Genomic DNA, 288,358 nt, shown 5'->3' with positions numbered 1-288,358 from the left:
AAACACATTAACTCGGCATGTAAAGTACTCTAGATGTGCCCTTCAAAATTATGTCACCCATTCTGTCAAAAAACTATTTATGAACTTTATTTTACAGAACAAATCGAGCTTTTTTATGCAGGGAGGATCACATTTACATAATTATTTATTTAACGGTAGGAAGAGCATACTCGCAGTATGGAATGAAATGTGAACTACGGATACAGGGGGTAGAGGGAAAACAGCGAGAGGTTTTACTTTCCTTCATACAACCTGTCCAGCAGGAAAAATTCAATAAGCCAGATGAATAATTGAACACGTCCCGTCAAACGCTGTGTACGAATCTGTCAATTTTACATTTAGTCAATAGGCTGAGTGGTTGCGGTGTCAACTGTATTTAAACTCTGTGGAAACAAAGTGTTCGCCGGACCTAAATGTCTGTAAGTATGGCCTGAGGCTGTGTTTATAGAGCAGGGGTTCTCTACTGATGACAGAATGAGGTCACGGTCATAATTCAGCACGTAATGACAAAGCAGGCGCTTATATTGCCACCTGAAGTCTTTCTCGTACCGACATCAGCCAACAATGGCCGCAGTTTAGTAAGTGTAGGACGAAAAGCTGAGAAATGGATGCGATGCCAGACAGCAGAGAGGAAAACAAGCATGAAACAGGACAGAGAATACAACATTGTAAAGCTTTTCGTGATGTTCGACATTAGGGTTCTTTTTGTTACATTCTAAGCTGACGACAAATTATTTTGGGGTTCAAGTGTCCTGGTGTATGGTTTATGACTGGTATGGGTACATTTGGGCGTTGAATTTAATAGTATGATGCATTTTGCCTTTTTGCATGACTTTACGGAAATAGCCATTGGTGAGCAGCTGGTGTGCCTTGCATCTCTTGCGATACAAAAGTAAGTGCGATCTGTGACTGTTACGGTTTGCTAGTAAACCAAAGGGACATAATACAAGTAAAACAGCTGGCGCCGCCCCCTCCTGAGTGGTTACCTAGCTACAGCCATAAACAGCTGTCTCTATACTTACGTGCATCAATGACAGAAATGTACTGTGGATGGGAACCAAATGAAAAATGTGAAAAGAAACCTGCAGGGAAAGAAAGGTGAACTCGAACTTAGTTTTGAAGCAAACCATTAATTGGATGATACTCATCTTAGCCGGCGGCAGATGTCTTAGAACAAAAGGCAAATGTCTGATCAGAGTTTGTCCCGTAGACCTGCACCGTTCCCTCAACAGCCAGAGAGGCAGAAGACATGAGAGGAAACACTATTAAATGAGAAATCATGGTGATAAATCTCCATGCATCTTACAATAATAAGCAAACGTTACATTTGCGCTTTTAGACAGGCGGTGAAAAAAAACTGTTTATCTACGCTCTACTTGGATGTATTTCATATAATAGGTCGAATTTTATAGTTTTATTTAATGAACACTCCATATGGGAATTTATATTCTGTCTGATATTTTACTTGCATAACCTTATATGTTTTGCTTATAGGCAATTTTTTTCTTGTACATCTGCTTTGTAACAATGAAAATTGTAAAAGCGCTATATAAATAAAGCTGACTTGACTTGACTTAAAACTAAACTAATTGTAGGAATGATATTAGTTCAAATCCAATTTGTTATTACATTTTTTGAGATATTCTCTCCATACAGATTCTCTATACAGAATTATTTATTGGTTAATATTAAAAGTTAATGAAAAACATCTGCACACACGTAAAACTCACTTGGTATAAAACAGCAAACATACATGGCCATAATTGAGGTACTGTTCGTCTGCACAAGACTTTCATTTGTAAATAGCACCAGGGTGAAAGTTTGGCTCATGAATACTAAATCTCGCAAGATTAGTCTAACAAATTCAACATGAGCTAATTCATATTTATAAGCTTAGTATTAACATATAGTGGCCTGACCATCTTAACTTTTTGACTCGTTCAGGTACCACTCGAGGAATCAGCGTTGTCATGTTTCTTTTATTTTCTCTCATTTTCCTGATCCAGGAACAGATGCTAATATGATAATTTATGTGCCAGTACACACATTACACAGCAAGGCCTCAACAAACAAAAGATGGATAATTCACGTGCAATTTCTTCCATAGCTTTTATGCGTACCAACAATTATGTTCATTCTGGAGTGCTGCAGGGTGGATTCAGTGCCTATGTTGTGAAGCACTTGGTCTAAAATTATACAATTAAGTTGGCAGGCTGATGTACCGGTTGTATTGCATGCTGTTCTTGTGGTCGTCAGACAACCTTGTGCTGTCATGTATATAGAGATATAGGGGCTCATTTACACACCTTAGAAGCACCTACTGTTAAGGGCTATGATAAGCAACGTGTGACAAACTCCCCAATAGGATTTTTTAGTGCATTTATTCGTGGTGGTCTGTCATGGTTGTGTCAGCACTGGCAGCTGCAGCTCACAGGTCAAGAGATTCTCATCCAGAGCATCGAGTCACCTGTCACCTGCCGCCCTAACAAAGTCCATTGACATGCCATAACGCTGAAGTCCAAACCCTGTAGTACTCATTTCTGTCTCCATGCCGTGGTGTCCCCAAGGTGCGTCTTGTTAGCCCTCTTCAGTTTGTGTATGTATACCCCGGTGTTTCCATTGTCTAGTGTTGATTGTTGTTAATGTTATGTTGGTCTATTGCTTGGTTATTTTTGGATGTTTTGTGGTTTCCCTATGGATTATATTAAAAACCAAAACTGCATTTGGATCCGCTCTCCGTTTTCCCTTGCTGCACTGTAACTGTGAGGTCTAATACGACCAACAGTAGGGACGTTAAGCAACAGCTGCGGATGTAACGGCTACGAAGACGCAAATAAAATAGAATGTCTAGGTCAGCTCTCCTGAAGTGTTGCTTCCAACAGAAGACACAACAAACGGAAAATCACTCATTAGCTTGCATTAACAAATCAACACAGATTACATTAAAAGACTAATGATATACTGTTAAAAATACAGCGTCACATGCCATTAAACACAACCTAGTAGCCACTACAGCAAACCGTGTATTCTCCTATTGTAGACAGTTACAGTACAACGCCACAGAGTAGCGCTGTCATGCATGTGCAATCCAAAGTTATTGAATTGCTGTTCTATAATTGCATTTACATTTATGCATTGACAGATACTTTAACAACAAAGCGACTTACATTGCATTGTACTATATATTTGTTTCTGACTATGAGCAATCCCTTGGGATTGAACCTGTGACCTTGGCGTTGCGCTCGCGCCATGCTCTAACCACTGAGCCACAGAAAAGCTTATTGTCCAAGCGATTGCCTAAAATTGACATTGGGACCATCAGATATACTTAAAGTGACCTACTAACACAGTCTACAATATCAGATTGTATGAGAGTATGAATCTTATTTGTGAGGTATTTCCTGCCTAAGGGAGCTTTTAGAAACCTGCTGTAATTGACTGCCGGAGCCAGAAGTTAATTTATTACAGAGCGTTCCTCAAATTTAAATATGATCATCATTCATGCGCTTTTTAGGCCCTCTTAGGATTCCATCTGAAGCCGGACAAATAAACCCTGCGTCTGGACCATCAGCCTCCGTTCCCTGTGTCAGCAGATCACAAGGGCAGATAGGAGCTAGGACAAATGAGTTAGTAGTCTTTGACACAGGACACATTTTAGTTTTTATGAATTGTTGATGTACACACACACACACACACACACACACATCGGTCAGATGGCACCTTGCACTTCATGTGTCAAGTTAAATTCGTAGATGTGTTTCGAGCTGTTCTGTCTGTGCAGTTTTGCTCCATCAGTCCTATATTATTGGCTTCTTGTGGTATAGATGTCTTTGTTAAACACATTAGAAACTTTAGAAGCGTAATATTGAGAAAAATACCATCGAACCACACATATAAACCTGAGTTATAGCTCTACCGAGCACAAAATGAAATGCCATCATAAACTTAATACCTGCAAGTCTTTTATGTTTCTGCCTTTTTTTGCTGTCTCTTTTTTCCTCCTCTTTTTTATCATGCAGAAAAGCCTATATTCTGGAAAAGTGCCACTTAATACCAGAGTGCTTATGTAAAACAGCAATAGCAGAGTGATTCCAGCCCACGGGTCTAGCATCGCATCCAGTCGCAGAAATCAAAACAGCCGAGTCCCATAGCTCTCTCAACAGGACTGATTATTGCCACAGGTCAGCGTAACCCAACCTCGTTTTGCAGCGCTGAATATTGAGTCGAGATATGGAACGACTGAGTTTTGAAAAGTCTATATTTTTTAGGGGACCTCATTATCAGAATTTAGATCATTATTCTAAACTCCCAGCATGCTCAGCTGTGGGTTTGCATTAAAGAGATATCCATTGTGCCCGTCTGCGTGTGTCTTGTGGGCACTTTATGATTTAACCGTGTTACATCTCTCGGTCCGCGTTACCCGCTGACTATAATGAGGCTTCTGTACTGCATTCATAATGCGCACTGAGCCGGAGAAAAGACACGCCGTAAAGTCCAGCTGATGTAGGCTAAAAACATCTCATAGCTGGTATATGAATGGCACTTTATTTTAATAGTGATTTAGCAACCGCAAAATGATACATTTGTTTATTAAGCGTTTAATAGTGTTAAGAGAGTTCAGCGTTCCTAATTTCGCCCGCTAACAGAAGAACACACAGTATATTTCTCTCTCAAGCGCACACTCATTTATCACCCGTGTTGTTGACAGCAATAGAGCCACTGCGTGAAGGATGTTTGGCTGCGGTTGTGCCGTTTCGTGTACGAAAAAATATGCATTCACAATGAATATTTAAACAACATAAATCAATCTCTTTTGCTGTTTGTCTGAAGAGCTTTAATCAAGGTATTAAATGTCATTGTGTTTCGTGTAAGCCGTAGTTGCTTTAATGCAGCCAAAACTGACACAAAACGGTATGTGTGACAACGTAAAATAATAAATCTGTGCGCGTAAACATGTTGTTGCGATCTTGCAATGTTTTTTTGTCTCATCTATTTTCTGTTACTAGTTCTTGTTTAATGTTGAGTTCAGGGCATGTTTGAGCAGGTGACAGATGGTGATCTAAGACTGGTGCTTTCTATAAAATCAGTTTTATTAGCCTACACTGCTAATTTTCTGGAGCCCAGAGAATGCAAATGAGAAGGTGCAGATGTTTACAGAAAACCTGCCTGGACCGTATGGAGCATCTCTTGCTCTGCCAGAAGTCCCTCTGTGGCTCTTTCACAACATTCAGCAGAAATGGCCAACGGACACAAACCAACAAATCGCGAGGCACAGACGATTACTTTTTCTCCCACTGTGTGCGTGTTTCATTTATAAGGTCAGTAAATGTTCCTCTCTTTCTTCACGTCGTCAGAGTTCCAGAGCAAACATGATTCAGAGCAGGCTTTGGGGCCGAATCCTCTCTTTCCTTGTCTGAAACCGTGCATGTCACTGTTTGTCATCCATTTATGAAAAAGTGCTTCTCTAGTTTCCATGCAAGGAAACCGTTGCGTGTATTTGCGGAAATTCGCAGACTCGTGGGCCGATGAAAGCCGCCTTTTCTGCTCGCGCGTCCCCCTCCCCCTAATTTCCTCCAACTCCACACACAGGGCTGTGAATAGGCCTTTATCTCCCCATTCGCCGAGCTCTTATCAGCAGAAACGAGGAAATCATGATTCCCCAGTTCCATTCTCACCTCTTTTTTTAATCTATCTGTCTTTATAGCATTCTTGTAATATACCCTCATCTCATACTTCATGACTTTATTCTATTGGTGCTGCCTGAGGGATCTGTTTTGATGTTAATGCTTTCATCAGAGGGATTTTTTGTTCCAAGCACCCATGTATATCTCGCAATATTAGTGCTGGGGGGGGGGGGCGGGGGGTATTTCGATCTAACAAAAGGAACGAGAAAGCAAAAAGACACTTGCATTGTCTCAGCGCCATCCTCTCTCTCTCTCTCTCTCTCTCTCTCTCTCTCTCTCTCTCCTTCTTGCTCGCCTGCAATTCTCTCTCACATCAAAGGTGAGAATTGTAATGTCTGTCTTTTTAACCTCGGGGAGGAAATGGCCAGCCTTCCTCCTCAGTGACTGTGAAGACATTATCTTCTTTTGAAAGCAAAGGTCAAGTGCTAATTTCTGTGCTAAAGCACTTAATGTTTTCTGGCATCCATTATTAACAGGCTCAGAGACAGAAAGAGAAAGAGACAACCTGGTCACAATTAAAGCAAATTTAAACAGCACAAGATAATGACTAAAGAAATACAGAGAGAGAGAGAGAGAGAGAGAGAGAGAGCTATTTAATGAATATATATTATAGTAATGAGAAATCTTTAATGTTTGTGAATGAAAGCTATTTTTTCATTCGTGTTTGCTATGACTTTCAGAAAAGCAAATGAAGTAATTTGGTCCACAGAAGAGAGAATAAATTATGGCAGCATTTGGCATTTTTTTGGTAGACAAAATCGTAACTCGCATACAATCACATAACTGCAGATATCCAAACCTCTGCAAACAAATGGAGGTAATGAAATATAACTACTTCAGTTAAAAATGAATTAAATGAGGTCTGTTTCAATCTTCTCACTGCAAGGTCTGATGCTTTATCCTTTTGTTCCAAGCCAAAAGAAAAATCTAAACAGAAAGAGAGTTCTGAGGAAAAAAGAGTTTGGGTGTTTAACCAAATATTAAAGAATGGGAGTGGGAGATGAAATGTCTGCACTGTACAGAAAGCTTGTGTGTGCCTGAGGTTTGGTGGCTATAACACACTGTGCCTGTTTTCTGGATCTGAAAGGAAGCAGCTTTTGTCGTCTTGTTCCTGATGCGAGCTGGGTACGAGTAATTTGATTTAGCTATGCTTGGGTATTCATCATCGATCTGAAAGACCGGGTGAATCGGACTGGTCAAGCGTGCGAAGAAAGAGGAAGTTCTGATGAGCAGAAAGACTCATCTATGCTGTAGCTCCACTGCGCATTCTCCCAGCAGACAATCTATAAAGACAGAAAGCCTGTCTTTGATCACTGAATTAGCACTATTTTAGCACTTTTCAATCCCTATGGTGGGTCGATCTATTGGAAAAAATGGCGGATTGAATATATGTACAAAAGGGACAAACCCAACAGCCAGGTCAAGTGAACCCAGAAAATGGTTTTGACCCAACATTAGCTTAAATGACCCACCATTTTGGATCAAAAGAACCCAGCACGAGTTCATTTATACCCATTGGTTATAGTAACCCAGCATTTTGTGGTGTTCCGGTCCATCCCTCCATCCACATGATTTGAATTAGACAGATGAAAGTAAGTGAAAATATAGAGGTGAATATAAAGAGGTCACGGTCAGTGTGTTTGAGATCGTCCACACTCACTCATCAGATAATAAAAGACTGACAGTGAGTCTTTCTCGCTCCATCTCTGTGGCCATCTGTGAGTACCGCTGAGACTCTGTGTGCTCCAAAGTATCACTGCTACATGCTTTCTTACTAAGCTTGTTCATTTGTCACATACACTGTCTCAAATCGCTATAAGCCTTTAATGCAACATCGGTTTTATGAAGCAATTCAGCAATTTCTGTGGATTATTAGTCTGAATTTTAATTTCAGAAGAAACCTTGACAATGAGAGCTTGGATTGTTAGCACGATTTATTTTATTACCTTTGACTAACTGCACTAGAAAAAAGTACATTTTATATATAAAATATTGTTTACGCAAAATTTAAATATGAGGGCAATGTTTGTGATTGTACAGTATTCATAATGTCATTTAAAAAAAAAATATATATATATAGCGCATATATTTTTTATGTTTGTAATATTCTTATTATAGCACTGAAGATTCTTTCACTGAGCTTGGCAAAGTTGTGTAGCTGACATCATCATGCATGTAATAATGAGCTGCGAAAGATCCTGAGAGCTGTGACCTGTGTGTAATGTCATGTCACACTCATTTACCAACAGAAAGAGTTCAGAGATCACCCGGCGAGAGGGGAGAATTCACGGCACCAGCATGTCTTTCCATACAAATGAATGAATTACAATTAGGTTTAGCACAGAACATCTGTAATGGGGCAACCGATGGTCCCGTCAAATCACACATCACATCACAGACATCTGAAAACTCAGAATGGACAGGAATTATATTGACTGTACATCATGGCGTTCACTTTGAAATGGATGCTTTGATTTGATTTATATTTATTTTGGAATGTTTCACAGGAAGTGATCTCTTTAAGCCACAGAGAAGCTCTAGGTAAGCTTTGTAATATTCATTCGACTTGACTGTACACTGCACTGAACATAAAAAAAATGCAGCGACTGTATTGAGCCTTGCATTAAAGACAATCTGAATGAAGTGATATCACAGCGAGAATGAATTGTTACATTTGCATCCGCAGTAAATCTCACTCAGTATCCTCTTAGAGATCTGTAGAGATTTTCAAACATCCACTCAGCTCTATTCCCTGAAGTGTGCAGCACTTATTTACATTCCCCAACACTTTTCAACCGCGTGCACGATCTGAGACACTCAAGACGCTCTCCTAAACAGCACGCTCTCTAGTTGAGAAAGTACTGAGCGAGCGATGTCCCCAAAGTCTCGCTGAGCGTTTTAGAATTATGTTTAATTTAAGGGGAAACATCCTTTATTTATTTCTCTCTCTCTCTCTCTCTCTCAAGTCTCACTCTTCTCTCAAGTCTTCTCTTCCAAAGGACCGACGAAGCCTGACTGTGACATCTGGGGAAATCAAAGCTCTGCTCCCATCCTACGGTAGAGGAACACACTCTCACGCACGCACGCACACGCACACACACACACGCACACACACACACACACACACACACACAAACACACACATGACAGCACACTGCTTTCAGTACGTGATTCCTCTCAACCCAGCCTGAACGCTGAATGAGGAGTCATATTGAGTTGTGCTGCTCCCAGGGTGATAGCATTCTCTGCGGGGATCCAGAGAAACTAGATTACACCATTAACCATGAAACAGGGAAATAGCGTTAACATGAATCTGGTGGAGAAATACAAACGCAAACATGCAGGCTTATTAACATATGAATACACATACATCACCCCAGGAATTTATAGATAAGAGGGATTTTATACTAAAATAGAAATCTTCGTCATGAAATTCAGAGCCTATTTAAACACAGAGAGCAACCGGTGTTTCCTAGTACTGTTTTCCTTATGTGCCAAATATTGAGATGAGCTTAATCTTTGGGTTGAAGTGCTTGAGATCCAAAATGACATTAAAAGCTTTGACCTGGTGAATATATTTATTTGCCGTCTTTTGAACTTCACACCATATGGAATAGAGCACGTTGTCATTTTCTCGTGCTTGTTGGGGGATTTTGGTAGGACTTCATGATCAGCACTACTTTTTATTTCAGTGAATTCCCAGCAGCATTGTCACCACGTAGGAAACCTTTTAACCACGTTGTTACTATGTGATCGAAAGGTTGATGCTTCTATGTTGTGTGGTAAAGGTTGTCACAATGTTGTCTTTTAATTCGTCTTTGGAGCCATTGCTTTAATTATTTTAATTATAATAACTGTTAAGGAGTTGCATCATTTTCTATATTTATGTTGTGGCTACAAACAAATTGAATAGCAGAAATTGGTCATTCACAGAAATGATTTGCTGTGAAAGGATTGATGAAAGAAATCTGAACATTGTCTCACAGTTGCTATGGCCTTCTAGCATCACAATTTTGCCAGCATGTAGGGCAATGTTGCCAAAATGGAACGTGGCATCAACGTTGCCACAACTTGAATGTGTTTGCTTGGTCCTTTTTTAAATGCAAACTGTGATCCCTCAAACTAAATAGACTAAACTAAAGAGTTATTTTATACTTGAGGAAAGCCTAATGGTAGTTGCTTAACTTGTGCGTGCAGCCCAGAAATACCCATGAGCTGTAATGTTTATGAGAACAATTATTTTGAATCCGCAAGAACATCGATGTCCGTATAATGCTGATGGGTAAAGGCAACATAAGCGCACACAGTTTAAATCCAACACAACTACATGACAAAAAAATATATTATGTTTCTGAGTATGTGCAATCCCTGAGATCAAACCCATGACCTTGGCATTGCTTTCAGCATTGGGCTATACAGGAAATTGTATTTGACCAAAAACTGTATGTTTCCACATCGTGCACATTCATACAAAACTGACACCTCATGAAATGACGCTATAAAGGTTGTTTCAATCCCTTTGCTATGTAATAATTTGACAAACCTCTCGGTTGGCCCTATAGGATTAAGGTGTAAAGATGACTTGAGGTGTCAGACCGGCCACAATTAGATTTTAGAGTGAAATTGTTTAAATATTGGTCTGTTTTTCCTTCAGAGTGGAACACAGTACTTGGAAAATGCCACAAGTTCATGAAAGAGTCGGTGCAATTTACTTCTTCACTGAAAATCAAGTAATCATGAGAAATGTTATCAATAACACAGCAAGAACAAACACACTTTGATATAAGCAGAGCGACACTTTGGAGAAAGTAGCAACATTATAAATCAAGTTACTTTTACGACATTCATAAGACTTTAACATACTTTGTGTTCATATGATAATTATAGCAGATGAGTGACATCAAAGAATGGTCTCCCAAGGTCAGTGAAAGAGGACATTATAAAATGTTTGAAAATGTTCAAGACAAAATAAGCATCTCTCTAAGCACCTCCATCCATTCATCTTGCCCTTCCTGTTTAGTCTAAATCTTAGTTGAAAATGTCAGGAGGGTGGAGGTGTCTTGGCCAGAAAAGCTGGCATTTAATAAGCCCCCTGATTTACTCCCATCTGCTTGCAAATATGATTTTGTTTGGGCTGTGAGGTACTGGGCGGGCTATTGATTCAGCAACTGATAACTGGAAGGGAAGAACGAGGAGAGAAGGATAAAAGAAAGAAAGGATTAAAGATTTTCTCTCACTGACGTCCTACAAGACGAGGTTAAACTGGTGCTGATACACACACTTTCATAGATCTATTCAAACTATGTCAACCGCGGCTTAAAGACTTTTTGTTTCTCATTATTCATTCGAACTTCTTGATCGTTCTTCAAGGAGTGGACTACAGCCTGCTTTAAAGAATGACAGCCCTGAACCCCACGCCTCCAGAGAACTGCTAACATTCTCAATGCCGGGCCAACATTTAATATGACATTTCAGACCCGATTCATAGCATATCAGAAGAAATTCCCTAGACTGGCTAGCCACAGTGAAAGAACTTTCCGATATCTAGGCCTTTGACTTTGCATTCATATTGATCTCTGGCAGCAGATCTTAACCATGTTCCTGGAGAGAACATAGACCTGTGTGGATGTACCCTACAGCCAGATGATCCCAATGTACCAAGCTGAGTGATGGAAAATGAGTGCTCGGTCAACAACAAGACATACTTCGTTCCATTTAAGCTATGACTTATTGATAAGATTGCCAAAAAAGATTGGCCAGCATTACTGTTGACATAAGGCAGGTCCATGAACAGTATTTATGCTGTTGGTGCCTGATTCTATCTGTGCTTCAGCAGGCTACATTTTCCTTCTTCAACAATCAAGTTGGTGTACCGTTGCCCTCTGCAGCCTGAGCTTTCTGTCCTTTGGCTGACAAAATGGTACCCAGTGCGGTCTTATATTGTAGCCCATTTGCCTTAATGTGCCGTACTGAGCTTTGTCTATTACCATAGGCTTTCTGTCAGACGTTTTCCCTTGCCTAGGCTCATCCAGACAGCAATTCCGTAGCAGAACTTCTCAGCAGATTCTTATATAGGCTATCGTGCATGAAAATAACAGATCGGACAGTTACATAAATACTCAAACAAACCTGTTTGACAGTCAAAATCACTTTTCCCATTTGTGATGTTGTTTTAAACATTATCTGAAGCTCCTGACTCATGAAGTTATGTCAGGGTTCTTCAAATCTTGCCCTTGAGGTCCAACTCGGATCAAACACACCGGAGAAAGCTATTCAAGGTCTTCAGGATCACTGGGAAATCACAGGTAGGTGAATGAGCTGTGAATGAACAGTGACCCTCTAGGACTGGATTTGAGGAACCTTGTTCAATACAATACATACAGTTGACTGATTAGATCATTTTTTATATATATTATTAATGATAATAATATAACAATATTAGAAATATAGCTGCAAGCAGCCATGAAAGGGTCAAGCCCAACAAAGGCACAAAGGGAAATACATGTGGTCATGTCTGATCATGAGTTTTTGAAAATCAGACTTAAAAAAATAGATTAAAGAACACAAATTGCTTATAACTTTTCATTAAAGTAATGTAAGGTGAACAAGATCGAATGTGTATGCATAACTCTTATATATACAGTACATGTAAACATTTGAATACAACTGTATTTCAGAATAAGATACTTAGCGTGGTTTTCAGAGGCAGGGTCACAAATATACTTTTACTAAAATTTAACACACTAAATTGATTCTGAAAAGATTAAAATAAAACAACGAAACAGATTTTTATGTACAACTATAGATTAAAAAAAGCGTGAGAAGGGCACTACTGTTGCTAATTTTGTGTACACAAAATGTATTGTTTGACTTATTTTATTCTTCTTATTACAAAAATGCAGTATGACCTCTAGGTAGAGGCAATCTTCTGAGCATACATTTGTATGATAAGCCAAACCTCTTCATAACGTAGGAACAGAACATCTTTACCCAGTGATAGAGATCTTCAACTCAGCCAAGCTGAGAATGAAATCTTCTGACTGAAATGGAATTACCATTTGCTTCATCGCCTGCAACTCTGCCTCTAAAAGCATTTCAATGCAACTCCTGCTGGGGAGCCAGCCGGTCTACAACTTGCTGTATTCACTGGCAGGAGTTTGCTGTTGCTTCTGTCTTAACTAATTCTCTTTCTTTCTCACCCATTTGCTGTCTGCTGGGGTAACACCATGGGAATAAATCACTGCTCTTGGTTCAGTTAAAGAGGCCGTGCCATTCTGCCAATGCTCAAAACTTTAAACTGGAGATTTATACTTTGAAATATCAAGAGCATAAAACTAATTCTGCATAAAACTAATCTCTCATTTGATTATTGTATGTGTATTTAATGGTACCTTAGCTTCTGTTTATAAATACACCCAGCTTCTGGCTTTATTTTCTTCACATTTACCTCTCTTTAAATGTATGTAAAGCTGTGAATGTATGTAAAGCGCTATATAAATACAAATATAACTGACAGTTATTAGCCGACCCCAACAGCTTCAGCAACTCTCTACCAAGAGACTTCTGCTGCAAATGGCAACTGCTCCAGGTCTATATCCCGGTGGCACACTTCAATCCTCACATCCATGTACTGTATACACTTATATAACATCTACTTTTTACTGTTTTACGAAGCAGAGACAGGAATACCCAAGCTATGAATGCCTATTGTCAGTAACACTCCTTATATAAGGTATTCAATCATTACCCACAAATATAAACCGTTACTGGACAGCAAGCGACTGCATTGTTCTTTTCTGACTTCAAATCAATACTGCGACCACGGAATATTGACTACACTCATTTGAACATACATTTCAAGATATCACGTACCCATGTAGTCTGCATGAAGGATGTGGAAAGAGGAAGATATAATAGACACCCTATCTATGTAGGGCGTGTGATAGAGGAGGAATTTAGAGGGCTTTAGGATCCAACTAAATCTCATGAAAATGTTATGGGAAGGATTGTAGTACTAATACTTTGATTTGGGGGTTCCTATAAACCATCCAATTCTCAAATGTACATTCATAGAATCAATAAAAAGCGTGTAATAACACGTCAACAAGCTGAGTCGGCTTTCAATAAAGTTTCCCAAACAGATTGTGGTTAAATCAAGGTCTTTTTTTCAGGGTGCAGACTGAATGGCTGTTGCCTTTATTCTTCGATATGCGAAAACTGACTGACAGGCAAGAAGTGAATTAGTGTTCAAGCTTGTTAGTTGTTTAGTGACGTTGTAACCATGGAAAAGCATTTTGATCGTGATTTTTCCTAATTCTTTTTAAAAAAAACAAAAAAAAATAAACACTTACTAACCTCACTATTCTTAGTATACTTCTTATTATTTGTATACTGTACTAGGCTTTAATGGACTAGTTTTGATGCACTTATGTGTTTTGTTGCCTATGTTGTTATAATTGCTTCCAATGTTTCCTCATCTGTAAGTCGCTTTGGATAAAAGCGTCTGCTAAATGACTAAATGTAAAAATGTAAATCTAAATCTAAATGTAATTGTATGGTAATGTATTGTATGTTTCAGTTCAATAAAGGTCCAGTGAGGAGTAAAATGATTTGATACAAGTCGTTGCTGTAAAATCGGGCAGCAAAGTTCTATGTAAAGGTAAATACAAAACTATTTACAGGTCATTTTCAAGTATGAACAGGAGAAGCTCAAAATGCTTACTTAGGTAGATTAGAGCAACATATGATTAAAGATCACAAGCTTTTTGGATCCCAGTGGACAAAAACTAGAACTTTAAACTCACTACTGAATCTCTCTGCCTTCATGCAGGAATTTGCAAAGGGTAGCAAGAATTACATTTCTGTACTAAAGAATCTTTGTCACCAGATTATCATCACATTGGTTGACAAATATATACCACTTTCAAAGTCAACTCAAGAGAGTACCTGCTGCTTCAGAAAGTCAAAGATGTCCTTGTTGTTTGTTTATATAATGCAAACAATCAGAAAATTGAAGAGACATTGACTGACTTTGTAACATTGTGTTTATGAACTATTCTCAATAAACTACATCGTAAACCCCATCTAGGACTTCAAACAGTTGGCGATATTACAACTGTCTTAGATGTAGGAAGACCTTGAAACATGAGATACTGTATGAACTTTCAGCTCTGTGCTCAGCATATTAACAACTATAGATAGCTGTGATGGACTCTTTTGTCTCTCAAGGACACATACTGGACGTCCTTGATGAAGCAGGCCTGCATCGTGAGGTCATGGTGAGAACGAACAGTCAGCACTGCTGCAGAATGACAGCCACACTGAGGGAAACATCTACCACCTTTAGCGTCTTAAGGCCTTGTCCACACAAATACGTTTTCAGTAAAACATTCATCTTTTTCTCTCTGCTTTGGCCTTCTGTGCACACTGAGAGAGTGTTTGTGTAAACAAAAATGGGAAAACGATCTCCAAAGTGGATAAATGTTGTGTTGACTGTGGAAACGAAGGCTTTCGAAAGCAGACATGTAAGCCATTCAGGGTGAAGCAAGATGGACGATGCTGTACTGGAGTTGTTTTCATGCGCTTTTACAACTTTTGTCTGACGGAGACTTCTGTACACATATTGAAACGTCTTACGTTTTACTCATGCACTGTAAAGGGATGTAAGCATTTCCAGAGATTTCAGTTTGAAAAAGCAGCTTTTGAAAAACGCTTCAAAAATCTAGTGTGGATGAAGTGGGTTTTTTAGATGAAAACAATTTTGCAAGACTAATGCTGCGTTCCAGACAACTTTTGCAGAGTTCCAATTTCAAACATGGGATTTAATGTCTGGAACGGCACTCAAAGTCAGACTTCTGACAAGGCAGATCGATCAAATCTGACCTCAGGGAGCTGAAACCTTTCAAAATACTACTGTATACTAAACTAGTATAAGCACTTATTCAAATAATAAATGCTATTTCGCCACTCTAAATGTGCCATGAAACGTGAACGAGGCATTGACATCAGAGAAAAGATGTAACATTTAAACTGGGAAAATGGGATGTTCCCACCTCCGGCTTTGTCTTGAACTGGGTCAGAAGAACTTCCTGTTTCAGTTTCTCACCACTGCAAAAACGAGACAACAAAATTCCACCAACAGAACATTTAGTACAAAAAAATTAGAAAAGTAAAAAACAGTGTTGTTTTGGACCAGTGTTGTTTACATGTTAATGGTGATGATATTAATTGGAATGCATAATATTTTTTTTTTAAAGGAGTTATTATTTTAATTTGGTTTATTTTGTTTTGATGGCCAGGCTTCCTTCGGGGAGTTTTTCCTGTCCTATTGGATCAATGGTATTTTTTGAGCAGGCAGCTACGCATTTTGTTTTGTGTTGGGATCCAATCAGCTCTGGTTGTTATTATCCCCGTCTTTCTTTCACACAACAGTGTGTTTATGTGTTAAATGTGAGTTAAATGTCAAACACAGCCATGCTCTCTGTGACGCCTGTGCTTGCACATCTTTGCTTACTTCATTTTCTTTATCTCTCTTTAAAGCTATTTAATCTTACACACGAAAATAAAATGTAGAAAAAAGTCCAAAACTACATAGAACATACTAGAACTTGCCAATCCATAGGAGCAGTAGACATGTAACGGTTAATTGAAACGTAATCAAAACTGTATGTTTAACTAAAGTGAAAATCTAGGAACATGTTAGTGTAATGTAATGTATTTCTGATGAAACCTGAAGATTAGCTCAAATGTCTAACATCACCTTTAGTGGCACCAAACTAATTTTCAAACAAAATATGACTTACTTTTAAACTGATTTTAAGAACCCCTTCCCCATCTACCACTGTCCAGATAGTCCCAGACTCCCCTTGTAGATGATTCTGTGTTTTAATAGCGTTTGATAGACACTGTCACGGTGCTATTCAGGAAATTTGCAGATGACGTATTAATAGTTTATTTCACCATTTTCATAAGTAAGCTTTAATCATTTAAATAAAATGAATAGATCCATAAAAAAAAAATTTCTCAAAACAATTTGATTGAAATTAATACCATATAAAAATTGACCCTATTTAGATGAAAATGAATAAATATGAAGCTACCTCAATAGACCTTTTTCTTGATTCTCAGATTGACACTTTTAAGATTGGTCATCTTTTACAATGCTATATTTTTCTAGTCATTAATAAACAAACTATTTTATCAACTGAAATACATGTAAACATTTCATGTGATGAATATGAAAATGTGTTTTTCAGAAAGAAGTGATGTGAATTATCGTTCCAAGTGTAAAGTCACAGAGGACAGTGTGCCAGTGGCTGAGAGCCAGATGTTGTCACATACCAATGCTTCTCAGAATCTGATGACACATGCAAAATATAGTTACATTTGTTCATTTTTTCTATCTCTCCATCTCCAACATTATGCATCTCTGCACAAAATAAGCTGCGTTTTCAGGACCTAACTTGCCTGCATGGTCTAATATTACACAAGTCAAAACTCACAAGCATAGATGTGACACTAAGAATACTACAATCTGCTTCACTATTTCTCTTACGCATGCGCTGAAAACAGCCAACATTCAGAATCTCAGCTGTATCCATGCCGAATAGAATTACCGTTAGTATACATTTTGTCATACAATGACAATTACATGTCTCATTTATGAAAAAGTACTGTATATACTGTATGATATTGTACATTCATAAGGAATTTTTTACTTTTTATAATATTTTTATGCAGTCATAAGCCATTTCAATTTGTAGTTGTGACTATACAGAATGCAGATATAAGCAGATTTCTAAAAACATTGCAATGTGTGGGGAGAAAATGCCAAAAGATACAGGCGACATTTTTAAAGAGCAAAATAGAAAGGCAAAAAAATACCACAATCCAACAATTAAAGTGCAAAAGCAGTAAATGTTTGTTTGCAGGCTTCAAACATTCCCTTATGCTGTAAAGCATGCTTACCCATTCCTCTAATTGCAATCCGTGCAAAGCAATGATAAACTAAATTCAGAAAATCTCTCCACGGATATTATGTTACATTAGTTCCACAGTTTAAGGCAACATCTTAGGACTTGAAGGCAAAAATACTGCTGGTCTATGATTACGTGCTGCTTTCAGTGTGTTCGTCGTGGTGAAGTGAGGAAAAGCGGCTTATTAAATCACATAATTAAAGGAAGCCCTGGGCTACGCTGTGGAAATCCCTGGGGTGTATTTGACATTATTTGATTCTATTGATTGAGACTGGAATAGGAGAACATTAGACAGCTCTTACCCCAGATACAACACCCTCTGATATGAGTCTACAGATGCTTTTGGACATTTCTTCTTTAGGAAAATTGTATCTCTTGGCGTTAATGATAATAATTCTCAAGAACGTTGGTTGCTCCCAATAAGACTACAACCACGGATCTTGTGTTTCCATTCTGAGAAGTGATGCTAAGCTTGGATGGCCTTGCTCAAAGCATTCATTAAATGGTTGCTAATAGCAACATGCAGAAGAACATCTATGCAGTAAAAGCTCATGCTAAATAATTTTACATTTCAAACTATAATTATAGTAAGTAAAACATTTTATTTCTAAAGGCTGTACCAAACCAAAACTAAAATACACGAAATCTCATCCCTTCCTTAATACACACTCTGCCTTATTTTATGTGTAACCCACTCAGTGTGACGTTAAGAGTTTTATTCTACCCTGTAGAATAGAATAGAATAGAATAGAATAGAATAGAATAGAATAGAATAGAATAGAATAGAATAGAATAGAATAGAATAGAATAGAATATTGCTTACAGCTCTAGGAGAGAACAGAAATTATGTCTCGGTCCACAAGCTTACAGGCAGGATTTTCTAATAAAACATTAACAAACAATATTGAACATGAGATTGGAATCATGTCTATAAAGGATACAATCCTATATGCACCATCAAAGCTTGTTTAGGCTTCTTTACTTTGAGAAGTTTTACATCTGACACAACCTGTATGCAACTTCTGCATGTGTGATGGGGGCACAAAAATTAAGTTTGGAAAAGTAGCTTTCTCTACACAATTTCATTCAAACTACATGTATGCGTGCATTTCAACTCTTCTTAATGAAGCACATTTAAATATAGCATCTTGCATTCAATATCCAAGTTTCAGATGTTATATTAACACAACGGCAACGCTGCCGAAAGATCCACGAATTCAGACGTTAGGCGACAAACAGCATGCACAACAACTCCAAAAGTGTTTTTGTAAAAAAAAATCTCTTACCAAATCGTAAAACATTTGGCATCCCGTGAGAATATCCCACACACAGTAAAAGCAGAACAAGCCTGATTTTCTCACGAGTTCTCAGAGGAAAGGAAATCTTCATGTTGCCTGTGATGCGCTGCATGTCATTCCAATAAGATTCCCACTAATTTCTGCTGTCGAGGTGTTTTTGTTCAGTGGCGTTATCACGGCATGGTCACGGAGAGAGGAGAGGACACTCCATCAGCGATGCTCTGCGTGTCCGAATCACTGCGCAAAGAAGCAACCTTCCGCTCGGACGTCCATGTTACAGACGGCAAATCCTGGAGAAATCCATGTCTGAAAGAGTGGAGCAATAGAGGAATGAGTGATCTGACGCGGTATCGTGGATCGGGAGGCAGGCGCTGTGGAAATGCGAGCAGGCTGCTCGTGCAATGCTCTCTACTGCACTGCTGCACTGAAACTGACGTCGAGCCGAGCGCAGCTGAGCCGCTGTCCACTCACATCTCTATCGTACACTCAATCCTTAAAAACCCTTTGATGTGCCTTTTCCTTGAAATCTCTTCAACGATATCATGTTCAGATACTTCCCTTTAAAAACCATAGTTAACTGTGGACAAGTTTTCTGCTATGCTCAAACTATAGGCTACTTCGCATTGATATGTTAGGCTATATTTTCAGAGGAATTGTAGCTACAGTTGCACAAACACACAAGCCAGCGCCCCCCGCAAAACTTGTTTTACTTATTTTTTTTTGAAGTGTGACATTTCTCCTGCATTTTATTCACGCTTTCATTTTTTCCCTAATTGTTATACTTACATAGTTTTTGTTTGCGTAAAAGCATTATTGCCAACACACTTTAACTGTGATAACGTCTCGTCCCTTTTTCAATGAAATGCCATAAAACATTACAGAAATGACCGGAAATGCAGAAGAGGCCATGAAAATGTATTGTGATTTTAGAGGATTAACACCAGCTGCAGTCTTTACACCGTCAGTACAGTGCAGTGTGTGTTTGGTGCTCGCCCGTGTGCATCTGACAGAAGGTATTGTGAACAAGCTATCATTTGTATCAGCAGAAAATATGATATAGCTTTTCGAATGCAGCCGTCAGTAGTTTGAAATAAAGGCCTTTCAAGCGAATGACCTAAAGAGTATGCGCGTGCACACCTTGAATAAAAGCGCATTGTTCGAGTCCAGCAGATGACTTCAGCACCATGGAGAGCGCTCGCGCTATTAAAGCGCACAGGCTGTCACCTCTCAGCTGAATGAACAGAATTGATGCTCTTTTATATTTTCACACTCATTAAAATATTTTCCCTCAAAGAAACACCCGTACACAGGGTCAAGTAGCTTCACTAATATAATACAAGCCATCAGCCATCGTGTTGTGTGACATTGATTTTTTTTGTTTCAAAGAGAATAATGATTTTCTTAAAAAATGCGCATGATTTATACGAAGAACGTGTGGCATTTTAGCCCAGCGGCTGGTGATTTGCAAAGTATTCGCTTTGACCACCCACACGAAACATTCATTGGGTTGTAGTTTGTATTGTGTTTTAGTTTTACATTGGATTTCTTGCACCTGTGCAGTATGAGTACTCCTCAAAGATCGAAAGAAACGTCTTTCAAAAAGTGTTGGTCCAAAAGAAGTTTCGGAAATGCTGAAAGTCTCAACCACAAGACTGACACACAGTGCTTCCACGCAAGGTCATCTTTCATCACTTTCAATTGGCGCGCGTGTGTGGGGGTGGCAGACATACTCGAGGTCACATCCTTAGATTTTTATTAACTTCATCACAACCAGTCTTTGACTATCAACGTGGAAACACAACCAGCGTAACCTGAGAATTTTCTTCGACGCAAATGAATGCTTACATTAACCGTCAAAGTCGGAGTTTCATTTAAAGACAGAACGCGAGAGGTAGCCTACATGCAGCTTTCAGTCATTCCGTTCTGCCTGTAAAATGTCAGTTATCGAAATGTCCTGGCTTTAGGAAAAGAGCAGATGAAAGTGTGGTGAAGATGAATGTCCTTACCTCGGCTGATGGAGGCAGCACAGGCTGATAGAGTGCGTGAGTACAGTGGGATGAATGCAGGAGGAGAGTCGGGCTCCGTGGAGGAGACACGCCTCCTGTCGGACTCGCCGCTTAAAGACACACACAGACGTCAATTAAAGAACAAACTCTTAATGTACTTAATATTTATCGGTTGTAAAATCTACAATACATCATTTAAAGGGTTGATCAAATTTGAGGATTAAAAACATGGCAACAATTTATAAACACATCTCAAGTTACAATTTAAATTCATGTTTACCCAACAGCTTTCACAAAATTGTTGAAAACAAACACACAGTTATGTAAGCAATAATACACAAGAAATTCTGTTATTCATGTCAGCAAAAAGGTCTAAACACCAGAACAGTTTTGATTACCTGCAGTCTTGTGCCTACAACCAAATCATCAGAGGTATGCTAATGTTAGGTGCTCTTGAACAAATGAACAGTACTTGTGCTCTGGGGATATTTTGGTTCTACTGAATGACTTTAAAAATGATATATATTAAAAACTATAATCTAAGCAAACACTTTTCACAGCACACATAGTCTGGTCTGGAACTCAGTTTGTAATCCTGAAAAAATAAATACATAAGAATGGGATATGCTACTTTCTAAGATAAGTGTGCTAATACAAAACTTTATTTAAAAAAAGCCCAAATGTGAGCAAGTGAGGTCACAATGATACAAAATATATTCGTGAGGAATGTGTTACTATCCCATACTAATCCAATCCAGGGAGGGAGGAAAGAAAGAATTAAAGAAAGAAAAAAAGAAAGAAAGAAAGAAAGAAAGAAAAAAGAGGGAGGAAGGAAGGAATGAATGACAGAAGGAAGGAAAGAAGGAAAGAAAGAAACAAAGAAAGAGGGAGGGGAAGGAGGGGGCTGGGAAGGAAAGAAAGAAAGAAGGAGGCTGGGGAAGAAAGAAAGAAAGAAAGAAAGAAAGAAAGAGAGGAGGGAGGGAAGGAAAGAAAGAAAGGAAAAAAAGAAAAAAGAAAGAGAGAGGGAGGGAGGGAGGGAGGGAGGGAGGGAGGGAGGGAGGGAGGGAGGAAAGAAAGAGAGATAGAAAGAAAGAAAGAAAGAAAGAAAGAAAGAAAGAAAGAAAGAAAGAAAGAAAGAAAGAAAGAAAGAAAGAAAGAAAGAAAGAAAGAAAGAAAGAAAGAAAGAAAGAAAGAAAGAGAGGAGGTGATAAGAGCAGGGCGTCTCATTGGTTTCCCGCTCTCTTTAATTACAACCAGTCTACCATATCGAAAAGGAAATTAATTATTCACCTAATCTGCCACAGGAAGCAATACACGTTTAATGAAACACACTGCCAGTGCAACAAACAACAAGAAGCACAAAGTCATAAACAACCAAGCGAATGATTTTAATAAATGAACACATACATAAATAGAAGGTATTACTTCACTGCTTTACATAAAGAAGATCTGCATGCAGCAATGTCTACCATTGTTTACATTTCGATGATATACTTCCCATGCTGGTAAACCTGTCCACAATACCCTGAGGTAACACTTACTGGTTGTAACAATGGGACTCCTGGCGCATAGAGAGGTGTGTGTGCGTGACAGATATTTACTAGCGTACGTGAATGATGCCTCTTCTCTGTGATTGGCATAGTGTGATATAAATCCAAACCAAGAATATTTGACACATCTGTACCAATAAAGCTTTTGGGTAAACAGGGAAAATATCAACACAGGGTTTATCTCTGATCATGTGTGGTGCAAGACTAATTTTTACTTTTGAACGGCTTGGGTTCGCACCAATTATTTATGGTGACATCCCTATTAAGATCCCTCAGCTGCTTTTTGAATTAGAGAAGCGCTAATAAGGTCTTTCAGCAGTTTATCCACTGCAGTCTGTAGACTTTAATGAGCCCCCGGTCGCCCCCATTATCCCAAGCAAAGATGGAGGTGGATTACCGCAAAGGCTGGATCAGCCCATACTCTCAGACCTCCTGTCATTCTCGCTGGAATCTGTCGACCTAATATTACTGGGAAAACACTGTGTGAGGCAAACAGGCAAAATGGCTGATCATCCAGGGCGATATGTGCGATTTTGTGGCATTCCCTCAAGATTATAAATGTGCTGTGTCTACTTTAATGGAGCAGGGGCTTGCGGGTTTTAGCAGAGGGGAAAATTGTGTGGGTTCAGTCTTTTGTAACCTTTTCTTTATTTGTGTCCGCATGTTTTCTTTCCTTTTTCTTTCTCTGCTCTCATTGTGTAATTGTTGTCATGGTACTGTTTTACACAAATTAATCTTTTACACAGGTGAATAGGTTCAGGACACAACACATGCACTTTAACAGGAAGGAAAAGGTGTTCCATATGAACACTTTTGAGACTGTAAAATTCTGTTATAATAAAAGATTTTACACTTTTGAGTGGAACTGAAGGTTATGCATTAGTTGTACTGAGACAGCTCGTATACAGTAATTGAGCAATATCATTTAGTCATTCAATGCCATTCACTTATAATGCAGCTTCCATGTTAAAAATCCTCTAATAATCTCTCATAAAACATCATATTTATATGCTTATTTTGCAGCCCTGTTGTGTTAGATGCCAAGACAATGTAACCATTGGAGAAACCATTTGCTTTAGATTTGGATATTGTTTTATGTTGTCGCATTAACCCTGATCTTCCTGCTTCTACAGATAACATTTCCAACAGTATTTATTTTCAAACCCTTTTTCCTCTGGAATGCTGAAAAATACAACATTGAACAATATTCCACATTTCCAGAGAAACCGACAGGGTTAGTATTCCTTATGTGTTTTGTTTATGTAATGAATAAATCTAATTTTCTCAAATTTGCGTTTTTATCAGGCTCCTCTGTTTAGGTTCAGTGAGTTCATGGCAGTGAATACATCCTCTATGCCATTAAAGTGAAATACCTTTTAATACAAACATGGGAGCCTGATAAAAATAACACAGTGTAACAAATTGTTGATTCGCTCAACTTTTTTTATAGTTCTTGTACAATTCTGTGGTAATATTATTATATTCACTTTCAGTAAATTCACAACTATGAAGGTGTTCCAGGTCTGCTCACCCTATTACAGTTCCATATCACTTTGCCAAGTTTAAACAACAGAAAGGTTATAATGGAGCCTACAGGCCATCATCACACACAGCACCCTGGTCTTGATCTGACGTTTATAATCTCAAACTTTACTGTTAATGGAAGCGTTGAGTTTCATTTCAATAAACCAAGCATTTCAAAAACAATATAGAAATGCATATACTGAAATAGAATAAATCGAACAACTAAATAGAAAAACAAAATGCATTAATAAACCCTGCTTACAAATAATAACAAATATAATTTGATAAACCTACTCTTTCAACCGTTTGCATGATTTATTTTACTGCTGATGATAGAAACAATATGAGGAATAAATCATTTATAATCACTAGCTTTTCTGTCACATTACTGACAACATGCAGCAGGTGTGCGCACAGTCTCTAGCTCGCTCGCTTTCTCACTAACACACCCACCGTAGCAGTGGCTCAAGCTTCCGAGTCCGTTTTCTCTAACAGAACCTTGAAATGAGATCTGCAAGAAAGTAGTTCTACCATCAAGAGCATTTAAACCATTACCACCTCGAGGAACGGCCCGTCGTCAATTATTCCTAACATATTGGTACATCGCAAATAAACAGTAACTGTTTATTTAAACTGTAAAATTATTTTCAAATTGTGACTGTTACAAAATTCTAGAAATGTATATAGCACATAGGGAAGGTGGGATGAAGCGATGATGGGTGACTACGCCTGGAACTTAAATTTTTTGTGAGTACCGTGGAAGTTTAAAATAATAACTAGATTTTGATATTCAGCATGTTACATAAACTTCATAAAGAAATTGTAAAAAAATGCAGAGAAACACAACTTACATTTTTTTATTAATTTTTTTATTTTTTCAGAGGCTTTTGTCAAGTTGCCAGTTTGATAAGTTCAGTTGTATGTGTTTTTGTTAGATATCTGCCTAGTTGTAAATTGTTGCCTCACCCACCTTGTTGGCTTGTTTGATGATCAGTGCTTGGCACTGTGATTTCCTGTCACTTCAGTGCCTGTTTTATCTGTTCCAAATCCTAATATGCAGTTAAACATGAAGATGGATTCTACAGGGTGGGGGCTCTCTCAGCGGTCCCTATTGGGAATATGTACCCATGTGCTGCCTTCTCTGACTGCTTGATCCCGCTGAACAAAACTATAATGTTTGTAAATAAGAAGTGCTCAAGGTAATGGCCCTAGAAGAGTGTTGCCATTGGATCGGAGGCTTCTAGGAGACTGCTCTTGTTGTGGTTGACCAAGTCTTCAGGATTCATGACTGTAACAAAGATCCATAAAAGAAAGGAGGCGGGAACCGGCAAGCTCCCTCACGGTCGACTGCTGGCCACACAAACATAATAAAACTGTTGTGGCTTCTGTCTTTTCTGGTAGCTGTCTGGCACGGGAGCGGTGTTTTGTTGAGCACGTGCTTGCTGTTGTGTGACGGCAGGTCACGTGCTCAGTGTCTATGTAACTCGCCCCTCCCTTGTGTTTCCCTGTTAGGGTTTCCCTCTCACTGGTAATTCACTTAGTTGTCACTTGCGCACCTGCCGGCTATTTGCCCCTTGGCTTAATTTTCCCCTAGATTGTTTCACACCGGCTCGCCATTAATACTCAGTCGTTTTTTCCCTTTATTACCCTCCTGTGTCTCTTGTCCTTTGTCTGACCGTTGCATGTTATTTGCCAGCTCAGACTGCCATAGGTCTAGCGCGACTAGCCTATCTAATCGCTGTAATAGATTCTTATAGAGCCTTAGTCTTGTCATAGCCAAGTCTTGTCACAGTTTTTCCTCCTGCATTTCCTCGCTGTGTTACTCACCTGTAGTCTCTGCTGCCCTGCCAATCTCTCCCTTAGTTCTCTGCTGGCGCCCAGGACCGCTCTCGCTACTCCACTCTGACCACCAAACCACAGATCCGAAGCGACACCGCCCACTCGCTGTATCGTCCGCCTCGGAGGCTGCGGATCTATTTATTGTTTATTTCCTCCCGCCGAGGAACGGCCTGTGGTTGATTTTCTGGAAATAAACCATTGTGATTTACCCCGCATTTGAGTCTGTCCTTGTCTGCCATGACAAAAACGCAACATAAACTTCAGGTCTGACGCTCGTTATCACTCACATGCCCGGCCTCGCGCCTTTCCCTCACCACTCTCGCCCCGCCCCGCTCGCCACATACCCCCACTGCAGCACCTGGGGGTAGGGACAGCCAAGACAAGAGAAAAGGAGCCAGAAGCACAAGGAGCGACAGAGGTGAGAGAGGGTAAGGGCGGAAAAAGAAAAAGAAAATCCTAGTCCGGTTCCCCGACACACTGTCGCTCGATCCAGCCGAGAAGTTCTTCCTCGCGGTGCCATGCAATGGTACTGGACGGATGGTTCCTCCAGTTGAAAGCAGCGAGTTTCCCCTGTTCCCTGCTCCTCCCCTTCATGGCGGATATTAGCAGGATCCGGCCCATGGCGAACAGCAGCAACTCCTCCGCTCCCTCTCGGACTAAGCCACCCCCCCTCATCACAGGAGCACTGGGCTTGCTCTGGGCAGATAGACGTGCCTAGGTTGCAGCAGAGTGTCGCCAGGCTCCGGCACCTAAGTATGTTTGTGGAAGGGTATGTCTTTCCACAAAAGATCTACCCTTTGAAGGTACCTGCCCGCAAGCTAGAACCCAGGTTCATTGGACCATTTGGGATCTCTAAGGTCTTGAGTCCATTGGTGGTGCATCTCAGGTTTCTCCTGCTCTTGTGGATCCTATGTTCCTCATGTTTAGCCTGCAATTTATTTCCCTCTGAACCCATCTGTGTCCATTCCTTATTCCCCACCCCTGTCTGTTTGTTGGATCCCATGTGTTCTTTCTACAAAGGTTGCTGGATGTCAGGAGACGAAGACGGGGCTAAGGGTTGGTGATCTGGGGGGGGGGGGTTGGATGACAGCTGAGGACATCCTGAACCACTCACTGTTTTATGGACTTCCATTGTTGGCAGGGCTCCTCTGTTCAGGGAGGGGGGTACTGTGAGTCTGATTACCTCAGTTATGTGTGTTTTTGTTAGCCATGTGCTTGCTCAGTTGTTGCCCTGCCCACCTTGTTGCCTTGTTTTATGATCATAGCTATCTGAAGCTGGATTTAAAATATGGCACCAGTGTTGGCATGCTATCGCTCCGTGTTTAGGATGCTTGCTCTATGTTTGTCCGTTTTAATAATATGCTCACTACTGGTCTACGGTCGCCTTATACTGCTGAAATTGAAATCGATGATACTTGACACGTGTAATTGTGATCTGAACTTGAAGCTGTTTGCCACATACTGCAGGCGCTGTTTAAAGTTTGCCGTGTATCGGACTGTATGTGCTGGGAAACAATACGTCGAAAAAAGAAATCAGCGCTCTTTAAAGCGGGTTGCATCTTCTTAGGTAAGTGCTCTTTTCATGAACTGGTGTGCTGTAGCAACCTTTGTTAATATGGGCTTGATAAATGCTCGTTCGGTTGTAAACAAGACTTTTAATTTGAACGATTTCCCATGGCTTGGACTTTCATTTTATTGCTGAAACTTGAACATTGCTGAACATTGTGGATTTGAGCCCTATTGTTGAACTTTTACCACCGGGCTGCAATTTCTTAAGTATCCAGAGAAACACTCGCTGTGGTGGAGGCCTAGGTGTTATTTTTAATAACACGACAAAGTGTAAGCTGCTTCCTGTCGGAAATTTCAAGTCCTTTGAAGTACAAACTATGAAGTTAGACTTCACTATGCCAGTGTTTTGTGCCTTAATATACAGGCCTCCTGGTAATAGTAAGGAGTTCAATTCAATTTTATTTATATAGCGCTTTTCACAATTTGCATTGTTCCAAAGCAGCTTTACAGGGGAAAAAATAAAAATACACAAAAAAAAGGTAAAACACAGAACATGAATAGTTGAACTTGTTATAAAAAGCCCTAGTAAATAATATCTAATGTCAGCAGTCTCCAGGTGGTTTATTTTGCATATTTTGCATTAAGTGAATGCTTGGCTGAAAAGATGCGTCTTTAATCTTGATTTAAATTGGGCGAGTGTGTCTGATCCTCGAATAATATCAATAAGGCTATTCCAGAGTTAAGGTGCTACGTATGAGAAAGCTCGACCCCCTTTGGTGGATTTAGTTATTCTAGGTATTATCAAAAGTCCTGAGTTTTGAGATCTTAAAGAGCGTGATGGGTTGTAGTGTGATAGAAGCTCTGTTAGGTAGGTAGGGGCTAAACCCTTTAAGGCTTTATTAGTGATTAAAAGAACTTTAAAGTCAATAAGATACTTAATGGGTAGCCAGTGAAGGGTTGATAAAATTGGAGTTATGTGATGGTATTTTCTGGACCTGGTTAGAACTCTGGCAGCTGCGATCTGAACTAACTGTAGATTGTTTATTGATGATGCGGGACAACCACTAAGTAGTGCATTACAGTAGTCAAGTCTTGAAGTCATAAATGCATGAATAATCTTCTCCGCGTCAGCAACACATAGAATATTTCGTAACTTGGCAGTTTATTGATGAATTTTATCTGATGAAGTTTTTATCTGTGTTTGTAACATCTGTGGATAGGATTTTGATAGTGAGGGATTTTAACATCCACGTTTGCTGTTTGGATAAACCTATGACTAAGGATTTCCTAAATTTGGTTGACTCTTTGTCATGATTCTGCCGCATCATGTCATGTTTCTCTTGGTTTAGTGGCAGGATCATGACAGAACCTCACGTTAAATGTGGAGAGAGACAATTATTGTTCTTATGGCCTTCCATACTCTCTCTCCAGTCTCGTCTCTGTTCCCATCCTGTCGTATCCTCGTTATTGATTCATGCCCTACACCTGTTCCCCTCTTGATTTGGTCCCTTATTTAATGCCCTTGTGTCTTCTGTCTTGTGCTGGTTCATTGTGATTTGGTTGGTGAGTTCATGTCTTGTCAGTTTAGTTATTTGTAGTTAATGTCAAGAGTTTATTTAAGTGTAGTTAGTTTTAGTCCTGTCTTGTCATGTTATTATATTGTTTCGTTATGTTACCCCCACGTGGGTCTTTGTTTTATTATTTATTAGATTATCTGTTAACCCCTTACCCGCTGTCTGCACCTGGGTCCTCTGTCCTTGTCTCACCACACGAGAATCATGACACTCTTAATCTTAAACAGTGTGTATTCGGGTCTACGCATGTACATGGACATGCACTGGATCTGGTGTTTTCCCTGGGGATTAATATTGAAAATAGCTGTGTTCATGAAATACCTATTCATGTTTAACCTGACTACTACACAACCTGCACATGGTGGTCATCATTGCAGGGGATTTTAACCATGCAAACTTAAAGGCAGTGCTCCCTAGTTTTTACCAGCACGTTAAATGTCCAACCAGGGGAGCAAATACACTGGACAAGGTCTTTTCTAACATTAGGTTGGGCTTTAGGGCCAAACCACTATAACATTTGGGCCTGTCAGACCATATGTCCGTGTACTTAATTCCAGCATATACCCCCCTCGGGAAAAGGGCTTCTACCATAACCAAAATGTAAAAAATCTGGACTGAAGGTGCTTCCCAACAGCTGCAGGACTGCTTTGAGTCAACAGACTGGGAGGTTTTTTATATTTCGTAACTTTGCAGTTTATTGATTAATTTTATCTGCCTAAAGACCTCTACAATCATCCCAATCCCGAAGAAGAACACCATCAGCTGTCTGAATGACTACCGTCCAGTTGCACTCTCACCTATCATAATGAAGTGTTTTGAGAAGCTGGTTCGGACCTATATAGTTTCAACCCTTCCACCCACTTTTGATCCTCACCAGTTTGCCTACAGAGCCAATAGGTCCACAGAGGATGCCATCGCCACAGCTCTCCACTCGGCTCTATGCCACCTAGAGCAGCGGGGGAGTTATGCGTGCCTGCTCTTTGTGGACTTTAGCTCTGCATTTAACACCATCCTCCCTGACAGACTGGTGACCAAACTGTTAGATCTGGGAATACCTCACACTATCTGCCTGTGGATTAAGGACTTTCTGTCCCATCGCCCGCAGACGGTGAAGGTAGGCCGCTACTACTCCTCATGCCTTAGTACCAGCTCTCCCCAGGGCTGTGTGTTGAGTCCACTTCTTTACACCCATGACTGCACCCCCTTCCACTCCAGCAACACCATCATCAAGTTTGCTGATTATACCACCGTGGTTCGCCGAGACGAGTCTGCATACCGAGAAGAGGTGGAGCAGTTCTCAGTGTGGTGTGTATAGATAACAACCTGGCTCTAAACATTACCAAGACCAAGGAACTGATTATTGACTGCAGGAGAAAGAAAACTGATATTCAGATCCCCATCAATGGGGATCGTGTGGAGAGGAACACTCACTTCTGATTCCTGGCCGTTCACCTCAATGATGACCATACCTGGAGCACCAACACCAATGCCACCATCAAGAAGGCACATCATAGACTGTACTTTCTGAGAATTCTGGGGAACAACCAACAACAGACGTTATATACTAATGAAAACTCGGCCAAATAGACAAAAAAAATAGTTTCTACCCCAGAGCCATAACTGCACTGAACACAATACAGATCTAAATATTAAGTAATTTTCTACATTACACTTATTGTGCAATAAGAGGAGAACTTGTAGAAATGTGAATGTAGTTATTACTATTATTATTAATATTTTTTCCACCTTAAGGGTTTGCTTCTTTTCAATTTTGTTGTGCTTGTACAATGACAATAAAAATATTCTCAGAGAGTTCTTCAAAAATGATCAAAATGCAGTAAAATCTGCAAGATCTTCTTATTTTTCACAAATTTTATCACAAAATGTAAATAACCCAAAAGTATTGTTTACAACTAATGACAAAGTATTGATCTGCTTGCTACTCCATCAATTGACCTATTAAGTTTTTTACAGTTTTTATTGATAAAGTGGATCAGATCAGATCGAGTATTCCGCAAGCAGAGGTTGGTGCAGTTAATGTAGTGAGGCCTTCTCACTGTTTGAGTAAGTTTGATCCGTTGTCGTTAGGACAGCTAAAGGAGATTATACTGCGTTTAAGGCCTACTATATCGCTAAATTATGTTCTTCCTACGAGATTGTTAAAAGAAAGTTGTGGATACCATTGGCACAATTGTTTTATTGATTATTAATAGTAGTTTATATTTGGTACTATCCCATCAGAATTTAAACATGCTATGATTGAACCAGTTTTAAAGAAAACAAGTCTGTATCCACCTGGTGTCATGATTCTGCTGCATCATGTCATGTTTATCTTAGTATAGTGGCAGGATCATGACAGAACCTCATGTTAAATGTGGAGAGAGGCAATTATTGTTATGGCCTTCCATACTCTCTCTGGTCTCGTCTCTTTTCCCATCCTCTCGTTACCTCGTTATTGATTAATGCCCTTCACCTGTTCCCCTCTTGATTTGGTCCCTTATTTGATGCCCTTGTGTCTTCTGTCTTGTGCTGGTTCATTGTGGATTGTGTGGTGAGTTCATGTGTCGTGTCGTGTCGTGTGTAGTTTATGTCAAAGAGTTAATTTAAGTTTTGTTTCAGTGTAGTTAGTCCTAGTCCTGTCATGTTATTGTATCCATGTTTTGTTATGTTACCCCCTCGTGGGTGTTTGTTTTATTATTTATTAAATATGTTAACCCCTTGTTACCCGCTGTCTGCTACTGGGTCCTCTCTCTGTGTCTCACCACTCGAGAACCATGACACCTGGATCCTAGATCCAGGATTTTAGAAAGTTAAGGCTCATCTCAAAACTCTCTTTTATGAATAAGATTTTAGCTTTTTTAGCTGTTTCTCACATACAGGACAGGACATTGCGTTTCGGAAACTAAAACTCACTTGTGGGGGGTCGCTCAGGGATCAATCCTTGGTCCAACTTTGTTTTGCCTATACATGCTACCTTTAGGGTCAATCTTTAGACGGTACAATATTAGTTATCATCTGTATGCAGATGATCTGATTTTCCTTTGATGACAGATTAATGTGTACCTTTCGATAGTTTCACAAATGTTTAATTGAAGTTAAAGGATGGCTTGCAAGGAACTTTCTGCAACTAAGTGAGGACAAATCGGAATTTATAATCTTTGGAAATAAAGAGTTTGAGAGAGGCCAAACTGGAAACGTGGGACTACTATCCTTTAATATAAACAACCATATTAAGTCTTTAGGAGTCTTCTTGGACTTGGAACTCTGATTGGATCGTCAAGTAAATAGTGTTGTGAAAGCATCCTTTTTTCAGTTGAGATAACTGTCTAAGCTGAAATCTATACCAGTGGTGGTCGGGGAACGACCGGACGCCCTTCCTCGCTTGGACTATAGTAACGTTAGGAGTTTGGTCGGGCATGGGTAAGGGTGTCACAGGTGCAACTCAGATGCAGGTGATAAAGGTAACTAAGGGTTTATTCAATAAACTGGTAAATAACGCAACGCAGCGCAGGACTCTCTCGAGGTCTTGGTTAGCTCTCTTGGACTGCCCGTTAATTTGAGGGTGGTAGCCGGACAACAGAACTCAGCCCAAAATTTGGAGGCCCCAGTCCAAAACCACGTCTGTGGAAAGACCACGGACACAGAAAACATTTTCGAAGACGACCGCTGCTTTGCAGATGGGAGTTTTGGAAGGGGAATGAAATGGACTACCTCGAGAACCCACCCACCACCGTTAGGACCACAGAATTGCCTAAGGACGGAGGAAGACCTGTGACAAAATCCATGGCAATGTGTGGTGGGCAGCGGTCGTCTTGTTAGTGGCACAAACTGGGCAGGCCGAAACAAAATTGTGAGAGTCCTGTGCTACTGACGGCCACAAAAAAACGTTGCTTAACCAGCACAAGGGTACGAGCAGCTCCCGGGTGACAAGCCAGAATGGAGGAATGACCCCCACCGGAGAACCCCGGTTCGGATCGACTGGGCAACAGACCACATGCCCTCTGGGCACCCGGTAGGGGAAGTGATCTCCTTAACTGCCTCAAGAATTTAGACTCCACCCCTAATGTGGCCGCCACAACCACTCGGCCGGGAGAAATGATGGGCACTGGGTTGGTGAAAGACTTTTGGGTCTCGAATTCTCGTGAAGGCGCGTCAGGCTTCCCATTCTTACTGCCGGGATTGCAAAGTCAAAACAGCCAAAGAAAGGAGCCCAATGTGCCTGTCGAGAATTCAGCCGCTTAACTGAGCGTATGTATTCTTAACTTTTATGGTCGGTCCAAACCAAGAATTGAACTTTGGGGCCCTCCAACCAGTGGCCGTGCATGAAACTCGCACTTCTCAACCTTGGCGAACAGGCGGATCTCGAGTAACGGGCATAAGACTCGTCAGATGTGCTGGACATGGTCTTGTTCATTCTGAGAAAAGACAAGAATGTCTTCAAGATAAACAAAGATGAATCGGTCAACTATGTCTCTAAGCACGTCGTTGACAAGTTTTTGAAACCGCTCTCAGATCGTGATAAGCCGGCCCCAGTGAGCACAACCAGTTCATCCTGATATTAAAGAACAGAAATGAAAGGAGACAAGCAGATAAGCAGCAGATAAACAGTTTGAGGCACAAAATTCAAGCTGCAAACGTGCATTTTGCAAGCATGATTTTGGTGTAGTTAATTAGGGATGAAGCTAAATTATGTGGGAAGACAACTTTCAGGAAGAGGGTTCTGCTAGAAAGAAAGTATTTAGGCCAAGTGAAACTACTAATGTCCTTTGTGACTTGTTTTTGTAGATTTCATCTTGAGGAACCTGCAGGCACAAGGATGAATGATTAAAATACTGCTGGAGCCATACAGTAACTGTGCATGCCTGAAGGACAGCCACTGACTTCTGGCCAGCATCTCCTTCATTAGTTTCCAATTAAAAATAGTGGTAAAGTTAAACGTGACTTGGACCTCACGGTCCTCTAAAATTATTTTAACCTTCCTATTCCTAATTTCCTAACCTTTTCATTTCTCATTTAGTGGTCACACTCATACTCCTCAAAAGTGAGGAAATACTTTTTTAAAAATCAATGTAATATACTGTATAGTTTATAATATTATAAATAACATTTTATAAATCATAATATTTTCAATTTAATTTTATCATATTATTTTTTTAATTAATGTATTTCAGTAGGTCAAGTTTAGAGAAGGCCTTTAAAATCCAGCTTAACAGATTTCATTTAGATATTTACTTTTTTGTCAAACTTTTGTTTGTTCAATTAAAGAGTATATAACTAGGGATTTATAAGGTCCTACTTTGGTTTGTGGAGCCTCCAATAACAAGTTTATGTACATAGAAGGTGTAAAAACACGATTATTTCGTTATAATAGGCAGTTATTCTTACCTTATTTCTTGACTGACTCTCAAATGATTCGTTCTGCGATTCATCTGTCTAATCTCCTCCTTTCCGCTAGCCTAGTCTGCTGTGATTGGTCAGATGGTCTAGTCTGCTGTGATTGGTGTACCATGAATGAGGCTCACGAGCTACAGCGTTTAAAAGTGGTCAGAAATGTATATTAGGTATGTCAAATATATGTTATACATAAATATGAAACGACATTAATATATTAACTATATGAATATAAACTATACTGTCAGAAATAGAGATACAGACCACTTACATTCACACACGGCAACACTACACACTGCATGAAATGTCATTTTCATGATTCACATGAAGTGAATGCTTCCTCAAAAGAGCAGAATCTTACATTCTGCTGATTCATTAAGAATGAATTACAGGCTTCACTGTCTCAGAAACAGAGAAAAGCATGTGGTCACGTTTTGAGCTATTGGTTCGTCCCCATTTAAGTGAGCAGTTCTTGGTCAGAACAAACTGCAAAGTGGATCAGAATTCATGCCATGAGCGAAATCTTGCTTTGCAATATGTAACAGATAAAATATCAAAATGATTATTGTATTGAAGATTATTGAAGATTGGATTAATGGTAATTGCTACGTGATACAATATTGCAGACGTGAGTGCATTCGCTAACCAGTACAAAAGTAATTAATGTAGGCTAAGCCCAGACAAAATGGCCAGACTGTGGTCGTAGGTTTCTAAGACAATATTCACAGTCTACCTTTAACTCTCCACTGTAGTGTGTCCTAATAAGGGCTGGTTAGATGCTGCCTGTCAGAGGGGAACAGGATTACAAAGAGCCAAAAGAGAGAGAAGATTGCCTGGGAGAAGAAGATTGCAGCACTCTCATCATTCCCAGCACCAAATAATTGTATGAAATCGCCAGCTGGGGAAAATAATATGTTAACCATTGTTTGCTGATGTGAAGCGACTGCCTCCAGGGGTTTGTTTTATGTAATTTGACTTCTACAGCACCCTCTAATTCAGATTTAATCACAAGAGTAGAAACTGAAGTCCAGGTGATTGTACACTTAAAGTCAGTGCCTTCGGTGAAACTACCTCTGCAAAGACAAAATAAAGCACCCACACACACTGATCACAAATGCTATGGGTAGACAAAAAGAAATTGAAATGGGAAAAGTAATTACACTCTTTTTTTGTGCAGGGGTTGTGATCACCTCAATTTTATCTAAATGAATTATTATTTCTGAACCAAATTGTAAATTGTATTTTGCTACGGACCTTGCCATTAGGACATTTTCTGGCCGTATAAGATCTTTTAGCAAAAACTGGTTTAGTTATTGTGGTTTATGAGTACACTTTGTGCTGCCACAAGAGACAGTCTGCAAAATCTATCCATTCTCCAAAGCCGCTCTTCCTCTGTAGGATCGCATGAGGGCTGGAGTGTTTCCCAGTATTTTGGACCACTTGCAGGGTACACCCTGGATAGATGCCCAGTCCATCGCAGCAGTCTGTCACAGTGACAGGCTAACAGGCAAAAACTTACTTTTATCATTTATATTTCATCTAGAAAAGTGTTTTCTTTCAATAGTGTTTTCTTCAGTCAAGGTAGTCTAAAATACGAGGGATAATACAGTATTGTTAAATAACTCCTGATGCGGTCTTCAGCACCTGAAAGGTTTATCTCGCCATAGTGATGAGCTACATGGCTACTCACCCAGTTTATGAGTGTTTGCGCAACCTGTGCATGCAGAAAGTAGTTCTGTTAGCATACCGCTGGCTGACAGTACAGTAAATCAATGGGGAGATTAATTTGACAGTACAACTGACCAATCATATCATCTTTCCGCCATCTGGGGGGATGCTCACCAGCAATGTCGTAAAGCGGAAGAAGCAAACAACAGAGTCTGTTGCTTTTGACAATGGTAAATATTAGGAAATATACAACTGTTAAATCCATTGCGATAGCTAAGGAGAGTTATTCATTACCATTCCTGCTCATCTTCTTGAAAATTGTTGGAATGTGACCTGTGACCTTGCATACTACATCCATCCTCCCTCCCATCCTCTTTGCTTGTGAATGCAATTATAAATGTCAAATGACTTTTCACTCTTTTGACCACCTGTGTAGTACATAAAAGGTCTCAAAGGATCTGGATCCTAAACAAATGATGACAATAAAAGTTTTAAAGGACTGACATAAAATGTTGACATAAAAATGTTTAATGCATGCGTTAGAAAAATATATTTAAATGAATGTTACTAATAAACTATTACTGCATAGCGGGAAACATCTGTTCCCCAAATGTTTCATAGCAGACCTTAAAATAAATTGTGCACCCCCTGCAGTTGTGTCTGTCAATGTCATTTCATCCCTATCTGGAAATGCTTTCTATGAGAGGAACTAGCACTAAGGATTCATCAGACATAAATGATTCGTTGCGGAGGTCTACCGGAATGTTGGGACAAATAACGTTGATGGGTGACTAGGTCTGGAACTTCTGGTTCGGGAGGACAATCTTAGTAACAAAAGACAAAAACGGTGAAATGTAAACTTCTGTAGTTTTGGACGACTCATTTTCAGTAACTGTTATGTTAAACTGTTCTTTTGAGTTCACTGGTATTCTACAGTGCGTACGACTAATAATACTGAACTGTATAAATATTAAAGTGAAACAGATTTTTTAAAAATGTGTTACATTGTGTAATCTGGCGCTGGTTGATTCTTATGAAAGCGTTAGCATAATTTATGTGCAGATGTCACTTAGTTATTTTTTTTGTGTGGCTCTATCACAAAACTAACACTATCACAAAATAACTAGTTGGATATTATTGCAACAATTGTTTCCTTAAACCCAACTCCCATGCATTATTAAAAACACAATTTTAAGACATCATCTTTGTTTGATGTAGCATATTGAAAGTGAAACCATCACAGAGCACTTTTACTTTGTGAGCTTGGCTCAAATGCAAGTACGAGCCGCTGTCTGACCAAACAGAATGAAAGCACGAGAGCTGAAGCTCTCCTGTTTGTGTGCCGTCCTCCTCCTCAACCTAATGTGAAATTAAAGGCTTCTTCACAGTGTATAATTACTAGAGCCTGACACTAATTAGAAATGCTCTGTACGCTGCCACTTCATATTAAACTGAATGGGATATTCTCTTTCATTTTCTGCTTCTGAACCATATCGTAGGCCGAGCGGTACAGGCTGAAGATACACGCAGCACAGCACGCACACGAAAAACTGAGCATTTAGACACCAGACCAAACAGCCTACGCGTCCAATATACTGAGATACCAGCAGCGTGATCATGAACTTAATAACATCTTGTTTTGAATGTACACAGATGTTGCATAGGCCTACTGCCTAGATGTTATGGTCATTGAAAGGAGAGATAATGTATTAGTCTCTCTGTCAACGCAGTTGCTCTGCGATTGCTGTCTCACACCGTGGGTGCTTCTCAATTCTTATTTGTGCATCCTCGCTTCCTTTCCTCACATATTATCTCCACCCCTTCAGGACGCGAGGGAATGAAGCAAGAAAAAGACGCGAGAATGGAGGATATAAAACAAGTGAAATGGAATGTCCTCGCTCTCTTGAACTACATACTTTTGGCAGATTATATTGAATCCCCACTACATTGAAAAAAAGATGAAAACATGCTTAAAGTGGTCAGAAAGTATGAAAATATATGTTATATATGAATATTAACTATATGAGTATTAACTATACTGTGTACATTAACAATTATAAAAGCGTATTTTCTAAAGATGTGACGATGTGCAGGGGCATCAGGTTTAGTCGATCAAACACTTCCGCGAAGGAAACATCTTTGGACATCACAGTGGGGTAATTCAGTATGGTTTTCTCCTGGGTCTGAACACTCAGCTGGAGTGATGACTTTAGAGAATAGATTGAACAGAGATTTTTTACATACAGAATTCAATTCGATTTTATTTATATAGCGCTTTTCACAATGTGCATGGTTCCAACGCAGCTTTACAGGGGGAAATAAGAAAAAACGAAAACACAAAAAAGGTAAAGCACAACACACAACATGGTGTTTATATGACAAGTTAAAATTTTCTAGTAAATAATATCTAATGTCAGCAGTCTCCAGGTGGTTTATTTTGCATATTTTGCATTAGGTGAATGCTTGGCTGAAAATATGCGTCTTTAATCTTGATTTAAATTGGGCGAGTGTGTCTGATCCTCTAATAATATCAGGAAGGCTATTCCAGAGTTTAGGTGCTATGTATGTGAAAGCTCGACCCCCTTTGGTGGAATCTATTCTAGGTGTTATCAAAAGTCCTGAGTTTTGAGATCTTAGAGAGCGTAATGGGTTGTAGTGTGATAGAAGCTCTGTTAGGTAGGTAGGGGCTAAACCCTTTAAGGCTTTATAAGTGATTCAAATAACTTTAAAGTCAATACAATACTTAATGGGTAGCCAGTGAAGAGTTGATAACATTGGGGTTATGTGATCATATTTTTTGGACCTGGTCAGAACTCTGGGAGCTGCATTCTTATGGATGATGCAGGACAACCACTAAGTAGCGCATTACACTAGTCAAATCTTGAGGTCACAAATGCATGAATAAGCTTCTCCGCGTCAGCAACACATAGAATATTTTGTAATTTGGCAACATTACTAAGGTGGAAAAAGGTTGTTTTTGTGACATTTGAGATGTGATTTCGAAATGACAAGATGCTGTCTAATCTTTTACTGTATTTGTTGGAGTAACAGTACATCCTTCAACTTGCAGAGTATCATCTGCAGAGCAGTAGAAGCTAATTCCATGTTGTTTAATAATGTTTCCAATTGGCAGCATGTACTGTATATGGAGAATAGCAAGGGCCCTAAAACCGATCCCTGGGGTAATCCATAATTTAATTGCGTTAGATTTGATGATCCATTTAAATGGACTGTCTGATAAGTAAGATCTGAACCATTGTAGTGCCTGTCCCTAAATAACGGTATAGTTGTGCAAGCGATCTAGAAGTATGCTATGGTCTTCAGTATCAAACGCAGCAATAAGGTCAGGAGGGAGATGTTACCTTTATCTGATGCTATAAGAAGGTTGTTTGTAATTTAAATGAGTGTAATTTCAGTACTATGATTCAGTACTATGAAGCCTGACTGAAATTTTTCGTGTATGTCATTATTTTGTAAGTAAGAGCACAACTGAGTTGACACTACTTTTATTATAATATTTTTTACAGGTTAGGGAGATTTGAAATCGGTCTATAGTTTCCTAAGCAAATTGTAGGTTTAGATGTTGCAATAAGTTTAATTAAAACTTCCTGGAAGACATTTTATTTGCAAAGTAATTAAACATTTTGATAACATATTAATATTGGGCAATTTATATGGGGATAATAACAGTTGGTGTTACGACAGAGAGACACGGAGAACAGAAGTCTGTAACACAAGAAGGTTTATTAATAAATAAACTTAAGACTAGAGCCTTGGAATCAGGTTTGTTGTTTGTAGGAGTCTTTGACATTATGTATAACGTTAACGAGACCGGACAGTGAGTGAGGGAATCTGTGGTGCTTAAGTGCAGGCAGTGATGAGGTGCTGATGAGTTGCAGGTGAGCGTGATCAGTATTCGGAAGAGGTTGCTCGTGATGCTTGGGTGGAGCCTGGCGTGTTCGTAACATTAGCCCCCCTCCACGGCCCGCACCCGAGGGCCGAGGACCCCGACGACGTGGTGGTCGGCCTCTGCTTCGAGGTGCTGGTCGGTCCGGGTGGGATGCATGGAATTCTTCGAACAGATTGGGGTCAAGGATGTCATTTCTGGGTACCCAAGATCGTTCTTCGGGACCGTACCCCTCCCAATCCACCAGGTACTCGAGAAGATCACCATGCCGCCGGGAGTCCAAGATTTCCTGGACCAGATATGCTGCGCCGTCCTCCATGATGAGTGGAAGGGGGGGCACCAGACTCTGGGGAAACAAAGGGATGGTGAGGTTTGAGAAGGAATGTGGGGTGAATCCGATAGTGAGGTGGTAGATGGAGTTTGTAAGTGACCGGGTTGATCTGCTGGATTTTTGGAAACGGGCCAATGAACCTGGGACTCAGCTTTTTACAAGGTTGACGGAGACGGATGTCCCTGGTGGACAACCAGACCTTATGTCCTATTTGAAAGGGTGGAGTGTCCGAGCGGCGAAGGTCGGCTGTCATCCTCCGTCGTCGGAGGGCACGTTGCAGTTGTTGGTGAGCTGAGTCCCAGACCCTCTCACTCTACCGGAACCAGTAACCCACAGATGGAACATCCGATGTCTCCCCATACCAAGGGAACAGCGGGGGCTGGTAGCCGAGTACGCACTGGAATGGAGTGAGACCTGTAGAAGGTTGACGAAGGGAATTTTGTGCGTACTCGGCCCAACCGAGGAACTGGCTCCAGGAGTTCTGGTGGCCGTGGCAGAAGGTACGAAGGAAGCGGCCGATTTCCTGGATTTTCCTCTCTGTCTGCCTGTTCGACTGTGGATGGTATCCCGACGTGAGGCTGACGGTCACACCTAGGAGTTGAAGAAACACCTTCCAGACTTTAGAGATAAACTGGGGGCCTCGGTCTGAGACAATATCTTCAGGAATGCCAAAATACCGGAATATGGGGTTAAACAGGAGTTCTTCTGTTTCCATGGCGGTGGGTAACCCCTTCAATGGAATCAGGCGGCAGGACTTGGAGAACCGATCCACCACTACCAGGATGCAGGTATGTTTCTCAGAGGCAGGGAGGTTAGTTAAGAAATCTACTCCTAGGTGTGACCAGGGTCGATTAGGCACAGGCAGAGGATGGATGGTTTGCCGGAAGGAAGGTGCCGGGGACTCTTGGACATGGCACACTACTGACATCCTTTCACGTACCTTCCGACGTCGGATGCCATACGTGGCCACCAGAAGCTCTCTTTTAGCAGCGAGAGGGTCTCATTGACCCCCGGGTGGCCAGTGCCCAGAGAGGAGTGAGCAGAATGAATGAGGGGGTTGCGACGAGTTCGGGTGACATACTGGAGATCTGGAGGACAGCCCGGCGGGGCATTTGTGGAGGTATTGGAGGCGGGTAAGGTTTCTTTGGACCAGATAATGGGGCTGACAAAGATTTGTTCTGGGGGAATGGGTTCGGATTCTTCCTTCCGCTCTTCTGGGCTGAAAATACGGGACAGGGCATCTGCTTTTACGTTCTTGGATCCCGGTCGATAGGAAATGTTAAAATTAAATCTGGTGAAGAATAGCGCCCATCTTGCCTGGCGAGGGTTCAGACACTTTGCCTCTCGGAGATATCCCAGATTCTTGTGGTCTGTAATTACTAGGAAGGGATGTTTTGCACCCTCCAGCCAATGTCTCCATTCTTCCAAGGCCAGCTTGATGGCTAGTAATTCCCTGTTTCCAATGTCATAGTTTACCTCCACCGGGCTGAGCTTGCGGGAGAAGAAGGCACATGGGTGGAGTTTACTAGGATTCCCCTGCTGCTGGGATAGGACCGCTCCCACTCAGGTGGTAGACGCATCCACTTCTATGACGAACGGGATCTCGGGATTGGGGTGGACGAGGAGGGGAGCAGTAGTGAAGACTGTCTTCAAGAATTCGAAAGCCTTCGTGGCTGTCGGGGACCAGGACAGGGACTTGGGTTGGTTGCGGAGAAGATGAGTGAGCGGACTGGCGATGGAGCTGTAATTCTTTATGAACCGTCTAAAGAAATTGGCGAACCCCAAGAAACGTTGTAACTGTTTGATGTTGATGGGGGTTGGCCAGGACCGGATGGCTTCTACCTTCCTCTCGTCCATCCGAGTGCCACTGTGATCAATGAAGTATCCTAGAAACTGCACTGAGGATTGGTGGAACGAGCATTTCTCGGCTTTCAAGAAGAGATGGAAGCTTCTCAGGCATTGGAGGACCTCCGCAACGTGACGGCGATGGTCCGCCATGTTCTGGGAGTAAATCAGAATGTCATCAATGTAGACGAGTACAGACTTGTGGAGAAACTCCCGAAGCACTTCATGTATGAAATCCTGGAATACGGAAGGAGCGTTGGCTAGTCCATATGGCATGACGAGATACTCATAATGGCCCGTGGGTGTAACAAATGCGGTCTTCCATTCGTCCCCTTCACATATCCGGATGAGATTGTACGCGCTGCGGAGGTCCAATTTCGTGAACACATTGGCACCACGGAGATGTTCCAGCACAGCAGGGACGAGAGGAAGTGGATAACGGAACTTTACTGTGATCTTGTTGAGAGCTCGATAGTCGATACAGGGTCGTAAGCCTCCATCTTTCTTTGCCACAAAGAAGCTGGATGCAGCAGGGGAAGTAGATGGACGGATATAACCTTGTTCCAGTGCCTCCTTTTTGTACTCTTCCATGGCCTTCTCCTCCGGTCGTGATAATGGATACATCCTTCCACGGGGGCACTGGCTCACCTGGCAGCAGATCAATGGCACAGTCCCATGGCCGGTGTGGAGGAAGCTTGGAGGCACGTGTGGGGCAGAAGACGTCCTTAAAGGGGTTATAACAGGCTGGGATATCTATGGACCGTCTCTCAACAGGACTTTCAATTGACGTGGAACAGAGGGACAATTTCGTGGGTACAGGAAGCGTCTTGAAACAGTCCGGAAAACAGCCGTCACCCCACTTTAAGATTTCCCCGGTCCTCCAAGAAATCACCGGATTGTGCTGTTCCAACCACGGGCGCCCTAGAATGATGTCAGCGGTGGATTCCTCCAGAACCAGTAAGTATTGTTGTTCTTCATGTAGAAGTCCCACTGTAAGTTGTAACGGACCCACGGAGGAATGCACTTGTCTGCGGCTGAGAGGTCTTCCGGTTATCGTGTGTACTTGATAGACGGAAGGGGTGGCTTTCGTCTTGAGTTTAAGCTGGCGGTAGAGGGGTCCCGAGATGAAGTTCCCGGCTGACCCAGAGTCGAGGAGGGCGACAACTGTAAGAGACAAATCAGCAGCAGTAACAATACAGTGGTAGTGAGGGGTTTCATCTGACGAAGAAAAGGGATGACGGCACTCACCACTGGTCGCGAAGGACGGATGGGACATTCAGTGATGAAATGCCCCGATGCTCCACAGTACAGACACAGATTCTGGGTCAGCCGTCGTAGCCTCTCTGCCATAGATAACCGGAAGGAGTCTATCTGCATGGGTTCGTGGACTGGTTCTGGAGGGCTGACAGGATCTGGTCGGCGGAGGAATGGCATGCTGAATTGCTGGCCCTGTTGCTCTTCCACACACGACTGCATACGAGTGACGAATCGTATAGATAGCTGAATGAAACGCTCTAGCCCGATGGTGTCCTCGTATGCAGCGAGATGCAATCGTACGATATGACGTCAACAGGGCTTGTTCGTTCCACCCATTTGTGGCGGCTAGAGTACGGAACTTTATGTTTCAATTGATAAAGTTGTTCACCCACTGCTGAATCCCACGAGGGTTTACCAAACACCTCTTTGAAGTGATCGATGAATCCAGAGAGAGAGTGTGTGACAGGATGATTTTGAGACCACAGTGGTTCTGCCCACCGGAGGGCTTTGTCGGACAACTGGGAAATGATGAATGCCACTTTGGATCTCTCGGTGGGATACAGGTGCGATTGCATCTCCAGAACCAGCGAGCATTGGAATAAAAATCCATTGCAATCCTCCGCCGAGCCAGAGAAGGGTGCCGGTTTGGCCATGGGACTGGCGTTCACCGTTGGCGAAGGAGGCGTGATGGTCGTGCTTGTGGTGCTCGTCGGTGCTGAGACGGGTGGAGTGGTGGTGAGTGTTCGCCGGAGGACGTTCACCAATTCTTGAAATGGATCCGTGGCACTCATGTCGACACTCTGTTTTTCGGTCCGGTCTTCTGTTACGACAGAGAGACACGGAGAACAGAAGTCTGTAACACAAGAAGGTTTATTAATAAATAAACTTAAGACCTCGCGGAGGAGGATTAGGGATGTGCAAAACAGGAACCAGGGAGGACACCGGAGACAGGATATGAGGAGGATGACGACGAGGAAGACGACGAGGAAGACTAGAGCCTTGGAATCAGGTTTGTCGTTTGTAAGAGTACTTGACATTACGTATAACGTTAACGAGACCGGACAGTGAGTGAGGGAATCTGTGGTGCTAAAGTGCAGGCAGTGATGAGGTGCTGATGAGTTGCAGGTGAGCGTGATCAGTATTCGGGAGAGGTTGCTCGTGATGCTTGGGTGGAGCCTGGCGTGTTCGTAGCATTTGGAAAATAATGTTTTTTTTTTAATCTGTAGAAAATATATTTATTGGTTGTTTAAATAAATATCCAAATGCTATTCTACTAGTTGGAAGGTTATTATTGAAATAACAAGATAATAAAATAAAAGTCCAGAGTTAATTGGATGATGAAAAACTATTATTGTCAGATATGCAAATCAACTTTATATAGCAAAAAACAGAAGGTGCTTTTGTCCGATCAAGAGGCGTTGGCTTTAAAAGGGTGAACAAAAGTCCTAATATATTTTTAATTTAGAGAGACACCATCTTAAAAATTATATTGAAAAACCTAATGTGAACGGGGTTGTAACCAATCCCCATAAATTGATTTTCAATTACTAGAGTGAATTGTCTAAGAAAATATATAAATCTTATTATTCACTAAATGTTTCTGATGCTTTTTCTAAATCTATAAGCGTGAAAGGTATTGAGGATAATTAGTCTGAGTTTTGTGATATACCCATTTCTGCTGAGGAAGTGTTGAATGCAATCAATTTAAAAAACTATAAATCGGCAGGTTCAAACGGTTTAACTGCTGATTATAAAGATAAATTAACCCCCTTTTCTTCTCAAGATGTTTATTGAAAGTATGATAAATCAGTATCTCCCACCCACTTAACTCAAGGGTTAATCAAATGAATTCCTTAACCAAATTAAGATTTACTTGTTCTTGATAATTGGTGACCAATACGTTTATTAAACAATGATTATAAGGTGTTTGCCCTGATATTTCCTAAGAGACTGAAATCTGTATTTCTGTCTGGGTTCCTGAAGAATAGGCATATTACAAATAATATTAGTTTTAGATATATTTGATTTCCTGAATTTAGTATAAATGTTGGCTTTATTTTATTTCAATAGCGCAATTAAAACTCTTTACAGTAAAAGTAACAGTTCAATTAAATTGTTAAGTGGCATTTTTTGTCTAGAGGGATTAGGCAGGGTTGCGTCAAATTCTTGCAAATTGCAAAAAATATTAAAGATATTAATTAGTTAAATATTTAGGAATTACAATGAATAAAAATCAACAGAATGGAAATTCAAAAAAATTTTAACTCGGGTGGCCTTTTGTTAACCTATTTTGGTGTAATGTACTTCATTTTATTGTTGAAAAATATTTTTTTACAGTGGAAAGATGTCCTCTTAGGTACTAGTGTGACTTAAAGATAAACAAACACACATTTACTTTATTAATTGTATTATTCTAATGGCCAAATTTCACATTCATAAATGTAAATATTTAGGAAAGAAACCACCCTGGGACATACTAACAGTAAACGGAAGCTGCCGTTGTTGCGGAGACAACATTGTGGCTATTGACACACACCAAATACAGTTCTTCTTTCAGTTTAAGTATTTATTGATTAATTGTTTCATATGTAATGTTAACTCTTTAGTTATATTTATTAATTTAGTGACACATCAGATGTTTCATTTTATTAATGCAGTGGAGCATCACTAAACTCCGCCTACTCGCGGTGAGTTGTGGGTAATATCAGCCGTTAGAGTGTGCATCGTCCTGCGCTTCAAATTTCTACCGGAAGTAGACCATCCGGGAATCTTTGGAATACTCATTCCAACATATTATGATTTGGGACATACTGATTCTATTTTTTAATACTATTTAGGACGAATAGTATGCGAATTGGGTCGCAGCATGTGTCGACACCAGAAGCAGCACGGCTCGATGCAAAGTTACAAAAGACAATAGACGCACAAGATCCCGCTTTATAATTGGATGCGGCGTGACGAGACAATTCCATTTGTCAGCTGTGGCCTAATGGTTAGAGCGTTGGGCTTGTGATCAGAAGGTTGCCGGTTCTAATCTCAGTGCCAGCAGGTCATGACTGAAGGGCCCTTGAGCAAGGCACCTTACCCCTGATTGCTCTGCAGTAATGTGCCACTGTATAAAAACTACTTGTAAGTCGCTTTGGATAAAAGCGTCTGCCAAATGAATAAATGTAAATGTAAATGTAAATTTGTACGTGACTATCAGGAAACGCATACTTGGCAACACAGTGCAGAGGGATGTTATATTGAGCAGTGAAGTAGCTTATTCAAAGATGTATCAAAACTGCCCTCAAGTGAGTAGGCACACACAAAATACAGTCACTGTGTTTGGGATAAACACTTAACAGTCTTTTCAGACTACAGTTAAAAGATATTAAAAGATCTGAAGACGTGGAAACGGAGGACCAGCGAGACCAATGAAGAAGACATCAGCTGAGAATCTGGAATAGCGAGTACTCTTTTAAAAAATCCATAAAAAATGTAAATATACAGTAAAATTATATTTTAAAATGACAGGATATAAGGATATATTCTTAAATCTGTTAATAAACTGTAATTTTCTGCCAGCTGGGTGCAGCTGGGGTGCCAGAAATAAACTGTAAAATTAAGTTTTTCCCCCTTACATGTTTTTCCAGTTTTTCTAACTTTATGTGGGAATCTGTATAAAATTACAGGAAAATTCAGTAATATTACAGGCATGTATGTAACTTGCTATGGTAAGTAACTGTAAACGAAACCAGACAGTGTGTATGACTCGCCTATGTGCGAGTCCTTATATACAGCACTGTGTAATGAGGTGATAGTTGAGAACTAGCAGTGATTTGAATTTCGCAGATTCTGGGCGATTCCGTGGTCAATTGGTTCTTAAAATAATTATAGCCACAAACGTCTTATGACTAATTTAAATGTCTTTAAATACACTGTTGTATTGGGATGTTTCCTTCTAATATTTATGTAACACGCAGTGATACCAACCAAACAATTATTAATGCTCTACTATACAATGCATATTAAAGAACATTGTTTCCATCTTTGTTGCAACAGTTTTGCTATGGCCTTATTCTGCTCTGAAATGAACGCCCATTGATGAGTTTGGGTGATGAGTGTTTGGCTCCTTGGAAGAAGTTATTTTAGGTGTAGATGGTGTCAAGGTTATACTAGCAGGCATACGATTAAAAGGTTTTGCATATGCTACTTGCCACATATAAATGTCAAAAATAATATGTAAAATATAATCATATTGATGTTCAGAGGTAATAGAGATACAGATATTTATCCTGTTGATGTGCTGCGATAATGTAATTTGATTGAATCAGACACTGATTGGCTTTTTAAAACGTATGTTATTATTTCATAGATTTCTTTCTGATTTGGAATACTGTCTTCAAATGTGCTTCATAAAGCTGCTTTAACGCAAAACGTAAAGAAAAATACTGAGAGCTATAGAAATATGATTAAAATTGAAGAAATAGTGCACAAATCCAACAAATAAAGTTATTAGTAATACATGTTCATGTAAGTAGGCCTATTTTTGTTCAACTTTTCCCAATACAAAAACCCATTACACTTAAGCATTTAAATGATTTGAGCAAATATACACTTCAGAGTGTGTCAGCCACTCAGCGCAGCACCATGCAATAAAGTGCTATATATAACCAAACAGAGACATGCTGTCAATAAGCACAGAATGTACAGTCAGTGACGGAAGACGTAACCATCCAATATATTCACAGATGGCTCTTCAATTAAACAGTCTTCCTTTTAACAGCTGGGACATCAGCAGATGTTATGTATGCGCAGCATATAGGCTGCCGATGAACACCAAAAGAATCTCAAAGTGCTTCTTGAAAAGTTTACATAAAGCAAATTAGAAAGGAAGATTTGAGAAAAAGAGAATTTGTCATCAAAATAAGAGCCACTATAGGTATTTAGCCAGAAGATAAAAGAGGCTGAATGGTGAGGACGGCAGCAGAAATGCCATTAATACTCTATTGATCCGCTTGTGCGATTGCTTTCTCCCACATCATCTGAAGCCATGTTTGATTCGCCTCTATGCTGTGAAGCCCAGCAATGAGATGAGCTCAGAGACTACGTCTGCTCCTTTCTGAGAGCACCCTTTCTGTTTCTTTAATCTGGTGTTATCGTGACAACACGTTACAAGAAGTGTTATACCCCGTAACAACTATTTTAAAGACTTATGGAAACAATGTGCTTCATTGAGGTCATGTGTTTGTTAGCCGATGTCTAGCAGATATACACCATTAAAATTCACAGTGTTTCGCTTCCAGAAATACAGACCAAACGATGATCCTTTTTTTTGCTGGAGCGTTTCCAGATACAACTTTGTACTCCTGTCCTGTCCAGATATGTGGCAAAGTAGGACATCTACAACATTAAGTATACATCCAGGAAATCATTCATTACCAATTGTTTATGTGTTGTGTTGTGTTGTTCATTTCCATTTTCAATCTATGCAGACCAAACACCAATTTACAACAACAATGTTAAGAGAAAAGCTGGCAAATACTGTAATTGGTGGAATCATAGCTCTTATAAGAAATCCTGTTATTATAAACCTGTTAAAGTTTGCCTTATAGACTCTTTAGGATTGAGTCAACCCTAGAAGTGAAATCTGACAACCAAAGTAAAGCCGTCTCCGCCCGAACATTACAGGAGTTCAGACTGACCCTGAAACAGACCGATGCGGGAGATATCTGGATTGAAATTCACTTCACATCTGCCTCTCGTTTCTCTTTCAGACAGATATTGTACAGCCAGGGTGAGCGCAAATTGCTTCACTTTGCTCCCCCTAAAACATTTATGACAGTGGAATCAGTCATTTAGAGCCCCAAATTGTTTTGAACTGATTTGTATTTTCAGCGACACAATGAATAGAGGAGTTGGAGGGAAGGCGGTCTGCATCATAACACGCGAGCAGTCAGACCCAAAGAGAAAAGACAACTCAGATTAACAGCTATGGATTTCATTTCAATATGGTTCCCTTTCATCTTTGTCTCATCTGTGGGTATGATCTAAAATACTGAATATGGTTTATAAATAGATTTCTCCTCAAATGTCTCCTAAACATAAGACTGCCTTTCAGGGGATTCCGTATTGATTTCAAATTCATTCACTTCTCCGCTCAGTGCTTCTGGCAATGCTAAAATGCCTTTGTTTTGGGTTGTGACAATAAATTTACTATAAAGCACGGCGCCGTAACAATGTTTTTACCTTCTTAATACATACAATGGCAGTTTCATACCATTTTCCCATCCAAAGCATGGAATGAAAGCAAGCATGCATGCAAGTGTATTTACATTGACTTTTTTAAGGAGACTCAATTTCAGCTCACTAATTCTATTCACCAATTACTTTTTTAAGTAAGAAGGGGCATTTTCCTATGGAAGTTGAGCTTCACGGTAGAGTGGTGCATTGTGGGACTGAAGGCAGAGCGGAGGATGCAATGATATAGGCCAAGAATGTTAAAAATGTGGGGCGACAGACAATCGCTGTGAAAAGTAGGCAAGCCAAGATTCTGATCTATATTCCGACTGTTGCAGTACTGGTGGATTTGTGAGTTAAAATCTCGTTTATACTATTCATTTAGAAGAGGAAATGCAAACAAGGTGGAATGATTACTTTTGTAAATTTACTGACATTCCCCACAACAGCATTGTTAAATACAGTTTGTGTCATGATTCTGCCTCTCTGGGTCATGTTTTTCTAGTCTTGTGGCAGGATCATGACAGACCCATGTGTTTAGTGTGAGAGAGACATGGTGTGGTTTGTTTTGGCATGTCATGCGCTCTCTCCTGTCTTGTCTTTGTCCCCGCCTTCTCATTTCCTCATTATTGATGGTTAATGATTTCATGCCCCGTACCTGCTCCCCTCTTGATTTGATCCCTTATTTAATGCCCTGGGGTTTTCTGTCTTGCGGGTTTGTTTTTGCCAAATACCTCTGATAAAGGCTATGTGATTTTTGTCTTGATATCTTGTTACTGTCGAGTTTAGTCTAGTCATCTCGTCTTGTATTTGTAATTAGTCTAGTCAGTGTTTTGTTCTCAGTCAAGTTTAGTTTTATTGTTCTGTGTTTTTCTTTAAGTCTTTCGTTAACCATTTCACTGTCTGCGCTTGGGCTCTTTCAACATATCCTGACAGTTTGAGTTTAATACTACAAAGTTAATTTGAATTGTACGAACATTGTTTTTTAAAGTCAAATGCTGAATTTAAGAAGCAATGAAATTTGAAGTTACTGACATGCCAATATATTATAATTACTTTAATGAGAGATAGTTTATGTGCTTTGAGATTTGCCATTTCAAGTACCATATCAGAACATAATTATTATTTTTGTTGAACCTTTTTTGTTTTTGGTTCCTTCATTAAAACGGCGATGTTAAGCATTGCATTCCCTCCTCATTCGTAGTAATGGCACATCACGTTAATATATTTATCAATGATCACAGCATGCTTGCTATAACTTGCTGAGACCCCACACAGACCTGCTGCATGCACAGGAGGAAACTGGGATTCATGGCATAATACGCATTTCAACAGGACATCCGTTATGGCCCACAAGCTCCTGTTATGGACATTTCTAGACTGTCATCAGCATTGGAGCACAGGCACACAACAAGTAAAGGCGACATTTTGTCTTATTTTCTATGTGCATTGAGTGGGGGGGATGGAGGCACACTACACAAAAGAGATTTTAAAATAGGTGAGCAGCATTTTGACTTATTGTGTTTACTTTTGAAACTATAGGCTACAAGTTTTCATTTCAAAAACATTTCAAACAATTTTGCAATAAGCTTATTAACATCAGCATTTCATGAACTAGCAATGAGAAATATAATTCTTCACTTGATAATTCATGTCAATACAAAGTTACAACATTTGATTCCCTGTTTTGGTAGTTGCTGAAAACAAGATGTATCAATGCTGTAAAAGTATTGATTTTTGTTTGTTTACGATACAGCGAATGCATTTATTAATGTTAACAAATACAACTGTTGTAGTGTTACCAAAAATCGAACTGGATATCACTTGCTCTGGTCCTAATCCACAAACACACTTTTCATGTTTGCAAAAATGTTGTCAAGGAATATATTTCTATTAGTAAACTGTTCTTGGCGTTGGGAGTGTCTGGCAACAAACATGTATGTTAAACCCACAAAAACTAAATTCCTGTCAACATTTCCTTCACCCTAATATCTTCTCAAATCCACATGACTTTCTTCTTCGGAGGACACAAGGCGATAATTGAATGAATATCCGGTTGGGTGGATCGGCAGTAAATTATGACCCACTTTAACGCTTAATAAATTACCCAAGAGTGTCAGCAATAAATTATGTGTGGTCTCACAGTCGTTTTAGTGAAAAACAAACAGATATTTAAGCAAACCAAGCTTATGCAATAGTAAAGACAAACACTTGACAGCCTGACAGACCCTGTAAATAAATCAAATCAAAGATATTTAGGATCAGTAGCAAAGGACAAATGTTAAAGACAACTCTTTATATAGTTGATCTGTTTTTCTGAAAGCCAGGTTTAAGATTGGTGACAACTACAGGTGAAAAGATGAAAACGGGGGATTTCCATTGTGCTTGGAAATTCCTTTAGCATGTCTTCATAGGAAAAGTCCTTGTGTCATCATGTACCCAACACATCCTGATACTGGCAGTCTTTCTATAGAGATGTTTTGTACGGCTTTGATCTAGAGTGTCTACCTGACTCATTGAGGTTTAGCTAAAGGATTTCAAAACTCCGTCCAGCTATATACCACTTCGGCTGTTTTTATAAATTATAGCTTTTTATAACAGTTCATAAAATATATTGTATTAAGGTTTCTCATTTCTCAACGACAAATGCTTATGATAAATGATCAATAATTCATTCTAATATTTGATTAAGATGAAGATATTTTCTTGTGTTCTATATATACATTATATAATGTCCCTGCCTTTTTCATTAGAAGTAGGACCCTTGCAGAAAGTGCACGTAAGAGTCTTTGAGAGAATGCAAAGAGAAGTATTTTTTATAAATGGACAACTGACATTCCGATTACAACAATGGTACCTACGGAAAAGCAGCATTCAGTATCGACCGCCTACAGCCAATGGACGCTGCGGTCAAAGATGATATTTCTGAGAGCACCACAGGTGAGCGCTGGTTTCCATGAGAACGAATCTGTGATTCCAGACAGGCACCAGCAGTACGTCGGCTTCCTTCTTTCTTTGTTTCTCCTTTCAGTAGCTTTTACCCCTCGCGCTCCAACGACCTTCTTAGTTTGAGATGGAGAGAAAGCCCAGTCTCATTTGTAGTTAGTCTCGGCATCCTGTCTCACAGCCCAGAGCTGATGGAGTGATTCTTACCTGCGATGCGCTTGAGAAAGCTATTGTGCGCTGTTGATGGATGGAGTTGCAGGTGCAGTGGGGTCTGGCCACTTGGAGAGCTTAAATCAATCTGTTCATTTGCGTCTCTGTTGGGCTTATCATTGGCAAGTGCAAACAGTTGAAAGGCAGCAGTATGAAGTGCCCTCATGCTGAACACTACATTTTCATTAGCGCACAGTGAATGTGAATCTGAATGCCGCCTCTTTCTCTGCATTAACTCGGCCAAAGTACTGCTGAGTGTCTGAGGCAGTACGTGCTATAAAAGTGAAGCCTGATTCTTTGCTTTAAAGGCTATTTATCTACAATGACCTACGATAATGCACTGCTTTTAAAAAGCATTTGAACAACCCCTTATCCTCCCGAGGAATCAACTTCTGTGCTTAACTAATTCCACAGCATTTGCATTAGACGTCAATTGTTCTTCAAATCATGTGACTAATCGTAGAAGAGACCTTCTACTTGTTGTTTATGATAAAACATAAAAAACAGCAATTCATGTCAGAAGGAGAGACCTCAGTTATAGGTAGAGAGCAGATTATAGACCACTTCGGAAAACTTAAACAATGTTGGTCCAACACTGGGTCAAGAAGAACTTCCTGTTTTATTTTTTTAACACTGCACAAACGTTTGAACCCAACAGCCAACAGAACATTTATGACCAAATCAAAATGTTACATGAATACAGTATCTTTAAGATTTAACTTCAATATTTGACTGTCAATATATTTAGATCACAATAAATAAATCGTAAAAATGCATTCTTTTTTCTGAACCGCAAGGCAGGTTTATTTATATAGCACATTTCATACTCAATGGTAATTCAAAGTGCTTTACATAGAAGAAATTAAAAATATCCATTTGATAGAACAGTGAAGAAATAAGAAAAATAAAAATTAACCAGTTGAGAATAAAAAATAAAATAAATACAGTTTAGAATAGAAAATAAATAAAAGAAAGTACAGCACAAACAGTCGGACGGTCAGAGGCACACTGCACATTCAATAAATGCAAAGTTAAACAGATGTGTTTTGAGTCTGGATTTGAATGTGACTACTGTGGGAGCACATCTGATCTCTTCTGGAAGCTGGTTCCAGCTGCGGCTCGCATAATAGCTAAATGCAGACTCTCCTTGCTTAGAGAGAACCCTTGTTATTTCTAGCTGATGCGATCCTAATGGCCTGAGTGTTCTTTTGGGTCTATATTCAATGAGCATATCTGCAATGTATTGAGGTCCTAGGCCATTGAACGATTTATATACCAGTAATAAAACTTTAAAATCTATCCTATATGTAACCGGTAGCCAGTGTAAAGACCTGAGGATTGGCGTGTTCATATTTTCTGGTTCTGCTCAGAATCCTTGCCACAGCGTTCTGTATGAGCTGCATCTGTCTGATGGTCTTTTTGGGGAGGCCAGTTAGGAGTCTATTACAATAATAATAAGTCTTGACTGGAAACAAAGCATCTAATTCTTGCAATATTTTTCAGATGATAGTATGCTGATTTAGTTATTGCTTTGACATGAAGCTAAGGTCTGACTCTAGAGACACACCGAGATTCCTGACTTGATTTTTTGTTGTTTGACCTTAAGAGTGAAGGCACGCGTTCACCTTGAGAACTTCATCTTTATTTCCAAACGTAATGACTTCAGTTTTGTCTTTGTTTAACCGAAGAAAGTGTTTGGCACATCCAACTATTTATTTCATCAATGCATTTGAGCAGGGAGTCAAGGGGGCTGTAATCATTAGGCGATAGGGCTAAGTATATCTGTGTGTCGTCTGCATAGCTGTGGTAAGCAATTTGGTTATTTCTTATTATTTGGCTCATTGGGAGCATGTACAGGTTGAATAGGAGAGGCGCAAGAATTGAGCCTTGAGGGACTCCGCATGTCATGGATGTCCACTCAGACTTATGGTTACCTATACTCACATAATAACCTCTCCCTTCTAGGTATGACCTGAACCATTTTAGGACTATCCCAGAAAGCCCCACCCAGTTTTCCAGACTGTCTATAAGTATGTTGTGATCGACCGTGTCAAATGCAGCACTGAGGTCAAGTAGGACCAGCACGGATAATTTGCCTGAATCAGTACTTAAGCGAATATCGTTTATTATCTTAATGAGCGCTGTCTCTGTGCTGTGATGCGGGCGGAACCCAGATTGAAAATTGTCAAAGTATCCGTTTGAGCTTAAGAATTTGATCCGCATTCTTATTGGGTTTCAATGTCAGCGGTCAAGATAATTTGGTGATTTTACCAAATTGTATATATTCTGTGTCCAGTAAGATATATTCCATTATTGGATTTGTACAGGTAAATAGTTTTTCTTTCTTTCTGAAAATGTGATATTTTACATTTAGCAGATGCTTTTATCCAAAGTGACTTAGAAATGGTCTTGTGACTGTACAGTGTATGTCCTTCATATTCTTTTGTTTTTACTGGTACATTTGAAATGATCTACAACAAATGAGTTTTGTAGGAGTACAAATGTTTTATGTATACAAGTATATAAATAATGCACAATAACCAGCAAAATAATGTCCCTATAGTTCAGATGGGGGATCATTGCAAAAAGTGATTAAATGTGTTAAAGCCATGTGTTCAAATTCCATAGAACAAAACAAACAGGAAGTAGCATTAAATGCATCACATAATTGCTCATCGTGTAAAAATGTAAAACATTTGAAAAAAGTCATTTCATTTGCAATTTCATACTTATTATTTATCATTCGGAGAACATGTGAGTTTTCACTTGACATAAAATCACTTTTCTTGCAGACCAGCTAGGCGCTAAGAATACATCTATAGGCTCCGGCAGTAAAACACACACAGAGTTTCTGTGGGATGCCTGGACAGATTGAAGTCTGGATTTGGTGGGGTGAGTTATTAAGATGTATCCTGTGGAAGCTGCTCGGCAGGATAAGAACTTCACTGCCGTGTGATATTCACTCACTGAATAATTAGGATGGCTCCACATTTCTGATCGTGAAGCATTCTTGAAGTGCATTAGAGCACCATTCGGACATAACAAATAAATCCATTAACTGCAGCAGATATAGGCCTCCTATATTATTAATATTACAATTATTGGAGCTGGAGTAAAGAGTGGTTTTACTGTCAGGCTGCATTTGCCAGAAGACGAATACAGTGTGTGAACTACATGAGTATGTACAGATATTTGTTATGGATGGTGCAAATCATGTCCATGGCTTTTTGTGGATTCAAGATGTAACAAATTAGGTTTATAAGAGCACAAATGTTTTATGTAGTCTCTCACTTAATATAAGGATATAAATAATGCACAATTAAGAGCAAAATAGTTCCTATAGTTCAGTCATGAAACTGTCACGACCACAAAAAACAAGATCTAGGGACATGATACCAATCAAAGTACTGGGAACTAAACACATTTCATAAGAATTTAAACTACACCGCACACCTAAACATACTATACACTAGATTATATTAACACAGAGAGTTTCAAGACAACACACAACGACATGAGGGCATTAAATAGGGAAACTAACAAAGGAGATAACAATGGGCAGGTGTGGGTGATGAGACACAGGCGGAACGCAATACTAGAAACGAGACTGGAGAGAAGGCATATCATGTCCTGATTGACAATAATACGTCTCTCTCCACACAAAACAAGGAATCCTGCCTGATTCGGCCCCAAGATCAAGAAATACCGGACATGAACAGAAACATGTCAAGTTCAGATGCGGGATCATTGCAAAAAGTGATTAAACATCTCCAAGCCATGTGTTCAAATTCCATAGAACAAAACAAACAGGAAGTAGCTTTAAATGCATCACATAATTGCTCATTGTGTAAAAATGCTACACTTTTGAAAAAAGTCATTTCATTTGCAATTTCATACTTATTATTTATCATTGTGTACATTTCATACTGTACCTGCAGCATTCAATACTAAAGCAGGTGGCTTTTAATGGACAAATGAACAATGCTCATCTCCATCAGGCTGATGGGGCAATTGTTAAAGATATTGATCAGGGTGCAGCATTTAAATGAATAGCAAGAGGAGGAGGAGACAGTAATTTAGAGCTGAAATGATGGAAACAAAGTCAGCAGGTCTCTGTAGGCTGGACAGACTCACATTCATTGTCTGCTGAGCTGTTGTAATGTCCGAACAATGCTACTGGAACATTGCAGTTGCCATAACAGAGCAGTAGAACAGGGGCCATCTTTAACTTGTTTATATTTAGACAGTCTATGCTTATGTATGCACAAGATCAATGCGCCACAGAACTTTGTAACAAGTGCAGTCTTTATGTCGTAAACGTGTTTTTAATTGATAATTTTTACAATTATACACTTCAAGGTCATATTGCATTTGAAGTCATGTCAAGCGATTCATTGTTTTTTTAAATGCTGTGGTTGTCCAAAAACTTTTGTAAAAAATACAATAACATTAAGCCTTGAATTATTTTGCCAACCCTGCTAACAAAGACAATAATATTATATGACAGATGCATAAATATGTAACACTGTAAAACTAGAAAGATTTACCGATTTTCTTACCTAAAAACACTGTTGTTATTCAACAAAAACACAAATAATTAAGTTAATCCGAGTTGTTTTTAACAGTTAACATACATACATATATACATTAATTGATACATTTATATCTTATGTTATTTATGTGTTATTCAAATTAGTGACTGTATTACTATATTTCAAGATTCATCCCAAATTAGAATGAGGTTGCAGGTGCAAAATTTACATGATATACAACTATAAAATATTTGATTTCAGAGGTAGACAATGAGTATTTTTTATTAATAGAACTTTATTATTAAAAAAACATTATTTAAACTTTTATAGGGCTATGCGTAGCCATCATTACCCTGAAAATGTGAACAATGAAAATGACAATTTACTTCCCATTATGTGTACAATACTACGGTTCTGAATTACTCCACAGCATGAATGTAATGGATTCAAAGGGATTACACTGTGTGACATATATGCAAATGCTGAAGTTTTTTAAAATGCATACTGTCCAATAACACTAACGTTTATTTAATCCATTTGTGACAACACAAATTATTTTCAATGACTACATAAAAATGTGGAGGACTGAGTTGCCCCCCTTTGCCCTCATGACTGGATGAGGACATTTAATGTTAAAATGAAGTGATGTTTTCTGTTTTAACTTTTGGGGTGAAGTTTTTATGTGGTTAGTTGACACATAAATGTATACATGTATCCTATGCTGTAACAGCTAAAATATTGAGAGAGGTATAAGAGAGATGTATCTTCATTGTTCTTTTATATTATAAATAGAAACAGTAATAATAAAAAGGAACATATTATTATCCGTTCGTTATATATATATATATATATATATATATATATTCATTGCTGTGTTGAGTCCTATGGTGTGTCCTGCTGTGACATAAGGACACACCATAGGACTCAACACAGCAATGAATGTAGCTCGTCTATACCTAGAGTACTTTTATGGATGACCTTTGACTCTGCCTTTTCTTTTCACTCTTCTAAATAACTGCTGGGCTGTATTACTACAGGTCTGAATGGGGATTTAAATGACTTTGCCCATGGTGCAGCTCTCTGCTGTTTAAATCAGGTTAGTGTTACACACTGCTATATCCACAATGACACTATTTAGAGGGGCTCTTCTGAGATATGAACCTCTTTGAACAGCTTTGCCTTGGGCATTGGTGGATTCATGGAGAAGGTGAGTCCTCTTTTGTGAAAATATGACTGAATTTGTATTAGTCAGCTACTTTGGATGTTATCAGGATGCATGCGGTTAACACTGTTGAATTAATCTTTGGCAATTAATATAACTAGATTTCTTTCAGTTAGATCTCACAATAATGCCAAATGTTTCTCCAATTGGCAAAGATAAAACCACAGTTATCCTACACATTTACATAATCATGTGTGCAAATATGATAATAAAAAGAAAACAAGAAATATACCAGAAGTAGGGATAAAACAACACTTTACAACCAAAAATGCTATGGCATTTTAACCATTGTTTTCTGACAATGATAATCTTTATTATATTATTTGAATAACTCTGGATGAAAATCTATATAGCTTTGCATTATGTATAACTATAGCATGTATACTTAATTAAAGTATGTACATTACAGTAAAGATGTTATTTTATTGAATCTGAATTTTTTGAAAAAGAAAGAGCAATATGACCTCATGGTTCACAATAGGCTACTTCTACTGCATTTAAAAATATATGATGAATATATGAAATTTTTACATTTGCTAATACATGTTCAATCCTAAACGTTGTATCTGCAAACATTAGTAAATGCACGTACCACATTTGGTTTTATCTTCTAAATTTTAAATTATTTTTGGTTAAATATTCTGAAGGCTTACATATTTATAAAAGGAAAAAAAAATGTTTTTTATTTTAAATCAAATCCTTACACAAACCAGTTAACATCATTTGATTATTTATTTACGTTTATATATTATACTATTGTTGACATATACATTATATATATATATATATATGCACAGTACATATGTATATTAATGTACTGTATATATATTGGTTCCAAAATGAGATTCGAATTGTTAAGAAATCATGTTTTGTATTATGTTATCGTGTTTTGATAGTGTTTTATTGTGTTAGTTAGCTGTATTTTTTAGTTATTATGGCTCAAATAAAAAAGTGCAGTTTGATTAATATTAATTGGACTGCACAAAACAAAACTGAATGTATATGTTAAATGTATATTATATTCCTAATATAACCACCGGCTTTTAAATTAATTAACCTTTTGATATGAATAGCATTTATTAACCATGCCTTAAACGAATCGCTCTCATCAGTTTATTTGGGATTGATTTATGTTGTCTATTTCCGCGTTTGTCTTATGTTGGATATTGTAGTCCAGAGTGTGTCCATCAACCGTTGGCAGAAGCGCGTAGCAACATTATAAAACTACTTTACCCACAACGCACTGCGCGCTGAACTCTAGCGTGTGTTCATACTCGGTTGTGACGGGACTGAAAGTGAGAGGGAGTCCAGTCCAGTTTCTCTCAGTCTGTTCATCTCTACACCTTTTCTCTGTCAGTGGTCAGTCGTTATTTATATTTATCGACATTAACATTGATTTTTGTGGGCATTTTAATTACACGGATATTAGTTTTATTAGCTGTGTTACGAGCCATTAGATGAATTAAGTGTTTTTAACAGCAACTCATATTTAACGTTAACTTACACGCATATAACATACAACCTGTGGTGTTATTATAATGGTGTTATGTTTACAGAACACAGAACCACGTCTAACGTGTCACGTCAATTTAGTTAACTTTGTATCGCCATCCTTATTCACAAAGAATTTACACTTTATAATTGCACATTTAAGTTAGATGTATGAAGTGCATTTGATAGCAACGTTAACAAATGATTGTTATTGAAAGATGCCAACACAAACGCATTAGTTAAACCATCTTCTCCTCATCTGTGTTTGAGTAGTTGACAAATATCACGTACAGTAGCCTACATGTGTCCGCTGTGATAGCAAAACAACTGTAAATATATTATTTTATATTAATGATGTACTAGTAATATTCAAGTTTAAATCCAACACACACAAGGTTAATTGTATCATTAAAGCCCATTTGATTTAGTCTTTCATTTTATTTGACTTGCACTGTAGAAGCTCAATTTTAACTCTCTTGTTTGTGTGTCACAGGTTTTAATAAGGATGGATGGATGTATATGATATGTACCACATAACATTTGCCAAACGTTGCTACTTCACACAAGCAACTTTGAATATTTACGTGTTTCATCTTTTCTGCATGAACAGATCTTGTCCTCAGGCAACCATAAGAGTGGCCGGTCATGTCTCCTCCTCGTCTAACAGGAGCCCTGCGCTCGTTCTCTACCGTCAGCAAACAGGATGATTTTGCACAAGATGTCTATGATTTAAAGGTAAGACTTAAAGACTTTTTAACGTGTTGTTTCAAACCACAAATACACAATGAGTTATCAGAGTACTTTAATGACTTTAATGATGCATGTACAGTGAGGGAAAGAGCAGAGATTTTGTAAGTTGGCCTGCTTACAAAGAAATTAAGGTCTATAATTTTTATGGCAGGTTTATTTTAACTGATAGAGTCAGAAATAAACTGAAAATCTGAGGAAAACATGTTGTATAAGGTTATAAATTGATTTGCATATCAGTCAGTGAAATAAGTATTTGATCCCCAAGCAAAACATAACTTTGTAATTCGTGGAGAAACCCTTTTTGGCGAGCACAGAGGTCAGACATTTCTGATAGTTGGTCAGCAGGTTTGCACATGTGTCAGGATACATTTGATTCCACTCATCTGTGAATCTTTAAGGTTTCTTAGCTGTTGCTCTGCAGATTGGAGTTTTAGCCTCCTTCACACTTTCCTATAGGACTGGGGTCTAGAGACTGGCTAGGACATTTAATGTGCTTCTGCTCAAGCCACTCTTTGTTTGTCTTGGCAATTTTGGGGCTTTGTCATGTTAAAGGGACCTCCACGACCCATCTTCAGTGATCTAGTTAAGGGGAGGAGGTACATGGGCCCGTCCCTCGGCCCCTCAATGAGGTGAAGTCATCCTGTACCCGAGCAGAGAAAAAGCCCTAAAGCATAATGTTTCCAACACTGAGCTTCTCTGTAGGGATGCTGTTCTTGGGGTCAAAGTCAGCATTGCTCTCCCTCCAAAAACAGGAGTCAATTTTGATCTCACAGCACTTTCTCCAGAGCCTTCTCTGAATCCTGTGATGTTCATTGTCAAACTTCAGACGAGCCAGACCGGCCTTCTTGAGGAGGAGGACCTTGCGGGTGCTTCAAGATTTTAATCTATTGTGTATAGCGTGTTACCAATGGTTTGATTGCTAACTGTGGTCCCAACTGTCTTGAAATCATTAACCAGCTTCTTCCCTGTAGTTCTGGGATGATCTTTAACATTTCTCATGATCGTCTTTACCTAATTGGGGAAATGCACCAACGGTTGTCTACTTCTGACCAAGCTTCTGTGTGTATCCTAGTCAAGGTTTGTGCAGGTCTACAATCTTGTCCCTGACATCCTTTGAAACCTAATCGGTCTTGACCATGGTGGTGGAGAGGTTGAAATGGAAGATACAGATTCTGTTGGCAGGCATCTTCTATATACATTTCTCAATCCTACTTTGACTAAAGCCTAGTTCTGGTTTAAAATAATCCCTGTCTAGGATACCGCTCCCAAAAAGTGGTGGCAAATTGAGGATATGTGTGCTGTTACTTTTCTTACACGTATTAACAACAATCAGTATGTAGGCGATGATAAAAACATAATTAAGTAACGAGAAGTTTATTTATTGGCACTTAGTTAAAAAACAGATATCCGCCTTAAAGTTTTCCTCAATTTTCTTTAAATTTACTTTAGAAACTTGACCGTTGCTCAGCTCCCGTGGCATCATGTGATATAGAAGTGTCCATCTGATCCACACTCACGAATCTTGGTTTAAACAGTAGACCATCCGGGTATTTCTTCTGCTTTGTGCATACTGAAGTTTCGGACATACTATTCGTGACTCATATTTATTTTCACCTAATATATAGTAGGTAAATGTGATTTTGGTAGCAGGGAATGTCACTTCAGTTTTTAACAATCACCAAAAGTATAGTCATGTTATAGAGCTTAGCACTTTATCATTAAACGTCATGGGATGGTTTAGCTGTGTTTTCTCTCCAGTCTTTGAAAATGTTGTGATATATGTGTAAAGAAGGACCCGGGTCATTAAGGACTCAGTGCTGTGTGTGATAATATCAGCCAAGAGATATATATCGCTCTAATTAATAGCCAATACAGCATTTGTCTTTCTGTAATCTGATGTCCTTTCCTCTGTACTTCATTTAATCCCGTTCATCCGACCTTGAGAATCATAATGTATTATATGAGCTGTCTTGGATTCTGATGAAGCAGGTCACACCTCTCGGCTCAGTGGGAATCTTTTCCTTGCATCTAAACTTAAATATCTTTACTGGCACAGCTGTTCAGCTTTATCTGAGTTCGTACTTCATAATGCTGTGTTGTAGAGGGCACTGAAGTGCTGATACTATGACATGGTGTTAATTTACTTACTGTCCATGTGACATGACCTATTAAGCACAAACTGAGGAGCTCATTTATATAACGCTCATTCAACTTCTTCCTTGTTTGCAGTTAAACGTAGATTAATAATATAATTTCAGATTGTCTTACATAGGGCTGGCTGGCCTCGCACCTTTCCCTCACGGCTCGCGTCCTGCCCTGTTCACCACAATGATATTTAGTATTTATTCACTAGTATTTAGTATTTATTTCCAGCTAGCGAAACAATTGTCTAACTCATAGCCATTGTTGTTGAGTATTGATTTAAAAAGAAAAAGGAAGATGTTAAATGCATTTAAACACTAGTTACATAATGCATGTTTTAGCTGGGTTCCAAGGTTATGGTTTACTTAATAAATATAGAGAAAAAAGATTTTACTTAGAACATAGCAATAATCTATTATTACATATTTTTCTACAAAAAACAATGCTTGACATTTTCAAGCAGATAATTCATAATGAATATGTAGATTTTAGTTTTGAATCGATTATTTGAAAAGGACAGTTTGAACCAATTGGTGGAAATAAATGACAACTTGCCAACTCGATGTAAACCGATCAGCTCCGTGTAAATCAGCCCACCAGTAATTATACTGTACTCGCAAACGTCTGAAAGGTCTTTAGTCCAGCACCTGGATTCATTTGGCCAACCAGAATCAAGATAACAGCTAACAGGGTTTTCTTTTTCGGTCCTTGGGCCAACCTGAATCAAGATAACAGCACTGTCTTCTTTTGGTCCTTGGGACAACCAGAATCACGCATTCTTGACATCACGAAAGAGATGAACTCAAATGTCTATATTTATTATTCAGTCCATCCATGTGATCGAAACAGCTATGTTATGAGAGATGGTTGCCAGTCTCCCTTTCGAATTTCCACTTCTAGAGCTCTGCCCTTCTAAGTGAGTAAGGCACTTGGGTGCAATTGACATTCATCCAAGATTTCAATTACAGAAGCTGTAGTTTACAGATGATATTTAAGAATGAATTTAGAAACCAAATCAACTCGCTTCATAATACATTCATATGTCGCCAGGAGCCGAGCAGATTACTGTTGTATTGCTTGTATCTTCTTTTTTACCTTTATTTTTTATGAAAGCTCTTAGTAATTCTTTTTTTTTGAGCTCTTATCAATCAGGTCCTGCACTTTATTTCTCTTAATGACTCTCTTAACATCAGTTCCGTACTTTATTTTCTCAGTCCTGCATGTTTTAAAACCAAAACCTCAGACGCTTCAAGCGCTTTGCTTCCGTTGGACAGGCATGCAGTTTGTATTAGGAAAGACACCTCTAAAAAATATTTTCTTTGACCAAAATCTAATCTAAGTTTCCCGTAGCTCAAAATTATTTACATGTGATTAGCTGCGTATCATGTGGTGCACTTAATAAACGCGAGGACTCTTCTTTCTCTCGACTTTCGGCACCACTTTAACAAGATCCATAAAAGGGAAGGAAGGAGACGGGAACCGGCGAACATAAAATAACTTTTAATTAATAAAATCAAATGTAAATAAACACCTCGAATCCGGGCTCTCGTTCCGCCTACCTCACTACATACCCCCATCGCCCCTCACAAGCCGGGGTACCCCAAGACTGTGCTTGCTCCCCCCCTTCCTATCCTCTAGGGGGTATGCACCGACGAGACGAGATAACGGAGACGGGAGCACTCGGAGCGCTCAGTCCTCAGCCCAGCCGAGAGGCTCTTCCTCGTGGTGCAATGCATGGTGCTGGATGTCGGGGGGACGGCCCGATCCTCCTCTGCCTCCTGGCGGTAGGCGATGGCCCTCGGCCAGCCAGCAGCCGGTCCCCCGTTTCCTGTTCCTCACCCTCGTGGTTGTTGGACACAGGATTCTGGCCAACCGAACTCCTCGGCACCCCGATGCCCCTCGGCAGCGAGGGCTCTTTGACAGCATGCCCCTCCTTCCTCCCGGGTTTCGGCACCAGTGTAATGAGATCCATAAAAGGGAAGGAAGGAGACGGGAACCAGCGAACATAAAATAACTTTTAATTAATAAAATCGAATGTAAATAAACACCCACAAACCACAACATAAAATCCAGGCCCGGTCCTGTGACGGTCCGGTCGCTTGTCCTCTTATGCTCCCAATCTCCTCCATGATAAGACTGGTGCACGTACATCTGATGCTCGTAATCACTCACGCACCGGCCTCGAATCCCGGCTCTCATCCTGCCTACCTCACGACAAAAGACAACTTCAAATAAAACTTACCAAAATAATTCCACCTGTCGTTCATTCTTGTTGTGAAGGGATTTGAAATTATTCAGCGGTGTACTAGGGGACCTTGAATCGGGCATCGATCCGGCATGAGACTGGGAGTCGGTCGTGTTTTTGACGCTAGAGCACCTCTTGAGGTCGGGAAGTGCACATTCCCTGAGACCTGCACAGCTCTCTCTCTCTGGCATTCTTTAAAAAGTGGGGGGTTTCCGTTGGAAAAAAACGGATATTTGCAAAGAGTCACCAGTGGCGACCTCCGCAATAATGTCACTCGCAAATGAATATTTTTGGTCTCAAATGTGACCGTTTTAGGCTCAATCTGGAGCCCTGCTATCGTTATGTATTATCCATATCGATGTATTATTTCACCCCTAATGTTAAGCATGAGAAGCCAGCATGTTTAACATAGTGAAGAAGTCAGCGTGCACTGTTGCAACATCCCTTTAAATACGCTCTTCATCCACACTAGCCAACAGCTGCTCTTCCCAACTAAAACTTCTGAAACTGCTCACATTTGTGTACTACTCGTGAGTAAAGCTTCAACATGCATGATTTCTGTCAGGCGTTAATTTACTTAACGCATCATTAAAATGTCGTGGCAATTCAGAGGAAAGGCTGTTTTTTTAATGGACAGATGGTGAGTTGTTGCTGCGGCTAAAACTCGACCATAAAGTTGCAGGTGCGAGGGAAAATATCCTTGTGTGTCATTGCAGAACAACAACTGTGAGTAAACATTCCGTCGTCTTTGAAGAAATTAAGTATGTGAAGCGGTTCTCTGACGCAGCACACGGCTGGCTAACAAACTACTGTATAGGATATTAACTGACAAAGTATGTTCGTGTTCATATTTCCAAACAGTACATTTTATTGTTTACATTCTAAAACAATACACAATATATAGATATATTTTCCTTCGAAAAATATATTTGGAAGATGAGGAAATCATTTTATTTAAATGTTATATGTATATTATTATTTTTGTAAATTAATTGTTATTATTTTTGATTATTTTTTGTAGAGAAAGCGACAAAAACGGCAGGAAATATTTTCCCGAGAAGGTCTGACATGGCAGAAGATCGTTCATTTCTTAACCCAGCACCTGGAGAAGAGAGATCAGCCAATGGTCACTCAGGAACTGAAGAATATCCTTCAAGCTGCCAAACAGATTGGTAATATATATATATATATACTTTCTTAGTGTGCAGTTTAAATTATGCTGTGGTATATAACTTTATTTTAATATTATCTTTGAGTCTCTGCTGAGTCTTTGCAGACAAATACTTCCAGTGTAGACAGCTTTACTTGTGGACAGTTTTGTTTTGATGACCTGTGCTTCTACAGTGTTGGTTGTTTATGATGAGCATTGAAATAAAATAAATATTTTGCCCTGAAAACAACACTTTATTTTGTGTTGCTTGTCCTTTTAAACATTAATGTACAGTAAATATCTAACTGGCCATAATCTTGGGTAGAATTTTGAGAACTATGTACAGTGACATTATTTTGAATAGATAAACTTTTGGTGGCCCTCCTTCAACCTTAATTGATCTGAAGGTATTTTCAATACTTTGTAAATAATGTTTTCTAATTGTGTTTTATCTTTTTTTGATGCTTTTGACAAAAATGTTTAAGACTGTTTGTGTGTCTCTCTCTCTCTCTCTCTCTCTCTCTCTCTTAAGGTGAGTGTGTGTATGCACATTTTTATATTTGAATTTGGACCACTGTTTAAAGATGTTTTAGATATAAAGCGCTTGATCGACATGCAAGACGCCGTTTTAATCTCTAGCCGTCTTCTTGTGTTATCAAGGAACTGTGTGCCTCTGGAGCATAGTTTTAAAGGAAAAGTTCATCTCAAAATCAAAATTGTGTCATTTTTTTACTCACCCACATGATGTTCAACATGTTTTAAAGAGTACGTAACATTGGATTTATAAGGTCCTACGTTGGTTTATGGAGAGTCCAACAACAAGTTTATGTACTTAAAACAATATTATGTTGTAATAATAGGCAGTTATTCTTACCTTCCTTCTCGATTTACTCTAAAATGATTCGTTCTGCGATTCATCCGTCTAATCCCCTCCCCTCTAATCCCTGGCTCAGTGGTTAGAGCATGGCACTAGCAACACTAAGGTCATGGGTTCAGTCCCAGAGGATTGCACATAGTCAGAAACAAATGTATAATGCAATGCAATGTAAGTCACTTTGGATAAAAGCGTCTGCCAAATGCATAAATGTAAAACTATGTTGGTGAGTAAAAAGTAACACAATTTAGATTTCTGGATGAACTTTTCCTTTAATTTGGGGCTATGACAGGAAAGGCGCTCTATCTATACATCACATGACAAAAGACCATAGAAACCATTAGGAACAAGGTGTTTATCATGCCGCATCCCAACTGGTTGGGCAGATATATAATCATAGTTCACTGAATGCATCATTTTTTAATTTTTCTGTGATTAAATTGACAAATTATTATTTAAGAGATAATATACAAATAAGAAGTACTTAATTTTTAAATTGTCAGCTGCAAATTTTTGGAGAGGCCCAAGAAAAGTCTGAGGGGAAATGTGCTCAATGTGAGCACATGAATCTCTGGATGCTCTTCTCTAGGAGGATGCTCAATTCTGCCTTCCTATTGCCTCTCACTTTACCCTTCAGCCAGGTTTAATTGCCATAACACCGACCATAAATGCTAGAAACCTTGATGAATACTGAATAACTTCTTGTCCAGGCCTACTCCAGTACTCTTCTAGGTGTGATACATAGGTGTACCTTTTTTTGGGTGAGTCACTTTGGCTAAGAGGGTCTGCTAATATAAATGCAATACTGTTTAAAACGCATTTATAGTTGATACAATTTGGTCATTTAGGCAAAGGATAAATACTTTGAATATGCTAAACTGTATCTCAGCTTTGATTTATTTGGGATTTCTCTGATTACAAAGTCTTACAGTTCCATATTTGTTCTTTTATACTGAGTTACTGTTATTCTGAATAACAAAATAATAATGATAAATAAGTAAGTGACCCTACACCTTTGTTTGTTTGAGTGCAATATATCAAATAGTTAGCTGTCCACATAAAGCACTGTTCACAAACTAGCCACTGCAAATCAATATGGAATTTTGCAGTATCGTGCCATATGTCTGCAGTTTAACCTTCATACCCGCCTGTCAAAATATATATCTTTTTTCAGCAACTTTGCTGTGGTTCATTTTCCGCCTAACACCATGAAGAACTAATGAAATTATTCAGCACTGGTAGTAGAGTGACTCAACCACCATTGGGTCAGGGTCATTTTCCACATGTCATCAATTCATTTAGCATCTAATGATTCATGAGGATATAGGCACACTTCACCTCAATGGAATTCAGCTATCCTGATGCATCTGATTCAATTTGATGCAAATCTTTCAGAGCTCCGCTGTGCTTAAATAGCCATGAATAGGGTTCTCTCAGCTATTATCTTAATGATATTGTTTAGAGAGACAGGGATAAGATGTAATATGGGAGTCCTGGGGCCTCATACTGTAAATGCACTAAGCAATATGGCTATAGAAATGTGTCATACACAATGCACTATACATAGGCATTAAAGGGAAAGATATTAACTTAATTAAAAAAATAGAAAAGAGAAAAGAAAAAAATACATAAAGAAGTGAGTGAGGTAAAATAATGTAGGGTAATCGCTTAAGTGCAGTACAAAGCTGTTATTGAATTTGGCAACGGATGGCACACACCGACTTCTTTTCATTCCAGCCTCGGTGGCATAATGTACAATTAGATTTAGGTAAAAAAAAGAATATATTGTTAATTTGATGTATTTGTAAATACATGAACAAGGCAAAATCTGATGTGACAGGGATATTGTTGTGAAATATAAGGATACAGTATAAGAATTATTTGATACGTGTCATCTGAAACATGCAAATATATTTATGTCTGTTTATCTATTTCTATTTTTGATGTCATGCATATGTTTTTGGGGTGTAAAGAGAAACGGTTTACGACCCTTAAATGAAATGATCATGAATCGATATAAACAAGCAAAGCGCAGTGAGTAGATGGCCTAGAGTTTCCTACAGATGACTCAAATACAGGACTGACTGTATAGAACTATGTCTGGTGTTGGGTGAATGTGACCTTAGATGCATACTTTTTCAATTGAAAGGTATCGCCACTCCTTCAAATCAAGTCTGTATTTAGTACAGTGTCATTTTATATGTGAACTCAAATATGTTTTTTTGTTTGTTTTTGCAGTTGGTTCAGACTTTGGACAGGACACCATTGAAAGTGCTGGAGTCTTCTTGTTTAAAACATTCCACAACAAGGAGCAGATTGGCCATGAGGAGACCAGGGCCATAAAACAGATGTTTGGACCTTTTCCAGCCTCGGCTGCTGAGTTGGCTTGTGCTGCTGTTGGCCGTTTAGTTGCCCAGACTGGAGAATGTCATGTGGAGGCTTTCATCCAAACACATAGTTCCCTCAAGAGTGTCGACCATAGTGCTGTTTTTGGGCGGAACATCGTTTTCTCATTTGACACATATGTGCTGGATGCTCAGGACACTGTTCCATGGACAGAGGAATCAGATATGGATTTAGGCATAAACTTCCACAACTTTGTAAATAATCATGTGGGTGAGCGGAGGGCTGGGTCTGAGCGAGACGATGCTCACTCAGTGGGAGAACTGGTGCAGAGAGAAACAGGCAGCTCCATTCTGAGACAGGAGGTGGAAAAATACCTGAATGAGGGTAACATGGTGTCATCCAGTGTCGAAGAGCTTTCCACGTCTCTCTTTGAGATGCTGGCCTCCACCAAGAGTGATGACGAACTACAGAATGAGGTGATCCATGTTTTATCTCCTGAAATTTGATCTAATGTTCTTGTAAATTGGTCATTTAAAGGAGGGGTAGACGACACCTGAGAGGCTAACAGTATAGCAAGCTATCATACAATCCCACATTCCTATCATGTGGAACATCCCATTTCGTTGTTTCTGAAAATGATCTCCTTTGCTTGGCTACTTAAGTAATAACACCTGTGAGTGGAATGGCAAAGTTGCACTTAATGCTACTGAGTAGTTATGTAATCAAGAAGTGGTGTTCATGTGATCCAACAGGATTAAAGAGGATCTAGTGTTGTAACGATACCACATTTTTGACTTCTAACAGTACCTAAGAAAAGTATTTCAATATCAATACTGAATCGAAACCATGCAAAACCAACAAACAGGAAATAATAGATGATGAAACATATATAACTTACAATGATTTTATTTATTTTTTAGTTTTATAAACTCTGATATCTCTTGTTCCTGCCTTGCTTTATTTGCATGTCCTGCTTATTTAAAAATAACATGCCGCCACATAGACCTACATATGAGTGTCAGGTATCAATCTATGACACAGTCCTACAGGTGTACCGTACCTGCCTCAGTGTTTGCTGTCTGCATGGGTGAAACAGCAAGTAAACTGTTAAAACTCACAATAATCTACATAAATACTTGTTTAAAGTAATTCATTTCAATACATTACAATTCTTTAAAATCGTTACTATCGTTAATGCGTTCTGACATGAACAAACAATCAATCTCTTTTCATAGCATTTGTTAATATTTGTTAATGTTACTTAATACAAATCCAGTTGTTTGTTCATATAAGTTCATTAGGAAATGTTAACAAACATAACTGTTAATATTTTAAATTGATTAAAATATTAAATAAATAGCCTGTTGAAATGAACCATTAGGATGAATAGATGCTGTAGAAGTATTTCCCATTATTAGTTCTAGGGCTGGACGATATGGCCAAAATTTATATTAAAATATATTTCTTAATTTCGGTCGATACGATATAATGCTGATAACGATATGAACAATATTTCAAAAAGCAAAATGTAAGATAGAAGTTGAGAGAGCCCTCTGATATGACAATAACATGCAGATCAAAATCCTTCTAGAAACCAGCAGTGTGCAAAGCTATATAATATAATACGAATCAAATATTTTTGTATAGGACTGTGCTCTTACCAATAAAAGAGAGAATCACTTCTCTAAATGTGCTTCAAAGCATAATTCCATGACTTCAAAATGTGCTTTAAAGCATCTTCAAAGCTCTACAGGGGCACAGGCCTCCCATTACTTGACACTTTTTTTCTTGAAAGCCTGCATTTGACATATTGATCTAAATGAATAATCTTATTATAATTAATTAGAATTAATACGATTTGCCGTGCTCTCCTGCAAGTTGACATTAAGAACCATTTCAATTAGTTTCAGTGTCTTTCATAGGCCCTACAGTATTCTTCAATTTCTTAGCTATAAGAAACGACTCAATTTGCTATTCTGTCCTCAAAATTGACATATAAAGCGTGTTTTTAAGACGAAATGAGATGAACTGTTATAACATGTGCATCATGGCTGTCGCACACACCATAAACACAACGGGTTAAGGTATTTGTTGGCTTACTTCAGACTACACTCCAAGCACTATACAACATGCACACACAATTTGTAATACGTATTAAATAGTGTACTTAAATAAAGAGTAAAGGCATCAGTTTTTAAAGAGATCACCTTTGGCCACTACGGTACATTGATTTTTGAGTTAAGTCTGGTTTTACTGAAGCCCAGTGATACGTTTTTTTAAAGTGTTTAATTTGACCATTTGTTGCTTCAATTCTATAATTTTATATGGCACAAATTCCAAAAATATAAATTTACATAATTTAATGGTTTGGGGAATTCTCTTACCCTCCCAGATATACAGTATATGTCATTGTTTCTGCTGCTGAATACAAACATTTTTAGAACTCAATTCATACAGTGGCATACAGTATTTCCTGGTTCAAAATTGGTGTTCGGTGGAGGCTGACGTACATAGTCATCAACACAGTCAAATGTACCCTACTCTTGAACTGGACTCCAATACTGATTCAAAATTTATAAAGCACAGAAACATTTGACCTGTCATTTTATTCCATTTAGTTTTGCAACCTTTTCCAAGTTATATAATGAAATCATGTAAATACATTATAGTCTTCACTGTATTAAATATAATATTGATTTACTAAAGTTTTAATTTAATCAGTGAAGAGCAGTGATTGTTTTTTGTCTTTGTTATTTGATAAGCAAAATTGAGATGTTTATTATGCTGCTGCCTCTTTAAGATATGCACAGATCATATAAAATGTTTCCACATGGGTTTTGTTCCCGTAAGACATAATTGTAGGGCTGTACGATTTGGCCTTAAATCTAATTCTCGATTAATTGAACATTCTCTCGATTACGATTATTAAACGATTATTTAGTTTGTGTCTATATATAAATTTTTCTTAGTTTTTTTGTACTGTAATTCACTGAGGTAGACTCCTTTGAAGTGAGGTAGTGGTACCGTTGACATGGATGTTAAAGGGAAAGCAATCGAAAGAACCGACATGGAAAAATTACATCAGTTAGAGGTCCTGAATGTCCGTTTCGGTAACTTTTAGATTAATCGCCCAGCCCTACATAATTGATTACTTTTTACAAGGATACTTGGTCATATTGGCGTTTTAGCATAATTTTGTGTCAATATGTCTGATGAAGAGTATGAAGACGTGAAAAAGAACTCAGTATTTTGCGCATTGTCTGATTTGCGCAATGCCAGTCCTTTTTTATCTTAAAAACTTGCAAATTATAATTTTCCATTACGATACAGCACTGGCCCGATCGAGCAAGTGACAGTTCTCTCAACTACCCGAGGATCTCCAATGCTGACCCCGGGCCATCGGGCAGTCCTTTATGTCGAGCCCTGATCAGTATCATCGGGCATTAAAAAGAAGTGTGTGTCGAGACGAGATGAGATTTTTACTTGAGAACCTATCATCTCTGAGTTGAACTTAAAAAGGCCAATGAACTTGGCGAATGGTATCAGCATGCCAGTCTCCGCTCCGTACATATGGGTATAAAAGGAAGATGGTGTGCTTCATTCATTCAGCTTTTGTGCTGAGGAACCTGGGATGTGTCTCCCATTCACTACAGCGGACGGCAAAGTGTTATGGCATGAGGGACCTTTCTGACAGTCTCTCGACGTTTTGTCGAGACAGAATGGGATACTGCATCATCTTGCACTTAAATACAGTTAAAGATAGTTGAGAATCTGTACGCCCTTCTCCCTGAGCGAGATTGGCACATCGAGCGGACCAGCGGTGTCACTCCTGGACCACTAAGGTGGACATTGTGAGTTCCTGCATAAGGGCTGCAGGATAGCCATGGCGTGCAAAGCGGAAGGAGCCTGAGCCTCGGTGGTGTTAGCCTTGGAGGGGAGTCTTGGTGGACCTCTCCAGGTGGCGGAAGTCTGCGATAGAGCGTGACATGGGAGTGGATTTTTAAACTCCCACAAAAAAATCCAGTCCCATCCCAATCCCACGAAAAAAAACGGGACGAAATCCCCTCCCGATCCCCGAAGAATGACTACAATTCCCTTCCACTCCTGTGTTGTGTTTATTTAATGTTATTTACCTGCTCTTGGTGTCAGCGGGTCTTTATACAACACGACTTTGGTGGGAGAAGCAGCGCTCGCTGAGCGGAAAGGGTTCAAATAAAGCGCGTTTGATGCCAAATAAAGATATTGGTAGCAAGATCATCAACATAAAGTCTCTTGAGTGCATGTGATGTGTAAAGCTCTGCTATGTAGATGTGCTGCTCAATTTAAACAATATGAAATGGCTCTCTGTCCAGAAAGGACGAAGCAGAGGTCCAGATCCGGACTTGCTGTATTACTGCCACCAACTGTTATGGGTATGAAGCGCGTCATTCCCTTACCCAGCCACACCAAAGCAAATAGGAGAGCATATAGAGATAGAACCGAGTTAATCAAAATGAAAACATCTAGTTTATGTTCGCTCCCACCCACTCCCGCTGACATTTTTTCTTGTCCCGTCCCAGTCACGTGACTAAAAGTTATTTTGTTTTTCGTCTGGGTCCAATGCCACTAAATCGCCCTCCGAGGCTGCAACTGACAGCGTATCTTCATCGCGCAGCTTATCCTCAGAGCTCAGCCTCTTGAGGAAGGGTTAGGCAAGAATCAACACCCATTCTACTGCTTGGAATTAAAATGATACGTGGTATCATAACTCTGACTGCACTATTCTTCAAGAAGAAAACCATATTCAGATGGGATGCCTTGAGGATGAGGACATTTGTATTTGATATGAAAGTATCCCTTTAAAGAGCCTCGTAGGTTCCGAAGATAAAAGATGAATGAATGGAGCAGGCCATTGACCTTTTTTACCCGTATGTACGGGGCCATTCGCCAAGTTCATTGGCCTTTTCAAGTTCAATCCAGAGATGATAGGTTCTCAAGTACAACATTTCTTGACATTTTAGTTTTAAGATGTCTACCATTTGCCTTGATATTTAGATATCTAATGAAATGATACTATGGGATTTTAAGTGTGGCTTAGTAGGCAAAGAACTTGCTTGTTGCTCAGCCGCATAAAACCAGCCAGAAACGATTTGCCTAAGGAAGGTAGATCAAAGATATGTGTTGTAGCCTTGTGGCTCAACTTTAAAGTTCACATTTGCAAGTCTGCCTACACATTTATTACTGAGATCAGGCATAGCTGCTCATTTGTGACCCCAGAGTGCAGTCAACTGTGAATATAGCCCACTGTTTGGCTAACAAAAGATCAGCTGGACTGAATCCATTGTGTGCTTCATGAATCTGAAGGTGTTTCTTGGTAAAAACAGTGTGCTGTTATCATATGCAGATACCCTGAACATATATTGAAGTAGTTAATCATGAATTATCTCAATAATTAGTCTAATGATGATTGTTTCATGGTTATTTGGCATTCTTCTGAATTTGAATGTTCAACAGGGCATGGGCATCAGTGATCACTGGTGTACAAACCTAACCCACTTTTGTAGTGAACGAAAAATGTAGAGATAAAACATAGTGCTTCCGAAATCCTTACTGTGCAAGTATTTAGTGCGTTCAATGAAGTCCTTTTCAACCATTAATATTGGAAAATTATTAACTTGGGTCTTAATAGCATACAACAAAAACAAAATACAATTACTTGTTACCTATTTCCCTTTTCCTTAAACAGTGCTGCTCGGCTCACAGTTGTGCAGTATTTTTTTCTGAAACTGGAAGCTTCTTACTGTAGGTCCACTCGATGATGACTTATCTTGGCGGAAGCTGTTTCATTAATACTGCACATTCGGACACATTGCTCATTGCGTAATAATTTAGCAATGTGAATTCTTGATATGAACACGTGATATGAGTCCCAACACTGAGCACATCTGAACTACAGTGCCTGATCTACATCCCGTTCAGATGTTCCTCACGTAGTTGACATTTGGACACTGATATGGGATGGCCTTTGTGTTTGACTCTCCACTGTTCTCTGCATGTGTCACTCTTAAAGTCAACAGCAGCAAAGTTAAAAGGCTTTCCATTCACTACCATTAAACCTAAAGAGCCAGCAAAGAACATTTGTTCTTTGGAAACGGTGACATTTCCTGCAAAAGCAAATAGATTTAGAGCAATGAAAAGCATGGTAGTTGGAGTTGCGACGATAAAGCTCATTTTAAAGCTAATTAGGATTCACCTTTTCTTTTGAGAAAATTGCACACTGATGGATCGCTTAAGAAACATAACAGCTGGAAATTGATGTGGCATGCCTCCTTGTTTAAGGGTGTCAAAGAAAAGCGAAAGTGTGCTTTGTGATGTTAACTTTCACTTTTTAAGTCTAGTTGCTTACATTTGTATGATGGTAATTGCCTAATGAGCAAAAGGCATAGATTGTCACATAAATAAAAATGCCACATAAATAAATGGGTTTTAAGGTGGCACAAAGTCCACGCATTTTTCTGGCATTCCATTTATAGTGCCTTTGACACTTTTGATTGACTTTTTACAAATGTCAGGAAAGTTTGGTCTTTAGAAACTGTGCACATATCACACCTCAGACATACTGCAGACGATTATTATGTCAATGATTCAATTCAATTTTCCGATGCATCACGATGCCTTGCATCATCTATTTTAAATATCACTGCACAAGTAAGTCTGTCTTCCTCGCACTTTGACTCCCAAGGTTTACGATTTCATTTGTCACAGATACTTTGTTAACATGCAGTGAAATGTGCATCTGGTACACTTATAAAACTGCAACTTTTGCATTGCCTGTTGTAGATGTCGTGCAGAGAGGGTAGAGCAGACCCTGAGATGCACACTGCTAAGTGCACCACTCCGTCTGCATCGCATCTGAGCGGCACGACAAAAGGCAACAGAGAGCCTTAAGAACAAGGCCTTATTTAGCCCCGCATCCAGTGGGGACGGAATTTCTGTACAGGTTTTATAGTATTTCGTCACGTCACATTGCTCACTTGTAAACAACTGTAGCTTTTGTGGCTCTTTCTTGTCAAAGCCCCGAATATACTCTTAGTTGTAGTAGTAGTAGTACTAGTAGTAGTAGCAGTAGATGCAGTGTGGTGTCTTTAACATGCCGATCGAGAGCTTATTAACTTCTTAAACAACTTTAAATAGCTTAAAAAGTTCAAAATGGAAATGCGAAAATGCGCTTTATTTACAGTACACACACTCATCTGAATTGGCCAGAAAGAAGAGAGAGTGAGAGAGACGCACAATTGCTGGTCGTGCTGAAAATACAGTCTGAAAGATGATTCTTCTAAAGCAACGTTTTCATATAAGAACACTTTCTATTTTCAATAGAACAGTAACAATAGGCACATTTGATGTTTTATTAATCGAGTATATGTTTGTATGCATCGATGCAGTAATGGTCCAAATCTGCATCATGAAATCTATTATTTTTGAAAGCCTTAATATTGAAATATCTGTTTATACTTTGCTAAACCTGCTAAAAGACTAGACCTCAGAAACGTATCAGTCTATGCACCAGTCTTCTAGTTTGAAGAAGGATAATAAACATGTTATGGATGTGACAAGGGGACACAGTTTAGCATACTTTGCAGGAATTCTGTTTATTGAACTACAAATTGTAATTTTCATATGCTCATTTATGTGGAAAATGGGCCATTATGTTATGGTCACCTTACTTTGTCTTGCTTTGTTTTTGATCTTTTCTTGCTTCTCTCTTTCACCATCAGATGTTTGAGTTTCTTGGTCTTGAAGGCTTTGAGATGATCTCTGTGCTCCTCCAGAGAAGGTCAGAAATTGTGGACGCTCTGGTGTCTGCGCCATCAGACAGCAGAGGTCAATACACATCAGGTGAGCCAAAACTCCTCAGGCTTCCACAGGCAGAACCTATCAAAGATCTCTGCCGGTGTTTGTAGTACTTCATACCTCTGCTGGTGTTAACAGCTTGGTGCATCTCAAAAGCTGCAGTTTATCCCTCCCTGTAACCCTTGTGATTTGACACAAACATTACATCATGTCTTCACCACCCCATGCATCTTTTAACAGTTTCCTTAAATTGAATAAATTGTCTAAGAATAAAATAGAAATCATGGTGTTGGGATTATTAAATAGCAAAAGACTTCAAATGAATTAAATTAAGTAAATAAATAGTCTGCCTGCGCTGCATTAATGTAACTGTACATACAGATCTTACAAGCACACGTGGCTCTCTCATTCATTCCGTTCTCTTTAATGACATCTTCCTGACTAGGCGGGCCAAGTTTCTGATCACCCAATTGGTATCATTGATGTGAAACTTACACGTCTATGCGTTGATGCATTTATCTGTGTGATATCACATGGTTGCATGGGTTTAGAAAGGGTTATGGACATAGCTTAGTTTCAGTAAAAGCTCTTAAAAATGAGGGCCAAATTTTGTAAAAACTGTATGTTTTCAGAGTACGTCAATCTCCTTTTTGTCAAAAGATCAAGGTTGAAATTACCCTTTAAAATGAATACAGCGATTTTTGTTGAGTAGCTGCAAAATAATTTGCTACTGAAGATATTACAATGCCGCTTTGTGAATACTTCACCTGCTCCTGAAGCTTTTTACGTGGACTAGTGGAGGTGACCTCTGGTAATTGTACTAATTTTGTGAACACTTACTGAACGGGACCATTTCATAAAAAAGTAGAAGTTTAATGGATGGAGTCTTTCAAGAGCTCATTAATGGCTGAGTGCTCACCGAGGAGAGTGCTAACTGAGATTTGACATATAGCGGAAAAAATTACAGTCCAGCCGAAGAACTGTGCATGTCTCTTTCTCGCTGTAAACAAAGTCTCTCCACATTGAGCATGCTTACATTTCTCACTTTAGTGCTGCACATGTTATTGTCTGTGGGCTTGTCACAATTCACTGCATTTATGAAAATGATGGCATTATTATAGCTGATCTTTCATGTTGGAAGTAGGCGCATTTATGTGTTATTTGTGGAGAAAGACCTCATGCTGTCTTTCAGAGCTTTTAGCATAAAGCTCCCACGGTTGTTCTTTCCATTTCAGATGTGTGAAAGCATCTATAAGAGTCAATGTTGGCTAGCACTTTGTTTACTTTCTTTACGTTTAGAGTTTTCTTTTCAGTATGTCTCGATAAATTGGCATTTATTTGGTAAAGATTGTTTAACGTGCAGGGAGTAATGGAAATAGTCTGACTCTAACAGTATTTGAACTAATAATAAATAGGACACACATTATTTTGTGAATTATATTAAATGATTATATTTCTTAGTAGTTTGAAAGTTTGGCTTTGCTGATTACATCATTCACTGGGTTTGAGGGAAGTGTCCTCTAGCTGGCGTGATCTTTTATCACAGTTTCCGCTTCCATGGCAAGAGCGACTTCTCGGATTGGTGGATTGCATTCTTAGATGTAGGAATTAGTTATAATAAAGAACAAGATGCCTTAAATCTTAACTGGCTGTATAAGAAACTAAAATACTTAAGATAAATCGTCTGAACTACAAAATAGTTTCATAAGATCATTATTTGTTCACAGGCAGATGTGTTCCTGTAACAGCAGCCCATTACTTGAATGCGACAGCAAAAGAGGGGAGGGTATATTCAACAGTGTCTGTAAGGGCTCGCGGGTGCCCATGCGACCATATCCCAAACACAGCTCAGAAGAAAGACCCAGAGCCGCCTTTGAGATGGAAATGTTAAGGAGGTAGCGAAGATGCCCAAGACACTATGAATAATTCAGAAGAACCTTTGGAGTCTTGACAGTCAATATCTGTGACAGAAAGGAGAGACAAGACCAGGACTGAGCCTTTCAGAATAGTGTTCTCAGATCTAAAAGTATGAGCTGATTTTCTGTAATAGGCATTTCTGTCAGAGCCTTCAGATGTGTATGTGGTTACAACCAGTTTGGCATAAGAAAGCACGGCAGTAGCAGGCATTGTGGAACTTTGATAGCACAACCAAGTTCAGAGACAGTGCCATGAATGTGTATATTCTACTGTAGGATCTTTTATGCATGTGTGAAGACATGAGTGGCCTGCTCTTGTTTCAACCTGTGTGAATTCCTTCTTTGAAAAACAAAAGGTATACATTTGAATGATTGAACTTGGTTCATTTTCAATGCAGTAACATACACTGGACCTCTTTTATGATATCTGTATGAAATTTAGCGGCATCTAGGGGAGAGGAGTTGTGAATCACAACCAATGGCTCACTCTAGCCCTCACTTTTGAAGCAAACGGAGGCCGAGAGAGGACTAAGATGTCAGCACGTTTTTGCTTCTATGCCGAAGGAGATAATGTATTTAAGAAACTCTTTCTGTAGAGCAGTTTGTCCATCTATTGTAGATACAACATTGTGAATTCCAAGAGAGGGGACCCGCGTTGTATGTAGATAGATCTAGCTCATTCTAAGGTAATAAAATCATACCGCTTCGTTATGTAAGGTCTTTATACTCTGAAGTCTGAAGACATAGTTATGTATTTTATATTGTATTTTGGTTAAAGATGCCTTTATTTGATATGGGTTTGGATTAACGTAGGGGAGTATATCATTTCAGTAGAGGCTTTCTGTTGTTGCATTGGTGACATGTAAAGCTTGGCTTCTTTTAAAACTCTTTCCAATCTCAAGATAACAGGCTGCTTTTCTCAAAGTTAAGCAATATGAATGACTTGTTAACTGTAATATTACACTCATAATTGTGATGTCATCGCTAAATCGCAGCCATGCCGATATTCAGCACAACACCACTCTTGCTTGTGTGATTTCGCCTTACTTGCTTAAATTATTTTATTCATAAGATCAAGCACAGTTGTGTTTTTCATGACCAATTTATAGTTGAGGAATTTTACTTGGAAAGCACAGCCAATATTGATTAAACAAGAAATATTCTGCTCATATAGTCAGAGATAATTATGGATTTTCTAGGAAGCCATGAAGACCTTTTTGTTTTTTGAGCTGGTTTAAAGGTTAGTTCTGGTCTGGATGTTTGTGTTTGTTTGAGCAGCCAAAGGCAAAGAAGTGAAACCTGTTGGCGTGAAAGCAGTTCAGCTCACCACACCAGCGGCAGCCGCACATTAATATGATGAAAGCAGAAGGCCGTAGTCTAATGCTATTATTGATGTGAATAAGAGAAGATCACAGCTAAGATGACTTGCCTCCTGGTTATCATTTCAGTTTTTATTTTCTTGGACCAAATACAGAATACAGTGTCTTTTTTGTGATATTCATCTGATACCATTTAAAGACCAAAAGGAATATGTTATATATTTTTTTGTCTTAGAGCTAGTTTACTAACATACAAGCAGGAACGGATTATGACTTTGATGTGCCCAAGGCCCCGTGGCATCACATATTTTACGAGAACAGTGTTGCACCTATGCCACAGGACTTATGAGTGGTTGGTACATGACGCACCTTTGAGTCTAAAAATGCATGACACAGCGCTCAGGAATGGTTTGAAAAATCACAGGGCAAACCGTGACCCCGCGTCCCGTAAATGTGTGAGTCCATAGACATTCATACGCGGTCATTCATACCGGCATACGAGGTCATGAAAAGTTTGTTCTCTGTTGTTATGTTGTCTATTATTATTTTGAGAATTGATTAAATACATTACACATTTTCAAGCTTTTTGTTTAAAAGCCAGTGCTCAAGAGATATAATACAGTATGTGTTAGATGCTACAGAAAATGCTTTGATGTTTTACTTTGTGATCAGCATTTGTTTTCTATTTAAAAAAATAAGCGTTTACACACATCTGCGTGACCTTTGCCATTTGCAAAAGTGTGCATGTTTGAGCGATGATACACTGTAAAATGTATTTTGCAAAAGCTTTTGTTATATCAGTTGCATTGGATTATTATGCTATAATAAATCAGCCCATGCAAATGAATTGATTCTGTTAAAAATGAATCTAATTGGTCACTGTTAGTAAACTGAATGACGTGCAGCTTTGACACTTTCAGAATAGAAAATCTCAAGGCATTGTGGTGGTACGGCACTAGCATCCGGTCGGTGTAAACATGCTGCAAGAAACACTGTTTTACCTAAAGCTCAGTGAAATGAGAGGAGTAATAAATCACTCTGCTCTTTACCTCTTGAGTACAATTAAGAAAATTGTCTGAAAATTGTTGTGCATTGTGTTGTTTGGGCATACAGTAGGTGCTCGTATGAAATTCTCTATTGAATTGCTGAATGCCATCCACTCGGGTAAACTTTTCGATTGATTTAGTCACATGTCCAATGTCTTTGCATGATGATACAGGTCATTGGGATGACCATAAGAATATGCAGCATTCAATTTTAGATTCAAACGGGCATGTTGTATTATTTCATTTTGTCATTTAGCAGGCGCTTTTATCCAAAGCGATACAGATAAGGAAACATTGGAATAAGGAAACAGATGAGGAAACATTGGAAGTGATTATAAACACATAAGTGCATCAAACTAGTCCATTAAAGCCTAGCACAGTATACAAAGCGAAGAATAGTGAGGTTAATGGTTTTTTTTGGAATAAGAAAAAAGAAAGGAAAAAGAATTAGGTTAAAATCAATCAGAGACATGTTGACGGAAGAGATGCGTTTTTGCAACCGAGACTGCTGATCTTGTAGCAGCAGGTAGATCATTCCACCAATGTGGAACAGATCCAGAGAAGGTACGGGAGAGTGACTTTTTTCCTTTTTGGGATGGTACCACTAGTCGTTGTTCCTTTGCAGACTGCAGGGATCTAGCAGGAACATAGATCTGCATTAGCGAGTGGAGATACAATGGTGCAGATCCGGTGTTGGTCTTGTAGGCCAGGAGCATAGCTTTGAACTTTATGCGGGCAGCAACAGGGAGCCAGTGTAACCTGATGAAGAGCGGAGTTACATGCGCTCTCTTCGGTTCATTGAAGACAACTATTGCCGCCGCATTCTGGATCATCTGGAGAGGTTTGATTGTGCAAGCAGGAAGTCCAGCCAAAAGTGCATTGCAATAATCCAGTTTGGACAAGACAAGAGCCTGGACTAGAACTTGCGTAGAGTGCTTTGATAGGAAAGGTCTAATTTTCCTAATGTTGTACAGGACCGGGTGGTGCTGACAACATGACTTGTGAGGTTAAGCCGATCATCGATTACCACCCCCAGGTTTCTGGCTGTGCTGGACGGTGTAATAGTTGATGAGCCTAGTTGAATGGCAAGGTTGTGGTAAATCTTTGGGTTGGCTGGGATCACAAGCAGTTCCGTTTTTGCAAAGTTCAGCTGCACGTGATGATCCTTCATCCAAAGCAAGATCTCATTCAGGTATGCCGCGATGCGAGCAGAGACCGTTGGATCGTCCCGTTGAAATGACAAGTAGAGTTGTGTGTCATCCGCATAGCAGTTATAGGAGAAGCCATGCTTCTGAATGACCGAGCCGAGGGATGTCATGTAAATGGAAAAGAGTAGCGGTCCAAGCACTGAGCCCTGTGGCACCCCCGTGTTGAGCTATTGGGACGTGGAGACCTCATCACTCCAGGATACTCTGAATGACCTACCCGCGAGGTAGGACTCGAACCATTACAACGCCATTCCAGAGACACCCATAGCACTGAGAGAAGCCAGGAGGATGTGATGATTCACAGTGTCAAAAGCAGCAGACAGATCCAGTCGGATGAGCACAGATGACATGGATGTCCCATTGGGAAAGTAGAAGGGGCAGTTGATTAAGTTATTAAGATTAAAGAGGAGACGTGTCTGGTTAAATGCGTTTGTTTTGTAATGACTTGTGTGGAAACTGAGTCGTCTCACTCTGAGGAACCTGAACCTCAGGTTCTGTCTCGAGGTGTCGTGTCACAGCAGTGGGTTTCACCTTTCACTCATCGTCTATCATGAATAATCGCTGTGACTTTATTTCATGCATGAATCTGAAGTTGAAACAAGCTTTTATATACTAAGGCTTATTCAGAAGTTCAAACATGCATACTAAACACACTGCAGCATTTGCTCTCCAAACCTAAAGAGAGTGTTCATCATTCTGAGCTCATTCAAACTTAACAACCTAACCTGTCCACATGAATTACATCTAGTGGTTAGATCAGAAACTTGAAGTGAGTTGTAACGTAAAAGTTTGTGTGGCACTCTTTAGTGGAGACTGATGATTTAGGAATCGGTCACATTGACTACGTTTACATACAGTACACCATCATAATGCGAGTATAATATGAATATAATTTTTGCCAATATTGCGACTACACTTTACCTCATGTAAACGCAATAATTCGATTTAAATAATAAGATTAAGCTCCTAATCGCAGTAAGCGTAATCAAAGTAACATATGTGGCGTACGCTGCTTTTAATCGCATAAGAAGGCATGTAAACGCCTTAAGTCTGAAATACACTACCTGACTTTCATGCAGATCTTTGTCCCGATTTCCAGTCGGGACTAGTCGAAAGTTGTTGCAGAATGTCTGTCGATTTTGGGCAAATGGTGCAGACTACTTTCCTTTCTCAGAAAGTCGCGTAGTTGATGATGGGTATAGACTCGACTTTTTATCTGCAGACTCCATTCGGAGGATATCAAAGCATGTTTGATATTTTGAGCCGATTTTACAACACATACCGCGTGTATCCACACAGTACTACAGTTAAACGTGCATCAGAGACGTAACTCTGTATGTGTGGTGTGAGAAACCACAGAATGTCAGCAGTTACCTGGCTTGTTGCCAGATTTGACCAAAAAAGCAATGCAAAAAAAAACCTTGTATTAGAAGAACACATTGAAATGCTTTTTTTGACAAAAGGTTTTCAAATGTATATTCCTGCAATTGCCCGCTTTTATATCTATATAAACCTAATCGCTTTTTAACAAACAAACCTAAATTAAGCCTCCCAAAAAATATGGAAACACCTAAAGAAATCGCTCTGCAAACATATAAACAAACAATGCTTTTGCAGGTATAGATTGGTTAAAATTGCAGAACATAACAAGTCTTGTGTTGCCGTAATACTACTCTTATGTACTGGAATGTGGGTGTTAAATACGCGAAACATATGCAAATGTTTGTTGCGTTCCGAAACTCTGCTAGTATATGATACCAGTCGTGTAGTGTATTTTAGCCTTAACCGTTTATAAAGTCGGCAAGTGTATGAGGCCTAGTTTTGAAAAATCTGTTCAGATATTAAAAGTGTTGTAGTGCATTCCAGCCATTAATCGCTTGAGCTGTTACTTATAATGGCAGAAACAACTTGATGATTTATGGTCAAACAGATATGACTGAGTACGTCATTAGATCTTCAAAAGTAAGCTACTTTTAGACGTGTTCACACTTGCACTAAGCAGTATAAAATGCTTTTGCAAAATAAAGAAAATTTATAGGATGGTTAAATGCTTAAACACGGCAGACTCCATCTGCACCCGCAGGTGTCATTTAAATTTAACGTTAAACTTCTGAATTCTACACAAATGTCGCGGTCTGTGTTTACATTTTTTACATGCACAAATATTCACAACATTATTATGATAATAAACTGTTTCCATCACCTTAACGTGCATTTGAACAAATATAAACTCAAGTTAAAATCCAGTTGAATTTCTTTGATAATTCTGAGATTATCTTTGCATGTCTGTTTCCATTTAGGCTTTTTAATGCGCATTTTCAATACATCTAAATAGTTAGATAGAAAACCCCTCAGAGAATGCGAAATCCGTTACTTCTCCCCACCCCACTAACTTGCTGGATCTGCCACGCCCCCTTATTCCGGCACCTTGGAATAAAACTGCATGTAAACAGGAGTGAAGAGTCATGTAAACATATTACTGCGATTAAGTTCTTACTCTTGATTATTGGAAATAGTCACATTATTGGTACAAATGTAAACGTAGTCATCGTAAGACCTTGTAAGACCTGACATTTAAGTCGGCATAAAGCGGAAGTAGCATTTGTGTTTTTTTCCGTATTGTGACGCATAGCTATGTGAAACTACCAACTGCAAACGGTTTCAAACAAATAATGATATGCACAGGTAAATCCATCCATCCATCCACCACCCCGGTCTGCCATCCCAAAGGCACTGTCCCCGACCGCCACGCGATGCTGCAGAGGCGTGTCAGCCAAGACAGCCCCACAACATCCAGAGACTTGAGGTACTCAGGGCGAATCTCATCCACCCCGGTTAGCCTTGCCACTGAGGAGTTTCTTGACTACCTCAGTGACTTCGGCTTGGGTGATGGACGAGTCCACCTCTGAGCCCTCAACCTCTGCTTCCTCAATGGAGGACGTGACGGTGGGATTGAGGAGATCCTCGAAGTACTCCTTCCACCGTCATCCCCAGTTGAGGTCAACAGCCTCCCACCTCCACTGTAAACAGCGTTGGTAGGGCACTGTTTCCCTCTCCTGAGGCGCCGGACGGTTTGCCAGAATCTCTTCGAGGCCAGTCGATAGTCTTTCTCCATGGCCTCACCAAACTCCTCCCAGGCCCAAGTTTTTGCCTCCACAACCACCCGGGCAGCAGTCCGCTTGGCCTGCCGGTACCTGTCAGCTGCCTCAGGAGTCCCACAAGCCAACCAGGCCCGATAAGACTCCTTTTTCAGCTTGACGGTCTCCCTTACTTCCGGTGTCCACCACCGGGTTCGGGGATTCCCGCCTCGACAGGCACCGGAAACCTTACGGCCACAGCTCCGAGTGGCCGCTTCGACATTGGAGGCGGAGAACATGGTCCACTCGGACTCAATGTCTCCAGCCTCCCTCGGGATCTGGTTGAAGCTCTGTCGGAGGTGGGAGTTAAAGATCTCTCTGACAGGAGACTCGGCCAGGCGTTCCCAGCAGACCCTTACAGTATGTTTGGGTCTGCCGAGTCTGTCCAGCTTCCTCTCCTGCCATCGGCTCCAACTCACCACCAGGTGGTGATCAGTTGACAGCTCCGCCCCTCTCTTAACCCGAGTGTCCAAAACATATGGTCGCAGGTCAGATGAAACGACCACAAAGTCGATCATCGACCTGCGGCCTAGGGTGTCCTGGTGCCACGTGCACTGATGGACACCCTTATGCTTGAACATGGTGTTCGTTATAGACAAACTGTGGCTAGCACAGAAGTCCAATAACTGAACACCGCTCGGGTTCAGATCAGGGGGGCCGTTCCTCCCAATCACGCCCCTCCAGGTGTCACTGTTGTTGCCGACATGGGCGTTGAAGTCCCCCAGTAGGACGGCGGAGTCCCCAGTCGGAGTACTTTCCAGCACCCCTCCCAGAGACTCCAAGAAGGTCGGGTACTCTGCACTGCCGTTCGGCCCGTAGGCACAAACAACAGTGAGAGACCTAACCCCGACCCGTAGGCGCAGGGAAACGACCCTCTCGTTCACCGGGGTAAACTCCAACACATGGCGGGAGAGCTGGGGGGCTATAAGCAGACCCACACCAGCCCGCCGCCTCTCCCCATGGGCAACTCCAGAGTGATGAAGTGTCCATCCTCTCTCGAGGAGTGTGGTTCCAGAGCCCAAGCCATGCGTAGAGGTGATCCCGACTATCTCTAGTCGGAACCTATCAACCTCACGCACCATCTCAGGCTCCTTCCCCGCCAGCGAGGTGACGTTCCACGTCCCTAGAGCTAGCTTCCGTGTCCAGGGATCGGGCTGTCGAGGCACTCTCCTCCGACTGCCGCCCGATCCACTACGCACCGACCCCCTATGGTCCCTCCCGCACATGGTGAGCCCACGGGAAGGTGGCCCCACGTCACTCCTTCGGGCTGAGCCCGGCCGGACCCAGTGGCTCCAGGGTGGTGCCCCGGTTGCGCCATACCAGGCGACGTCACGGTCCTTGTAATTTTAAACATCATAAAAGGTTTTTGAACCACTCTTAGTCTGACCCGTCGCCTAGGACCTGTTTGCCTTGGGAGACCCTTCCAGGGGCATATAGCCCCCGACAACATAGCTCCTAGGGTCACTCGGGTACTCAAACCCCTCCACCACGTTAAGGTGGCGGTTCAAGGAAGGTCACAGGTAAACCATTCCTAATAAATACTGCAACACTGTGTAAAACAATTAGAACCATCATCTTCAATTTCATGCCAACTTTAAACTTACAGCTTGTTGTGATTTCTTGTTTTACCTGTATAAAGGGTGTTTACAGTTTACGGCACACAAAAAAACTGTTTAATTTAAGATTCATAGAGGGTGAAAAATGCTCATTAAATTGTAAATGATTTTGATAACTGTAAATTGGATTGTTTTTGGTCCAGGAAACTAGCTAACTTTCTGAATAAATGAGGACCACATTTTTATTTTGGGGTAAAAAGAGCGAAGGACGTGCCGTGAATGGATGGAGCAGATGGTTTTGCCGTGGCTGAGCCTTAAGAGCAGATAAAGAAGAGATCATTCAGACAATCAGCAAAGACCCGATGCAATCATCCCATCTCATCTGCTTTCAAGAGCTATGTGCCTTTTTATTGAGCTGTTGTGCTGCAGACAGAGGCGGTCTGATAGCGTTTAACCCTCTGATAGGGTTAATATTCAACTCACTACGCCAGCGGGACTTAGATCGTACAAGACAAGAGCAGAAATAGTTTTAAAGGGGTCAAACCCTCGTTTATTTTTGAATGCAGACAAAATGTCTTTACTGTTTAAAATAATATTTAGTTTACAACACAAATCTCTCATCACCGTTTGAATAATTTGATAATGTCTGACACAGAATAACACAGAATCTTTAATAGATGATATGGTCTTTTGCATTATGTGTCTGTTTCTGGTCTGTTTCAGTCGGCACGGCACATGCCTTCAATGTTTCTTATTCTAGAAGGATACAGGTTTAGATTTGGAGTGCCACGATATAAAAAATGTAATTACTGCTCCCAATATTCTCTTTTTTTTTCGTGAAAAGGCAAGAACAAAGGGATTGCTGAGTCCACCAAGCCCATGTACGGCTGCCAGGTGACCGTTCAGTCCGAGATTGAAAAAGAGATGATGAAGATTTACAGAAAAGAGAAGAAAGAGAGAAAACGAGAGAAACGCGGCGATGAAGGGGAGTCCTGGGAGAGCACTTTTCATTTGGACCCCGCGGAGCTGAGACTGCAGAGGTGAGGGCATGTCTCTCTTTCATTGTGTCTCTCTCTCTTTCATCACAGAAGCAAGCGGCCCTCTACATATTTCATCAGAGAGAGAGAGCTAGAAGGAGCTGGATAAAACTGTGCTATCTTGAGATTTTGCGGGAGGGATTTTCTCTTAATGTTTAATTTTCTCAGGATGAAAAAGAGCAATGATCTGTTTAATTAAAAACGCTGCCGTCCAAATGAGGCAGAGCATGAGGAGGAGATTAGAGATGAGGTGTTTATATCTCACCGTCAGCCGCTCTGTCATCTCAATGCAAAGCACCAACCTCACAGCAAACAATTCCACACACTTCATCATTTCGTAGGAAAAAATCAGACAGAGTGTTAATAAGCTGTATTTTGCCATCCCACGCCAAATAAAAAAATGACATTAGATCTTTATAAATCAATTAAACAATAGAATTATTATTATGACGTCAAGTTTAAGCTATGCTTTACCCAATCCTTTCTGCTGTACGTTTATATCACAACAGCTCAGCTATCATGGATAGAACTAAACTTAGAGTGGCAAACAATCTTTTTTGTTGAAAAATGTTTAAGTTATAATAATTACAATTAAGTAATGAATAGATATATCTACACCCTAGTAGAGAACTTTGTTAAAGCATTAAAAATAAACAGAGCACTATATATACAGTATGACACTGATCCATCAATTAGGTTAAAGGGATAGTTCACACACGAATAAACACTCTGTCATCATTTATTCACCTTCATGTGATTGAAAACCTGTATATGACTCTTTCCTCTGTGAAACACAAAATGGAAGTGAAGTGGTGTCATGTGTTGTTAGTCTACCAGCATTCTTCAAAATATCTTCTTTTGTGTTCTTCAGAAGAAAGAAAGTCATGACATGCTTGGGACGACATGAGGGTGATTAAATGATGAAATAATTTTTTTGTCAGTATCAAAAACGAGTACATTCAGTATTTTTATGGTGCTTTTCCACTGCATAGTGCTGCATGGTACGGCGCTGTACAGCTCACTTTTGGGAGCAATGCAAATGGACTCGAAGTGAAATGAGCTGTACTGAGCCGAGTCGCACTAAACCTGACAGTACCATGCAGTGGAAAAGCGCCATTAGTCTGTCACATTCCACTTTTGTAAACAGAGGTCTCCATTTAAACATTAGGGTATATGAGGGACACATGTGGCACCCGTTTTGCATGTAAAAGTATTGTCTTTCAGTCCGAGTACTGTAATGCCACAAAGACTGACTCGGACACGATCACTCGGAACAGACGATCTTTTGTGTCACCTTACAGTGCGTAGAGCTCAAGGGTCAACCGCTAGCTGAGCTTTTGGGTCGGTGTGATGCCCTGGTCACATGTAGGGGGTCAGCTGTGGCCTAATGGTTAGAGCGTTGGGCTTGTGATCAGAAGGTTGCCGGTTCTAATCTCAGTGCCAGAAGGTCATGACTGAAGGGCCCTTGAGCAAGACACCTTACCCCTGATTGCTCTGCAGTAATGTGCCACTGTATAAAAACTACTTGTAAGTCGCTTTGGATAAAAGCGTCTGCCAAATGAATAAATGTAAATGTAAATGTAATGTAAATGTATGCTTTAATTTTGAATTTGAATTTTGATTCAATTTATTGTCATTACACACATACAGTGCAACGAAATGTATTTTTAGAAGAAGATAAAGCATAACATGGGGAAGGTGGGGAGAAAAACATGTACACAATACACCAAAGACAAGACTTGCAACAGGGATAGGTAATCCAGTTCCGACAAGCAGCATCTGATTCTGCTGCCATGGTGGCGCCGCATGCAGACCCACTTGTCAGGCTGGCGGGTCAAAGCTAGGAGGCAACAGCGCAGCTGATGACTAATACACACAGATCAGACTCTGCGTAGACTTTATATTCTCACAGGCTTGGTCACAAACTCAGTATGAAGTCTGCTTGTACTCCGCACTTTACATGTGATATCCAAAGTATGCATGTAGTTTTGTTTGTTTTATTTTTAAACAAAACACCCGTCTGCAACATTTAGATTCTGTGATGGACCAAAATAACCAGGTGCACCGTACTCCTTAAAGCTAGCCAATCAGATCGCAGATGGTAGACTGTTGAAACATCTGATCATGTATTTGTACCACTTGCTTCAGCCCAAGGCCAAATGCATTTATGATTTGAATGGTTCTCAAATGTTTGTGAAGGCAGTTGAGAAGTAACTCTGTATGTTGTGTGTTTGTATGTAGAGAGCAGGCCTTGCTGAATGCGCGCAGTTCCCCAGTGTTAGTCCGTCAAAGAGAATACGAACGCATCCACTACCCTCACGTTTATGACTCTCATGGTGAAGCCATCAAGACTTCTGCATTCATCGGAGGATCCAAGGTAAAGAAAGTCCACTAATGAAATGCTTATAAGTGTAAGGGCACAGAGGAAGATAAATCTTCATTCTTAAGTCTCCCCGGTGCTTTGTTTACTCAGCATCATGCCAATCTGTTCAATGGTATCACATTATCTCACACTAGATTACCTAGAGTCTTTGTATTTAATCCAGTTTTTATGATGTTTTAATTAGAACGGCCTGCGGCAGGCCTTCTTCCAGCAGTTTTAATGAATTACTTTGGCCTTCATCATTTTCTGTGAGCTGGGGACAAGACAGCTGCGTTTATAGCCCAAAACCCAGCGGAGCCTTGCTTGCTGTGAGGACAGATTGACGTCAAGTGAAAGGACTTAAATACTGTATAACCCAACCTGTTCTGCTCTTTTTCATTCTATAAGTGCTGTTTTCAAAATGTGGCTGTGGTTTCAATATTTTGTAGCAGCAAGCACAAGCATTAGTACACATAAAAATGACCAGGAGGAAACCTACTAGTTTTTGGATCTGTTCTTCAATCCAAGATTCATGTCTCACTTCCAGTGTAAGAGGGGCTTTAATATGTACTGAAAATGAATTCAAAATCTCTTTTAGTTTCAGGTATTCACCCTTCAGTGTTCTCCCTATTTTGACTCTCAAATTAAAAACACAAAACCTCGGGGGATTCTAGCTGACAGCTGACAAGAAACTCTGGTTATGACTTTTGCTCTAAGAACACAATGAAGACTTTCACTTCAGCTGAACGTAACCAACTATGTTTATATTGCGCTGTGGGTTTATCGATAGAAGTGAAAAGTACCCAAAATGTCGGTGTTCCAAAAGCACATAGAAAACTACAAAACCAGACGTTTCCCCCTCTGCATTCACTCGTATACATATGTTGGTGGTGAAGGTCAGTTGGCGGTTTTAGTTTAATTTCTCTTTTTGCCCAGATCTTTTACTGATCACAGTCATCAGAGGCGTCTTTTGCATTTCAAAGAAATAATAATAATACATTTTCTTTATAATGCGCTTTTCTAAAACCCCAAGAAACTATTATCCACCCGGGATTTTATTTGTTGAAAAAATCTTTTTTACAATCTCTAAAATACGATTTTTTTTATAGTCAATTTAGTTCAGTAGGACACTACAGATGAATTAAGATCCTGGTGTGTACGGGTGATGGCAGGGGACAATTCTCTTTTTGGGTTATAAGCGGAGGCCCCTTCTGTTGTGAGTAAAACATAGCAAAGGCTGCTACTGACAGTCACCCATAGCCGTAGCGCCCATAGTATCCACCATAGTTTTTCACCTGCTAGAAAGCACCGTCCCAAGAGCTAAATGAGTGATTGTCATTCTGGATTTACCTTTGTTATGAGATCAAGCAGCTTTGCTATAAATGTCGAACAGATACAGATACAGATCTTGTATGACCCTGTTGTTCCTCAGAAGGTTTTTTATTAGGGTCCTGCAGTGGATAGCTGCAGTTTTTTGGCAGATACGATGAGTAATGACACTGTCTACTGTGATCAACAGCTAAATATGAAACATTCATTAGTTTAGCATATGCTCTCTCTCTCTGCTGAAGATGAGCTGTAATTATAAACGCTGGAGGAAATGCGGCGTGCTAAATTTAGATATTTATTCTCACACTTGTATAATAGATGAGGTGTTCAGAACAGAATACATAGACTGCTCAAAGGCCATGTAAACACAGCAGTGAGTGACAGCATTTCAATTTGGGAGCCGATCCTTTAAATGATCACTCCATGTGTGTACGGAAGTCACTCCCAAATCTCTGAAATGGCGATAAAGAGGCATAAGATTATGTAAAAATGAGTTTGGTTGGTTTCTTGCTGGTGACTGTAACCTTCCACACTGGTCTTTACTGTTTAGTACGTTGTGAACTAATTGAATTGTATTATGTTTTTATGTAACTGTGTCCTCTCAGATGCTGCTGCCAGAGGGGATCAAAAGAGAAAATAACAAGATGTATGAAGAGGTCGAGATCCCCCCCAACGTGCCCATGCCTGTTGGGTTTGAGGAGAAACCAGTGTACATCTCGGAGCTGGACGAGGTTGGACATTCAGCAGCACTTGTGTTCACACTTCATGTGCCCCTTTTCTATTCTTCACCTCTACATGCTGTCAGATGCAGTTCGGAGACCTGTTTTGTTGGGATAGGGACAGTCAATACTACTTCAATCCCTTGATAATGAGTATTCCTGGTAGGGTTGTTCCGATTGACGATACTATCGTGTTTCAACCAAAGTTAGACATTTTAGCGATAGTTGATTACTTAGACGATAGTTGCCTGTTTGTCGATGTTTGTTGCAAATTAATATTACAAGCGCACATTGCTTTGTGCAAGAGAACTTGCAATGCATGCAGCTTAGGCTTTTTCTCGCGCCAGATAAAGTTTGTAATGAATGGGGTCTGAGTGCTTGTATGAGAGGATGTGCCGGCACCGGAGAACTCGTCTGGGTCTCCTTCACGGTTATCAGTGTGTTGATCATATTGACAGCCGTGTGGTCGTGCCTTACCTACAAGCTTCGTTCACATTCTCAAGATCGGCAAGTGTGACAAAATCGTTAGTGTTAACCAATCGATTAGTCACGTCTGACGAAGTGTTTTGTGTCTTAATTGTCGTGTGGCCATGCTTGTGTGTTTGTGTTATAATTCATCGGTCAGTCTGTCATACACATTCACAAAATGCTAAGTAGCTGGTAGCTTTAATAAACATGCTGGATAATAAATGGCTTAACACAATTTTTTCGAAACCTTCTCAGTCTGACCCATTTTGTTCTTTAAAATACATCACATCAACGTTTTAACATGCAAAACAATCAGAGCAGTGGGCATTTGCTTCTACAGTAAGTCTCGAGTCTTGAGAAGTATTATGTCTTAAGTATATACAGGATATATTAGGGGTGACCCCGAATAGTGGAAGATTTGATGCTTCGATAGGAGGAGCCTGATTCGACTATCAGTCTCACAGTCGAATCTGTTATGCAATGGGGATCATGACATTTTGGTTATATGGGCAGTGGCGCAGCAGACGGCCAAGCACTGCGCCGCCAAAAATATAATTTATGATGTTAAGCAACTGGACATATTAAGGGTTGGCTACCAAAACCCACAAGGTCTGGCTATGACCGAGCACAGGATCGCATCTTCTGTGCTGTGAGACCGGTAAAGAGAAGCAGCACGTTCCGCACACACCCGCAGATGACTCGCAAATGAATGTGTACACAGTTTCCAAACATCTGTCACTTGCTGAATGTCTGCACATATAAATATGAATTAACACTTTGTTTGTAAATGCACCTAGTCCGTTACTTAGACTGAACTTTGCGTTGCATTTAAAAAAAAGAAAATTAAGTAATTTAATCAAAATCTCCACATACAGCAAGCACGGTCCAGACTTTCAGAACTTGTCAGTCTCTGCACTGAAAGCAAGCGTGCGCGGCATTCGGACGGAGAAAGAGTGCGCAGGAAAAAAAGGCGAAAGGGACTTTTTGGTCCCATTCCTCCTTAGTTCATTGGTAATTAATATTGGTAATATTGCCGTTTGTATAAAAAACAATTTTAAGGTTTTAAAAATTGTTTTGAGGCGAGATCTGGTCTATTAAGTGGCACAGCATTATTACGTGATGTTTAAGGACATTGTCCATTAATTTGACTATTTTTGTCTTGTTTTTTGAAAGTATATTCCCCTGGATTTTAGACATTTTGTCTAACACATTGTGACTTGAATCTGGCTTATTTAGTTTTTTATTTGTATTTATTATAAAGGTATATTCTGTTCTAAACCAATTCTGTAAATGAATGTTTTATTGTTTTTTGGTGCATTAATGTTGCGCTCAAGCTTTGTTAACCGCCTGGTGTAGTCCACGTGTGCACACTGGCAAGATGTGACATTTCAGATTCGACTATGCAAATCCTATATATACATATATATATATATATATATACAGTATATATAGTTGTTCTTGCTTATGTTATAAGTGGGTTTAAAAAAATACAGTTTACATTTTCTGAACATTGAAATGGAAGTAAAACGTGATTCAGTTCAAGTCAAGTAAACTTTATTTAAATAGAGTTTTTTTTACAATTTTCATTGTTACAATGTAGCTGTACATTAAACATATTGACTTTAAGCAAAACAATTTTACAATTATACAAAGTTATACAAGTAAAAAAAAATGAACACACACAGAATACTGACACGCACACGGGTTTATACACTCCCTCATGCATAGAACACAATTCCACACGCATTGTGCACGATATACACACGCAGCGTGGTTATCTCAGAGAAGCACACATTTCAGATAAAAGAGAGAAACACAGTTCAAATATAATACAGAATATAAATTCCTATATGAAATTCTAAAGCTGATGTCAGGCGAACGGTGGCGAGGAACCCAAAACTCTAGTTGAGAAAAAAAACTGGAGAACCCAGGCTCAACCAGGGGGACCAGTTTCACTCTGACAGAATATACAGCATCTCTACACCCTGACAGTGCTTGCACAACTAGGATAAAAAAAAGAAAATAAACATAATAAAAAGGTAGATAATTGGTTCAATATTATCATTAACAACCTAATAGCAGTTGACATTTTTGTAGTACGGGCTTGTCGGGTCGCCACCAAGTCTGGGCATGGACTGTATCCTGCTCGCTGCGGTAGTCTCTGAACATCCTCAAATTTAAAATGTTCAAAGTCATGTAAATGGCCTGCTAAAACACAATGCCAGGCATCATTTTTTAGCTTTGGATCTCAACACAGAGAGACACCATTCTCTTATTATTGCATTAATATTTGTCTCGCTACTCATTTTTTTCCACCTAATGGTGCGTTCATGTAATGTTAGATGCTGGCACGGCGGATGTTGCTTGACGTTTCAGCTTTTAGTGGCTGCCACTGGTGTCAAACATAATAACTGCTCTGAGAGAGCGTTTAAAAGCAGGGAGTCAAACTACTGCCCTAATGGAGACATACATACGCTTGACTTGACTGTTGTTGCCCACGTGAAGAAATCGGGCAAAAAATGAACGGATCATCACTCATTTCTGGTGTTCCTAACACACAGGAGGTGATCTCAAACTCGCCCCGCAGCAGAACCGAGTGTCTTCCGCATGCCTATGTGTGTTTTTGTTGAAAGTCGAAAAAGGAGGTAGAGTATCCGTAAGAGGGTAAATATAGGAATGGACAGCACAGATTTATTTTCCAGCCCCCGCGGGGCTCATTTCCAGCCTTGTGTTTTCCTCCCTTTCAGGATGCCATTAATTAAAGCGCTGACTTCACACCGTAATCAATGAAGCACCCTTTCCACCTACATTTGGCTACGTGGAAGCTGCTTTTGCTTTAAAAGTCTGCAGAACGATACATCACAAGTGAGGCAAACATCGGAAAAGTGTGTGATTTCACGGGAGTTTCGTCATAGTTGTCCTGTTTCAGGTGTCCACAGTTAAAGCGGATCACTCTTTCTGTCTCGAGTGATTCAGATTGATATAAGCGTTGTGAATTAGTAGATGTGGAGAAGTGCCTCTATTCATTAACTAAAGCCTCCGCAACTCAGAAACGAAGTGCCTCACTCTTATAAAACAACCGCGTGAAACGGCTAATATGTCTTTATGTGCGATTTGGCGCTTTTGAGCGGCAGGCCTGGTTGCCTGTTTGTGTTTTTCCTTTTTTTCTTTTAAGTGCTTTGCGATTGTCATTTATTGAAAGGCGTAATGGGTAACAGGGACATGGTCGCTCAACGTGCCTTTAATAGCTGTGTGAAACATTAAAAGGAGGGAATTTATTAGGAAACCTTTTAACTAATGAATCTCAAGCCCTGCCGTTGTGCTCGACTCCAACGGTAAAAGCCTTTCTAATTTGTGGGAAGAAATATGGTGAGCTACGTCCGCAGCGAAGGCAAATGAAAACAAACGCACACTTGTATACATCAGCACGATCGTGTGAAAATCAAGTGTTCAGCACATTGATTGATAGTGATGATCTCTAATGCTTGGATTAGAGGAAACTGTAAAAATGTTTTTGTAACGGCATATAATGTCACTTACGACAATACTGAAACCGTTCTGCTAACTTATCATACAGCTTTTTTATGTCAATGCATGTAATAAAGCTCTATATTAAACATTAATGTTTCACTTTAACGAAATTGTAATTCATCGTTTTTTTTTCTCAAAATATATATTTTCTTGCTTTCATAATTTGAGAAAACAATGCTTTTGTTAAAAGTACCCAACAGGAAGCGTTTTTAGGGTGCAGATGGACAGAGCATTTGTCTAACATTAACACAAGATTCAAATTGACTGGATTAGTTGTGTCCAAATATACCGTCATCGAATAACTGTAGGTTTTGCAAGTAACATTTAGCAAGAAGAGACACAGTTGTTATAAACTCACGCCCTGCTCTTTACCCTCATATTTTGAAGAGATAATAATAATGAATAGTAAACTAAATAAAAGATGAGTGTGACTGATGGCATTATTTACTGTTTATATTTATTTATTTCTGAATGCAATAGACATCTCAATAACATACAGTAGCTTTGGATTGTGAAAAATGTAGGGCGTGGCTTGAATTGATTGGATTGTTGGAAAGCCTGGCATATGGACAGTCAATATAGTCCCATCCTCAGGCCGAAACCTACGTCATGCCGAGGAGAGAGTAGGGGACGTTTCTGATTTTGATTATGAAGATCATAAAGGCAAATAAATAAATAATAAAGATCCACCCAAATATATCATTTATAATAAACACTGTCATATTTCATGATTTTTTTTCTTTTGATGTCATGGTGACTTTAAAATAAGTTAATTTAATTAATTTCTTGTCCATTAAGTGTAATAAACACTTGACTCCTGCTCTGACTGTCTAACTTAATATTTACATTTAGTCATTTAGCAGATGCTTTTCTCCAAAGCGACTTACACAGAGTTCGGGGAGCAATAAGCGATATGTCATAAAAGAGCAACAGTACAATAGGTGCTAATACAGAGTAACTAGTTTCAACAAAAGCCAGACCACTACCTGTTGAAAGAAAGAGAGTTAGTTTATAACATTTTTTTTCATTTGTCTGTCAAGTATTCGCCGAAGAGGTTTGTTTTAAGTAGTTTTTTGAAGGTTGTGAGAGATGTGGTTGACCGGACCGCATTGGGAAGAATGTTCCACCATGAAGGAGTTGTGAAGGAGAATGAGCAGGAAAGGGATTTAGTGCCCTTATGTTAAGGGATTACAAGGCGCCGCTCGCTTGCTGAACGCAGGGTTCTTGATGGGGTGTAGGAGTGTAGTAGGGTGTGAATGTATGCCGGTGCAGAACCAGTGATAGTCCTGTAGGCAAGCATCAGTGACTTGAATCTGATACAGGCTTCAACCGGTAGCCAGTGGAGAGAGATCACATGAGCCCTTTTGGACTGTTGGAAGACGAGGCGTGCTGCTGCGTTTTGAACCAGCTGAAGTGGTTTGATAGCCTTTGCAGGAAGACCAGCAAGGAGAGCATTGGAGTAGTCCAACCAATGAGATGACCATGGCCTGGACAAGGAGGTGTGCCTCTTGCTCAGTGAGGTAGAGTCTAACCTTTCTAATGTTGAATAAGGCATATTGGCAGGATCACGTTGTCTTTGCAAAGGGTTGTCTTTGATCATTGAAGGAATGCTGTTCATGATATTTGACTCTGAGGTTCCTGGCTGATTCGGAGGGAGTGATTGTGGTATTGCCAAGTTGACAATCATTCTAATAGTTAACAGAATGAAAAATTAAGAGCATTAGAGTTATTATTTTCTATGCTTCACTAAGATGTTAGTTTATACATGTTATGCTGAAATTGGCATTGTACCATTTTATTAACATATTACAGAGCACAGCAAATGTTACAAATATTGTATGTTTGTTTTGATAAAACACAATGTGTTTCCTTTTCTTGATGTGGGATGAATTATTCCTTCTCATTTGACAGCAGTTTGAGTTGTTTTCATGAAAGGTGACTTTCAAGTGACACTGCTTGCAAATGGCACATTTTATCTCCAGCTTGATATTCACAGTAATGCTGTAAAAAGCAAAATTACTGCAGCTGCTCTCCACATATGAAAAAAGCTTTTTAAATTTGTGCAGCTGTGCAGTCGTTTACCTCTTGATTTTCATACATCTGCTTCCAAATGACAGAACTAACAAATGAATATCCAATGTCAAATGCCTGAAGAATAAAATAATATTAAAAGTAGAACAGTGAATCTTTTTTTACTTAATATTGTTTTGATTTGTATTTATTTATATGGATTGACAACCGGTTCTGTTCGTAATTTTTATGGACAGAATTTCTAGGCGCAGCCAGGGGCCGGAGGGTGTCAGGTTTGGGGACCACACGATCTCGTCTCTGCTATTTGCGGATGATGTTGTCGTGTTGGCCCCTTCAAACCAGGACCTTCAGCATGCACTGGGACGGTTTACAGCAGAGTGTGAAGCGGCTGGAATGAAAATCAGTACCTCCAAATCCGAGGCCATGGTCCTCAGTCGGAAAAGGGTGGCTTGCCCACTTCAGGTTGGTGGAGAGTTCCTTCCTCAAGTGGAGGAGTTTAAGTATATTGGGGTCTTGTTCACGAGTGAGGGAAGGATGGAACGGGAGATTGACAGACGGATCGGTGCAGCTTCTGCAGTAATGCGGTCGATGTACCGGTCAATCTACGTTCCTACTCTCACCTATGGTCATGACCGAAAGGACAAGATCCCGGATACAGGCGGCTGAAATGAGCTTCCTCCGCAGGGTGGCTGGGCGATCCCTTAGAGATAGGGTGAGAAGCTCGGTCACCCGGGAGGAGCTCGGAGTAGAGCCGCTGCTCCTCTACATCGAGAGGGGTCAGCTGAGGTGGCCTGGGCATCTGTTACGGATGCCTACTGGACGCCTTCCCTGGAAGGTGTTCCGGGCCCGTCCGACCGGGAGGAGACCCCGGGGAAGACCTAGGACACGCTGGTGGGACAATGTCTCTCGGCTGGCCTGGGAACGCCTCGGTGTCCCCCCGGAAGAGCTGGAGGAAGTGTCTAGGGTGAGGGATGTCTGGGCATCTCTGCTTAGACTGCTGCCCCCGCAACCCGGCCCCGGATAAGCGGTAGAAAATGGATGGATGGATATATGGATTGATTGTTGTGACAAGTTCAATAAAAGGAAGGAAGGAGTCGGAAACCGGCGAACATAAAACAACTTTTAATTAATAAATAAAAACATAAATAGACAGCCGGCAGCCCCTTCACGGGCGACTGCCGGCGACACAAACAAACCTAACATACACTCCAGGCCTGGTCCTCTCTCACTGACGGTCCGGTCGCTCGTCCTCTTATGCTCCCAAATTGTTGACATTATACTAAGGAATGTGAGTGTTGTGCCATCTAAAGAGTTTATAATAATAATAATAATGTATTATGTCATATAGGGATGCATCGATACCTGCCACTCTTGGTTTAGTGAAGTCTCATGTTTTGTCTGGAGAGAGGCAGTTATGGCCTACCATACAGTTTCTCCGGTCTCGTCTCTGTTCCCATCCTCTCGTATCCTCGTTATTGATTCATGCCCTGCACCTGTTACCCTCTTGATTTGGTCCCTTATTTAATGCCCTTGTGTCTTCTGTCTTGTGCTGGTTCATTGTGGTTGTTGGGTGAGTTCTTGTGTTGTCAGTTTACTCTAGTGTAGTTTGTGTTAAAAGTTCATTTTAGTCTTGTTTAAGTGTAGTTCGTGTTAGTCCTGTCTTGTCTATGATATCCCTGTTTTGTTATGTTACCCCACGTGGGTCTTTGTTTTATTATTTGTTAAATATATGTTAAAACCCCTTACCCACTGTCTGCACCTGGGTCCTCTGTCCGTGTCTCACCCACCATGATCATGACAGATACCACTACTCGCCGATACCGATGCCTGTTGTACAGTTTTGTTTTGTTTTTATGTGGCAATTTTCTAAGAACAACAAAATGAGACTAATTAAGATATCTGCATCTTTATTTTTAACAACTTCAACTCATATTTTGAAAAATAAATTATTCTTATGTGCTTATCCCAAATTTTCATTCGTGCGAATCGCACCGCAAGTAGGTCCATCGCGTTTTTGCATTGACTTAACATGTAAATCACTCGCTCTTAACGCTTCATTCACGCTTGGGCTGACATTGTGTCTGCTGCGGCTGTTGTCTCTGTGTGCACTGGAACGTTCTGTCAATTACATCACGTGAGGTATCAGTCTTTGGTATCGGGGAATTTTTACGAGTTTGAGTACATAAGCTTGGTATCGGGCTCGATACCGATACTGGTACCGATACTAAGTGTCAGACTGTTGTATTGTCCATTTATACAACATTTCGACGGCACACGTGTGTAGATTAGGGGTTGAAGACCTCAGATTTTTTGAAGTCAACTATTATGTGATAAAAGTTGTCGACTAGTAGAGAATGTCATTAAAAAACATTCTGGCGTATGACTTTAGAACAACGTCAATATATTTATTATCTTATGCAACAGATTTTTGAACATGCGGTGCATTGTTGAGATCACATTGGGAGAAAGCTTGGGTGATGGGACCCAGAAGACAAACTTCTCTTCATTGGCATGAGTGGAGTGATATATATCTCACATCAGTCCAATGTACATCCTCGAAAAACATTCCTGATTAATCCCCCATGATTCCCGACCTCCAGTGTTGGTGCTGCGCTGAATATAAACAGTCACATTTTACCCCTCTGAAATCTCAACACGGCTCAAAGATCTGCCTGAAAATATATCAATATATTATGCAGATATGTTCTTGCGGCAGCTTTTATAAATTGTCTTGTCCGCTGGTATGATAGCCAACAGTTAAGTATGCTGTTTATACAACGGTTGCAGGCTGAATCTGAGTTTGTGCATTAATGAGATCTCAATCCTGTCTTTTCATCATACGCCCTTGAGAGGGGCATTTAACCTTGTTTGCTGCAGGAACGCTGCTTCTGCTATTTCTTACAAGCGTTTACGCTCGCATGTGTGTTGGTGTCTGGCTGAGAGAGTAGGAGTGGAAAAAATTAAATGCATTACAACACGTCTTTATTAACATGTAATTACATATTATTCATTATACACTGTAATCATTTTATAATTATGAATAGAGGTGGGCTTGCCCTAGAGAGACATCTCAGATACATCTGTGACCGAATAATAGACAAGGAATTCCATAGGCCACAAATCAAAAGATGCATAAAAAACATATTTCACACAATTGTTTTATATTGCATCGAATGTGCCAGGTTTCATTTTGAGCCTGCCATTGACGGATTTCGGCAATTCGTGTAAAGATGTCCCAAAGACGCAAACAAGAATAACTGTATAATTTCTGTTTGTGCGGCTTATCTGTTTGGATAAAACAGAATAGCGTAGTTCCTTGAGAATCTTGCTCCTATAGAAGAACAGTGTGCTGTTTTGCACATGGGTGCATTACATTAGACATCAATTTGAATGTCAGGACTGAGAATAGATGGGTTTTCATGATGGATGTCCCTTCTTTGAATGACTGTAGGAACACTGCTGCATCGACTTTTATTTGCTTTTCATAATTTTGGACAGTTGATCTCCTGCCATCTCGTTGTCTTATGAGCTCGCTCTGTCTTCTTTGAAATCAATGGCCCTCCTGTTTGCAAGATCTGCATCTGTTATTTATCAAATACTTCTGCTCTTAGGTGTGCGTGTTGTTTTTGAATAAAGTCGCTTCTGCGTATTGTGTGTGCGTGTTTGTTTGGATCTCTCGAGCGGGTAATTCCGTGCCGTGTGGCCTCGAGGCGGCAGATAAGCTGTTTGCTTAAACTAACAATTAAAACTTGATCATGCTGTCAGTTCAAATGGAATGAAATGGAACCAAAAAGTAATTAAAAGGATAGCGTGCAAATGACAATTATATCTTTTAGCTTTCTATTACCAGTGCTGTGAATTTAATTATTGCCGCAGCTTCAACGTAAATGCGCGCGCGCACATGCATATAAACAGACTTTGAGATAAGTGCACAGGTTCTTGCTGCCTTCTGTGCTGTGTGCGTCGCTTTTTGAAACCAGGACATTGCAGAAATCCATGCGAGGCGAGGCGCAGGTATTTAGATGTTGCTGGGAAATGATTGCTGGGGGCTGTATTGCTCCAATTAGTGTGTTTAAAGTCACGGGTGAGTTTCTGCTGTGTTCCCAGCTCAGACAGTCAGCACATATGGCCGACGGCCCTTCATCCACACAGTTAATTAGACTGTCAGGATCCATCGGGCTCAGCGTGGACTCAACAAACCGTCCTCCCCCCACTTACAAGTGGTCAGATCTCCGGCTGTCCGCACTTTTAGAGTTGTTCGTTACGTCATGCGCTCGCCATATGTCCTGCAAAATCATTCGCAGCCTTCCACTTGGTCAGTTTATATTGTTATAATATCTAAATTAAGGGTGTAGAAATGTGCTTTTGTTCTGTTGAGAATTAAATGTGCTTATACGATGTGTGGCTCCCCGTTGATATCAGATCAGTTCGCTGGTGGTGTGGGCGAATGCTACAAACCTGCCAGACTGAATGTGTTAAGGGTTCTCCGGGCAACGACTGTGAGCATCTTGACATGTAGTTTGTGTAGGAGGAAAGTGAATCGCTGTCCTGGAAATCATGCCAGTGCTAAATTGTGATGGCAGAACTGCAAAAGTCAAGTATAGTTCAACTTATACAATTTACATTTGAGTACTTTAGCATCGTGTTTTGAAATAGAACACTGAGACCATGAAAATGTTCTGGATTTCATTAAAGGGGTCATATCTTAAAATTCCATTTGCATCAGAATTACATTACCGAAAACGTAAATGCTGACGTGTAAAATCTTGTGTATTATACGAGGGGTACAAAGTTGCTTTCAGGTACTCATTCCTTCACCATACTATACCTTGAAATTGGGAACTTGACTGATGATTCCAGATTAATGGCAAAGCTTAGAACGAAGAGGCTGAAATAGGCTGCCGGTGCATCCCTGGTAAAAAGTTTACTGTTGGTGTTTTTTACTTTTCTGCAGCCAGTAAAAAACGATAAGGGCCCCTTCTAAACGTACAGATGACTGGGGGTTTGCCAGGCTTGTTTTTAAGCGTGTTGTACACCGTACTGGTTAGCTGATTGATTACCTCAGGGCTACATTACCGCACGGAGCGAACAAAAGCACGCCGGGGACCACCCTGACCCACATGGCGTGTAGTTTGACGAACACGCGTCACAGTGCCCGCTGTGCTTCAGAGAGAAAATTACTCAAATGCTGCACATTTTCCGAGATCATTAAGTAATGACAAGTCCATATTTGCTACATGAAGGCATTACTTGAAGGTGAATGTTGGGGCATGCATGCATTTGCATGCATTTGCATGTTTAAGGTGTGAAGAAACACTGGCAGTCCTTTATAGACAAAGCTGATAAATCAAAATGAAGGGGGCTCTTAAAACAAGTGCAGCGGTTGGGTTACCGTGGTGACACGACCGTTCAGTCGGAGAGGAAGAGAGCTCCTAATTACCCATGAATATTTATAAGTTGGTCCTCTGAAGACCCACCCTGGGAATATAATGGGTCGGACCGGCTGGGGCTGGCGCTGCCATCTTGATGGGGTGCGAAGACGGATGCACTTCTGTTTTATAGAGAGTGTGTGGCACTCAGCATAAGGTGATGCTTTAAACCCACCACCAATTACGCGCTTACAGCTTATTGAAAGCAATTTTTTGTATTTGGCACGTCTGGGCCATGAAGACTTATGCAGTTAAAGATATGAGCTCTTTTCTGAAACCAAAGCCCATCTTCTAAGGCTGCTTCCTAATTGAAACAAAACCACATAGGTGTCTGATTTAGTACTCTTTATACATAGTCAGCATAATATTCTTTATTTCTTAAGTGCACTCGTTTCTGTCTTATTAACAAGCTGCCATGTCATATATCGCTACGTTTTATTTACTTTTTTCAAGAATCAGGTCACAATTGAACATCTTTTTGGTGGTCTTCTTTTCTCTGTATTATACGTTTAATCTATTTTGTCAAGATGAAATGGCAGTTAACTGCGTGATGTCATGCCCACAAAATTGGATCATCCTTTTGAACTTCAAATCTGTAAAGGATGCTACAAGGCTGCATGTCCACATCATATGCACTAATTTTGAGACTCCGTTTTTCAGTTTTGGTATCTCCAAAACCTTAATACGACACACGCTCAACTAACTCCCAACAGTAGGTCATATAGAAGCACTTGATTACACTACCACTTGATCTCACAGTTTCAGTAATCGTGACTTTTACTAAAATATGGTTCATTGCTGTTGCAGCTTTTGGCTCCTAGATAAACTGGATTGCAGATGGATAAATAACTATTTTTATGGAGAAACCTTTTCAAATGTGATTTTCTGCCCTGGGACCAGTGTTTCTTGAATGGGTCTCAAAGTGATTGATAGTTCAGATGGAGTCATGGCTGACTGCCTTAAAGAAACCTGAGTTACTCATTTGCTTCACATTAAAATGGCTTCATTAAGTTTTGGCTATCCTGTCCTGTTCTTTTGACCCTGTGTGTATCTATCACACACTCGGTGGCTTGGATGCTGCGTTGAGCGGACTTAAAAATGGCAAAACGACTGAAACGTGCTTCACCATTACGAACAGCATAGCTAAACTCATTAGAGCATGTGACCCAACCGTGTGCCATGGCTCTGAAAAAGCTCAAGCATTTGAGAGTACACACACTTTTTACAAATGAGGAAACATCACTAAGGTTACATTTAGACAAGAATAGTATAGTGATTCAGTGGTTTTTAAAGGGAAGGTTTTTTCTACTTTTAAACATATGTAACATAAATCATAGTGGTTAACAGAATGTGTCTGTGAAGTTTCAGCTTATAATACACCACTGATCGTTTATTATATCACACTCTAGTTGCCCAGTTTTGCATGCGAGGATGATCGCGCCGTTTAGGTGTGTGTCTCTTAAAGTGCAAATGAGCAGCTAGTCTCTGCCCCTTTTCAGCAGAGAACGCAGCCAGGGCTATGAACCTGTGCTTCCAACGACAAAATAAGAAAGAAGGATCACATAAAGTGAATGATAAATAAGGTCTCGTCTTTAACGACCAAACACATTGTTTTCTATAAGCAAACAGACTCCTAAAAAAGGCGTCGCATTTTCTATAAGCGAAAACCTGGTTATTTACAAACCATTATTTACCCTCACTTTCGGGAGTGATACCCGCGATCTCGTCACAGGGTTTCACGGGTGAAATAACAAAATGGGAGTGTGGTGGAACCTCTTGTAACTATGACAAACCTGTCGCGTGTTTACAAACAAAGCACACTGCATTCTTTACTACTCAAGACAAACGTATTGCGTTTATGCTAATTGAAAGTAATGTTACACAGGACAATCCCGTCACAAGTTTTCAGGCCATACACATTGCTTGTCACAAACATGTCGCAGTGAAATTTTATCTACTTTTAAGTTGCCACAGGTCCCTGTGGTCTTGCTTAAAAAATACCAGTACTTACAATGTCTTTATTTGCAGCTTTGCCTCGTTCAGTTGGTGTCCCATGGTTGGCGAAGCACTCCAGCTTGAAGTGATTCGCTCACACATACATGTTTTTGCTAAATCTTTTTGGAGGATTTCCATAAAATTAATCTGCTGCTCTCTGGTTTCACCTGGTCTGGGACTCTAAATAATGTTCTATGCTGGTCTGTGCACCCAACAACAGAACAGTTAGCATGTTTGGCACGAACTTTCGCCATGGCGTGACTCCTGTCACCTGCAAAAAACCAAATGGCGCGCTGTGGGTTGATACGAGCAGATTAAGGGGCATTGATTTTAAAATGAGCTCCCTCACCTTTGTCATCAGGGGAGCGTAACCTGAACGAGGACAAGTGTTTGTTGACAGTTTGCACTAGCATGGCAGCTTGCAGACAAACTTGGAGTTGTGAGGAGGTGCGGAGCCTCATAGAAATTTGGTATGATGACCATATTAGATCCCAACTTTCGAAAACTCACGTCAAAATCCAGCACGATATTTCATTATTTTGTAAATAACTCAGACAATGGGAAATAGATCTGTGGAACAGTGCCGGGTTAAGGTAAAGAAACTCTGCCAGCAGTACATCCAAGTGCGGGATGTACAAGTTCCCTTTGTGCGATGACCTCAATGTTGTTGAGATCACCATCAGCACTAACAACGAAACGAAAGATGCTGGCACATTTGACCGGGCTAAGGTTGCCACATCTGATGTTGACAGTGATTTTATCTCATTTAAGAAAACTGTTTTTTAAAAAGGAAATACTTTATGATGTAGTGTAGTGATGTTGTCACGTGACCTTTCACCTGGTTCAGACCAAAGCAATCAGTGTGGTGTGAAAAGTAACCAACACCACTGAAAAATGCTACAATGTAAAAACAAAAATTAATCGAACTAAAGGAGAGAAAGCGCCCTGAGATGTATAGATCAGTTCAACTTTGTTTCTATTTGAGTTGTTTTTGTTAGCATACACAACCATGCACAGTATGTAATGTAGTAAATGATACTCTTTCACAGTATATAAAACTACACCATGAAGGAAGAAAAAGAAATACAGCTGAAGGATTTGGAAATTAAGGTTTTAGAGAGACGTATTAAGCAATTTGCTATAGCCACATTACTGCTTAATTACAGACAATTACATTTAAGCATGTTGTTTATTTGTTGAAATGTAATAGACAGCAGATATAAATAGTTATGTTGTCAATGTCAAATATCATTATGAACCAGTGGGAGTTTATTAAACAGCATTAGACACAGCAGAGATGTACAGTATCTAATACCAGCTCTAGATCTACTCCAGTGACAAACCCTTACAATCTATGATTTGTTTGTTAATATTATTTAACGCTTGTTTTAGATGCAAGTATCCCAAATCCTTGATAATTAAACATTTGATAGACATTTGCTGCGTTCCAATTCGCCTACTCATACTATGCACTAAAAGTATGTTCTGTTTTTGGTATGGACAATGATATACAGTTTAGTGTGTATCAAAACTGCATGCACATATTAACGCAAAAGTGGCCGTTGTTGCCTGGACGACACCGTGCTCTTGAACTGTCAGGAACATCAAAATACAGCTATTCTTGGAATTTAAGTATTTTTTCATTCATTATTTAATATGTAATGTTTACTGTATACTTACATTTATTCATTTAGCGAAGCATCTTGTATTTCATTCTATGAATGCAGTGGAGCGTCACCAAACTCCGCCCTCTCGCGGTGAGTTGTGGGTAATATCAGCCGTTAAGTGTCCATGGATTGCCATTCAAGAAATCACAACAATGAATGTTTGCAATTAGCAGTTTTCTGTGATTTACAATTGCTATAACGTTTGTTTGCAATTTCGTTTTTTTCTACTGGTCAGTCATGTTTTCTTCTTGTGTCCATAGATTGGCCAGTTGGTATTCAAGGGCATGAAGAGTTTAAACAGAATCCAGTCTATAGTGTTTGAGACGGCTTATAACACTAATGAGAACCTGCTCATCTGCGCTCCCACTGGTGCCGGCAAAACCAACATCGCCATGCTAACCATCCTGCACGAGATCCGCCAGCACCTGCAGCCCGGGGGTGTCATCCGCAAGGACCAGTTCAAGGTATGTGAATGTGCTTTTCAGCTTGTACGTTTTCTTGCGCTCGTGTTGAGTGAGCTGTTCCGCTTGCTGGCAAGCCAATAAGTCATCTCCCACCAGTCTTCGCTCCTCAGGTACCATTCGAGCTGACTGGAAGCGTTTGTATCATTTATGTCAAGCAAGGATAGACTCGAGAGTTACATTTGCGTCAAGAAGTTTTACCATCGTTTGGAGACTTAAATGGATCCATTGTCTCGTGAAGCTTGTTTTCACATGCATGCACGCCACCGTCAACAATGATAGACAGTCTTCATACATCACCATTAAACTCGCTCACTTTAGGCAGCCAGCTTCATATTTCTTGTAAATTGTTATTTGTACTGGTTGCCAGGGAACAAATGGTACGCACAGTGTTTTCTCATTCATCATGAGCACGTCGTGTCTCCACAGGTAGTATATGTGGCTCCGATGAAGGCCCTGGCTGCTGAGATGACTAATTACTTCAGTAAGCGATTGGAGCCGCTGGGCATCGCTGTCAAAGAGCTGACGGGAGACATGCAGCTGACCAAAGGAGAAATCCTCCGAACTCAGGTACAGAACATTCACTAACCGACACAAACACGTACGTCTTTGGCTTTTAGGCATATGGGGTGATAAACGGATTGTCTTCCTTGACCCTGAGCCTCATAAAATTCCGTGACAAAGTTAGCACAAGCCAGAATGCCTCAGTTATTGGGCATACTCCTGAGAGCAACAGTGTGACCGCAGTGTGTTTTTAAACCAGGACTTCAGAGAAAATCGTCAGTACGCAATATCTTAAGTTTATCAAGGACCTGCAGTCCACATTTATTTTGATAGCACTTTTTACAACTTGCATGGCATCAAAGCAGCTGCACAAGAAAAAAACAAAACCACAGTGAACATGTCACTGATGTCCTTCCAAAACCTTGTATGCCCAAAAATCACAGTTTTTTAGGAAATTGAAAAAATGCAGTACTTTTTAAACGATTACAAACTGTGTTGTCAATGTTGACAAATAATACAACCCAGTGACATACATAATATGACATAATGATGATTTATGGCTAAAAAAAAACCCAGCAAATTGAGAGATACGAGGTTTCAGAAGGAAAGCAGTGATTCCTGTAGGTTAAACACACATAGAATATGATATAACCTTAACAGTAATATGAAATAGAAAAGGTAAGGGACAAACAAATACATACACATGTACATATGTACACACATATTTAGACATTGCACTACATATGTAATATTTTTGTAAGTGCTCTCCCTGTAACTCTCATGGTTTTATAGCCAGTCTGGATTATCATTCCTGGACAAGATATTTAGACGGTTAATAGATTAGTCTGACTAATACCCTTACATTTTGTATAACGCTCAAGAATGAAGAAAGTGAACCAGGCTATTATAAAACGTAAGGGAAATATGAGTCGATCCCCCTTTCTTATCCATTCTTACAAACTCTTAAAACGAATGTCTCTTGTATTAAATGTCGGGGTACAGCCAAGTCCTGCCTGATAGAGTCTGCCTGGCCATGGTCTGATAGAGCGCTTGTCTTGTCTCACTGATCAATACAATTGTACAACTGAAGCATATCCATTTGCAATGCTGCAGCCTACACTGTTCCAGACCAACGGTTTCTGGATGGAAGTGTGTATACGTGACAAATGGTGAAGAACACTCACCCTTATCCTTATCACAACCCCAGAGGATCTCCCACTTGGTATCGTGGTATTGCGTATTTCAAATACAGGTGAAGTCACAACCATATGTGCTTGAAGCTCAGTGTGGTGCTCTTATACATTCTCATATATTAAAAGAGGAACAGAGCATTTCATTGTTAAAATGAAAGAGGAGATGAGGAATAGATTTGTACAGAACAGGATGGGTTCATGGCATGAAGTGGTGTGAGGTGTGTAATATCAATGACTCAGTGAGAAGAAATGATCTTCACGCTTTCCCGCTGGGAACTCGCCATCCTCGGCCCGTATCAAATTGAGTGCCCTCACTGTACTTGGCCGCAAACAAAGCACAACTGAAGAGATATGAAGCATAGTGGGCTGTTTGGTGCCCCACAGCCTTGTGTCTTTGCAACAACGATCTACCAAAGTTGTTTAAAAACGACCATATCTGCAGTTGTTGGCTGGGACAGGATCAGGTACCGTGCCTATTTTTACAGCGTTGACGATGTCTCTAAGGTGTCTGGTTGGCGCTGAGACAGGAAAAAGAAGTGGTCATTACCAGCAGACCCTACAGTTTGGCTCTGACTCGAGTGTTTGCTTCTGCATGCGGTGTTTGAACAGGTTATTTTAGTTAATTGCCCAGAATGGCATGGGAAGCATAAGGCAGCGTCTTATCAAGACCCACGAGGCGGTCGTTAGATATTGATTGGTGGATATAATCAGAGCTGTATCACCCAGCGCTGCCCAAGGTGAACAGCAGGTTACAACCTAACCATTCTATTATTTATTGTGCCTTTCCTTTCATCACAGCACGTGCATTTATTATTTTTCCATTGTCTCTTGCTCTTTCTTCTAATTTGTCTCTCCACTCACTCTCATTTATAGAGTTCACATTGTAAATTTCCTTTAGTCTCTCTCTCTCTCTCTCTCTCACATACAGTATGTATCAATATATCAGTAAAGTGTCACAATACACCCCAAAACACACATACCTACCGCGACATCACCGCAATACATGCATACATTAACCCAATACGCACATTTATACCCCAACATCACCAATACACTCATACCCCGACTGCAATCCAATATGGCAAGCCAAATGAGCTTTTAATCATTCTCAGGATATGAATTTTTTCTATCAACAATTACATTTTTACTAGTGAAAACTATAATTCTTGATATCAAGAATAGAATTTCTACTTGTAAAAATGTGAATTCTTGATATCAACAATGACGTCATCACTCGCAGTAATGTGAATTCTTGATATCAAAATGTTTATTTCAAATAGTAAATAACGTAATACTTGATATCTGTATTTGCATTTTTACTATTTAAATATCACAGTAGACTGCCTTTCAAATTCAATTTCAGAATATATTTCAAATTAAAAGTCTTACTCCAGATATCAGAAATGCAATTGCTACTAGTAAAACACATCATTTTTTATAACAATAATGGTGTGGTCACTAGTGACAATATTAATCCTTGATATCAATAATGTGATTGTTACTAGTAAGAAAGCCATTTTAGATATCTACAATTACTCTCAGATTTATTGATATCTGAAATCTATTTCCTGATATCAGGAAATACCAACTGCAACATGTTAAAATTCATTTACATATGGCAAGCCGTTTTGACATAAAAGAGGCCTGGCTGTACTAGTCATAATTTAGTTTTGACTTGTCAAAATTCCGATTCCAGATATCTCTTCAGTAATTTTGAGTCGTCGCAATTGGAATTAGTATATCTACAATGTGATTATTACTATTATTACGATATCTAAAATGCATGCATGCAAATACACTTTTTCTAAGCCCCACCTTAAGTGTTTTTAACCAATCCTTCCTTGGAAACTGTTGTCATCTGCCATTTTGTCGAATAATTGTAAAATAAAGGTCTTACATTTTGTGTCATTCAAACTGCTTTATACAAAAGTCATTTAAAAGAATGAAAATAAAAACATAGCATAAGGTATGCAGATGGTTTTGTTCAATTAAATAAAGTTGGAGACATATACACACTTATACACACATATCTACCCTGAAATCACCCCTATACAGTCGTACCTAGCTCAACATCAACCCTATACACAAATACCTACCCTGACATCACCCCTGTAAAGTCATACCTTCCCCAACATAACCCCTATACACACATATCTACCCAGACATCACCCCTATACACACATACGTACCCCGACATCACCCCTATACACACATATCTACCCCAACATCACTCCTGTACACACATATCTACCCAGACATCACCCCTATACACACATACTTACCCCAACATCACCCCTATACACACATATCTACCCCAACATCACTCCTGTACACACATATCTACCCAGACATCACCCCTATACACACATACTTACCCCAACATCACCCCTATACACACATATCTACCCCAACATCACTCCTGTACACACATATCTACCCAGACATCACCCCTATGCACACATACGTACCCCGACATCACCCCTATACACACATATCTACCCCAACATCACTCCTGTACACACATATCTACCCAGACATCACCCCTATACACACATACGTACCCCGACATCACCCCTATACACACATATCTACCCCAACATCACTCCTGTACACACATATCTACCCAGACATCACCCCTATACACACATACGTACCCCGACATCACCCCTATACACACATATCTACCCCAAAATCACTCCTGTACACACATATCTACCCAGACATCACCCCTATACACACATATCTACCCCAACATCACCCCATACACACATATCTACCCCAACATCACTCCTGTACACACATATCTACCCAGACATCACCCCTATACACACATACGTACCCCAACATCACCCCTATACACACATATCTACCCCAACATCACTCCTGTACACACATACGTACCCCAACATCACCCCTATACACACATATCTACCCCAACATCACTCCTGTACACACATATCTACCCAGACATCACCCCTATACACACATACGTACCCCAACATCACCCCTATACACACATACGTACCCCAACATCACTCCTGTACACACATATCTACCCCGACATCACCGTTATGCACACATATCTACCCCAACATCACTCCTGTACACACATATCTATCCAGACATCACCCCTATACACACATACGTACCCCAACATCACCCCTATACACACATACGTACCCCAACATCACTCCTGTACACACATATCTACCCCGACATCACCGTTATGCACACATATCTACCCCAACATCACTCCTGTACACACATATCTACCCCAACATCACTCCTGTACACACATATCTACCCAGACATCACCCCTATACACACATATCTACCCCAACATCACTCCTGTACACACATATCTACCCAGACATCACCCCTATACACACATACGTACCCCGACATCACCCCTATACACACATATCTACCCCAACATCACTCCTGTACACACATATCTACCCAGACATCACCCCTATACACACATACGTACCCCGACATCACCCCTATACACACATATCTACCCCAAAATCACTCCTGTACACACATATCTACCCAGACATCACCCCTATACACACATATCTACCCCAACATCACCCCATACACACATATCTACCCCAACATCACTCCTGTACACACATATCTACCCAGACATCACCCCTATACACACATACGTACCCCAACATCACCCCTATACACACATATCTACCCCAACATCACTCCTGTACACACATACGTACCCCAACATCACCCCTATACACACATATCTACCCCAACATCACTCCTGTACACACATATCTACCCAGACATCACCCCTAAACACACATACGTACCCCAACATCACCCCTATACACACATACGTACCCCAACATCACTCCTGTACACACATATCTACCCCGACATCACCGTTATGCACACATATCTACCCCAACATCACTCCTGTACACACATATCTACCAAGACATCACCCCTATACACACATACGTACCCCGACATCACCCCTATACACACATATCTACCCCAACATCACTCCTGTACACACATATCTACCCAGACATCACCCCTATACACACATACGTACCCCGACATCACCCCTATACACACATATCTACCCCAACATCACTCCTGTACACACATATCTACCCCGACATCACCGTTATACACACATATCTACCCCAACATCACTCCTGTACACACATATCTACCCAGACATCACCCCTAAACACACATACGTACCCCGACATCACCCCTATACACACATATCTACCCCAACATCACTCCTGTACACACATATCTACCCAGACATCACCCCTATACACACATACGTACCCCGACATCACCCCTAAACACACATATCTACCCCAACATCACTCCTGTACACACATTTCTACCCCGACATCACCGTTATACACACATACGTACCCCGACATCACCCCTATACACACATATCTACCCCAACATCACTCCTGTACACACATATCTACCCAGACATCACCCCTATACACACATACGTACCCCGACATCACCCCTATACATACATATCTACCCCAACATCACTCCTGTACACACATATCTACCCAGACATCACCCCTATACACACATACGTACCCCGACATCACCCCTATACACACATATCTACCCCAACATCACTCCTGTACACACATATCTACCCAGACATCACCCCTATACACACATACGTACCCCAACATCACTCCTGTACACACATATCTACCCAGACATCACCCCTATACACACATATCTACCCCAACATCACTCCTGTACACACATATCTACCCCGACATCACCGTTATGCACACATATCTACCCCAACATCACTCCTGTACACACATATCTACCCAGACATCACCCCTATACACACATACGTACCCCAACATCACCCCTATACACACATATCTACCCCAACATCACTCCTGTACACACATATCTACCCAGACATCACCCCTATACACACATACGTACCCGACATCACCCCTAAACACACATATCTACCCCAACATCACTCCTGTACACACATATCTACCCCGACATCACCGTTATACACACATATCTACCCCAACATCACTCCTGTACACACATATCTACCCCAACATCACTCCTGTACACACATATCTACCCCGACATCACCGTTATACACACATATCTACCCCAACATCACTCCTGTACACACATATCTACCCCAACATCACTCCTGTACACACATATCTACCCAGACATCACCCCTATACACACATATCTACCCCAACATCACTCCTGTACACACATATCTACCCAGACATCACCCCTATACACACATACGTACCCCAACATCACCCCTATACACACATACGTACCCCGACATCACCCCTATACACACATACCTTTCCCCCGACATCACCCCTATACACACATATCTACCCCAACATCACTCCTGTACACACATATCTACCCAGACATCACCCCTATACACACATACGTACCCCGACATCACCCCTATACACACATACCTACCCCGACATCACCCCTATACACACATACCTTTCCCCCGACATCACCCCTATACACATATATCTACCCCAACATCACTCCTGTACACACATATCTACCCAGACATCACCCCTATACACACATACGTACCCCAACATCACCCCTATACACACATATCTACCCCAACATCACTCCTCTACTCACATATCTACCCAGACATCACCCCTATACACACATACGTACCCCGACATCAACCCAATACACATTTTCTTGTGCTTCCAAACATCAATGCATTATCACTGAATACACGCATACCTACCAATACATCACCCCAAAACACTCATATTTAACTCCGATCACCCCGATGCAGGCATATCTACAAAATTATTTGATAACTTAGTCAGTCTCACTAAATGATTAGTTAACCCAATCAACAAATAGTTTACCATTGGGATGAGTTCTTCCCTCAAAAACATATCTACTCTGACAACACCCTAATACACACGTTTATTCCCAAAACATAAACCTAAAACTCATGAATGCAAGTCTATTCCTAAATCACTCGTTTGCAGTGCTTCTGTTGAAGATCAGTTTCTGCAGCTTGGGTCTTTGCACTGTGTCTGTCGTATATTCCTGTTGCCGTGGTAACCACTGTACAGTAAAATACCTAATACACAGAACCCACACCTTTGCAAATAACCTTATTGAAGAGTACATGTGTGTTGTCATAGGTGGTGCTGGCATTTAGATGAGATATCACAGATCATAAGCATAAAAACTGACCCTAAATATTACATTAGCATGACTAATATTGGATAAGGAAAAAAAAACATAAGGAAATGTATCATTAACTTGAATGGAAATGTAACCAGTTAGATATAAATTAACTCTCGTAATATGCGTAATATCGTCAATGCAAATGTGGGATAGTAATTCTTGGACAGTATGGATATTAAAGAAACATGTTATATGCACAGATATCGAAGACCGATACCTCATGTGACATAACTGACTGAAATTTGGTTTTGAAAGTTTGTGACAAGCACATGAAATGATTTATTTCTTCATAATGTGTTTAAGGTGGATTTGTTTGTAATTATCATGCTATTATATTTTTATTAGTCTCACTGTGTTGTGAAAAGGTACAGGCATTGGTATCAGTGAGTACCAGAAAAAAATATCGGTACTCATACTCAATGGTATTGGTGCTGTAAATACACAAAGGGACTGTACACAGACTACACCACATGCGAGCGGCACAGTGCAGTGTACTTGGGTTAAGAGCAAGTGTATGTTCCAAACAACAACACCGCGTTCGTCGTTTGGATCAAATCAAACCCCGCCATATTTTCATACATAACTCGGGTTGTATTGCAGCTATTTATGAGGAAACTTCTGCTTGATGACATCATATCACTAGTATTTCAAGAGAAACCGGTAAATTTACAGAATGCCGTTGCTTGTGTGAACAGCACATTTTTGTATTTACCAGAATGACTTTACCAGTAATTTACCAGCTTTGCTGTGTGAAAAGGGCTAATATATTACTATATTTACATTGGAGTGTCTATGGAAATACAATCATGCAGACAAACATCATTTGCTTAAAACAAAGGTTTATGTTCAGATTTCACATTGACATGATTTTCTTTGTGCTGCCTTTATGAAGAAGATGCTGTGAGTCACAGCTGTAATTGGCCACCGTGTTTATAGACTGTTTCATTAGTGAGTGTGATTTTTCATTTCCAGATCCTCATCTTCTGTCTGAGATCCTCTTTTTAGGCAACAGTGTCTTCAACCGGCCAATAGTTATTCGGATGGAAAGTCAACTCATCCTACACCTTGGTATAATAATACAAAAAGGACTTGCACTTTATTACTCTTATTTCTGGAACAGCAGCTTTTTACATGTGATGTGGTGTCTGGCTCATTCTATGTGTTGAAATAAGGGAGATTTCGGGCATCTGGTTGACTGGCTCAAGAGAGCCCATGGCTGTTTTTATTGCTGCAGATCAGAGAACTGAACTGCTGAGCCTGACCACAGAGACTTCCCTATTAAGAAAGGCATTCATGTGTTACTCCAAACTATTTACACTCATTAGATTAAATTAGGAAAGAGCTGTGTAGACAGAGTATCTTCTAGTGGTACTAATACACAGATTGATTCAACTTCTGTTTCCCCCACAGTTTTAAACGACATATTGAAAGGACAATAAATATGGAAGATAACATACCTTGTACATGTTATATTTACAGTTCACCCGAACACCAGGTAGCTCATCTGAACATTTGGATTAGGTGATAAGTGAAGAAATAAAACGGGAATTAAGGCCAATATTTCTGAATGCGTTGTTAAGGTGTTGAAAATGTTGAAATATGGCCTCGTCCCATCGGCCAGATCATTGGTCTCATTTATAAAACTATGCGTAGGATTGGCACCCTTGGTAAATATGAGAAAAGAAGGCTGTACAAATAAATCTGCATTGTTTCTCCTTTTGATCTTTTATTTTAACAAACTTGCTAAATTTCAACACTTTCACATTATGAAAAAAAGATCTTGATGATTTGCAGTCTGTGACACAGTTGTTGTTGATTCTGATGTTTATTTCGAACCAGTGTGCTGATGAAAGATATGACCACGACCCATTATTATTAAGCAGTTTTTTATTTGTTGCTATTTGATATTAAACATCATGTATTTTTTATCCCTGTGTGCACCAAAACTATCTGGTGTTATTGCTGCCAAAAAACCATAGAAACCATTCCTGGTTAAAGTTCCAGTATGGCAGATGAATATGGTGGAGTTTGTTTTTGCATTACAGCAGAAGATTTGTTTCTTGAACAGTCACCAACTTGTTATGGAGGTGCAGTTTTCCTTTATTATTATTAAATGCTTTCTGACCTCAACTGATAACTGCAATTCTCCATCAGTGCTCCTTGAAGAGTCTTTGGCCACTCAAATTCTTCTCCTCGCTGTGCATTGACACAATATAGACACACATTCTTTTTCAAGCTGATTATCAACATCTCCAGGCCATTAAAACTACTTGATCATTGCCCTGATGTTAGAAATGAGATTTGTTATTGTTTTAACTATTTCCTTAAAGCTATCTTGTATTTTGTGTAGCTCAACAGAACTATATTGCACATCAAAACTATATTCTTTGGTTTTACCCATTGGGAGAAATGGTTAAGTGGTTTGGGCTTTGTGTTACTAATATTTGTTCTCCTGTGCAATAATAATGGGAATAAACTCATTGTACTCATAAGAATTTGTGACCAGGGTGTGTTAGAGAAAAGAAAATGCATAATGTGATATTCTCCCCACTTCAAATTGTTTTACATTAATTTCATGTTGGAATTTTGTAGCTTTTTTTTAATAAAAATTTGTGTTTACCGAGGGTGCCAATATTATTGGAGGGCACTGTATATAGAGAAACAATTGTGAGAGCTCAATGGCTTTATTTCCAGACTTTGACATCTGATGATATATGCACAGTATTTAAGGAAAATGTATTTAGTTATTAATTTACACTGTGTTTTGCAGTAATCTAATGGTGTTTAATGCTGTCCTGTATTCCAAGCAGTCGGGCCATCTCCTCCTCATGCGTTCTGACGGCGATGAATAAATATTTACAGTAGATTGCATTTTGATTTAAGATTTTTGTTAGATTTTACAAGAGAGTACATGAAACCCAAATAACACTGCAGATGAAATCACCGTAATAATTTGAATCTAACGTTTTCTATGGAGTTAAATTGAAAGTGTGTGAGGTACTTATAATCGTTCTTCTCTATCTAGCCTATTTTCTGCAATCTATCTTGAGTTCACTTACTCACCATTCCTGCTGCCAATTCCCCTTGTCTCCAGAATGTGCGTGTGCATGGGTCAGAGTTTGCTTACAGGTGCACACATTCTCCCGTCAAGTTTGTTTTTCATAGATCACAACCTTTGCGTAGAAAGTGGCACTTTGTGTGTACACAATGTTTATAAATGAGACCCCAATGCCTGACAGCACTGGTGCTCTTGTGATACGGTAGAAATGTGACGTGTCACTTAAGATATACAACATGAAGAATGACATTTGTGAGCTGTAGTGGATTTTTAATGAATGTTGCTTAATACATATTTATTTACTCACACAGATGTAGTGATACCGTTGGCTATGCAGTACTATTAGCCATATTGGATATTTTTTATTTATCCATTATTTTTCATACCTTTGTGAAAAACTTTAGAAATCTCCTTTTTTATGAAATATCTGTAGGTAGGTTTGGAACGACGTGATGAGGAGTAAATAAGGAATTTTGGGGTGAACTTTTCTTTAAATAGAAAAACCGAAATGGTGGAACTGTGATTTCTCTCTCTTGAGGAAAGTTGATGCACATAGTCTGCTGTGACTCAGTCACGTGTTGTTATTGCACGCCTAGAAGCCATCACCACCAGCGTAACAACCCTCCACTCGCCCCTTCACCACCCACTCCATCTGATGACTGTTGCCATGGAGACTGAGGGAGGAGGGCAGAGGCACAAATTGTGTGTTTGTGTACAGGTCTGAAGCAGGTGAATGTTTACTCTTTAGAATAACGGCAGCCTGCTCGCAACAGAAGCATTTTCATAGGTGCTGTGGTAATTAAGACACCAGGCCTGTCACTAGACCTGCTAACAAGAAACTGCCTGCTCGCCCGCCCATATTCACAGTCAACACTCTTCCCACATTTCCCAATCACTTATTGCTTACCAAGGTCATCTTTCTAAAACATTTTAATTACGCTTTAAACATTCAAAAAGATTTTTTAAAAGTATGTAGGCAAAACCTATTTAATAAAAAAACCTTTATACAGTAAAGGCACAGGAAATGTGTATACGGGGCAAAGATAAAAAAGGGTTTAACCATTAAGTCAGATACTGCTTTCAATTGTTAATATTCCAAAAAATGAAAAATATATTTTTTTAGTTTTTCTGAGCTAAATTAAATTTTGTAAAAATCCCTGATTTACAGAAGACACCACTAAAATGACATTCGGCGTAACAATCAGGGGAAAGGGGAGGGGGGGGTCGAAGCAGGGTCAGAGTCGGGCACTGGAGAGGGGTGATGAAGAAGTTCTGGGGGACCGAACTCTGAAATCTGGCGAAGGCTCGGGACAGAACTCTTGAACCTCACTGGCGAGGGCTCTGGGAAGCTCACTGATGAGGTCTCTTGGAGGCACAAAAGCAAGTGGTCCTTAAAGGAGGAGAAGTCTGCGAGGGGAAGACAAGGGCAAGGGTTGACTCCTGCGGGCTCGTGAGCGGGGCAATCCTGCATGCTGCATGTAAGCCCTGCGACGAGAACGCGGTTTGAATGCGCTGCGATGAGCCGACTTTAGAAGGTTGCTGAGGGGAGGCGGTGGAGCTCGGGTGAGGAGTGCATCCCAGGTGATTTGGAACAGACCCCCCTTTTACGTCTGGGACTGGACGATTACTAGGCCCACTCTCATTACTTTTCTTGACGTAGATGTCATACCACATAGCCTGGAAGACTCGGTTAAGAAAATCCTCCAGGGGTATACATCTTCATCTAGAAGCATGATGAGAGCGAGCAGATCATCATCCAGACCAGACAACAACAAATGCTTAACATCGGGGTGAGGAGATGTCATAGTCCAGGTCCAACACGGGGTCAGTGAAGGGCTCTAGAGAGGCAAATGGGTCCGGTGATGGGGATGGCCATATAGAATCTTTCGTATTGCATTTTTTTGTATTGAATTTGTGCTTCAAGAGCATATCAAACTGGCTCAGTCATATGAATTTTAGCAAACAAGGCTTTGTTATGTCATTGCGGTTTCAATTGTTTCATAACTTGACAACATTTCACCACTAGAGGGCTGTGAATCTAAACGTAAATCACAAATTAATGTCTATATCTTTCCTGTAGATCAGTGGTAAGATCATGGTGTTAACAACGCCAAGGTCCTGGCTTGGATCCCAGAGGATTGCATATACTTAGAAACAAATATATAGGATAATGCAATGTAAGTCGCTTTGGATAAAAGCGTCTGCCAAATGCGTAAATGTAACTGATTTAACGGTAAATAAAAAAAATAACCATGTTTGTAGTGATCTATGGATAGTGATCATCTCGGGATAAGAATCACTTAACTTAACTTCATGCTTCCACCTAGATTTGAACCCTCAACGACATAACGCTAGTCAAGAACACAAACCACAAACCCACACCCACGAACATACAGATTGTAATGTGTCACTAATGTCTAAATCGTTGTTATATAAGTGTCTTAGAGCAACACACAAATGAACACTAGGTGTCACTGTGGAGACGGGCGTCGGAATGTTTCGAAGCATCGACACGATACGGCACATTTGATTCAACCGTTTCATTGTTTCATGAAGTCTTGCTCTGCCCATCAATACAGACAGGTAACATCCATATAGGTCCAGTGAAAGGGAGTCCATGGGGTGAAAACTTTATCCTAGTTTTTAATATGCACAAGTCAGATGTTGTTTGAATTTTATGCATAGATACTGTGTTACACGGAATGAGAATCTATCATTCTTTTACATTTTGACATTTTATTCTCTAATTTAGTTGAAGCCATAAAGTAGACACGTTACTTATATTTAATGTGCTTTCTATGGACATTAAATCACTTTTGTACATTTTATTTTGATTTCATTAGTAACTAAACTTTTTAAAATATTACTAGAAATGCATGTTTTTGAACAGATAATAAGGGGAAAGCAGCCATTAGGAGACCTTAATAGATGTACATTTCTTTAGAATGCTTTAAAAGCATCACAGGGTGAGCCCTTAAGTAGCTGCTTGATCAAATGAAAGGGTTAGGGTTAGATAAGAGTGACTACTTTGAAGAGGCTTCTAGTAGTCACAACATAATTTCTGTAGTTACAAATGTTTAATTCCCTATAGTTCTGAAGAGTTTACAATTAATGAAGGTTTACAAAAAAGTCTTTCAACATTTTTCGTTGGTGCGTACATATATGGTTAGGACTGTCAGATGGTTAAAATGTTACACGATAGCAAATGAATCAGATGCTTTGTCTATCACTTTGTATGTTTAGTTTTTCTGGTCATAGGTATGGTGTTTACATTATGCCTCAAGACAACCCCTGTATGAAATATACTGTACCTACTCCCTTACTATAAAGTAAGCAAAATGAGAAATGGGTCTGGAACCAATTGAAAAACAGTAGGCAAACATTTTCGGCAGAAATGTTAAAATATTCAACACTCCAGTACGTTATTGTTGTTGGTTTCTCATAGATCAACAAATGTATGGGTCACTTGATAATGCAAACATGGCGCATGTTTGTCCAGAATTGGCACACTGCACCCACACATGTACAACCATCTAATGGAATACGGACTTTGACAAAACGTGATCTTAGACACCAGGATATCAGTACATGGATTTGGTGTTTTGAACTGAACTGCTTCTGTGAAGCCCCCTTAGTGGCATCTTAGCTCAAGGCAAACTGTAACGGCTTGACACATTTTATGGCTTGATAAATTAATATTTGTGACCTTTTCTGCAAACGAGTTGTTTTATACCATACAGTCTAGTAGATCAGACTATTCCACCAAATGTGTATCAGCATAGTAACTATGAAACTTCTTTTAGACTTTAATCTCTGTTTGTAGTTTAGTCAATTTGATTGATTGTTTTTACTACAATTGTAGTTATGATCATCATTATTTATGCAATAGCTTATGCATTTATTTATTCAAAATGCAGAGAAGGTTTCCGTTGCTTACAGTAGATACCATCATGCGTGATTCTTATCATCCACTTGGGATTTAAGCTGTCTTAAAGAATAAAGTCGACATCTATGAGGTAAAACACGTCTTTATTAAACCGTCTCGACTTTGTATTGTGATTAAAATGAGCACTTTAGCTCTGCTACCTGTTTGCCAGCGCTTCCATTTAGATTAGTGGCGGTCTAATTAACAGCAGCCGTGCGTTTTCTCTTCCAGAAGCAGTCTCTAATGGCTGTGCAGATTGATTTAAATGCAAACCAGAGAGGATTTAATGAACTGCTTTTAGTGAAAGTGTTTAAGAAGAATTTCAACACTCGCAGACAGGTTGGTAAACAGCTCTCAGACCATTAATTATGCATTGTTGTATGTTTGTGCTCTAAAATGTTGCTTAATGGTGTTAAATTAATCATATTTAGTTTTTTGAGCGATTACACTTTTAAGACAGCCGACACCAGTGGCAATTCTTGTAGAATTGTATAATTTAGTTCTTTAAAATCCAAGACCAGCACATCATTTGAGTGGCACATGCATATTAACCAATAAACGTGTCTTTTGTCTCTGACTACAGTAGTTCATGACACTAACATCTCCTTCAGAATGAATTCATCTCATTTCATCAAAACAACTCACTGGCTATAGGCTTCACTTGGACACCATCAAAATGCAGCTTTCAGTTCGGAGGAAATACACGATGATCTGTTCATACATAGATTCGTTTTAAAAATCGTATTTTCAACTTCACATTGTTTTATTTTAAGTCACCATCAGGTCAAAGCGTTCCCTTTGCTTAACCTTTCCATTCTGTGCTGAACGCTTCGAGCTTATGGAGTGTGATCAGAATATTTCATTGGATCTTTACTTTGCTAAATAACATCATGCTGCCCAAAATGTCTGGTATAGCAGCAAATGCTGAGGGGGCATGCATGTCAGGGGAGACAACCACACAAGAAAGAAACGCACGTGGTTCTGCCACGGACCTTTTTGTTTGGCCAATTGTGCGAAAAGTTCCGGGCCGCGAACTCTTCTTCATTTAAATAGGCAACATAACTTAGTGTGGTTTTGTGCTTTGGCTTCAAGAGGTCTCCAAATAGCAACCCTAATAGAATTTCTCAGTAAGTAATGGTTTGAAACCAATTAAATTTTGAAAGCTTCCTTGAAACTCTGTATGCTAAAACTAAAAGCACATACTGTATGTATGGGCCTCATTTATAAACGTTGCGTATGAAAAGAAAGCGTACGCCACTCTCTACGCAATAATTGGTATTTATAAAAAGCAAAGATGTCGGGAAAATGTGCGGTCCAGGCGTACGCACAAAAACGGGTGAAATTAAAGAAATGGCAATACCGGCTCTCATAAATAACACGAAGATTTCACAAAGCAAGTCTTACAATTAACAGCCTACACGAACACCCGTTTGATCGATCTGCAGTGTAAAACAAACAAAATCAAATTAAAATTACAACAGAAATGCAAATTAACACATATTTGCAAAAAGAAAAGTGAAATATGTTCTGCAATAATCTTGGCATGTTATGCAATTCATCCTCATAAATAATATGGTAAACAGAACAAAATAATGTACAAAACTGATATTCTCGTCAATGTGTCCGTCTGGCAGAGCAGATATAGATGCAATCAGACAGACAGACAGACAGACAGACAGACAGACAGACAGATAGATGTATTAATTGTCAAATGGGGAAAGTTGTTTTCATAGTAAACATTTCTTCATCAGCTACGGAATCATGATATTCTTGCATATGCCTTTAGTTTGTTTTATTTTTGATAATATAACGTATGACGTATGTCTCAACCATTCAGAAAGCTGCAAGAAATTACATTTGCACTGAACTGTTTTCCATTTCCCCCACCAGTGGCAGACACACTCTGGCGATGGAGCGCTAGACGCTTTTTTGCCTCGACTTTGATGTCCGACCATTTCTTTTTTATTTCGGCCACGGTCGAGGTTGTAAGGCTACAGCATTTACGGCGTCTGCAACCTTTTGCCACTCAAGCATTAGTAATGCCCACACTGTGCCCTCCAAACAACATTTTTCTCCTCTTTTCCACCTCGCCAAAGATAACTTCTACTTCACATTCAGTGACGTTACGTTTTTTTGATTTCCTCTCTGTGTTTGCCATGATTTTGCAATTGTATAAATATTAACTTGTGGGCGTTTCACAGACTATTTATGGGCAACTATGGGCGTGACATGAAGCCGCAAAAGCTGCGCTACATTTAGAATTGATTGTGATTTATTAAGGGAAAACTGCGTAGGATGTGCGTGCGCATGGTTTTATAAATCTGAATATTTCTGTGCGTACGCACGTCCTATGTTTCATCCGTACGCCACTTCTGACGCTAATCCTATGCAAAGTTTTAATAAATTAGGCCCCAGGACCTATATTCTATAACAGAAATAATGTGAATGACCTATCATTTCATTTGTTAGTGTGTTTTGTCTCATGTAATGCATTTTTAAGGGATGATAATGTATATTTGGTTGCATGTTATGTGTGCATCTAAGAGTTTACATTGATGATGTTGGGTGATGGTCAAAAAGGAGTTAAAATGGTTCTTTGGAAATACTGTTTTGTAATTCCTCTAGGTAGCAAAGCAGTTTAGCCAATAGCGTAGCCCACACGTTTGTCAGTTGTGGCCTAATGGTTAGAGCATTGGACTTGTGATCAGAAGGTTGCTGGTTCAAATCTCAGTGCCAGCAGGTCATGACTGAAGGGCCCTTGAGCAAGGCACCTTACCCCTGATTGCTCTGCAGTAATGTGTCACTGTAAAAAAAAAAATACTTGTAAGTCGCTTTGGATAAAAGCGTCTGCCAAATGAATAAATGTAAATGTAAATGTAAACTCTTGAGGGATTAGTTCTCTTAGTTCTGTATGTGTCTGTACTTGCTCTTTTTCATGTTACTTTTAAGATGATTCTGTGTTTGTTCAACGTATGTTTTCTTTTTTGTCTTGTACAGCTGCTTTGATGCAATGCAAATTGTAAAAAATATAGCGCTGACTGACAGACCCAACATGTCAAACTAATCAACTCATTGTCATGAGCTTGTTTGCATTAATGCGGGTTCAGTTTCTTACAGAACAGTGCCCAAAGCACATGCCTGGTGCTGATGTTATTACCCAATGCATGTTATTCAAGGCTTTCATCACCTCATTGCAGTATTACTGTCTCTAGATGCTGGTGACGACTCCAGAGAAGTGGGATGTGGTGACCAGGAAAAGTGTGGGTGACGTGGCTCTGTCCCAGATCGTCCGACTGCTCATACTGGATGAAGTCCATCTTCTCCATGAGGATAGAGGACCTGTTCTCGAGAGCCTGGTGGCTAGGACACTGCGTCAGGTAACACATGCTAAGCTCCTTATCCTCCACATCACATGCCTAAAGCATTCATTACGTTTCTACTGTATGATGCTTTCATAAACTCTTTAATGTAATGGCATCTTTAAGGGGGCCTAAACGAAATTAGAAACAGAATTTAGCTTTTCCACTTTGAGGTACAAAAATTAGGAGGAGAATATTTTCATAATAGTTTTCTACGCTGATTATTATATATATATATATATATATATATATATGAGACATATATAGTCTGGATTTAATCGAGAATTACAGAAAGCCGTACTGTTTTATGTATTGTTAGCTTATGTTTATGTCTATTAAGCCGTTCTGGATGGCTTATTTAACAGGGCTGGGTAAAAAATATAGATTCTTCGATTTGAATAGATCTTCGCGCTGAGATTTATGGACCTGTTTTTTAATGTTGAGATCTGTTTTATTTTTATAAACATGTTGTTATGAATTTAACTGTTAAAAATAAATGTTGGTTACTTGTTTGGTTACGCAAAGTATAAATAAAAAGTTATCCTGTAGATATATGTTACACATACTACGAGACAATCTGTCTGTGCTAAGAATACATTTACCAGTGTAGACCGCCAGCAATACAGGTTTGCACATGTTTTAGACAGAGCCGCTTGTTTGTGTGAGGTGTGTTTTTCGTGGTGCTTGTTTGTGTGTGATGTAAATCAGTGGTGCACCGCTATTTTAGTTGTTTTTGTGTTTAAGACTTTTCCATATTTAGAGCCCTGTGATATCTGTATGTGGAAACAGGGAAGGAATAGCGGAGGCGCTATCTGGTGTTCTGTCGATTCATGCTAACCATCAATTTGTGATTGGGGGAGGAGTAATTTAGGTTTAAGGGTTGGGGGAGGGGTTATTCCTGTTTTGTATAGAGGTAGCAAAATTTGATAGGGTAGCATAAATTGTCAGAACACTGAAGCTCTATTATTTAAGCTAGTTAAGTAAGTACTGAAGTCATCAGTATAGTTAACGTTTTTCTTATTATAACCTTTGTATAGGTTATATATTGTGACAAATCCCCTTATAGATGTAATAATAATAGCCAGGCAGTTTGTCCAGTTTGTTTTAGGTCATTTTCTTCTTCAAGGGATGAGTGTGTGTGTGATTGACGGGACCTTGCTGATGTTGATTGACAGCCACCTCGAGTGGAATCACTCCGGCCCTTTGGGATATTAGTGTGATTATGCAAATCCTGACAGGCGGAGAGGGAGGCCTGTGTTACAGGGTTTCCCATATCCATGATCCGTTCTGATGAGCCACAGTCATGTGTCAATCACACACAAAACTTTACCCAGTGAGCTCAAAAGAAACTCACACCTACTCAGTGACAAACTACAAAGCTAAACTACAACGACATCGTAATGTTGCCCTTCAGGAGACTTTCACACGCCGAAGTGTCCAAGGATACAACTAACTTTCTTACGCCCCATATTTCTTCATAACTGTAGTTTTACTTTGAGGACTGGTGCTGAGAAATGCTTTTAGTAGCTCTAAGTGACAAATAAGTGAAAAGAAATGAGACAGAGCTGTCTTTTTTGAGGGAGGTTGGTTTTTGAAATGCTGTCTGCAGGTCAGGAAGGCTGCGCGCGCTTCTCGTCACCAAATGCAGCTTATTATCACTTGAGATCAGAGCAAGCGGTTGGTTTTCAATGTCAGATTTCTTTTGGTCTGTTGTGCGGAGTGAAATATTTGCACTTAATTTCAATTTTAGAAACAAACAGCTTGATACTTTGGCAACACTTCAGGCTGCAGGTGCAATAAATTCATTTCAGTCCTGAACATCGCCTACATTTTGTTGCATCAAACTTAATCTTCTACCTGCTAATTGTGTACATATGAACCTGAGTATCAGTAAGTAACTTTAGTCCTGATGGATTAGTTACTGCACTAAAAAAAGGTTTAATCTGTGGTTAACCAACATATAGTTTACATTTACAATGACTATGATACCACAGAAATAGACTGATGGACAGTTGCTATAACGTGTGCACTTTGATGTGCTGAGTAAAAGACACAGTCCGTAAAGAAGCAACTAGATATAGGCACAGTAAGTACCGATTTAACAGGCATAACTCAAATAAGCCAGCAAACATGAAGCCAGATAACTGTTTATCCTCATAACTTACAATAGCAGCCCGTTTCCGGGGCAAATGTAAACCCACAACTTTCAAAAATGGCAAAGCAGCCAGCCAGTCAGATGAGTGTGTGGCATTTATTTGTATGCCGTTTGCATCAGTCGATGAGTAAGCAGTGGGTGGGGGGCGTGCAGGCCACAGCTGACACTAACAATCAGTCTGATTCCTTCTGTTGGAGACGACTGGGTTATGTTTTGTCACCTAATCGCTAACACTGTTCATCAACCGAGCATCATGGAGGTGATGAAGATAAACACTGCTTTAAACCTTTATAGATGTACTTTAACCAAAAGAAAGGCACAAAGTCATTTGAAAAATCTATTCACAGTTCAGGATTTTCAGAGAATGACACCATCTTCTCTGTTACCCACATCTCTGTTCTGTTTAGCACTTGATACTTCAACCTCAACATTCATCATGTGTTCACAAAGGCTCACGCGGGATTTTGTAATGTCTTATAGATTTGTATTTGTTAGAAATATTGTAATACTGAAATACTTTTGCTCAATTTGTAGTAGTATTGTTTTAACAATGCAAGGGTTTGCGGTTTGATACCCACAGAGGCCACAATATCATTTTGCAATTATAAAATGACTTTGGAATGGATGATTTTGACTAAATCATGAAAAAGAGGAGCCAATAAGATCACAGAATAGATGGGAACTCCATAAAAGGAAGGAAGGAGGCGGTAGCTGGCGAACATAACACAATATTTAATTAAATAAACAAACAATAAAACGAACTTAAAATACAAACACAATAAAAACAAACAGAGTCCTCTCTCTAGCCCTTCCCTGTTGTCGCTCCTCTCTTGTGCTTCCGGAGCTCCTCCGTGAGAGATGCGAGACCGGTGTACGCACAGCTGACGCTCGTTATCACTCACGCCTTTCCCTCACGGCTCTCGTCCCGCCCTGCTCACCACAAGCATCTTGGGAAAATGGCAAGAAACCAAAAAACGTGACTACATTTAAGATGCTTAATTATATATATATTTTTTGTTTTGATTTTTTTTAGTTGAAACATAATCATCATAGTTCCCTTTGTGTCATTTTACAGTTTTGATGAGCTTACTATTTAAAAAAAAAACTTTTGACCGTTAGTGTAAGCAGAGCACATCTCTTTAATAATAGCATTTTAGTACACCCTCTGAACTCTGTATTTGCAGCTCATCACGAGGGATGCACCGAATGTTTGGCAACCGAATAAGTGAAATGCCTGGATACATTTTTACCGAACATGACGTGTGATATGATTAAGTGCATTCATATTTTTCAGCAAACCGGTCCGAGAAAGACACAGCACAGAACTTGAGCCGGAGCCGGAGTTCATTTCTGAATGAAAGCGTCTTTACCGGTCAGTTACTTGTGTACCTCAGACTGGAGCGGGCGGTCTGACAGTAGCCCCGCCGATCACAACATCATACAGTGTACTAAGCAACTTGTCAAAGGATGTTCTTAGCATCCCGGCCACGAGTGAACCTTCTGAGAGAACAGTGATAGTCGGCTTTTGTGGGTGGAGTTTGGAGGAGAGACGTGAACTGAAATGATTGTCAGGCACAATTGTTTACGTGCACATTGGGATGAGCCGAGGCGGATTACTCTCTAAAATGCTTAAGGAGGTTTAACGTACCTAAACAACAACCACTTATCAACTACCACACAAAATTCTATTAAACCTTAAGTGTAATAAACACTAGCTACTGTTAAAAGAACAGGAATTAGAATAGTCTCACGTTAAGCTTGTTACTCATTAAAGTTCACTATAAACACACAACTTTTCTGTTATCATGTTAATGTTTGATATCAGCGATAAACAAATCTATTTCATATGGTTTTCTGTTGCTGTTTCTTTGGGTACGTTAAGCAGTTTCCTTATAATGGACTTTTATGGGTAAGAAACGCTCAATGCGAGATTATTCATTTTCTCCATTAAATAAGGGCTCATTCTTTTAACAGAAGCTAGTATTTATTACAAGTTAGGCTTGACAGAAATTTGGGCTTAACTGATCGTTGTTCAGGTCGTTAAACATAGGTACTTTGAGTTTGTGATAGGCAATTCCTATGGAGGAAAATCACTTGCTGCGCGCCTCGTGGGTCATTAAAACCATGTGACTGCACACAACGTATTGCTTGATGTTTTTCTTCTTTAAATAATTTTGCAATGGAGCCTATAATAATCCAACATATTCCGTTTCTTCGTATTATATCACAGCTTATAATGTTCGATTTTTGTTGTAGCTTTACAGAGTACAGTGCATTTTTTCAGCTGCCAGTCATAGGCCTAATATATGCTATTCAAGAGGTGAGAGGGTTCATTTTATTTTGATCTTGTTTTGATCAATTTTATTTTAAGTTATATTGTATATTATTGCAAAGCAAGACAAAATATAAAAAGCATTTTGACCATTCAGTTTATGCAATAGTGAAAAAATTGGCTAAATAAATAGAAGCAAAACGAAAAGCCATGTTCAGTATTCGGCCTTCGGACAAGTGTTTCATTTTTATTCGGCTTCGGCCAAGACCTTTCATTTCAGTGCAACCCAACTCATCACAGCTCCATAAGCATTACCCACCCTGCAATTCGTCACTCAGGTCATGTTTCTTAAGGATCTTTTTTTCTTAAGGAATTTTGTTGTTCAAATAAGATAAATAAGAACATAGTTTACAGATTTTAATGTAATAGTGTACAACAACTGTATAGAGCTCAGTGTTCTAAAAAATAAAGCATCTACAGCCTATAAGTCTGTCTTACTCGGAGTGTTCCCCAAGGTTTAGTCTTAGGCCCTATGCGATTTATCTTGTTTATTCATATCATTAACTTTCCTCACCTAGACTGCCAGAATTGTTTTCATTTATATTCAGCATACCCACACCATCAGCTGCTACCAGATTCTGTTCAGAAAAACTGCCAGAGCATGACAGACATGTTTTCACCTGCATCTACTGTGGAATAACTGCAAATGTAGTTTGTGGGTTATGCTAATAACAGCAAGGAACACATATAGACTCATTTACCAAAATGAAACAAAACATTGCACTATTGCCTGGTATATTTGCCAAATGTATAAATGTAAATGTAAAAACCGTGATCGATAGATCTGTATTACATGTTTACACAAATGTTGTTTTCCTAAACAAACTCTCACATCCTTAATTAAAAGTGATCCAGTACTATAATGAGAAAAGAGTCATAAAATATTGCATTTGTTTTAATTTACACAACAATATTCGTTTGATCTGTCATATGAACAAGTGGACAGCAGTGACTTTTGAAAACTGTTTTGCCAAAAACACAAGCCACACAATAACTTCTTCTAGCAACACAGGAGAAATGTTTTCCTGACACTTATTTTAATTAGAGTGTGTTCACAGTAGTAGAGCTAAAAGTCAACACAATTTGAAGGTATTCCTGTCTTTAGGAGACTTTGAATTATTGATCTCTGCACAGTAAGCAAGATCGTGGTCTGAGGAAGTAGCAAAATGAGGGGCATCATTAATAAAAGATTCTGGTGGAGAGAGGAAACAGTGTAACTCAAAGCATGGCTTTTCTTCTGGAGGAGGAAAAACTGAAACAAGGTGGAAATATATCTCGCTTGTTAAATCTTTTAGCATCATTATGCTGGGATTGATGTTTAGACCGTAGCCATTTCTCTGTTTCTTGGTGAATGTTTCACTGATGGGCGTTAACAAACCAGACATAAAAAAGGAAGTGTAGAGCTTATTTTAGCTGGACTGTCTGCCTCAGTGTGGTCTAAAGATAGCACACCTATGGGAACCAGAATTTATCATGGGATGGTTATTTGTTTTTTTACACATTGCTTCTCTTTAGCATGTATTCACTGGCATTTTTAAACCAAATAAAATTTGATTAGCCCTGAATTAATTAATTCATTTATTTATTATTTCTGAAGATGTGCTTTGGATTTTGTTTAATTTTAAACCCTTCCCGGTAGTGTAGAAAAGTTCTTGTTGAAGTTGATTAAGCATCATGGCTGAAATTGGTCGGACTTGTTCTCATTGCATGTCGGACTCCGGCAGGGCTGCCCTTTGTCGCCGGTTCTGTTTGTAATTTTTATGGACAGAATTTCTAGGCGCAGCCAGGGGCCGGAGGGTGTCAGATTTAGGGACCACACAATTTCGTCTCTGCTCTTTGCGGATGATGTTGTTGTGTTGGCCCCTTCAAACCAGGACCTTCAGCATGCACTGGGACGGTTTACAGCAGAGTGTGAAGCGGCTGGCAGTACCTCCAAATCTGAGGCCACGGTCCTCAGTCGGAAAAGGGTGGTTTGCCCACTTCAGGTTGGTGGAGAGTTCCTTCCTCAAGTGGAGGAGTTTAAGTATCTTGGGGTCTTGTTCACGAGTGAGGGAAGGATGGAACGGGAGATTGACAGACGGATCGGTGCAGCTTCTGCAGTAATGCGGTCGATGTACCGGTCCGTCGTGGTGAAGAAAGAGCTGAGCCGCAAGGCGAAGCTCTCAATTTACCGGTCAATCTACGTTCCTACTCTCACCTATGGTCATGAGCTTTGGGTCATGACCGAAAGGACAAGATCCCGGTACAGGCGGCCGAAATGAGCTTCCTCCGCAGGGTGGCTGGGCGATCCCTTAGAGATAGGGTGAAAAGCTCTGTCACCCGGGAGGAGCTCGGAGTAGAGCCGCTGCTGCTCCACATCGAGAGGGGTCAGCTGAGGTGGCTTGGGCATCTGTTCCGGATGCCTACTGGACGCCTTCCCCCGGGAGGTGTTCCGGGCCCGTCCGACCGGGAGGAGACCCCGGGGAAGACCTAGGACACGCTGGAGGGACTATGTCTCCCGGCTGGCCTGGGAACGCCTCGGTGTCCCCCCGGAAGAGCTGGAGGAAGTGTCTAGGGTGAGGGATGTCTGGGCATCTCTGCTTAGACTGCTGCCCCCGGCGACCCGGCCCCGGATAAGCGGAAGAAAATGAAAGAATGAATGAATATACAACAGTATGCAAAATAATTGTTCTTTTTTCTAAATGGTTATTTACAACACAAAACATTCCCTAACTTTATATGTAATGTGCAAAATACTTTATTGAAAAAACATTATTCTTTTTATATATTTAAATATGTACAAGTCAGAATAAGCATGTTGTTTGAATTTGTACATAAATATTGTGTTACACTGAATGACAATGTAACATTATTTCAACTAAATTTTGATTTTTGATTTTCCAAAAACATAAAGTTCTTACAATTAATGTGCTTTCTATGGACATAAAATCAAGTCAGTACATTTCTTTTGATGGGGACATCTTAAAGTCTTTGACCTATCCTTTTTTCTACTATGGTAGCGAATTATGTCCCAGAACTGAAAATTGCTAACAGTCTACGTAATATCTTTCTTGTATCTGTATACAGATTTGGAACAACTTGAGGATGAGTACATGGTGACAGAATTGTCATATTTGGGTGAACTATCCCCTTAATATAAATTAGCAGCTCTAACTCGGTATCTGGATTTTCATAAGAACTTGAAATACTGGGTCTCTGTGGCAAAGCATGCCAACCACCCCCACATTTGTTCAAGCAATAGCTTTAGTGTGGTCAAATATCTGTCTCTCCATTTTAGACCCACTGATATAAAAATGAACGCTGGAAAATATCTTGTTAACACAAGAACTTAACCCGAATTCAACCTTTAATGTTTTTTTTAAAAGTCCTTTCAGAAAATTCGATCATAACCGGCACTCAGTCTTCATGTGTCATGGTACGCCGTACCCTCCTCAAACCCAGCTTCAAGGGCAGTGAGACAGATATCCTCAGCACATTATTAGTGTTAGCTCACAGATATAAAAGTGCACTCCGATGTGTCGTTTATTAAAAGAAAGAGTCTGTTTTAGTGGACCCACAATAAAAGTGTCAAACGGTCCACAAAGGATAAACACTGGAATGATAGAGTTGGGAAAGCTTTTACTTTATAGCCTCATGAAACTGTGTGTGTTTTTCAGCACATTTGCCAGAAAATGTCTTCATTCAGAAATCTTCCCTCTTATATCAACTGCACACCTCTCGATGTACTGACCACTTTACAGAATTTCTGTGGACTCGAGACTTGTAATGTCCTGCTACAATTCAGCTTCCGCTTTGGCAGATGGCCTCTCGTACTGAAGTGGCAGAATATAAAGTGAATGCAATTGTTCACTCATAAATGAAAAATCCATAAGTGTTTTCATATGAATGACAAAGGTTCACACTGTTCCACACAATGAAAGTTTATGAGGACGTGGGCCGTTCTCACATCTGATCTATATCATCGTGGCAGACTCTCTAGCTCCTGAGCTGGAAAAACTGCTTCAAGCCACGAATCCTTATACCATCTGGCTTCTCAGCTTATGTATCCTGCTGAATATACAGTACGTTGGTTATCCCATTGGTCTTGATCTTGCCAAAGCTGTTTATGGCACACTGCATTTGCGTGTGTATATTTTACTTTATGGGCAAAGGGGTTCTATCTCACATGTGAGGAAAAGTTGTTTAGTCTCATGTTAATGGCTGATTTGATGAATTTGGCTAAGACATACCCTTATCCAAACTCTTTTTGAGCAGTCTTGCCTCTAGATTTGAGTGAAAATGAAATGTAAAATCACCAATTGCATTTTCCTTTTCAATTTGACAGGGACAACGCCTTGTCAGTCTAAAAATGAAAATAAAATAATTGCATTTTTCAATTTGGCACAAATTGTGCGCAGTGTCAGAGGAGAACTGGTTCTTCTGGCTGGGCCTGCGTTCTCCCGAGGTATTTTTCCTCCACTTGAGTTTTGGCTCCTTCGCCAGTGTTTGTACACTAACTGCACTCGTTTTGCCCGCCGGGGGGCTGCTGACATCAGCTTTACAAGTTTGTACTTGTTAATATTATTTTTAAATGTAACATTTTGCGTGAATTATTGCTACCCCATATAAAAAAGTGTTAGTCTGCATAATATATTACCTGTATTTCTCTTCTTTTCTCTTCTTTGTATATCTCTCTTTTTCTCTCTGTGTGTGCATGCGTGTGTGTTTATCCGTGTTTGTTTGGTATGTTTTAGTGTGTGTAACAAGTTCCATAAAATTAAGGAAGGAGAAGGGGGCTCGGCGAACATAAAGCAACTTTTAATTAATAAATAAAAACTTTTTTTAAATAAAAATTATTTTATGTCAAGCTGCTTTGTAAGGATTAAAATTGTAAAACTATAAACATGTTAGATGCACTTTTCACCCAATGAGGTCCACTGAAATTAATTTCTGCTCTTTCACTTAAAAAGGTCTATGTTAAGCAGACAAAAAGCTGAAGTGGCTATATAAATGATGCCATGCTAAGCTGTTTTTCCATATTGCCTAAAATATGTCCTGCAGCAAGAGACATGGCTGTCGGCATGCTGCAGGCAGGTCTGTCATGTAGCATTTTTGTCTATCAGTCTATGTCTATGCATCACAACAGATGACCATCCAAGATCTATTCGTTCCCTTGTTACAACACCTTAGCATTATGAGCTCATGTGCTTTCTGAACCTAGTGATGATGAGAATATTGTTTAATAGATTCTAGCAGTGTACTACAATATATAGCAGAGGTCTGAAAATAGCATTGTTTGCTGCTTTGTCTCAGTATATTCTCTGTGATATTCTCAGTCCAGTAAACGCTGTAGAATGAGTGTATGACACAAGAAATCTGCAGTTCATGAATGGATAAAACTATGACTTTGCTGTAGGTGACTTCAGCCTTCTCTGAGACCGAAAGAAGGATTTTATATGAGTGTTTTCATCATTCTTTGTACCCAGAAAAAGAGACTTGCTGTTGGATATCTAGATAACCTGGACAGACAGCTACTGCATCATATTAAAGGCCTTACCAATCTTACCTGTCAGCCACACTGCTGGAGCACCACAGATATCTCTCTCTCTCTCTCACACACACACGCACACACATACGTGGTTAATGCACTGTTCACATTACAAGAGAAAAAGCATCAGGGTCCCATTCATTTCAATCCAGAGCGGGCAACTTCCGACGACACAGGCATTGGCGACCGGATGGGGTGTGTCTAGCGACACGACAAAGTTGAGAAATGTTTAACTTTAAGATGGGAGCTAGCGTGATTCTTCTCCTCTCAGCTCCTGCAGTGAGCGTCATCAGTAGTGGAAATGTCCACTAGCGACCTAACCGTCAACCCCTGGCGACATCAAGTGACAAAACCGCTTGTATTGTGAACGAGGGGTACGTTTTACTACCCTCGTGGGGACATTTGGTCCCCACAATATTTAGAAACCTAACAGCAGTCAAAATGTTTGTTACTCGCATGCTTACGAGATTCCAGCGCTTAGTCAATCTTAATGAATGCACAATGTCACCGACATGACAGCTTTCTTCTTCAAGCAGAGGGCTTCGTGTTGTTTCCAGGCAGAGCGTTAAAGAACGCCATTTTTCATCCTTTCAGACAGACTGGTGACTTGTAACTAAACTGATAAGTCGATCAATACTGAAAGTAAAATGAAGTGTTTTCTGTTCACAAGAAATCATGCCTATGCTCTAATGCCCTGAAATCTTTGCATTGAGTTTCAGAGGGTTTGAGCAGTACTCGGATTGAAAATAATGGCCACTCAGATTGCACTTATATTTCCTGTCTCCAAACCATATGTGCCACTGCCACTGAAATTATGATCTGTATCGTTTGTGCAACGTGGAATAGAGCATTTGTGTTTCAGTGGTACAGAGGCGCTCCCCGTGTTAAGAGTTTCACATCAGTCACTTATATTAGGGGCTTCCTTACAACACACACATAGTAGACATTAAATTTGGTAGAGCTTTCTATAAATCTATACGATTGCAGCAGACCCATCATTTGCAAAAGCTGTTTTGTCTATAAAGTTCACTCGAAATGATCTTGTATTCCATGTCTCTCCAGGTTGAAACGACTCAGAGTATGATACGCATACTGGGGCTCTCTGCAACTCTCCCGAATTACCTGGATGTGGCATCTTTCTTGCATGTGAACCCTTACATTGGACTCTTCTACTTTGACAGTCGTTTCCGTCCTGTTCCTCTCGGCCAGAGCTTTGTAGGCATCAAGGCAACAAATAAGGTATACCACTGCCAGCACATTTTAGGCTGCTTAAGTCAAATCCTTATTATTTTTGACGTAATCTAATCAGGAATACTATTTGGAATTTGTTTGTAATTGATAAATGCTGTTGTCACAGATCCAACAACTTCATGACATGGAGGAAGTGTGTTACAACAAAGTCCTGGAGCAGATCAAAGCAGGACACCAGGTACAGAAATAACCCTCTCATTAACACCCTCAACCAAACCCCTAAACCTTACGCAATCAAACACGGTTTAACATTGCATCTTCATTTCTAGCTTAAAATCCTGTCCTGCCGCCCCCCAACATTTTATCAATGTTTGATCCTAATCCACTTGTAACCCTCACATACTACCTATCAACCCTTTGTCGGACCAGTTGTGGCTCAGAGGCCATTTATACGAGACCAGTCTCAACTGAAAACTCGTTTTGGCCGTTGATTTACACGGCAACAGCGTATTGGGGGACTGAAAGTCTCAAAGTGCAAGTCTTTGAAAACAAAGGCATTATCGTCTCCGTGTAAACTCTGAAGATGCCGTTTTCCAAAGATTATGACGTCATTTGTATTACGCGCGCAGTCTGTTGGCATGCAGGAGTATTCCCTAAACAATAACCATTATGTTTGTGCCTCGGGACATACCCGTTATCATTTCTCCATCAGAAAGTAGATTTACTGCACCACTACAACCAGTGGAGACATAGTATTTATATACACAAACTATACATACGTGCTGACAAAGTGTATTAAAACCACTATTAGCTTAAAACAAGGTATACGTATGCGCAGGTACCTAGGGTCTCTTCATAGCGCAACAGCACCATCCACTGGCCTGGCATGCATAATACAGTGTTTTTACTTGTTTTCCGCATCCATGAAATGCAGATCGTTTTGTCCTGCCCTCAATATTTATCAATGTTTGATCCTAATCCACTTGTGACCCTCACCCCCTACCTTTCAACCCTTTGTCGGACCAGTTGAGGCTTACTGGATATCAACCCTGACTCTGACTCTAACCTCAACTATTAAATCCTAACCCCTTACACTTACACATCCAACCCCAAACTCCTACATGGACAGTCACAATTCAAATCTGAATTCCCAACTCCACAATCCAGACTCAATCCAATTCTGTCTACATGTTGCCAGTGCTGAATCAAGTGTGTTTGATGACTAGGCAGACTCAACGTCCAGAAACAAAAAGATGAAAAATGTGTGTAGGCCACGGCTGATCATGTTTTAGCAGGTACACGGTGACCTCATTATGTTGACTGTGAGGGAACAGCTCTTGAAGGTCCCAATCAGCATCATGTGTTCCATCAATTTTCCACGTCAACATTCCGTTCTTCTGTATGTATCGCTGCCTTTGATCTGTGATCTTGATCATCATTTGTCTTTTGGAGTATGTTCAGTCTTCCCAAGGAGAAACACAATGAAAAGCCCTGAACAAGGCCATCGTGGAAAGGTTTAGCAGTTTCATTGAAAATCATCAGCTGTGTGTTGGCGCGCTGAAGGTCACTGGCTCTGCGGTAGCCAGGCAATGCTGTGGTGTAGCGTACCCTTTGCCTCTTCTTGAACTCCATTTCTAAATCTCATAAATCTCCAAACAGCCACGCTCTTACCACTGCATCACCTCCAACCTTGCAAATGTGTTGTGCTTCAAGTGTGCTTGCATCTTCTGTTTGATTTATTCCTGTTTTTTGTGTAGTTTTTCCATGCTGCCCATAATCCTTCTTGTTCCCAAGGTTACATGAGTTATACGTGTAGCTAGGAATGAATGAAAGCTAAGGTTTATCCAAAAAGTCTAGAATTGCGCTTTAGGTTTTTTCTGAACCCACGTCACTAAAGGGTCAGAAAAATCTCTAAATCTTATGTCGGGATTGCGCCCTTGTGTGTGTTGACTGCAAATGGCATATGCTTTCCCTAAACAACACCATAAAACAAATTTGAGATTTTAGCATATAAGAAGTGTGAAAAATGTAATGGTGCTTTCTGGTTGTCAAATGTTAGTGGCACATACAAGCTCTCGAGGGAATAACAATTTTTAGTAAGGACATTGTAAACAATGAGAAGCTACGTTTTTATGGCCAAGAGATGTTTTTAGCTGAGCCTAATTGTAGACAGCTGCCAGCAGTTTGTATGCAGTCACAGGTTTATATCGCTGTTGTGACTTGTCTTAACAGATACCAAAGTCAAAACTTACCATTTCAAATAGGCAAGACTTCTGTGTTAAGGATTAGTCCACCTTATATTGAAAGTTTAGTCATAATTTGCTAATTGAATATAGACGTACATATTATTAAAAAAAGAAATGGAATTCGGAAGTGTTGCTATAGCAGTAAACTGACATAAGTTTTGATAACCAGAAATAAAAAAATGACACTCAAATAGCTATATTAAAAAACTTAAACTAAGATGAAACTAAAAACGTACATTTAACTTCTTTTTTACAAGAAAAATTTGACAATAGCAATTTTTTTTGTAAAAGAAAAGCTTAAAGCAGTGTGGTTCTAAATAGCAACCGGCAATGTTCAGAGGCAACATTTGTGAACGAAGACAGCTCAGAGAAACAGATTCAGACAGGCTTCAGAGGCAGCGTAATAGAATAATGAACAGAGACACATATTTTAAAACTAAAATACTGATTTATAGCTAGAAATGCAAATCAAAGTTATTGGAAGTGATAATTCAACTTTATACAAAACCGCTCCGAAATAATGGTAATGCTGTTATGGAAACGACAGGTCTCACAACTCGCTTGTCATTGGTTAGTTGTGAAAAAGATGTTTGACGTAGACCATATTTTTCCAGATAAGTTTAACTTTTTTCAACTTTTTTGGAAACACGCTTTACCCCGTAGGATGATAATGTAAAACAGACGCTAGCAGCTTCAAAAAAGAAGTCAAATGTTAACATAGCCTAACATTTTCATATCAAATTCAAAATATCTTTAATACTCAAATTAAAACCATCCATTAAAGGGGTCATATGGCGTGAATACGTGTTTGTCTGCGTCTTTGTTGTGTTACAAGTTGTCCATGCATGTATTAGACACGTAAAATAGCAACAATTAAATTGTCGGAACAAAAGATGCATTCTATCTAAAAGTGAATGCTCACCCGGACCTGCCAGAAACCACACCCCCACAAATCTACGTCAGTTCGTGCTATGATTTGACTGAGACCGCCCAAATGCAAACGCAAGTAAGGTGGACATACCTGAAAGTACAATTACTTTGGAACCTGATGTTCCAATTATGGTAAGATGCGTTACATTTCCGTCACACGTTTGCAGTTTTTGACCAATCACTATGCGCTGGTGAACTGGCCAATTATAGCACACCTCGCTTTTCAGAGCAATGAGCTTTGTGAAACATCTCAGTGTTTCAGAGAGGCGGAGCAAAGAGGAAATACAAACATGCTCGGTATGTGGAAAATACAGCGTTTTTTTACCTTAAATCTCATAACAGTTGCTTGTTACATATACTGTACGTAGAACTGAGAATTGCACTGTATGATTTTCTCCTCACCAGTGTTCCTACCATATGTACCTGCATATTGCTACTAAAAAGAGGTGAACGAACAAATTCTGTATTATCCCGTCCAATTGTATTAAGAAGTAAACGTGGTGTCTTCGGAAGATTGTAAGAGAATAGGGAAGAGATGTGGTCTGCAGGCCGGTCACTTTCAGGCGCAGTGCCAGCGCGGTACAGTGGGGAGCGTCTCACTCAGCTTGATATTAAATTGTCAGAAGTGGCTGTGACATATATTAATTTCATGTGGGAGCATGATGGATTGAATTTTCTTTATGAAATGCCCCCTTAGCCCCCCTGTCGGGCCAGCGGTTGCCAGACAGGAGGCAGATGGAGCTTTAATACGCTTACAGAGGCAGCGGTTACTGTACACTGCTTTTTCACAGCTTTGCAATGATGAAAAAAGTCTAATAAATAATATTTGCTGCCGAGGTCTCTGTGGAGAGCTCCTCTCTGCCGTGCGATGGAGGTGGAATATAAAGGAAAGCCTGCGAGAGATGGGATTCAATCTCCATGCGTATGTTGACAAGATGAATAGTTGGAACGATTGTTCTGTATCTGTACACATAAATTTGACTTTGGCAAACTCAAGTGGCAGGCAAACTGACCAAAGAAGATGAAGAGAGGTTAGATTAGATGTTATTCTGCTGCCAATTATAGTGATGTTGTCTATCGAGAGGCGGTCCAGAACTTGATTTCCGTCTTGATTTCATCTTTGGCAAATGATGTTTCATTTGAGGCAATATAGTTGTCATGGTTTTCTTTCAGATGTGTGTTGGGATATTCTGGAAATGGTTTGAGAAGTGATTATAGCATTTTTGTATTGTATTCGGAATAGGAAAGAAGAGTGTTTCCTCCTAAAAAGCTCACTGAAAATCTTATAGTCGAAACAGAAGCACAGAGTTTTGTTATTGACACAGTCTGTAGGTATGGCAGTATGTTATGGTGTTTCAGTTTATGAGCTTTTGATAAGGCCCACAAGGCAGCCCCCGATGACTTCCAATAATCAAAAATTAGAGTATTAACACTTCTTATTATTCAGCAATTTTTATAATGAATAAAACATTTTCTAGACATGCTGGAGACACTTTATGTGTACTTTCTGATGGCTGATCAGTGGTTCGCATTTCTACGTTGCTTCTTCTATGTTGTCTTTTTCTATATGATTTGTGTTGTCTCGGTTCTGTTGTACTGTATGTCTCACACAGCGGGGGTCTTTATAAGCAGTCGAGACATCGGTTTTACTCTTGTGCAGAGCAGACGTTCATCAGCTGAATGATGGCGATAAGCAAAGCTCATAACCCCTTCTGTGAGGAAATCTTGCTCTTAAACAAGTGAGGTTTGCGCACCCTTCAGATTGATCACTGTTACTACATTCATTTGACTTGACTGAGTCCTCAAGCGTGTAAACCAATAAAGGGTGCACTTACCACTTACCACGAGATGCTGGATGAAACAAAAACACTTTATTTAACCTATAGATACAACCCGCACTTCATTTTTTGTAAGAATGTGAAGAATCCATCCATACATCCATCCAAGTTAAGACCTTTTCACACTGGTCGTAAAAACTCAAGATGCGATGACACACCGAAATGAACACGAGGGACCCCTGTGAAAGCTAAGTTGGCCATTCGTTTTGTTTCTCCGCATCGCGTTCAATGCTACTAGACCATAAAGCTGCTCCTTTACGTTTGCACTAACTTTTAGTATGTGAATCTGTACTGTACAGTAAGTGAAAAATCACACATTTTCAGTGAATTAAATGAAACATCAGAAGTGTCATTTATTTAACCCCCAATGACAGAAGTTATTAACTGTTTTGCAGCAGCAAGGTCATTGAGCTCCTGTTCGCCTCATTTGTAGTCGCTTTGGATAAAAGCGTCTGCTAAATAATTCAATGTAATTATAAATGTGCTTTCGGTTTTATTTAATTTTTTGCAGCTTATTTTTTAATATTAAGTGGCGTCCCCTTGCCAAGGGTGTTTGGATATACAAGCTTATTTAACAGCGGGTGCAATCTATCCCTTGCTTTTGTGTGCTCTTTAACCTGCGGGGTAAAAGAATATGTGACCCTGGAAACCAAAACCAGTCTTATGGCTCGAAATTGTGATTTTTACCTAATCTGAAAGTTTTTTGGTTTGTTAGGGTAGGATGATATTTGGCCGAGATACAACTATTTGAAAAATGAGGGTGTAAAGAATCTTAATATTGAGAAAATGTCCTTATTGTTGTCCAAATGAAGTCCTTAGCATAGCATATTACTCACAAAAATAAAGTTTTGATGGATTGATAGTAGTGCATTTACAAAATATCTTCATGATTATTGGCATAAAATAGAAATCGATTGACCCATACAGTGTATTACAAAAATATTCCCGTCCTGCCTAAGACCAGGTCACAAATTATTTTGAGCAAAAAATCAATATAATAATGAGCAGATGAGTTTTCTGTAAAGCAATTTGTTTGGGTTTTTCTTTAAGAAAATATGTCTCAAAACATGTATTTTGTGATATTAACAAATAATAAACAAAGCAAAAACTTTGTTATCAGTCTAAACGCCCTGATTTTAAATCAATTAGTAAGGAATTGTTGGGCTGTTATTTGACCACAAAGAAATCCATCATGAAAGTCAATAGTGAGAGATAGTAAATAGAGAAAATGAAATGATAAGAATGTTTATTTTTGGGTGAACAATATTATAAAAAGATAACATACAGGGGTTGTTTTAGTTAGTTTTGTAGTATCCTGCAATAAAACACCCTGCGGCCACGAGAGATCATTGAACTTTATGATGCGCATTGTCCCCGATTTTCATTTATTGTTGTATTACTTCTGTTTTTGCTCAGTATAGTTGTTTTTGTAAATCTGTTATGGGCTGAAACCACTTTGCTCGGGCCCAAACAGCTTATTTTTCATCTCTCTCTGTCTGAGGATGAGCAGATTGTGGTGAGTGCTGGTGAGAAAAATGTTGGCAGCTGGTCAAGGACATGTTTGTGTTTTTTGGAAGGCTGTTCTTAAATTAGCAATCATGAATTAATTAAATAGCAATTATCCACAGACCCAAAGATTTGTGATGAATGCCAAAGAGCTGGAACTGAATCCAGATACTGACCGCAGTCCAGATACAATATCTGTGTGCATCGCATAATACTCTGAAACATCACTATCTGTGAATGTGTAGAACATTTATATAACATGTATAGATAAACATGATTGCTACAGACTTTATGATAGACAATTCATAGAGTTATAACAGAACAGTCTTTCTGAATATCTTCTATTCACAGCAACCGTGATCACAGGACGGCGAGAACATTGAGACACACACAGAGGTCTTTTTGCCATCTCATAACTGTCTTGTTTTTTCTGGTATTGATTGTTTTTGTCTGAGGTATTGACTGTTTTGCAAGGGCAGGCTGAGTATAATAGGAAAATTACAACCCTCCTCTTTCTGTTGACTAATATTCTGCACAAAGACATCGGTGTGCCCTTCTGTGCATGTGATACAGCTCATTACAGATCGAGTGTCTGCATCCAGAGCCTGAGCCAGAACAATCTAGAAATAAAAATGCTATACACAGTGTTTATAAAGATTGACAATTTGACTATATCAGAATCTAGAGACTTTTTATTTCTTTTTAATTCATTATTTGATGTTAAAATGCTTCATGTTATTTTTAAGTCCCAGTCAAATAAAACGTGACAATACTTATGTATTCATGGAATACAACAGCTTTTATTGTAAATAGTTTATCTATGTGGGTCATTGTCTTTCTAACATCCGTGTGCCCTCATAATCTTCAGTTAAAATCTAAAAAAGGAACTTCTGTCCTCTTAAAGTCCCTGTCAAATAAAAAAATGACAATTGTTCTTTTTTCATGAAATATTGAAGCGTTTATTGTAAATAGTTTATCAATAAATGAAAATAATTTACCCTCATAGCCTGACTACGTCAGACTTTGTACTTCCGCTCAATTTCAGTCAGCTTCTGTACTCAGTCTGATATAGCAAACCAGCTCCCAGATTATCTCCCGCTCCGAACCAGCCGTCCAACCAATGGATAGTGGGTGACGTAGTCGCTAAGAGCCGAATTTAAGGAAAGTACCGGACCTACTGTATGTCCAAACTAGCATTGTAGTGTTTAACCCACCTTGGTGACACTGCTCCGTAACGGCATGTCCATGGTCTTCCTCTGCTTTTTAATGGTCCTTGCAGTTTTAGAGAGTGTATCTCTGTCTCTTTTATCTGTCTAGCTCGAGCTTGCAATTAAATTGCAGGATTTCCGACAGACTTGAACTGAATGAAGATCTGCGTTTTACAGAACTAATCCTAACTTTGACAGTTGGCTGCAAACCTTTCTTGTTTGTCTCTACTGTCAAAAATTAGTATTAGATACACTAATTGTACCGTGAATGCATAAGAAATACTCCACATAATCTGCAAAAGCCGTAGCATCCGTTAACTCCTCCCCTTCAACTGTAAGTCTGTTGCCAGATCTATTTAAAATGCGACGACTATTTTTATACAGCCAATCAAACTGCAGAGAAAGACAAAAGCCATGGCCATTATTTTTCTCAGAAATGCATCAAAGTATGGAAGTAAAAACGTTCGCAACTTCCGTTTCACAGGGACTTAAAAGTAAGCCATCGATGGGTTATCTCTGTGAGTAAAACACTGTGACACTCACAATCTACTCATTTTTGAGCGCTTTGTTTGCTGGTCACTCCACTGTTGGAACTTGTTTGTGAAGCCTGTTTGAAAGTGATCATTATTTATCCTCTTCCATTCATTGCTTGCGACATAGCATTGATTTTCTGTACTTGTACATTTTAGTTTAATAAAGCCTAACTCTGTTTCAAAACCTAGCGAGCCACTTAGAAAACATCTTTAGGCATTTTAGGTGTGTGCCTGACGTAAAGGTAGGAAAAAAAACACGCTGTCCAATAAGATGCATCATTTTACCCAAATTCAAGTATTTGTTTTGTAAAGTCAAAATCAATGGCCAATCGGAATGTTTTAGCCAAAAGCTAAATATAATATACCAAATATTCTCTGTATGTATCTGCTTCAGGTGATGGTGTTTGTGCACGCCCGCAACTCCACCGTACGCACGGCCATGAGTCTGATCGAGATGGCCAAGAACCGAGGAGAGGTGTCTTTCTTCCAGGTGGACCAGGGGCCGGACTACGGCCAGTGTGAGAAACAGGTAAATGCCGTCAGCCTCAGGGCTGAGGATAAATGAAATAATCTTGCTCTTTTACAGGTTTTGTGCACATAGTACTAATCTTTCATTGCACCGCCACTCGGGACACAGAATTCTTCAGCCGGACTTGGACGTGTCCAAACAAAGCAAGTTATTTATGAGCAGTTATTCAGCACCTCTGCAGAAGAGAAAAGTGAGAGAAATTGAGGTCAGTCACCTATGCTTGCAGCAGCACTTTCTGAGAGAATGGTAAACACAGCCAGGAGACGTACCTGTGAGGGCCAAACGGGTGCGGGCGCTTGGAAATGAAAGCTGAAGGCGAGACGGCACTAAACTTTGAGATGCTGCCCTGCTAGCTGGAGTGGGTGTGCAATTAGAGTCCCTGCGGAGGTTGACATTCAAACGCTTTCGTCTGAAGACGCATTTAGACGCACTGGGGAAACCACAACCAACTTACGGTTTTCTTTTCCTTAAACTGGGTTTGTGTGGAGCGTTAGATTTTAATAGTCACCTTTGCTCATTCTCTCGCTGACCCTCACACCACATATGAAACACCTTTTTCTCACCTCAACGGCAGACTCGACTTCTTCAAAGCGCAAAAGAGGAACGTGTTTTATTCATTCAGTTATAACATGTGAGAAACCGTTACACCAAAAGCGTAGCATCAATGTAATTTGTGTCTGTGTTTCAGGACCAGACGTGACAACTACTTAAATTCCAGATGGCCAAAAAAAGTCCACACCACAAATTTGATGGTTCACAGGAACGGCAACAGTGAAAATCATTTGAAGGCCTTGCACGTTTAAAATGTAAAACTGCCGCATGCAAGCTTAGACGAAACATTACAGTATCAGTTGAGGCTAGTCACTAGCCGCTATGGAACTGTCAATAATCTTAAAGAGTAAATATTACAATGTCCTTAAAATGACATTTCATTCAGCGTGTAATGTTGCTGTGTGTGAATGGGAGCAGTCTGCCAAGTTATTGGCTTGGAAAAAAGGATTCGACTCTGAATCACTCCAACGAGTCGTCTGTCGTTCTAATTTCAGTTCCGGGTCAGATTTGCATCACTCCGTGTAAAGCCCGCCCATGTTCCATTTGCGACACTGCACGCCGTAGACCATCTGACCATCTGACCAATCAGATCAGAGTAGGCTGACGGAAATGAGGAGATTAGACAGATGAATCACCGAATGAATCATTTGAGAGTCAGATAAGAAGTAAGGTAATAATAACTGCCTATTATTAGTAAATGAAAGTGTTTTTACACCGTGTTTGTACGTAAACGTTTTGTTGGACGCTCCATAAACAAAAGCAGGACCTTATAAATCACAATATGTACTCTTTAAATCTTCATTACACTTCTGAGCTTCAGACGAGACAATAGTGTGGGTGTTTTAGGGAGGACGTTATTGCTTCTTAAAGCTGGGTAGTCCATTACGTTTACAGTGATGAAGAAAGCCTGTTTTGTATATAACTTCTTTTGATAGTGAGCTCAACATACTGACAACATATTGATGTGCAGGAGTGATGAAAGTAGAACAGATCCAGCAGATCCGTGCGGTGTAAGAAGAACAGAAGGTTCTGTTTGGCAGGTGGCTTTTATGGGAAGGTAGCGACTGTCTGCTGTTCCAGCTTCATTAGCTTGAATAGCTCAGAAGGGGCCTGCGATAGATTCAGACCTGTACAGAAAGATCAATAAACAGTTGGACTCAACCTACATGTGTGCTGGACAGATGCACGTGTGTTTGTGAAGCGTCGACATCTTTGCTTGAACCCCAGCACCCTTCATTTTGTGTTGTTGTTGTTGCACGCACTTTTTACACGTATGGCCAGTTTCATAATGTTGTGGGACAGATGTCATTCTTTTTTAGTGCCATAAACAAAAAAGGAATATCGAAATGAATATATATATATATGTTATTATATAATATGTACTGTATATACCTCAGTAATGAAATTCTCAACTGCTGTATCTGAGACCATAAAACGGCTCCTACTGGAGTAGTTTCTTTGGGTCTGTTATATATTAGTTAAGGGATATGCAAGTACACAGAGGTGGATGCTCTCCTCTCTCGAGACTGCCGTCACACAATAACTCCATATTTAAATCTCCCAGCAGAAGGTGGTATGATACATTTAGTAACCTTTCTCAGAGTCTCTCGGGCTCGGCCGAGACAGATGCGGTCTCTAATCTCCACCCCATTGATATGTAGCAGATATAAATACATCAAACCACAGTGTTCGGTCCTTCAAAGCCACTGGACGAACAGAAAGAAATGTTTGCTAACATATGAGCATCAATAGCTTGTCGTAGCCGACACCATTTCAGATTATGTCGTTCATAGTCCTCTTTACTGCACAGTCCGTCTCTTTAAAAATCTTTCATATTGTCTCATGTCTGGAGATACTTAAATACACACACTTGACAAGTTTCATTTAAAAGCTAAAAAAATATATGGTGATAATACACCTAGGTAAGGTTTCAAACCAAGACTTTCTACTGTATTGTGAACGTGCAGAAGTTTGCCCACAAGCATTAATAAAGTGAAGTTTCTAGGAAGATTTGGTGAGACGTCTTGTGGATAAGAGCATTGGGGTTGAAATCTGTTTTTGAGGATTAAATTGAGATAAAGTGTTTAACTATAATTCTGCTTAACCACACACACACACACCTGCAATAAAAGACAGCTTATGAAAACCAGCCTTCATTAATATTCATGTTTTCTTAATCTCATATATGAATATGGAGGGAATAAGGTCACTTATTTAAAGTGGGATTGTTTATAATGCAGTTGAAGTCAGAGGTGAGCTCATTTCAATCTGCTCATTAAAGTGTTTGATATGTGTGTTTGAAGAGGCTGTCAATCCCGTTCAGAGATCTCATGGCATATTTTCCCATAAGACACAGAACACACTCACTGCTATAGAGCAGACGTCCACAAATGTGTTTGTGTGTGTTCGAGAGACATTCAGAAGCTGCTAGTGTAGAGTGAATTTATGGTATAATAATGCTAGTTTAAAAGCTGTTCATGAAATTTGAATTTGAAATATTTTATTAGCTCATTTTTACGAAAGCAGACCTTTAAGGTAAGAGATGACGTTCAGGTGTCATATATTTTATAAAAATACATATTTATATTTAATTTGTCTAACAAAACTGTCAAAATAATTAGCAGCATCCGGGTTACCGTGTGTTATTAGTTTTGAGAGGTTGTTATCTGGGAATAACGAACCTGCAAATGTGGCGACTGGCCAATAAGAGTCAAGCATTCCAACAAGCCGTGTAATAAAAAGCGTTATTAAAGGATATGATGCATTATAATTGTTCATAATGTTTGTTCTAATACATGTAATGTTGTTTTAAAGAATTATAACCAAATAAAAAATGCAAAGCGTAACAATGAATCAATACGTGTTATAATGGAGTGACTGTAGTTACAATTATGAAACATTACAATGCATTATAAGGTACATTACCAAGCATAAAAATGTACAACATTAAAACTAATTTTATAATGCATTTTACAAATATTCTTTAAGTAATATGTTACCATCGCTTCATTAAAAAACAAAACTGAAAACCTTTCACACCCCTTAAGCGTAATATATTTGGAAATGGTTTCTTATGCTATAATACACTTTTGCTACTTAACAGTGTTACCCAAGTCCCAGACTCTCAATCACAGCACGATCTGCATCTATATCATTCAAATACTTTACATTTTTACATCTCTGATATTCTAAACAATTACAAATGTAATAATAACTCTCATGGGATGCATGTAAATACACCGTTGGACAGTATTAGTATTCAGTTGAAATACAACAAGAGTGTAAAAGTGCTCATGAGAAAAGATGCTGATGTTTTTGTGCTGATGTTGGGACAGGTACAGGAGGTCCTCTGCTCAGGTTGATCTGCTTGAAGGACTCAATCTATTAATAGAAATGATGGATAGAGATCCTTTCATTTGCCCTTTCACTGTTCACATCCCATCTGCGGGACTCGGCACACAGTACATCATCAGTAATGTGAAGACTCTATATGATACCTTTATCAACATTAAACATCTTTTGATTGTCAAGTTTTGTCAAATTCAGTATTTGTTTAAAGAACAAACACCTGCACAGAGTTTTCATTTCAACAGCGTAAAGATCAGCGTCTATTCTATATAAAATAAAAGATATATATTGTTTGTGACCGCTGATGTTCTTACCTCTAATGCCGTGGTTCTCAGAAGTATTTGCTCTAAACGTAACTAAAATGTAACTACAAAATTGCTTAAAAGTTCAGTATTGTGCCAGGTCACCCCTTGGTGTCCAAAATATCTGAGTAAAGGAACACACGGTATACATTTAAAAACAAGGTACCACATTTGAGGGTCTTTCCTTGCTGATGTGTCTTGTATTAGAATGACTGACACTCATCTGATGGCCTCGTCCGTTCTCTCGCGCCCCTAGATTTAGGTCTTTCTGACAAAAGTCCCTTCGCTACGCCCGTACAGCCTCTTTCGCTCTTTCAGCAGCAAACACCCTCTCAGGCTCATCCGTGGATGAAAGGAGACACCTAGTGCTTAAATGCAGAGCCGGCAATGTCACAGCATGAGACTCTCAGCCAGTGAAGAGAGAGAACGCATTGATGTATCAGAGACAGATGAAAACACCTTATGACATTAACACAGTATACTGAAGCGTCAGGAATGAACATCAGGTGTGACAGCAGGTCGGCTCTCTGATGAAAGACGCTTTCTTTCTTTCACCCTCATGGGAAAGGTTTGCAGGATTTAGCTCATTAAATTCCATTGTTAGAGCTTTCAGTTATTTTTAACTTCTGTCCCCGTGAGGATGTCTTTATCCACTGCTGAAGCGCTATTGTTGTCTTGTCTAAGATGACCCATCGGCGAGCGGGTTTCTGTCATGTAGAAGAGGAAACGGAGCCGCGCGCTAGCTTTGATTTCATACTGTAGTATTTGATGGAATTATTAAATCCTACAAATCACTTTTTAGCTGTTGTGATTTCTGTGACAGACCTCATAGAAATATATATATATTCTTTCTTTCCCAGTCCCATCCCGCTTACCTGTCCTTTATTTACACACTCAGTACCAGTCTGTGATAACGCTTTGACAATGTTATTCTTGTGTCATTGCCGATAAAAGATGTTGTGTGAATATAAAGTACGTTCTGCTAGGGCTGCTCGGTTATGATAGAATGCCCAATATTGAGATTTAACACGATTACCTGTTAACTTTTAAAACAACAAAGAAGAATGTAAAAAGTTGGCTTTTAAACTGTGAATTCAACTGAAAAATACATGTTAAGAAATGGCACAGCTGAAGCACTGTAAAGGAACGGGTCGCGCTGTGGATTTACACCAAAAGAAATGAGAGGATCCTTGCTAAATGGAATGCGGCACAACAATCGTCGATAGTTTTGTAATTGTCATTTATTAAAAGCCAAAATTGACGATTAGGATTAATGTTCGATTAAGTACACAGCCCTACGTTCTGCTTAATTCTTCAGCATGAAGTGTACATCCGTTTTGATAGGAATACTGAGAGACAGTGAAGTGTCCAAATAAAAATGTGACAAATGACCATGTGTCATTGAGATCGTCAGAAAGATTTCAGTGTCAAGCCTAGCGCGCCGCTAACGCCCCCTGTCAGACTAGCTGTATTAAGATTCATAATGTCTGTGAATCAATGATAAGCCTGTTTTTGCTCTATTAACGGCATCGCTCGCGGAGACCGCGTTACGCAAACACGACGACCTCGAGGTTGTGCATGCGATTGAAGAAACGGAGGTCGTTGTGTTTGCGCTGTGACGGCTGCAGGCTGTTCTCCACACATCTCAGTGTCTGTATCCCCCAGAGTCTGCATGCGGTATGGCTACTGTCCGCTCGTGTTAAAGCAGAGTAATGGCTGATCAGCGATGTCTGCCGCAGCCGGTGGAAAGCAGCCCCGGCTTCTGCTTAGCGCGCAGGGAAATAATCTCTCTTCAGCGGCCCTTAATCAGCCTTGATCAGAGAGCCGATGTGCTGCCATCTCCAATCCAACCTCTGAACGTGAGCTCCTGCCCCCGCCTCACTTTAACTTACGCTCTCACAGCCCGCCGTTAATGCTCTCTGACACCTCAAAGCAAACCTTAGCGTTTCAATTAGGCTCTCCGGTGGCGCTCGCAGCTCGCCGTGCCCCGAAGAACGCCTGCCGCTCCTCTGCGTCTTCTTTCTCTATTTCTCTGGTTTACCTGCCCGTTTATTTTTGTGCGCTTACTGAGCTTTCCAGATTGGGCATGTTCACCGGTGAGCGAATGTTGAAAATGTGCTGTATGCTTCGAACGTCTCACCTACTAGCTTCATCCTGGTCAAGTTTCATCTGGACCATTCATTCTTAAATAATAGTATATTAACAACTAATGATCGGCAAGATTACCTCACCTGTTTTTCTTCCGTAGATGCCTTGGAAACGTGGTGTCCTACATCATTCCATGTCGCTTAATTGTAGTGCTGTCATTGCGCTCTCCACAGAGAGAAGAGGAGAAGAGCTCCGACACGATAAACCAAATCTCTCTTCATGATCAGTGGACATGTGTCTGCATGGGGTCATTATACAACACGAGAACCGAGAAGAGTCTCGTGAAGGAAATGCTGCGACTTCTTTCTATTCACAGTCAGATGTGGGTCCTGTAAATAGCCCGGTTTAACCATGGTAGCACAGCACAGTGGTACCACATTTTTGTGGGGTTTTGTGCATTATTGGTATTCGGCGTGGGTTCAACAGACAGACGCTGTCTGTAATGGGCTGTTCAGAGCAGCACTGAGGCCTTGTTACTATTGACCTCCATTTAGACTCGGGCAGAGAGAGATCAAAGCACGTGATAGTGAGGACGTTACTGCCGGCGCGGGTCACGACCGTCATCAGCAGTCAACAAAACACACATCTCAATTACACCGACCCGCCGGAGAAACACAACATTTACTGCATGTTTAACAGACTTGAACGCTGAAGGCTGTAAACAGGATGGAAAAAATACCCACCAGACAGGTTTCCTCAGACGGGGCAAATGTCATCCAATCCATTTTTGGGAGATGATACTGAGAATAGTTTTATGATCTGACAATACAGATCACGAAAACACAGTCAAAAACTCTGTTATGTAGTAAATGCGTATATATTATTGTACTGTATATACAGTAAGGGCTGTATGAAATAAGATGTCGGTTTATTTCAAGTCTAATTACATGTTTAAGTCACATGTTCTTCTTAAGGGCCATTCACTTTATAATGATAACTTTAACGTTTTAAAAATCGTTCTTAATTCAGGAGATTAGCGGGGCTCACACCATAACTGTAGAACGATATCTTTCAGTACTATTGTTTTCCAGCTGATGAAGGATAAAACATACTGTCAGACAGTGTTCGTCAGATAATGTTTGACTAATGGTGATCGCAACGCGGCTTTTATGTCAGAATTAAAGATGGTTGGAAACAGCTGGTGTGGATGCAAATACAGTTATCTTTATAGTTAGCGTTATAAGATGAACGGCCCTTAAATGTTCAACGCATAGCTACAGTCATACCAAAGCTAACTCGTCGTGTGGCGCAGGTACAGCGCTCCAGAAACAAGCAGATGAGGGAGATGTTTCCTGATGGCTTCGGGATCCATCATGCCGGGATGTTACGGCAGGACCGCACGCTGATGGAGAACATGTTCTCCAGAGGGTACCTGAAGGCCCTGGTGTGCACAGCCACGCTGGCCTGGGGTGTAAACCTGCCCGCTCATGCGGTCATCATCAAGGTCGGACCCCGCAGACGTTTGTGTGGTTGTGTGCATTGTTAAACGTTGTGATGCGATGGCTGGATTCTTCTGCGTCTCTGTTATCAGGGCACTAATATTTACGACGCCAAACGTGGCGCGCTGGTGGATCTGGGCATCCTGGACGTCATGCAGATTTTCGGTCGCGCCGGGCGGCCGCAGTTCGATAAGTACGGTGAGGGAACCATCATCACGACCCATGAGAAGCTGAGCCATTACCTGACGCTCCTGACCCAGCAGAACCCCATCGAGAGTCAGTTCCTGCAGAGCCTCGCTGACAACCTCAGTGCTGAGGTACAAAGCCTGCCGGCTGCTCATTTCAGCTCACAGTCGAGATATTACATGCCGGTTTCAAAGAAAGCCTGTAGAATAAAACCATCACAGGGCTTAGTTGTGACTTATAGATCGACGAATCATTTTGTTTACATGATACATGTGACGTGTGTACTGTGTATAGTAATAATGTTTATACTGTATATGAATACACACATGCATGTCAAATTGTTTGGACATTTTCTTAAATATTATAATTGTTACATTAATTACATATAAATATTAAAATCTATTTATACTTGCACGTATTTATACACAGCGCATACATTATGTAAACAAAAGCTTTTATTCTCCCCTATTTAAAGACCTTGGATGGTAACAGTTATTTTCATCACGAGCCAGTTCAGATCTGTTTACTAAAACCCTAGTGTACCATTCATCAGTAAGGATTCATTTCAAAGAATAATTCAGATCAGGCCTCACTGACTCCAAACGGCAAACACATGACCTGATTGCTGAAATATTGTAAATGTGTCTCGGGACAGTTGGAGCGGTTTTGTGGGATACAGGTGCCACTTTTGTATTTATTTGTGGTTGTTTTTCTTATTTGAATAGATATTTTTTGCCACAATGCTGATGTAGTTGGATACAATTAGATATTGTGACAGCCCTAGTGCCACTGCTGAAGTGTCTGACAGCTTTCTGACAGTAGTGACTTGTGATGAGCAAGCTAGCATCACGAGCATCTAAGAAATGAATCGCACACACTGACACCAGACACATTTCGTGGCATAACCTGTGGTATCTTCCTTTTGAACAGCAGTTGTGTAAAATTGATATAGCTTATTACAGTATTAAAAGAAAGAACATCTGAAAATTGTAATTAACCAGGGTAATGTGTTACTTCACTCTACCACATGGTGGCGACATCTTACATGGATTTTCTAATGTTAACATCGCTGATCTGTCACTAGATGGCACAATGACACCAGAAGTCAGCAGCTGCTCTGAAATCCACATTGATTGAATGTGCATGTTACACGTGTCATTATATAATGTCCAAGGCCTCAATGACACAAAGGAGAACAATCAGAGTTGGATCATGGGATGTATGCCGTGTTGTTTATAAAGTACACTTGGTTGCTTTGTGCAGATTGCACTAGGGACGGTCACGAATGTGGATGAAGCTGTAAGATGGATGAGTTACACATACCTGTTTGTCCGGATGAGAGCCAATCCGCTTGCTTACGGGATCAGCCACAAGGCCTATCAGGTACACTCTTGGTTTGCTGTAAATGTGCTGGACAGTTTACAGGTCTGTGACCATCAATGTCCAAATTCTTTGTTTTTGTCTTTCACGTGTACTATACAGTCAGTCATGTGATGGATTGTTCAGTGAATGTATGTGTCATGTGACTCAGATGGACCCTCAGCTAGAGCTCTACAGGAGAGAGTTGGTGCAGGATGCTGGCAGGAAGCTGGACAAGGCTCGGATGATTCGTTTCGACGAGAGGACCGGTTATTTCGCCTCCACAGACCTTGGCAGGACGGCCAGTCACTATTACATCAAGTACAACACCATTGAGGTTAGGATACTGTTGTGTTCATTTGCTCAGAAAAGCATCCCTGTCACTTCCTCAGCTCGTTGATTCAGAGATCACATTTGCACTTTACGCCATAAACATTTTTCGATTTAACGGATGTTACCCAAGCCATGTCATACAACAACACCCTGTCAGCGTATAGCAACACCTTGTCAACCAGACTTGATACTACAGTATAGTTATTGATGTTCTTAGTGCTCTGTGTTGTGAAAAGACAAGAACTTTCTACTGCTCGGTTTCATGTATGTTTAACGCGTGAATGACATCGGTTCTTTCTCTTTTTCAATCTTACAGACTTTCAATGAGCATTTTAACTCGCAAAACACTGAAGCAGATATTCTGAGCATCACTTCCAAGGCTGAAGAATTTGAGCAGATTAAGGTGAGCAGTCGTTTCATGTAAATAAAGATGCTGTGCCCGAGATGTTCCCTAGCGAATCATGTTTGTGTTGACTTTATGAAAACGAGAGTGTTTTACGATGCGCCGCAGACATAAACATATCCCTTGCCTTTTTTCACAGTTTGTCCGTTTTTTGTATTAGTTTATAATTTAGGGGAACAAAAACAGCTGCTTGCTGTGTTTATTTACTATTATGTATGTTTATTACATTTAAGAAACTTAAGCTTTATCATATCATATTATAAATAAAACACGACAGTCTGTATTTAATCTGTTTATTTTATTGAATCTGTTTATTACAAATACATGTGGTGTTTAGTGTCAGTCTGTCTGCGAGCTGACACCAGTCAGGTGGCCATCTCACGGTGGACAACAGAAACAGCTGAACGTATACTCAAAAAATCAAAATGATTGGTGATAAATAGAAGAAAACGGATGTATGAATAAAGTTCACTCAGGTTGAAGGGTGACACCCAATATGTGTTTAATGGTGAACGATATTGATATGCCGTGTGTCAAACGCAGGTTCGAGACGAGGAGCTGGAGGAACTCGATCAGATGTTGTGCAATTTCTGCGAGCTTCCGGCAGCCGGAGGGGTGGAGAACGGCTACGGCAAGATCAACATCCTTCTGCAGACGTACATCGGGCGCGGAGAGGTGGACAGCTTCTCCCTCATATCTGATCTGTCCTATGTAGCACAGGTAAAAAAAAAAACATCATATCATTTTCACATTGTCTGCATTTGAAGCGTTTTTGTGGCATCGTGAGTGTGGACTTGTTTCTGTTCAGGTTGCTCAGAGGTTGGCTTGAGATTGTCTCTGTAGAAGCCATCTATCGTTGCTATCTGTGATTGCATAATAACAGTTTCCATGTGGTCAGATCAGTGGTCAGTGAAATCGCTGGGAGAAATTCCCACTTTGCTCTTAATTCGGCTGGTTTACACGTGCAGCCGGTTTCCGGCAGTGGGAGTCATTTCCGTGTCAAACGTATGTTGATTTGAAATCCAGACCCTCTTGGATGCTTCAGTCTGTGATATCTTTCTCCGTCACACTTCAGAGATTTCAGATGTATATGTTTATATACACACTATGAGAGGGATTCTTTTAATGGGTTTTGCATCTGTTGAGAAGTGCAGACAAATCCCATCATTCACCTGTGGATCTGAATGCCTTTGAACGGGGATTGGAAAGATTAGAAGCATCTGATTGCAGATTGAAACACAGAACAAATCCAGAATTAAATAAACAAGCAATGAATGAATGAATGTTACAGCTAAACTTATATATGTAACACTTTACAATAAGGTTGTATTTTTAACATTAGTCCATGCGTTGCTTAGCATGAACTTACAATAAGCATTATTCCTATGGCATTGGTGAATATTATTCCAAACCTGTAGAAATGACGATAGATTTAGTTTTTCTTCACATTTTTCAGTGAAGTATCCCTTTAAATGTATATTTTTAAGTAAAATGTTAAACCGGTTCAAAACCTTCACGTTCTGCATTGAAGTGCCAGTCAGATACTTACAACATTATCATTTGTGTAGTATTAACACGTGTTATCTTTGATCATGCTTATTGTCAGTACCAGACCTCTAATTCAAGATAACTTTTCAGAGTTTACGCAGTGGTCTAACAGTTGGATATCAAATATGTTTGAAAAGAGTATTTCTCTGCATGTACAACAAAACGTTAATAGCATCTTTCAGAGGGTTGTTTGTAAACCAGAAAGGGTTTATTTGACATTATCAGCTTAGTCCCCAGCCATGATGTTAAAACTGTGCGATCTGATCAATGCAGAAACTGAATGGATACAAATATGGTATATCTAACCAAACCAGCTAACCGGTTTTATGAAACGCAACAAGTTTAAAGACTCAGAAGAGGTGTTCAGCAGCCTCAGGGTACATGGACGTGCAGACGCTTTAATGCAAAGTGACATACAGAAGTGACAACTTTCACAGTGCTCAGCAAAACTACTAATACACATTCAATTTAAATGAATAACATAACAAGAATGTCTGAATTTATTGCCTTGATTTCATTGAGCTGAAAAAAGCAGAAAGGAAATATGTTTTACATGTCTGTGCATTTGAAAGTCTTTGTGCGTTTCTGTGTGCAGAACGCAGCTCGTATTGTGCGGGCTCTCTTCGAGATAGCTCTCAGAAAGCGTTGGCCGGCCATGACCTACCGTCTGCTCAACCTGTGTAAAGTGATTGACAAGCGTCTGTGGGGTTGGGCCCACCCGCTGAGACAGTTCAGCATCCTGCCCCCTTCGGTTCTCACCAGACTGGAGGAGAGGAATCTTACCGTAGACAAACTCAAAGACATGGACAAAGATGAGATCGGTCAGTGTGCATTGGTGCAGAATAATATTCATTTATTAGCCGTCTCTCTGGGTTCAGGAAGTCGGGGGCTCAGATATACTGTGATTTACAGACTAATGTGTATTTATGTGTGTGTGTGCGCGCACAGGTCACATGTTACACCATGTGAATATCGGGCTGAAGGTGAAACAGTGTGTTCATCAGATTCCCGCCATCCTGATGGAGTCGATCATTCAACCAATCACGCGCACCGTCCTGCGCGTACGCCTCAGCATCACCCCGGACTTCAGGTGGAATGACCAGGTAACCATAGCAACTGCAGCCAGGTCATCACACCCCTGAGGCCGTTTGAGTTGATCAGCTCTAAAACCCTTGTGCTGTGCCGAATTATATTTGTGAAAACTGGAAAACCTATCTTGTTATAAATAATGTTTCTTATTCAAATGAAATGCAAAAGAAATGTCACATTACAACCATTGTCTACATTAGCCAGAACCAAAGAACATAGCCCCAATGTTACCATTGGTTTTGAGGCTCTTTGACCAAGCAGAGCCACTACAGAACTAAGCATTTGTAAAAGATGGAATAATAAACATAATATAGAAAAGCTACATACAGTCACACATTTTACACAATTGTCGATTACGTGTTGAATGTTGAACATTTTCAGGATTTCCTGTTTTTTTAGTCTAATTTCTAACCTATTAGTTTAGGTAACCATCTTCAAATTGTCTTACATTCTTTAAAAACTCAAAAATACACGAGGACATCCAAAGATACAAGCAAGTTTAAATTGCATTGGTATGCAGTTCAAGCTAAACTAAAAGTTAGTGGTTTCCAGATCATTTGTGGAATATGAATAGCGTGCTGCCACAAGATACTACAAACTTATGACTTTCACCCTGTTTACATGTTAAGTATCTTTTCTGTGATTAGAAGGTGGTGGAAGCTGAAAGGTTTAGAGAGTAACACACACACACACATACTCACAGTATGGTTAGGCAGGAGGGAGTCATTCATTTGTGTGTCTCCTCCCCTGCGTTTAACACACAAAGGCTTGAATAGGTCCAGATCTGTTGCTATTGTTCCCCTGAGGGTCAGTGCTGTGATGGGCCACAGATGGGCCGCTCTGTGTCCTGCAGTCTCCAGTGACCGTAACTCCTACAGCATGACACCCAACAGCTGGAAGACCATCAGCCCACATTATCACCCCTGATCACGCTCTGATCATCTATTCATCTGTCGTTAACCAACACATTACATAACGCTCACACCATGGTCATTATACGTATGCGTTTAAGCATGTGTCGTACATGACAGGAGCCCTAATTTACCCACACACACACACACACACACGTATACTGTGAGTTTCCCAGCATGGCAGGTCATGCTAAAAGCGATAGTTCACCCAAAAATGAAGCTTCGATTACCAATATTCTTCAGAATATCTTTTGTTTTCTGCAGACGAAAGAAAGTCATGCAGGTTTCATTTAAATAAAAAGGTTTTAATAGCTGGTCTTATACTATCGGCATAGTGTTAAACTGCTAACTAAGCATGTGTATTGTTTGAATGAAATAGGGGAGTGTGTGTCTGTCAGTGCAAAGTTATATTCCAAGAGTTATTCATATATGTAGGACATACATTTCGATATTTAGAGTCACAACCAGATTTTGATTTACAGATATTTCAATGTTATGGAATTGTTTCAATTCACATGTATTCATTTAGCAAACGAGAGAGCATTTAACAGAGAGTTTTATTATTATTACTTCTCTAGTGGAATGATTCCCACCAAATGTGTTCAACATTTGGCCAACACTGTAAAAAGAGGCTAATTTGCAAACCATTATTTGATTTATCAAACTGGAATAAAGTCGAGAGTCTCATATCTTGTGTTGTCAGATTTGGGTTAATTGTGCCGAGATTATTGTTAACAGAATGTTTGTCACAACAGACTTTAAAACTCTCATTTAACACCCTTACATTTCATTTTCCCAGGAACACAATGTAGCACCATAGTGCTTGGCCCACCATCTCTGCTTGCAGCTATATTTTCTTTATTATTGTTTGTTTCTTTATAGCTTTATCTTGGGAGACAGTTTTTACATGTAAAAGTGTGAATCAGATGAGTGTATTTGTGCTGAACAGTGTGTGAATCCCTCTGCACTGAAGCTCTTACTTCTGAAAACAAACATGCTTATTAAATCAGCATCTGTTCACTCACCCCATCACGCTCTCGCTCTCTCTCTTTTTCTGTGAGTTTTTTCATTTACGTTTTGCCTGTAGGATTTTTGTTCCTAACTTTACTGATAACATTGTGTGTTTTACCACATCTTCCTGTGTTTGTAAGTTAGACAAAAAAGCAGATAGACACACAGACAACCTTCACATTACCAATATTACAAGCATCTAAGCAAAACAATCCAGACAATAAAAATGCAACTGATCTTATAAATGTCACCGGCGTTGTGATGACAAAGGTTAATACTGAGTGTGAGATTGATATGACAGAAGCATAATAGGGAATGAAAACTGCCAAATCTTTATGAAAATAATTGATTTGCAGACCACGATGGCAAATGTTGTCATTGATGTGATTCAAATGAATGTTCTAAATATTACCACATTATACCAAAACGTCTTAAGGCCTAAATGTGGTTTCTCATGTGCACACTATAAACAGGTCCATGGTTCAGTAGGAGAGCCGTGGTGGCTGTGGGTGGAAGACCCCATTAATGATCACATCTACCACTCGGAATACTTCCTCCTGCAGAAGAAACAGGTAAAGACATCCAGACGTCATCACAATATACCAACAGTTATATACAGTATATGTATATTACAGTTATTGCATCAAAAATAAAGCTCAATTGTAGGATCTCTTTGTTCAATGTTGTGGTCAGGTGGTGAGTGGAGAGCCCCAGCAGGTGGTCTTCACTATACCCATCTTTGAGCCCATGCCGTCTCAGTATTACATCAGAGCTGTGTCTGATCGCTGGCTGGGCTCTGAAGCCGTCTGTATCATCAACTTCCAGCATCTGATACTGCCCGAGAGACACCCGCCACACACAGGTGCATCACACACACCTTACCTGTGCCCTTTACTAGAGAAACTCATCAGTGTTGTTCTGAAATGAGTCGATCAGTGTTTGTGAGTCCTGTTCGGACGTTAAGGGTTTATTCAGACACAATGTCACTTCAGCATGTACAGATGTTGGCTGGTCATTTTATTGCCAGTCAGATTGGAAAGGTCAGTGTTTTTCAACTGTCCGGTGGAAAAGTCTGGTCTGAATTAGCCATATCCACAGTACTGTTTTCTGACAAACATCAGGGGCTGTCCAAATGAGGACTTGTGCAAACGTACTGCCAGAGTGCTGGGGGTTGTGGGGGTTTACATTGTTATGCTGTCGGCTCTGGGTGGCCGCGTACTGGCCCAGGTCAGATAAGCCCACCAACAGGTGTGCTAAGATCTTTTTTCCCCATTTGATTACATTGAAAAACACCTGTAATTACATGACCACCTCACCACACTGACTGACAGCTCCGGTCCAAGTCAGTCTTTATAATAGCAGCAGCAGATGGTCAACCAATAGTTACTGACGGAAGAGGGCTTTGCTTTGGTCTTTTTCATTTGTTTGGTTCTAGAGCTCTTGGACCTTCAGCCGTTGCCTGTGACCGCTTTGGGAAAAAGGGAGTATGAGAGTTTGTACCAGTTCACCCACTTTAATCCCATTCAGACCCAGATCTTCCACACTCTCTATCACACCGACACCAACGTCCTGCTGGGTGCCCCCACTGGCTCTGGCAAAACCATCGCAGCAGAGATGGCCATGTTCAGGGTCTTCAACCAGTACCCCAGCGCCAAGGTAAAACTCGCTGTCGCTATACGTTCAGTTCTTATGACATTGTATAACCAGGCTCTGTGTGTGTGCGCAGGTGGTCTATATTGCTCCTCTCAAAGCTCTGGTCAGAGAGAGGATTGAAGACTGGAAGATCAGAATAGAGCAGAAACTTGGGAAGAAGTGAGAGAGTTTCTAGATGGCTCTAGAGGATATTTGAAATCATTTTCTCACGACCTTACTCTCTTTCTCCAGAGTGGTTGAGTTAACAGGTGACGTCACTCCCGACATGAGGGCCATATCACAGGCCGACCTGATCGTCACCACTCCAGAGAAATGGGATGGAGTCAGTCGCAGCTGGCAGAACCGCAGCTACGTGCAGAAAGTTGCTATTCTCATTATAGACGAGATCCATCTTCTGGGTAATGGGTGCACACACACACACACACCTAAATTAATCTACAGTATGTATTCATGTCCTGGAATTTGTCTATTGAAATAGCAATGGTAACGCCTGAACTTGCTCTACCTTTCTGTATGAGAAAGGTCTTGGTTCAAGATCATTGTTCATCTCGGAAGGAACCGAAGGCTTTACTTCTAGAGAATGTCCCAATACGTACATTTGCAGAACTGTGTATGAGAGCATTTGAAGGCTAAACATTTTAGCCTTTTATCCAAACTCTACAGCATGGCTTTCCACAAGCAAAATACAAAGTTCGGATCTATGTGCAGATCAGTGTACCTTAAAATATGTAATCCACGAACGATGAGCAAGACATGAAACAACCAGAAATCAGACATAGGACAATGAAAACACAGGGGATGCAGTTAGGGAAACGAAACTACAAAAGAATATGGACAGGACTTCAACACCCTTACACCCCCACTTTTACTACAAATAAAAAGACATGCTCACATAATCCTTAACCACGATTTTCCTACAAGAACCATACCTCAACGAGGATTTTTGTAGTAAATCTGTAGTTACACAAATAATCATCAATCCGCAAAAAAAACTTCCACTGTAATGGTTCATTTTTGTAAGAACCATGGATGCACACCTTGATGTAAAAGACGATATTATATAACAAAAAGAGTACGCAGGTACACTTAGTTTGAACTGACTTTGATGTGACTTCACAGGTGAGGACAGAGGGCCGGTTCTAGAGGTTATTGTGTCCAGGACTAACTTCATCTCATCCCACACCTCCAAGTCAGTGCGGGTTGTAGGACTGTCCACTGCGCTGGCCAATGCACGGGATTTAGCCGACTGGCTGGGCATCGGACAGGTGAGGTCTTTCTGCAAAAACCTCACTGATCACTGTCGGTATCTCTTACATGTGATGAAAGACTCGCCAAATCCAAATCGCTTTTTGTAAGCCATCCGTAAACAGATATTTATAGGCAAAGGAATGTCTTCAGGATCAGTGCTCCTTCCTCTTCTCGGATTTGACGTGATTTACGTATGATTTACAGCAATTCAAATCAAGCAGGAAATCTTGCCTCCCAAATGCTGTGTCGAGTTAATGGGGTCGGGTGTAATTGATGGCTCTTGTTTCGAAGGAAACATGCTCCGCTTGCCTCCGCCATGATTTGAGATGTTTTGTAAGATCTGCGCAAGGCGCGACACGAGAATAACGGTATTGTCTGTAACACGGTACCATGATTTTAAAACCGTTTCCATTACGGCCAACCGTACAATCTGCCGGTTGTTTAGCTTATACGTGCGCACATAAGGGTCTATAAATAACCCCCATTCCTCTCCCGGTATGCAGCAGCACATTGGCCAGTTATCCAGAGCGTGGCCGCACCGGTGCGGGCAGGAGTGGTTATGTAAACGTTGTTTTACTATGGCTAAAATGTCACCATGCTTGACAGACGGGGAAGGAAGGGCCGGGGGTCTCCATAAATCTGACGTGTGCCGTTTGGACTGTGGCGCACCTCTAGCTGGCCAATCCATTATCCGGCCCTTTAAATATGTGCACACACGCACCCGGGCCTAGGCCACTTGTGTGAGAGCGCGGCGGTGGGACAGGGGACAATGACTGGCTGTAATTACCCCCAGATGGGCCACTCTATCAGGCACACAGCCAGCTGGGCACTCCATCTATCTCTTTATTACCGCCTCTCTCTGTGGCTACTCACTTTCTGGCCTCGTTTTCCCCCTGTCCTTAGTCATCGCTGTCTGTCTGTCTCTCTTTCAGGTGGGACTGTTTAATTTCCGGCCTTCTGTTCGTCCGGTCCCGTTGGAGGTGCACATCCATGGCTTCCCGGGGCAACATTACTGTCCCCGTATGGCCACTATGAACAAGCCTGTGTTTCAGGGTACAGTCACATGCACACACCATTTACTCTGTTTTCACATTTGGTTGGATTGTTTGGTGTAAGATTTGGCCCCCATTTACTTTTAATCAGATAGCATGAAAACATGACCCTTGTTCCATTGATGTGACCATTGAACTGTGTTATGCCCTCTTTTCAAATAAACACCCCATGTTTTTACTGTCCTACAGCCATTCGCACTCACTCTCCTGTCAAACCTGTCCTGATATTTGTGTCGTCACGCCGGCAGACGCGGCTCACGGCTCTGGACCTCATCGCGTTCCTCGCCACAGAAGACGACTCCAAACAGTGGCTGCACCAGGATGAGAGAGAGGTCAGACATCACCATGTCAATGTCACATTACTCCAGAATGAACATAAATGACGATCGAAAGAATGTTTCAGGAGCCTTAGAAGGGTGTTTTAAAGAGACAGTTCACCCACAAAAATTAAAAGGACAATATTTGGAGGAATGTCAGTAACAAAACAGATCTCATCCCCCATTTAGTGCCATGGTAGGGAAAATAAATGAAAAAAAAACGGTTCCTTTAACTAAAAGAACGTTCAATTTAGCCATAAGGCTGTCAAATAAAACAATGCAATCCAACCGACCTCAGTAAGATAATGGTCATGTTGTACTGACAAGAAATCATCTGTCCAACCTTAGTTATTATTATTTATACGTCATAGACGAATCGTTTAGTTCAAGCTTTTTTTTATTTAAATAATTGCAAAATTAAAGTTGAATTCATTGTTTATCTATTTCATTTTTCAAATGGTAATGTTTCGAAAAGGGGACGTGCAAATTACATTCATTATATGAGATTGTGAGTGGTGGTAGTGTTTTACTTTAGGAATGCAAAAAGAATCATTTGTATGTAAACTCATTTGTGATTTTCATCTACTCAAAGCGTTTCGTCTTTTCCTACTGTTGCTATATTTTCTGGTGTGGTATATTCGTGTACCATCTGAAGAAGCTCAGTGTGTGTACACCAGTGATTACAGTACGGCTCAGCTTCTAGTGGAAAAGCCTGTGTCATCTCCCATTAAACTCCTCTTTCCACCGCATGCCTTCGGATCATTTCAAGATGTGAACAAACATCTTTTTTCCTCTTGCCGTCGCAGATGTGTGCTAATATTTTCAAAGCTCGAAATTACAGAGCTATTCTGCAAAAATGCTGCTTTTTCATCCCGGTTACAAAGTAATCACATAAAAACTTGCAGCTGAGGTGATAATTTCTTTAATAGCAGACGTATGTAACACACGCTCGCAGAAACATGGCACGGAGATGGGAAACACATCTTTCATGTGTTTGCGTGAACAAACACATTCATGACTGTAGTGTGTGTGTGTGTGTGTTCAAGCACTCTGGACTACATTTTAAGTCTGAAATGTGTTGTTTATCATATTGTATTATTTTACAGTACCGTATATATAAAGTACAGGAGACATTTATCAGACTTTCTTTAATGGTGAATTTGTGTATAAGATCAATTTTGGAGACAGATTGACTTTATGAGGTGCTGTAAATTTTCATCCACGCACGGATCTTGTTCTAAGGCAAACGGCCTCGTAAATAATCTTAATGCATGTCCTATCTGACAAATGCCCAACTCACCCTGTTAAAGACCAAAAAGGAAATGCCACACGTAACATGTTTGCTTTTTTAAGTAGGAATGTGTGTACGTAAAGGAGAGCTATACAGATACATGATATGATTGCACTCGGTCTCTTTTAATACATACATGCGAGACATGTTACATGTTCTGGAATTCCCACGTGTACTGCTAACAGGTTTGAGGTATGGTTAGGTTTAGCAGTAAAGGACATAGTTAGATCGAGGGGTTCGAGCGAGATTTTGGGGTCAGTGAAACTACACAAGTACTTTATATTGAATTGCAATGAGGACACATGCATGCATATAATAAATACGTTGTTTCAAAGTACATGATGAAAGTATTTTGTGTTATCATAAGAACCGACTAAAATGTTGATTACGTGGGACCAGGAAGATTGCGAGTCCATAATTCAAAAAGTATTTATATTATATTGTTATAACATCGCCTTTTATATCTCACACAAACGGTACAATAGCAAGACGTGTTTGAAACGACGTGGGTTTGTGTTAATGTAGTTTTCCGGCCTACAGAAGGCAGTACACACACACGCATGAGCTTCATGTTCTAATGGCTCCAGCATGTCAGCTGTGTGTTTCAGAGATATACGGGACGTCCCGCTGCTTCACTGCGCTGAGGCGTGTAACAGCCCGAGTCCCTGCTGTTTCAATGACAGCCGGCTGCCGTTTGCTGTCCATCTAACAGCGCTCCCCAAACTCCCTCCATTCTGTCCACCAAACATTTCCATCCAGTTTCATTTTCTCTTTGTTTTCTCATATCATAGTCTCTCCTTTCTCATGCCAAATGCAGAGTGCCCATGTGTATGTCCGTGTGTTTTGTCAGATGACAGATATAATTGGCACCATAAGAGATTCCAACCTGAAGCTCACACTGGCGTTTGGGATCGGGATGCATCATGCGGGACTTCACGAAAGAGACCGCAAGACTGTGGAAGAGCTGTTTGTCAACTGTAAGATCCAGGTCAGACTGCTGTTGGTCATTCTCCATTTTTTGTCTGTTTGTTCCTGTTGCTGGATTGGTAGAGCACTGCGCTAGCAACGCAAAGGTCGTGGGTTCAATCTTAGTAAACAGGTCGGATTAATGTGTCCCATGGAAGAAACAAACAAACTGTCATTCATTCTTGTCTAAGCTGTACTAAATAGTGACATGTTGAATGTATGAAACAAAACAAGCTTTCTCATGTCGGCGTTTGGCTTTCTCCACAGGTGTTAATTGCCACAAGCACACTAGCGTGGGGCGTCAACTTCCCCGCCCACCTGGTGATCGTGAAGGGCACAGAGTATTATGATGGAAAGACAAGGCGCTACGTGGATTACCCCATCACAGGTACAGTAACATCTGTTTTCTGTATGTGCGCATATGTGTGCCAAGGGTCCGGTGTCATTCAGCTCCGTCACGTCTGCTCCAGATGTTCTTCAGATGATGGGTCGAGCAGGACGGCCGCAGTTCGATGACCAGGGCAAAGCTGTTATCTTCGTGCACGACATCAAGAAGGACTTCTATAAGAAGTTTCTGTACGAGCCATTCCCTGTGGAGTCTAGGTGTGTGCAAAGCGAAAAAACATGTTCGCAGAGAAGCCATGTTGATTGACGTGAGCCTCAGCACAGTCTTGTTTCTCCTCAGTCTTCTGAGCGTGCTCTCAGACCACCTGAATGCAGAAATCGCAGCAGGCACCGTCACCTCCAAGCAGGACGCCATGGATTACATCACCTGGACGTACTTTTTCCGCAGGCTGGTCATGAACCCAAGGTACTGCACTGACAACACGCTTCCCGTGATTCCCTGAGGTGTACGTCTTCATTTAGGCTCTCATTGCCAAGATAAGACTAGATATCGCCAGCGTGACGCTGCAGCCTCTTCCCTCCCACATATAACAAACATATTGAACATAACAAATACCGTACGTCGTTTTTGCGCTAAAGTTCATTGGCAACTTAACTTCGACTAAGTACTTCATGTTTACTTTTCCACAGGCTCTTAAGATAAACAAATAGAAAATAATGCATGCCTTAAATAAACAAACACACAGAGAATTCAATGAACATTGTGACTGTTTCTTGCATTTTTAATTGGCCAAGAGGGAAATTCAAGCTGTTCCGTGAAACCGCAGCGAAAGACAGCAAAACATTTTCAGCCGCTTTCATAGGGCTCATTACTCACGGAGTTTCCACGGCAACGGCATCGCCGGACACCATGGCTACGGTCCAGGCCGACAGTTTACACCTCCATCACAAAACAAGGTCTGAAAGATCACACACACAGCGGCCTCGCAGGGTCGAGCGGGCCAGCGCAGACATCTGTGATGATTCCAGAACATTCCAGTGACATTTGCACGCCTGTCAGCCCACGTTCAACATAAAGACCCACAGCTCGCACTGCTTCCCCAACACTCCTCCCGTAATATAACAGCCATATTCTACACTTTGTTACAGTTTATTGTTTTTCCCTGAAGTCCACTTAAAATGTTTCTTCTACCCAAATGACCCGTTTTGTGATTTTCAAGCCTTTCTCTCTCACTTTCATGAAGCAAGCTTTTGTTAGCAGGCTACCTTACATGTGAATGATCTGACTTTAGTTACGCTCCTCATATCAGCGAACTTCATTATCTCAGTTGTTGGAATGTTAACGTGTGCGGTTAGAAAGCTCTGCAACATTTGTAAAGGATGTTTTTCTTGAAATAGCGTTGCAGCATGATCAGGTTTTATTTTTGAGGTGCTCTTGAGTTCACTTGCTGTATAACACGTTCCAGCTCTCTGCAGTATATTAATATTTTGTCCATTTAAAGTGCGTCAAGTATATTTTATATTCAGCCTGTCGATTTTACAATCAAGGGCTCTTTTTGAGCAAAAGAATATGAGAGGTTGTGCTTCACTGGGAATAGAGACACGGCAAAAAAGCTCAGTTGGAGTAGAGTAGCATCACGTTAGTAGGCCAAAGGTTTCATTCCCAGGGAGCATAAATGTATTTATCTTAAATGAACACGCTATGTAGGTTGCTTGTAGGTTGGATTCCAGGGCCTGTCGATTGCAGAAGTGTAGACATTGGCTATTACCACAAAAACATCATCAGGTTTGTATGCTACATTTTGTGTACATTTCATATCACGTAACACCTCATGAAGATATTTACTGTAACACATCTGCTTCTTTCCTTTGTATGCTAATATGACTGCTAGTGTCCCTGGGGATGTGTGTGCGTGTGTGTTTGACGGAGCGTGTGCCTGGTGGGATTGAAGTTATTTGTCCTGCTAAAAGCGGAAAGACATTTTGTCCATCTCCATCTATCTCTGTCCGGTGTCCCCTTAAACCTTTGTTACGTGGCTCAGTCACCTTGTCACGAGCCGTGATTCACTCGGCTCGAGCGGAGACAGAAGCCCCAGAGGTGTGATGAGGGGCTCACGCCGGCATGATGCTGATGGTAACGGCTGTGATTTAAGCAGCCGTCGAGGTGTTTACTACAGTCATAGGCACAGAGAGACACATTACTGCTGCTAAAGCTGCAAGACTAACTGCACACAGCAGTAATGAAATGATGTTTGCACTTTTTGGCACATACGAGCTGCATTCTAAACCCTGAGCCGCCTTGCTGTTTAATGCCTACATAGGGAGCTAAAGCAGCGAAGAAAAAGTACGGTTAATGTATGCACTCATACGTGCAATTGAGATATTTTTTATGGGACTTCTGGGCACCTGTCTAGATCCTAGGTTGTGGCTACAGTTGCCATCAGATGGACTTCTAAAGGCGCAGCTGAAAACCCCTGAATATTTCAGTTTGAATAAATTCAGTTTGAGCGCCGGTTGGTTTATGATTCTGTCACAGTGTAACCTAGCTTTGTAAAGTGGCCGTAAGTGAAGGATGAGGCGGATAGCAAACCAGCCGCTGGTGAATAACTGTTATTCATGAGGAGGATATTTATACAGAGGTCTGAAAGGTACGGTGGCAACAAAGGGAGGGGACAAAATCGAAAACTGCACGTGGAAAACTCACTGATGTCTTTTTTGTTATCACAAATCTATTTTGAGCGTAAAAACCAGCAGGCTATCCTAACACCGTGTCTACAATGGGCGCGACACGATGCACGGTTTGTTCCAATGGGTTTGTCGTGCCGTGGAGCATCCAGTGTGGCCAAAATGCAGAAGTATAATGGGTTATAATGCGTTTCTAATGTCTTTTGCCGTGTCGTGTCAAATCCGGTGTAGACACGGTGTTACACACACTTTCTCGAGCTGTTAACTGATGTTAATGTGCAGTATGTGTACCAGCTCCCTGACACGGTGAGCTAAATTATAGCAGAGAGGTTAACGCCTGAATCTGTCTTTATGTCTCACTGCATTTTGGTTTTGCACGACCTAATCATGTTCACTTCAGATGTTATGATAAAAATAAAAGAGCGGTGTTATAAAAAGAATAGCACACACACACACTACTGTTAGCCGTCACTCAGCGGTAATGAAGAACATGTTGTGTGTGGGTCTCATGTGGTTGCTCTTAGAGCTCTGCTAAACATGGAAATGATTTTTGCTCTTCTGAAAATCCCACCAAACCTGGAAAGGATTTTACAGCACATCAGTGGCTTTCTGGAGGTGTGGAGGGGCAAATAAACTCCTTTTCTTTTAATGTATTATTTTTACGTTTAAATGAACATTTAACACAGCGATTCTCAAAGTAGGGATCGGGACCCCCCGGGGGGTCACAAGGCCTTGAGGGTGGGGTCGCAAGACGATTTCCAGAATTATTAGGAATAGCGTATTTAATCAATAAGTGTAACTAAACAAAAAATAATAATTTAAGTTAAAAATAAAACCATGCAAATTAAAAGCCATCAGCCTTTGGAATTTCCTCCACCTCGATCGTGACCCCTGAGGTGATTACGTCACATTAGCAACCGCATTAGGTAAAGTGCAGAAAGTCAATTTACAGCTCCACGTTAAACATTCCCATATGTGCACGCAGATTATTTTTCAGGCTTTAACATTAGGATATTTGTATTTGTGAATGAAACGTTGGTTAATATCGACTAAAGACAACGCAGGGAGGCCAGCGGAGAAGCGCTGCAGACAGAAAGGCCATCGTCTTCAGTTAGGCATGCGAAAAGAGGACATCCGTCAGCACCCGACCATCTGTAGTAATAGTTCATGGTTTATGTCTAACAACAAGTAAAATAATGAGTAAATAACTAATAACTGTGTTATGTGCGTGTGTGGATAGACCTAATGGCCCTCATTTATGAAACGAGCGTACGACCGAAAACTGGGTGTACGGTTGTTTCCACGCAAAACTTGGCATTTATCAAAATGGACGCGTTTAGAGAAAGTGCAAAGGTCCGTATATGCTTTACCCTTTTGATAACTGGTAATGGTAAGTGGTGATTTGGTGATTTTAGACTACTTCTAAGATAATTTAAGACTTTCCGAAAGCACAATTAAAAGTAAAACATTTTTTAAACTACAATAGGCCTAATCAATACATTTATATGCAATGGGTTAGTTTACCTATTTGCTAAATGATAGCTTCTTTGTTTGACACTTGTCCATTCTAATGAAAACAGACAAAACGCATGATTTTATTACATTCCTGCGATGTTCGCTTAGGGAGTGAAAGAAGCGCTCCGGGGTCACAGCTTAAGATTGCCTGGCTTTGTGTGTCAGCCTCCAGGCTGGTTCGTAAAATGATTTCTGCGCACGGATCTGAGCTCATTTCTACGTTAAATTGATAAATTAAGCCCAATAAGTGCATGTGTGAAGTTGCGCGCAATGTTTGAATACGTTACCCACCTCGGAGGATAGTGGGGGTCTCGAATCCCTGGCACTGTATTTTTGGGGGTCGCGGGCTGAAAAGTTTGGGAACCCCTGGTTTAACAGATACTGCAAAGTATGTATGTAAACTTATAAACCCATTTGTATGTATTACTTAAAGACCCCCTGTGGTGAAAAGCAAGAGTTTCATGTTGTTTACTTGTTTATATGATGTGGTGTTTTAATGTGCTTTTAGACAAACCATGAGCAAATGTATCATTTTAAACCATTGCTGATTGTTTGCTCCAAAACTGTATAATTCCTTTGTTGTGATGAACATAGAGACAGTTTTTTGGAAGAATGTTTATAACCAAACAGATCTTGCCACCCATTGACTGCCATAGTAGGAAAAATACTTAATCGTTTAATTTTTTCTGTTGAACACAAAATAATTCATTTTGAAGAATGAGGACAGCAATTGTACCATTACAATGACAAATACAAAGGACCACCATTGTATTTTTTGCCATATTCTACACCTCTTAATCCTTCCCAATACCTAAACCTAAATACTACTCTATACGCAGTAATGAGGAGTTTATTGAGGCAAAGTCGCCCTCTTCTAAAGTGTGACCTTCTTTACTTATACAATGCTAATTTATCATATTCATAATGTCTTATCTTCTTTTCTATTTATTTCTATTAAATTATTTAATACTCAATAAAAGTCAGGTAACATTTTTTTTACAGTTTAGTAATTTTGAACAATGAACAATCCTATTGTATTTTTTAATCTCAATTTACTAACTTGTGTTTTCATTGTTATTACTTATTCAAAAGTTGTTTCTGATAACATTTGTTCCTATGTGTTTGCTAATACAAAAATACTGGGTAGCACTTGACATTAAGGTTGTATTTGTTATAAATAAATGTTATAGCTAACATGATCTAATATTAAGACAAATGATGTTTCAACTTTTATGAATATTTGTTACTTTTAGTTAGTTTGGATTTAATTGTTCATTGTGCATCAAGTCATGTTAACAGGTAAAACTAAATAAAATGTTACAGCTGATTTAAACATTGAAAAGCTGAAATTAATATGATCTAAGATTACAAAATACACAAATAAATACAACCTTATCGTAAAATGTTACCAAATCTTATTGTTAATGTAACCAAAAGAGACATTACTGTAAAAGTGTTAGCAGATTTCTTACTGGTTCATGTGAAAATCCCCAGATTGTTTTGGCCCTTCAGTCTTTCAGTGTCATTGTTTAACACTTTTAACCCACTTTTTTCTCGGCTTGTTCTCAGCTACTATAATTTGGATGACGTCAGTCATGAAACCATTAACAAATTCCTCTCAAACCTGGTGGAGGGAAGTCTGAGAGACCTGGAATGTTCCTTCTGCATGGAAATACAGGAGGTATCATTAGTTTCGCTTGAAACATTTGTACACGCTGACATCTTATTACTTTTCTCCCGCTGAATTTTCGACCTACTTGAAATGTTTATTTCTCCTAAATGCACAACAATGCAATACGTCATTCATGATAGTTTCCACACTTTTATTTAATAATGGAAAAGTTGCGATTATAAAGAATGACTGAGGTTGTGTAAATGAACTCGAGATGTGCTATGACCATACCTGTGTATTTTCACCTCAGATGTGTTTAAAAGTAATTGTGTTGTATCGTTCAGGACGAGTGCACCATTGTGTCCCTGACGTCCGGCCGCATTTCATCCTACTATTACCTGAAACACCAGACCATGCGCATGTTTAAAGAGAGACTGAAGCCAGATCTGCCCATCCAAGAGCTGCTGGACATCCTGTCGGTGAGCAAACATTCATTTGAAAGCCTCCACTTTCACCCCTCATCCTCTGCTCATTGACATGTTCAGCAACAGTGCACTTTAAACCCCAATGCATCATCGGCCGACATCCTGACACGGTTAATGATTATTCCATGAGTCCCGTTCAGCTTGATACAGCTGAGCACTCTTTCCTAAACCACACACACATAATGCCAAGCTAACGGCTGGTGTGAAAATTAGCAGCTCTTTACTTTCGGCTCATTAAAGGGCCGCCCCGCTCTCACTGATCACTGCCATAATTGAGACATAAAGGCTTTTCACACTTCACTGACATCCCCTCCACATGACATCTGTCTCACACCAGAGCACACTGCTAAATGCAGGAAAAACCAGGACAGACTATTGATCGAGCATCTTTTTATACGGGTTGTTGACCAAAATTCCGTAAATGTGTGTAAAAACTAACGATGAAGATATTTTTCTCTAATGCTATTTTACATTATAAATATTTCATATTTAATATCTAATAAAATATTCAACTCATTACGGAAAAGAAAATTCAGATATGAAATGATTTGATTTATTAAATGAACATATTATCTCACATAGTTTAAAATCCCCCTTACCCACATATATTCCCATGTCAGTGTTTATCCGAATAGTCTGTTGAGTTTCTATTTATTTCATTTTCCAAAATGTTTCAAAATATTAAAAATGTCGTTTTTTGTGTATATTAGCCTCTCTGGCTAAACCTTAAATATTTTAAGGTCCCTTTGATTCTCTCCAAGTTTTCTTTATTTTAAAGGGCTTGTAAACACTGCTAAAATGAAAATGAGGTCCCAGGCAAATCACATTTACCAATTTTAATGACGTCCCAACAAATAATTTACTTGCTAAATAAGTCCAATTATGGAAGGTTTGAAGGATTGCGTTTCGACTTGAGGTGTGTCTACGTGTCTGTGTGTGAAAAAAGAAAGGAGTGCATGTTAATGTGGTAATGATGCTCAGGCCAGCAGGGATACATGACTGATCCTCTCATTTCTGTGTTTCCTGCTCGATTACCCTCCTCTGACACACTCATTACGCCCGCGTCTAACTCGCACCCTGACTGCTTAACAAAAGCAGGACATGATGCGGGCGGGACCTCCCGGTGTCAACCTAACCAGTCACTCAATAGCAACAAATGACCCCTCCCCGTGACTCCCCCTTCAGTGGTCCCTTATTCCCCCTTATTGTCCTCTAATTACCGCGGTACGGCTCATAAAGAGACACCAAGTCAAGCCTACGCTTTATAGCTACAATAGCACCGTTTTGGGTTAGGGTTCATCATTTTGAAGAAACATGGTATCACTAGCAGTAAATTGCTTAAATACATCAGTAAAGGTAGCTAGTTTTTCATAAATCTAAAGGCAGGAGGAGCAGATAATAACAGGACTTTAGTCACGCGTGGCTGAAATAGCTGCCTGGAGGCATTGCTAACATTTTTGTAATTGAAATACAAACATTGCCATTTTCATAAAATATTTAGTGTATCTCATACCTTATATAATAGAAACAATTGCGTTCTATCTTGTTTGGAGTGTTTATTTCTGCTCCAGCAAGTCACACACTGAATTCTGTCTGCAGCACTCAGTTTTCAATCGGTACCTCAAGGCAGTGACGACATAAGGTGACAAACTTTTGAGGAAAAATCATGGTAACACTTTACAATAATGTGCTATTAGTTAACATTAGTAAATGCATTAGCTAACAATGAACAATTAATGAAACGATGTCTCGATCATCTCCAGTGCCAGAAAGTGAGTTAATACCATCTCAAAATGTAGAGGATTTCCATCTTTTATCCGTTAGATGGCCTCCAAACGTTACCATCATCCCTGTTTTGAAAATCAAGGTTTTATGTCTATGTAGTGTTTCTAATGTGCTTTTAGACAAACTATGTTATTATTCGTTTTTAACAATTACTGGGTGTTTTCTTCATAGAACTGCAGTTTACCAAAGATGCGGTTTGAAACTGCTCCTGTTTATGACGTCATAAACCTGTAACCAATCACATCATCTCATTTGAGCCCTATGGATCAGGCATAAATATGCAAAGAAGGCGAATAGATTCAGGATCAAATGATCTGCACTGCACTGCTGTGTCAGCTCTCAGTTTCACTTTCAGTTTTAGGAGTGCGATTGACTGGAGGCGGGGTTCATTTGCATATTAATGTGTCTGCGTATACTTAATGAAGATGGGGTGTAGGGTTACATTCAAGCTATTTGAATTCAGGAAAAAAACTGTGAAATATTTTGATGGTCAAAGATTCGTTTTATGGGATAAAATTTTTGACCACTGAGGGATTTTCATATATTGGGGTTTTCTGCGTTTTTGGTTTGAATATGTGTCCAACTAGACTCTCCCCCAGTGATTCGGCCATTTCCACCACTGGTCATCACACATAAAGGCGCATGACTAATGCGGGTATAGTGTACGATGTTCAGCATTCACTTTCCGTGTGTGTTCACAGAATGCGGAGGAGTATGCTGAACTCCCTGTCCGTCACAATGAGGACCAACTGAACAGCGAGTTGGCCCGACAGCTCCCCTTGCAGGTCAACCCTCACTCATACGACAGCGCCCACACCAAGACCCACCTGCTCCTGCAGGCCCACTTCAGCCGAGCACAGCTGCCATGCAGTGACTACGGATCGGACACCAAAACCGTGCTGGACAACGTCATCCGCATCTGCCAGGTGTGTGCTTTTGTTTGTCTGTGTGCGGCTGTAGTATCTGAATATCTTATATTGACTTTCGAAACAGCGGCATGCCCAACGAATACACTCTGTAGGGAGAGACATTCTTCACTTTAAAGACGATCAGTCGGACCTGTACATGTGTCTTATGGTGTGACAGCAAAATGTAGAAACTGTTAATATTATATTGACTTATATTATTAATATTTATCATATAAAATAGTGATAAGAGAGACTTACACAGTAGGACTAATTTGCGTATTACTCTGTCAACTACCCATCTGCTTCAATTCCTAGGGTTCCACAGTAACGTCCCAAGAAGTTAAAATGCCATTCAAAGATCCAATCGTGGATATTTTTGTGATACTGTACTCTTTGAAGACAAACCTGGCATAAGCTCTGAACTCAAGGGAGATATATGTCGTCCATGTGAATTCAACATGAATTACCCAACATCTTGATGTTCTCAGTAAAAGACTATACAGAGATGCCCCAGCCCGCGAACCATTGACAGATAAATCATAGCATCCAGTCACCGTTTAAAACAAATAGGCCAGTATGAGGAGGATGATCCATCGATATTCAGTATCTGCACTGGCCGTTAATTCTGCCCTCGACCAGTTAACAAAACTTGGATGATATTTTGGGGGATTTAGTGTGGAAAGACACTTTTTCGTTTTTTTCTTTGTTTTACATTTATTCAAATTTTTGTATGAATGTACGTATATACACTTAGTTTGGACACTGGCCATGTTACTCTCTAGTTTAAACAAATGATATGAAAAACTGTTGATTGGGAATGAATAGCAAAAGAAGATTCACTTTGAAGCACAGTCATGTGTGAGAGCGATGGAGGCTTCGCTATGATGTGCTGATTCACTTTTCAGAGCAGAATGGTGGATATGATTTATGGATATACTGACGTGTGGCCAACGAAACCCTGTGCCGTTTGAGCTGGCCAAGCAACCTGATGTTGATCATTGATGCCTGATGGCACACCTCTGAATCTTGGCTGTGCCTTGGACGGCACTCTTGATGTTGTTTGGCCGGGAGTGGGACAGATTGTCCATGCCGGCGGTCCAGCTCTGGCTTATGTGCCAATGGCTCATGTGTGCAGATCTGTAAGCCATTGTCCGCTGGTGCTGGTTACTCTCGCCAGTCGCCGCGTAGAAGAGTGTGTGTGCGCCTGCAAGTGATTGGCCATGCTCGTACATGTGGTTACTTTTTTGGATTCCCGCTGTGGCAGTCTTGCTGGCAGACGCATATATTTATAACAGGCAGTCTCTTAAACAGCTGAGCTCATCCTGTGATGTCAGAGATTGAACCTTTCCCATGATGCCCAGCCGTGCTGGTTCCGTATTAATATTTATGTCCTTTCACTTGAATTGGAACTTTTCATGAATTAGAGATTGTCGCGCTGTGTTGTTGCATGACAGTGATTTATGTCTTTCCTTTTTTTGTGTGTGTGTTTCAGAATTTATTTAGCCATTTTTGAGTCATGTAGTTATAAATAGCAGTTTGTTATTCCTTCAAAAGCTAGTAATGTTTTACTATTTAAATGTACAGACACACAGACAACTTTTATCATGTTTAGGCTATATATTTATTTTTATTGCTTAGTCAAAGCCTTGTACAATACGTCTGATTTATAAGATATGGTCCACGGCTCAAACACTGTGTTTTTAATGTGTTTATTTACACATTAAATGATGTTTATTTGAAATTGTAAAAATGCAGAAGGTTTTCTGTGATGGTTAAGTTTAGGGGTAAGGAAAGAGTCTATGATCTAAAAAAGACTTTAGCCAGGTTTTCAAAGTATAAAGATCATGATGTCTTTGGAAAGGGCCCATAATGATAAAAACATGAAAATCCAACATGTGTGTGTTTCAGAAGGGTTTGTCAGTCATTTGTTGATGTTCTCAATTTACTCAAGCAGCTACTGTGAAATGTTAATCACAACTTTAATTTGTAAGGCATTAGCATTTTGATGAAGCCGCGGGGCTTTCCGGTGCACTTCAGGTGCTTTTCCCCTCATAGTTACAGAAGAAACAACGTTCTTTTTTTTAATGAAGTTTGATAGCGCAGCTGAGCTCAGGAAACCTTAAGCTTACCACAAGGAAGACAGAAGGACAGGACCACAGAAGCTCACCATATAAATGAGGTTTAGAGTTTAAAGGAGTAGTTCACTTTAAAATAAGCCTCCATCGACTAACGTCCAGTTTTCTTTACATGTCATAATTGCATTTCGACTAAAGGTGTGTCTACATGCATGTTAATGTGGTAATGATGCTCAGGCCAGCAGGGATACATGACGGATCTCGATGACCCTCCTCTGACACAATGTTTTCGACAGACCCTCTCCGATACCAAGATGCATTGAATGAGGACTAAATGCAAATATTGTCTTGTATTTAACGTATTTAATAAGTGTTGTGAATGCAGTCATGTTGTTTTTTCTGCAGGCTATGTTGGATGTACTGGCTAATGAAGGCTGGCTGGTGTCTGTGCTGAGCATCTGCAACCTCGTACAGATGATCGTTCAGGCCAGATGGCTGCAAGATTCTTCTCTGCTCACACTTCCCCACATCGAAAAACAGCATCTCTATGTCTTCAGGTAGCAAAAGCTATAAAGACGTTACCTGCTCCTGCACACCTTACATTCATCAGTAAAGATCTGCCGCTCTCACATTTAAATCTGCCTTTACACTATTATGTCCTCACAATGATGTTCTGATAACCCTTGAAAGATTATAGCTTGGACAAAAAAACATACATCACTATAATTATTATACAATATAATTATACTACAGGTAGGCCTATACACACAGTTGCCGTATTATTATCAAATGAGAAATTACATACAATTTACTTTCAAATGTATGTCCCATGTTGTACAAGGTACAAAAAGATGACTGTAAATATTGAAGCTTGTTGAAACTGTGACCGGTTGCAGGATCTTTGATATACACCTCCCATAACACATGTGTATTGCAGCACTTCCGGTTTGTTCTTATGGATTTACTTAAAATCTTACATATCTAATTCAATCTTAAAGATATTAAAATTTGGTCATAAATGTTATGTTGCTTGTATTGTGTTCGGTGTGCATACCTACCTATTCATATTTTTCCATATTTTAGAAAATAGTAAACTCGAAAATCGAATCTAATCCAAACAAAAAAAATCTTCCTTTGGTGTGGTCATCTGATCTTTTCTTGTTAGCTGCACTTTTTTTATTATTCAGTCAAAGTCATCCATTTCAGAGAATATTTCTTCAGGGTGCTGTGTGTACGGTCATATTTGGAAATGCAATATAACATACATCACTATGTCTTCGGGGGTGTATAAAGACCTTGCATAATCAAGCATCGTGTTTTTATAATCTGTCTATATACACCGCTGGTCCCCTTACATGAAATTCATACGTTATCTCCTTCGGCAATGAAACGAAAACGTGACGACATCGGTTCTGTTTCAGCCAACACAGTGTTTCGGAGGGAGGGGTGGAGTGAGCCGTTGGTTGCTATACACCTTGCATACACTGGGCCTTTAAATGTCATTTTCGTTCGTAATGAAAAATTTTTGTCTACCAAACTAATTGGAGCATACACCTTCAGACCTAACAAGAAACATTTCATCCAAGTGTTGTAAAACTGTTGACCAGCAGTGTATATTAACGGTCTGTTTATATTCAAGTAATTGTTCGGTTACACTTTAGTTCAGGGTCCAATGTTAGTTGCTTACCAGCATGCGTATTACTCTGATATTGACAGTTTAGCACTTCCGGAAATGCCTCATTCTGCAAAAGCTTATTCATCAATCCTACCCAATACCTTAACTTAAAAACTCCCCAATAAACCGTGATTAGGAGTTTTGAGGCAAATATATAGAAATATGGAGGATTGGATCCTTATCTAAAAGAGTTTGACCGATCGAAAAGTGTCTCATAGTACATCTGGCGTGGCATTAAGGTGAGTTAAATGACTTCCTTACTTCAGCTGAATCACAAATGAAAATGTTTAGATGTACCCGTACGCTTGTCCTCTCGTGTTTTCTGCCTGCATGAGTCTGGTCCTCTACTCGCATGTTGTCAGAGAGCGGCGCGAGTGTTCACTTCCTGTCAGCGGTGTTAAAGCAGTGATTGTGCAGTGTAACATGGCTTAGCATCTAATCCCGCTATCATCTCTTATCTAACTCTACAAACGCCATCAGCATCACTTATCAGCGGGGACACCTACCCACCCCCACCCCTCAGACCGCTTCTCACACATGCGCATGCTAACAACACTGCCGTTGGATTTTCTCCCGGCCGTAGCCCGCAGTGAGTGTAATTTGGTTGAAACACAATAAAAATGGTAAGAGGCCGACAGGATCCTTCATGCTGTGACAACAGGAAAAGGGTTCAGAGCACAGTCGACCTTTAAGGGATTGAAAGTCATGTGACTGTCTTTCCTTTATCTTTGGTAATAGGAGGTGGAGCTCCAAAGGTACGAGAGGCAGACGTGGATATGGAGGCCCAGTCGAGACGCTTCCTGAGCTAATGGCCGCCTGCGATGGAAAAGAGGACAACTTCACATCGATGGTGAGGGAGGTGCTTCAGCCCAATCAGATCGCTCAGGTACGTCATCCGGCACTCACACTTACAGCATTACAAATACACCATTTTTGCTTTTGTTTTCAAATGCAAGAGTGGACATCGCAGTCATTCGGTTATGAGATACACCCAACATAAACATTCAATTTCAATCAAATTCAACCCCCCCACCAACACACACACATTCACAAGTGTGATTTGCAGAAGGCGGCTGACAGTCACGGTGGTCTCAGGTACCACCGAGATCCCCAATTACCTCCCAAATGAGAGGGTTTAGAGCTCCAATCTAAGTGCTAATTGCAGCGGTAATGCGCGCGTCCGAGCCCAGCGGCCGTTCGCCATCAGTATTCCAGCTCGCCCCCCTTCCTCTCGGCTCTGCTAATTAAATAAGCACATGCGCCGCCGCGTCCTCGCCTCATTCACTAAGGAAGTGTAATCCTTGCATAAATAGCTGTGGCAGGTTTTTTTTTTTCTTCTCCCTTGTCTCTGATACTGACGAAAGCACAGCAAGCAAACAACCTCCGGGCTCTTTTCTTAATGCTTTATGATATTCTTACGCTTTTGTCTTGATTTAAGTTGTTGAATTAAGGCGACTCTACGATTACAGTCTTTATACTTTTCGCTCCACTTGAAAAAGGGAGGTCTTAATGCTAAATTTGTCGGATAATATATTCAAGAAAAAAGTTTTGCTAATGCCGCTGTTGGTTCATTTGCAGGCGTGGGGTTATCTGAGTCATCTGCCCGTCGTGGAGGTCTCTATGAGCGTCAAGGGCTGGTGGGAGGGGCACAAGGAACAAACCGAGCGATCTCTTCCGGCTAACGTCACCAACATCAGGGATGAGTCCAGTTGGCTGCATCTCCATGCAAATCAGGAGTATGTCCTACAGGTGTCCCTGCGCCGCCTAAACATGGGACAGCAAAGAGTGAGTCCGCCGACATATTTTCTTTCAAACCTAACTTTGATCTTAAATCGGTATTGATGCCATGCACGTATGATTTTTTAGAGAAAGCAGGACAGTAAGGCTCAGGCACCGCGCTTTACAAAACCTAAAGATGAAGGCTGGTTTCTCATTCTCGGGGAAGTGGAGAAAAAAGAAGTGCTGGCCATCAAACGTGTGGGATATGTACGCAACAGGAACAGCGTGTCTGTGGCCTTCTATACACCAGAGAAGACGAGAAAGTGAGAGCCATTCACTGGTGCTTATATACTGAGATGTGTTGTATCCACACGGTTTCATGTCTACTTATGTTTATTGTTTAGGTGTATCTACACGTTGTACCTGATGAGTGACAGTTACCTGGGCCTAGACCAGCAGTATGACATCCACCTGAACGTCATTCCAGCCAGCGTTTCTGCACAGGTCAACACTGAGATATCAGAGGGTGTGGGTGAAATGGCCCTTCAGTGAAAACATGCTGTTGATGCTGATGGATTCAAACGGAACCTTGTTTTGGACTAAAGCATAATTCTTTGCAAATGTCTTGAATTTTCCATTGGGAATTTCTACACAAATTTAGTTTTAGGCCTGGGGTGTTTTTTTTTATTTCCTTCTCAGTTACAACACAGGCATGATTGCCCATCTGGCCCAAATAATCTATTGATCTGTTGATGTCATAACTAAGACTTGAAAATCCAAGAGCTGATGGTTGTGTAAACGAGATGATCTGAACGAGTGTGTTTGTGTTTGTGTTGTGCGAGAGACATGATGAGGATTTGAGCTGGAGCTGCGCAGTGCTGCAGAGGCGAGAAGATGCCTAATGAGAACGTGTACCAAAGATGTCTTCTCGTTTCATCAGAAATGTTCTGTACTATCAATAACGGTCTAAATAAAATCACATAAATGCAATAAAATGGTTTATTTTCTGCCCTCCATTACATAGCAACAGGATTTGTGTTGCAAGCTGAAAATGTTATAATAAATAATCATTTACTCACCTTCGAGAAATATATTTTGTAGAATGTTATAACGAAACAAACTTTTTTTTTCTTCTGTTGAACACATGAGAAGATATTTTGAAGAATGTACACCGTTCCGGGGCACTTTTGACTATGGCGGTCAGTGGGGTGCAAGAACAAGCATTCGTCCAAATGTCTTTCTCTGTGTTCAACCAAACAAAGGAATGTATACAGAATTGGACCAAGAGAGTGAGTCATTCATGACAGAATGTTCATTTTTCGGTGAACTATGGCTTTAAATGTTTGAATAATGTCCAATATTCAGCACATACCTGTTACCTTTAGTTTCATGAAATTGTAAGGTAAATGCAAATATATCATTTCTCAATTTATCTTCAACATTTGGACATTTTTTATTTAAAAAATAAAATGATTATTATTATTTTGCTGAGCACCTACTGGCAAAGTCTTTTTACAAAACGCGTTTTGTAATGTAGTCTTCTTATAAATAAGAAATGGTTTTGTTTCTGACTAACACGGTTTCAATAATCTTTGAATGTTTTGGAGACTCAGGTTTTATGTCTCGTGTCAATCGGCAGCTTTGGGTTAAAGCACCTGTGAAGCGACGCGTGTGTCGGGCTCATCCACCGCCGCTGCTCATTTGCTATTACACACACAAACTGAAGACAAATGTCTTGATGTTTCGTTCATATTTTGGCATCTTTTACTTTTATGACAAAATTGTTCACAATATTAATAACATAAGTTTCGTATAATAATCATTTGGTATTAAAGAAAAGTGAAGCGCTTGCATTTTAAATAAATGAATAGATCTAGAAGATAGTTATATTATATTAGCATTATTATTATTTTTAAATGTATAACTCGAATAGTAGCCTATTGTGTTAATGGTCAGCATTTAACAGCTTCTGGTTTCACATGGTCAACGGCATCCAATGGGAAAGTCCGGTCTGGTGCCCGAGTGTCCAATGAGCTGAGCATCAGGGGGCGGGTCCACGTGCAGCTTACAGACAGAAAGAGACTTTAACAAACTCCCATCCAAACAAGATCCTTCTGGATACTAAGATGCGTGTTTGCTGTGGAATTCAGTCTGGATATTCCTCATAGTCATGGACCAGTGAACAGAAGGAAATCCATTTGATGAGGTCGAAGGTGAGTTTCAGCAATATTCAAATGTCTGCTTTTATAAAAGCAATATGTCAGAAATGTCGGGCATTGCTTTATATGGGATCTTGAATGCCCCAAAACCTGTAAACATGAAGCCATAAGAACTTATTTGCAAACATCGATTGGATATTTCTAAAGGTTTTTTGTGTGTGTCGTAGTTCATTTCGAAAAGAGCTTGAAGGTGTTTTTGCTGTTTTCCAGGGTTTCGTGGGCAGCTGATGGACGGATGGATGTTTTCTTATGAAGACCCAAGAGGATTTCATGCTGCATAACTTAAGGCTCATATCGGATGAAACGAATGAAAAGCGTGTATTTGTGTGAAATGTTTGCTGGGTAGGGAATTTAAGGATCAGTGTTCAGATGCTGGTAAAGGAGATTTCACGCCTGCGGTTTGATTCTGTGCTCTGGAGAGGTTGAAGTGAAGGTGTCCAGTGGTGATAGAGATGAAGGAGAAGTCGAAGAACGCGGCGCGCACGCGTCGGGAGAAAGAGAACAGCGAGTTTTACGAGCTCGCCAAACTGCTGCCTTTACCCTCAGCCATCACCTCGCAACTGGACAAGGCCTCCATCATCAGACTGGCCACCAGCTACCTGAAGATGAGGATAGTCTTCCCTGAAGGTCAGTTCACACGTATCTTCTGTCCATTCTCACTGCCCGACATTTTCTGTCAATAATAACCACAATGATGAAACTAATAATAATAAGCATTGAATGGTGGTGTTGTCAGAGGAAAATAAAATATTGGACCTGTTTCATGATTACATTTCCGCTTCATTCGTAAATATAAAAAATAAGATCGTTTCATATGTGATCTTATGAAAATAATTTGTAGCAGATATTTAAATGGCTGTATTTAATGATAAGCTGTTTTAAATCGTTACGCGCTGTAGGCTACAAAGTAGCTTTGCCACTGCAGTTTGTTTAAATAAAAGATCACGAGTATTTATTAATTATATATAAATTATATAATTGATTTAAAATCAAAAATAGGTTTTAAAAATACACCCGTGTGGTGTCGTAAGTTGTTTTTTATGTAAGTGTAGTTTAAGAAAGAAATCAAGTTGTTTTAAAATGAGATGCGCACATGATCAACAAGTGTCTTTTGTATTACTGTTTAAATGTAGTTATTATTATGTTGTTGTTGTTTTTATATAATTTATTATTACTATTACTATTATTATCACTACTACTACAACAACAACAATAGAGCAAAAGATCTTGTGATGTTGTAGATCAGAACTCAAGATATAAAATAGCCTACAGGACATCCAGAGACATCAGAGGCAAAAGCTCAATCTGAAATAACTGTTCCTGAAGGCCAAAAGAAAAACGCATTTTCTCTTTATTTCTTTGAATGAAACTGTTTTGCTCCCGTTTTTATCTCTTTAATGTATTGTTTTGGACAGGAACATTTATCGGTCTTGTTATAAATATATAGATATAAACATATAGCCTACATGTATAGCTTTAGTTTATTAATTTAAGAAAATGTATTTAAATGGCCTGTGTCTGAATTTAGATCTGGGATTCCTGCAGATCTAAACGTTTTTTTGGGTTCATAAAGTTTTATCAACAAATATCTCATACAGATGACACGAAGCAGAATGTAATGCTGGATATGATTTATGATTTAGAAGGAACAGAATAACGAGTATGCGTGTGAAAATCATGAAGAATTTAAAGTAGCACTTTTCCAGCGCCATGTGTTTTACTCATTACATTGTAAATAAATGTTTTAAAAGATACAGTTGAAATAAAAGCATCTCAGGTTAAAGGTCAGTGAGGTCCACGTAAAAACAGCTCGCGTGCATTGTTAGAGGAATTGAGAGTGTAAATGTTTATTACAAAAGCAAAGAAGGTGAAAGAAGTTTTATGGTGGTTATTTATTGCGCAGGAAACACTGTCATATTGACAGACAGCGCTGTCAAATAATCGGCAAATATTTTTTTATGCTTTTAGCAGTTTGTTCATTTTTGTTTAAGAGTAATGTTTGCTCAAGTTTGTTTGTAGTAATTTATTTACTGGAACTGTTTCACAGTAAAACATTCAAAGACGAAAACATGAATCACATTATTTCTTTTAGAATACGCCTACACGTGTGTGTTATTATAATAATTTACATTTAGTCACTTAGCAGACGCTTTTTTATCCAAAGCGACTTACAAATGAGCTCAACAATGCAAGCAATTAAATGAACAATTTGTTGTAGGTTTTATGCGTCACATACGAACTTACAAACTATTGAAGCTTTTATAGCAGAACCCGTTTGCCTTTGGATTTCAGATTAATTTCTCTGTAGACTAAATTTAAACTCATTTTGATGAGACCCAATTAGATGAAGAACCCTACTGTTTTCTTTTTTAACTGTATCACTATAATAAATGGAATAACTATTATAACAGTTTGCATTGCTCATATAAACCTCATTTAAAACAATGTTCAGCCGTGCCGAACAAAACGCCGAAAATAACACAGCGGAACAAATAAAACACGTCCTAATAGTTACTCCTGGCGATGATTATGACTACAATATTGATATGACACAATCATGCAAGTCATTGATTTAATAATGTAACAATTATTATTATTATTATTGCTGTTATTCATTTATTTTTTGTTATACAAGAATAACATGTAGTTTGTCTTTTGTCACATATGTGTGAAAAGCTGCTTTGTAACAATACAAAATTGTGAAAAGCGCTAGAAAAACATTGAATTGAATTGGAGTTGATGTTGTTGTTACAAATCGCTTTAATTGTGGGTTTAGGTTTTTAAAATGAGGTCGACAAAATTCAACTCCAATTACGTTATTTTATTTTTTACAATCTTTGAATCTGTTATTTTTAATAACGAAAACAATCTAAATATATGATTATTTCTCTCTGAACCCCGTTTACACGGCGGATATTTCAGGCATGTTATTGACTAAGTACATTTGTGAGTATTTTTTAGAAGCAGTTTGTTGCTGAATAAACGCTGAGTCCACGTTTGCTTGATATAAAAGTCCAATCCGAGCCTCTGATGTTTGTTTTTGTGTGATTTGCATTTCAATAAGGATTGTGTGCATGGGACTGTTTGCTTTATTGACTTTCAGCGCTCGCATGGACCATAATAAATACTCCTGATTTACATTCCGCCTGTTTACAGTCAATCCGGTGTTATAATATTGACCGATTCATTGTAAAGTCTGTAATAATGCTATGATAATAATAATCTAGTAATAACAATAATAATAATACTCTAGTAATAATAATAACAATAATAATACTCTAGTAATAATAATAATAATAATAATTGTAGTATTTGTGGTAATAGTTGTAGTATTGGCGTTAGTGTTGTTTTAGCATTAAAAGTATTCAGCTATTATTGTTTTTGCTTGTTGTTGCTGTTATAACGAATTGCACATGTTGAGATTTTATGGAAACATTTGATGTAATTAATAATAATCCTGTTAGTTTACTGGCGTATTTTATTTTTATACGACATATCTGATGGTGATTTGTAATAATTCATGTGCTGAATGTGTTTTTATGTATTTGATTATGTTTGATGTAAATACGCAGGTCTTGGGGAATCTTGGGGCCACGTGAGTCGAGCCAGTTCTCTGGATAATGTGGGTCGAGAGCTGGGATCACATTTGCTTCAGGTACAATGTCATACTTTTCAATCAGTGTTGTTGTTAATAATCTTATTGTTAAAAAACGAATTCATTGTAAAGTCTTGGAAACGCGTTATCCAACATATCTGGGTTTTAGTGACAGACCGACAGGCCGTCAGAATATCTCACGATATTTACACGTTGTGTTCATTTGGTACATTATTTTGATTATTTCAAATATTATTTCAGTATAAAACATTTATTTTTGGAGTCATTTTTCTTTTTTTAAATGCAGTAGTTCCTGCGCTTTTATGCGTTATGAGATAATCGCGCTTTCTTCACAGTTAATGAAATCTAAATGTGATAATGTTGTAACTCTTTCTAGACTTTGGATGGCTTTATTTTTGTGGTGGCTCCTGATGGCAAAATCATGTACATTTCTGAAACGGCATCGGTGCATTTAGGGTTGTCGCAGGTAAATCAGCATACAGTATAGCAAACATAATAGTGTTTTCATTTCAATCGAGGTGACAATATTTATAGCATGTTTGACAACGTTGACAAAGGTTGATGTCTGCAGGTAGAGCTGACGGGGAACAGTATTTATGAATACATCCACCCGGCGGATCATGACGAGATGACCGCAGTGCTGACCGCGCACCAGCCCTACCATTCACACTTTCTACATGGTAAGACCATCGTTATTAGAAACGCACATTCTTACACAATTATCGACCATGATCCTCAACTTATCGGTTATTTATTCTTTATTGTCTTTCAAGAGTATGAAATGGAGAGGTCATTTTTTCTAAGAATGAAATGCGTCCTTGCCAAAAGAAATGCAGGCTTGACATGCGGAGGTTACAAGGTATGTAAGCTATGCCCAGTTAGTTATCTCTTAAAATCTTCTAAATACACTGTAGCACCATGTCATTTTATTTATCATTTTCTGCAAGCCATATCAGAATAAAGTGTTTCGATTTAGGCTATTACAAATGACAAAAGTGACACAGGTGTGTGTTTTTGTGTGGTGCAGGTGATTCATTGCAGTGGATATCTGAAGATCCGTCAGTATAGTTTAGACATGTCTCCATTTGATGGCTGTTATCAGAATGTGGGTCTGGTGGCCGTGGGTCACTCACTCCCACCCAGCGCAGTGACGGAGATCAAGCTCCACAGCAACATGTTCATGTTTAGAGCCAGTCTAGACATGAAGCTCATCTTTCTGGACTCCAGGTACACTCTTCTTCCCTATACAAATATACAGAACTCCTCCTCAGCGGACACACCCCATGTAGGATGTTTATTTGTTTTGTTTGATAATTTTTTGTAGGTGACCTTGTTAGAATTTCACGCGTTCACGCTTTACAGAACTGTGTTTACACATATTGAGACAGGGTAAGGGACAACACAGATGGGCAGAGAATTATTAATATTTTGGAAAAGGATGGAAAGTGTGCAAATGTTGTTTTGTCTTACTATAAGCATATAAGAGTTATCACCAGACCTCTAATTTTTTTTAAAAATTGATAACCTAAAAAGAGAATCAGATCATATTATGTAAAAACATATATGAGCGCTGCATTGTCTGTGTGTCTTCATGCTTGTGTAAATGCAGCTTTGTTTGTGCACATGCAGCTGTGTTAGCGTGTTGATTTGAGGTTTTCTCAGATTGTCTTGTGTGTGGACAGGTGTTAGTTATTCTGTTGTGTGTTTTTCAGGGTTGCAGAGCTCACTGGCTACGAGCCGCAAGACTTAATAGAGAAGACACTTTATCATCACGTCCACGGCTGCGACACTTTCCACCTGCGCTGTGCGCACCACTTGTGTGAGTTAGGTTTGTTTTTCTTCATTCCTCTGGTCATGCATCTAATAATAACAGCAGCTTTAGTGACGACTGGAGCTATAAACACACCTCAACGGGCCTCTTCACATGCTCACTGTGCAGCAAGGAGTATGAATATGACATCCCTGCATCAAAACATGGGCTTCGAGATTAGACAAGCAATCTATTAGTAACTAAATTAGTGAGGCAGAATTAAATTAAGCTTTTTTTGAGCGTTAACAGAAACGTGGTAAATTGAATATAATTCGTTTAGTCTCTAAAATAAAAAGATATTCTTTTCCATAACATTTCTGCCAATTTCAGCACAACAGAGCTTATTATGTATCACGATATATATGCTCACATTTAATATAAATAGTATTTGGCTGAAAGAGAAAACATCTTATATTTGAAACCGTTATTATTTCCCAGCTTAAGTAATGAAATGATCAATTTTTTAAAGTAAAACATAAAAATACAATGCTATTAAAGAAGGTAAAGACAATTTTAATGTTTTGGTTTCTCTCTGAACCTTGTTTAAAGTCCCACTCCGTCCCTTCATCTGTCAGTCTGCTGGGAGTTCCATTTCAAATTGGGGGAGACGAAAGCCTCGCCCACTATTTTTACCATTCAAAATTCCATTTCACTCGGAAATACGGAAGTAAAAAACGTTTGCAACTTCCGATTCACAGGGACTTTAAGTGATAATGTGAGATTTTTGTTTTTGACTGTGTTTTTCCTCCACAGTGCTGGTAAAGGGACAGGTCACAACCAAATACTACCGATTTCTGGCTAAGCAGGGCGGTTGGGTGTGGGTGCAGAGTTACGCCACTATCGTTCACAACAGCAGGTCGTCTAGACCTCACTGCATTGTCAGCGTCAACTACGTTCTCACGTGAGTAAACCCTCCTTCCGACTGTACATCTGTGCTGAATATTCTAAGCTATTCATACATTTGACACTGACATTATGTCTTTGTACAGTTTACTTATAATTAAGATTCAAAACAAAGCAGCAACCCTTTTTTATCTGGCAATGAATTTAAGCTATTCAGATATTATTGAGTTATTACTCATTACTTGATTTAGTTAATGTATCCATTAAATATATTTATTACATATTTTCATATCTCTGTTATACATCTAGTTGTATAAGCACAATGACTTATTTAAAGTGTATCACTATTCTGCGTGTCAGTGTAACTGTTTTATAGTTGCTTTATTATTAATTCACTTACATGGTATCAAATCCACTAATTAATTCATGACTACATGAAACATTATAAAGTGCTTGAATGACTGATCATTCTCTACATTTGTAATAATGTAATTCAGTAAACATACCTCAAGGTCACCCCAAAAAACAATCATACTGTATATATTATGGAAAGATGTAGTGAAGCATTAGATTTTTCTCAAACGTCTGTCTAGAGATGTGCTGAATTGTTCACATCCTAATGCCATAAAAGTACAATATCATTAAGAGTCAAATTTGATGGTGTTTGCAAAAATTTGGCCACGACTGTGTGTGAGTAAGTCAATGCTGCCCCAACACTCATCAGTCAGTTTTGGGTGTCATCTACGTTCTTGCTTTATATAATATGCCAGCTGTGTGTTCAGGAACTGCATGCGAGCCAGGGGTCGTGGATGATTTATTTGTCATGCATTCATACTGACAAACTCTGTGCATTACCACAATGAACTTTCCGCTGGAAGTCTCGAGAAAGAATGAAGCAGGATTGAGCAATGGAGCCATCGCTCACACTTAAGCAAAGGACATATGGAGAAGCAAGGCGTATTTCCACGATGAAAAATTAAATACTTCTTGCTTTCCCTTGGTCTCCTTTTCTGCCCTTCTGTTACTAATGTAAATCAATTAAGCACTTCTTCAATAGCTTCTGGGTGTCATATAGTCATAAAGCAAAAGTGGTTATGGGGTTTAATTAACAGGCTGTAAAGCTGATGAGGGTTTATAGCTCACAACATGCTCATGTGATATTCTCCACCATCAGTCACCACTTCACTTCCTTTGGGAGAAGGCTTGCAGGAATGCATGTGGATATGGCAAATGTGGGATGCATTTCAGAAATGCGCAGCCATCGTTTTCGAGTGTTTTCAAAGTCTGCTCACAAGGGCCACAATGTGTGAAATGAGATTGCATTTATGTGATAAACAACCAGACTCGCCAACCTGTTGCATCACCTCAAGGGTTTGGCTTCTATCTACAGGCCTTGACCTCTGTTCACGTGGAGAACCCAGAACACGCTCAAATGAGGGCGTCAACATCACAAACGTTGTGTAGATCAGTGTGTGTGTTTGTGTCGGTGCATGCGAGTACGTGTAGATCGTTACCATCTGCTTGCAATCCCAAAAGGCTGTGTGTTGTCTGAGCCAGGTTTCTGTGCCTCCGGAGGGAGGCTGAGATCAGCGCCTGGCCAGCATACGTTTTACCCATAGTTTTCTGAAAGTTATACATCAATGGGAACAGAAATCCATATAGCACTTTACTGAGAAATCAATTCCCATTTCCTAGTTATGCCTTTTGTGGTGATCCCTGTGTGGGTTTGATTTAGCCAGACATAGCTCTTAATCTCACTGTGTATTTGAACAGAGCCTCGAGCCCTCTGGCGTATGTTTGTCGGAGCCTTGATCCAATCCGGCAAAAGAAACAATGCATTTTCTTTCTTTCTCGATTCTTCACACACATGCACAACCACGACTACACACTTCCTCGCTTCTGAGAATGTAGCCTGGATGACGTAAATACAAATCTGACTGTAGACTTTTGGCATTGGTGAAACTGGAAGGGGAAAAAATGCACTAGTACGCAAATTCTCTAGTCAATTACAAAGAACTTGCATACCATTCTTCCAAAAAGATTGAGGTCAATTCTAAACATAGTATTGAGCCTCAGAACCAACAATTGTCCTGTTTTAATTCCCCACAGGGACACGGAGTATAAAGGACTACAGTTGTCCTTAGATCAGGTGACATCCACTAAGCCCTCATTCACCTACAACAGCCCCTCCAATCCCATCAGTGAGAGCAGACGAGTGGGCAAAAGCAGGGTTTCCCGTACCAAGACCAAGGCACGTCTTTCTCCCTATTCACAGGTGAGTTCCGGTCCAAAAACAGTCCCGTCAAACAATCTGATTGGATGATAGCAATGTTAGGTGTGGATCCAAGGACATGTCCTGCCTGTCCATACTGTTGGTACTGCTGGTAAGCTTAGCCTTCGATAAGAAGTTGGCTTATTATTGATGCCCATTTGCTTTGGTTTGCAGTATGCAGGCTTTCCCACAGATCGTTCAGAGTCGGATCAGGATAGCCCATGGGGCGGGAGCCCACTCACCGACTCTGCCTCCCCTCAACTTCTGGAGCCGTGTGAAGGTATAGACTCCTCTTGTGTGTACCGACAGTTCTCTGAACCGCGACCACTTTGCTACAGCCTACCATTGGCAGATGATCACCACACCTCTAGTGACCTCTATACCCACACTCACTCCGAGTCCTGTGAGCGGGGTCGATGTAGGGCCGGTCGATACTTCCTGGGCACATCTCAGCCTGGACGAGAGGCGTGGTGGGGTGCGGCCCGCTCTGTCATCCCATTAGCCAAGTCTTCGCCCGAGAATGGAGATAGTTACGAAGATGTGATGCCCCACATCTCCTCAGTTCACAGTATGCAAGGTGAGTGCTCTTTCAATAGATCAGTGATTCAAAAGTGCCACATGACAACAGTAACGCTGATTTTTCCCACTTACAGTGAGGGCTCACTGGGATGAGGACAGTGCCGTCAGCTCACCTGATGCCGGCTCAGATTCAGGAGACCGATACCGTGTCGACCAATGTCGTGCGAGCCCTCAAGAGCCCAGTAAGATTGAGACGTTGATTCGAGCCACACAACAGATGATAAAAGAGGAGGAAAGTCGTCTACAGCTACGAAAGGCTGCCACAGACATACCTTTGGAGACTACGAATGGTCTGGCCAAGACCCACAGCCAGTCATTTAGTAGTGATTTTACCCAGTCAGCATTGTGTCGAGGGACAGCTCAGGTTATAAGCCCCGCCCCTAGTCCCGTTGCCCTGTCTCGCCTGAGCAGCCCCAACCCTGACAGACTGGGTAAAAGTAAAGACTTCCTGCAGAATGAGCTCTCCTCTTCTCAACTACACCAGCAACCGTTGCCCCTGACAGGCACCTGTGCTGTTTCTCCAACCCCTGCTCTGTACCCCTCCCACTCCCGCCAGTACCTGGAAAAACACACAGCCTACTCACTCACTAGCTACGCACTTGAACATCTGTATGAGGCCGACAGCTTCAGAGGATACTCGCTGGGTTGCTCAGGTTCTTCTCATTATGACATGGCCACTCATCTCCGCATGCAGGCTGAACAAACCCCCAGCCATAAAGGCACCTCGGTCATTATCACCAATGGCAGCTGATGTTTGTCCAAACACACGCCATCACCCACTCACTCAAGCTAGCCTGTAATTTGTATGGAACTATTTTTATTTCTATGGATATAAAGGGATGTGAAATCTGGAAATCGGTAAAACAGAAATTCAAACTACCACATTTCTTTTATAACCACTATTTCACTTTTCACCTGTTAATGCTGGAATGAATGGGACTTGCCCAATTCATTTATGGAAGTGGTAGAATCCAAATGATATTCAGGCAAACATGATCTCCACAAATTCTCCACTTATTGCTAATAGCACATTCATTATTTATATGGTGGTTTCAAACTGAATTCATCTATTTAGTATATTTTGTCTGGAAATCACATTTGTGGGGTCCCTGGTAATTTTGTGGTATAGGCTACCATAAATTGACTGTTATTTATTTCTAAATCCAGATTAATTCATGTAGTCATTTGTCCTCTGTGCCAACCAAAGCCTCGGTGTAACCATGTTCAACATGACACAGTGGCAGCAAGTGGATATATACCAGAGATCACAAATTGTTTCTGAAGCACAATGCAGCATTCAGTTATTTTAAGTTGTTTGGGGTTTCATGTTGCGTATGTTCATCTCGATTTATTTCTGAACGTACAAGACTGAAGGTTAAAATATAGAAATATAAGCCTAAAAACAATTGGTTTGAATCTTTATTTAGTCTTCGAATGGATGATTACCTTATATGTTATTAACTTTTTTAAGAACAAATAGTGTATTTGTTCTTCTGCAAGCTCGATTAAAACATCAACCTTTAAACATTATGCAATTATGAAAGACTTTTGATTTTATCCAAACTGATGGAACTATTTAGAGATTTGTTTGGTGAGTAGTGACAGAGGATGCGGAGGAAAGTGAGTGAGTATTCTGCAGTCGTGGGACACGGGAGAGATTTCAGTTGTGCTGCTATTTGGTGTTTTGGGGTTCCGCACTGGAGGACTTTGAAGTGTAATATGGACATCCAGAGGGAGCTTTTCTGACAGACTGTAGCCCTTATCTCACCCCATCATGTATTTATAGGATTCAAACGGGCTTTGTGTGGAAACCAGTTTCTCTCAGAGTGAGAAAAAAGTATTTATGATGTACATATGCTCAAAGAACAGCCACCCCCACCAAATCAAGCAATGCAAAAGTTGCAAAATGTATTTATTATTATGTGAATGAAAACTGTAATTTGGTTTTAAATATACTTCCTATAACAAAAAGTGTGTGTGTTTATTTATATTTTTATGATCGGTCTCGAAATTAAATGGTAATCTTTCCATTCATGCATCAGTATTTCTGCACATATATGACAACATGCTTGAAGAATATAATTTGATATTTTTCACTGGTTCCTCGTTTGTCATTTAACTTCAGTATTTTTCATTCAGTGTGAATTTAGAGGTAAAAAGAAATACGTTCACACTATTTTGATCAACATGTTTTAATGGTATTTCATACTCACATGAGAAATAAATAAATTATTGCAATTAAATGCAGCAGGCATTGAATGGCTGTTTATCATTCATTTATTATGTCAATGTTTTTAGTTAATTAGATTTATTACTTGTATTTCAAATACAAATCAAATAATTGTTGAGAAACAAACAAATAACCAACATAGAGATAAAACTTTTAACATTTATATTTTTAGAATTATAATATAATTATAATTGGGATGGTAGTTTTACAGAGGTAATGCTTTTGTCAGTGTCCGGCAAAAACTTTTAAAATTTTTAACAACATTTTGCAATATTTGTATTTTTCCCTGTTCATCAAGAGACTTTGTTCCAAAAGATTCATGTATGATTTGAATTGCTTAAATTAAAATATAATAGCTCTAATAATTCTTAATATTTATTAAATTAAATGTAATTGTTGTGTAAGGTTAGCTACAGCAGATAAACTTCCCCACCCCCACAAAAGATTTTATTTCATTTATATTAACATTTGATTGTATAATAATTGTACTAAATAAACAATTAGTTGAATAGGTCGTGTAACTTTGATAACTAATGTTATTTGCTTATTTATTTTGCTTGTTATCAGAAAAGAATCTACAGGATCAATTCTTTTTCGGCCACAAAATGGTGCATGCGCAGTTGTGTTTGTTTATGTTGTTGCCTTGAAACCGTCTATTAAAAAAAGCTACACATTTTTACAAACACAATTGTATTTAAAACATATGAAAAATAGTCTGACACTTAACTGTCGCTTTATTTTCCCTTTTGTATTCGAATGTTCATTAATCAATTTATGTCCGCTGATGTTGGAAGAATAATTTAGTTCTCTATACAGCACATATATAAAATCCCCTTTTCTGAATGAGTAGAGAGAACAATCTGTGTATGTTCGCCTGTATTAACATTGAAGTAAGTTTAATAAGTTTAGCCAACACAGACAGCAGTATTAACACACACTCCATCATGTCCACTGTAGTCTGATCAGATCTGAATCAACGTTTATTAACATCACACCAACCAAAGACAAGCTGCTGTAACCTGTTTAAAACAACATTTACGTAACAAAATCTATTGACTTCCTCACATAATCTGGTGACCTAAATTTAAGCAAAATCCATGAAAATTTTGGGTCGAATATCATCTCCTTACTTGAAGGGCAGCCCAAAAGTATTATGTTTTTTAGGTTCAATTTAGCTTTGTTTTTAAACTGTGCATCATTTTCTTTTATAATATTATAACAAAACAAGAAAATATTTTGATGCATGAGAGTGTAAACCCCAACACGTCAGTAACAGTGAATCCCTTCATGCATGAACTTTTAAAACATATTTTATTACCTTGGAATTATGAGGTTCTATCTGATATTTTTGTCAAAGTTGAGTTATTAACTAAATGATGTGATGGGACTGTTTTAGAAAATAAAAAGGTTTAATGTACTTTTGAATGGACACAAAATGACCAGGATTAGATTGAAAGGTCGTTTATTTTGCAGTATTAAGCATTAAAGATAAAATAGTCAACAATTGAATTGATGCCGTATTAATAACAACATTAAACGTTAGCATGTTATTTTAGTAATATTTATCTCAACTCAACCTTTATTTATATAGCGCTTTTTACTATTTTCATTGTTACAAAGCAGCTGTACATGAAAACATGTTAACTATAAGCGATGCATTACATTTATAAAATAGAAAAGGTTTCAAGAGCAAAGTGAATAGATACACTCATGCACACAAGACACAAAATATAGCCGAAAGTGCACACACACACACTCACATGAAGCAGAAGGACACGTGCGCACACACACACACACACACACACACACACACACGCACATTAACAAAAATCTCTAGAGAGGCATTTTACCCGTCTCACTTTCTGTGGAAAAAGTCCAGGTTTCTACTCAAAATGAACATCTGCACTTGACAAAATATTAACCACTTTTTTTGCTTAACTTGACCAAGAAAAATATTTCTGTGCAAAATTATATGTCAAGCATTAAATGTAACAGTTTACACATTACAACACCAATTTCCAAATGTAAACTATTTGTGTTTCTTGAAATGTATTGCTTCAAATAATGATTTGCAAGATAGAATCTTATATTTCTTACAGATTGCAGACTTTATATACATTCGATCTGTTCCGTAATCCACAAATTTGAAAGTATTTTGATATTGTACATTTAGATCCATTAAGGATCATGTTCGAAAGAGACACCATATTATTTTTTCTATTTGGAGTGTAAGAACTTACAAAAGCTCAATATACTAAAACTTTTCAGATTGCAGATCGAACCTTTTAATTCCAAGGCGAATAACATTTTTCAAAGCGATTTTTAGATATCTACTCGAGTGGCCTGTCACTAGGTGACAATATAGGATAACGCCCGAGTGTCCTCTGTAGTGGTTGATGTGGCACAATACCATCAAAACACATACGCAAGAAATACTGTAGCTTTTTAAAAACTGTAGCTGTCCACTGCAGTGACCTGAGCGTGAAAGGGTGAAACACAGAAAACGGAAGAAATCCGTTAACAGTCACTGTGTCGTTTATGCACAGTGAGAGAGTGTGAATTTTCCTGTTCATATGTTTGGGTTTAAGCTGCTGCTTGTGTGAAGTTGGCCTTTAAATTGCATTCAATTTGTGATTGGATTTGACACGTCCTGCATAAAAATACACCAGCTATCCCATTGACTAGGAAATGTGCGTTCTCGGCCAAAGAGACTCTGTAGCCGCCATTGTAGTGATCTATATGTACCACCGTGTTATACACTTGTCTGCAGAAGTTTGGGGAACCTCATTCCAAATGTATTTCACGGTGAATCTAGTAAATTGAGGGATTTTTTTGTTTAGTACAACTTTAGTGTGAATTTTGTTAAAATAAAATAAAATATATATTTTGAATTAGCTTGTTGAGACTGAGGCTTGTTCGCAGTCATTGTTTGATGAGGTAAGATGATGCAAATTTCAAAATTATAAACCCCCTCCAACCATTCCCCAACATCAGCAGCCATGGTCTCCTCGGAGCTCCTCTTCATGCCAAGCACTACGAAAACTCAAGTAATTGTTGCCCACAAAATTGGCAAAGGCTAAGAAAGCAACGTTTTTCAGATAGCTGTTTCCTCATTTCATAACATAAGATCGAGATGAGATCAAGGCCAAAACTACTCGTTATTACTAGATCAAAAAATCAAAACACTTCAATGACGTCATCTTTCAATGCTTATCTATTCTTATTAACACAGTACCGGTGGGGACCAAAATCTTTGCATACCACCGTATAATGCACAATAATATTGTGAATATGATTCTGTATCTTGCAAGAGGTGAAAATGAAGTTTGATGTTTTGCCACAGTTGGTAATCTAAGTGAAGGAACAGAAGGCCACATTTCGCCGCCATCGCCCTCATACAAACATAAAAAGGCACAAGTGCAGGTTGGCTAATCCTGTAGCGTTTACGATCGGATTTATGAGCCCCACCCCGCCGAAACCAGAGAGTCCTGTTGTAGCTCAGCCCAGACCGGTGAATCCCTGCTGGTGCCTTTAAATTTGTGTGTGAAGCACAAACGAAAAAACCACCATGTGTGTGTTACATTTTTCACACCAACCGCACAACAAAGATGAACGTCTCACCGAGCCGTGAGTATCGTAAACCATGTTTTCATCACATTATCGTGTATCAGGCAGAATATCTCCAGTTTTAATCTAATTGATGAGGACACAAGGCATGTTCATTAAATCCATTAGTATTTTAAACACTTACATTTATTCATACATGCTTGAGAGAAACACATTTCACTGGTTAAGTAAATGCTATCGGTCCTTATTTTAGTTGTGAGAACTATCATGTAGTCGGCTTGAGAGAGATTCTTCAGTGCTGATTTTCAATACAGCTTTTAAAAGCCTGTAATATTAGTAAGTTAATTTACTGTATATTTGTTTTAGGCGGCGGAAATAGATCCGAGAGCGTCTTTGTATGGCCTATGAATAAATGACATGGTTTTCTGTGGTGTGTGTGAAAGTGATGCATTCACATGTTTGAGTGACTTGATATTACTTTTCTTCTCATTGATCCTTCTGTTCCCGATTTCACACACCATTTTAAAGAGCCTCGGTCTGAGGCTTGTTTTCACAACCTTTTCACACTAATGCCAGTGGATCCTGGAACATCTCCGCTGTGTTTTCTCAAGTCACATTGGTCTCATCTGCCTCTTTCGCCGCATCAAAGCGCGGCTTAAGTCTGATAGCGCGGGAAAAACCCTCTTATCCGCTGTGACACTTTTATTGGTCTTCATGGGTGGGACTGGTGTTATGTTGTGTTCAGGACAAGAGAGACGCCATAAATACAACACAGTTATTTGAGCCGACTTGTTCCAGTGTAAGCTAAACGCTGCTTTTATTTCCCATAAAACATCCTATATCCCTGTGGGAATGGCTCTAGTCCCATGTTTTCTTTTTTGTGTGTTGTTTATAACTCCAAGCTCACATGTCCATTATGCTAACAATGTATTCATGAAGGTGTCAGTTCAGAAAATATTATACGGCTTACAATATAACATTAAAGTTGCACGCATTTATTTCATTTGAACACATTGTTAGCTAAACCTGTATTACAACGGGTTCATTGTTGAGAATTAAACGCATTATTTAATGTAATGCACAAAATGTCTGCTGTCAGCTTTCTAACGCTAAAAACAGAGCATAAAACACAGCCGGTCTGTAGCTCCTTTCTGCCTAAAATAGGGATTTTGGCCTGTACCCCTGTCAAATATTTGATCATTTTTAATAGCTCTGTCCTGTTTGAAAACATAAACATTTTATATCATTTTCAAATGAAATTGTACAGTAACCAACTGAACATTTGATGCCACACTAGTCCTTTTTTGTAATGACATTTCTGTACAGTCTGTTTCTGTAATGTGACATTTTTAACACATTTGTAACACTATTATTTTTACAGTGTAGCCTACTGTGACATTTTAATATTTTCCCTATAATAATATTGAATAAATTAGTATTTTTATTCCCAGTTTTTCATTCATTAAGCGTTCCTGGTATTGTTTGCCAGGTTAGGGTTTGGTTTTTATATACTTTTAACCGGCAGTTTCCAAAACCAGCTCGTTTTTTTTGGTCATGTTATAATATTTGTCAAATGAGCTGCTTTCCAGCTTTTTAGTTATTGGTACTCCTGAACAGGCCTTTGAGCTCTTGATGTTCAGATGTAGATCTGAATCACAGACCAATTCTTATGTACATATGGAGACACTAACCCCACTGCTGGATTATTTCAAGAGGCACATGCCAGTTTCCATGTGTACCTTTGAAGCAGACGTATAAATGCGAAATGAGCAGCTGAGGATCGAACAGATTCAAACTGTCTACAAATAGTAACTGAATTTCACAATATAATTTCATAGTCAAAACACCATTTCAGACGTTTCGAACGACAGAAAATGAAGGTAAAATATCAAAAGAGTTTTTTTTGTGAAAATTGTGTGTGTGTGCTCTGGGTGGAGAAGCACTCGCTGCCATCTGTCTGACCACCAGAGCGGACTATAGCGACAGCAGCCAGGGGAGACGCATGCTTAAGGAGATAATGGATGACAAAAGACGGGGCTCTACATCTGCACTGTGTGTGTGTGTGTGTGTGTGAATGAGAAAGGGCTCTTCTCTCTGAGTGAGACGCCGGTCTCTTCACATGGAGCAGCACATGGCTCCTCATTAAAGCCGGTGTTTAGCATGCAACAGATTGGTGCTAAGGGTACCTGTGGGGTCATCCCTTGAGTCTCAGCACAACCGCCGGACCACTAGTCCCATTCTTTAACATACAAATTGCTTTTTTGTGCTGGAGGATCTGAGATTAATTGCACACACCATTTGGTGCCTCTTGTTCAAAGCTCCCTGTGTTTTTTTCCTCATCTCGCTTTGATTCTGGTTAGAGATTAGCTCGACAGAGATTGCATCACATTAAGGGGCTTTTTTTTCTAGGCTACCGCAAGGGCCATGGGGGCCAGTGTGGTTTACATTTTAACATCTACAACAAGTGGATTTTCCACCAGAAAGTGCACACACAGAGCAGTTAGCGGCCCTTAGACTCTGTGCTTGCTTTCGTAATACATCTGTTTTGTCTTTTGCTGTGGAAAGTGAGCACACTGCGTGAGGACATCGTTTTATTGTCATTTCAAATGTATAGCATTTTAGATTTGTCATCGCTTAAAGCGGCTTTATAGAAATGCAGAATAAAAATAACAATTATATGAAAACAGGACAATCATTTTCCTTTATTAAAATGGTTCTGTAAAGAAACCTTGCATTGTTACAGCATTTGACACATTTTCATCTTTATTTAATATTGTTGTTCTGTGTACAAGTAGAAGGCAGGAACGCTTTACATGCATTTGATTTCTCATGACAAACAAGCAAGAAACAACCTGCACATGCAAGTGTTTAAATGCATTTGTACCTCATTTTGAAGTGACGTGTAAACTATTCGGTTACTATTTTGGATTTGATGACAAGCAAGAACATTCCACGCATTTTTATATTTGTTTATATTACTTGTCTTTCCATTCTCAGTTTGCCTTTACACCACTATCTTTGGCAATTTAAGATATTTCTAGACGTGTAAAGAGGACACAGTAACAACATGGCCTCTTGAAACACACGAGTGACTGCAGGTACATTTTGGTTCTCAGGCAAACCCTTCCAGATGTGAGGCCATGTGTTTGCCCTGCTTTCTTGGACTGAAAGAGAAAGTTAAGAAAAGAAAGGTAAGCAGCCCACACACCATTACTGTTTGCCCAGCCTAGATACCCACATTTACCCCGTTTCACACCTTGTGAGCAGCTGTGTGTACGTGGAGAGATAAATGGTAAATGGTTTAAAGCTTGCCTCATTTCACAGAGAATAAGCAGAGAAATTCTGTTCGCTACCGAGCCCCTAAAGCACTTTGGAGGGGGGGAGACATGAAACCAAAGCACTAACAATGTGCAAACCCCGCCAGGCAACACATTTCACAACATAACAATCCCTGCAAACGTTTAAAAGTGTCTGTGTTCATGTGTCCATTATGAGATGTTAATATGTCAAGTTAAGCATTTGTGAGAGCAAGGAAGTGTGTAAATAGGCTTTAAAGCATGTGCTGTGTTTTATTGACTGAAAAACCTCAGGTCACCTGCACCTCAGGCAATTTCCACCTTCCATTTCCTCTCAATACTTAACAAACTCAATGGACGCTCAGTGAAGTTCGGGTAACAACAAGAGTTGGTAAACCAGATACATTTTCTTGCACAACACAAAAAAAGTCATTATTTAATATTTCAACTTCAGTTAGAAAACGATGCTAAATATCTAAAAGCTTATACATATGAATGCAGAGAGGAGAAAACACTTCTCATTTATCGTGTTGTTGACATTAAATATCAACATTTTGATGCAAACCTTTTGCTCACTTAGTTATATGAAGAATGCCACTAAACATTTGAGCTCATGGTCCATCCATGAATTGGTCACTTTTATCCCAGTCATGTTATACAGTAATCGGTTCCGTGTTCAATGTAAAATACTGAAGCAAAACCAGTCGAATGTCGGCTCTAAATCACTAGGAGTAAACCTTTCCACCACAATGTTTCTCTTTCTGTTTCCTTTGGTTTGGAAAGAAAAGTCTGAGGTCAAACCGAAGCAGCAGGTAGTAAATGTGAGTTAGTCTGTGCACATGGACAGGGTTCTTGCAGATGTGCGTCTGACCTGACAGCAGGATCTCTCACCTGTCCAAACACTTTTCTTTTATGTGGCTGCCACTTTGCTAACAAGATCTCACTGACCATTGAAATGCTACCGACCAATAACGGCTCCCTTAAATTGTTTAAAGAACTTTAAAGGCTCCTGAAAAGCAGTGATGCGAAAGGCTTTTAATATATTTGGTATTTAGCTATAGTAGTATAGTTACGATAGTGCTCTGTTTCTCAGTTTGTAAATATGGTGAATATCGAGGTACAAATTAAAGATGGATGCCTTGAGATTATATAAATGCTCCAAGATGTTCTTTTTATCAATCGCCATGAGAATATTCTGGCAAAAGGGATTTTTCCTTGAATGATTCAAGGGGTTGATAGGTGTTACAAAGTTCACAAACGAAAGTTGACCTCCTCAGAATTTGGCACACTTCACTCCAGACTGCATGTCTGCATTGCTGGGACGTCTGACAAGGCAAGAGCCAAACATTGTTCAGGGAGATCCACTTTCTCCACATACAGTACATCATTCTAATGTCCACAACAGCATGTTTCTCGTGAACATACATATCACATACAAATACAAATACAGTTTGTTAATTGGTTAACTGCTATGAATCTACTCAAAGAGATAAAACGTTTTAGCTGGTCCCTTTATGATGAAAACATGCCTGGTTAAAGGGACAGTTCACTCAACAAGGAACCTGTATACGTTTCTTTGTTCTGATGAACACAGAGAAAGATATTTGGAAGAATGTTAGCAACTGACATTTCTGGGGCATCGTCATCTACCATAGAAGGAAAACAGATATTTTGAGGAATTTAGGAGGGCAAAAAGTTCTAGGGCAACTTGGGGCAATTTGTCTTACTTTGGAAGTCAGTAATACCCCATAAGTGTCAGTTGCTAAAATTTTTCCAAATGTATCACTTTGTTTTCAACCAAACAAACATTTACTGTATACAGGTTTGGAACAACTAGAGAGTGAGTAATTCATGACAGACTTTTCATTTTTGGGTGAACTATTCCTTTAAGACGCAGTATATTTACGTTCTTTTGAAACTGTTAGTCAATCCATGAGCTTCTGTTATTGACTAATGAATTAGTTAATGTGTCTAGAGTTTGTTTGTGCAAGTTTAACCACAAGAGAGAGGCATTTAACTAGTAATAAGTAACAGGGCTGGTTATGTGTCTTATGGGTGAGGGTAGCAGGAGCATTCAACACCTCGTTGTGCTGCATTGCATTCATTGCTCCCACTGCACAGTATTGACATAAAACATGGGGCCAAAAGCAAAGCACAGAACTAGACATTGCCTGGTCTCTGTTCATTTACCTCCTTCAACCAAGTTCCTCTCAGCAAGCCACCCCGGCCCCCAATTGCAATCCATAACCCCCCAACCCCCAGTTCAAACCTCATTCCAGGTCTATCGATTGTGGCCGTCTGCTGCTCGGACCTGTCGCCTGTCGGCTCTGGAGATGTGAGCCGGCCCTGACCTGACTCCAGAGGACTCGAGTTTCTGATTGATTCCACAGAAAGAGTGAGCAAGGCCGATGTTTGCTTTGATCGCTGGATTGTTTCAAATATCAGCATTTATATAATGCCCCTAACCAACAGTGACAGATCCAGCAGTGATAGATCTGTAAGGAAAATATGGTGGTGATTTTCTTGTTAATAGCCAAACGCATGTGATGCTACATGTCTCACCTCTGGGTAGCAAGGTCCAAACAACTTTAATAATAAAAAGCAGCTACAATGACATTATGTGGTGTTATAAATGTTCAGGCATACCAGCACATGAATTTTACTTCACACACACTGGCGTATGTTACAAATGTCTTTAAAAGTTTTTTTCCCCATTGTGCTACACCCCTATTCTGAACCGGGAAGTAGAATGTGGAAGGACAGAAAGTGTTGACATTATGATTATAACATACTGTACGCTGATTCCTCTGTGAAAACTTCATGGGTTTTTCATTAGCATTTCATTTGATGACACAAAACATAGAACAGTGCTTTCCACAATTCATTTTACTTTGTTTATATTTCGAATGCACTAGTACTTATGTTCGTCTAGCAAGAATACATGTTTGACCAGTATTGTACATTATACTTATATATGTGACACTGGACCACAAAATCAGTCTTATGGGTCAATTTTCTGAAATTTAGATTTTTACATCATTTGTAATGAAATGTAATAAATAAGCTATCTATTGATGTATTGTTTGGTAGGATAGGACAATATTTGTCTGAGATACAACTATTTGAAAATCTGGAATCAGAGGGTGTAAAATAATCAAAGTATTGAGAAATTGGCCGTTGAAGTTGACCATCAGAGGTGCCGTGGGAAGCCGTTGCTAAGAAGAAACAGGTTTGTTGTAACGTCTCTATTGGCTTAAACTGATGTTATGATGTTGTGGAGAGTAGATTAACCCAAAAGCAGAAGTTCAAAGCTTTATACATAGACACCAAACTTGGTTGTGTAATTCCCAAAGTGCGAGTGAAGTTTCCGCTCACAAAATAAAGTTTATATATATTTCGATATATACTTTTTTCAATGTATCCCTCATGGAAAATGATCTTTACCTAATAACCTACTGATTTCAGCATTAAAGAAAAATCAATCATTTTGACCCATACAATGTATGTTTGGCTATTGCCACAAATACTCCCGTGCTACTTATGACAGGTTTTGTGGTCCAGGGTCACATATAGACATTAAGAGTTTCCACACAAAAGCTGTAATGCTCACTAAGGGGACTACAAACAAACAAACAAACGGAGTTGCTCAATGAGGACCTTCAATATTTTCCTATAACACTGGCATTAAAGGTGGGACTCTGTTCCTAGAGCTGCCATACACTGATGGTTCTTTATTCTCTCTCTCTCGTTCATTTTCATTATATCATCAGAGTACATCAGTATCCATGTGCCAGCTGGCTGTAGTCTGACATGTCTTGTTATGCCTGTAAACGAAACGTCATTGTGACACAGAAAGCACTGCTCTGAGTGACTTGGCAGATGTAGAGAGGATCTGCAGCAGTTATTAAAATCAGAGGTCTCATTTAAGTGTGTTATTTACATTCCCTTCCAGTCTTTTTCAAGGGGGCCTATCGAATCACCGTATCCATTCAATTGCGTAAATTAATTGCTGGTAATGTAACAGCTGTGCATATGAAGTTTAGACCCCGACATACCTAAATGACAATAAAACTGTCACTGACATTTTATCGTTCCATCTTTGTGCAGGGAGCCTTTCAACACAGTTCAACTTTCACCAACAAGCTGCAGGAGGTACAGAACCTGTACCTGGGGAGAACTCATCATTTTTGTTATTTATGTGCCTCTCTTATTTCATCCACTATATCAGATTACATCTGAATTGGAATTCAGTTCCTCTGAATGCTTAATGTGACAGATTATATAAGTATTCATTCCTATCAGCTCAATCGGATAAATCTCAATCAGCTCCGTTGTTCAGTTGTCAGGGCACTGGTCATTCGCAAAATACTTTATACTTTAACTAAAATTGCATGAGCCAATTCACTAAACATTTTGAAACGTGAAAGAACTTTAAAAAAGACAAACGCTTATCCTGTATATATGTATAGTTAAATATAATATCTAAACATATTTATATACAAAAACACTACTTTCTTGGCAGGGAACACAATCTGTTTAACATTGAAAAGTTGACTACTTTTATGAACGCATATGTAACAGAATAAATGTACTGAAGTGTTTTGAATGTAATGCACTGGAAAAGATTTGAGCCAAAGATATGTAAGGATGACACAAAGACTCGGCACTCTGATTCTTCAACACAAGCATGTGCTGCTCACACGTCGAATGAGGCATCTATGTACTCAAAATCAGTGGTCTGAACTCACACGATTCAATAGAGGTGGGAACTAATTTGCATAATCATGAATCTTCGTATACTAAATGAAGCAAGGGCGTAGAGTTACATTCAAGTCATTTTAAGGCAAGAAAACATTTCTATCATGTAAATGTGCGATATTGTGCGGCTTCAAGTGGTGACGTTGCAAATTGCAACCAACAGCTCACTCCACCCCTTCCCCCCTCCCATTTGAAGAACTAGGGTGGCTGACACAGGACTACGATGTCTTCACGTTTTTTGCTACTTTACGTAATGTATTTAAAAAACATGCTCTGTATCGCAGTTTGTCTGTTTCAGGCTACTGACAACATGGTGAATTGTATGTAGATAGATATTGTTCATCCTAAGGCAATAAAAACATAACGCTTCATTATATAAGGTCTTTACATCTGAAGACATACTATGTATATTATATTGGATTTCTGTCAATAGATTCTCCACAAAATTACACAGTGAAGAAATGTTCAATAAAAATCTTATCGAACTGGAGGTTTCTTGTAGACCTGCAGGTTGTTTACATGACCTAATTTTTCGCCAACAGGGAACCAGGGCAGGGTACCCTCTTTATTTCAGTTTCGCCACTGTTAAGTGTGCATGGCATAAAGTGTCCTCCAGGACAGTTTCCTCATGTCTTCTCGTGTGGCCAAGATGCCCCTTCTATTAATTAGTTCAATCCTGTGATAATCTGCTTCTTTAGTTTATCTTTAAACCAAAGGTAGGTGGTACAATACAGTAGAAGTTTTAAAGTGTGGCAATTGACTACTATTGTCCTTTCCTGACGTAATTTATGGTTGTGCGTAGGACCTACACCATTGGCTGTGTGTAGCTCTGCATAGCCTGACATGCACCCCTCCAAAAATGTAACAACGCGTCAACTCTACGCGGACCGCAAGCGCTGTGATTGGTCTGTTTGAACCCCTCCCTCAGGTAAAAAACTCAGCTATAGCGTCATGTTTACTCAAACACATTTTCGAATTAATGATCTAAGTAAATTATTGTTCTTCTGTATTTATCATCTCAAGCTGCATCAAAAGTGACTGTTTACTTGTCACTATCACAGCTAATGCTTCTCAAACGAGCTTTTCGGTTATACAAGCTTCACACGTGGACACTGACGCCAAGTGGTCATTGCCTGTCGACGAGGACAATGTCTCACAAGTATTAAGGAAAACCGGCGCATTGCCTCTGGACCATAACTTGCCCTTTAGTCTACTCTCATCAGCCACAACAGCCCTCATCCCCACTGGCTGTTAAACTGCAGACTGAAAGGTTTAATCTGAACCTTAAAACTGAAAGGTTTTTACCCCCTGGTATTACATTAGGCCTCATTTTTAGATTTAATCTTAAAGTGTGTGTACGCAAAAATCGACAGCAATATTCATATTTATAAAAACGCTCTTCTTTGGACACATCAGGGTCTGAGCAGACGTACATACAAATGCTGCATATTTTGGAAATATAAATTATTCCAGTCGCTTGTAACGCATTTGAAGGTTAAAGGTGCTCTTATATGTCATTGACATTAATTAGATATTGTTTACAAGGTGGAGATGTGAAACTGTTAAGATGCGCAACATTTCAAGATTATTTGCGATTTATAGATTTCACATCTAATAGAGAGGCATAGGCTAGGCATGTTTCCTGTGTGTAGGCATACACCACAATTAATTTTTTTATATAAATAAGGCCCATCATGTCTTGGCTACAATCAATTTTGGACATATGACGTGTGTGTGTGTGTGTGTGTGTGTGTGGTAGAGAAACTGAATGTCTACTGTTGCTGACTCTTTGCCTTCACCTTCAATTCAATTCAATTATATTTTTTACAATTGCATTGAACGAAGCAGCTACAGTGCATATGGTTGTCAATTACACTAAATACATGTCAAGGTTTGCTGTCAGCCTCAAAAAGATTTTGTAGAGTTGGTTGACAGATCTTGCATACAGGTAAAGTTATCAGCTCAAACAAAGCCCCATAACACAACCTTATAAACAGTGACCTCGTATCCTGCTATGTCAAACAGCTTAGTACTCCTACTGCAGCAAGACAACTGGACACGGTCTGGTGGGAGATACAGTGTGATCTGCCTCAGGTGGGGATCCTCAACTAACATCCCTTAAACATCAGTGTATGAGAAGAATTTTATGATTTTAGACAATATGAGCTAGACCGATATAAATTTAAATGTGAATGTAAATTTGTTCAACAAACAAAATTTGTATGTGTTTCAAATGTTTGAGCATTGCAGTACACGATTGAGCATTACAGTTAGTATTGGTCATTCAATCAAGACATTTAAAGGCCACATCAGAGAACCGACCAAAACAATATATAAATAATTAGATCCAGGAGCACAAGTCTGACAAATTAGATAGAATATTTCAGATTTTAATTCAATGACACATACCTTAGTTGGATGTATTAAAAAATGCTTCATATTGTAGCTGAGCTCCTGCAACTGAGGGCGTTAAGAAATGAAAACATGACGTTCTGTAATGCTGCTTTAAAACAGCATGTACAGTATGTGAAAAGTGATTCATTAATAAAATGTATTTACATCTTATACGTGAATTTTTTTATTTTACCATTTTAAAGCAAAATGCTGCCTCATTTTTTTGGTTTGGAAAAAATATAAACTAAATTAAAGTTATTGCATAAATATAAATGTCGAAGATTCTGAAAACATCGGATGACAAAAATCTTATTTTTAACAAGAATGTTAATAAACCATTTAACCAAACGAGGACCATTTATTAATATACTACAAACATTACTACTACAAAAACATTTTTGAGTTAAATTAAAGTATTGTTAAAACTGTTAGGTTGTTTTTGGTTTCACTAAATAAACAAATAATGGTTTTCTCACACTCTTTTTTCAGAAGACATTTATTAACCAACAAAGGTCATTTTAATAATTTTAATGATGGATGTACAGCTTTGTGGAACTTCAATTTGCCTTATGCATACATAAAGTGACAAATACTTTTATAAAACCCTTTCTTTGAAAGGAGAAATTAGCTCCTGGACAGCAACCAGGCTGGTTTCAAAAGTGGTCAATCCACCAAACTGCACTGCTCTCAGTCATTGACACCCTGAGACTGGCAAGAGCAGCCTCTAAATCATCTGAACTTATCCCACTGGATCTATCTGCCGGTTTTGACACTGTTAATCACCACATCCTCCTGTCAGCCCTCAGGGCTATGGGTGTCTCTGGAACAGGACTCCAATGGTTCAAGTCGTACTGCTCAGGTAGGTCATTTAGCGTATCTTGGAGACATGGAGAGGTGCAGTCATTGAGTCCCAACATTTCAATACCGGTGTGCCTCAGGGCTCAGTGCCTGGACCACTGCTCTTTTCCATATACATGACATCCCTAGGTTTTGTCATGCGGAAACATGGCTTTTCCTACCACTACTACTGCTATGACACACCTCCACTTTTCATTTCAGCTTGATGATCTGACTCTTTCTATTCGCATCTCAGCATGCCTGAGTGACATTTCACTTGCAGCTGAACCTTGCAAAATGGATCTGCCCTTGATCTCAGCTAGGGCCGAATGATTTATTGCGTTTGCGATCAGATCGTGATGTGATAAAATGTAATTTTCTAATCAGAAAGACTACGATTTGATAACTTCAACAACCTCATGTGCGCCACTAATTACACTCAGCCTTATAGCATCAAAGTTCCCCTGAGAGCGATTTAAAAGCGTAGAGAGCAGTCGGCTTCACTCCGCTGTACACTGACCCGACATTTCAGAAGCATTAGTATCAAAAAGGAATAGTACGTCTATTGTATGGGACTATTTTGGATTTAAAAAAGCGTCCGGTACTATGCAAAACATGCCTTGCTAATGTTGTTACCTCACGGGGCAACACTACCAACCTGATGAAGCATTTAAAAAAACTGATATGCTACGTACGTGCTACGCAAGTCCTAGTCCTGTCCGACTGGACGATTGCTATAATCTTCTGGGTGGACTCTACACCTGTAGAGACTAAGCCTCTACAGGTGATCCAGAATGCAGCGGTACAAGTGGTCTTCATTGAGCCGAAGAGAGTACACATCCCTTCTCTCTTCGTTAGGTTAAATTGGCACCCTATTGTCGCTCACATCAAATTCAAAGCTCTGCTCTTGGCCTTAAAGACCACCATTGGTTCGGCCCCCCATACATTCACTCTTTAATACAGACTTATGTAGGCTACCCTAGATCCCTGCTCTCTGCTAATGAACAATGTTTTGTCCTGCCATCCCAAAAAGTAGAAAAATCGTTCTCACGTAGCTTCTCTGGGTCTGTTCTACAATGATGGAATGATTTGCCTGTTGCTTAAAGATCCGCAGATTTCGAAGCCATCTTTAAGAATAGGATAAAAACACATCTCTTCCATCAACCCTTAACCCATTAATACGGACTTCTTTTTCTCTGTCCACGTCATTTTCTATCCTTACACAAAAAATAGTTTGTACTTAGCTTGGTATATTGTTGTAGGCTAACTGATACCAGTTTAGGTCGCTTTGGATATAGTCGCTGGATATAAAACCTGCCAGCAAAAGTCAGATATTTTAATTTCCCATCAAAATCTTCCATGACCAAATGACTTGAGTGATTTATTTTGAAATGGTCTGCAACGTTTCTCTGGAAAGACACATCTTTAAACTTCAAGAGAGCAACATGTTTTCTTTATGTAAAAAGCTATTTTATTTTTGTGCTTCGTATGTGAATTTGTGTGCATGTGAATGACCAACTGGCATGTATATCAGTGTGTAGCTAAAGGCAGGTGCTATCCTGGCAGAGGCCACATAACCAGAGCATGTTTGACATCATTACAGACACAGCGTCTCAGTGTCAGGTTCCTGTCACAAGAAGAGGATGATCCATGGGCCATGATGGGGAAGGGCAGGGGACCACACAAATAGCAGGCACGGAGTGCCCATGTGAACGAGACGAGATGCTGGTGAGGATTTGGGGTGACCAGCCATATGTTTACTGAGGAGTCAGAAAGGGTGTGAGTTGGTTGAGGGTTGGCACCTCTGACCCCCTGCATCGCTACATCTTTATTTCATGGCTGACATGGTGCATGCCAGCACAGGGGATGGAATTCTGTCTCCGTCTCTGATTTATGACTCTCAGCTGCTCTCCACTAAGTCAGCTGCCAGCTGCACTTCAGATGGGCCCTGAAGAAATAGAGTTAAAGAGACGAGAGAAAGTAGGAAGAGAAGGGGGAAAAGAAAGACCACAATAAGTGAAGGGGTGGATGAGAAAATGAGGAACAAATGTAAGGAAAAAAAGAAGAAATAAAAACCCAGGATGTAGCTGTGAATACCTGTAGACCTACTGCAAACTGATCTCAATTTGTTTCCAGGTCCTAGCGTAGTTTTGTGAAATGATCCCATGTTTCTGTGTAAATCTCAAAGGGAGTGCATATGACACATATTACTTGCTCAGAGTTCACTGCTCTCTAGAACATGCACACAGAGTCGCAGACACACCTCGCATGTATCACACAGCAGTTTCGTCTTACAGTCCTATCTGAGAACTTAAAAAAAGCGAAATATTTACTTTTCTGTTTTAAGTACAATGACGTTGTCTAAATGCACTCTGAAAATATTTCTCTTGAGAAATGAAAGAGCAATATCTGCACAATTAAATGTCTGGCGACATGGTCATTTGATAAGGGGCATAGCGTTGCCATCTATAAAAAATGTTCATTGGTCACACTGGAAATGTAAGGGCAAGTAAAGCACATTGCGTTGTGGGATACAGCATGCTTAAGGTCTATATTGTGCAACACATTTAGTAGGGTCAGTTTCTCACATAAGATGAGGGCAGATTTCATACTGTATGTGGAGGGACAACGATTAAGAAAGTCATCTGAATTCAGCGCCAGTGCTCTCCATTGATCTAACTGCAAGGAGATATCAAAATGTTTGGCTTATTTTAGCCAATTAGCTGCGAGAGAGCGGATTGTGTGTGCAGTATTGAGCAGTGCTCCACTGAAAACACTATTGTCAGCATGCTCAGTTTGAGATCAATGCAGCGCTGTTATAGGATTAGCCATGTTATTGATGCAGTACTCTAATATATTAACAGGCTAATTAACAGAGGGCTGCCTGTATTGTGACACCTTGAACAAGAGACACTGTAAAAAACATATGAAACCAACATTGGACTGCCATCTTAAAAATAATATACTGCTTTTCAAAATGAAACATGTATATGTAAAAATATGCAATGTTACATGCTAAAAAAAGATGTCTGAATACACACACATGTTAATGTGTCTGTTAAATAAATAAGCATTTAAATTGTTAAATCATCAAGTAAGCAGACAGTAAAAAGGATTGCTTAAGTCCTGTGTGTCACAAAAGCTCATCGTTCGGGTCCTTGTAGCTCCGTGGAGTGAGATGCACACCACCGAAGAGACGAGAATGAAAGCGTTGTCAAACACTGTCACGTTTAGGAGATCTGCACTCCTGTTAACTGTTTAAAGGGACTTTAGTCCTGTGAAGAGCTTTGTCTTTTGTCTGTGGGTGGAGACTGGCTTAGCAGAGCTGCTTTGTATTTTCTCCGGGCTTTGTGCCTTTGGCTGCCATATGGGGGAGAAAAAACAGGCATATAAGTTCTTAAGCAAAGTTTATATTTGCCCAGGAATTTTGAGGGCTTTGCTTCACTTCAGTAGAAAAACAATAACCAGGCAAACGGAATTCTACCATTATAAGCACTTATGCAAAGTTCATATTAGCAATGGAAATTTTAACCTTGGCTTGAATGGATAAGAGCTGTCTATAATGCAAGATCAGGACGACCTCTCACACCCCTCCTCATAAAATAAAATAACACAACAATCTGCCTCTGGACTACATATGTAAAAACAAAGCGTAAAGGTCGTTTCCATTTCTATTTTCTATATTCGATGTATATATCTATATTCTATTTTATGGATTTATAATCAGCATTGTCTATAAAACAGCTGTAATTGTGCATGTATTCTGTTTTTCAACGAATTCAACAAGATGACACAACAAATTCGATTGATAAAGTGAAATGATAGGTGTGTGTGTGAGAAAATAAACAATTTTCAGCTTATTTAGTGAAACTGAACCAGAAACAAACACATTCTTTTGAAAACAAACACCTCTCAAATGAAACTTAAATGATCTTTATGTCACGAGACATGAAAAAATCAGTTAGGTCTGAATATATTGCTATGACACATTGATATTTGGCAACACATTTGGCTTTAACTCTCTTAAAGCCGTCAAAAATGAGATTACAATGCTGAGAGAATGCGCTCCACGCATAGTCTACATTACTCTAATAATTTGGCTCAAAACCCGCTAAATACCACAGCCTGCCCAGTCTGAAATATCTGCTATTGCTAAATGATACAAAAGGTTCATTTAAACAAAAAGTCGTCTGATGGATTTAGAGGGGTTTGCATCTGAACTCTTCATATGTTCCTTTAATGTTCATTTTAGGGATTTTTGGTGCTATCAAATGTGCTCGGACTGTCTTTCTTAATGTAAATGCCCCGGGTGTAATATTATATCTAATGCAATGACATTCATAGTAGTGACGATAACCATGATGGTATGTGTAGAATTGATAATCATGGTTTGTAACGTGTAACAATATTGTTAATGAATCAGCACCTGTTTAACAGTGAGAAAACACAAAATAAACCAAATAATTTGACAGATAGCGTTATTTATTTAATAGCATTCCAACTGTTTTTTATACACAACCCTAGTGTGGTTTACGTATGTCTTTCTGAGCAAATCCCTCCTCTGCTGTCTTTCTGGTTTTGCAAGATTATCCCTCCATGTGTGTTACTGATGCAAACAGTATATTTTCGGATGCCTATGCTTTGTATTTAGATTTACATTTAGTCATTTAGCAGACGCTTTTATCCAAAGCGACTTACAAAGAATTCAGGGGTAATAATTATATCTCATAAAAGAGCAATAGTACAATGGGTGCAAATACAAGTTACTAGTTTCAACAAAAGCTAGACCATTACCTGTTGAGAGAAAGAGAGAGGGTTAGTGTTATATATATATATATATATATATATATATATATATATGTTTTTATTTTACAGTGTATTACAAGTCTCTGACTGTAGAAGTTTGGATATTTGTGGGTTCGGGCAAACTGTGAGCCTTCAAGTCAAATTGAATTGTGGGTTGTCATCCAAGGTCTGGTTCCTGTTTGCTTAAATGAGCGAAATCCCTGGATTGGCAGACATTGAAATACATTGTTTTAAAGTTAATGAACTATATATGGATTATGTGTATTCAATAATACACTCATCCCTTTGCTGCTTAGTTTGTTACTGTTCCAGCTATTTCATAAATTTAGTTAAAACTTTGATATCACTATTTTTATCGTGGTGGATGATGCAACTACATATAATAATGTGTTTCAAAAAGTGCACAATTACCATTGTGTTACGTAAGTCTAGCTAGAGCTTGCACGCTTGTAAGGAAGTGTCGCCTATTTACAACAGTGTGTAAATTCTCACAGATATGTCCCTTTCAGGCCAGAATCTTTTTGTTCCCTAGTTTGTTCCCCGACATTTATGAGAGAAAAAAGAGCACATTATGTCCATTGATGCTCTTGAAATGCGTGCTTGTTTTCTGTGTTTTATACCATCTGTCTGGCATCACACACACAGAGCCACGGCCACGGTTGCCTACTCTGCCAAGACTATCTATTCATGAGACTTAACCAGGCGTGCAATGGGCTGAGAATACCAAGTGCACGAGCTCCGGCCACCTTCTCGGAGCGACAGGGACCCGAGAGCAGCATCGCTGCGACACTGCACCACACGAGGGACACTAGACGTGTTGCCACGGTGACACAGTGGGAGGTCAGAGGGCCCACGTGAGAGGTGAGAGGGACACAATGGGATGAGCGTGAGTCCATCTGGACGAGTGACCTGACATAATTAGATATTAATCCTGCTCTGAGGTGCGGTGGGAGTGTGTAAGTGTGTGTGTGCTGGGGCGTATGAGAGTGTATGAGTGTGTGTGGCAATGCAGGGGGGAGTTAAGCTGAGGAAGAGAGAAAAAAGAGAGTGTTGTTCTTAAACACTAAGCTGATTAGCCAGGCATGTGTTTGCTGTCGAGTTGTGCCGCACTGGACTAGGCCAATCCATTGGATGTGTGTTTCTGGTCTCATCTGCCTGCTTGGTTTGTATTGACATTTGTTAAAAGGAGAATCATGAAAGGAGGAACGAAAGAGGATGGTGGAGAAATGAGACAGGCCTCTGAAATGTCAGTGCTGACAGATGGGGATGTTTGATGGAGCTGGGCTGAGTGCCACATTTACGCCAATCACTTTTTTTGTCAAAAATGTCTTCAGGTAAAAATAAAGCTGTTTTAAAGCGACAGTTCACCCTAGAATTCAAATTGGTTGTTTACTTCCTCACCCCCAGGCCATCCGAGATGTATGTGACATTTTTCTTAATTAGAACACTAAAGAAGATTTTTAGGTAAATCCACAGATCTCTGTGCTTCATATAATGGATGTAAAGATGGATATAAGATCTGTAAGAGTTCTAAAATCTCCAGCACAAGCGTGATCCCCGCGGGTCCTTGAAATAGCGAATCCATCGTATTTGCATTAAACTGAAAGTTATTTAGAAAATGATGAGAGGCTTTCTACAGCTTCTGCAAAACGTCCTGATCGCACTTCCTCTGTCGCATAATGTATGCAAGATCTCAAAGGTGAACGGACATCGGTTTGTTTACTATGTATGTGTGCAGATATTGTGCAGATCTTAGAATACGTTTTTAATGCGAAACCTTAAAATCTCCTTTATCGTTCTATTCAAGAAAAAAGTTCACCTACATCTCAGATTAAAGGTTCATTTCTGTCAAGGCTGCCAAATTCTATCCCTTCTGCTTTAAAAATGCTTGCGTCATGTGGGCTGTGTTGATTTATCTCATCAAACTAAAGAAAACATCTCAACTCCAATAGTTGGTCTTTAAGTTCATTGATGGTAACAACTTGGGTCACTTGAGGTAAATTGGTTTGGGACATGTCATCCAATTTGTTGACCCTAAGGCCATGTTTAGTTAAATCATCTGGTGGACATGTCTATGTGGCTGTCAAAACTAACTGCCTGTGTTGTGTTTTCTGCAGTAAAACAATATGCGGATTACATGACAGTTTACTAGATTGTGTTTGCACATCTCACTACTACTCTTGTAATACTTTTAAAGTAAATCAAATCCTTTGGAACTAAACTGGGCAGTGTAAGTAATTAGGTTGGCCTTTAAAATCCTTCACCACACAGTTTTTACAGGTTTTACAGTTTTGTACACATTTTGAGGAATCATTTCTGTTGCAGTAACAAAAGACGTTTCTTAATATAGCTCACTATATACTCAACTAAAGAAACCAGTCCCAGTTAGCAGTATGTGTTTTAATTATTTGTATTTATTTATCTAGTTAATATGGTTTAAAGGGATAGTTCACCCAAAAATGAAAACTCTGAGAAATGAACACAGAGAAAGATATTTGGAAGAATGTTCGCAATTTTAAGTTCTGGAACATTTTCCACAACCATAGTAGGAATAATTCTGTTGAACACAAAATTATATAATATAAATAATTTAGGAAAACTAACAGTTCTCGGGCACCTTTGACTACCATTTACTTTTTCCTACTATGGTAGCCAGAGCTGAAAATTACTAACTTGTCCCTTTAACATTTGAACACAGACCAGACAAGAGCTGCCTCTCGTCCTCCGGAGCTCACCCAGCTGCGTTCCATTCAGAAGTTATCATCCCTACTCCCTTCGAAGAGTAAAGCTCTTGATGCGTAAACTCTAGATGGAAAAATGCAATTGTATCTCTAAATGTGTCCGTGTAAAAACAAGGTTCAATAAAAGAAAGGAAAGAGGCTGGAACCGGCGAACATAAAACAACTTATATAAAGTCCAGGGGCCTCATTTATAAACGTTACGTATGCACAAAAGAAGGCGAACGCCGCTCTCTACGCAATAATTGGTATTTATAAAAAGCAAACTTGTCGGGAAATGTGCGGTCCATCACGCAAGCACTGACCCAGGCGTATGCACAAAAACGGGTGAAATGAGAAATGGCGACACCGTCGACAGATGGAAGAAACACGTGAAAGTGTGTGAAACTGTAGACCGTTGTGTGAAAGAAATGGCAATACTGGCTCTCATAAATAACATGAAGACTTCACAAAGCAAGTCTTACACAAAGCGACACGGAGTAAGCTTTCACTGTTATGCTGATGATACTCAACTTTATATTTCCTCGAAGCCTCATGAAACACAGCAATTCCATCGAATAGTGGAATGCATAGTCGATATAAAAAGTAAAAAAAGAAAATTATTACTGAACTCGGACAAAACTGAAGCGTTACTTATCAGACCGAAAACCGCCCTACGTAACAACCAAGAATACTGCTTAACTATTGATGGATGTTCCATAAAACCCTCATCTTCAGCTAAGAATCTTGGCTTTATATTCGATAGTACTCTGTCATTTGAGAACCAGGTTGCCAACACCTGTAAAATTGCGTTTTTACATCTTAAAAATATATCTAAACTATGTCATATGCTGTCACCATCGGATGCAGAGAAGCTTATAAATGCCTTTATGACATCAAGACTAGATTACTGTAATGCACTATTAGGTGGTTGCCCTGCAGGCCTATTACAAAAACTCCAACTGGTCCAAAATGCGGCAGCTCGAGCATATTATCCCGGTTCTGTCAACCTTGCACTGGTTACCTATAAAGCATCGCATAAACTTTAAAATCTTGCTTATTACCTATAAAGCCTTGCATGGTTTAGCTCCTCACTACTTGAGTGAACTTCTCACGTATTATAGTCCATCACGTGCACTACGCTCTCAGGTGTCAGGTCATTTGGTAATACCTAGAATTTCAAAATCAAGTGCAGGCGGCAGATCCTTTTCCTATCTAGCGCCTAAACTTTGGAACAGTCTTCCCTGCACTGTCCGGGAGGCAGACACACTCTGTCAGTTTAAATCTAGACTAAAGACGCATCTTTTTAATCTTGCATACACAACACTATCATAATATATATATTTCAAAGATCTAGGCTGCACTAGTTAGATCAACCGGAACCAGGAACACTTCCAATAACAACTGATGCATTTGTTGCATCAAAGAGAGCAGAACAGTACTCTACTCTCAGCCAGTCTTGTCTCATTGTTCCAAGGTTACTAGAGCGGGCAGGATGCAGTCCAAGGTTACCGGAGCGGGCAGGGCGCAATCCATTCCCAGACCTGACAAATGCTGGACGAAGGACGTGGCGACTCTACTAATCTAATAGCGACTGAGGTTTTGTAATGATAATTTTAAATCTAACTTTTTTATTTAGCCTTGTTGTGCAAGCACTGTCGAGCTTGTGCAGAGGCAGCAGCTTTTGCCAGAGGGGAACTGGAATCCCCTGGTTAGGCCTGGTTTCCCTCTGAGGTTTTTTTTGTCCTCCAATGGAGTTTTGGGTTCCTCGCCACCGTTTGCAGACTGTTTTGCACTGTTTGCCTGGCCTGGGGGGGCTGCTAGAATTTGATAGTCTTATTTAATTAACACTACATATAGGAATTTATTGTGTGTCTGATATTTGACGTGTGTTTTGACTTCCATAACCTTTTATGTTTTAATTATAGTCAATGTTTTCTTGTACAGCTGCTTTGTAACAATGAAAATTGTAAAAAAGCGCTCTATAAATAAAGCTGACTTGACTTGACTTACAATTAACAGCCTACACAAACACCGTTTGATCGATCTGCAGTGTAAAACAAACAAAATCAAATTAAAATTACAACAGAAATGCAAATTAACACATATTTGCAAAAAGAAAAGTGAAATATGTTCTGCAATAATCTTGGCATGTTATGCAATTCATCCTCATAAATAATATGGTAAACAGAACAAAATAATGTACAAAACTGATATTCTCGTCAATGTGTCCGTCTGGCAGAGCAGATATAGATGCAATTAGACAGACAGACAGACAGACAGACAGATAGATGTATTAATTGTCAAATGGGGAAAGTTGTTTTCATAGTAAACATTTCTTCATCAGCTACGGAATCATGGTATTCATGCATATGCCTTTAGTTTGTTTTATTTTTGATAATATGACGTATGTCTCAACCATTCAGAAAGCTGCAAGAAATTACATTTGCACTGAACTGTTTTCCATTTCCACGTAGATTATAACCAACATCTGTAGCTTGTCAAATGCAATTAAATGGATTGAAATAAAATGCCCCATCACAATGCGTAATGACGCACAATGGCAGATCTTGCGCTCTTAGAAGATGTGGCAAATGGAAGGATTCAGAGTGAACGCCTCTTCAGACAGCAAGAAGACTTGCTGGCAAATGAGGACGAGTCACTAGACGCTTTTTTGCCTCGACTTTGATGTCTGACCATTTCTTTTTTATTTGATGTCCGACCATTTATTTTCCGAGGTTGTGAGGCTACAGCATTTACGGCGTCTGCAACCTTTTGCAACTCAAGTAGTAATTGTAATGATTCTGCCGCATCATGTCATGTTTCTCTTGGTTTAGTGGCAGGATCATGACAGAGTCTCATGTTTTGTGTGGAGAGCGGCGATTATGGTTTATTTGCTTTGCCATAGGCTCTCTCCGGTCTCGTCTCGTCTCTGTTCCCGTCCTCTCATCTCATCGTTATTGCTTGTTAATTAGTTCATGCCCCGCACATGTCCCTATCTTGTTTTAGTCCCTTATTTAGTCCCTTGTGTCTTCTGTCTTGTGCTGGTTCATTGTGGTTGTGTGGTGAGTTCTTGTCAGTCTAGTTTAGTGTATTTGTAGTTCTTGTTATGAGTTTATTTAAAGTCTTTGTATAGTGTAGTTAGTCCTAGTCCTGTCATGTTATGTATCCATGTTTTGTTATGTTACCCCCACGCGGGTCTATGTTTTATTATTTATAAAATATATGTTAACCCCTTACCCGCTGTCTGCACCTGGGTCCTCTGTCCGTGTCTCACCACCCGAGTTCATGACAGTAATGCCCACACTTTGCCCTCCAAACAACGTTTTTCTCCTCTTTTCCACCTCGCCAAGGATAACTTCAACTTCACCTTGAGTGACGTTACGTTTTTTAAAATTTCCGGTTATATTTCGGTTATATTAATATTTCTGTGCGTACGCGGATTTATAAAACCGTGCGCACGCACATCCTATGCAGTTTTCCCTTAATAAATCACAATCAATTCTAAATGTAGCGCAGCTTTTGCGGCTTCATGTCACGCCCATAGTTGCCCATAAATAGTCCGTCCCACAAGTTAATATTCATTGATTACAAAATCATGGCAAACACAGAGAGAACATAAAAAAACGTAACTTCACTGAATGTGAAGTAGAAGTTATCTTTGGCGAGGTGGAAAAGAGGAGAAAAATGTTGTTTGGAGGGCACAGTGTGGGCATTACTAATGCTTGAGTGGCAAAAGGTTGCAGACGCCATAAATGCTGTAGCCTTACAACCTTGACCGTGGCCGAAATAAAAAAGAAATGGTCGGACATCAAAGTCGAGGCAAAAAAGCGTCTAGCGCTCCATCGCCGGAGTGTGTCTGCCACGGGTGGGGGAAATGGGACACCAGAGCTGATGAAGACATTTTTACTATGAAAACAACTTTCCCCAGTGGACCATTAATACAGCTATCTGTCTATTTATCTATCTCCCTAATTATCTATCTATCTATCTATCTATCTATCTATCTATCTGTCTATCTAATTTAATCTATATCTGCTCCGCCAGACGGACACATTGACGAGAATATCAGTTTTGTACATTATTTTGTTCTGTTTACCATATTATTTATGAAGATGAATTGAATAACATGCCAAGATTCTTGCAGAACATATTTAACTTTTCTTTCTGTTGTAATTTTCGTTTGATTTAGTTTGTTTTACACTGCAGATCGATCAAACGGGTGTTTGTGTAGGCTGTTAATTGTAAGACTTGCTTTGTGAAGTCTTCGTGTGACATATTATTTTACACAACGGTCTACAGTTTCACACACTTTCACGTGTTTCTTCCATCTGCCGACGGTGTCGCCATTTCTCATTTCACCCATTTTTGTGCGTACGCAACGTTTATAAATGAGGCCCCTGGTCCTCTAATCACACAGTTTAATATTTACACATTTATTACTAATCCTATCCCTAATAAAACGCTAAAACGCCTCTGTTACTCTCTCTGGTCGCGTCACTCACACTGATAATTGCGAATTACATTACACGAATAACGTAAATGACATATTTTCCATTTAAAGCAGCGTTTTGTAGTTTGCATAAGTGGATACTATCGTTTAACATTTCTATTGTTAAAACATTTTAAATATTGAACTTAGTTTAGCCACTAACGTCCTGCGGCCACATGGTTGCATTTGACAATTAACTATCTTCTTTGATTTGATTGGACACCACGACGATGGCTCTGTAAACAGTAACTCGCTTACTTACATTTGATTAGCCAATCGCTACCTTGCCTTATTTTGACATTGAGGTCCACTGACCGCTGAGGAAAAAAGTTTGCAGCACCAAAATACAGATAGGGTTTTAGGCGTTATATTACACGCCACAGAAAATGGCGGGTGCGCGCCTGCGTGAGAAAATGGATGTGTGGCTTGAGAGCATGAGAAAAAGTAAATTGCGTGAGTCTCGTTGTGAATGCGAGTTGATAGCCCTGTATTAAGTAACATTAAAACATTAATGCTACCATTAAAACATTACAAGTATCTGTATTATTTCCTGGTTGAAGTGGGAATTATCAAAACACAATAATGGGTCAAAAGCAATTTTCAATAGCAACTGCAAATTTATATAAATTTTAACAGATCAAATACACAAATGCATTACATTTATCAAATGCTTTTAACCGACGTTACACAAATAGGAGCATTTAGTGAACACTTATTTGTACCCATACAAATAGTTATCCATGTTTTTTTATAGCATTTCCAGAAATAATGTAGTAAATACAAAATCAAAACGTTTTCCAACAATAATTATACCTCTGATAGTTGTAGTAAAACCAGAGTAAATCCAAAAACAACCATGGCATTACTACAGCTGTCAGGTTGTGTGGACAGAACCCAAGGACAGACAGTGAAAGGGTTAACAAAATACTTTTAATATAATGAAAACAAAACCCACAAGGGGGCAAAATCACGATACAACAAACTAAAACTAGACAGAGAACAAAACACTGACTTGACTAGACTTTCAATTCAACAGACAAGGTTCCAAGACTAAACTTGACTAACTTCTTTGACAGAGACAGGATATTAGGCAAAACAAACCGCACAAGACAGAAAATACCAGGGCCTTAAATAAGGCACCTAACAAGGAAGATAACAATGGGCAGAGGTGGGTAATGACACAGGCGGGAAGCTAAACAAGTACACGAGATGGTGGAGACACAGAAGTCTGCTACTGTGGCATAAAAGATTAACAGCCGAGTATATGTACTCTTTGAATATTCTGTGATCATACTATCACATTTGGAAAGGTGGTCCTCAGAATTCTTTTAACACTCCTTGGTTGGCCATGAGTTGCAAAAGGTTGATAATCCCTGCTCTAAGGGAACACCACTGACAAGACACCACAGACTGGGAAACAGACAAAAAGCAACAGAACTGTAGAAATTAACAAAGGCAAACAGGCAATAAGAACATAGGGATACAATAAAAAGTTTGTAAAGTTTGTTGTAAGGGAGGTCCATGGGTTACAGGGGGAAGACCTGAGAGCCAAGGACTGGGGGAAGTCCGGGATTTGAGGAGACAGGGATGGAGTTCGGGTAGACATGGAAACAGAGGAACAGGACCTGGGTGAGGAGCATTTAGACGACACAGGGAAACAGATGACTGTGCTGCTGACTGGGACAAGACCGGAGAGCATGTGGCATTGCGAACCCATCAATGCCTACAAGCTTCCACGCAGAGCACGTGGTACTGTCATGATCCTGCCCCAGGACTAGAGAAACTTGACAAGACGAGGCAGAACCATGACAACAGCATCCATATTATAAACTTTTCCCATGATTTTCAAAAACTATAGCTAACCACAGCATTCCTATAATATAGCAAAAGTATAACCTTCATATCAAGACCGTAGTTTGAAAAAAAGATTATATGGCAAAATTACATAATGGTTTTACCAAAGGAAATCCCAAGTTAACTGTCTTAAGGTTTTAGCCATTTTTAAAATTCAAATAATTTAAAATTAGTTTAACAGAAAATGCATGTTTCAATGTTACAATAAAAAAATACTTTAATCAGCCAGAGGGACCTATGACTTACTGAGATTAACAATTCTGGCAACAAATAATGTTCACTTCTATTGCTCTAAGATTTTCATTTACATTTGTATTTAGTCATTTAGCAGACGCTTTTATTCAATGTGCCTTACAAGTATGGTAAACAATGGAAGAAATTGGAACAACATAAGGACAACAGAAAGCATAAGTTAACTAAAACTGTTCTCATATAGCCTACCACAGAATACAGACCCAAGTTATTTTTGTTTTTGTTAGAAAAAGATTACCGTTGCCGTTCCAGCCGCAGCTGTCCCTATTGAGTTAAGTATTAAGTTTTCAACCACCTCTGTTGTCCGCCTCAAGTCATTACAATGGCGACGAGTGATTAGCTGGTAATATATACCATATAAAACCATATACGCTGCACGAAAACGGACAGCATCAACAAAAGTTTATTCGACTGGCACTGGAACCCAGAGAAAAGGAGTCCCATATCGCAGCAAAGAGAAAATCAGCATCACCGAACCTCACCTCTGAGTAAATCGAAAGAGAAATGATAAGGAAATAATGGTAAATTTAATAGTGGATGCCTTGCAACAGTGACTGTGGATAAGTAAACAAGCTAAAAGCTATTTAACGATGTGTTAGTTTTGGTTTATAAAGCATGGCCACAGCAGCCAAGATGCCATATTTTCCGAGATTTAAATCGACACAGACCAAGGATATCTCGTATTGAAATGGAAAAAATGGTTACTAAGGTTTGAAACATTCTTGACAGCCGCTGGTGTAACCAACCAGACAAAGAGCAATGTTACTGCACTGCTACCATCCCAGAAAATGATGCCAAGTGATGACTATGATAAAGCAGTAAAAGTTCTGACAGAATACTTCAACCCAAGTCACAATATGGAGTATGAAGTTTATGTTTTTAGACAAGCCAAACAGAAACCAGGACAGACCATTGACGCATTACACACCAGGTTAAGACAGCTTGCAACAACATGTGAATTTTCAAATGCAGAAAGAGAAATAAACTCACATGTTCATCATCACGACTACGGAGAAGAGCACTGAGAGACAGCAGTTTGACATTGAAACAGCTGTTGGATTTAGCCAGAGCATTTGAAACATCAGAACTGCAGGCGGCTGGAATTGAAAAGGACACACATGTCGTTGACATTGAACCACAGCGATGCCAAAAACCAAACTTTAAAGAAAAGATGACATGTACAAACCATCAAAAGAAAACATCTCAAAGAAAACAACAGTAAACATGCAGAAATTGGGGTTGCATCAAAAAAATCCAAATGTCCGGCTAGAGGAATGTCATGCAAATCCTGTGGGAAACTAAATAATTTTGCTCGTTGTTTTTTCAGCAAACTAGGCATGGAGCAAGACCACTGGAAATATGAATATAAGAAAGAATATAACACAAAAGGTGATTCTGCTAGACTTATCTGCAGCATTTGACATTGTAAATTCAAGATACTGCTGTAAACCCTGTCATATCTAGGAATCTCAGGCACTCCTCTCCGCTGGTTCATATATGTATTGCCTCTCCGGCAGATTCACTGCGAGCGGGCACGGGCGATCTTGGGACCGATATGCTGTGGTGACGGCGTCCACGATCCAGTGTGCCAACCTCGGTTTGGAGACAACCCTTCCCTTTTGCTGACATCCTAAACAGACAAAGAGCTGGTCAGAGCTCCTGAAGCTCTTCGTGCAGTCCAAGTAGAGGCGCAGCGCGTACTGGACACAACACGGGTGGTTTGGGTCTTCCTACCAGGTTCACCACCTGGTCCTGAAAGGGAGTGGTGGGAACTTAGGACACGTAGCTGGGCCGGGGTCTCATGATAACTTGAGAGTGTCAGGGCCCGAACTCTACGCAATCTGTGGACACGGAGAATGCTTGTAGGTCCCCTACCCTCTTGATAGAAGCGAGCGCCACCAGGAGAGCCGTCTTCATCGAGAGTTGAGTAAGGGGGCCTCTGAAGGCTCGCTAGGACCACATCAAGGTCCTAAGTAGATGCGGATGAGGCAGATTCAGCCTTCTCATGCCCCTTAGGAACTGAGTGATCAGGACGTGTTGCCTCAGATACTTAACACCGACTGGTTCGTGATGAACGGCAATGGCGGCAACATACACTTTCAGTGTGGAAGGGGAGAGATTACTTTCAAGTCTCTCTTGCAGGAAGGACAACACGCTCCCGGTCGAGCAACTCTGCGGGTCTTCTCCTCAAGAAGAGCACCAGGATGAATAGAGGCGCCACTTAAAGGCGTACACCCGCCTTGTGGCAGGGGCCCTAGCCTGACTGATGGTCTTTACCACCGCCGGGGGTAGGCCACTCAGGATCTCCTCGTCCTGTCCCAGAGACAGACATGGAGGGGGGAGTTGTCGCCAAGAGCATTGGCTCTGAGAACCAAGTCTGGTTGGGACAGTACAGTGCAACTAGCAGCACTTGATGCTCCTCTTCCCATTGCACACAGCACCCCAACTCTGAAGGGAAGCGTCTGTCGTCACCACGACACGCTTTGAAACCTGCCCAAGAGGAATCATTGTCCGAAGAAAGCTCACTGAAGACCAGGGGGTTAGGGTGCTATGCATGTGTGCCATGCTCTCCAGGGAACCCGACTCTGTAGCCAGTGCTGGAGTGGTCTCATGTGCATCAACCCGAGGGGGACAACCCCCCCCTGAGGATGCCATGTGTCCCAGGAGCCTTTGAAATGGTTTCAGGGGGACCGCTGACTGCCAATTGAAAAGGTTCAAGCAGTTCAGCACTGTCTGTGTGTGCTCGGTGGTAAACTGTCAAGTCAAGCCAACTTTATTAATATAGTGCTTTTTACAATTTTCAGTTGTAGCTGTACAAGAAAACATATAGTCTATAAGATAAACATATAAGGTTATGCAAGTCAAAACACAGTTTATATACCAGACAGACTATAAATTCCTATATGCAGTGATTATTAAATAAAATTATAAAATTCTGTGCTGTCAAGAGTGCTGTGCTATGACAGAGTCGAGATCCATACTGAGAAAAAAGATGCTCTGCACGGGGAGAGCTTGCTATTTGCCCGGTTGACTTGTCAGCCCATACGGTCTAGGTGCTGAAGCACCAGGTCCCTGTAATTACAGATCTCGCGAGTGTGCCAAGATGAGCTAGTCATTAGGATAGTTGAGTGAAGACCTGTGGAGACAGGGACAGACCAAAGGGGAGGACCCTGTACTGATATGCCCATCCCTCGGCTGCTGGGAACTTCGCACGGGACTTCGACGGCCGAAAGGTGGCCAGGTCACGGCGGGGCAGGATATATGGATTTAGGCTCATGGTTATACCCATATCACGCCACTGCTGTCACGGAACGGTAAGCAGGCGAGGTGGTGGCTGATTCCCTGAAGAACAGTGCGGGCATGACCTATCCACGAATGCAGCCTCAGCGTCCTGGAAGCCCGGACACTTGAGGCAGATGTTGTGTCCGTCCCCCTCCTCAATGAGTGCCTTGCACCCATGAGCACAGCAGGACATGCCGCGCTGGAGAAATTAGCTCTTTTAGACACTTCTGGTTTACTGCTGAGATGCCCAGGGGAAGTCACTGACAAGGGACAATCCGCTGCACCACGTCATAGAAATCCAGCAATAATTGTAGAAGGAGTCGTCACCAAAGAACAAAAGGTGAATGAATGCAGCACACCGTCTTCCTTTTATACCCAGATATCCGGCCTATATACTGTATATATATACCTATATTTTTTTCCAAAAAACTGTCAGTCAGAAAAAATCTGTAGTAAGAACTGCCTGTCATGGTTCGGAGACGGAGAACCCAGGCGCAGACAGAAGGGGTAAAACCATGAACAGGGGATAAACAGAAGCGATGAAACAATAAACTAACTGGCCTTGACTAACGACATTAGGCATAAACTTAGAATGACTCGACTAGACTTTGAAGCAAACATTACATCATTGTAACAAATATCCATAAAAGGAAGGAAGAAGGCGGGAACTGATGAACGTAAAACAACATTTAATTAAATGAACTTACAATAAAACAAACTTAAAATGCCAGCAGCTCCCTTACAGTGGACTGCCGGCCATACAAACATAAAAAACACAACATAAAGTCCAGGCCTGGTCCTCTCTCGCCCTTCCATGTTATCGCTCCTCTCTTACGCTTCCGGAGCTCCTCCGTGATAGATGCGAGACCAGTGCACGCACAGCTGACACCCGTTATCACTCACGTGGCAACTAATACCTGCTGACGGATGGAAAGAACACGCAATGAATATGCTGTTTTTGATGTTTCATAAGAACTAATTAAAACGGTTGATCTACTTTAGATTTTTAGAAAGATTTTGTCAAATTCATTTGAATTTATTTACATTTACATTTAGTCATTTAGCAGACGCTTTTATCCAAAGCGACTTACAAAGAGTTCGGGGAGCAATAAGCGATATGTCATACAAAGAGCAATAGTACAATAGGTGCTAATACAAAGTTACCAGTTTCAACAAAAGCTAGACCACTACCTGTTGAGAGAAGAGGGTTAGTTTACGTTTTTATTATTTTTTCATTTGTCTGTCAAGTATTCGCCGAAGAGGTTTGTTTTAAGTAGTTTTTTGAAGGTTGTGAGAGATGTGGTTGACCGGACCGCACTGGGAAGAATGTTCCACCAGGAAGGAGTTGTGAAGGAGAATGAGCGGGAAAGGGATTTAGTGCCTTTATAAGAAGGCATTACAAGGGCATGCTCTTTCATCCAAGCTGAGATGTCATCTATGCAGGCTGTTATGCCAGCTGCTACAGTGGTATCGTCTGGGTGAAACGAGATGTAGTAGATCTGGGTGTCATCAGCATAACAGTGATACGAGAAGCCGTGTGCCTGTATGATGGGTCCTAAGGATGTCATGTAGATGGATTTATACAATCTGACCTGTATTCTTAACTACATTTACATTTATTCATTTGGCAGACGCTTTTATCCCCAAAAATCTGCACCTCTGCCATAGTTTGTCATGAAACTGACAGGAAACAGAACCCGAGTGCACACAGCTCTCAACAAAATAATGTTATTGACATAACTCAATATCCCTCGAGTCAGAAAATAAGAACAATATACTTGACTTAACCCTATCATAAAGACAGACCAGGGGCAACAGGGGTGAAGACAAACGATCCACCACAGGACAGCAAACACAAGGGCATTAAACAGGAGACTAACAAAAGAGGCAAAACGTGAAGGGCGTGAACTATATGTTCACATTGAGAATGGTAGCTGTATTGATAACTACATTGGCAAAATTGATACTGGACAATAATGGATAATAATTGTATTTATTCTAATAATATTTGGTTTATTTAAATGGACATTGCACATATTTTCTTAATTTCTTAATGTTGTTATGGTTCACCAGCCAAACAAAAATGCTCTAAAAGTAATCCTGTTCATCTATACCAGTCAATTGGAAGAGAGGGCTGTAGCCTACATTCACTTGCCACACTTACATTTCCTGCAAGTAACGAGACTCGAACCTATGACCCTGCCAACAATAAAGTTCTTCAGTTTAATTGGCTGAAGTTTCTGTCTTCAGTTTGATTGGCTAAAATTCTGCTTGGCACCTGTATTTTGACTGGCTAGAATCCCCTAAACCCTGTTTGATGTGTCAACCTTTTGACATCGGATAGCTCTGCGCTAATCTCACTAGAAGCAACTTGGGCGTGACGCGTCTCCCTGAGGTCGGGGTTGATCGATAAGAGTTCAGAGAGCCCATGTCTGACTTGGAATGCCGTTCCAGACATTTATTTCTGGGTTTGAAGTGTGAATATCCGAAATCCCAGTTGTCTGGAACGCAGCATAATTGCTACCACCTTTTGGTGTGATGTTTTTTTCTATTAACCGTCTTCACAATGACGCTTTGACTTAAAGTGGCAAAGTACCAGCAACATTTGAGAAGTGAAAGTGCGCTAAAGATTAAAATAAGGAAGTGCCGGTTCTGTGTACCGGCCCAATGGAAGCACTGGTTAACACTACAATTTATAGAATCATTTTATTCAATCATTTATGGAATGTTCTTGTTATTTCGTACACCCCTTTTAGAAAACATATAGAGGAAGTGGAAAAAGTGGAAAATTAGCTACTGAAATGGAGGTTTGATACTAATAAATTGGGGGAAGACGTTTTGGGAGTTCAAGTGCATTCTAAGCGTGTTTGTTAGATCCTCATGTTTAGTAAAAGGAGCCCTAATTATCATAATGGAAATAGCCATGGGCAGTGATGGTGAACAATAGTGAGCTTGTGCAGTGAGAGAGTGTGGAGCTATAAGCGCTTTCAGCTGTGCTCACAATGTCAACCTATTTACCTGCTTGTTCACGCTTGTAGCCCCGTACTGGGAACCTCAGCTATTTACCCCAGAGATAGGAGTCCTAATTATTGCTAACACAAACCGTGTAGCTATCAGGGGCAGAAAACTTTGTACAAGAAGAGATAAGACTTTATTTGCACTTCCGGAAAGAGGGAGAGTGGCAAATAACAGATGCTATTTCAGGCTGTTGAGAACTATTTAAAATATTTCAGCAATGACGCAACTAGGAGTGTTGTAATAATGAATGTGAGCATAGCAAAAATTTGGCCATAGGTACAAGATCACAACAACACTATTGCTTAGCAAAAAAAGTAAAGTAAAAATAAAAAAAGTAATTTCATCAGTATTCATTCCAGCTTAACTCTAGGTTTTCCATTTTCCACCTCAATGCCTACTGGTCGACTAATACTAAGGCAAGAGAAAGCACAGACACACTAACCTTTCAAAAACTCAACCCTAAGCCAAAAATGGCACAAATCTTCCTCCTGCACCAGAATCACTGGACATCACTCACACATTCTGTTCTGGAAAATGTGGAGTGGTACAAACAAGGGAGAATCCCAGTACTGGTTTACTATAGATTCTATAAAACATGTTTAGATGGTCAGAGACAAGGGTATACTGTGCTTGAACCACCTGAGTTTGAGACATTTGAGCTTGAATATGCAGATACACAGTTAGCTGGACCAAAGCTGACTAAAGCCAAACAATTTTTGGCCAGCTGTAACATTGTTTCTGTGTGACCGGTTTAAAAAAAAACTGTAAACCCTTCTCCCCCATTCACCCTGCTCACATTAACACTAACCCAGTTTAGATATGTGCACTAATCTTACCTGCAAATTTCAAATTATTCCAACCAAATTATTTCTGCGGTGCAATATGTGCTTGGATTTGTTTTTCCGATGTAAATTCTTCTCTACGATGTGTACCTGCAGATAACTAAGTCCCAGGATACATTTGCAATAAAGTGAGGGCAAGAGTAAAGTGATAGTAAATGAATCTGTAAAGTAATGTCCATCTGGAGCTGAATTAATATGCCCAAGTCTTTCCAGCTGCATGCATTTATTGCAATTAAATGGAAATGATGTACATTTCACCCCCAAGGGTCTGGGCAGACGACCACTCTGCTCTGCGGTTTTTCTCGGCTGCACTTGTTTTACAAGTACACCACTGAGAATAATTTACACAAAGTGGGCAACCAAATGATTAATGACTTAATTAATGGAAAGCAAAAGAGTTGACTGCTGTTCTCAAATGGCTTGCGTACATACCTACAACTTTTTATGAAATATACTCAGAGGCTTCAGAAGACAGCTTTAGCATGGTTGTTAAGCATCAAGTTCATTTTGTCATCTAAAATAAAACATTCATATCTTGCCATCAAGTGGGTTTTAGGGTTTAAGTGTTTTAGCTGCTGAGTTGGCTTGGGGTACGCAGGACAATGTGTGTGTTTTACCTTTTCACTCAAATCGACACTGATGTTTCTGCATGTAATATATATTTTTTAAGTTTTGTTTTTAAATCACACAACTTCACTTTTGTTTTTGGTTGAATTGACCGTTGATGTCCAAGAGCCACTGTTGCACTGCATGCATTCTGTGACATGCACAGCTCTGTCCGTGTGCTGAGTGAACCAGTGGCCCTGTCAGCTACAGTAATTGTGAGTGGCGTGTCCAGTCCGGATCTCTGCAAACCATATGTGTGACTTCATCCTACCATGCATGCCTGAAAATAAAGCACTGGACTGGTTTTCCAGATGAACCCATGTGCCCAACTAACTGCACAACCTCCGTTCTTCCCATTTAATTTACATGGAAATTTTAAAACAGAAGCCCAGGAATTGCAGTATATTGTCTAGAGCTTTATTGGCACTGCTAGATTGCAAGTACTCTACATTGCCTTTACCTTGAGCAGCATACCTTATTCCTGAATGAGAGTTAATGTGGAGGGAATTATTGCATTAGCAAGGCTGATTATTTTCTTCTTTTCAGTACAAGATTGGAAAAATAATGCAGGTTTCATTATAAGTTGTAGGTAGAAACACTCTTAAAGGAGACATCATTTCATTTGTTAAATCAATTAAATCATAAAGGTTGAAAAAAGTGTCCTACTGTCTCCATAATTAAAAATGGCAAGGGAATGTTTTCGTTAAATGCTTCTAGAATGTTGTATTAGTTCAAATAGTTACATTAAAAACACACCGAAGCAAAAAATTCAGGGGGCTGATTAGAAGCTTTTATGTTCCTCTGGGGCCAGTGTCTGTCTGTCATGTTTTAGATCAGTGCCGTTGACCCCACAGCACATGTTTTAAAACACTCTGCAGTTATTCAACATGGGAAATACACACATCTCACATGACTTACGCTGAGGCACAGAAACTCTTTAATTGTCATTTGCACAGATTACACTGAGATTGAAATGTGCGCAACAAGAAATATGAGACCATTTCATACTCATGAAGTATATTAATACAGTTTTGCACATTACCGGATATGGAGTTAGATGGACAGGAGCCCTGTGGGGACAAAAGCACCTTTTTTCACACTCAAAATCTTACTTATATAATTAAACCTTAAGGGTTAAATATCTCCATTCGGCTATATTGGTTGTAATACACGTTTATGTAGTGTTCTTCTGGACCAGTGTAAGACAGCGTTGCTTACGTCTTTCGAAGTGGTCTATATGTGATCCTGACTGTCAATTTTTTTATGATTTACTGATTTCTACATAAACTCATTGCACATAACGTGAAGGACTTATGTGAAAATATAACACTGATATTTTTAATACTGACTGAGTAAGACCATGTCAAAAATTAAAATTATAGTGTAATTAATGGTAGAATTTAAGTTTTGATGTTCTTTATCTAATATTTTGATAGACATTACTGAAAAGACAATGATCATCTTTATTAGGAATGTAGATTTTGGGACAGTCGTCATAATACATACAATTTTGTCCTTTTAATATCATGATTGCAATGTGATTGCCGTCATCCTAGAGAATGGATCATATTCAATTTGTGTGATTTGTTAGATGTTTCAGAATTTTGTTACCTGAATAGTCAATTTTATGCCATTTATTGCATTTATATTCGATTTGTTACTAATTTTTACATTGTAGAAATATTTTTCCGCCACCAACACACATACAGTTGGTGTCTCTTTTTAAGTATTTACCTCTTCTTAACACACATGCACGCACACACACACAGAGGAAATTAGCTGCATTAAGAAGCGGATCAGCAGGCGGAGAAAGAAGAGCAGGGGATTATGGGTGTGAGTGACAGCTCTCATCTCCACAGAGGTATCAGAGTCATCCAGGTTTACCAGGATTACAACAAAACATAACTGTTTATTCAATCCATCTAACCTCACAGTAATTAACATACAATCGCCTTCTCAGATTGTGATTTTGACGTCACAGTATAGCACAGAGGACATAACCACTCTGCAATGTGTTTTTTTTAGAGCCATTAAAGGTGAAATGTCATCAATTACCTTATATTCATTTTCTAGCTAACTGTTAATAGATGCAGATGTTTACTGGAAACATGTACAAAGCAGAGCTAAGAGCAGCGGACTGAAATCCAACAAACCAGGAAATGACCTAAAATTTGCTGAATGATGAGTATTCAAAGTTTGCAGGGCAGATTCATTTGCGCCTGCATATGGGCAAATATGGTCTCCACTGGGAGCATGTGTACCATAAATCACATTCACAGTTATTCTTCACCTCCTGCAGTTTAACATTGAAAAAGAACTCTGTGGTGGTTAGGGCAGTTCACATCTGCCATAATATAATCATTGTGACTGCAACTGGAACATGACAGTAGGACCACAGCTTCTGCGCTAATTTAATTGAAATATCCTTTGCAATCCAATAAAAACCCACCATGTGAAGAAGTACTGGTGCAATAGCAGAGGTGTTGGTCAGTATCATTGACTGGGTCATTGATCTGTCGTCCCTCCCTGACCTCAGGTCACAAGTCAAGCATGATTTAATGAGTTCTGACCTCCTGAGTCACAGGCTCTGCTATGCCTTTTGGGCTGAAGGCATCTGTATCAAAGAAACCGGGTCAGTGCGGGCCAAACTTGGATGATACATACTATTTGAATGTGTAACACAACTAAAAAATGCTTGAGCAATTCAATGACTGATGGCATTTGACATGTAACATTAACCTATTCTTATTGGCCTTTGGGGGTTGCAAATATCCATGACTGCATTATATCTTTTTCAAAATGATCAGTCAAAACATATAGTCAAAACAATAGAAATGCGACAAAGAAATGATCAGTGCCAAAAGAAGAATATTTGAACAATATTTAGACACTAGCTGGTGGTTTTCATCTCTTTAAATGTCAATTACTCAGCCCGGTTTCTATGGAGACACCCCTCCCAATAAATGAAAGAAAATCATTCATTTATCCCAACTAATCATCAAGACATAATACATTATATAATGTGATTTAGTCAATTAAAGGACAAAATAAATAAATAAACAAACAATGACCATAACTGATTAATTTCACCCTACAATTTAAAATTGTAGCTTATTCAATTTGTAAATACAACAAAGGCGTATTTTAAGTAGGCTAGGCTATATAGGGAATACCCTGAAAATGTTACGTTGTTTGAGAATAAACTTTTTGCATTTGACTTAATCTATACTTTTAAGTGTGTCTGATTCCTGTTGGCCTTTCATTGTCAGAAAGTCAGGAGACAGCGCTGTTTACGGAGAAAAAATGTAGAGAAAGCCAGCGAGCTGTCCAGCGCCATGCCAAATGAGACGCGTGACTCATAAGATGAAACGGGGGATTAGGTGGTAATGATCTGGCAAATGATTTTGAAATTGTAATTATCTACCCTGTGTGTGCGCGTGTGTGTAAAGGATAAAACAGAGAGAGAGAGAGAATAAAAGAGAAACGGGCTCATCGAAGAGTCAATAAGATAACGGTGATGAAGTATTTGATAAAAACAAGTAGTTACTTGAAAAGGAAAGCTATGAAAGTTTTCCTGCGCATGAAGTGGTGCTGATAATAGCGTTGCGATAAGTTTAACCTGCTTTATGTTTGAGCTCTCTGATCTCTAGGTGAGTGCAGACAAAGAGGATACAAGAAAAGACTGCTCTCACTCTAGCGTAAACACTTGACCCGACCAGTCCCACTCTTAACGCTGTTACAACGCTCAAGCGCTAGAGATGATCGTCAGAAAACCCTCAACATCCTCCTCTGTGTATGCTACAGCAAATATGGCACAACAGTCATGCATATTCATCAACACCAGACGCTACAAACATGCAGTAGGCCTACAGTGCAATACAACAGATACACCAGGAGGACCAGTTATTCTGATGTATAACAGCTACAGTCCAAATCGAACGGAAGAAATTGTATCTACTGCTTCGTAGAACAGTGTTATCAGTGGAAACATCTACAACGAGAGCCTTTAAGATATTTCAAAGTATCGTGCTGCCCCCTTCTGCTCCAACATTACAATTGCAATTTCAAAATTGTGTATTGAAAATTACACAATTAATAATGCATTTCTATCATTGGCATTAATGACTATTTTTGGGTTCATTTGAATTAACATGCTGTTTTCATATCTATTCTAATTGAGTACCTCAGAGATGACGTATTTTTGTGGGCATACCCCGGAAGCAGCGAGGTAGCAGGCACATCTGGTTCAGTCACAGGTTTTTGAATGGGTTTACATCGCCTGAAATACGATTCGCGGGTTATCAAAACCTCGGAATATTTTCACGATTTAATCTATAACATAAAACACACCAGTTATAGCCCGCTCGTGGTCTTTAAAAGCTTTATTGTATTTTAAGACAACTTCCTTTGGCGGGGACACATTGTCGCGTATCACAAAAATCCAACAGGGGCAAACATATCTAAAAACTTGGAATTGGATTCATTCACAGAGTAATAACTTAACAGGGGAAATGTTTTTAATAACGATATCGATCGACCGTAGTGTAGGCTAATCCGTAGCCTCCTATAGCTTTACTTCTGATAGGCTTCAAAGGTCACAAATGTTTATCTGTAAAGATTATCTTGATAGACAAAAATGTAAAAATCAGAATCGTTTTTTTTCACAGAGCTTATTTTCTTACGATTTATGGAATGTCTGCTCTTGTTTTACACACTTTAATTATCCACAGCAACTTACAGTGAATTTAAGCTGTAGCCTACGCATTTTATTACAATGCACAGCTAAACATACAGTGTCATAATATGCATAGAGAATATTTATGAGCAACTCAATTTTACTATATTTGTTTCTGAAAGGAAAAAAGAGAGAAAAAGAACATAGAATAATTGCAAAGGTTTACTCCAATTGTTTCTGAATCATGTTAGATTGCAGTCATTTGCATGGATGGAACATGCTGTATACTCCTTTTAAACTTAAAATAGGAACGTATATTTTCCGTCTACTACTCAGAAATATACCTAAATCTACTGCCGAGTATTCTTAATTTACTTTGTATTGTTTTGTTACTCGGAAGCTTTTCAAAACGCCGATCACTATCGCCATCCTGTGGTCAAAGAGTGGAAACGCTGTCTTTGTTGCCATTTATATTTTTAATTTGTTTCATGTAATACATCACTTCACATCAATACAAATGTAATTTTGTATGTATTCATGTAGCACTTAGGCCTAGGCAATACATACTGTATGAAGAACTTATTAAATATTTTCATTTAAAAAATAATCAATAAATGGAACAAAACAACATTGTTATGAATGTGCTTTGATCAGCATATGCCGTGATTCACAGAAGCCTTTGTCATAGTCCTTTCAGTTCATTACCGAGTCTCATGTAGACATGCATGACATAATCAAATAAAATGATTGTATAACTGTCAAGTGATTGTGAACTGGGGACATGACATTTTATATTGTGCGTAATAGAAAAATCTTAAATTGCCCTTCAGTCTGCCTCTCGACGTTGTGAGAGACTGACTGGGGTTTGATCTTGAGAACCTATCATCTCCGAGATAATTAATGAACATGCCAATGGGCTTGGCGAATGGCATGCGCAAAGCCAGTCTCCATCCCGTACAGACAGTTATATAAGGAAGATGGTGGCAGTCATTCACTTATCCTTTGTTCTTCGGAACCTGCGTGGCACATGTTGTCAAGTGAAATCACCTCTGAGGCTCACTTCAATCTGCTGGATTTAGGACGTGGAGCAGCAGACTTCTCCCTTCTGAGGGGACTTCCCCTGGGCGTTTCGGCAGCGAGCTGCAGACCTAAAAGAGCGATTTTTTTTTTCACGGCTGTTTTCACAGCCTCCACTGTTTTACTTGGGTGTGACAGACTCATCCTGTCTGCAGCTCAGCGATGTGGCCGCCCATAGGTTGTCATGTTCCCGAGCGCAGTCTGGTTTCCAACAGCCCCGGCCCCCCGCAGCAGCTCCTCAGGGTTCGGGGCATCCCCAGAGGATGGCCCACCCGAGATGCAGACCCTCGCGGGGAAGGCATCTGTTCCCTGTCAGCAAGTTTCGGGGCATTCTTAGACCTCAGTGCGAGGAGAGAGTGCCCCGTGCTTCGGAAAGAGATTGTCGCCCTTCTGGCGAAGGGTGTGGTCGAACCCGTCCCTACAACCGAGATGTCGACCGGGTTTTACAGCCCATACTTCATCGTGCCCAAGACAGGGGGTGGGGCTGCACCACATTTTTGGGTCTGCTCCTCCTGAACAAGCACCTGCACAAGCTGCCGTTCAGTATGTTGACGCAGAGGCACATCCTGGGATCAGTTCGTCAGCAGGATTGGTTCATGGCAATCGACCTGAAGGACGCGTGCTTTCACTTCTCTATTCTCCCTCGACGCCGGCCGTCTCTGTGGTTCGCACTCGAGGGAGAGGCATATCAGTACTGGGTCTGGCCCTGTCTCCACAGGTTTTCAAATTCGTGGAGGCTGCCTTAGCTCCTGCGAGTACTTAACTATCTCCATGACTAGCTTATTTTAGCACACTCGCAAGATGTGTTGTGTACACACAGGGACCTTGTGCTTTGGCACCTAGACCGTCTGGGCCTTCGGGTCAACTGGGAAAAGCTCTCCCCCGAGCAGTGCTCCTCTCATCTCGGTATGGAACTAGACTCTGTCCGTATGTCAGCACGTCTCACCAACGAGCATGCACAGTCAGTGCTGAACTGTCTGAGGTTGATCAGGTGGAATCCCTTGACTCCCTCGACTAAGTCTTCATGCCACAACACTTTGCTGAACCGCTGCAGGGGCTCTCAGGTTCCTCAGTACAAAGGGTAAGTGAATGACTGCCGCCATCTTTCTTTTATACGGGGCGGAGACTGGCATGCTCATGCCATTCGCCAAGCCCATTGCCGTGTTTATTAATTATCTCAGAGATGATAGATTCTCAAGATCAAACCCGAGTCAGTATCTCACAACGTCTCGTTCCCTCCATCAGGGAACAGAGGTTACAGTCGTAACTGGGATGATTTCTATTAAGGGAACAGGACGTGTTCAACAGTGCAAGACTATTTCTTTATTATTTCCTTCCTTGTTGTCTTTGGGTTATTATTTCAGACAGCTGTAGTCCCAATTCACAACTGAAGCGAAAAAGACAATCGAATGCCAGTGCGATTTATAAGAGACATATAAAACAAAATCACACATAAATAAATGTTATGTCAGCATATAGCCAAAGCACAATCTGCGGAACGAAACTACAATCTACAAGGCGGTAGCTTAACATCAACCTCTGATAAACCTCCATGGGCAAACAATTAATATGATTAAGCACAACTGCACAATCAACTCGTGCACATACTGACTTTAGACCCATCAGCCACAATCCCATATATATAAAAATAAATAACCTTACTGCTAACCTTACTGAACTGCATTCAAATCCCCAAATGTGGCCTTTCTTTCTGGGTTGACGCTGACGAAGTCCTGCATTAGTGCGTTAATGTCCAAACTATCCAGTATATCGTCTTGGATACAAACATAAATTCAGGTCTCTGATGGAGGGAACGAGATGTTGTGTCGAACCGACAGATGGGGTTTGATCTTGAAAACCTTTCGACTCTGATTGTACTTTTTAAAAGGCCAATGAAATTGGCAAATTTCACGGCATGCCAGTCTCCGCCCCGTACATAGGGGTTTAAAAGGAAGATGGCTTGCCCATTCATTCACCTTTTGGGCTGAGGAACCTAGGAAGGATACCCAGGTCGCTGTAGCGGGCGAAGCGTTGTGGCAAAAAGGAGAACATCCCTAACCAAGACGTTCCCTTTCTGTGGGTCTCTCTACGTTTTGTTGAACCGACAGATGGGGTTCCTATACGAAATGCCACTGCGCTTCGCCGTATCCCAACCTCAAGTGGCGCAACCCTGACCGGCCTATCCGAGTCACAGATGAACACTGCCACGAATCATGATCTCCCAGTGAAAAAAGTAAGGCAGCACTTGAATAAGGGCAAGGGCTCTTACTAACGGCTGTCACAGGCGGGGGCCTTCCTACTCTAGATACGAGATGGTAGCCTGGCACTGTGAGGGACACTGGGTACCGCAGGAACCTCGGGAGAGGAGCCAGAAGGGATGCTTAGGGGTGGATGGATGGAATGCCTGTACTTCACCCAGGGAAAGTAGAGAATGTAGATTTATGCTACCCTATATATCCTTTAATGGTGTATATGTCACAATGTTATGACATCAATATTTGTTTCTTGTTTCGTTAAAAACAGGATATCTTTTTGTGTGTTTTGCAGAAGAAAGAAAACCATGCAGGTTTAAAATGACAACAAATAATGCTCCCGTTGGAAATGTACTATATTTTACACCACTACATTTGAATTTAATCATTTAGTAGACGCTTTTATCCAAAGCGACTTATAAAGAATTCAGTGAGCAATAAGCGATATGTCATACAGGAGAAATACAACAATAGGAGCTAATACAAAGTTACTAGTTTCAACAAAAGCTAGACCACTACCTGTTGAGAGAAAAATAGAGGGTGAGTGTGCGTTTATTTTTAACTTGTCTGTCAAGTATTCACAGAAGAGATGGCTTTTAAGTAGTTTTTTTAAGGTTGTGAGAGACGTGGTTGACCGGACCGAGTAAGGGAGAATGTTCCACCAGGAAGGAGTTGTCATGTCAAGTCAGCTTTATTTATATAGCACTTTTGACAATTTTCATTGTTACAAAGCAGCTGTACAAGAAAACATCAGTTCCCCTCTGGCAAAAGCTGCAGCCTCTGCACAAGATCGACAGTGCTTGCACAACAAGGCAAAATAAAAAAATAATTAGATTTAAGATTATCATTAATATGTACGAGTATGTATTTTGTAGAGTCGCCACGTCCTTTGTCCAGCTTTATCATCACAGCATTTGTCAGGTCTGGGCATGGACTGCGTACTGCCCCCTCTGGTAACCTTTGACTGCGTCCTGCCCGCTCTAGTAACCTTGAAACAATGAGACGAGACTGGCTGAGAGTAGAGTACTGTTCTGCACTCTTTGATGCAACAAATGCATCAGTTGTTATTGGAAGTGTTCCTGGTTCCGGTTGATCTAACTAGTGCAGCCTAAACCTTCAGAATATATATATTATGAAAGCGTAGTGTATGCAAGATTAAAAAAATGGGTCTTTAGTCTAGATTTAAACTGACAGAGTGTTTCTGCCTCCTGGACGGTGCAGGGAAGACTGTTCCAAAGTTTAGGCGCTAGATAGGAAAAGGATCTGCCGCCTGCACTTGATTTTGAAATTCTAGGTATTACCAACTGACCGGACGCCTGAGAGTGTAGTGCACGTGATGGACTATAATACGTGAGAAGTTCTCTCAAGTAGTGAGGAGCTAAACCATGCCGGGCTTTATAGGCAATAAGCAAGATTTTAAAGTTAATGCGATGCTTTATAGGTAACCAGTGCAAGCTGTGCAATACTTTTTTGTATGTGTAAGAACTCGAGCTATCGCATTTTGGACCAGTTGGAGTTTTTGTAATAGGACTGCAATCTAATCTTGATGTCATAAAGGGATGAATTAGCTTATCTGCATCTGATGGTAACAGCATATGACATAGTTTAGATATAATTTTAAGATGGAAAAACGCAATTTTACAGGTGTTGGCGACATGGTTATCAAATGACAGAGTACTATAGAATAAAACACAAAGATTCTTTGCTGAAGATGAGGGTTTTATGGAACATCCGTCAATAGTTAAGCAGTTGTTACGTAGGGCGGTTTTCGGTCCAATAAGAAACACTTCAGTAATAATAAATTTTTTCTCATCCACATTTTTATATCGACTATGCATTCCACTATTCGATGGAATTGCTGTGTTTCATGAGGCTTCGGGGATATAGAAAGTTGCGAAACAGTGAAAGCTAATTCTGTGTTGCTTTATTATATCTCCTAGAGGTAGCGTGTATCATGCGAAGAGCATAGGCCCTAAGACTGGGCCCTGTGGTACACTGTACTGGACTTGTGATTTGCATGACACCTCATTGTTTATTGCTACATATTGAAAACGGTCGGATAAATAGGATCTAATCCATTTCAAAGCTATTCCCTTAATACCGACATAATTTTCAAGTCTATGTAGGAGTGTGCTGTGGTTCAATGGACAACATGTTGAAGAGGCTGTTGTTGAGCTGAAACATAAAACAATTACGGTAAAATGAAAAAAGGCAGAGGGGTCTAATAACAATACAATAATAGAATTTGAAAAATGCACATACTTGGTTCACAAATTATCTTCCCTGATCAGAAAGGATTCCTTTGGGACAACCATAGCTATATACAATATGTCGAGCAAATATGTCGACCCACTTCACCTGCCGATTTGGTTTTTAACAGGAAAGCTTCAACCCATTTTGAGAAGTTGTCTGTTTTTGTTAGAATATACTGGAAGTCATTCACAGTTTTTGGGGGAGGTCCAGTCAAATCAATGCCAATGAGCTCCCAGACAGCAGATCCTAAAGAAGTAAACCAAAATATTTCCTTATACATTTTAAATAGTTGTTGTATAATATTACAATACCAATGCAGATTGAAGATTTACCTTTATAAACTCTAATGCCTGTGGATCAACCAAAGCTTTTCCAACCTTCTGGCATTTATTGCATTCCAATACCTTTAAGAAATCGGCTGTTTATATTAATGCAACGCTACACAACAGTTTAAAACACAAAATAACTGAAACAAATACCCAGTTGTCAATATCAATGGACATCCCAAGCCAGTAGAATCTGGAGTTTATTGCGGTGCTAGTTTTCTGGATGCCCGAATGCCCCCCAATTGGAGAGGAGTGAAATTCCTGAAATGGCTTTCTTGCACCTTCTTTGGACTTAATAACTCTTCTACTTCCAAAGAAGAGTTCTCCTTATTATAATATATAATATTTACTAAAGAACTGTCTTACAAAACACTAACTGTATGTGCATGCATGTATCTCAGATACTCACATTTATATTGAATGTGGAAGTGTACCTCAGTATGTGAAATAGGTTTTGGCACTCCATATCCAGATGGGCATAAGTACCCAAAGAGAGAAAGTAAAAACATCTTCCCACTTTTTCTCTATAACTATAGAGTCAAGGGATAACTGTATTATTATAAATACACACGCACACACAAGATACATATTAGAGACACACACACATAGATGGCAGACATGCTGCACGCCATTATTTTGCTGCAAAATCAGCGTTCACATGAAAACATTTATGTTCACAGTTCAAATTAAGCAATAAAACAGGTTAGATAGATAGATCTAAACGAGGGCGAGGTAATGACACAGACACCGAACGCATGGCGAACTGTCAAAACAACAAGCACATGTGATCGACAAAAACAAAACACCACTGCCAGACAAAACCTGACGTGACCGTGATCAAACTAAAATTAATAGCAGTAATAGCGGAGAAAAAACACTTTTCTGTAGTGCACAGGGCTCTGTAAATTACTCTTATGGGGGATGTTTTAGCTTTGTGTGTACTTGCAGACAGACTACAAACACACTGTAAATCAAAGACAGACATTGTGGAAAGCATTTGTTGGGGCCGGTGGCGTGAGTGATAGTTGCAATCAGCTGTGCGCGCACCAGTCCCGCATATCTCACGGAGGAGATTGGAGCTTAAAAGGACAAGCAGCAGGACTGTTGACAAGAGAGAAGACCGGGCCCGGAGGTGGGATGGCGGCCTTAAGGAGGGAGCGGAGGGGTCGTCCCCGTTGACCGTGGGCCGGAATCCTGTGTCCAACAACCATGAGGGTGAGGAACAGCAAACGGGGGACCGGCTGCCACGGCGAGGGCCATCGCCAACTGCCAGGAGGTGGATCGGGCTGAGGACCGAGCGACAGCCTGTCGGGTAACCGGACCATTTTTTTTTTCTTTTCCTCTCTCCCCTCTCTCGTCCCTGTCGCTCCCGTCTCCGTTCTCTCGTCTCGTCTCGCCGAGACTGGCTCCCCGGGGGGGGAGTAGGTATAGTCTCGGTGGTGCCCCCCGGCCTGTAAGGGTTGATGGGGTATGTGGTGAGGAAGGCGGGATGATAGCCGTGAGGCGGGGTCGGTGGCGTGAGTGATAGTTGCAATCAGCTGTGCACGCACCGGTCCTACATATCTCACGGAGGAGATCGGAGCTTAAAAGGACGAGCGGCAGAACTGTTGACGAGAGAGGACCGGGCCCGGACATGTGTAAAGTTTGTGGTTATGTTTTATGTCTTTACTTCCGTGTTTATTGTTTGTTTATTTTTTATAAAAGTTGGTTAAATGTTAACCGGTTCCCGCCTCCTTCCTTCCCTTTCATGGATCACATTACAATCATTTAGATGCTTACTGAAAAAAAAGTAGGTGCATTTAATTTGCATTTTTTTACTTTAATTGTGTAACACTCCCATCATTGACATTTGCACATGCATCCCATTACCCGGACACTATATACAGTATATTCTCACTTGCCCATTGTTAAGCGTCTGGCATTAATGTAATGCTGGTTGATGTACGTTGGTGTATGTCAGTTTGGATAACCCTGTTTGTGCTTTGGATGTCATTTGGATTATCCTGTTTATTGCAGTGGATGTTTTTGAATTCCTTGTTTGTTCCTGTGGATGTTTTTGAATTCCTTGTTTGTTCCCGTGGATGGTTTTGGGATTTCTCTGTTGTTCCTGTGGATGTATTTGATTACCCAGCTTTTGTTCCTGTTATCACTTTTTGTTTATTAAACCTTTTTCACTCACCACCTGTTCCTTTGTGACATCGCCCCTCGTCAGTGATTGTTACAAATTAGTTTTACTAGGCAATGACAACTCTGAATTTTAGAATGTGATAAAATAATGTGATTATTTTATTTGTACTTACAAGCGCAAGTTACATGTATTGGCACAGCTCATGCACAGTTACGCAGTTCAACCTGAAGGTGAAGTCCATCCGAATACCGACCGAGTGAATGAAAGTTAAGCACGGTGATGTATGTTGGTACTTTTCTATTATATTTTTTATAGCTGAATGGCTTAATATTCATTCTTCAAAACATAACAGTCATGTCAGGCGAGTTCCACGTTAGCAACTGCTAGCGTTAATTGTTTTGATTTGTACAAAATCTAGCAGAACCACTCAAATTTGTTTTCATTCAAGTCATACATTGCATTCAAAGTGTATTTAACAAAAAATCACTCTTAGACTGTATATCAGCTCTTTTGAAGTGCAGCTCATTCAATCAGTGTCAGGGTTCCTGTCTAGCAGGGCCGTTTCTAGCTGTTTGGGGCCCTATGCCAGATACTATTTGGGGGGCCCTATTTGTTCAAACTCAGAGGTAGAGATTCCTAACTTTTTCATATATTCTGTGACGATTGCATTTTAAGAGGAAAACAGGCTAGAGTACATTAATAAATGCAGCAGATACAGTGTGTTCCTGAATTTTTTCTTTTATGTAAACTTTGTGGTGGCATTGCAAAAAAGCTTTAACCCAGCATACAAAACACCAAGCACAATAACAGCAAATACAAAACAATGCACCAACGAAAGACACTGGTGCTAGATAAAAGGGAGCACAGTGATAATTTAAAATTCATAGTGCTATATGAATGCTACTACTACTAAAAATAACAATAATCAGTATGATAATAATTGGTTTAATTTATAAAATAGTGGCACAGGTCTATGCTTGAGACACATTTATTTGAGCCTTTTTGTAAAGCAAACTCTGGATAAAGCTGACTTTATTACATATTAAAAACAAACAATCAAAGCCCGTAGCTGAGGTAGCTCACATTTATTTGAGGCTAGCTGAGCTAGCCAGCATGACAAAAGTAGCAATCTAACTTGTTCAAAAGTTAGCATTATGTCATGTGTCCCCATCAAATGCCCTACCTTTATCCTCAATATCTCAAATTTTTGAACATGCAGGACTGAATGAAAAGTCCAACACCTGTGATCATTTTTCTTCATCGGTTTTCTTCTTTTTACGTTTCTCTGCACCAGACGCATAAGTATATTTAAATGACATTATAATAAGTGTCTACCGTTATTCTCATCACTTCAGGGGAAGGTGGGCGGCTGTCAATCATCCCATCAGACCTGTCGGCAGACGTCACTTACCACGTGACAGACCAGCCCTTTTAATTCCCCAAAATATAATAAAATATGAGGCTGAACTTGCAGTTTGGGGGCCCCTGGTGGCTGCGGGGCCCTATGAAGCCGTATTGTCCACACATAGCAAGAAGCGTCTCTGCTGTCTAGTGTGTTCACTCTTGTCAATGTTTTGTCTCTTGTTGAGCACATGGTATGGGTTACAGCGTGCCGTGTGCTTTCCTGTAATTGTGCTGTGACCCCGGCCCCCACCTGGTTTACTCGTTGTCTTTTCTCTCCCCTCCTGTTTCTACTTTGAGTTTGTTTTTCTTCCCTTTATATTCCCCTCTGTTCTACAGGCCTTTGTCAGATCGTTGTACGTCACATGTGTTTGTTTGCCTATGTATGTCACAGCCGTCCGCCTGGCTACCACCGTCTTTGTTTAAATATTGCTAGTCTCTGATATCTAGTTATTGTCCCTAGTTTCCAGTTACCTCTCCTCAGCAGTTTACCTTAGTTAATTAATTTCCCTTTTATTTATTGTCTTGTGTGCCCTGCCTCATCCTGTCTGCTCTCTTGTGTGCCTCCTTAGTTACCGTAGCAATCCCTCAGCTCCCTTCACCCAGCCCTCTCTACACCGAGTGGTCAACTCTTCCGGCTCTCTTCACCCAGGCATCTCTCCACCAGTAGTCATCTCTATAGTTATTGACGGGTCAAGGATTCTCCCCGTTTCATGTTCTCTCTTTGTGGGTAAAGATCTCGAGGACGGATCCAGCACTCTTTCCTGTGAGCTGTTCATCTCTCCGGCGGGTCCAGTTTACCCGCCAGTTGTCGTTTTGCCGGTGGTGCCTGGCAAGTGGACTTGTTGACTGCAAGATATTCCTTTTATTGTTGTATCTCAAAAAAAAGTTTTTCCCCGTATAAGTCTGCCTGCCTTGAGATCCATGACAATCAGAATCTAAGATCAGAACAAACTTTTAGTTATTCTGACATGTAATGCATCAAATTCTGAGATTCACAAACACTGCTTTGTGAAGTATTCTTTATATAAACTCTATATTTTGTTGTATGGTTTATCATAGTATTTATTGTTGTCTCTTATAACTTTAAACACAATATTAAATTGAAGACCCTTTTTCCCCTCAGTTACTTGTAAAAACAGAAGATCCTTCTGATTCTTTAAATGGCATTTACGCTTGTTTATATTTGTATACCATGACCTGTCTGAATAGTTTTGAATGAGTTTTTTCTTTTTATTATTTATATTGCATAGTATCCTGTTTTATCATTTTTTCATTACTTATTATATTAATATGTATTTGTAAAGCTTTGAAAGATGTGAACCCTGCTATAGAAATACATTTGAAACCGATGTGTTTCCTAATAATTACCTAGTGGGCATCAGAGTGGCTCACAGCAAGAAGGTTGTCATTTAGAGCCCTGGCTGGGACAGGAAGGCTTTATGTGTGGAGTGATTTCCTTTGATTGGACGGTGAATTCTTGCCTTCCTAACAACAAACATTATGACTGCAGGATCTATTGAAAAGTGTCAGGGTTTACCCGTCGGTCCCATTGAGTGTTTTTTTTGCCCTTCACTTGTGTCATTAATGGCATCAGTTTCACATGTGTCCTGTTTATCCAGAGTGTATTTAAGCTCTCTGTTTCCTTTGTTTTGTGCTTGGTGTTTGAGTGTGTGTGACCCATCCGTTGCCCTACTCATGTTATTGATTCTTGTGATTTAACTTCAATGGATGTACGAGCTGAACATAGTGGTGGACTTTCCTTGTGGATGGACTCTGACTGAGTCTTTTTGAGTTAATTGTATCTTTTATTTTTATTTATTATTATTTTTTGGAACTTTGTGAAGGGGAGTCCGGGCAAATAAAGGCAGACTACAAGTAGCAGCGCTGCTAATTCGTTTAAACACATTTTTACAGAAATATAAACTCCTTTTAAACGGTATAATGGTCAGGAAGTAGCACTAAGAATGTTACAGCTTGACTATAGTTCAACTACTTTGATAGCAACTTCCCTATTTAGTGTATAGCACACAATAATGCAATCCAGAGCACCAGCTTTATTGCATGCCCTTTTTCTACCTTCAGGATGAAAAAGAGTTTGCCACATTTGGATTGGACCCTGGTGGACTAACATTGATAATTGCCCATAGTACCATCCAATAAGGCTTGGACAACTGCTATGCACCCCTTACAGGGCAGGATGGAAGACCGCAGTACCACATGTGTAGGAAACGACTTCTCAATCGTTCTACATGATTGTGGCAATGGCAATGGGATTTTGAAAGTGTTTTGGGAAGTGAAATGTGAATGGGTTAAACCAAAAATTCAGCTTTTATGCTGTATTTTTCAAAATGCAAATGAGTTCAACAAAGGGAAGGAAGGTTGAGTGAGCCCCCGTTGACAACAAAAGCCCATCACAGCCCTTGAACAGGGTAGTGGCAAACCGCAATCTCATCCTATAGCGTAAATAGTTCAAATTACCTCACGCCTTTGAGGCAGTAGGCAATTACAGATCAACCAGGTTAGTCTCATAACAGATCAGCCACATTCTAAGTATGTTTTACAGCAGGGCAAAACAGATATCTGCAACAAAGTTAAGCTCAGGAGAGTAAACCTTCATGGTACCTTCCTCTGTGTTTTCCTTTTGCATTGACCTTAGGGCCTCATATGCATATTCTATACGTGGTAAATGCCTCGCTTCTCTGTGGAAGTTTCCCAAACTCCCTGAAAACTGCTGTTGTCAAACCCCTCCTGAAAAAGAGCAATCTGGATAAGACCATATTAAACAACTATAAACCAATTTCAAATCTTCCCTTCATATGTAAGATCATTGAAAAAGTTGTCCTCAACCAGCTGAACAAATTCTTAAGCTCAAACGGATACTTTAACAATTTTCAATCTAGGTTCCGCCCACAGCACAGAGACAGCGCTCATTAAGATAGTATACAACATTCACTTAAGTACTGATTCAGGCAAATTATCAGTGTTGGTCCTACTCGACCTCAGTGCTGCATTTGACACGGTCGATCACAACATACTTATAGACAGTCTGGAAAACTGGGTGGGGCTTTCTGGGATAGTCCTAAAATGGTTCAGGTCATACCTAGAAGGGAGAGATTATTATGTGAGTATAGGTAACCATAAGTCTGAGTGGACATCCATGATATGCAAAATCCCTCAAGGCTCAATTCTTGCGCCTCTCCTATTCAACCTGTACATGCTCCCAATGAGCCAAATAATAAGAAATAACCAAATTGCTTACCACAGCTATGCAGACGACACACAGATATACTTAGCCCTATCGCCTAATGATTACAGCCCCCTTGACTCCCTGCTCAAATGCATTGATGAAAAAAATAGTTGGATGTGCCAAAACTTTCTTCAGTTAAACAAAGACAAAACTGAAGTCATTGCGTTTGGAAATAAAGATGAAGTTCTTAAGGTGAACGCGTACCTTCACTCTTAAGGTCAAACAACAAAAAATCAAGTCAGGAATCTCGGTGTGTCTCTTGAGTCAGACCTTTGCTTCAGTAGTCATGTCAAAGCAATAACTAAATCAGCATACTATCATCTGAAAAATATTGCAAGAATTAGATGCTTTGTTTCCAGTCAAGACTTAGAGAAACGTGTGCATGCTTTCATCACCAGCAGGGTGGATTATTGTAATGGACTCCTAACTGGCCTCCCCAAAAAGACCATAAGACAGATGCAGCTCATACAGAATGCTGCGGCAAGGATTCTGAGCAGAACCAGAAAATATGAACACGCCAGTCCTCAGGTCTTTACACTGGCTTCCAGTTACATATAGGTTTTTAAAGTTTTTTTACTGGCATATAAATCGTTCAATGGCCTAGGACCTCAATACATTGCAGATATGCTCATGTCACGCAGCTGGAACCAGCTTCCAGAAGAGATCAGATGTGCTCCCACAGTAGTCACATTCAAATCCAGACTCAAAACACATCTGTTTAACTTTGCATTTAATTAATGTGCAGTGTGCCTCTGACCGTCCGATTGTTTGTGCTCTACTTTATTTTATTTATTTTCTATTCTAAACTGTATTTATTTTATTTTTGATTCTTAACTGGTTAGATTTTATTTTTCTTATTTCTTCACTGTTCTATTAAATGGATATTTTTAATTTATTCTATGTAAAGCACTTTGAATTACCATTGTTTATGAAATGTGATTTTACAGCTTCTTTTCAGATGTGTAACAGATAATTCTTCTATTGTTTAATTGGAAATAAGGTTTACCTAACGTAAGTTTACAGAGAACATTCTGCCATCTATATACGAGTCACATGTAGATTCTGTAAGTTAAAGTAAGCACACACACTTGAGGTGATGTGGTTAAACCCACAACATCTTTATTGTCCTGTGTGCAGCATACTACACAATAAGTGTCCCATGTAAAGAACACTACACCAAACATTGGTATACACACTGGTGTAAACAAATATGTAATCTAGATTGAAAAATGTAATCCAAAAGTGTTCAAATTCTATTCATTGTTATAGGGTAAAAATCGTTGCACAAGAATGCACACAAGACGACTGGCATAAATGGACTAAAGAAAAAATTTCACACAAGAATACAAACAGGAAAACTGGCATACTTGCATAGATGTGATACAAACTCAGTCGGTGAAATTATGTTTTTGATATAGATTAACACAACTGTCTTCTGCTGTTTACCAATATGTCATGATCTGCCCTAACTATTTGAATTAGTCATTCAGGCTAAACTATGAAATATATTACCATTAGAGCCCGAGCACCGAGGTGCAGACTATTGTTTTCCCCACATTTCTTGGTGGTGTTTAATAAGAGAAAATCTCTGGAACATTGGCTCAAACCGGGAAAAGAAAGGCAGGCATGGCAGAGAGGCTCTGTAGTGCCCCCTGAAATAGGCAGCATAATCTTGGTGCACAGATTGCGTACACATATTGAGCGCCTTTACGAAACTTGATACGTATGTAATTCTCATTGACCTGAACAACTTTTAAACTGAAACCCACTCGCTCTGCCCAACAGGAAGTCTGTCATTTTGATTTTGCAAAAAGTACATGTCATGAACTTTTAAATACTCCTCGGGGATTCATGCGATTGGCCACCGAACTGGTGTACGCGATGCGAAGACAGTGAAAATGCATTAATTTTTTTTAAATACGAACAGATTTTTGATATCTCAAACAATGACAATAAATAAACAAATAAACAAATAAAAAATAAACGTAATGCAATACATGTATGGCGGAATCAGGGTAACAGGAAGTGATTTCTATTGCAAAACATTTCCCAATGATAAAATCTACATTCTTTGAGCTTTCCAATGAAATATAGTTTGTCGGGATTAAAATTGAATTATATTGCATAACGTCACTGTACCACTGAAACAGTGACATTTAGCAGCATTTAATATATTATGCTCACTCTTTTCATAAATGAATAAATTACTACTAAAACATTATTTATTTTTGTAAAACACTGGTCAAATATGTATTCTAGAGTCTTAGACGTTTCCAATGATATATAGTTTGTCATGATTAGATAAGATTTTAGTTATTGAAGTGTTCCAATATTGGAACGGTGACAGTACACTTGTAAAAAAACAATTTATTTAGTCTCCCCTGGGATTCAAGTCAGTGGTCTGCAAGGTCGCGGGGGAGTCAGATTCAAATACATCGTCTTCCATTCCCTCTTCAATTGGCTTCATTGTTGTGGATGCTTTGTGAGTTTTCTCTGAAAAAAAAGAAGCTTTAAATCCAAGACTGAAAATAATGCTTCATTCTATAAATAATTGTATCAGTGTGTGGTTTCAAAATAAGATTCAAATGTAGTGCATGATAAATAATGAATAATGGCTCATTAAAATTTCATTAGATTTGGCAAATATGGAATATAATCAGAAGTCGTTTTTAGAAATCATTAACTGAAAGCTCTCAGTAAAACACTAAAACAGTGAGGCAAAAATCATACAAACAATGAAATTGGAATCTTTGTTATATACACTCATGTGAATGTTACATAGAATTAGAAGCATCCAAAATTTCCGTGCTGGTCACTTGTCACACGTGTACTTTTCCTGACTCTCATCTTTAGATTTCTATTAAATGAAATGTATGCCATCCTATCTGTATATGTCCTCATTTCTTCAGATAAACACAAAATGAGCAATGGTACAATAGTATTATTACGCAATAGTAATAGTGAGCTTCAAAAATGGGACACGATCTAATATCTGACAACCCTTAGTTCTCAGTCCTGTAGAAATGAGTGAAATGGTTTATTTTTTGTCTTTATATGTATATGATGTATATGATGTCTTGATGGCCAAACAACCTGCATTCAGGTGCAATTCAACGCAGTGTATAGCAGCGCTCTAGACTTCTATCCCTCTCAGCCTTGTTAAGAAGAGTGTTTTTATGATATGCTATTTTCGTACGCTCACTCATCAGGTGTAGCTTTTTTAATGTTAATGGTTAATTTCATAACAGACCTGGTTATCAGAAATTCCTCATTCTGAGTATTAAGGGAGTTAAGTGTGCACAAGAACACTTCAAGTGAACACTAGTCACTGGTAAAGATAATAATTGGTTCATTTTGGTGGCGTTGGATAAGAGAAAAAAGAAATAATCTTACACCCCATCAGGCTCGATCTGAGGTCAAAGCTAGAGAAGGAACAGGAGGACATAACATCATGAATATGCTGTGATTTAATAAAATAATGTGAAATCACACCACCAATGTGTTGTGCAACACCACAAATGTATTATCTATTAGCAACTTTTGATGGAACAGATGGAGTGCAGATAATAAGTCTCATCTAAGACTGAGAGAAGTGGCATGTGTGTTCTGGTTTGGATTAGCGAGAGGGGCATCATGTCATGGTATATAGGGTCAGTTATGGTTAGGGCTTCAGTGTAGCGCTGATAGTTGAAAAAGAGGCAGTGTACTGAAACTTACGGACTGATGACCCTGATGAGCTGCCTCTCAGGATCTGATTAAGCACATCGTCAGTGTCGCTGGTGCTGGCCATACTGTTTCTCATCTGCATCATAGACAACTGAGAGCACAGGCTTGGCTGACGGTCCATCTTCTTCTGTGCCTAACATTCAACCATCATAACCAATGTAACAGTCATTGCCTTATAAACATTAACAATAATAAAATGTCAGCTATCCAGATTCAACATATTATGAAGAAAACCCTGACAGTAAAAACTTGACAGTGATTGACAGTAGTTTTCATTGTCAATCAAGCATTGTTTTCGCAAAAATGATGATCAGCGAGTTTCTCTTTTATAAGTGTATAAGTGTAATGCTAGTCATTACAGATGGTCTCTGCCTTGTTCTTTAAAATGTTGTTTAGTAAAAGTCAAATTGATCATTTTCAAAACATTCAGAAGTAATCATCACTATACTCCCTACTGAAGGAATAGTTTGAAATACACTTGGCTAATGGAGCAATCGATTCTATACACAATCCTGCTGCGCTAATCAACGTAAACGTGGTTCAAGTTGTGATGTTTTGTGTTGTAATTATGAGTTGTTAATGTTTTTTAAAAATATATATTACTACAGCAAAACACCATTTCATGTGATAATAATAGTTTTACAAGAATTTTTTAGAGGTCAAGACTCATGTTGTATGGTCTAAATTTATGAGAGGGGTCTTGCAAATGGAAGGGGTGGAGTAAGCCATTAGTTGCAAATCGCAACCTCATCGCTTTATGCCACTAAGGGGCCGTTTACACAATTTATGCGATTTGGCTGTCTGTTTACACGGAAACAACATTTTAGGGGACTGATAACACAAACTTTTGAAAACGGGTTTCAAAGTGCACGTTTTTGAATACCACGGCGTTCTCATTTCCGCGTAAACCCCGAAGTACGCAAGAATGAGAAAACGACATCGTGCACATGCGTATTAGGTGTGGGGGTGTAGTATGTGCGTGTACACCCAAACACAACAAAGAAGATGGCTTTCTGTCAAAACGCTTTTAGAGCCTTCGAGGGCTTGGCCCTGTGACGCTGCTTGCAGCTATATTTTTAAACATCTACTGTATATTTATATCCATTTTTTATTATTATTAGCATTATTATGTTTCTGTAGCTAGAGTGCTACAAACCAAGAAAGGTCCTGGCGTTTTATGTAATTCACTCTTTTGGTTGTTGCAAAAAAAATGTCACTGCTTACATATCAATCCTAACAGAGAAAAGGGTTTATTAACTAACCTTATCACTTAGGGTTGGGTCATTGAGGGAGTAGAGCTTGTTGGTAATGTCTTTGCCAATGAGGTACCTAAACACTTCATTCAGAAAAGAATCTGACTCCAAGAAGTAAGTCAGACGCTCTCTGGACCAGCACAACAGCTTGCAGTTTTCCTCAGCAGTAATGGTAACCTGTTGAGATTAAAAGGAAAGCTTATTCATTCTTAAGAGAAATTATCTATCAGGTAAATACTAACATTTAAACAGATTACCTGAAACTTTTCTCCCCTGTTTATTTGAGTTGACCTGAACTCTGGAGAGTCGATGAAGGAGTTGGTGTAAATATTATGCAAGAAATGACCACGGTACGATACCTTCATCCTGTGGAACATGCAAAAAACATTCAGTATATTCTTTTTACTATTGACGTACATGTTTTAATATTTAATGTTTGACAGCAACCTGACAGGCATTTTCAGTCATTTTGACACATAAATCTCTGTAGTAGTTTATCCTGGGAATTGTTAGGATTGTCTGTTCCAGATTGGCTAGTTTGAGTATTTCTGTAACTGTTGTGTCCTGTGATTTTGATGCATTACAGTCTTAGACCGGAAATTAGTTTGCCGAACCTGTTCGCCGGGGCGAACATTACAGAATTATTCTGTAATGTATTTAGAATTTAGCATTAAGACTAAAGTTTTCTACTGTCTAAATTATACTGTCGAACGGCTAAAATTCATGGTAAATGAATAAAAACATTTTTTAATAAGACAGTTGCAGTACTAATATCAGAATGTTGACTTTCATTCATAAAATGAGACTGTCAAAAGAAAGCTGTTGTTTTTACATTCATTTGAAGTTTAAATGTGAAAGTATTAGAATATAAAAGTATATTTTAAAACATTAATGTTATGGGTTTCCCTCTGTCTCTCCCTGTGTTTCCCTATGGACTTCATTACCCACGCTCTAACATGTCGGTAGTCCCCACACCGGCCGTCATCAGCCTCATCACCCATGGACTATATTCATGTATACCCAATCTGTTCCCTTGTTCATTGTCTGGTATTGTTTAAGTAACATGGTTTTCTTTTCCTTTCTCCCTGTGGAGCTAATAAAATATACCCTTTGGATTATACTCTGTTGTCATGTGCTTCTCTACACGCTACATGTGACAATGTGTGATAAATCGTATATTTTTTATTGATTGACAGCACTAATTTATATCAATATTTAATTGTATAATAGCACATGCTATTTTGATTAAATAAAAGGTGATATAACTCTCATTTGCCAAATAAGGGTTCTTCTACTTGTAATTCAAAATAATACTGGCTAGACAAATTTTTACCTTGCTAGCTAATGTGATTTCTCAAACTTGTTTTCAGAGAAAATCGACAGGGACTATTCTATGCGATGTGTACTTTCAATTCATTTACATTTTTGTTTTAAAGCTCTATTCACAATGTGCATTGTTCCAAAGCAGCTTTACAGAAGAAAATAAGAAAAAACGAAAAAACAGTGCATGGTGTTTGTAGAACAAGTAAGATCATTCTAATAAAGCAATGTTCACGGAATTTACAGAACTTTTAAACAAATCTAATATAGCAGTCTCCCGGTAAACGAGCCAACACGGCCCTGTGGCAATGTACCCAAATTTCAATGATAAATAAATGGAGAAAAATACCTCGGGAGAAACCAGACTCAGCGGGGAGGACCAGGTCCCCTTGACATGTCAAAGCTGCACTCTGTGACTTTTATTCAAAGTTACTGAGTAATGTTAATGAATAACAGGGAGAGCTTAATTATTTGTTGTTGAAACTATTTTGTCTCATTTTGTGACGATATGTGTTTAGCATTAATGTAACAACAAGTAGTCCTTCTTTGCTCTTGGGTGAGGGAATTTCCATAGTTTAGGTGCTACGTATGAGAAAGCAACTTTGGTGGATTTAGTTATTCTAGGTTTTATCAAAAGTCTTTGATTTTTTAGATCTTAACAGAGCTTCTGTCACACTACAACTCATCACGCTCTCTATGTAGGTAGGGGCTAAACCGTTTAAGGCTTTATAAGTGATTAAACAAACTTTAAAGTCAATACGATACTTAATGGGTAGCCAGTCAAGGGTTGATAACATTGGGGTTATGTGATCGTATTTTCAGGACCTTTTTTAATTGATGATGCAGGACAACCACTAAGAAGTGCATTACAATAGTCAAGTCTTCAGGTCTTAAATGCATGAATTTGTTTTTCTGCGTCTGCAACACAAAGAATATTTCGTAGTTTGGCAACATTTCTAAGGTGGAAGGCTGTTTTGTGACATTTGAGATGTGATTTCGACAATGACAGGTTGCTGTCTAATATAACGCCCATGTCTTTAACTGTATTTTTTGGAGTAACAGTGCAGCCTTCAATTAGCAGGTTCTAATCCGAAATATTCTGCTTGCTTCTGCTATTCGTGGCTAATATTTAGACACAGACATATGACAGTTGCTGCCCCCACCCTTCTTCCGTTCTTGCAGTTGTCAATGCCCATTTTAGGTTGAAAGAGATGTTTCATTGCTCATTGCTCATTACTCATTAAACATTTAATTTAACTTGGGTTCCTTGCCACTGTCCCCATGGGCTTGCTCTTTGGACTGATATCAGGTTTGTGGTTTTATATTTTATTAATACTTTATCAATATTGCTTTTGATATAATAGTTTGACTCAAATCTGATAGACATGTAACTAATGTGTTTTATAACTGTCTTATTTTTATATCATCCCTTTTCCTTTTAGCCCATTTCAGTGTAAGAGGGATTGGCACATATGGTTAAATAATATATCAATTATGTTTTTTCACCCTCTGAATATTGTGTTTACTTATCACAAACACTCAGCATATAGTTGTTTAATTTATGACATTCCTTTACTGTAAGACACATATCTGCTTACTCACAATATGAATGTGGCAATCAGTTTGCAGTAACAGGGACTATTATTTCATATACAGTAGTTACTGTTGCTTATGTTTATCTTAAATAGAACCTGACATCAAGGAGCAATTGGGGCGAGCTGGCATTTGACCCGGCACTTTTTATTCAATGCCCCAGCAGGTGTTTGACTTTGAGCAGAACTGCACAGATAGATCGGCTTGTGAAATCTAAGTACCGCAAGAGTGATTGGAAACTATTTTTGTGTCAAAATCTATGACGTGAAAAGGTTGCAACCTAAACCCGTTCTCTTCATGCTACAGCAAAGCACACACGTGTTCAATATATTACAGTAAAACATGAGATGTCAATCATGAGATCAAATGATTTTGGTTATTTATGTTTGTATTGTTTCTGACCAACAATATTAAAATGTATGAAAATACACTAAAAGCCTCTTTATTTTCTTTATTATTTAAGCATTATTTATAAATACTGTAGATGTTTTTTATCATACAGGAACTTATATTTACTGAAGAACTGGTGTGTCTGTGGTCAGTTTGGTTGCCTGTGCATGCAACCATTTTACGTCATTGAATTGAAAGAACATGGTGGGTTTCTTAGGTTAAAGTTAGTATTACATTAAGTTTGTTTCTAGACAAATACTAGTACTGTAAGGCTATTACAGCCTATAACACCATACATCTCTCTCTTTACCCTGGGTTCATTTTAAATGTATTTGTAGTATTTTCCACTTACTTCTTTTAACCATAATATTGCATATGGTATACATGGAACTAATTTATATTGGCCATTGATTTAAAAGTATTTGATGTACTTAAATATGTCCTATTTTCAGCAATTTAATAAGAATATAGTGTGAGTGTACCAGTCTAGAAAACAAGCAGTGAAATCTTGAGGATTCTTTAGTGTTTATTCAAGTTAATCATATTAATAATATATAACAACAAATATATATTTATATATCATATTTGTTTGATGTGTTTTACACTTGTATTGAAGTTTCGCTTAAATTTAATTACATTTAGAAGTATTACAATTTGCCCCACCTCTAGGAGTAGTGGTGCCACCTCTGCCTGAAATGCATATTTAAAATAGCAATGAATATACGGGCAATTATTTGTACACGGAGTGTTGCTACATCTTTTGAGAGATTTGCTGTCAAAATACTGTATTTTAATCATAGTGTGTGGTTAAACATACTACAATGTGTTAGCAATAAGCGCTATAAAAATAAAATTTGCCTCGACAAAATTAAAGTTCTCGCAAACTGGTTTCATTTTACTGATACACTTGCCTTAAAGTTAGCTTATTGACAAACTGTTAAATGCTCTCCTTTTTATATGTCACTTTGGATAAAGGTGTCCTCAAAAATTATGTTTTTTTTTATTGTGCATTCCAATTACTGTAATATCAATCAAACTGCAGTTGGTTTGTTTTGATTTAAGCCATAATAATTCAAAACATACAGCTAACTAACACAATAAAACAAAATTAAAACATAACCTAGAACCTATCCCTTCATTCAAAAAAGTGAGGCTAGAAGCCCTGGCCGTATTAGAAAAGTGTTCCTATAATAAAGTGCTTTTTCAAAAAAGGTTTTTGTCAAATGTCAGTGATATTATATTTTATTTACACATGAAGATGCTTATTGAAGTAAAGCACATACTTTCCTTTGAGAAGAATGCTGAGACGTTCATCAACAGAAGTCTTATCTTCCGCCGAATACACTTGGCCCTTCTTTAGGGTTTGGATGGTGCAGAACTGGCCAGTCAGTCTCTGAAATAGGGCCTCGCGTACATGCAGGGGCTCAAACATGCGCTTGTATAATGATTTGAGCTCTCTATCAATCTTTATCTGGAATAAACAGATCCAAACATACATTGGCATGAAGTCAACTCAAAACTCATTCACAGGCAGCATTGTCCTCTTCGCTACTAGCCTCTGTACAAAAGGATTCCTACTAAGACTAAAATAATGTATGTTTCTTTTTGAAGAATTATGTATTTGAAACCTCTGATGACATAGATGAGGCTTTAGTATTAGTCGTAGCCATGGATGCAGAACAAGAGTCTATCAATGTTACACAATCTTTTGTTTCAGTACATTTTGTTGACAACTGGACTTACTGGTCTGCGTTTATAAAGCAGGAAGAAGAAATGCATGAAGTTCACCAGTAGGAAAACCACATTCCACACCATCACATCAAGTGTGCATCTATATAACGTGGCCCACGCTATGAACAAAGAGCATCCTGCAAAAGAGTAAGGACAAATATCTCAGATCCAACAAAGCTGAGAGACATTATAGTCAGAGTCATGTTGTCTTAAAATATTCAGTTTATTCAGCTTGTATAAAACTTTAATTCTTTCAAAAATTCGAATGTGTTTTAATGACTTTTGACAAAGCAATGTTTTTTTATTTACTGTGAATCAAATCATTTCCTGTTTATCCATAGAGGGCGCTGCATACCTGTCATTAGTAGCAGTCTGAGGAAGATCATATGGAGCCCTATTGTGGTAGGGATAAGGAAGCCCAGACCCAGGCTCAGGTTGGCCAAGTGAAAGAGAAGATGATGGGCTTGTTCCCAGTCTTGACATGTTGTTGTGTTTGACTGTAACCCTGAATCATCAGGGACAAATGAAACACTGGAGGGCAGTGGAGTGTGGTAAAGTGAATACGCCATTTGAAGCTCTTCAAACTGATGGGGACATTTTTTATAAAGGGAAAACCGTTAGACTGTGAATACATTCATAAATAAAACCGACAAGATAGTATCACTATTAGTTTAGAAAAAAATATGTGTGCGTTCTCAACACAGATCTATTATGACTTTTGGCCATTTTATTTATTGCGGTATAGCTCACAGAGGGGCCCCAGCCATTCTTATACCTTTAATGCGACACACGTCAAAGTGTTAAGTTCTCTGTTTTAAGTATAGAAAGAAACAACCATAAAGCAGTATTTCACGTATTGTATGTCTCCTAGACAGGGGCTGAAAACTTTTTTGTATTAATTTGAGGTTACAAAAACAAAATGGATTTAATGCATGATGCCACAGGAGAACATTTTACAATAAACTCTTTGAAGAAAACCATATATGTACTTTAAAGAAACAGGCTAAAGAATCGACCAAATCAAGGTTGTAGCTACAATGAATAATTCGTTTAATAAGTGGCTTACTTACACTGAATTCACTGACTCTGACAATGCTCGCAATTCCTCTAGTTTAACAGGGATGTGAAAAGATGTTAAAGACTTAAAACTGGTACTGAAAACACACAAACAATTTCCTGTGAGATTTGTTCAGCAGTGCTCACTTTATCCCACGCTTAACTATTATTGCGCATGTCGGCTGAGCAAAATAACGTCGTACAGTAACTACTTTAAACAGAATATAATGGAATGATTAAAAACTCTTACCAGGGCAGTCGATGAAATCCGTACTATTACTGCGTGTGCGGTCAGGAGGAATGTTAAGAGAAAAGATTGCAGTCTCGTGATATGAGAGCTGCCGCGTGCAAGGAGCGCATTCAGACGGATGACAGCCTTTGACTTAAAATGGGCACAAACGGACCGGCCACTCCTCTGCGCGCTTATTCTACTACAGCACCAGAGGGACACATTCTGTAGTGAACCCATGGGTCTGCTTTGGTTCAACTGTTCATTTCTAATACATATAAGATGAATTAAAATTCACAGGAAAAATTATTTTATTTAAAATAAGAAATTATCATTACATAGGCAGTGGCTTTAACATGTTGCTACAACTAGACTATTCCATTCAAGTGAAACCTAGACTAATGTAAGTGAATTGCTTTCCTGCTTAAACCTTGATAATTTAATCACAAATACGTTTTGCAGAGGAATTTAAATGTAGAAAAACAACTAGATTGAATTATATGTTTGAAAATAGTCAATTTAAGACTTGATGGATGCAGCTTGGTGCGCTGGTTGTTTCTCAGGAGTCTCTTTCTGCTGGCTGTTCTGTTTGAGATTCAAGCCTGTTTTCTATTTCTGGCCGGTGACAGAAGCTCGGTAACCGTAGATCATATCGGAAGCCGCGGCTGTCGAAGGCCTTGTTCAGAGAGAAGAGCTTGTCCGCGATGTCATTGCGCACCAGTAGCGCAAAGATCTTGGCAATGTAGCGGTGATGCGCGAATAGGAGATACAATTTCTTTCGACGCCACGCCACGTATCTGCAACGGTTATCTGCTCGTAAAGTTACCTGCAATAAAACAAATCAATAGAACTGAATTCAAATGTATCTTATTTTTCAGTGTTTGCAATGCCACATTACATCTTTTAAAGTTTGTTAAGCAGAAAATGTTGGTCTAATTACAGGGTTTCTGGACATTTTATGTGTACACTTCATACAAATGCAATTGCATATTGGTCTTTATTATTATGTACTGTACATGCTGCATTGGGTCTGGTACTTTACATAAAGGCAACCCAAGGCAATACAAAAAATATAGTTGTGTTAATCCAATGCACACAGAAGTCAAAGTGCATCCAAAGTGCATCCATTCAGGTCTGATACGTCATTTATCCCATTTTAACTTTCTTAATTATTCTACACGGCAAACACTTTGCTTTCTGGAAATGCAAATCTAGTTCAATGTCTTAATGTTATTTTAAGGTATTCACAAATTCCTCGCCTGAAAAAATCCCTCATCCGATGGTTTAAGGGAATCCCATTCGGGTGAGTCCATGAATTGAAAGGGATATATAAAGTGCAAAAACTCCCCGTTCATTGTCACACGTATCCTGTTGGAAAGATAATTTCAAGGGGGTTAGTATTGATTTAGTCACAGATGACAGACTGGATAACCGTGTGTTAGTCAACTCACCTGCCCGATATAAGAACTGATAGCTTGTCAATAGATGTTTTGCCTTCCATGGCGAAGCAGAAGCCTTTCTCTATAGTGTGGATATCCCCGTCACAACACGCCACGATTTCCCTAAACTGCGTTAAGGATACGCCTATCTTTTTAAACATACAATCATAAAGATTCTGTAAATCCTTATCAAAAGTGACGCATCGCAGTCGATATGAAACATGGATAACTTGTGCCAAACAAATGAAAAAAAGCCCAAAAGTCCACGAGAAGGAATCCGTTGTGCAGAGATCAGACCATGCCCAGATCGAGTAACAGAAAAAACCAAGCGATAGGAAAGAGAACATGTACAGCAACCCATAAAAGCCACTGCCTCCCATAAATCCTAAAACCAGCAATATATTGGCTAGATGAAACATTGAACCTTCTGGATCTTCTCTCCATTCCGAGCACAATGGGTATTCCAGCGCATCTCCTTTCAAACTCAAGTTATTCCCTGTCAAATCAGTCGATTGATCCATAGTGGCAAACATCCGTCTGATAAGAAGTTGAAAACTTGCAGTGATATATACACATATATATATATATATATACTGTATATGTGTTCAAATGCAGCGCATCGAGCGCAGTGTTCATTTCTCTGAAGAGATATGATCTGGCTTGTTGTCTTGTACTGCAGACCGACAACTTTTCGTTGCGCAATTGGGAGACCCCTCTAATAGATCGATAAATATAGTTTTGACAAAAAACTATGTACATTGAAAAGATTGAACTGAAATTTAGTTTAAACCAGATTAAACCAGAAACTATGTTTTTGGCAGTACTGTGTTACAATATACAAATGCCAAACGTGTATTGAGTCCGGTTGTCATATATTCATACTTTCATTCAATAAATTCTAGTTTTATTCCATATTATCATACTTTCATTGAATAGTTTCATTCCATGTATTCAAGTTTCAATCTTTGATTCAATATATTATATTTTCATTCCAAATATTCATACTTTCATTCAATAGTTTCATTCCATATATTCAAGGTTCAAACCCATGTATTCATACTAAACTTCAATATATTCAGACTTTCATTACATATATTCAACCAAACATATGTATTCTTACAAATGTTTTTGTTATGATGGTCAGACATTTCTTTAAATCCTGATGGCCAGGGGTTAAATTGGGATTTATTATGTGCTGGGGCTATGTGGGGGATTTTGAGGGGTGCGTATTTGAAGCGTATAATCTTATTAAATGACAAACTGTAAAATATAAGTTGAAAGAGCCCTTTGCTATAATCAATAAAATGCTGATCAAACTCATTCTAAATGCCAGCAGTTTACAAAGCTACATGTGAATACGATAAGAATAATATTTTTGTGTATGCCTGTACCCTTTCCTTCCAATATCAAATGTATCAATGTCCACAGGATTGCGTGTATGACCTGTATATTTCAAGTACTTTGCTTTCAAAACATCATACAACATTCACAATGATTAGGATGACAGATTAAAGGCCAAAGTATGGTCCCTCCATCTGCGTTCGCTCGCCATCCTTATGACGCAATTTTAGTCTTAAGAAGGGTCCGTGGTTGTCCGCAAACCCCAAATATTTGAGACCACGCGGACGTTCCGCATACAACAGTGCATGCGCGAGAAAAGTGCACTAGGTTGTGGGGTCAATACACACACAGAAAGTGTGCAGTGTGCCATTGTCGAAGAAGAACGATAATAAACCAACACGCTGAAACCAAGAACCGTAAGCTAAGAAGCATATCCTTCTCCATATGGTTTGGTCGTTGTTCTTGTTGTCTCGCAATGGGTCTGTGAATGACGCGACTAAGCGTCTCCCTCAGACAGTCTGGTAGAGCACACATATTAATTTTCACTGAGAAAACATCATCCATCAGCAAACAATTCTCAGCACCTCAGACCTTGGTACATACTACCCTCACCTCAAACATTGAACTCTCCTCTTCCGACCCACTGACTGACACCGAAGTCACCAGACTTCTCTCCAGCCACCCCACCACCTGTCCCCTCGACCCAATCCCCTCCTATCTCCTTCAGGCCATATCTATCACACTCACACCTGCACTCACATACATCATCAACACCTCCCTTCTCACTGGCATGTTTCCATCCACATTCAAACAGGCCCAGGTCACGCCCCTACTTAAGAAACCCACATTGGACCCTGCTACTACCGACAGTTACAGACCTGTCTCTCTCCTCCCATAATAAACTACTGGAAGACAAGCAGTCTAGCTTCAAAACAAACCACTCCACGGAGACTGCACTGCTATCGGTCAGAGAAGCACTGCGGCTAGCCAAGGCGGAATCTAAATCCTCGGTTCTGATTCTGTTAGACTGATCTGCAGCGTTTGACACTGTCATTTACCAGATACTGCTAGCAACCCTGTCATCCTTAGGAATCTCAGGCTCCCCTCTCCGCTGGTTCAAAGCCTACCTCTCCGGCAGATCCTTCAGGGTGTCATGGAGGGGCTCGCTGTCCACTGCTCACCACATGATCACTGGAGTCCTTCAGGGATTGGTGCTTGGGCCGCTGATTTTTTACATCTACATGACATCCTTAGGACCCATCATACTGGCACACGGCTTCTCGTATCACTGTTATGCTGACGACACCCAGATTTATACTCGTTTCATCCAGATGATACCACTATAGCAGCTCGCATAACGGCCTGTCTAGATGACATCTCAGCTTGGATGAAAGAGAATCATCTCCAGCTGAACCCTGCCAAGACAGAACTACTTGTGATTCCGGCACACCCCACGGTTCAACATGATCTGACCATCCAACTTGGCAATACCACAACCACTTCTTCCAATACAGGCAGGAACCTCCGAGTCATATTTGATGAACAGCTGTCCTGCAATGATCACATTGCAAAGACAACGCAATCCTGCCAATTTGCCTTTTTCAACATTAGAAAGGTTAGACCCTACCTCACTGAGCATGTGGCACAACTCCTTGTGTAGGCCCTGGTAATTTCAAGGTTGGACTACTGCAATGCACTCCTTGCTGGTCTTCCTGCAAAGGCTATCGAACCACTCCAGCTGGTTAAAAACGCAGCAGCACACCTCGTCTTCCAACAGCCCAAAAGGGCTCATGTGATCTCTCTCCACTTGCTACCGGATGAAGCCTGTATCAGATTCAAGTCACTGATGCTTGCCTACAGGACTATCACTGGATCTGCACCTGCATACTTTCACACCCTACTACACTCCTACACCCCATCAAGAACCCTGCGTTCAGCAAACGAGCGCCATCTTGTTTTGCCTTCTCATAAGGGCACTAAATCGCTTTCCCGCTCATTCTCCTTCACAACTCCTTCCTGGTGGAACATTGTTCCTAACTCAAACCCGATCTCTCACAACCTTCAAAAAACTACTTAAAACCCATCTCTTTTGTGAATACTTGACAGACAAATGAAAAATAAATGTACACTAACCCTCTCTCTTTCTCTCAACAGGTAGTGGTCTAGCTTTTGATGAAACCAGTAACTTTGTATTAGCACTTATATGACATATCGCTTGTTGCTCCCTGAATTCTTTGTAAGTCGCTTTGGATAAAAGCGTCTGCTAAATGACTTAATGGAAATTTGTACTGACCATGTGTCAAACTCTGCCGCACACATGAACAAAATGCTTGAATTTAATTAAAATTACACAATTTGGAAGTCGAGCCTTTTTCCAAACACAAACTGGTAGCTGCTCTTCTCATCTCGCACCAAACTCACAGTAGCAGGCCAAACCCTTTAAGCAGGAAATATAGTCCCCAAGCTTGCTGACTACAGTTTCTGAACACGAATCTTTCCACCAAAACATTATTTTCCAGAATATAAAAGTCTCTCAAGGCCTTTAGTAGGGCTGCGAAATCTGTGTCGCTCACCTTGTTTGGCGTGACCAAGTCCTTTAGCAGCGCAAATGTTTCCGCGCCAACAACGAATAAAAATACTGCCTATCAGCGATCAGTTTCAATTTGGTTGGCATCAAAAAACTGCAAAAGTCTTTCTTCGTAGTTCTCAAAAGATTCCACAGTTTCATCAAAAATGTATCCGGTTTCTGTACCGTAAAGAGACATGCTGCTCGCCTTTCTTCTTTCTTTCTCTTTAGCAGTGTTGTAATGTAACGAAGTACAAATACTTTCATATTATGAATTTTCATATATCTGTACATTACTTCCTTAAGTAAGAATATTTTTTTTAATTATAATTAAACATGAAGTCTTACGATTGATTTTTCCAATCCTTTTTTGGACAATAATAAGTTTCACATTGTATCCCAACTTCCACTTATCATTGATCCATTTTACTTAATAACTCATCCATTAATGATTTAGTTGATTCCAATGAAATGGTTTTAGTGTTATACACTAAATGGTGTTGTGTCTTTGTTTTCATCAGAGGTTCAATCCAGCTGAACTTACCTTTCTCACAGAGTATCCCGCTGCCATGAGTCCAATTGCGCAGGCAACCAACATCTTGCAAGCAGAAGCAAATGCCATGATGGGATGGCTGCTTCCAACAATCAACCTGCTGACCAGAGTCTTGACGGAGTCAAGTTGCCACTAATGTACCTCAAGCCTCTGGTTGATGCTTTACAGGTAACTTTTATTCTTGTATTTATTTTATATTGTCTTATCTCTTTAAATGGGAACTTGGCAACTCTAGCCATTTCTTCGCTGGTTTTCAATTTTGTCGTTGCATGTTTGAAAGCGCCCCCTACAGCTCTGGGATGTATATTTCACCAAACTGTCGTAAAAAACTCACTTGCGGCACCCTCCTCCCCCTTTCCACCGCTGCTGATAAGCATTTGTTGCCGGGCAACTTCTTTGTGTGGAGCACTGTCTACCGAGGTGGGTAATACATTCATTGTCGCTTGTTCTTATAGCTGGAGTGGCTAACCGGTATCGAGGGGGGCCTCCCTTCAGCTAGCAGATGCCAACCGGTCCGGTTCGTCTGATGACGATGACTTCTTTTCTGCCCTGCAGTCGTCTCAATTACAAGATGGTGCCAAACAACTGGATGGATACTTGGCCTGTTCAGCAGATTACATGGACTTGCTGAAATCCTTCCCAGCGGTGTGCAAGCTTTCCGTGAAGCTGAACACTCCTCTACCTGCCTCAGCGGCCTGTGAAAGGCTCTTCAGCATCGCAGGACTTAACGAGACTGAATTCTCGCAAACCTTGAAATCCAACTTCTTCTGAAAATAAACAGACACTGTAATGAGCAAATCGGGGCGAGGGCCGTGAGGGAAAGGCGCGAGGCCGGTGACGTGAGTGATAACGATCGTCAGCTATGCGTGCAGCGGTCTCACATCTCTCACGGAGGAGCTCCGGAATCAAAAGAGGGATCGACAACAGAGAAGGGCTAGAGAGGAACAGGCCTGGACTTTATCTTGTGTTTTATTATGTACATTTTAAGTTCGTTTTATATGTTTGTTTATATTATTAAATGTCTGTTTTATGTTCGCCGTTCCCGCCTTCTTCCTTCGTTAATGAACTTTGTTACAGACTGGTGTCTTTCTTCCAATCTACTGAGACTAGAAAATTAAATAATTTACCTATCTATTGCACTGTTTGCATAACGCGAACTCCGTGCATGCACTGTTCAGTGTATAACGCTATTTGACAGCTGTTTATGTTCTTAGTTGTTTCGTGTTATATCAAAAGGTCAACATTAGATCATACAAAGATTTGATTAATTATACATTATTAACATATTAACAATGATTCGCAGCGTTTGACTCAATTTGATTCAACAATGTGCACGTTAAACAACCTTTTGCAATGCGATAACAAATGAAACATTTATTTTACCATGTGGTCAAAACAAATGTGCTAGAAATGTTACTTTCTTGTTCAGATGACATTTTCCAGAAAAACTTTAACTGTGAATATTATCCAAAACTATGTCAATCCGCTACTGATGTTTAAAGTAAGATTATCACCGGTGCACTGTCTAAGCATCATACGACTCAAAACATCAGACTCATCCGCACATGTGAGCAATGCGGAATCGCAACTCACGTAAATAAAATACCTCCACATATCACCTGCAGTAGCAATTAAAAACTGAGATGGCGACATCGAGGCCATTCTTATGGATTGCCACTTTAAATTAGGATTTAAAAAAGGATCTAACACCTCTGGAAAATATTTCTGGGAACTATCAACAGACCAAAGTTTTGCCACCACATTGTGTGCAATGAACTGTTCTCTGACAATAGATGGTGAAGATACTGAGGAAAATAAAGTATTTTGTGCTTTTAAAGTACTTCATAGGCAGTGCTGTCATAATAGAATTGGGCTTATATGGTCTCTGTAGTAAGCGATCTGGCTGCTGGGTTTCTACCAGCTGGAGTTTATTCAAAAGTGCTACAGTGGAGCCATCCAACAATAAATTGCAATAATCTATCAGAGGTCCTAGATGCATGAATAACCTATAAACAATACAATGGAAACAACTGAATATGCAATAAAATACATATATAACATACTGTATACATCTCTAATATAAAAATATGTATTCAATAAAATCAATGAATCAATAAAGTTGATACACTGTATACACAAGTCCACAGTCACTACCCGAGTAGTGTAAACAAGAATTTAAAGAACAGAGGGGAAACAACATTCTGCTATAATTAAGCATTGGATGTGTGGTATGACATTGGCTCAGGACTTTTCTCCATGGGAGATAAATCAGGAGGTTACTGGGCTGGCAGCCTTGTTCTGGTCTAAAATAACTCATGGTGTTAACACCCAAGCCCCACCCCCACGCTGCAGCCGGGTAGCTGAAGGTGCCTTTTGTTCACTCTGGGGGTATGAACACAAACCCTACCTGAAAAATTGAGGACAAATCATCTCTACAGGCTCAGGGATCACACAAAGAGCTGCATCTTAAATAGCCTACTGCTGAAGTAAAAACATCACATCCTCAATATACCAATATACATCTTTTTGATTTTCCTTTCTGTAAACGTGACAACTATAATAGGGCATATCATTAAACAGAGCTGATATGTGTTTGAGGGTCAGCTGCATACAGTTCTTTCTTAATACAAGCTATCAGACACCAAGCACATCTATATATAGACCCTAACCCACGTATATCTGTCAGTGGTTGTGTGAGTCTGTGAAAGACTGTGTGACAGGGGGAACTAGAGCAAAGCAATCTTGTGTATGCATCTGAAACATGCATAACATGATAATGAAATGCTACAACAACATTATTTTCTCCAATTGTGTATATAAACATTTATTATTTTATGTGCGGGTGTGTATGTGTATCCATTGATAGATTCTGTTATTAATCTAAAAGAACAGCGCTAACACCAAGGACACTTTAGCAGAGAAAATAGAGCACCCCTGTGAGAGGTGAGCCAAGACTGTTGGAGGCAGGCAGGTTAATTGAATGCTCATTAACATCTCATCGAAGAATTCTCAAGTGATATCATATTATTATAATAACTATATTCCTAGCTGAAATACACTATAATGCATGGTGTAAGTATAATGCATGTGTATTTTCTTTATCATAAGCAGAACCATATTGCCATTGTTAAAACTATAAACATTTTGGCCAGTCAAATAGGTCAAATCCCACCCTCAAGTAACAGTCTGCTGTTCTTGCCTAAAGGCTACTTTAGATTATGTCAATTGTTACTGGATGACTAACAACAATGTTAAATAAAAAGTTTTAAAATTAAGAGCAAAATCTCATGAATTGACAACAAGAGTTTTTGGAATAATGTTTGCAACCAACAGTTCTGAAGCACCATTGACTGCCAAAGTAAAACAATTTAGTAATTTTTTGGTTCTTTTGAACACAAAAGAAGATATTTTGAAGAATGTAGGAAACAAACAATTCTGGGGCACTTTAGACTACCATTTAAATTCTTCCTACTGTGGCAGTCAATCGTGCTTCAGAACTGATTGCTTACATTATTCCAAAATGTTTCTCTTTGTGTTCAACCCTACAAATAAATGTATACATGTCTGCAACAACTAGAGGGTGAGTAATTCATGACGGAATTTTTTTTGGTGTGGAGTTACCCTTTAAGTAAGCTTTAGGAGCTTTAGGAGCACTTGTGCACAGGGCACAGAGGTGTGTTCGTGTTGCTTTGACAAAAAACAAGCGGCTGTCTGCTTTGTGGGATAACTGGCTCTGATAGGTAGAGGTTCAACTGCCGACAAATCTAACGACTTTTTCTGATGTTATTGGAGACTTTTGGAGACTCTCTGACGTGAAAGCACATATCGTTCTTACTCTTCCGAACGAGCAGCGGGTGCTGTCAATTGGGTGCTCAATTTTGTCAATTGAACAAACTGATCACCACCTGGTGGTGAGTTGGATCCGATGGCAGGAGAGGAAGCTGGACAGACTCGGCAGACCCAAACATACTGTAAGGGTCTGCTGGGAACGCCTGGCCGAGTCTCCTGTCAGAGAGATCTTTAACTCCCACCTCCGACAGAGCTTCAACCAGATCCCGAGGGAGGCTGGAGACATTGAGTCCGAGTGGACCATGTTCTCCGCCTCCATTGTCGAAGCGGCCACTCGGAGCTGTGGCCGTAAGTTCTCCGGTGCCTGTCGAGGCGGGAATCCCCGAACCCGGTGGTGGACACCGGAAGTAAGGGAAACCGTCAAGCTGAAGAAGGAGTCTTATCGGGCCTGGTTGGCTTTTGGGACTCCTGAGGCAGCTGACAGGTACCGGCAGGCCAAGCGGACTGCTGCCCGGGTGGTTGTGGAGGCAAAAACTCGGGCCTGGGAGGAGTTTGGTGAGGCCATGGAGAAGGACTATCGACTGGCCTCGAAGAGATTCTGGCAAACCGTCCGGCGCCTCAGGAGAGGGAAACAGTGCCCTACCAACGCTGTTTACAGTGGAGGTGGGAGGCTGTTGACCTCAACTGGGGATGTCGTCGGACGGTGGAAGGAGTACTTCGAGGATCTCCTCAATCCCACCGTCACGTCCTCCATTGAGGAAGCAGAGGTTGAGGGCTCAGAGGTGGACTCGTCCATCACCCAAGCCGAAGTCACTGAGGTAGTCAAGAAACTCCTCAGTGGCAAGGCACCGGGGGTGAATGAGATTCGCCCTGAGTACCTCAAGTCTCTGGATGTTGTGGGGCTGTCTTGGCTGACACGCCTCTGCAGCATTGCGTGGCGGTCGGGGACAGTGCCTCTGGGATGGCAGACCGGGGTGGTGGTCCCTCTTTTTAAGAAGGGGGACCGGAGGGTGCGTTCCAACTACAGGGGGATCACACTTCTCAGCCTTCCCGGGAAAGTCTATGCCAGGGTACTGGAGAGGAGAATACGGCCGATAGTAGAACCTCGGATTCAGGAGGAACAGTGTGGTTTTCGTCCAGGACGTGGAACGCTGGACCAGCTCTACACCCTCTACAGGGTGCTGGAGGGTTCATGGGAGTTTGCTCAACCAATCCACATGTGTTTTGTGGATTTGGAGAAGGCATTCGACTGTGTCCCTCGTGGCATCCTGTGGAGGGTGCTTCAGGAGTATGGGGTCTGTGGTCCTTTACTAAGGGCTGTCAGGTCCCTGTACGGCCGAAGCAGGAGCTTGGTTCGCATTGCCGGCAGTAAGTCGGACTTGCTCCCAGTGCATGTCGGACTCCGGCAGGGCTGCCCTTTGTCACCGGTTCTGTTTGTAATTTTTATGGACAGAATTTCTAGGCGCAGCCAGGGGCCGGAGGCTGTTAGGTTTGGGGACCACATGATCTCGTCTCTGCTATTTGCGGATGATGTTGTCGTGTTGGCCCCTTCAAACCAGGACCTTCAGCATGCACTGGGACGGTTTACAGCAGAGTGTGAAGCGGCTGGAATGAAAATCAGTACCTCCAAATCCGAGGCAATGGTCCTCAGTCGGAAAAGGGTGGCTTGCCCACTTCAGGTTGGTGGAGAGTTCCTTCCTCAAGTGGAGGAGTTTAAGTATATCGGGGTCTTGTTCACGAGTGAGGGAAGGATGGAATGGGAGATTGACAGACAGATCGGTGCAGCTTCTGCAGTAATGCGGTCGATGTACCGGTCCGTCGTGGAGAAGAAAGAGCTGAGCCACAAGGCGAAGCTCTCAATTTACCGGTCAATCTACGTTCCTACTCTCACCTATGGTCATGAGCTTTGGGTCATGACTGAAAGGACAAGATCCCGGATACAGGCGGCTGAAATGAGCTTCCTCCGCAGGGTGGCTGGGCGATCCCTTAGAGATAGGGTGAGAAGCTCGGTCACCCGGGAGGAGCTCGGAGTAGAGCCGCTGCTCCTCCACATCGAGAGGGGTCAGCTGAGGTGGCTTGGGCATCTGTTACGGATGTCTACTGGACGCCTTCCCCGGAAGGTGCTACGGGCCCGTCCGACCGGGAGGAGACCCCGAGGAAGACCTAGGACACGCTGGTGGGACTTTGTCTCCCGGCTGGCCTGGGAACGCCTCGGTGTCCCCCCGGAAGAGCTGGAGGAGGTGTCTAGGGTGAGGGATGTCTGGGCATCTCTGCTTAGACTGCTGTCCCCGCGACCCGGCCCCGGATAAGCGGAAGAAAATGAATGAATGAATAACCTACACAGTAATAGGTTACAGTACAGTATGGTATACAGTAATGACTTGCTTTACAAAAACTTTGTTTCAGAGAGTTATGGAATTGGAGGCAAACCAGGCCCCTCATGAATTCGTATACATAGATGAGGCAGGATTCAATCTGGCCAAAAGGCGTCGACGTGGACGAAATGTAATTGGAAAAAGGGCCACAGTTATTGTGCCAGGACAGAGAGGGGCAAACATTACCATGTGTGCGGCAATTGCAAATGCAGGATTACTCCTTCACAGATGTCAGGTTGGACCCTATAAAACCGAGCGCCTCCTTGCCTTTCTCAATGATCTCCACCAGTGCCTGGTTCCAGAGCAGGATCAGGAGGTTTTGTAATTACCTGGGACAATGTGGCTTTCCATCATTCGCAAGCGATAACAACATGGTTTAAAGTCCACCCAAGACTGGTAAGTGTCTTCCTTCCACCCTATTCACTGTTCCTCAACCCCATAGAGTAGTTATTTTCTACATGGAGGTGGAAGGCTTATGACCATCAGCCACATGACCAGATGTCCCTCCTTGAAGCCATGGATGCAGACTGCAGGGACATCACAGTTCATGATTGCCAAGGGTGGATCCGACATACCAAGCGGTTTTATCCCAGATGCATCGCCTTGGATAATATAATTGTTGTTATGTTGATGAAAACATGTGGCCTAACCCTGAAGATCGCAGAGATTAGATACAGTAATTTTTTGCTGTTTTTAGTTCCCGCCCATTTATCTGGGCTTTTTGCTGTTGTTTTTTTGTTCAGAATGCTCTTGTGTGTTTCATGGATATTTTGTTCTGTAAGCAATACTGTAAAACTTTTTCTGTTCTATCATACCATGTTTCTACTGTACCTCCTGTAGTAAACAGTAAATGAAAAAAACATGACTTTCTTTTTACTGGAATGCATTTGAATGTGAACATTACTGTACATGTGGACATACAGTTCCCAACCAAGAAATTGGTGGATTGCATGGTTTGCATGCAAATAACTGTAAAACTAAAACATAAAAGTCTATGCAGTTTATGTAATGTCAACAATAGCCAGTATTTTGAAACCTGGTGTACTTTGATTGACTCCATGTACCTTGTGAAGTGAAAACAAGTGTTATTCTTTGACAGAATAATTTCATTTTGAGTCAGATTTCCAGTGTTTTGGTAAAGTTCGTGTGTGCAGAGAAAGATGTGTTCCGTTTTGAAATGAAGAGTTAGTATATATTTAACCAAGTGTGTTTTTGAGAAAATAATTATCCATTTGGCCAATTGTGTTTTGTAGTTGTGAGACTGTGTTAAGAGTTTAGAAAAAGTATCTGAAGTATGGGTAAGTGCTTGTTAGCGATTGAAAAAAACTGTAATTGCATATAGGAATTTATTGTGTGTCTGATATTTGACGTGTGTTTTGACTTCCATTACCTTTTATGTTTTACTTATAGTCAATGTTTTCTTGTACAGCTGCTTTGTAACAATGAAAATTGTAAAATGCGCTATATAAATAAAGCTGACTTGACTTGACTATATATTAAACAAAATGTGTTTTTGAGAATAAAATTATCCATTTTGCCAATTGTGTTTTGTAGGTGTGAGTCTGTGTTAAGAGTTCAGAAAAAGTATCTGAAGTTTTGGTAAGGGTTTGAAAGAAACTGTAATCAATTAAATGTGCCTATGAACGGCCCTCTACTGCCATCTTGTGGTTATAATAGACGTGTATGAAAAAAGCCATTTAAGTAAATGATATTTCACCTTTTTGACTGTTATAAAGGCATGAATGCCTCTTCCGATGAGTATCACTTTTTGCAGGCTTGTTAAGTGTAATGAGATGTATAAATGAATTTAAGTCAGTTGGATTATTGTTTAAGGAGTAGCTAGATTTCAGGTAAACTTTTCACATTAATATAATAAAGGACCCTGTTATGGTCAGACAATAGAACATTTCAACATGTTTTTAATAATTGTTGATATGGAGAGTCCAGAGAATTGAACTGTGGTGGAAAGTTTGAAATTGCTTGAAAAACCTAGGACTAGTTTGCAAAAGTAGGTTTTTAACATCATCACTGATCACACACGAATCGTTCGATCGACATCAAGGATTCAAGAGGCAAAGATGTTCGGAATTAAGAGATCTATCATATGATATCAATAGTTTGTATCAATGTCAAATGTCACGTGAATTGTTACTTAACTTCGAAGTGATGGTCAACACGTGTGTTCCAAGCCCCATGGTAAAATGGCTCCGCCCATTTTTTATTTTGGTGCCCCAAGCGACCGCGAAAGGAAATTGTAACTTTTCTTTTGATAATTATTATTTACATTCACACTCCACAGAAGTCATCTGCATTGGTTTGGTTCCGATCCGTCGAAAAACCAAGGACTAGTTTAGAAAAGTAGGTTTCGAATAAAATGCTAATTAGCAGGAAGATTTGCATACCGGAGATAAAATCGGAGATATACGTTTTTTAAGTCATGAGTCAAGGATTTCAAGGAAAGAATTGTATTTTCCAGCAGTCTGACCCAGAGTATAGCATCTCTTCTGTGTGGGCAGCCTTTATATCCCACGTGCATCAATCACCATCAGGCACACTTTACAACGCTAAGGTTATCTGGCAAAAGAAAATAGATGACAAGCTTTGTATTTTCCAGGAGATGGCGCTGAAAACTTGAATGTAGGTTAAGAACAACGAAATGAGTTTGTTTGAAGATGAAGGTCATTACTCTTTACAAATATACATGAACCTATGTTTTTTGTTGAAATATTTTAGTAGTGAAATCTCAAAAGATGTCTTACTTCTATCACTTATATCTATAAAAAGATCTTGTTTACAAGAAATGCTGGTAACGTGTAATCTTTATAGTAACTCATATAGCCTAGCTGCTAGAGTGACAAATAAAATCTTGAATTGAACAAACAAAGTACTGTCTTTCAAGGTAGTTTGTTTAAAGCATCTTTGAAATGTAAATTAATGTTTAATAATGTTAAATGAATAACTCTACAATGGACTATAGAATATGGGTTATTTGTATGTTAATCTGCATTAATTTAAGTGTCTTATAAACACAATAGGTCATAAGGTGCACAGGGATAGTATTGGCTAATTATATACTGTTAATCTGATCCTGAAATTTACCATCAAACTTTATACTGAAGTCATAAAGTTATCACAACATATAATTACAATATTATAACTTCATACTATACAATATATAAAGTTTTGGAACTTAATACATTTTTTCTGAAGGATATTAAATAGTCATGTATTTTCATATATATATATATATTGTATATATATATATATATATATATATTGTATATATATTCATTCAAATATAAACCAGAAAATAAATGAGATTAACTGGAATATATGATCCAGTAAAAGAACATATCTTGTTTCTCCATTGACCGGAGCCTGGCTCTGTTTGTCTCCCTGATGAGCCTCAGGTTAAAGGTCATAGTACATTCCTACTTTTTCTCATTGTGTCATCAATAGATAAAATATCTCTTCTCAGTTAACATCTCTCTCTCACACACTGGTTGTTTTTTCCCTTATCATTCTCAATCGATCATCACCTCTCTTTCTCTTTCAAAGTTCCTTCCTCTGTCATCAATATGACCCTAGCATCTCCATTTTGACCTCTCTAAAGAAGACGTCCACCCCCTCCCCTTGTTCTTTACTCAGGAACTATCAGAGTGTATGGCACACTTCTTTGCGAAACCTTGCATTTTTAACAAATGCAGCACCACTCAAATCTCTCTTTAGAACGTGGCTTTACCGCTACCGTATACACATTTACATGTACGGGATGTCTGATACAATGTGGGATGTCTGTGGCTGACACTGGGCAAGACTTGTGTCTGAAAAGTACCTCAAACAATAGATAAATATCTAACACTACTTGAATGAGTGTGAGTGTTTAGGAATGATAAAAGGATTGGGGATTTGAGGTTCATCATTTCATATTCATCTGCCTTCCCTGAGATATCATTCACACAAACAATATATTGTTGAGGGAAAACATTTCCAAGTAATTCAATGACTCAAATAAAAGTCAATCCCAACAATGTTAACATGGTGTGTAGTCACTGCCTCGACTTGCAATTGCATTGTAAACATGAACTGCTTGAATGTGTTGCTGAAGTTCTTTACATTATTTATTTGTTTATTATACACCATGAATAATCGCCAAGAGATTCATTTTAGTAAGCATTTTGATGTTTTTGCAAACCCACAGTTTTGTCTGAACAAAGCTTTATGTTCTTGCAATAGGATAGTTTTTCAGAGGTCCGAGGGTCAGATGGCAGCAATTATCACACCCCCACTCGTTCCTGACAACAGGGCTGAGGGGCGGTCAGTGGTGGGTGACAACCACAGACTATAGGAAGGCTGGAGCCACCATCACTCTTCCCCATGGCATATTGGGCCCCTAAGGAGCCTTTTCCCCATCTAACCTGTACCATCATCTCTCTGTGTTTGCTTTATCTGCTACCTATTCAAGTCCTGACCTTTAAAGTTTTCTACCTAAAACCATCCCACATAATGTAACAATGTGAAAATATACCGTTGACACCGTTAAGTAATGACTTGTCAAAGATGGAAATGGTGTTAAATCAATGGCAGTAATTAAACTTTGGTGTTCGTTATCTTAGAATTTGATTTTGAGATGTTAGCCTGGATTTCAGACCGGGTCAAATATTACCAATGCAAAGACAAAAGGTGCATAATTTGCTTTTTTACTGGAAAGTTTTGGACTACGTGGTAAACTTCAATTGCACAAGTACATAACAGCACAGAAGACATAACAGAATTTTTCCTTCATGTATTAAAAGACAGTAATCGATATATACCTACTTAATACTGTGCAATATTACCAGGATGCACAACTATTACAAAGGTGTAAACATTTACAGGTGTTCAGGAGGACAATATCATGCGTTCAAAATGTATCATTTTAACTTTTGAGATGACTATTTTTACAATAAACTGAGGGACCTTCAGCCAAAACCTTCATTTATCCACATGTTACTGCGTTGGCTAAATCGTTGAATAAATTGGTGATCAAACAAATTAATAAAAAAATTCTCAGTAGACTAAATATACCAAACCACCGGCCAAATACTGAAAAATATAGGTTTGTTTGGGACAAAGGCTATGTTTGATTGGCTGGATGAGTGGAGAAGCTGAAAGCCCACCCTGACCTTTGACCAAGCTTTAATCTGATCGAGGGTCAAGGAAGGGTCGGGCCAATCATAGTACCTTCCTCCTAATAAAAGTTTGATATATGTGCTATTTACCAGCACCGCAGAACTATCAGAATACAGCTTCTAAATCCTATCAAAACTGAAGCAATGCATACAAATCTCTCATACAAATCTCTAGATAACTGCTTCTGCAAATCATTCACAATAGCGGACGAAACATACATTTACACTTTCTGCCAATGTTGTGAATGATACTACCATTGTTTTTTCAATTGCTGAATTAACATAAATATGCTAAATTGATACTATGGCGATGTGGTGTGTTTGCAAGATTGTTCAGTTTAATTTAATGTGACGTCTACGGTGCTTTTCTCAATAAGCATTGTTGCACAGTGGCTTTGTTGCACAAAACACATCAAAAACCTTCTTATCCGTCAAGGATAAGTTCTAATCTAGTTAGCAGAATATCAATGTCCGTCTGCATATGTGCTTTATTTCTCGGGTTAGTGCATTCAACAAACCTCAGCATGTCGTTCTACTCACTTTCCACTAGATGGTGACAATTATTGCCTTTAAAACATTTAAATTCTGCTGGTCAGCAGATGACCTCAGATGCAGATTTACAGTGAAACTTGGTAATAATATACACACGCACGCACGCACGCACATACATACACACACGCACACACTTTACAGCTGAAAATAAAGCATTGTCATTCTCCGGTTCCTTTGAGAAACAATAACGGCTCTCCAAACGTGTGAGAACACGGAGCCTGGACGTGTTTCAACAACTCCAGCTGGAACAAGTGAATGGAAAGGAAAAGGGAGAGAGAAACAAATAGAGAGAGGAAGAGATCATCTGTTTCCCCTCTTTTACACCTGCACCGAACAACCAGTTTCCCTGTCTGCTTTTTTCCTGCTTGGATTGGATTCCTAATGAACCTGTTTTAATAATACTTGTTTTGCCATATGTTTTAATGCTGCAAATCTGTGGGGCTCTCCATGAGACGGGTGTCTATTTGATTTACTATCAGCTGTGAATTAGAAGCAACATTAATCTTTTGAGACTGCCATACATCATTTCACATGACAGTGTAAATGCGTTTAGGCCACAAAAACAGAATAATGTCATTGATAAGCTTAGGATGCTGTTTAAAACAAATGGCCAGAAATTTCATTGGCCCCCATTGAAGGACCTGAGTCCCACTCTGTTCTATATAGCAAGTCCCATGCAGTAATGAGTAGAGAGAGAGGAGCGTCAAGAGGAAGGAAGGTGGATGTCCATCGCTTCCTGATGTGTTTATACTTCTCACACACTTTTCTTCCTGTTCTTTCTGTATTTAGACTTCCTATTTTGTCTCTATTCTGAGGCTGTTTGCTACATGCACAACACTCGGGTTAGTGAATAAAAGACCCAAGAGAATTAATACCATTCACCTGGATTCTTACATTTTTAAACACACAGATTTTCGTTTTGATTTTGCTTTAAGAGCATGACATTTGTATAGCCAATACAGTCAATATTAGCTGCAGATTGCAGTTACAGAAAAAATCATACATATAACAATAATAAGAAATAACAATAAAGAATATTCATTTTGTGTGTGAAAGAGAAAAACATTTACAGAAATATGGAATCTCACTTTCTCTTTTAGTCTGTCGTTTGTGTATCTCCGATTGCATGACTTCCCATAAGCATGCCCTTCATTTCTGACAAAAAGAACCTAGTAAAAAGAAACATTATAGCAATAGTAAAATAATACAAATATTGAAACTAATAAATCATCTTTGATTTACAGTCTAAAGTAGATCAGTCCTTTACCATCCTGTTAATCTGATCGCAAAACTTTTACTCCGAAAGTTTATAGTCAGGGCCTTAAACTTACCACGGTATAGATGGAGAACATCAGGTTTCCTGAGAGCAGAGAGTCTGGGCGGATGTTTATGCTCATCATTTTCTGCTTCGTTTACAGACGTCTCACATTCTTTATTGAGGACATTTGTGGCAAGCCCCAACAAATGAAAGTAAGCCACTTTATTTGAAACCTGCTTAAGGGATGTACATCATTCTTTTATAGTTTACTCACTGTCTCTCTGCTGTGGGGGATCCGGAGGGGGCCACGACTGCTCAGCATCCTCTCGCGCCCAACAGCTCCTCAGCCACTAAACAGACACTAATTACTGTCCTGCATGTTTGTATGTCTGCAGGATCTTCAGACGACAAAACAAAAAACCACAACAAACATTTTCCACTGTTTTTATAAAGCTCTGGTGTTATTTATAGGCTTGTTTATTAGACACAATGAGACTATGAGAGGAAAGGAAAGCAGCAGAAATGGACAGCACTTCAAAATGAATGCTGAACGTGTGGAAATAATCAAGTTACATTCTTGTTTTTGATGTCCTTGAGGAAGAAATCTTCTGATGTTTGACGTGACGCTGCATTTATTGGTATGACAACAACCTTTTGTCTTTCTAGACACTGATTTATTTATTAGACCAGAGTTTCTTGGTTGTTTTTTCAGGTTTTTTCCAATTATTCCATATTGGATACAACTTTAAACTTTTCGACTTTTGCATGAAAAACAGAAATATTGATAGTACACATTACTACACACACTATGTATAATAAAAGTTTGAAATGTTTTCACTTTTCATTCATACATTAATTTGTTTACATGTTTTAACATTCCCGAAAATGCCTGGTTCTGTGTGGCTCCTTTCCCTCCAAAGGAGCAAACATGCGACCACAAACATGAGTGTAGACCAAACATCAGATGAGCTGGACAACATCAGTGTTTACTTGGTCAGAGACAGCAATGACGCTCTAGAAGTGTTTACTGATGATGTTGAAAAACAGGTAATTCATCAAACCGGCTCCCTACGTGCATGATATTATTTGTTGAAACAAATCTGTAAAATCAGATTTTTATTTCCCTTAATGACACATTCTGCCTTATATAATCATTTCATAATCATAAAAAATCATACTTTACAAAAACTCATTCACAAATCACCTTATAACCAGATTATTACATGCCACTTCACAATTTTCTTCTTATCGTCAGATTTTTGTGTTTACAATCATTTTGGTTTGCAAAAACAAATATTTAGTTTTTCACAATAATCACGGTGCACAACCACTGGGGGAAAAACGAAATGGGAATTTCCTCTAAAAACATCTGTGCACATACAGATCAGCATACAGACACAAAGCCTTTCCCAAGCTCATTGTGTATAAAAACGTCACTCCATTTGTTTCCTGTAAGTGCATTATTTATTTCCTTCTCCTGCACCGGTTGAGAATCTATAAATAAATATGGTATCATTTTGAAATAATGCACCCACGCAGCTGTATGTAGGGCTGAGATGTACAATACTTACCCAACAATGAATTCTCTCAGACCCTTTCAACATCACAAATCCTAGTCCGCAACGGACTAATCTATCTTAAAACCATGATTAACATGAAACTGGGGAATAAAGTCTGAAACTAGTTTCATGCAAACAGTGAAAATCGTTTGCCAAACATGTTGCCCACATTCACAGTTGCTGGGTGTGTGTTTGCTGAAGCATTAGTAAGTGACACATTCTTTCTGTGTTTCAGTGATGGTGTAAATACTAGGTAAGAAGGTTTGAGAGAGTTTGTGAGGGCGAGTCTAAAACACAGACAAGGTGGGAATGAGTTTCGAAATATTTACATTTTCCCAGTATTTGCAGTTAACCAGAGTTTTTTCAAGAAAAGTAAGCAGTGCCCATGCTAAGCCTCTGGTTATATTCCGGTCTCTCAATACGTATGGTGTGTTCTCTACTCAAAGTTGTTTATAGATGTTTTACCTTTTTTATCATCTGCCAAGCAAACATTGTAAATGGCCAAAGATTTATTTACTCGGGCTATTAAATAAGCCGGCATATCAATTTACACAGCAGTTGCAATTGCATGAATAATTGTGTGAGTGAATGCTTAAAATATCATTAATAATGTAATAATTCATATTATTACAAGGTATCAGAACTACCTTTGGTATTATAGCCTAAATCGGACAAATGTAATACATCATTAATCTGGCATGTTCTAGACTAAGCAGCTGAACGTCTGATGCACAAGGCACACTTTTCTGGAAACACTTCAGCATGTTGGAAGCCATCATTCCCCCTGGATTTCCAGTAGACGCACATTGCGTTTGATCACAAACTGATTGAAGTGGTAAGCTGTCGTGTTTACAGCGTTTGCAATGAGAATTCATCACGATCGACTAAATGCTAAATTCATAAATGTATGCTATATAACGGCATAACTTCTTAACCATTTGTGTTGTTGACTTTTGACACGTTCGTGAATGTACATTGGCCTTTAACTGTTGGGACATTTCCACACCTCTAAACATGATACGGCAAAAAACTAAAGTGATTGGTTGCTTTACGTATCAGTCATATGGCGTCTCGGGCAGACCTTTGAGAATGAAAGTGGCCGAAGTTCTCAGACCTTCAGCTTCGCGAGACTCAAGCAGCCTTAACACAACTGCTCAAAGTTACCTGAAGAGACTGTTTTGAAAACTTGGCAATCATCATTGGAAGACTTTTTATAGATAGATTATAGTGTTCCCATACGACATTCCATATAACATGCTGTGCATATGCAGATTTATAATAAAGTTCAGTTTCAAGTTACGTAAAGACTTACAATGTAGTATAAAATGTACGCATTTGGCAGACGCTTTTATCCGAAGCAACTTACATTGCATTATACTACACATGTGCATTCCCCTGGGATCCAACCCATGACATTGGGGTTGTTAGTGCCATGCTCTAACCATTGAGCTACAGGAAAGCTGTATATAGTGTAAAGCAAAATCTTTTTTGTATACTAAAATTGTTTCTGTGGTTTGGGTGCACAAACTTCAGATTTATTATTTATTATCTTTTATGAGTGCAGAAGGTCACAAGGTAACTGTGTGAAACAAAGTAAACATCTCTTATCCGCTTTTATGGCTAATATTGTCATAATATCAAATCCTTCCATGTTTATTCTACCCAAGAACAGTGCACTGTCCCTTTAATTGACTATGAGCGATGCAGCAAAAAACGAAAAGATTTCTTCACTGCTACTTCTTTCAGGCCGTGACGCTGCTGTGTGGTATGTATAAATCCTCCAATCTCTGGCTGTTCAACTCTGGTCCTGGAGAATTTCGTTTGAACCCTAGTTTAACACACCTGAACAAGGATAACAAAAGCCTACAACACAGAGAGTTGTGTTTGAGTAAAACTCTGCACGACAACCGCCTTCCAAAACCAAATCCGAATATCCCCTCTATAACCTGTAAACATGGTCACCAAAATAAAAATATGTGCTCCTTCTATTTTGCTTAAGATCTAGTGTAACTCAGTCCTACGATCAATAAGTATGTGTCCTTTGTAATCCAAAGCTCAGTTTGAGTTACTGTATCATTCACTCCGCGACATCAGGGGCCATTTTCACAATGTTTTAAACAAAGAATTTTTTATGTGTTTTTTATGTGATTTGGCTTAGACCGCTAGTAGGCAGTGTCCACGAGCTAGACAAGCTAATTGGTTGCAGCTTCATGAACAGATTATTTACTGTATTTGGAGATGAGTAGGTGAAATGTGACGCTATCATACGTTTTTTCCCTGAGGCGGGATCAGTTCTATCAAGGCAAACACAGCGTTTGCAGTGTTATATTTTTGAATAGGTGCATGTCGTGGGTGCATGGTATGGCGTAGACTACTCAACTATGCCATGCCATGCCATACCTACTGCATACAGTTGACTCAGAACTATAAATTGGGATTTAGGTGCAGAGTTTATTGTAAATCACTTATAATAGCAAACACTGAGGTCGCACAAACATTTAAAATGTAGATTACATACACCTTCATTATACAATGTAATTCAAAGCTCCAGTCAACACATTTACATAAGAAAGGGTGAAGAGGGATGGGCGTGTTTTTACCGTGAGTACCCGAGACCTTTAATTTTAAAGGTGTAATACTCACGAGAAAGAGACATTAAAGGTCGACATAATAACAGGAGAGACCTGCTAACATGAGTACAGGAATCCACAGATTGGTATGTGTCTGCGTCAAGTGAGACTTTGTGGCACTACAATGTGGATATGCACTGAGTCACTGTACCAAATCACGCTCATAAATGGGCTTTTAAAGAAAAGGCCTCGGGATGTATTGCATTAAGCAGATAAAAGCACACGTATCACCATTATCTCTAGCAGATCGGTTCTCATCACATTTTATTTGCCTTTGACTTTCAGGAAGCGATTTACGTGTGATAGCAGAATGCCCAGAGGGGTATTTGAGAGTGACGGGGTGCACTTACAAGAGTTTGAATTCACTTAATTACAGGGTCAAACAGAGGTATACTGAAATGTCAACAACGTAGCCAGAGAAAAGTTAGTCTGCTCGAGCATTTGACATTTGTCTAGACATGTGATTCTTCACCGCACAGGAAGTACACCTGATAAACAACAACATCCCCTGTCCACACCACACCATACGCTGGAAAATGAGTGGACAATATCAGAGCACATAAACATGCACACGGGTTTTCGCTCTGAGCAGACGGAGTACATGTGGAACCAAAACATGTGATCACATCTTCAGTTCCCACGTAGTGGAAATCTGACTTATGTAGTGACAACATGCCATTGTGAAAATAAGATGATAAATCCAGTTCATATAAACATTCAGATGCGAAATCCATCAGACGACGTTCCGTTCAAAGGAACATTTAGCGTCACGCTCCTACAGATACATTCAGCCATTTCAGGAATTTATCAGGTTATAAAGCCAAATTATTCGAGTAACGTATACTATGCGTTTCAGTCAACATTGTAAACTCACTTTTGACACCATATAAAATGTTACCTTTTTCATTAGGGGATTCTGGAAAGTTCATGGAAGGGTTAAGTTACTTTGGTTATTTGTGAAATCTTTAAATCAAATATCATTATCACATATGAGGCTGCTTACCTCATGAGTATATTATTGCATATGACATATTGATTTCGCAATATTCGATGAGCTCATTTCGTTTTGTTTTTTAGGGTGGGCAAACGTGCAATCCGGTTTTATCATTTTTAACATTTATGTTATTATAATATATGCGTGGCAATAAACAGCACTTTGCCAAGATGACGCACAGTGAGTGGATGGCCCTGTGTTGAGCGGTTGTTATAGGGGACAACAGAACTTGGAATGCCGCGACTAGCCGATAAAAATCAAGTATTTCAGAGAACGTGTAATAATATACAATTATTATACAATCGCCTATTTAGGATTGGGATTCAACTATTGAAACATGTTGATCACTAACTGGAATTTTTAAATGCAAAAACAGGGGTGACACACTAAACGTTTAATGGTTTCTATGCTATTGAAGCATAGTGTTCAAAACAAACAGGAGTTACATAACAGGAGAAATAAAAACCTGTGTCATCTTGAAAGCTCGCAATGCATGGACACACATGATAAAACCACAACGGGATCCGAGTTTCTGAAACACTTTTGTGAGATGAGCACCAGTTAAGTGTTTGATGGTGTCATATGGTGTGTGTGATATCAGACTCATCATTTGCTTCTGAAGTGTGTGTTTCGGGGCTGTAGCATGAGGGAAGTGCGGTGAGGTAAATTATATTTTGTCTCTGTGCATCTAAGCGCCAGTGTTGTCCTTTGATTGTGGGGTCTTTGATGTGTGGACGGAAGTGTTTTGGACACAGAAGCAGAGGGGTGTGGGAGGGGGCTGACGTGTGACAACACTGGCAATTTAGACTACAGGTGTGCCCAGCAAGCTCAAGAAAGACAGCAACTTCAAAAACAGTGCTTCCTCTTAGGATAAAAGAGAACTTCATAATTGTACAACCGAGAGAAGACAAAACAAAGAAAGCACAACTTTCTAGTGGCTGTTTTATACTCGTCCCAAAAACCACAACAGAGGTAGAAACTTGGGAGATGAAGACATTTGGTTTAACTGTAGTCCACATCATCAACTTTTTTCACAAAAATATTTGGGGTATAGCAGGAAGAACACTTTTTGTGACACTTTCAATCTTGCTAGTAAATAATCTCTCAAAAATTTAGATTTCTGTTTCAACATCATCCCAATCGCTTGTTTTGGTCACTATATGCTAGTGACGGTTAAAGTTCTGTTTGTTAAAAACCACATCTGCTTTCACACTGAGAAATCTGTCTCAGGCAAAATGGTGTGTGAAAAATATAAAGATGTTATGAAATATAGAAAGCAACATTACATTTAGAAAACAGTTGAGTAAGATCTCAAGTAATAGGAATCTCAAGTAATCTCAAAGGATTCCTATTACTTGAGGAACAGGAATAATAAATTAGATTTGATCTGTTGGATTGATGGATGTCATGAAAGCTTTTAAGTGTTTAAAATGCATAAAATACACATGTTGAATTGACAGGTTGCTTGTCAGGGCAAAACATTTCAACATCACCCAGAAATGAAGCAACAAAACTAATAAAAACAGCAGATTAAGATCAAACAAAAATCAGAGTTATGGAACAAGCTAATATTCAAGTTTTACACAGTGCACGGGAAATGACTATGATGGAGTGGGAAAACTCTTAAAGCAGAAACCCACCCCCTGACGTCCTCAAGTCAACTGACCCTTTATCAGATCCATGATGCCTCTCTGACTCACAGCTCATGGCTGGAAATAGTCCTGGAGAACGGAACCAAACAGTCCCGTAATTTGTTTCGGGACTTTCCCGCTTTCTCATCTTTTCATCCTAGATAGATTGACCCACCAAATAACAGCGATAGGGGTTCTTGTCTATTCATGCCTCCAGCGAATTACATCTGAATACAGAAAAGATTGTTGTGCAGTTCAGTACAAAACCTACTTATTGAAAATGTACAAGATCAATTTAGTTTCGTAGTTTATATGGTTCATAGTAGTCTCATACTAACATTCAGATCAAATCAATCAACATACAGTAGTAACCAATAAAGTTTATCCACCACTACTACAAGCAACATCATATTCTTTACATTCATTCTGTGTCATTGCACTTGGTACCTTTGTTTTGTGTTGTAGCGTTTAAGGTTACTAAACTAGTCCAAAATCGGACAATCGCTAATTGCAGAAGTGTTTTGATTTTAGCTTGTGCATGCGTTATACATTACAATGTGGACAGAATTTCTACATTCCTTGACGACATTCATATTTAAATGTCCCCGTCATGTTACACGTAACAAACTGCACTCTGGTTGAAGTGTCTGTAACCTTTTCGCAACGAAATAGCTAGCATGAACAGTTTTAGGGTCTAAACTTCAGTTTCTCTGTCATTACCATGGTTCAAACCATGTGATACCATGCTAGTGGAGAACACTTTGAT

The 288,358-nt window shown here is 39.8% G+C and overlaps 5 protein-coding genes across 8 annotated transcripts in view; 2 read left to right on the top strand and 3 right to left on the bottom strand.

Annotated features, from left to right (window-relative positions):
• grik2 (glutamate receptor, ionotropic, kainate 2) overlaps positions 1-19,375 on the bottom strand; it is a 130,805-nt gene extending 111,430 nt beyond the window's left edge. Inside the window, exon 1 of the mRNA XM_079468568.1 lies at positions 18,946-19,375. Coding sequence (XP_079324694.1) covers positions 18,946-19,069 — 124 coding nt within the window. The 5' untranslated portion in view covers positions 19,070-19,375. The remainder of the gene's footprint in view (positions 1-18,945) is intronic.
• A 40,362-nt stretch (positions 19,376-59,737) lies between these two features.
• Positions 59,738-184,271, top strand: ascc3 (activating signal cointegrator 1 complex subunit 3). Of its 3 annotated transcripts, none has more exons than XM_079470050.1 (42): positions 59,738-59,842; positions 60,592-60,716; positions 66,140-66,290; positions 69,381-69,964; positions 77,246-77,366; positions 88,348-88,543; positions 90,782-90,917; positions 92,837-92,962; positions 108,332-108,535; positions 108,962-109,102; positions 126,683-126,847; positions 137,906-138,082; positions 138,201-138,272; positions 146,690-146,824; positions 154,427-154,618; positions 154,706-154,930; positions 156,063-156,182; positions 156,331-156,495; positions 156,808-156,894; positions 157,438-157,614; positions 159,038-159,263; positions 159,391-159,545; positions 161,927-162,025; positions 162,147-162,315; positions 162,889-163,109; positions 163,180-163,265; positions 163,338-163,504; positions 164,226-164,371; positions 165,287-165,407; positions 165,596-165,738; positions 167,865-168,002; positions 168,248-168,368; positions 168,451-168,583; positions 168,666-168,791; positions 174,095-174,206; positions 174,482-174,616; positions 177,109-177,333; positions 179,796-179,947; positions 181,804-181,951; positions 182,644-182,850; positions 182,932-183,107; positions 183,189-184,271. In XM_079470050.1, exons 2-42 carry the CDS (start codon positions 60,627-60,629, stop codon positions 183,334-183,336), a joined length of 6,618 nt encoding a protein of 2,205 aa, XP_079326176.1. In that variant the 5' UTR covers positions 59,738-59,842; positions 60,592-60,626; the 3' UTR covers positions 183,337-184,271. The 3 variants fall into 3 exon arrangements, with proteins under 3 accessions (XP_079326176.1, XP_079326175.1, XP_079326177.1); XM_079470049.1 differs by having other exon boundaries at positions 59,738-59,849; XM_079470051.1 differs by lacking the exon at positions 77,246-77,366 and having other exon boundaries at positions 59,755-59,849.
• Positions 184,272-185,455: 1,184 nt separating this feature from the next.
• On the top strand, positions 185,456-194,874 carry sim1a (SIM bHLH transcription factor 1a; the record flags this gene model as incomplete). The annotated part of the gene is made up of 10 exons (XM_079470093.1): positions 185,456-185,630; positions 188,576-188,658; positions 188,996-189,085; positions 189,191-189,478; positions 189,647-189,846; positions 190,332-190,438; positions 191,183-191,330; positions 193,382-193,547; positions 193,719-194,121; positions 194,198-194,874. 10 exons carry the CDS (start codon positions 185,456-185,458, stop codon positions 194,872-194,874), a joined length of 2,337 nt encoding a protein of 778 aa, XP_079326219.1.
• Positions 194,875-251,526: 56,652 nt separating this feature from the next.
• popdc1 (popeye domain cAMP effector 1) lies at positions 251,527-261,899 on the bottom strand. 2 transcript variants are annotated; one of them, XM_079470431.1, is made up of 9 exons: positions 261,756-261,880; positions 261,520-261,603; positions 260,805-261,033; positions 260,462-260,586; positions 260,002-260,189; positions 255,673-255,781; positions 255,425-255,592; positions 254,154-254,295; positions 251,527-252,929 (listed from the first exon to the last, which is right to left on the bottom strand). In XM_079470431.1, the coding sequence occupies exons 3-9, from the start codon at positions 261,016-261,018 to the stop codon at positions 252,808-252,810; spliced, it is 1,068 nt and encodes a 355-aa protein (XP_079326557.1). In that variant the 5' UTR covers positions 261,019-261,033; positions 261,520-261,603; positions 261,756-261,880; the 3' UTR covers positions 251,527-252,807. The 2 variants fall into 2 exon arrangements, with proteins under 2 accessions (XP_079326557.1, XP_079326556.1); XM_079470430.1 differs by lacking the exon at positions 261,520-261,603 and having other exon boundaries at positions 261,756-261,899.
• A 302-nt stretch (positions 261,900-262,201) lies between these two features.
• Positions 262,202-263,694, bottom strand: popdc3 (popeye domain cAMP effector 3; the record flags this gene model as incomplete). Its single annotated transcript, XM_079470090.1, has 3 exons — positions 262,202-262,560; positions 262,994-263,102; positions 263,186-263,694. 3 exons carry the CDS (start codon positions 263,692-263,694, stop codon positions 262,294-262,296), a joined length of 885 nt encoding a protein of 294 aa, XP_079326216.1. The 3' UTR covers positions 262,202-262,293.
• Positions 263,695-288,358: the final 24,664 nt, after the last annotated feature.

This window comes from Barbatula barbatula (assembly GCF_947034865.1).
Source record: "Barbatula barbatula genome assembly, chromosome: 12".
Lineage (NCBI taxonomy): Eukaryota > Metazoa > Chordata > Actinopteri > Cypriniformes > Nemacheilidae > Barbatula > Barbatula barbatula.
The sequence above is the reverse complement of the archived record's forward strand: the minus strand, read 5'-3'. Positions and strand labels throughout refer to the sequence as shown.

Bases quoted from the DNA above. Each gene is read 5' to 3' on its own strand.
- popdc1 (XM_079470430.1), bottom strand. From the start codon at position 261,018: ATGGCGTATTCACTTTACCACACTCCACTGCCCTCCAGTGTTTCATTT. The intron at 255,782-260,001 runs GTATGTGCTTTA...CATGTTCCACAG, and splicing joins AGCATTCTTCTCAAAGGAAA to GATGAAGGTATCGTACCGTG. The intron at 254,296-255,424 runs GTTAGTTAATAA...GTTGAATGTTAG, and splicing joins ACCCAACCCTAAGTGATAAG to GCACAGAAGAAGATGGACCG.
- ascc3 (XM_079470050.1), top strand. From the start codon at position 60,627: ATGTCTCCTCCTCGTCTAACAGGAGCCCTGCGCTCGTTCTCTACCGTC. The intron at 138,273-146,689 runs GTACAGAAATAA...TATCTGCTTCAG, and splicing joins AGATCAAAGCAGGACACCAG to GTGATGGTGTTTGTGCACGC. The intron at 159,546-161,926 runs GTAACCATAGCA...CACTATAAACAG, and splicing joins ACTTCAGGTGGAATGACCAG to GTCCATGGTTCAGTAGGAGA.